The following is a 220929-nucleotide window of genomic DNA, read 5'->3' as shown; positions in this document are numbered from 1 at the left end:
CTTTAATATTTACAGTGTATACTTGAAACATATTTGGTAAATACTGATGAACCCTTTATGGTGCCATTTGACAAGACAACAATAGCACATCATGTGTCATTGTATTCACTATATACACTTGTATACAACCATTTGGGACACTCAGACAAAATTTACATTTTTTTTTCTCACATTTTTTTTCCTTAAGGAAAAGTTTGTTCTCTAATCTGTATACAAACAACTAAATAGAATGAATTAAATGTGATCAAATATTAACATACTGTAGCTAGATATTTAATGAAGACAATATGCAGCTATGATGATGACATTTTGTTCCTCGTAACTATGTTAATCTTTAGCTCTGTATTTTGGGAAATTGGAGTAAACACTGTCTACCTCTTCAGGAATGTAATATTTGTCACCAGACAGTAGTTTTTTTTATGTACAAGCTATTAAAATGGGTACATGTGCTTTTAAAACCTGAAAAGCTTTATGTTTATGTGACATTTCAGCATTTCAGTCATTTTCTGAAAGCTTGTCATGATTTGTAACATCTGTTATATTACACAGTTTTTTTTTCCATTCATCATATTTATTGTTATTAAGTTGTATTTTTGCCATGAATCACTGTACAAGCATTTGTTGATAGGGATGTTTTTACTCTTCTTGCTTTGCAAGATGCTGCAAAGACCAGCAACATGTCAGGTGAAGAGGAACCACCAGTCCTTGTCTTAAAGGCTCATCATTGTGAGCAGAATTCTTGCACATATCAGATACCAAATTATTCCACTGTCATGATATTACAGCTAAAAGTATTTTACATTAATTTATTTATTGGTATTCACTGTTTAAAAATAAACTAAATTGGCAGGGTCTCATTGCAGCCGAGCAGTTTACACGCTTGTTACATGGCTGCAACATTTAAGAAGTAGATGTGTTCGAAAATGCTCAGTGCATTGTGGATGGCAGATAGTGGTTACTGCTATGTGATGTCTGTGTCATTGTCGTTGCAGTGTTGTCAGAGGCGCAGTTGCTAATGAGAGAAATTGAGGAGATGCTCAACTGCTTTGCTACAACTGACCTCTCCAGGCTGAAATGGCATGGAATGGTATGTTTATTTGCAGGAAGGCCAATATTTAGACAAAACCCACATAACAACCTACTTATAATGAATATGATGATTAAATCATAACCCCAACCATGTATTTAAATTTGTTCAATCTCAGTAATGCAGCCTTTGGGAACTTAAGTCGCCTTGCAATGCATGTCGTTTTCCCTCCTTTTGTTTATCATTCTTTTATCGCGACTGAAAACTGTTGTTTTATGACTCATAATGGAGCAGATACAGTTACTGCATTTTCTCTATAGTGAGGTCAGAAGTCTTCAGGTTACACAAGTTCTCCACAGTTGCATAGCAACAAAGTTAATTTGCACTCTCAGCTGCAATACACAACATTATGTATCTGTAAACAAAACTGCCATTAACATAAATTACAGTTGACAGAATAGCTGCTTCATAGTGTTACAGTTTAAATGTCACTGCCCACGTGGCCAATTCTTTTCATGTCAAAGTGATTTTGAAACAATCAGTTTTAAGTCTTAAATCCGTTTGATTAATGTCCTCAAGAGTCACAGGGGGCAAAAAATTCTATACTAATATAACAATGTTTTTAAAAATAAAAAACAGAAAAGTCCTATTTGCTGTGAGGTTTATAATACATTTTAATGAGTCCTCTGCTGTTTTAGGAGGTTTGTTATGGCAGTTGGTAGCTATACAACATCTTTAGCAGCTGCATCAGTTTCATCTCTGCTTGTTACTGTATATCATTAGTGTCTGGCTGTGGCCCATGTAGATACTGTTTCCAGCCTCGCTTTCACCAACTTAGGTAACAATTTGCTTGGTTCTTTGTCCAACTAGAAAAGCAAGAATCTGTAGCAAGCCTTTTAATCTCGACTAACTTTGAGACCTGGGTGCTGCAGCATGGCCAGAAAGTGCCAAGCAATAAATTGTTTTTCACACTGACAGCATAAAGTAACACACATACACATTTGCACATGCACACTTGCACATGCTCTGCAGACACGCAGGCCAATATGAATATTGTTCTACACTGAGTATGCATCACAAGTCAGTTGTTAAAAACTACTGATAGAGAATCTATGTTGTTATCTTTTGATGCGCTAAGGCATAACGTGCATGTTGTAGGTGTTGCGACAGAGTCCGCAGGAGCATCCAGCCAGCATTGAAGAGGATGGAGGGACCTTGGTCATAGAGGGCTTTAGATTTGAGAGTGAAGCAAACAGGGATAACCTGAAGAAGCTGAGTTCGCATACTGCAGTGGGATGATGCCAGGGAGACACATGGCCAGTTACTGATGAAGTGGGTTGAATACACATGATCATTAGGATCAGACGGCTAGAAAGGCAACAATGGCATGCAAGCTGCCAACAACTGGCATGCAGATAGAAATAAGATTACAGATTTTATTTCTTCCTATAAAACATACAACAATACGTTAACATGCTTAATTATTTTTACCTTAATGTTCCAAATGTTTCTAAATGTGGCATCAGTTCTTAGTTCAACATGGGATCAGTTTTAAATGATCTCATTTAATATTTGTTAAAGCTGTATGTCAACACAGAAGCATAAGAATGACAGTGTGTGTTGTGTTTATGCCACTGCTTTATTTATGAGTGATGATTGTGATTTGTAATTACTATTTGTTTAGCAAATAAAGCACTGTTCATTTATTTTTTTCTCCTTGTCTTCCAACCATGAGGAGTCCATTATGCAGTGGTAGCAGTGTAAATGTAAGAGTGACTTCATAATGAATTATAGTGTTGAGTATTATTGTCTTTTTACATGACAACACACTATGCAGGCCAGTAAAAGAAATGGTATCATACTTAGTTTCATATTGCAGAGCAGTAGAGACCCTGTCATGGTGCCTGGTGTTTTCTCATAATGTTGACTTGACTTAAAATAGTAATAACAGTTATTACACTAAAGATTTTTTTCATTTGAGTTTCTGTTGGGATACTTACTGGATGACATAAGTATTTCACATAAAATTATCATTTATTTATAAACTTGTGGTGTTACTTTCATTATATGTATAATTATTGCAATTGTACCATCAAATATATGAAGTGAAAAGTGATTTGTAGGATATTTTTAAAATAGGAGATTTCCCATTTCCCAGTTAGTTTTCACTGTGGCTCAGTAAATCTTAAGGTTACATTAAGGTCTTTTCATGGATGTGTTTAGAAAATGAAAGCCGTTATTATTCACAATGTGATGCTTCAGCCAAAAACAACTGGTTGAGTCCCACTCCTATTCTGCCACTGAACTCACCCGTTGCAAAGGATTGAGGTATCATTGCAGTCCTCAGTTGGATACCTTCACGCAAAATCTGAAACAATAATTTCCTGACTAGAAATTAAACATAAAATCTGTCCTTCTGAAAATAAATAGTGACCTTTAGATCGCAGATAAACCAGGACAACAGTATGAATTGACTGTTATGTTCAAAAGTACTGTGGGCCATTTGGTTATTAATGAATGAATGAATGAATGAATGAAACCTGCATGTGTATTAACAAGTGTCAGAGCATTAGTGTAACCAATTAACCAACTCCCAATTAGAACATCAGAGGAACGATTAAAACCAGAACTTAGCACGCATTAACATACTAAACAGGCTGGCATAATATATGCAAATAAATCTATTATTATGCATGTGCTGGTTCAGTGCCCAAATTAAGTGCTTGTTTGGAGCACTTGGGATATGTTTGCAATCGTCAGCTCTATGACAACATATTACAGAAATAATGGTCACTTGAAAAATCTTATTAGTTTTACATTAAGCTGTAAGCCAGTAGTCACTGGAACGCAAAGACAGCTTGAATCAGAATTAGTAACCATTCAAAACCACAGAGATGAAGCCCCCCTAATATTTCGAGGAAGAGTGGAAAGGATTAAATGATAAATTATTTGGACACATCTTGAAGGCACACGTTCATAGACACACAAATGACAAGCAACATAATCAGTGTGAGTGGGAGAAAAAAAAATTGGTAGTAAAGCAATCAGATGGTGAATTAACAATGAAGCTGCAGACTGAAGCATGAATTATTTATATTTTAGCCCATACAATTAAATGTTAGTGGAAAAAGACCAGACCAGGAAAACTTGAGCTCTAATCAGTCACTTTGAAACATTTGGGCTACTGATATGAATGCAACATCAACCTATTTAACACACTAAGGGGTATCGTTTGCTTTTTGATTGCTATTTTGATTTCTTGATTATGTGATCATCCTGTTTGCTTTTTTCTTTTTTTTTAATATCAATATGAACTGCAAATGAATCTGCGATAAAGGAACAGCAGCTGCTTGTTATGACCATGTTCTTCCAGAAGAGGATGCTGTTTCTTATCATTTCATTCTGCCCTTTGTATTTCTGCATGAAATGTTTAAGTCACAGCTGACGACAATGACACATCTGGAGGCATATGAGACGATTCAGAGGTGAGGTGGGGGGCTGACTTGGTTGTTTTTAAATTTTAGTCATTGTAGAATTAACAGATAATAGAGAGATTCACAATATACTCACCTTTTTCTCTCTGCACAGTAAACCTTTTTCATTTCACCTGTTATTAATCATTAGTAAGACAGCATGAATGGTGAGGTCACAGAATCCCCTCCACGATCCCTTTCTCTGCAATATAACACCCCATCAAGTAGCACTGTACTACTGCAGTTAAAGTTAAGATCAATGATGCCAGTGGTACGGTCATACATCACACTGCTGTCTCTGGAGTTGTTTCACACTGCTGAACCAAACTGCACCAACACAAATTACACCTACAGTCGACATAACCCCAGTATTTCTCACTCTCACTTTGAAGGCACTGGGAAGTTTGACAGCTGCGAATCGCATGCGGTGCGGACTTATTGCTTGTCCGCTGTGTGTGAAGGCACACTGCGAAGAATAGTGTTATGAGAAGTTGTCAGAGGTGCGAGTAAGGCTGAATCTAAAATCATCTGATGAGAAAATAGCTTGATTTGTGCATCGTTATTCCCCGCGCGAAATGCTTAGCCTCAAAACATTATTTGCATTTGGAGTTCAGGGGAGCTTGACTCGTTGGATTGTGCTTGGCGACCCACAGGGTACTTTTTTTTAAACTTTTTTTTATATTGTGCTTTAAAACTGTGCAGAACTAAGGTTAACTTGCCGTGTACTGATTCATTACAGACCCTGAAACTGTGCCATGTAATCAAGATTTGGCCTCCTTTGTGCAGCGCAGAGGTCAGCTATATCCAAGGACCCTTTATGCATGTCGGTACAGCAGAAGGCATCCCTGTAGACTAAAAGAGCAGAGATGCAGCGGGGCATCCATGCCCTTCCTTTGTTTTTGCTGAGCCAATTAGAGAAAGATAGCATCTGCTGTGAAAGGAGAACAATGGCTTGTTTGCTGTGTGCTTTAGTCCACGACTTTATGTGTGTATATAGGCATAAAGTTTGTGTGGGTGTGTCTTTAGGCTAGTTAGGGATATTGAGTGTGTGTGTGTTTTGTAGCTACAGAATGTAAGCATGTGGAGTATGTCTGTTGAATAGTAATAAGAGATGGGGGGCATTGTCTACAGCAAGGAAATGAGACAAGAAAATGACAGCCAGCATATGGCTTCCTTTTGCTGTGCTTCACTTTCACACGTACACACACACAGATCACCACAGGAACCCATATGAATCTGTAAATCTGTCAGCACTTACGAGCAACACACATGCAACGCTTGGAATTAGAAACACTCTACCTATCAGTGTTCAGATTGACCAGAATGATTTGAAGTCCTTGTTTAAATTTCTATGAAACTTTCAGACAGGAAGTGGAGTTCTGACTTCAAAGTTGGCCATTTATACTTCATCTAAAGGACTTGGAGGTCCTTAACTCCTACCTGCTGCTGATTTGAGTTATGCAGAATTTGATGACTTGTCTTCTTATGCAGAGGAGTGAAATGAGAGAGAGGTATAGGGCTGTGTGTGTGTGTGTGGCTGTTTAACAGAGCTTGCTAGCACCCCTGTCTTGGCCAGCCGGCTCCACCATATGGACACATTTATCATGTATCTCGCTATTCATTAAGACTGCCCTTGCAGGTTGCAGAGGCTCTGCCGGAAGCCTTAACCTCACCTCTGAAATGCTGAGGACAACCGATTGCTGTCTGCTATAATTTTGGGTGAAAATGCTGCAAAATGATATGCAGTAGAACACCGTTTACTGAAGCTTAAGTTGTACATGATAGATCAGGGGAAAGGGTTTTGGATAGTTTAACTGATCCATTGCTTGTCTACTCTCATTAAATGCTTATTTAAAATGAAAGTTTTGCTTCTACGTTATGCTGTTTAACTGAGTTAGATTTACACGCAACACAACTACATGCATCAGCTTTTCTTTCTTCTTGCTGTGTCAGGTTTTATTTCGTAGAAGTGAGTGGATTTCCTACATTTGATACAAATACAGACATACATATAATATAAAAAATGATGTATCCATGGTCTTATTTTAATGAATAGATTTTGCATTTTTTTTGTGTGTACTATTAGGAAATAGTTTTTAAATATGCAGTCAAAACATTTTACACTGGAAAGGTGCTTGAGGTGTGTGAGTCAGGTTTATTCTTCCTTGTTTGATGTGCTTGAAGGAATTTTGGCACATAGCATTTAAATCAGTAGAGACTTTATATGATGTTTTGTGCACAAAATAGAGATGCACGTTTGCTACATGTTTCCTGATTTCACCATAAGCCAGGTTGAAATATATCTAATACCAATATATTGCAATTTTTACTTTTATTGGAAAGCTGTACAGAGGTGAGTTTCATATGATTTGCAGCACGGGATACCAGCTGGAATTCAATCTGGAATGTTGGGTTTTCCACCTTAACCATTGAACCCATACTAGGTTTGCCCGTGACATTATCATTTTTATTACAGTAGTCATGCCCTGAGCACTGCAACAGAATTTGCCCTGATGGAATCTAGATGCAGGCTTCTTGTTCAGAACTGAAAGGATATTGAGTCTTGCTAAAGATCAGAACCAGGAATCGTGATGAGTGCATTGGATGGACCCATTAAAAGGCTGACTTTAAGGAAAATCGTGGGGTGAAAGGGAAGGAGTAAAGATAATTCAGATTTTTAAAAAAATATACACCGAGAGTATTCGCTTAGAGACGCTGGAGGATAATCTGCTTGTGCTGCGGATGCATTATTTTTTGTTTATTTATTTTTATTCTTAGCCTTGGAGGTGATTTACATGCATAACATTTTGTTAACACTGATTTGCAGATACCAAGTAGAGGATTTGTCTGAAAGAGGTAGGACTGTTCTTCCTTCTCCATCTTTGATGACACCTTCTGTTATTTCAGAGCATGCAAAACATCAAACAGTAAACATAACTCAAATGCTCTCAGAAGATCACACACTGGTACATTTTGATCTCAGGAAGAGGTCATGGCTTTTCTCTCTTACTCTGTGAGCTCTCTTGATCTCTTTTCTTCTGCCTGTCCATCTTCCTCTGTCTCTTCCCGACAGTTTGACAGTGTGAAAGTGCCACAGAGGCATCCTTGGTTTTGTGTGGTTGTGTCAGCAGGAGTGACATATCTGTCTTGGCAACACAGACATATGTATGTGTATGTCTGTGTATGTATGTGTGTTCATGTACGTATATATATATATATATATATGTATATATATATATATATGTATATATATATATATATATATATATATATATATATATATATATATATATATATATATATATATATATATATATATATATATATATATATATATATATATATATATATATATATATATACATCCTGGAGATGCTTCATTAGATAGAAATTTGGGGAGTTAGTTTGCCAGGAATCAATGTTTCCTAACAGATTTTTGCATTGTTATGAGATTGCTTATGTTTCCATTATTACATATAACACTGTGCATTATCAAATTATTTTTATGAAACTTATGTTCTTTAAAGACATTTAAATGTCTAATACTTCTTCCTTTCAAAAGTCATGAATATTTTATTCAGCAGCACCAAAAACAGCAACCAATTTGAATACTGTGAACAGTGTTTTTGGTTCACACGTGCAGATTTGCCGTACCTCCTTTTCGCAAGGACAAGGTCAGTTTACATTTGAAGACTGCACTAAGCAGCAATGGTTTTAAATGAAGCAGGTGGTGATGGGAGAAAGTTTTGAGTGAAAGGAGGATGTAGAGTTATAAAGCGCAGGTGTTATAAATCTGCAAACGCTGCCAGACCACATTCTCTTTTTGGACTCGTTTTTTTATTAACTTTGTTGTTTTTATTAGTTGTCGTGCACCTTATTGCTCTGTGGTTTGTTTCTGCTCAGCTGTTTCCAACTCTGGCTTCAGAGGAGATGGATTTTAAAACTAGCTTGAGTTTCATTTGTATTTTTGATTTATGCCCTTCCTTCTACACCGAAGTGCAGAAAACACACAGCCAGTTGTCTTGGTTCAGATCAAACCGGCAGTGGTAAACTACACAGACACATTGCTGTCATGAAGAAAATAAAAATGTTCAGTTCGAGGCCAGAGTAACTGAAACGTGCGTTATCTGGGAAGGTATGGACTAACTCAAGTGATGTTTGTATAGTAAAGCAGCTGGCAGACAAATGAATCCAGTGGAATAAGAGGAAGTGGAAGACATAGATAATGATGTCAGTATACCATGACCTTGGCTTTGTGTAAATGACAGACTTGATTACATATAACTTTTGGTGACAAAAGAAACCCTTATTGGTGTGTAGAGGGAAAACCCAGGGAAGGGTCACATCAACACTCTGAAAAAATGACTAATCAGTTTTTCTGTGTGTGTTTCTGTGTTGTAAACGGCATATCAGTGGAATTTCCCTGGTCCTTGTATTTCTATTTGTGGAATTACCCTTTAGGACACCTGATTCTTCCACACACACTGAACACTGATAAGGACATTACAAAGCTCGTCAAACTGACACACAGTTATTTGTCTGCTGCTGCTCTTTGGTCAATGCTTTGCTGTTGGATGGCAGGCATGCACAAGCATTGTTCTTATATTACATATCCTTCAACAACAGAATAAAATTGTATAAAAGGGCAACCTGCTGTTAATCTACAGTTCTTGAAATCTGTAGAAATCTATCGTGTCTTTATGCTTTCAATCATTTCGGAACAGACACACCTGTATATTACAGTGATAGATGTGCTGTATTTAAAAAAAGAAAAGAAAAAAGTCTGATCCAGACACTCAGTGCTTATAGGCAAATTCTTGGGCTGATTTTCTGCCATCATACCGTCTGTGCCTCAGGCACTTCAGTGTTGGATGTTTGCCTGTAATCAAATCCAGCTTCTGCTGTCTTGCTTGTACCCACACATAAACGGGAGTATGATGTTATTTTCCAGGATGAGTTAATTGTCCCCGGGGTTTAGTTCTTCTCCTTCTTCTGATTGCAGTCAGACTTTGTATTGCTATACTGTCTCTGCATAGGTTTTAATGAAGAGTTATGAGACTCTGGATGCGTGCCACGGTGAGATTGAGGGAGGACACTGGAGGACTGATAAAATGTGTTGAAGAACAAGCAGGAGATTAGAAGCGGTAAAGGAGAAAGATGGGTGGATGGAAGGGGTGGGGGGGTGGGTTGGGTCGTCGTGCTGAATCATCTTATTAAAAGACAAAATTTTTATGTCTTCATCAGGAAGATATTTGGTCTTCTGTGACTGCACCATAATTATTTCTAGGCCAGCGTGCATGTATACAACATGCACATGTATACAACAATACAACATGTATTATTATCAGTTTGTGTGAGTTCATGGTCAGTTTGTGTGTGTTGGGTGTTCAAGGCATGCTTGCATCCATGAATCTGTTGCAAACCCCCCCCTCTCTATATCTGATATATATATATCTGCTTGTAGGTTGATATCATGTGAGAACGTTCACAGCTGCAAGCTTCCACGCCATGCGTCTTTTCCATCCATACTCTATCGGCCTGTGGGAGGTTGATATCTTGTTTTTCTCTGACCCATTGTGGGTTGTCTGATAAACAGCAGAATGATTTAAAAAGCAAATTTGAGGATTTATTCAGTGTTTTTCTTTGTTTTTATACCAGCCTTTCAGTGTATAATGTGTTCATACAAAGAGCTTCACTTATCAGACTTTTTTGACAAAAAAAAAGAAAAAAAGAATACATTTACCTGTTTTTAAGACATCTACTTTCCCAGGGGTTTAAAATGATGCAGTTCCTGTTGAAAATGTTGGTTTATTGTTTCAGAATTTGCATAAATCACTGCTTTCCAAAAAGCACTCCCATTGGCCGTTTATGCAGAACATACCTGCTCTATGTAACAAAGCGCTATGGCTTCTCCACTGGTTTAAAATGCTCCCCTCTGTGAGTGACTGAGCAGCTTGGACCATTTTGATTTCATATGCGGGTGGCCGGGTCAAGCCCTTGGAGGGTAGAGAAGGCTCATTCTGTCCCTTTCTGAGGGAGAATTCTTTCTGCAACTTCCTCTCTTCCATCTGCCTTCACTCCTTTCTAAATGTCAGCCAGCCTGAAAGCAAAAGAGGCAGAAAGAGAGGAGATCTGTGGTCTACTGGGAAAAAGCTGTTGAAAGCGTACATGATGACACTCTTCCTCCATTCACTCTGATGAGCTATTGAAAAGCAAGATGACATTTTGCAATAATACACCACATAGCTCCAGAGTTTAGAAAGATTAAATAATATTCATAAATGTGTGATGCTTGGCATTTATTGATGTTTGTGGCGAGGCTTGCCGTCACATCATCCTCGGTTTCAGTTATTTGTGAGGAAATTACTGCACCTTGACAAAGTGATGAACCATGACACTGAGCTGTTATAATGAGATATAAAGCCATATTGTTTAGGTCAAGGAAAGTAAAGAGCCACAGGGAATAATATAGCAAGATTTATATTGCACCTTCACCATAATTATGAAAAATGATCTGGTGCATAATCACACTCCTGTGATTGTCGGAGTTATAAAACACCAAGAATTGAGTTCAGGTTTCCGCTTTGTGTCCCACTTAGAGTTGAAATTTGCTACATCAGCTTACACATAAGCCTGCAAAATCAGTTTTAGATGATGAGAAAAATGATTTAGTTGACAGTCTTTCCCATGAGAGAGTGCTCGAAAACTCCAAAAAGTGCATCTTGGACTAAATGCTGAGAGGCGTGTTTGCACAGCTGCATTTTTTCCGCAAGTACAAGCACATGTCAGGTGGAACCCTAACAATGTAGTAATTTTTGGAAATCAGAATGCCTTTTAGGGAACAGCGTGAGAGATTATGCTATTATACTTGTTCCCATATACCTCCCTCAGTGTTCATACTTTCCATCCAAGAGGAGTACATGTTGTTTCCTTTTATGTCTCCAAATCGGTGTGAAGTCCCCATGAAGGGTAGCAGATTAGCGCCATTTTCATCCAGATAATTTTAACAGCTGCAGCGATGGGGGTAATGCCGTCATCTGAAGCCTCTTGTCTCCTGAGAGACACTCAGGCTGTTGGTTGAATTTCTGTCGCTTCAGATCAGCCCAGCTGGAAAGACACAAAACAGGCACATTTTCATTCTCCCCAGGCCTCCGTGGATGTTTTGGCTTCACAACACTGAAGCTGAAGTATTAATGAAGTATTGACTGTTAGATTCAGAGAGCGCAACAGTGAGTTTAGCGAGGAGGCTTGGGTGAATTTCTTCATAAAAAGGGAAATACGGGATGGTTTAAAGGAACCGAGCGGGAAGCCGGTGGGAAGGGAGACTCCAGTTGGGTGGGTGCAGATAATTTGGAGATTTGGCCTTCCAGTTAACCATAACAAATATAGTTTTTAAGCATCTGCATGCTATGATTTTCTGTGAAAGGGGCCATCTATCTGAAGATCAAGAAAAGAAGACTTTCTGGCCACTTTGGGATGTAGACATGGTCTTTTCCTTTGCAGAATTACTGACTTGGTTGTGGAAGTGTGTCCAACTTCCATGGATTTTTGTTGATTTGTTAAAGACTGTGAGCTTTTGGAAACTGGGTATTAAACTGAAAATACAACATGGTGGCTTCTGTAAGGCAGGGTTTTCCCTCGTTTGTGAACTTAATGAACAAAATCTTCATCAAAATTATTAAAGCCGTGAGTGCGCTGGGGACTGCGTTTCTTTGCAGTGGAATGCAAAATGATCTGAAATATAATCACTCCCTCCAAATCTGAATCAATAATTCTCTGCTGGGAAATGCTTCCTTTAGGTTAGCAGTGCCCCGAACAAAAGAGCAGAATGTGACCTTGATTTGGATCAAAGAGAAAACAGAAAGTGGAATAAACTGATGCAGTGCAGTATTATAAACAACATGCTGAAAAAAGAACTACCATCCTTAGTTTTTGGATTTAGTCCTATTAGGAAAGTTACTTTTGAAATTGCACCTTGCAGAAAATGAGAGAGAATAATGACAAAACAAGAGCTTCAGTTAGACTGCCCATATTTTTTAATGCATACTTATATATTGAGTTATTTTTTAGAGACTATATGATGGAAATGATGCAAAAGATGTTTTGCTTTGTATGTTGTTTTTGTGTGTATGCCTGTGAACCTCCTCCAACCCTCTTATCTAATTATATTATATATATTAATTATATATATATATATACAGTCCTAATATAATTTGCAGAGTGTGAGCCAGCTTCACATACGGACTGCCGAACTCTTTCATTATTTTCATTATTTATCTTGCATTGGAGGAGTAATGGTAAATAATATACTTTGGAGCCTCAGTGAAAATGGACCATAATAGTGGTCTAATAGACACAACAAAGTAACACACACTGGAAAGGGTGTAAATCTGTGGAGCAACAGCATTATAGCCAGTAAGACGAAATAGGAAAAAAATGATGATAAAAGGACATAACAGAATCTGAACGGGTAATAGAAAAGTGAAATGATAGAAGGTAAAACACAAGGATAAAATGAATAAGAAACATAGATTTGAAAAAAAAAAAATGAAGAGGAGGATTAAGAAGAATTGGAATGAGTAGTATTCAGACACACACTCCAGGTCACCTCAAGCAGCGCAGACAAGATTTGCAGCCAAATCATCTCCCACCCTCCTCTCCTCCCACTCCCTACGCTTGCTGCTCATGAACTTAATTACAGCAATAATTTGGCCTGGTTTGTTGTTGTCATTAGTACATTCTGTACGCAGCGGTCAGCTAATGAAAACACAGACACCATATCAGATACGTGATCAGCCTGTAGTAATATGATGGTGCAACATGGTGAATAGTCACTGAATATAAAATGTTCATTTTAGAGTGATTAAAACATTATTCACAATTGAAAACATACAAACTGTTGTGTTTCTGCCAATGGATTAGTTAAGTTTACCTTTTCCAGTCATCATCCAAAGTTTTTGTGAACTGGAACTTTAAATAAAAACAATGAAAATGAACTGGGATGTTACATTGATAGTCAAAGATAAAACGGTATGAGCAAAGTGATGTACTTTATTTTTCCTCTGATTCAAATGAAATCGAATTACAGTTTTACATTTAAAGATAGAGATAAGTTTAATTACAAAAGAGAAAAAGCATTTGCATGGATACACGGTTACTCTATACAAAAAAAAAAAAGCAAAGCTTTAGATGTGGCGTAGTTGCCCCTGGTTGCTTTCTTGCTTCTGGTTTTTACAGTAAAAAGATATTTAAGCCAAAACAAAGAATGATGGTGTTGAATCAAATCAAAATGTATTTATATAAAACTTTTCATAAAGAGCAGTGCAGGATGCCTTGCAACAATGAGTAAATTACATTAAAATAATTTAGACATCAAATTAAAAATAAGCCTTCACATACTCAAACATATAATCTAACCCAAACAAAAAAAGAAAAAAAAGCACCTAACTATTCCACCAGAAGAACAACCCCAAATGTCCAGCTGGGTCCAATTGCAACCATTAAGCTGCAGTGCAGTGACCAAACAACTGCCCAGACAAACAGTTGTAATGAAAACTGAAAGAATAAAATAATTAAATTAATCTAAAAATAAGGAATACACCTAAATAAATAATAATAAAAATAAAATAACAGATAAATAATAAGATAAAATAAACAAAAGCAACAACTATGAAAGTTATATGTAAAAAAGAAATGTAAAACAAAATAAGAAACCAGACTAGAGAGAACTTAATAAAATAAGCAGCAGGCATACAATTAAAAGGAGAAAAACAAATAAAATAAATAAAATAAAATAAAACAATTAGGGTAAATACTTTCATGAAGTGGATCTCAGCCAGAAACAAATTCAATACAAAGCAGGTAAAAAGACAGGTCTTGAACCTGACCTTAAAAACCTCAAAAGTGTCCGCTGCTGATTGATATTTATTAGCTTTTTTCTTTTCTTTTTTTTTCTTTTTTTAAAATTTTGATGCAATCTTAACACTGCTGATTTAGAGTAGTTTTTTTTTTTCTTTTCCAACATGTATTGATCTATATTTCAGTTTGTAACTGAAGCAATAAAACACACTAGAACTAATGGTAATCTGGTTACTAATCACTGGAGTCCAACCAGCATGGCAAATTTTGCACCATGGACTTAAGATTTTATCAGATAAAACAAAAATAACACAAATCAAGCATGTCCAATCTAAGTGCAATATTTCCTAACAGACCAGCACTGAAGTATAATTGCCATGTTTTTAGCTCAATAGATCCGACATTCATCATGTATCCTGGGTATAGAGTTTGAGATAATTAAAGCCCTGTGGCATCAACCTAATCCTAATTAATTAATAAATCTTTTAAAATGTTTTGTCGCTAGATGTTGAATTGAACTGACAAACTGGCTTATTGGACACCCCTTAGCTTTTTCAGCTGTTTTTGTTAGGGTTTTATTATGTGTCTCTTTCAGGTAGATTATATAGAATAAAATACTCCCAGGCGCATATTTTCAAAGCGCATCAATGTAAAGTGGTTAAGATAATAAGACTAAGAAATTGCTTTAACTTCCTGCACGCTAAATGCTTCCATATAAGCAGCAAACAAACAAGTAGAAAAGGCTATCAGAAGAGACTATGGTGCTTTAAAGAGACAAAAAAGGCTGCCACAGTTAGAGCTTGCATTAGTTGAAGTCTTTATGAGACAAATGGCAGACTGAGCTCATGCTGAAGCACCACTCAGTCTCCAGAACCCCGAGGAGGCATTTAAGTCTGCAGAAATGGCCCCCTTCATTTATTAAATGATTTTGCTGCTGTTACATAGCTGTATAAATGTCAGCTGACATGTGGATGAAAGTCCATTTGAAGCTTGTCAGAAGATTCCTCATAAAAACCTCATATCAAATCATAATAGTTTGTTTTTTTTATCCGCTGTGTACCGAAACAGAACAGTAGCAGCATATATATGACAATGCCAAAATTAGATGCTATCTTGGTATCAGTTGGGTTAAAACATTTCCTTTGTATTTTCCCATTAGGAATGCTGAATTAAGCGATATATTCTGCAGGAGAAAGCGGGTGTATGACTGACCCAATTATTGTGTGCATACTTAGCGAGCTTAAAGACACATTTGATGCATATCTGCTACATTTCCCTTTGACGACAAACACATGGCTGCATTTGAGTAAGCACAAATGAGCCAGAACGAGGCAAATGGTGACCCACACTTCCAGACATACCAAGCTCATTTCTGGTGCATAACACGAAATGATGACAGCAGCGTCATTTTTTTTTTTATAAGTCATCTTCTTGGATTGGAGCTGATGCAACTGATTCAGCTGGGATTTCAGTCATTGTGGCTGCCTTGAACATCACACACACATAAACACACACACAGTTTTTTCTCGTTTATGCACACAGTCACTAAGGACCAGTGGATTTATGGTGTGTGAAAAACATTTCTTTTTTTCTTATAAAAGAGAGGCTTAGGCAAACAGTATTTGGGGCCAACTCATCGTTATGCTGTACATTATCCTATTTGCTGGAACACATTTCTCTCTTTGCCAGTAATACTACCGAGAACTTGGCACAACTGGACAGTAGACCAGACACACCCACATCCTAATTAAAGGACTTCAAACAAAAGGATGTGCTTAAAAGGGACGTATAGCTGACAGACTTGCTGTCACTTTGAAGTGTTTTGGTTTTCATCTGGTATGGGTTTTTAATCGAGTGTCTTAAAAGCAGAAATGGGATATTCTATGGGGGAAAGAATAAGAATGATTATGCAGCCCAAACAGGATGGCTTAGCTGTTTATTGCAAGTTACAAACGGATATTACTAATAGTTGTTACAAATAACATTTACTTGTTCAACATTTGCACAAACACACCATGTTCTTCTCAGTTGCAGGTCCAGCCTATAATGCGCTGCTGGATCAGCCTGTGTTCTGTGTGGGTGTTAAGTGTTCCCAGGTCTGGATAAGGACAGTGTAAATTATTGTGAAAAGAAACTTCTTGAATTTTCAGACATATATATAAATATATATATATATATATATATATATATATATATATATATATATATATATATATATATATATATATATATATACATACAGAAATATATTATACACAATACGAATGATTGAAAGAATAATAAGATTATTTTCTTGAAAGATTCGAATTGCAGTTATTTCAGACTGATTGTCAGAAACAATACTATCTTTTACAGAGGACTGTTATGACCAGCTTGATTAGTTATTATCGTATTTAATTTCTCAAAGCTGTACCTTCAATATCTCACTAAATAGCATCTTACTACTGGTTCCTCTACTTTGTTTTAGTTTCTATCTCCCTTTCTGTATCTTTTATGTCACTTATAAGACCAATTTTCACATAAATGGGTCACTAAAGGAAAGCATAAATAACAATTCCTCAAGTGAGACAATTAGGTTCTGATAGAAACCATTTTTAAAATGATGAAATTTTATTTTTCATAGATGTTTCTTTGTACATTTCTGTATCTTTGAATAAAAGACAACATAGTAACTACTAAAGGACACTATTTTGTCTGAATATTTTCAGGTTATGGTAAGAAAAGAACAAATTTATGGTAGGAGTGGGCAGTGATGGTCTGAAATACAGTAAATTACTATGAAAAAGAAGATATAAGACAGGGCTATGAAGTATTTTATATTTACAGATATATTTTTTAACTTCTGTCCCATGATCAGTGCATTGTTTGTATGTTGAAACTCTCTAACACTTAGTCTGACAGTGGTTTTTTTTTTTTTTTTTGGCTTTATTTGCACCTTTTTTCAGTAAAATAGCAGTATTCTTTCCTTTCTCATTTTAGTGACATGAATCACTTCACCTCTGCAGAGGCTGGGAGTTGTTTTGCTGTAATTATTGTTCTTCATGGGTGGCATAACATGGGAAATTATATAAATCTTAATTGAAAATATCTGTAACAACAAACTACAGAGATTAAATGAGGCAAAGCTTTTACTAAAGATAAAATAAGCAGTGGAAATCATTCAGACATTTGCTTTGGATTGCTCCCTGTTTGCAATAATTGTGAGAGGAAAAATTAGGACACCAGCTTCCTTCCTAAAGACAACATTCAGATTCAATTGACACAGTTTTCCACACTCTAACACATGCCACTTGCAGATTCTCACAGTCAATAAAAAAAAGCCTCATAAACCTCCTGCTGTTTGTAGTGTTTTGAGTCAAATCAAGTGAATAATGTGCTGAAGAGACTTTTGGAGGAGGAGGAGACTTTTGGATCTTTGAGTGGTCAGCGTGTAGTTTTGTCATATACATTCCCAGTTATGCAAATTTCACCACATCTTCAAACTATCACACTCAAATAACTTAGAAAAATTTGACCAAATTAAAGTGAAACCCTAGAAGCCTAATAAAATACAAAGGAGAGGAAAAATGCAGTTGTATGTGTGTTTGCCAGCACATCTGCATGGATACATAGATGCATTTGGTGAATGCATACATATATATAGTATAATATGCATTCACCTTTTGATGACAAGTGAAGTTTTTCCACTGCTCTTCAAACAGCCAAGAACTGCATAAGTCCTTTCAGATTTCCTTGACACTGATTAAAAGGAAGCCAAATTCCCTTCTGTTCTTCTCTGATGTGCACAGAAATGACACCAAAGCAATGGTGGAGAGTCTGATTTGGTTTAGTCTATATGCATCTGCTGTTGTGACATACCTTTTTCGTGTTGATGTTTGCTAATATTCTTCTTTCCTATGAAAATGTTATTTGTTATTGCACTGTACAGCGAATTAGTTGTTTAAACTCTCTATTCACTCTGTTGCAGGGGTGGTCAGGGTTGTCTTGTGGACACAGAGGGAGGTAGTGGAGTTGCTCGCAGTTTTTGTTCTTCCCCCTCAATTGCTGGAGACAATTGGCTGAGATGTTGCTAAGAGTTAATGATTACCAACCGAAGGGGTCTGTGGATCGATGGCAGGGTTCGTCCAACTACATGCCTAAGTGAAAAATCAGGCTAACTAAAATAACAAAGCTTTGTTCAGATCTGAAAGAAAGCTGCTCTACTCTGCAACAGCAGCATAGAAATCCTTGAATTTACTCTGGAAGCGCACAGCAGATTTTTTTTTAATACTATTTTGCTAAGCAGGACATTTCCACCAACCTCTCATTTTCTCCACACTGAAGTGGATAACTTGGGAGGATTATCCCAAGACCGTGTTCAAAGTTCTTGAAGCATTGGCCAAGGTTTTTCGAACAAATGGATCCGCCTTGTGTCGCCAGAGAAGCATGGCTCATAGTGCCATTTTTTGGCTTTCTTGTGGCCTGAGGCAGCCAGTGTTAGATGTACTGCTGGTTTCATGGCACCTCCTGCAAGGATGCTGTCTTCTTGTTCCCTCTCTGTCACATATAGTGATTATAGCTCTGGATATCCAGGCTTTTTGTTTTTGTTTTGTGGGGAAAAGCTTGTGTTCAAGCTTTCAAAAAGCCTTTTTTTGGGGGGGGGGGGGGGGGGGGGGGGGACCCGTTTCTTCATCTCTATATCCTATTTGCGGTATAGTGTTGAAGAAGACTGGTATGTTCGTTTTTCCCATTAGCAGATGGACACCCATTACTCTGGAGGTGCACCTGGACATACTTAAAATTGGCTGCAAGCCTGCCAACTATTTCTGGTTCTGTGTCCTCTGTTAATGCTTCACTCTCATGCCATACCTGCAGTGGATTATCCTGATACTACAGCACTCTCTGTGCTTCAGTCAGAAGATGTGGTTTAGTTGACACCTGGAATTGTTGAAGGTAAAATTGTGCAACTGAGCAGTGACGTAACCACCACATGCCTGATCTAACATGATCTACCCCTCGTTAATGAGAATGCATTTCAATTTAACTGTGCTATCAATATCCTCCATTTCAACACATGGATTTCAATGGAAGTCCTATCAATAAGCTACGGTTTCCATTTAAAAATATACATATTTGTTATAGTTAAAATCTGCTATTTTGCTTTTGTTTTAAAAGTTATGATTAATTACAGTCTCAAAATGTTTGTATTTTCTGCCAATATATGATAAATAGAACTGTTTCCTAGGGTAGGGTAAAAAAGCATGCATGATTTTAAACTGTAATCATATTGTTTGGCAGTGCCCAGAGGTCAAAGGTTCTGTAAAAATGTCTGCTGAGTTATGTTTAATATAACTGAGCAAGTTCTGAAGAGGTCACAGTAGCTGACCTGCAAGCAGAGTAAAATATGATAAACATTTATTGCTTACTTGTCTCACAGCCGCTAAAAAAATTGGTAGCTTGTCCTTGGGGGAAAACAAAAACAAACAAACAAAAAAATTAACATTTGCTCAAACTTCCAAATCATCACATACTAATATTCTAAGATAGGTTTGGAATTCAAGTGTAATACCCCCCCAAGCATCAGTATTGTATGATGTAATGAGTTACCCTGAGGATCCTTAATACAGCCACACACAGGGAGTTCTGGACAAATGACCAGTTTATTGGTGAAGGAGTATGAACAGAAGATCAGTCCGGGGGAGTGGTCTGCAGAAGAAACCAGGCAACAGCTGGGAGGTAAACAGGATGGCAAAATACTCGTCCAGGCAACGACAAGGCTCAGAGATCCAAAGACAGGCAGGGTCGGTAACCAGAAGATCTGAAAAGTTGCGGTGTCCGTCGAGGGCAAGGCAAGGAGGGTAATCCAGGGGCATGAAGCAGAAGGCCGGCAACTGAGGATCAATCCGTAGAACGCTGGAACAAAACTAGACATAGGTCTGATTATTATCTGGCAGAGAAGGAGGGATTGGAGGGAGCTTAAGTAGGCAGTGAGAGAAGGAAACCAGGTGAACTGAATGAGAAAGCAGAGGCAATTAGGAAGCCAACAGGTGGATCGAGTAACCAATGATGAGCGCCAGGAAATCAGGGTGGCAAAAAACATGACAGTATGAACTGGTAACACACTTGTAGTTGGTCGCATTTCCACGTCAACTTGGGAAATGCTGGCAAATCTTTCCATACTAAATTGTGTGTCATTGTATAGTTTTAATCCCACAATGGCAATGAATTGGATCAGGCATGGATTAAAAAAAGGAAGGGATAAGTGCGGATTTTTAATAAACTATGGTGCAATCTTCACCCTAAGTACTCAAACGGAGTTGCAAAGAGCTACAAGAAGAATTCAAGATAAAGCTGAAATGAATGAGGATGGAAAAATCAATAGTGTCAAGGTTGGACTCGCACAAGTCATGCACAGGAGTTAGATGGTCGCCCCGTCTGGTTTCCTTTGCGAATTCAGATCATAGTTACAGATCATATAAGTTACACACATGGGAATGTGCACAACCAGCTGAAAGGAATCCAGGTATTGTAACAACAATCTTGCTCTGCCATTCTTGAGGTGAAGAGGAGCATTTGTAAACTGCTTTTTACATGGATGTATTACATATTTATAGGAAAGCAGTGCAGGATGCTGATTTCCTGTGGGTGTTTACATTTGGAGCAGCAAGCACATCAGTAACCACTGCAGGTTGAAAGCTGGGCGATACAGCTATCAGTTGCGTTAAAAACTGAAGGGATGGCCCAATAAAAACTGAAGCAAGAGGATATCTACCAAGTAAATTATATGATGAGCCGGGAAAAAGATTGTGCTGGAAATGTGACAAATTCTATCATATTTCAATGTTGTAATGAATCAGATGATGGAACCCACAAAAGATCAGTGACCAATTGGAAAAACAAGATTTTAATATTAAACTCAAGTTAGTATTTTTTCAATGGTTCAATTCATGCTAAAGCTCTTCTAATGAGGCAAGAAACCTGAGGAAAGAATCTTAAAATGATAAAGTTAAAATATAAAACAAACTTGATCCACAATCCAAATCCAACAAAACGATTTGGATCCAAGGTCCAAGAACAGATAAAGCTACAAAAAGGGAAGCAAAAAATGAGCAAGCTGGGACAGGTAAGTATAAAAATCCAGGGACATGGACAGGGACAAGCAATGGGACATTCACAAGAAACTACAAAAGTTTAAGAAGAACTGGAAACACACAGAATTCTTATGATCCTGCAAGAGAAGATAAAAATCTTTTGCTTAAATAAAGAGTGGCACTGATGAATCAGTAATCAGTGCCAAAACCATGATAAACATGTCAACATATTGTCAGCGATGTGCTGGTTTAGGTATTTATATGGCGCTTTAATAATTGCTGTTGTTGTAGCTGTTTGGCTTCACTTACAAAGCCGTCCTTAATTCAGATTTTCTGTTTCAAAGTGTTATAGATCTGTTGTACACAGCATGTAAAGTTCAGGGATGGCCAACTCCGGTACCAGAGAGCCACAGTCCTGTAAGTGTTGGGAGTTTTCCTGCTGCAACACACCAGACACACATCAGACTAAATTAGCGGACTTGGGCAGAGCTTGACGTTTAACCTCTGCCCAAGTCTGCTAATTACCCATTGATTTGAGTCACGTGTGTTGCAGCAGGGAAACTCCTAAAATTTACAGGACTGTGGCAGGACGCTGTGGCCACTGCGAGATCACCTGACAAGTGTCTGGGTGGAACGTTTAGAATCAATACAGAAAGGAAACCAAAGCAGTTTAAATCCACATGATGATGTGCATGCAGATATTTAAAATGCTAGATATGCAGGAGGATGTGCAGGAGGAACTTTTTTTTTACCTGCTTTATGATCAGAAACCAAATCTACCTCTACCACTGTTAAAAATATTCTGCAGAACATTCATATGATTGAAACTTCATTCACAAAGTCAAATGGCAAACAAGAATTTCCTTCAGGCAAAATGCTATGATCAACATCTTTATAACAAAGATAGTCACTGCAACATATTTCACCAGTGTTTGAAGTGCTTGTGTTGACCTCTGTTTCTATTCCAAATTCCTCAATGTTTTTTTTTTTTTTTTTTGTAGAAATCATTCATGGCCTCAAAATACATGAAAGATGCTTTTAATGACTTCTGCCTGGAGAAAGAGTCCACCATGTGACACGTAAGTCTCCTCCAACTTGTAGTGAGACGGTGCAAAAAAAATGAACTGATCAGTTCTGACTGAGTTGTTACAAAATCATCCAAGCTTGGCTGTTCCCGGTGTCAAACTCATTTCTTAGGAGGCCAGAGAGCAAAATCATGCCATCATATAGAAAGTTTCTCACAAACAGTGGCATGCACCCATTGCCCTATGCTTCACAGAGCAAGGTATTTAAAATGGTTATCTGCAGATTTATAGACTTGTGATTGGTCCAGAAGAATCTGTCAACAGCAGCCTCTCTTAGCAAGGCAAGTTACATCATAGTTTAAAAATAAAAGATGTTTTGACCAAACCCTCAAGACTACCCAAATGCACATCTAACCCCCTTGCAAGCCAGATTTATTAAGCCCTCAGCTTTTAATCCACATCGTCCAAAGTATACTAGCCGTCCACCATGCACCATGTCCATGTCCAAACAGGTCAGAGCTGCTTTTGTGACATACAATACAATACATACAATATCACACACTAGTTATTTGTTTGCCCAGACACAGAGACAGAACCAGCCTCGATGACTCATGAATAATAACTTGCTGCTTTTAAATATTAACCTCACTTTTTTTTTTTTCCCCCTTTTTTCTGGGAAACGATCCTTTAAATACTTAAAAATGTTCATCCTCCTTTAAATGCCATCAGGGAAGGGAATGTGCAAGGCATGTATGGCGTGACTTGTGTCATCTGAGACATGAAGTCGATGCTGCAAATGCCAGTTTAGCACTGCGTTACAGCTCTTAGAAAAGAATTCTTGGCTTGGCTTTTGCAGTAATGATGCTGGAAGTATGCAGGGTAGGCAGATTCTGTTGCTGCCTCTGCTTGAAGAAGCAGTTTGTTATCTCGTGTAACTAAGCAGAAGAGGAATGCCTCCGCTAGTGTCAAGGTTCAGACTTATACTCCCATTGGAGCCTTTCATTTTAAACACAAGAGCACAGTTTGGCTAAAGCAAACCACAATATAGTTTGCTGCATTTGCCTTGAGGTGTGCACGTCCTTTTTATTCCACACAGCCTTTAAATTTAGCTTAATCTTACCCTGTTATTGTTTTAGCTTGTTTGCATTACATTCCTATTGATAATGTAAATTGGTGCATGTATTGTCTAGTTATTTAATAATTGGTCATTGCCACTTTGCACATCTTGTGTTAGAAGAGCTTCTGCTACCCTCCACTGGACTTCTACCCTTCTCTCACCTCCTGTCCTCTCATCTCCTTTCCTCTCCTATGCGTCTAGGACTTTCTTCCCCTCCTCAGGTGACAGGGTGATGGATTAAGCCCAAATAAACTCATTCATCTTTCAATTAGAGCCAGTGTTGAGAAGTTGCCAGCCATTATGAAGCTGTCTGGAAGACTGGGAGCAAAGCAGCAATGGTGAGAACAAGGGAAGGAAAAAAAAAGATGAGAGTGAGTTATGGCATTAGTGGGAGAGGCGGCGATAGAAAGACGTTTATCAAAAGACAAAGAGGGAAAGTAGTGAAAAAGGAATATGTGGAGTTATATATGTGTGGGGATGAAACATTCTGGTTTGAAGGAGCAGATCCAACTATTAAAAAAATCAGTCCTGAGCATGCATCAGATCAAAACTCCCATCTGTAATGAGTTACCCTGAGGATCCTTAATACAGCCACACACAGGGAGTTCTGGACAAATGACCAGTTTATTGGTGGAGGAGTATGAACAGAAGATCAGTCCGGGGGAATGGTCTGCAGAAGAAACTAGGCAACAGCTGGGAGGTAAACAGGATGGCAAAATACTCGTCCAGGCAACGACAAGGCTCAGAGATCCAAAGACAGGCAGGGTCGGTAACCAGAAGATCCGAAAAGTTGCGGTGTCTGTCGAGGGCAAGGCAAGGAGGGTAATCCAGGGGCATAAAGCAGAAGGTCGGCAACTGAGGATCAATCCGTAGAACGCTGGAACAAAACTAGACATAGGTCTGATTATTATCTGGCAGAGAAGGAGGGATTGGAGGGAGCTTAAGTAGGCAGTGAGAGAAGGAAACCAGGTGAACTGAATGAGGTAGCAGAGGCAATTAGGAAGCCAGCAGGTGGATCGAGTAACCAATGATGAGCGCCAGGAAATCAGGGTGGCAAAAACATGACACCATCCCTGCGACCACCCACAGCACGGCTACCCTCACAATCCTGCTTGCTTTTTCATGCAACATTGATCTTTACTGATTTGATTTTTTTCCCTGTTTTGTTGGTGCTCAGTGTTATGATTCTGATTATAATTGTCTGAGTGCCTTAGTCATGTAATTGGATTGTTGCAGAGTGTGGGTTGAAAGGCTTTTGCTTCTGCAGAATTGTACAAAAATCTTACACACTTTGGATATGAGGCTGCAAAAAACTTTCAACGAGATACCTGATGGATCTCCGATTAATTAGGACAACATGCATAAACCCATATCAACCACTTCAAATATCTTTCTGATTTTTTAGCCCGGCAGCACTCTGACCGCTGTCTGCTGCACTTAAGACTTCTACACTCATAAGTATTTCATGCAGCACAACTAAAAAAGGAAAAAAAAAAAACATCTTTAAGAGACATTGGAGTTGACATTGAGGCAGGCTAAATCCAACAAACTCTGGCAAGTTTTCCAAAAAACTTATTCCAACCTACCTGCCAAGCTCTCTGCATGAGTTTCTTTTTGAAAGCATCTTCATTTAAACCATTGCTGAATATATACTCAAAAATGGAGCCATACGCATATTTTTTTATTTGCAAATGCGTGTATTAAATCTCAGTATTTGTAGACAATCTTCATTAAAAAGTGTAAAGAGTATACAGTATGCCTACTGATATAGAGTAATGCATGTGTGTGTGGGTAAGCAAGTAGTGTTTGAGGAGGCTGTTATGACTTGGTGCTCTCGTCTTCATTCTCTCCAAGAAACCAATACTGAGTTGTTGGCATATTTTTTATTTTTTTTCCCATTTTACTTCTACTTCTTCAAGGAATATTATGTACTGTAGGCACACTGGGACGAGTTCTAATGAATTTGAATGAGTGTCTCAATTTATTTTCCATGTTTTATTTATTTTTTCAGGGTTTGGGGAGTAAATTGAATCGACGGCGGTGATGCGTGTGCTAGTCAGGAGCAATATAGGGACCTGCTGTTCTGATTAAGTTCCTGTTATGGAGCCGTTCATTATTGATTTCATTTCTTCTCACTTCTCCTCCTTCTCACATTTGCATTTGCTCCATATCGCTTTCTTCTCAGCAGGTCTCGCTCTCTTTTTCTCTCCTCCTCTGTGCTCGTCATTCTTGCCCATTTCTTCGCTGTCAGCTTTCATTTAAGAGCAGTAAGTTATTTATAAAACAGAAAAAGTAATGGGAAATAAAACTCTTGAGTTGTATTTCAATTTTAATATGGAACATCATTTTTTCATTGAGTTCCACTCTAGTATTTCATCTTTTAAGGTTGCAATGCAATACAGCAGCCGGCATCATTACAGTGCTCTTAAAAGGAAAGTCAGAGTCCTGTTCAGCTGTTTTACTTGGTCTGATAAATGAACTCGACAGCATCCATGCTGGTGTAAAAAAAAAAAAAAAAAAAAAAGATATACCAGCGCAGAAGTGACAGAACTGGAGCTTTTACAGTAAAGTGCTAAAAAGGGAAGCAGATAGAGAATTTTATGTTTTTTTTTTAAACTTTTCTTTTGCTCTTGGTTAGTTATTTTTATTTTAATTTTAATTGTTTATTTTCTTTTTCACCTATTTTGTTTTTTATTTTACATTTAAAAGATCATACTACAGTAGGGATTTCACTATCAGTATGTGTGGGAGTTGTGTTTATAGATTCAAGACCACATGAACCCTTTCTAGACCCTGGTAGCAGCTAAAGGAGGGAGGCAGGATACACATTGGCCAGCTTGCTCGTGCATAAAAGTAAAATTTCCTTTTCTCCTTCTTTATTTTTTTATTTACATATTAATTATGAAAATGTGGTGTACCCGTGTAGATGATGTAAGTATTCTCTTTGCCTCAGAGGTGCCACATTCAGCAAAAATTGGCTCTTTTAGCAGTTCTCAAAAACTGATTCAGTTTTTGAACAGAATTTTTCTGTATTTTTTTTTTTTTTTTTTTTCAGTTTTTGATCCCTCAAGATGCAAGAAATAGAAAGGTTTTCTCACATTTCAAATCAGCCCTTTCAGTCGCATTCAAATCCAGTCCCTGGCTCACCTTTTCCATATCCTTGATTTACTTCCTTGAATGCTTTTGAATGTTATCCTGTTAAAGTCACCTTCCCGTTTAGCAGCAGCTTTTTGATAGATGGCCTCACATTGTTTTTAGACAGTCTTTGATATGATGTAGAATTCACCACTGAATTGATGACAGCAAGCTGCTCAGTCAGCCTGTTGCTTTCTGACGGCACATCACTCATACCGATTAAATATTTGTGCACTCTCTCTTTGATTATGGATGTATGAACTTTGGGACTAGCAGTCGCGACAGTAACCTGCAGATCTTTCTCACCATTTTTTTTTTCAACTTTTGCTCTGAGTTTTCACACGTTGTGGGACAGCTACCAGTTACAAATGAATATGCTCAATGTGAGATTTTTGACAAACAATTGGAATTTATTCAGATACCATTTCAGATTAATTAGTGCCCACAGCTGTTGTTCTGAAGGCACTGGAGAGCTCCTCAGATGTGGGCATGATGACACACCATTCTTCCCAAACATAACTTGAAAGTAAATGCCAGATCCTCAATGAGAAGTAGATGATATTTGAAGTTTACAGCCTCTATTTCCCTTTCACTTTTTACCATTTCATTCTTTTAAAGATCATTGCTTTTCTTAGATATGCTATGAAAGCCAAGAATTTATCTGCTGTGCTTAATTTCACAAACATTTCAGTCTATGTTCTGTCTGCCCAAAGTAGTACCCAACTTATGCACTGAAGTGAAAGATTTAGTGAAGGTTAGGTTTTCTATAGCATCTTGGCATAAATATCAACAATACAATTGGTGCAGCCGGGACCCAGACGGCATCAGGGACCCATGAAGGAGGGGTCAAAGTGACACCCCATCAACCAGTCTAGAATATTCTTTTTTTTAATCTCTAAAGCACAAAAAAAGAAAGAAAGAAAAAATTGGAAAACCTCTCAAATCAGGTGTTGTCTGATGTGTTTCAGTGAGCGCAGAGAATATCTGACAACATGGAGATGGCTGTACGCACTCTGACTGGCTCATCGCATATGAGGATGGAATTAAGAGTCAATTGACCCCTCACTAAGCCCTGTCCCCCATGGTTACTGTTGCTGCACTTGGCAAGCTTTGTAATCCGCCATTTTTTCCCCTGCAAAAAACAAGAGCTGTGTCTTAATTCAGGGTCTGCACACTTCAAAGTGTGCAAACTCTACATAGCCTGCATAGTATGTGTACTCCAAAAGTGTGCAGACCATTAGTGAAAGTAAAAGATTTTTTTGAAACTTCATTTACATAACATAAAAAAAAATTACTCTGGTGATAAAAATAATAAGATCTATGCTCCCCTTTTTCTCCGTTCCAGATGCTAAAAGAATTGAAATGAGCTAAAAATTTCTGTGTGTCAAAGTGAACTTTCAAATATATATGCGTGTATACACATTTACAAATGTACTACTTGGCACTATACTGCTGCTCATTTCCTGCCATTTTGTGCAAAATGAATTCTGGGAGAAAAAAGGTGAGAAATACTACAAGTACAGAAAAACAGGAAAAACAACGATGTAAAGATTAAAAAAAAAGGGCAGCAAATACAGACTTTATCTGCAAAAACAGAAATTTGATGCAAATACAGAAGAGTACTGCATACATGAAAACAAATGCAGGAAGCAAATACATATTCACTTACACATTTATAAAGTGTAAGATTTCTGTATAAGCAATGATCACATTTCAGATAAATGGATCGGAGGCTCCACTTGTGGACTTTAAATATCTCTGGGTCTTGTTCACGAGTGAGGGAAGGATGGACAGACGGATTTGTGCGGCGTCTGCAGTAATGCAAACTCTGCGCTGGTCTGTCGTGGTGAAGAAGGAGCTGAGCCAGAAGGCGAAGCTCTCGATTTACCAGTCGATCTATGTTCCTACCCTCACCTATGGTCATGAGCTGTGGGTCGTGACGGAAAGATGAGATCTCGATTACAGGCGGCTGAAATGAGTTTCCTCCGCAGGGTGGATCTTCCTTAGAGATAAGGTGAGGAGCTCGGTCATCCGGGAGGGGCTCAGAGTAGAGCTGCTGCTCCTCCACATCGAGAGGAACCAGTTGAAGTGGCTCGGGCATCTGGTCAGGATGCCTCCTGGACGCCTCCCTGGTGAGGTGTTCCAGGCACGTCCCTCTAGGAGGAGACTCCGGGGAAGACCCAGGACACGCTGGAGGGATTATATTTCTCGGCTGGCCTGGGAACGCCTTGGGATCCCCCCCGCAGAGTTGGCAAATGTGGCTGGGGAGAGGGAAGTCTGGGCTTCCCTGCTTAGGCTGCTGTACCCACGACCTGAGTCCGGATAAGTGGTAGAAGATGGATAGATGGATGGATGGATGGATGGATGGATGGATCAGAGGCTCAAAAAGTGGACTGATGTAACTCTAGCTATATTAAGCATTTGAAAATTATAATAATGACACAAAGAAAGCTCTTAGAATATAATAGAAAAGGGAAAAAATCTTTTAAAAACTTTTGTAAAGGAAAGTTTCATGTTGTTAAAATGTTTAGCAATGAATGCCTCTAAATCTGTAAACCTGTAAATGCTGCCAGTTTTTCTTTTCTGTTGCTGAAAATGATGCATTAATACTCTGAATACTGAATGTTCACCGGACGGAACCAACTGTTGTCTAATGAGATTTGTTTTCGGCACCAATTCTTGACAGATGAGGAGAAAAATAAAGCAACTCACCAAAAAAAAAACAAAAAAACTGTTTATTTCTCCATATTTGCCAGCTGAGACTTTTTTAACATTTTAACATTGTATGTGGTACATTAAGTTATAATTTCTTAATTACCAGTGTCACATGTTTAGAGATGTTGGTTTGGGCTGTTGTTGACATTTACTTTAACAGGACTAATCTCTGAAATTACAAACCAATAACAAATAGGTTGGGAAGTCAGGGAAGAAAGTGAGCTTTGCTTAAAGGCAGATTTGTCTTTGTGATTGCTGTGTCTTGATCTGGAAAGCCACATTAAAACCAAAACAAATAACATGAAACCATTAAGCCTGCTGATGCTTGTAGTAATGCCTCACATCTGAGGCTGATATTTCTCCCTGTAGCGCCTGGAAAACACATAGGATACAGGTTATGATGGAGCTTGGAAGAAATAACTTCTTGAATAAAATCAAATTCCCTTTAAGGATCCTGTGGTGGAATCTCTTTTGTGAAGGCTTTAGAAAGTGCACCTTGAGTACACTGAAAGGCCTGCAGCTGTGTTGAGACTGAGCTATGGTGAGTAGGCCAGCTGAAATCCTCTGTCTGCTGGTGTTATTATGACTAACTTCCTATAACCCGACCCTCTCCATGAGTCAAGAGCCACCTCACAGAAAGAGGAATGCAGTAACAGGTTCTATGGAAAAATAAAGAGGGGAACCTGTCTGTTTTTTTTTCTTTCACCAGGTGGCCATTTTGCTTATACTGGCAATGTGGGTGGCAGACGACCCAGCTTTCGCAAAGGTCAGTGTTTTCCTTTCTAATACTTTTCTCCTACTTGCTGATCTGTACAAGCTTTCTGCTTTACTCTCTTCTAAAGTCTAGTTGGGGAAGGTTTTCAGCAGTAAAGTGTTAATATTTCCTATAATAATTCACACAGGTTATGTGTTAGCTTTTTGCATTTAGTTGCTGACAGTTTCAGTCTGTCTTTTAAAGGAACCACCCTGTCAAAAGATTTGCCTTCTTGACCCAAACTGTGAGAGATTGAGAGCAGCCTGCTGAAACATCTGTGGTCTTGGCTGGAAGTGAATGACTACAGATAGACTGGGATTAAGGATTTAAGTTCTGGGGTGGGGTGGTGGAGAAATTGGCTGGGGGTTCTGAATGAGGAAAAAGAGGTGGGGTGAGGTAGGGGTAAGGGTGTGGGGCTGGGAAACAAGACAGACTGGAGTGGAGAGTTCAGGCTCGGGTGATTGAGGGTAGGAAGGGGTGGATGTCGGAAGGGCGCAGTACGCGTTGGGAAACTGGGGTTAAGTCTGGGACAGAAGTTGTTGCAACTGCGGCAAAAACAACTGCACTGCTTCAACAAAAGAATGTAGTTTTGTAGCTGCTTTGGGTATTTCTGACCCAAGCCATAACTGCAACGCCAAATGGACTTTCATACAATAAATCACTTTAATGTTAAGTCAATATTTTCATAGAGGGATTTGGTGTTAGGGAGACTAAGAATTAGGTGGATATGAAAGTTGAGAGAAGGGCTTGTATGTCTGTGATGTGGAGAATGTGGTGAGGCATAAATCTGGAGCTGGTTTAGGGTCCATGAACTGAGGTTTGTGGCCATAGAACTGTGTTTTTTTGTTTTTTTCCCCCCTCTTTCTTTTGGAGCTGCTGTGAGAGACTGTTGTCAAAAAATGCCTGGTATCACTGGAGCTGCACTGAATAGATAGATGGATTATAGATAAGCTGGAAAACATAAGAGGTTGGAGAGAGTTGGACCATGTGAAAGTGCAGTTGGCTGTCTTGCTGGGAAATTGGTCGGGTGGGTTACTGCAGGATTGGAATGAAGGTCATTTGATGCTTTTTTGGCCGTTTCCAGTGAGGCTTAAATGTAAAGAGGGCCTTTATCTTTCTCCCTGCTCTCTCTCTCTCACTTGCACAAATACACACAGAGCAACACGGACACGCACAATCGCCTTTCATGCTAAGCCAGTCACATCCGACTCCAGGGAAACTTTTGGGAAGACGATATTATGAATGATACAGTGTGGAGCACAAGATGATTCAGCTGCAGGAATTCAAGAAAAGCCAAAGTGGTTAGCTGGACAAAACACACATAGTGAGAGTGAGGGGAGCACAGGAAGCAAATGTGAGTAAAACATGTAGAAAAGTTAAGAAGAAAGGGACTACTGGGAATGTATCATCAGACTAGTATATTAAATCTTCTTTTTACAGACAATTATTTTGCTTGACCTTTTTTGGGGGTAGATTAAATAAATAATCGTTTTCCCTTCATTGTTCTTAATTCACACAAAAACAACCAATAAAAATTTTGTGCTTGATATCAGCTGAGATTCTTTCAGATGTTTATCAACTCCACTAATGTCTTTATTTAATTATGTGACTTAAAAACACACTATTTGGAAAAAAATAAAGCTTCCATAGTTGTGTTGTGAGTTGTGCTGAATGCTATGAGATAAATTCAGTCAATAATTTATGAACTTTCATGACCAACTGTGATAACCACAACCATAAAACAAAGACTCATCAGTACCAAATACTCATTTGTGATATGATTTATATCCTGGTGTTTCTAGTTTGAAATAGTAAAACATGACTTAAAAGCTTTATTCTACACCACCAACTGCTTTAATTCAGTGCCAAGTGTACACTGTCACAAGCATTACTCATTAAATTATTATATCAAAATATTTAAAGAATATAATTAAATGAAAACACTTTCAAGTTTTTCTCAGTGCCACAAACTTTTGGATAATACTTGAATTTTCATTCCTTTTGATATTAGAAGCAACATGATGTGTTAATAAGATCCTCTTTGTGACATTCACATTGGCTACATTCACACTGCTTGTTTTAACACTAAATTCAGATTGTATTTTTCATGTAGTTAATCACGTTATATTTTAATGTCAACTTTCAACAAACTCCAGTGTCTACGGTCTTGAAGTGAATGCATGAGCTGAAATTGTGATGTCACTGCAGTACACTGTTTACAGAGGTATATTAGATATTACACCTTTTAGTTAATGTGTCTTAATTTGAAGATTTGAAATCAGATCTGCCATCTTTTTAATATTTTATTGTCATTGTTTATATTTGATGACTGCCTCTTCTGGCACAGAATTGTGATGTCTGTGTGACTTCAGCAATATAAAAGTGTGATGAACTGTAACATGACAGTAGCCCCGGGTCAGATTGAAAAAACTCTGAGCTGTGGTGTTCAGATTGTCATCTGAATCAGGTAAGGCTCACATGTGGCCAAAAATGTCAGGTTTTGTCCACTTTTGCTTGAAATACAAACAAAGCTCTGGATTTCCATCTGCTCCTTATGAAGACCAGTGGATCAGAAGGATTGTTATTAAGGTTTGTTCAAAATGTTGCTTCAATTTTTAGGTGCTAAAAAAAAACAAAAGAAAAACTGTCCGAAAAGGTTTAAACGTTTACATTGGATGGAAACTGTGTTATCTGAATTTCCACAAAGTTTTACATTAAAAACAACAGAATTCATTTCTTCTGTCTTACACGCATGTATTGTTGAACCGTCTGATGATTTTGAACTTTAGTGAATTAAAAAGAGACTTTATTACTCAGAGAGGATTGTGATTAAGGCTGATTTAGTTAATTGTTTTATGAAGCTATTTTGTAACACACATGCTGTCTTTTTCTAAAGGGAGTCTTGTGTTCTAATGACAGGACTGGTGTGTGGTACAACATTGGAAAGAAGTGTGACTCTTCCAGTGCATTTACAGCTTTCAAGGTTTGTTATTATGCAAAATAACTTCTGTCTCGCTGTGTAAGATTTCTCCCTAATGGAAAAAAAGGGTTTTGGAACACGAGCAACACCAGTGTCATTACTCAGCCATTACTGTTCATCTCTAAGCAAACACTCAAGGTCACTGTGTAACAATACCACAACTAATTTAAGAAAATCTTACATCAAATATTAAATATCCAGCATGTTTGTCTTCTCTTTTTTCCCTCTTGGCGCTGTGCTGTAATTGGGGCTGACATTGCAGCTTTTTTTTGTCTGTTGTCCTGCCAAGCTGAAGACATCCAGAAACAGGCCTGGGATCAGATTGAGTCCAATATGATGCATCTCTTCTGTTACTGGGCAGACGCAGCTGGAAGGAAATAAAACATGCAACTGAAAAGCAGCATAACTCCAGTTTTGAAACATAGCCTCACTGGCTGAATGTCTACCCACAGATTTATCATTAATTTTAGAAATATCTCTGTTTATCCATTTAATCCATCTTACAACTTCATCAAAGTACAAAGCAAAGCATTTTTTTTTCTTTTTTATTTGTAAAGTCATTCGTTTCCGTTTTCCACTGCAACGTAAGACTGAATGGAAAGCTGAGACAGACTCAAATCATGAGTAAGCTCTTACTGTAACTGTGGCCATAGAACAGCTACTTTATGATTCGTAGAACAACATGGATTTAATTTTATCGAAACCAGAAATCCTTCTTGAGCTGGAAACAACTGGATACAATGAATACCATGGTTATGAGATAACTGAACAAGCAGAAACATCTGTACAGACACGATACACCGACACGTTCGACATTATATTAACAAAGAGCTGATTTATCCGGGAGTCCATGAACAGTGTTGTGCAATGGCAATGTATTAGACAGGTAACAGGAGATACACTTGTTCTCATGCCAGTCTGGCAGCTAAAGACAAGCAGAGGAGTGGAAAAATGCTGAATCACCCTTGAGCTTCTGGTGTCATGTACCTTCCAAACTTTCGCAGTGTTGCGGTGACCTTGAGCGGCGCAGGATGAAACGAGCCAGTAAGTGACTGAGGGAAAAATGAGAGCGAGCGAGAGAGAGAGAACCCTCCAGCCTGCTCCTCGACAGATAATCTGTCAACCCCCCACTGGTCCCCAGACTCAGGGAACATGCGGCAGACACACATATGCAGTGTAGAATTCATACACTCACCTCTCACCAGCCGCCTACTCCTGCAGCACAGCCGAGTACCTGACAGTGAGGAAACTGGTGGAGGGTGCATCTACCTCCCTTCTCTCCACCTTCCCCGTCAGCTCCATCTTTAACACTTTCTACATTGCTTCATTCCTGTATCTCTAACTTCCTGTTATCTCTTTCATTTTTTTTTCATACTCCTCTCATACTTTTTTGTGGGTCCGTCAGGTTGTCTTTGGCACCTCCTTCCTCAATTTTCGTCTCTTTGCATGGAACTTCTTTAGTTTCTGGGGAGGCGAAGCGGAGCAATCGGTGAAATTTTATCTGTGTGACATTGAACACAGTGAAAAACACAGTGGTCTACAATCCAAGCACACGCTAGCACACTCTTCATCACACTAGCCTTGCATAGGAAGTGGCGTGCTACACCTAAGACGAGAAACTAGACTTGCAGTGAATGGCTGTTAACAAACTCAAAACTGCAATCTATTGATTAACTCGCTGTTTTTGTCTCACACCATGTGCCTCTTTGTGCGAGGTGCACTTACACCCTAATGCTGCTTAAGCTAATGCATGTGAAGAAGTTGTGATGCCAAGATCTAGTCAGGGTCTTGCCAAGTGGTTCCCTCACCCCTGCAGACCCCGAAAACAAACCTTAGGTCAAAGCATTGATACAGTGAGTGTGATATGCACTTTGCACAAGCACACATATAAAAGGAACTCATGGGCCGGTGTGCTTCTTGTCCAATAGAATCCTTTTGCGTTGGTCATAGTTATGCACAAATTGTCCTGTGAGGGATTAGATTTTATGGGAGTAATGGATACAGCTGTTAACTTGTGGTGTGTTTATCTGGGTGGATAGAGTACAGAATGAGTTAGTGGGCTGACATTAACTGGAAACTGTGTAAAGTGCACAGATGCACCGTACAGACTCAAGATGAGTCACTCCTCCCGTCGGATCTGATAAGTGCACTTACTGACTTTCTCAGATTCGGATTTGCATTACTTCTGTGGCCGAACAGTGAAAAGTATAGGTGGAGTAGAAAGAAAATGCAAGTTTGTTATAAAAGAACTGAAAGATATTGTGTTTGCAGAGAGAGATTTTGTTTTTCAAGCGTACTTGGAGCGGTGATACATCCTCCACCATGTGTGATCACTCAGATCATTAGTGGCTGTATCGTTTGTTCTCAACATCTCTGCCCCTTTCTCGTCTATCTTTCTGCCAGCTTAATTTCCCCGCAATGTGACGGTTTGATTTATTGATGTGTCCCCCCCTCCCCCCCCCCCTCCCCTACCCCATTTGAGCTGCCACAGGAAGCTGAGCTGCACAGATGTGATGAAGCGCTGTCCAGAGTCCAAGAAACTATAGTCAAGATTCCAGTCTGTGCCAAGAGCCGCGTGAACGTGGCAGAAACTTTAAAAGAATACCGCAAAACAAATTCAGCTTAAATTCACCTTCTGAGATAGACGTCCACTTCTGTAATAGTACAGCAATGAGTTTGTTTTTCATGGGATTTTTCAAGTATTCAATTCTGTGAAAAGGTTTTATACACTTTAGATGTTTTAGCTTGTGTTTGTGATGTCGCACAACCAAGAAGGAAACTGTTTGATCAGTCCCAAATGTATAATGCAGCATAAAATGAGTCATAGCAAAGCAGTTTTATTGATAAGAAAAAACTGAGTTCTGTCTGGATAAACATGAGGAGACAGAGCACATTGAGACACACTGAACCTGCAGAGTGACAGAAAATATTCCAATTTAACTTTATATTAAGGCTGATATTAAATCACCACCATAGTCCACATATAATCACTGAAAAGTTATCCATTTGTTTTACCCTTGTCGTTTCATTACCATTCTAATGCTAATCATAAAATAAGAAATGTGGACCATTTTACGCAAATCATTTCTCACTGAGACAATGGAAGTCAAACAGAAGCTCCAAATTCATCAAGTTTGTAACTAAACAAAAGGCATAGCTAATGCTTGATGACACATTTCATTTCTTTCATTGTTTTACACTCCCACAGGATTTTTTTTTTCACTTGATGTATGTGAAGTGCAGCACTGTATCTGCATAATTTTAGATAGAGGGCTCTGAAGCAGCGCCTCAGTGTTCAGAATGGGCTGGTAATGAGAGTCACATTTCTCTTCTGCACAGAAAAACTGACGTGTGTGTGTGTGTGTGTGTGTGTGCATGTTTGAGAGGAACAAAGATAATTGAATGTAAGTGGTGCCCATCAACTGCAGTTGTATTTCTCTGTAATAGTGAAACCTACTGAGATTTAAAAACTCATTTAGCCATACCACTTCAAAGAAAGGAAAATATTATGTAAAAGCAAAGTGAAAGTAGTGGCATTCCTTCACCAGAAGAAGTGCACAAAAGACCTGGTGTGGTGAAAATGGCCTAGGTCTGCTGTTTCCCTCCAGTTCTACAGTTCTTTTGTTGCGTATGTGTGCACATTAATGTGTGTACGCGCGTGTTTGTGTGGATTTGTCCGCTAGCATGTATTTGTTCACATTTTGGTTTGGGCTCAATGCATGTTTGTCGCTGTGTAATTAGTGTGTCGATTGAAAAAACAGGAAGTTCTCAAAGTGGGAAGATGAAAGACATTGCAGCTGCGTCCACTGTTTCCTCCCTAGAGTGTTGCACTGTAGGTTTACAGGCTTCCACAACGAGATCTCTGTCAAAGACGGACAAAAAGAATCAGAGAAGTTTCAGAGGCTCCCTTAAACAAAAAACCTTTTTTTCCATGAGATAAAATCTATCTGCACAAACACACAGTGAATTCAGAATAATGGCCTCCCAGTCACTCCCCTCCAGATCTCGCTATCACTGCCCACTATTATGCACATTTTAGTCTAATTTATTTTAATATGCAAGTCCAGAAGGGCAAGAAATAATCAAGTATTTATCACAAACCCCTTCATTCTTTTTGTATTGATCCTCTCAGATCAGCCTCTGCTGGAAACAAGTGAACAGAGAAAGCTCTGCCCTATGTCCTGCCTGCGGGCTGCGTCTGATTGGTCAACTGCTAGAGTAGTTATACTGAGCAATGAAGGTGGGCGGGGTTTTTTTCTTGTGGGCATGAAAAACCAAGAGAAGAGGCCAATCACTGAGTTCCTCCACCGGGAAGTCACAAAAATTTCAAAGTAGAAAAAAACTTTCTAAAACCAACTATTTCCGTCTCCATGGAAACCGAATGTAGAGAGTGCTGGAAAACTCAAACATGCGTTTAGGTGATGAAAAAAAAATGACGCAGGTCGTATGTCTGACGAGTATTCAACACTAACACCGCAGAAAACTCAGAAACTAGAAATAGCATGATAGATCCCCTTTAAAGTGCCCCAGCAGAACAAGGGAGTCCCAAAAGGGGGCACCCTCCAACACTCCCTCCAAGTACTCCGAACTACTCTGTAGATTCAGAGGTTTGTTTAGATAAAGTGAGAAGATGAGAACATTTTCATGGGGTAAATTGTAGTTTTACATTTGTGGTGTTGCTACATGTAGCATTTCTTTTTTTATTTCATATACGTAAATCCAGGGCCGGATTAAAAAGTGCACAGGCCCTTGGGCCCAGAGTGTTCCAGGGGCCCCCTTCCCCACCGCAACATCGTAAAAATTTTGAATGATACACTGTGAAATGACATTTCTAACATCTGTTAGCCAGTGATACCAATAGCAACACAATGGAGACTGTGGTATAACTATCTGACTTTTACATACATTTTGATGTCCAGACTGCTGGTATTTTCCCTACCTGGGCCCCACATGGGCCCCAAGTGGACATGGGCCCCTGGGCATGTGCCCATAATGCCCTTTGGATAATCTGGCCTTGTGTAAATCTTATTCTAAAGTTTTTACATGGTCAATGTGTAGACTGCTTATCACTTAACATCAAACTGTGATATTTTATCAGACGGAAAGAAAAGATCAGCCAAATATTGATTGATTGATTTATTCTATATTTCAGCAGGTTAAAGAAAAGTAATAGTTATTATAGAGTCCGAAAAGGAGCAGGATGAAGCAGTGCTTATTTATGGCTCTTCCAGAACCCTAAATTCTTAAGATCAGCATTGACTTCACCCATTTACAAACTCACATTGGTTGGCATTCAGAATTAATTTGCTAAAATTCAAAGCAAAACCAGCCTGTTGAAAAGTAACAGTCACAGTAAAAGTGAAAGCCCATTGAATCCCCAATTGTCATCTTCACAGATAAAAGCAGCTGAAACAATCATGCCCTTTAACTGGCCAAAACACTTTTTTACTTGTGTCAAGGTCATTGTGAATGCAAAATGGTGTCATGCTGTCAGCATTTACCGTAGTGGTGCAGTTTCATTTTACTGTTTGTGAACTTTTCTAAACTCAGCCAGGAGCATTTAGATATGCCAGAATTAAATCACATTTCGTGCTCACAGTTCACAACCAACAGTGCCATTATTAGCTACAAAAAATGGCACGTTTTAACTTTAAAACATGGCATTGCTGGTTGATGCTGGGAGACTTACAGGTGTTATGCAACACCAGCAAGAAGAGATATGTGCAGAAGGATTATCAAGTCATGAAAAATTTGTAAAATGACGTTGTCTACATAACTGCAAAGCCCATTCTGAAAAGAAAAAATCTGAGTTGACTTGACATATCTACATTGTCCCCATGCAGCCTGAACTGAATGGTTCACTTTTCATAAGAACAAGGATCCTGAGGAAACAGACAAGGCAACACGAACTTAAAATAAGTTCTATAATTGTCTTTCAGTGACTGAGCCAGGGGTCTGACTTGAACCCAGTCAAGTAAGACCTAAAAATGGCTCTCCACTGATGGTTTCCAGCCAATGTGACAAAGCTGGAGAGGATCTGCAGAGAAGAATGGTTGAAAATCCTTTAATCCATGTGTGCAGTGTGTGATGCATTGAAGACAACTTGAGGCTGTGATTTCTGCAGAAGGTGCTTTAAGTGACCGAGTGATGGCATTTGAACACCGCCACTGTGATACTTCACAATCTATTATATAATAAATCCATAATTCATTTTAATGATTTTAGCCTGAAGCTAAAATGTAAAAAAAACAAAACAAAAACAAAACACAACAGAAAATGCCACGAACAGCACAAAGGAAAGATTGATTGTTAAAAAAAAAAAAAAAAAAAAAAAAAAAAAAAAGACATTTGGTATTTCACAACAAAAATATAGGCTCAAAAATATAAGATTTTCTTGAATGTGAAGTCTCCACCAAGTTACCACTGATTAGGACCCTCTTTTTTTTTTTTTTAATGACAAAATCATGTTTACTAGGCTATCTGGGAAATTAGGAGAACAGCTGCAAGACATTTGGGAGAGGAATATCAGCCAATTCTTGTCTGATACAGGATCCTAGCTGCTAAACACACCTGGCTTTTCTTTGCATTTCGTGATGAGATAAATGCTTTAGAATGGTGAAAGGTCTGGACTTCAGGCAGGCCAGTGCAACGCCTAATATCATTAATTAAAAAAACACTGTGCTGTTTGTGATGCAATATGCAACCATTGTCTTTCAGCTTTCCCTAAAAAATGTGCGGTTTGGGGGCACACACCACCAGTCAAAAAGTTGGACTTTCCCATTGGAACTAATGAGAAAGTGTGTCTATACCAGTGACTGAACCTGTACTACTTTTTAAATCCTGTAAACAATAAGCCTTTGAGCTTGTCCTCCCAGACATGCAGATTGCCTGTTCCATCGACACTAATGCACCCCCATGCTATCAGAGATGCATTGCTTTTGAACTTAACCCTGATAACAAACTCGGCCCTCATTATCAATGATTTCTTGAAAGAACTTTCTTTTATTTGTCTGACTACGAGCCATTATCCCCGTTGTCGTGCATTTAAAAGCCAAAGAAGAAAGACTGTTCCTAATCACGTGCTAAGATTGCTTTTTCTCTAGCTGATGGTGCTTTAATTGGGATTTATTGTATGTTTATTGAACAATTATATCTTCCAGTTTATTAAAACAAAATAACTATTAACTTTCATTCATTTTTTGGGAACAAGTCATAGTCAAGACTGGGAGTTAATTCTATTTCTGGTCTTCCTCACACCATCTTCCTCGCACCATCAGAGCAATAGACTGTGCATACTAAAGCACTCTCACCAAATCCATTCTCTCAATCAAAATGAAAATCGCTCCATAAATGTCCAAGTCACCTTTGACTCCCGGATCCACCTGCTGAATCTGGTCTTTGATAATTAAAATGATTTCATGAAACGCACCTATCGCTCCACTGGTGCCCTGCATCTTAAATGGATGTTGGATGTGTTTGGACGCAGCTGATCCAATTTACCACACAAGCTGTAGAAGGGACAGTATGTAAAGAGAGATGAAAATCCATTCTGCAGTGTACCACTTCCCCCTTAAGCCATTACACCACAAGGATGTGTGTCCTGACACTCGCCTGCAGTCTGGTCCCAAACTGCAGGCTCGCTTCCCAAGTTCTACAGTAATTACTTTGCCCATTTAGATATAAATCTGCTCTCACATTGTTATAATTTATAAACAAACATGTTGCTTTAAAAGCAAGGATGAGCAGGTTTCAGTGCACGTATTTACAATTATAACTTATTTTCATTAATTCTTTTGCAGTTATGTTTCCTTTTCCTTGCCTGTGTATTTGAACATGTCTCATTAAACCCCTGACTTTGTAGGCATTTTCAGATATTTACCTCGGTATTCGCCTATATTTGGAAAAGATACAAACAGCTTAGTGGTCTGCAAACATGTCTAATAATCTGACAGAAGGTTGTCTTAATAACTTCTCTAATACAATTTAAGAAGAAATTTTCATTTATTTTTTTACTTATCAAGGTTTTTGTAGAGATGAATGAGGCTCATTGTCCTGAAACATTGTCCTGAAAGTTTTTTTTGCAGATTACTGCCCTTCTAACAATCTTTACCTTTGAGGGAACCAGTAATCTTCCTGAAGTGTTTCCAGTAAATCTAATTAGTCAGGAATGTTCCTCCAACTGTATCATTTTATTACCACTTGTTTTTAAGAGTCTTTTTGTTGCCCCCATTCCAACTTTTGAGATGCATTGCTGCCATCAAATTTAAGATGATAGATTTGATAGCTTTCCAGTTGACAATTGAATTAAAATATATTAAAAAAAAAAAAAAAAAAAAAAGGGAAATCATTCTAATCTTGTTTTACCTAAAGTGTCCCAACTTTTTTGGAACATGGGTTTGTGCATGTGTTTTTCTGTTGTTTTAGGCCAGAAAATATAATGCATTTCTAGCCCCAACTCAGATGAAATTAACTTGAAATGAAAATGTAACTTTTAAATGGCATTGGATTGTGCTAAATATGATCCTAACATTGTTACAAAAACATACAAGCAGACAAATGTCAGTGTAAGTTTGTATAATCTTTCTAATATCATTTCAAAGAGGATTAATTATTATCTAGTTTCTTTCTCTTTTCCATGAGATGGCTTCATGTCAAATCCTTACAGACAGCTCATCATCTGAGATTCAAATGCTTCTTCTCTGAAAGATTATTTTTCTGTTTTTCATTATGTTCTTTTTTGTTGTAGTTTATTACTCACAGAGATGATAGGAGAAATATAACATAGCTTATTGTCCTGGAGAACTTTTATAATTACATGGGATAGAATAGTACTTAGTCATGCTTTTGTGACAGAAGTGGCTGTGGGGGACAGCTCTCCAAGTCTAATTAAAATAAAGAAGCCATTCATGATATACTATAAAATATTTATGATGGTCCATATATACATTCTCTACATTCACTTCACATTTGTACATGAGAGATTAAAAAAAAAAAAAAAGAGTTCCCTGTCTTCACCTGTCTGCCTTCACAACACACATCAGCTCAGATGTTGTTTTTATTTGTTGTTACTTTTGAAAAAATCTTTTGCATCTTTAGAAGCTGCTTGACGCCAAAAATTCTGCTTTAATTTTTCTCCAGTGTCAAAAATATCCCCCTTATGCTTCCTTTGATTAATAAAGATAGAAATAGCAAAAGGTAGATGAAATATACTTTTCTTTAACTTAAAACTACAGTATCACAAAGTGACACAGCTACTCTGATCAGTCATATAAAAGGAAACAATAACCACTGTGTGATCCAAGGGTGCTGTTGGCACATCCTCTTTGTCACATGGTTTTGCCTGCTGACATGGGGCAACTGAAATAAAGCAGATTACTTTTCAATTTCTCATATTCAATAACTGCTGACTCAGTGTGGAACCCTACATGACACCAGACTGTAAGTGGGATATGGTTTCCTTGTTGCATTTTAAAGCTGGGTGATGAAATACCCCTCCATGACAAGGATAGTATAACTTAATGGCCTTTTTTTTTTTACTGCAGATGTTAAATCCTTGCTATGGCCTCTGGTGAGCAATATCTTTACATTCAGCAACCAGGAAAGCAGCGAAGGTGAAGATGGTGTTTTCACTGATTTTTCTTTTAAAGTTAACAAGGGCAGTGCTTGACATATTTTGTGTTAACAAGGGAAGTGTCTTCCTCCTCTACAAGCAAATCGCCCCTCTCCTGTTAAAAGCCAAAAGGGTATGAAGCAGAAGCAATTGCTGTGAGGAATGGAAGCCATTGAGTTTAGCTTGTTGGGTTTAATGGAGCAGGGAGGCTACAGTAGAAGTAATGGCTGAGGTTGAGCTTAGCTACAGGCCTGTCAGGTACCACAGGGAGGAGGGAGGAAGGTTACATCCTGCAAGATCCGGCTATCATTTTACCACAGGCATCCGTTCATTTTTTATTTTACTTTAACTACGCCACTTAAATTGTTTTGGCTTTGACTCAGCTGAGTGTACTGTAGAATAGTCTGCTTTTGCTGCAAGGACAGAATACACTGCATTAGTTGAAGCACAGGTTTAACTGATTAATGCAAGGCATTGGCAAATAAACTAAACCGCTTTATATTAGGTAAATTAATTTCACCTGCTTATCATTCCAAGGGATTTGTTCTTTAAGTTCAATGGTCCTAATGAAGCCCAACTGTTCAAACTTGTTGATTTTAAAGCCTGAAGTGATTTATTGTTGGCAGATGTAAAAAAAACAAAAAACAAAAAAGATGTGCCAAATCTGACACTATTAGACATGTAGCTTATTTAGATCTGTAAAATAGTTGGATGGAGCAGGTGTTCTAGCTTTTAATAGTCAGATTTATGCCTGATATAGTTTGTTTTAGAGGCTGAGGTGCATTTTGTACGGACTTGTCAGCATTAGCCATGATGTCTACCGTGGCAGGATTTGTTGTGTATGAAAAAGAAGAGATTACACCTCTCCTCTCCGCTGCCAGATGGCTGCTTCTTAATCAAACTCTTGTACCTCAGAGAGGTAAACACATTATGCAGCCCTGATTGCACTGGCTTGGTGAAGTGCACCATATGAAGGTGTTTAAAGGTTTTGTTTTCCAGGGACAGAACGGCCATATGTGTTTGAATGTGTGAACAAAGTAAATGCAGGGAGATGGGTTGTTGTTAAAGTTGGAGCATTGGCGTTCGCACATGAGTATCAAAAAGAGTCTGCCCCTCCTACTAAAGGGGTAAATCCTAAACACATAAAATAGATGCGAAGATCATCAATGAGCATAGATGCAAGGAATTACTCGTTCTCATGTTCTCCATCTTGGACCGTAAACAATCCCTCATGCCCACTGTAGCTATGGAAACACTTGCTGCCCTGGGCCCCTCATATGGCTGCACTAGTCTGTTCTGCACTGTGGTATACTATAGTTATCCCTGCCAAGTACTGAGGCAGGCATACTGCTGTCATACATTCCTGCAAAACCCATAAAGGGCCCTGTCATATAATCCAACCGATCTATAAGCCCCCGGGCTTGATGTCACACAGTAATGTATGTCTAGCTGTGAAAACACTGACATCGAGGCAAGCCGTGTAACTTGCTTTGGCAGGGGGAACAAAGCAGAGTTGGGCTGCAGCTCTGCAAGTCTGGCAACCTGATAGTCGTAGAAACAAACAGAATGGTTTTCACAGGACTCGGCTTACACAGTGCCCGGTGACTGCGGTGTGGCGCTGCACTTCTTCAGCTCTGGAAATTCTGAGGGATGAGAGTCTCCATGTTACACGGTGTTGAGTTCTAATGACTCATTTACAGAGAAACTAACCTTTTCTTTTTCTCAGAAGTGATGAAGAGAGGTTGACTAGTAAATAGTGAGTGGGAAGTTTTAGAGTGGCAATGCATTATGTATGCCTTGAATGTTGCCTTGAAAACCTTTTTTTCTGGCAATGGTGCTCTCAAATGTATGCCATGGAGCAATTTCAAGGCATTACTGTACAAATGTTTTCTTTCCCACTATGGGAAGAAAGTATCTTCCTAAAACTGGAAGCAAGTTTGGGAGTTATTGAACCCTACGATATCAAACAATGATGGATACCCAAACCAGTACAATTTGTCCATCCTGTTGAATGCTTCATTTACTAATTCAAAAGTCACTTTGATTTCTTCATAAACCCTTTGAAAAAACATTTTCCAGAGTTCTCTCAAGATACTATCATTTGTTCATCTTATTGAAGGACATTTGTATCCTGGTCTATGAGGATGAGCTTTTACCTCTTCAAGCATTTTTTTCCCGACTTGCTATATCTTTATAGTGTTTATCTGTGGATCACACACTGATAGTTCATGTAAATTTATACTTCTGAATCCACCTGAAAAGAAAGATACTTTTTCTTTTCCCTTTGTAGTGTCACTTAAATCTATTTTTCAGTAAATTTCAGCTCAGGTAACGAGAAAATATATGTTCCTCAATATAAAGTATTAGAAAATCAAGGCCCCTCCTTCCTTTATTACAGAAAGACATATCATATGATGATGATCTCCCAAAGCATTCGAGTTTATAGAATAGAGATAAAAATTAGCATATTAATTCGCATAATGCGTGCGTGTCAGAATCAATCATTTATCTGGAAAACAATAACTTATTTTTAATTTATTCAAAGTTCAAAGGGCTCAAAGTCAGTCTTAATAAATTAAAGTCTTAACCAGTCCTGGGATATGTTCATTTTAACAGTTTTGTCATCTCAGTAGAAATGACATGCACTGAAGCACCTTAAGTTGGAAATATGAACAAAAATGATGTGGCACAGTTGTTGTGGCTCAGAACTAGACTGCCCTCTAATATACTTCTACCTCTAGTGTACCTGTAATATTTATCTTCTTAGGGCAACATTCTGCCACTTTGCAATATTTAGGAGGTTTGAAATCCTTTTCTGAGTCACTATTTAGTAGTTGTTTGGTTAAACTGAGCTTTCATCATTTATCCATTTATTATCCTAACCGCTTCGTCCGATGAAGGGAAGGGAAGGGAAGCTGGAGCCTTTCCCAGCAGTCTTTGGATGAAAGGCAGGGTACATCCTGGACCGGTCACCAATCCATCGCAGGGGAGTTTGCATCAAATAATAAGTAACTAAAATAAACCTTGCCCAGACATCAGACCGAATACTGTCATTGTCTAATTCAAACAGTTAAGGAAAGTTTGATACTGCCAATATTTTCCTGGATGTTGTTTATCTGATATAGCCAATGACCTTAGTGGGGCAAAGCCTGACTTGCTCGGGTTTTTGTGTCAAAATCTAGTGGAAATTATAATTTTTTTTTTTTTAATCAAATTAAGCTCAGAACTAGAGTCATGTCATTTGACACAAGTTCTGTGATGATGTTTAGTTCATGATGCCACACATAATTAGCAGCAATGATGCTAGCCTTTGATGAGGCCTGATGAGATGTAGTGAAATCCTTCATGCATTATAATTTTTGTGGTGAGCAACAGCGTAGGCGTTGAGAGAATTAATTCTATGAATATGAATGTTGAGTGGGCATCATGGGAGTAAATGTGCTTACTCTATTGATTAAATCTTCCATCAGTCACCAAGCAGCACGTCCCCATCCTTCCCCCAACCTCTGTCTAGCTCACACAGACACTCACACACCCACACACCCACACATCTTTACTCATCTCTGTCAAGGCGGGCTCAGTGGAGTGGTTAAATTGTCCATAACACGTAAATGCTCGTTTATAAAAACCGACAGACGTGGCGGTCGTTTGCTGAAATTAATTACCCCTCGGAGCTGCAGCAAGCATGGGCTCCAGTCAGTCAGTCACGGTCCAACACCTCCCAGGCCCTGTACCTGCAGAGAGACAGGGGCGAGGGGTGGGTGGAGGGTAGCAGTGGACGGACAAGGAGAATTACATGATTTTTCCAACACTGAATCTGATTTGCAAGACACTGATAGGTAAGAATTGACTGCAACCTCCCTTTAGGTGATGGCATATTTTCTATTACCATAAAAAAAAAGTAATGCCACCAACTGTCCTCCAAGATTCGAGAAAGCAATATAAGTCCAATACATGACAAATAGACTTGAGAAAAACAAAATAAATCAAACTTGCACATTTTAAGCTGTGAAACAGTCCTTCCCCGTATTTACGCTGGGCACGCGATCGACTGGGAGCTTTGCGCTGACACAGCCCCAAGAAAATAATGTGATACAGACCATGGTGACATCAAGTTAATCAGAATGTGTTCATCTTCAGCTAGAATAACTTAATGAACTTCAGCAGTATCTGACGCAACACTTTTCTAACGTTAATAAAAGCTTCATCTCCTGTCTGATTTGCATAATTGTTCAAATGAATCCACTGATGCGCTGTTCTTTTTTTTTCTGTTTTAATAAAGTGATGATTTGTGTTGAAGTGAGGCGCAGCTTGCTGCTGAGAGGAGGACGGCGGGAGGAGGAGGGTGGATGGGATGAGAGAATGGAAGGAGAGGGATTTGCAAAGGGCCTAAGGTGATTTGTCACCAGTTTGATTCAGTCATGTAATGAAGCACACACTGTTGTACAAGGGGTTATTGGCTTGAAGTGATATTTCATATGGCCTCATGACAGTGGAGATGGTTTCTAATGTGTTCCTCATTTTGTGTAACCTAATATCTCCCTTGTCTTGTCTGTCTGTCTCATTGACTGAGACATCAGCTTGTTCCCTCAGCCTTTAATCTACTCATTACAGTGTCCATTGCCAACTCTTTGCATCCTGTTTTAGTTTAGTTAAATATTTCCACTGACACCTGACATCCTCAGCCACACGTTGTGCAGTAAGTGGTTTATAAATGCCTGGTGATTATTGAGACATGGTATAACATTGTTGTTACACCATGTTTGTTGTTGTTGTAAACAAGTATACTTACCACTCCTAGCTTTCAACTTTGCTGTATTTTATCCATATTGTCCTTTCCAAAGACTAATACTGAGTTTATAGATCCTTTATCGACAGAGCTACTAGTTTTCCTGAACCAACTTCTCCCCTTGTGAAATTTTTATCAGAATACTTCTCTGTTGTATAGGAATTTTTGATAAACTAGTAACCTTTTATCCAAGAGATTCTCTTGCTTTTCACTCCCAATAATATCCACAGTGCTGTCTTGATAAAAGTTTAGGAAATAAAGTAGTTACAATCTACAAAATGTGGGCAGATTTTTAAATGAAAGACATCTTTATCTTTAACATTTTTTACTGGCTCACAAGCTACTATTCAGCTTTTTATAACTGATATCTGATCTTATTATGTTTCAAATATATCTTAGCATTTATCCAATTAACTTTCTTTCTTATTAATGCATACAAGATTCTTAACGTTGACAGATGTGCTTATAGATGATACAAGGAATTTATCAATAACACAAGACTGACTATTCAGTGTTCATTACATACATGACGAAGATCAGGTGCATCTTAATTCTGTCTATGCTACTTTTTCAACTTCTCTAATTTATTTAATATAACATAATCTACAATTCAGTTACTTATTTACATAAGATGCATGGCATTGGTAAGAGTGAAAACTAAGCAATGAAGCTCAGACCATCTACAGCAGGGCTACTCAGTTTGACCCTGTGAGGGATGCAGTCCTGCAGGTTTGCAGTGGGTCAAGTGGTCAATGGTGTCAATTTCGGCCCAATGACTCGATTTAATCAGCTGTTTTGGGCAGGGAAGCATACACACAGTGTATTGAGATATAAAACAAGTTTGCAGCATTTAATACCAAATGTCCAGATTTACTAAGTTTGCAATTTGGGAGTAGTTATTTCTGTGTGCAATCTATAATTCTGCACATGGGGCTGAACATCAGTTTCCAGGTGATTTACTAAGAGTGATGGTGTAAATGGGCAGCAAGTGCTAACACACTCCAGACTCCCTGTTTAAATGAGGGTTTTGTGCATTTTGTTGTTTGCAGCATGGCGAGTCTGGAGAGAAAGAACAAAAGGAAATTCAACACAATGAAGTTGGAGGTGTAAGATATTGTAGTGAACCAACATTTAAATGACCTACAGAAAAAAATCTGACTGGCACACAAAGAAATGCTTTGTCGACATAAAAACATTAGCAGGTGAATAAAAGAAATTCTGGGATATGACAAAATGCCTGCAAATAAAACGGGTGCTGGTGTAGGGTTTAGGGGGTTCACATTTTTAAAAGTAAAGAAAACATGAATAAATGTGACACTGTCTCTTGTTTCTAACACAGGCCTTATTTATTGATTCATTTATTTCTGAGTTTGTTTTTGTTTGTTTTTTTTTTTGGTTTTTTTTGTGTTCTATGTTGAGATTTTTGTATCTGTTTTATAATTTTTGTGACTTTGCTCTGCATCTCTCTCCTCTCTTCCAACTCAGGGGCCTCATTTGTAAAACTGTGTGTAGCAACGATGACTATAGAAGTACGTATGGAAAACAAGAAAAAATCTTCCCAATTTAGAAAACGTCCTAAGCCTGTTTTGCTTCATAAATCAGGATCAACACTGAATTTGGCGAACATGAGTGAACATCTTGTCACCCCACATTTTGGCTATAAGAGGTCATGTGAACACCCCTGATAAATGTTAATCGACCTCATTTCCATGGTGGATCAATGAGGAAAAAAAGCAAAAAAAGAGAGATCTTCTGAAATATGAGGTAAAGATTTGAATAGATAAGTTTGTAAAATGTAGAAATATTTTATTTGGTGGACACAGGATAGACAGGACCAACAAGCCCAGAGGAGTGTCAGCAGGCGACAGTGTCAACGTGTCTTGTCAGACAACCAGACTTATTCAGAAAGTAAAAATAAAGTGGTAAATTATTACATTTTGGGGGAAAGTGCATCACCGTTCACAGAAGTGGGTTTCCAGGGAGGAAGAGGAGGCTGCTGCTCACTCCCACAGATTAGAGGTGGGGAAAATGAAAAAGTCCACATTTGGTTCCAGATATGCTGGAACCAAGTGCACCAGAAGCCCCAGATGAGGTTGCAGGTGGTTTATTTCTTTTTCACATTATAAAATGAATGTACACATATGAGACGTCTCCGACCCCAGTTTAATTACTGTTAAAATACAGGTGTGAGGGCTGCACGGTGGTGTAGTGGTTGGCTCTGTGGCCTCACAGTAAGGAGGTCGCTGGTTCCCATTTAGTGCCATGTTATTTAGCATATGCCTCCTCTGTTTTGCACACCTTTGCTGGTGTGTAACAGGTTCCCTCGTATGCATCAGGGCACCTCCGCCTGCACTTCATCAGCCTGATGGCTGCTGCACCACGGCATGTCTGACTGTGGTGCACATAGCTCTCTTACTCAGTGCTCTGGGTTGCTATAAGGAGTGAGCAGTCCTGTAAGTCCCTTCTTTTTGGTATAGGTGCCGGGCTCATCATCTTTGAAAATTCTCTCACTCCAGAGTCTTCCATACATCATATCCACCACCAGGGACAGATAAGTCACTGTGCGTCTTTAAACATTGGATTGCATTTTATATCTATTACTTCATGATCTTTACACCTGCAGGTGGGGAGAAACACTCTGGTTATAGCCTAATGTTGGTCAATTTTGCATGGCAACCATGTCATTTTAATTGTGATTTAGAACTTTGTTAGTATGGCAGCTACTGTACAGCTTATTGTGTGAATTAGCTTTTTTAACATGTAGAACAAGTAGAACATATTTTAGTGGTTGACGTTTCTGTTGTGAAACCAACAATTTTTTCATAGTGGAGTGTCACTATGTTGAGCGTACTACATTTATTTGTAAAGAACTATCTTGTAGCCATTCTCAGTGTAACGTTCTCAGAGATCTGCGACAGCAGAATGATTTTGCACAGCAGCTGATTGATCAGAATGATCAGCTGAAATGACAGCATGGGTAGTGCAGTAAAGTGCGTAACTACAGTATAGTAAAGTAATTTTTTTTACTGCCTTTTTAAGTGTAGTGCAATACTACACTTGTAGTAAGCTACTTTACTTCGTTTTCCCAAAAAGTTATATTGTTACTGTTGAAGAACTATGGGCCTATAGTCTTCTGAAGAACAAATCCAAAGAAACACCATGTTTTTCTAGCTATGAATGGAGCCAAGAATAGTCAAAGTCCTCAGCTATAGAGATGAACAATGTCCAAAGCTCTCTAGACCTTATAGAGGTACATCTGGAGAACTTTAGCCATCGGGGGGGGCAATAAAAAGGCCATAAACATAAGCAGAGGTGGTCAAAATACAGTTCTGCCTCATCCAGCAGGCACATACATAATATGGAGTCATAAAGGGGACATATGGCTGCATATCATGCAAAGCAAGGTAAAGTGCCTCAAGGTTGTAAAAATATACCATGACAGCCTCTATAGTTCCCTTGCACTTCTGGATGAGATGACCAGGAAAGAACATGGAAGATGTGGAACACTGAAGGAAAACTGACTCTTTGATGTTTCCTTCAAACCAAAGAACGTCTTGATGAAGTTTTCCCGAGGATCCTCTACAGCACTAAAGCATGAAGAGAAGCTGCTTATCTGCTGGAAGGCCAACAGCATTGTCACTATGATCATATCAGTCCTTTGACTCAACAAGGACCTGGAACTGCCTTAGAAACAGCCATTACACACACAAAAAACCTTGCATTAATATGCACTAATATACGTTAATGTGCTTCAGGTGAATTAAATAAATGTGACAATATAGATTATATCAATGTTTTTTTACACTAAATAGGCAATGTACAAATGGGCCAATGACACTTTAAGGATTTGAAATGAGAAAAATGCTCTTTGCTTTTGGGCTTTCTTAGCAAAGTTGTGACTCAGTAGCTTCTCTGTAAAATTTACTGAAAAAACAACCATCGATCAATACCCATGAGTTTTCTAAATCACTTGATTATTCCGCTTCAGAAAACCGAACACTAGCTGCATTTACATGGAGCACTTTTAAAGGTTATTAAATGTCCAATAAGAATACAAAATTCTCTTGCAAATATGCAACTGATAGAACTTTCAATCCTTTCAATCATTTACCTCAATTTTCTCAAGTAAATCTAAATTATTCTTACTTGATTTTCTTAAACTGATGAAACCTTAACCTGTTTATTCTGCAGCCTCTGCTGCTACAGTCCCTGTAGTTGTATCTCACAAAGAGACAGATTTTGTCATGCTGTGTGTGGCACTTGGATGTAATAGTCTATTTACCAGTGTAAATCTGCTATGTGCAAATACCAGTGCATGTGTGTGTGTGTGTGTGTGTGTGTGTACAGTATCTATGATTATATCCTGGTGAGTGTTTTCCTTGAAAACCAACCAGAGCAGCTTCTGTAGGGGAGAACTATGGTCGCTATGACCTCTTCTGTTTTCCCAGCTGTATCTGAGCGAAGATGTGAGGCTTTTTTTTTTTTTTTACTTGTCTTTTTTTTTTTGTCTGGCCCCGTGTTTGTTGTACATCTGGCGGTCAGTGATGAGAAGAACACATCTCTGAGACACAGCATGGCCTTTCCTGCTCCATTTGAAAAGAGCTTTGATGACTGGGAGCTTTACAAACACACAGTGTCAATGGAAAGACTTTGATATTTTGCTCCAGCTGTCAGATTTTTGTCTGCTATTTGTCAAACACTGGACTTGAGAATCTGTCCCTCTTTAGAAGAGCGTCTTTCCTGTGAAGAAATTCAGCTGCAGCAGACACACATGGCCTCCTTAGAAACTAGCAGGCAATTAGCTTGTCCTTAAAACAAAATGATAATGCTTAAGATGTAATAAAAGTCTATTTGATATTGAAATGAAGGCAATTAACTGGTGTGTACTTACCAGTACAATTACAATTGTCCTGTCAGTAGATAAGGTAATTAGGGAGCTTTACTGTGGCAGTGTATGGAGACAAATGCAAGGATTGTGTCTTTCTCAAATGGACTGTACTGTGCAGCTGGAAGAATCAATTCTCTCTCTTTGTATATATCCAAACTGCTCTGTCAGCAGAATCTTAAAATTCCTATGAAAACTTTGGCTCATGCGTTACTCATATAAAATACACCCACATCCCTGGACTCCCTCGTTTGGTATTCCACACACGGAGCCGTTGTATGAAAGTGTAACCTTTCTTCATCAAAATGCTCAGCGTCATGTGCTTGGAATACCGCTCGAAAGATTCAGGAATGCAGACTCCTTAAACATAAAGGCAATAAAGTCTGCTTTGCTTGCAGAACTCCCGCCCCCCGATCCATCTTGCTTAAATGTTTCAGTTTAAAGTTAACACTCCAATAACTGCAAGATGAGCTCATATGGTAATTTTTCAGCCATCTACAGGAGTGTGAATAGAATAAACTGTACCTCATATGTGGCATATTGCGGTATAATAGATTGCTACACTGACTGTGTAAAAACACATTTCACAGAAAGCTTTAAAAACTCAGCTGAATTAAATATTTTTGTCATTATTGACATGATGTTAGGACATTTCTGATTGTTCTGCCAAACAGACTACAACCCTGACTTATAAAATACATGCAAATGTGCTTTTCTAGCTGAAATCCAAATCTGATGTCTCAAAGTTAGACTAAAGAAAACAGCTAGAAGTGAAACTACACATGAATGTGCACATATTTAGATTAAAATGGACCATGTATGCAGTGGGCTTCCTGCTCCAGGCTTTGACCTGGAAATAAAAGAAGAAGAAAAGTGAGTATCAAACAAAGTTTTTAGGCTTGAATAACACAGGGACTTTTGAGGGAGCATTGTTTTCCATGTATGGCCGTATGCCTTCCCAAGTCACTTGCATGGCAACACAATCAGAACACGGTTACAGCCAAAAACATTCTGCATCTACTGCAAAAGGATGATCCAACTAGAAACATATAGTGATGATAAAAACATTATTAAAATCTCCTGTCTTTAAATCATCACTGGTAAACTATTGAAAAGTTCCTTTGACAACCACAAAAAGAAAAACACAAGGTGAAACAACAGTGAGTCAGAGTCACTGAAACAAAATAGATAGTCAAAATCTTTGTTCAAAAACACACTAGCATCATCACCAAAATCATAAAATACACCAATGTTAAATAGTTGAGTTTCCTGAAAGGTATGAGTAGCATGTAAAAATAAAATAAAGTGCAGCCCACCGGGCATGGATGGCCACAGAAGCACCAAATGGATATATATATATATATATATATATATATATATATATATATATATATATAGTGCTGTACATGTTGGCCATGTACAGCACTCACAAGTTGTCTGACTTACAACAAGTTTGCTGGTACAGTAGACAGAAAATGTAAACTAAATCAATTTGCTCAAAAAGGGCCCAATATGACTTGGTGTAAAAGAGCCAGACATACTCCATTTAATAAATCAGTTCCCCTACCATTGTTATATACAAAGCAAAAAACAGGAGTAAAGTTAAATGTTTGAGGTTAGACATAAGTGAACCTGCACAACTTCACTGTATCTGTAAACGTACCATGTCATGATGGAAAGTAACAGGAACTGCTCCATTCCTTTGACTCAACATCAGCATCTGTTCTGTAAACACGTGTGTTTCTTAGACATTACCTTTGTTTAGTTGCTATATTATATTATCTGCCTGAGCCCACACTGTTTATACAGACACAAATATTATAAATAAATATTATAAGTGTTGTACAGGTCAGAGAAAAAACTTTGTGTTTTTTTGTGGAAAACATTGCTTTTCTTTTGTATTCTTTTTTTTACTTTTCCAGTGTGGACTGTAAAACCGTTTGAATTGTAAAAGAATCAGCAAGGTGTCAAACACTGCATACATGCACCAATAACTTTATATCAATACTGGAAAGCTTCTCTTTGTTGGAAAATGAATAATGTGTCTTTGCTCATTTGATGACTTTGCTGTATATTGTTGACATGAATGGTTGAAGCCTGCAATAGATCGGAATAAACAGAAGGTTCAGTCACTAACTTTCTTCCAAAAACAAGCCTTCCAACACCCCCCAGTCAACAAATCATCTGCTGAGTCAGTTTATTCCATCAGAGCAGGATCAAAATGGTCTCAGTGCATAATAAAAAGAGTGTTATCAGTGGGAGGTGCTTACAACATTTTTACATGTTTTTATGCTCTGTAGAGGAGTGTATCCGTGTAGCAGCTGATTGTCATTATCCATATAGTAACATGGTGTGTGTGTGCGTGTGTTTTCAGCTGGGTTGCTTCTCAAGCTAACTTTAGCTGAAACACATTTGAGCTAAAGTTAGTTTCACCACATTTCACATGGGAAAGTCCACCCACGTGCAGTCTGACATAGTCATGTTAATAAAACAAAGAAGGATCTGGTTTCCTCTCGATGATCTGTCTTATTATATATCATATCCAGCATATTTTAGTGATATAAACTATGTAAAATCAGCAAGCAAGAATCATTGGAGCAGTCTTACTTTCGCTCAGTCTTACTTTCACAGCCGGGATTGCTGATCAGTGGCAATGAGTAAATAGACGACAACAAATAAACTATGATGTTAACACAGTTACTTTTTATAAATGCTAAATGAATGCATGTTGATGTTGTCACTGTGGACATGATGGCATTTAAACTCCAAGCAGCACGGTATGTAATTACAGCCTCACAGAGCCACCAGCATGTGTCATATCAAAGAACAACCTCTCTTCTCTAGTTCTCATTCGTTCCAATGAATGCAGCTGATCTGTACTCATAAAACAGATTTAAATTTTATTTTATGTGTATGTGTGTTGCAACAACGCCAAAACCTGCATTGCTTAAGACATATTTATTGGGTTATCTTTACTTCCTGTCAGATGACAGCTTCAGTCTGATGCCGACTGTTCTTTATAGTCTTATGACCGTAAACTGAGCATCTATCTACTTGATGGCTTGCAGCCTTCCAGCAGAGAACTGTTCATGTTATTTAATGAGCTTTATATCATATTATTATTGATAGTTGTCACAAATGATGAATCTTTAGATTACATCCATAAACTCTGAAAAATGCATTTTGGCAAAATAATTTGGTTTCATAAACATTAGAGGCTTGAAAAAAGGAAAAATGCAACTTCATAAACCACATTTATTTACCTTACTAACATGCACACAAACCACTGTTTTAAAGCTTCAAAGCATAGACCCCCCTCCCCCAAATAAAAAAGAAATTAATAAATAAATAAAAAGATAAATAAATTTATTAATAAATAAATAAATAAACTGTGCACTAATTACAGCATGTAATTAAACGCATTATTTAGTGCTGGAGACACACTTGTTTCATGAAGTGGAAATAGACTTAATTTGTCACATGTTTAACAAGGCAATGCAGATGAAAATGAACGTATAAGTTATTCAACTCAGTCTAGACTCGCCTCCAGGCGTGTTGTTGCTGCTGTGCTGATCTACAGCTTGTGATTCAGAACTTCACACATCAGCACATAGAAAACATGAGAAAACATGAGAAAAAAATTATATCGATCCACCAACGTTTCAATTAAAACAGAGCACACAGCTGTTGTGAACGCTGTAGTCATCATGTTTACCCACCTGTCAAATTTGGAGTACAGTTCATGTTCATACCCTCAGGCCAATATACTGCAATGGTTGGTACAGTGTGAGAGGCCTGGTGTAGGTTTCATTACTCTCCTTTTTTTTTTTTTTTTTTTTTTTTAAAATCAAACACGTTTTATGTCATTTCAGGGAGTGTTAAACAAAAGTTAATAAGTTAATAAAAAGTTTTTGGAGGAAAATTGAGTTGTCCGATTCAGGTTCGTAATAATGATGTCACTCACTTATTGTACATTGTATTTCAAATTGTATTATCATTAACTAGTTCTGCACTGACTAACCCAGATATGTGACCAACACAATACCAGTATAAAAATAGCAGGGTTTTCATTTTCACCATCATGAGTTGGAAAAACAACATAAGCCAAATGAACGGGGGGGAAATGTGCTAGCCAGGCTTGGTCCAGTAGCACCAGACATACCAGCAAATCATTACATTTTTACCATGTTTCTTCCATTGTTTAAAGGCTTTCTGCCAGTCCCAACTTGTTTTATTTTTCCCAAACAACTGTTATTATAAGATTAAAAATGATGCCCCTTAAAGTTGTCAGATCATTAAAAACACAACTTGATTTAATAAAAATCACATAAGTTGTTGGAACGCAGGCTCTATATACTTACCATTGCTTTCAATGTTTTATTTTTAAATGCTGAGTGGACACAATTCATTTTGCACTTTTGAAATTCTGTTTGCACTCTGAAGTAAATGTGTGCCAGGAACGGATTTCAGCAAGAGCTGCTCTTCATTTTCATGACATAAATCTGCTGTCACTCAAAGGTTTTCATCTCAAAGCATGATTTTTTTATACTTAATACAGTTCAGATGGAACAGTTGGAAACTACCACCTGTGTATTTATCATGATGGGACAAACTGGTTACAGCTAAGCCCAACTGTTTTTTTCAGCATTGGCTTTATGTTTCAGGCTTACAGTCTGCAAAACAGTTCCATCCAAACAGCTACCATTACAGGTATGGTCTAAAATTAAACTGTAAGCTTTGCAGGATCTTGCTGTTGTGTCGCTGTTGATTTTAATTTTATCTACCATTCTACTGTTTATTTATGCTGCCTTTAAAGATGTTTTCAGTTTATGTCCGAGTCAAACCTATTATTGTGTCTTGCACAATATACAACAGAGGAACTTAATGATTAAAAAAAGCAGAAGACACACACTCCTCTGAGACATGCGTACAATGGCAGAAAGACATCGTGTGTTTGCATCACAGACTCTCGCCTAGTTTAATTACCCACATGACATGAAGTCCTTATCTTAGAGGTTTTGTGTTTGCATTCTGTTCTTGTGCCCCTTGTTTCCACTGCATTGAACTTTCATTGTCTGCTAACCTTCTCTCTCTCTCTCTCTCTCTCCCTCTCTCTCACACACACACACACACACACACACACACACACACAAACACACTCAGAGCTGTAGTGAGAGGGCAGTGCAGTCTTTCCATGCATGGCTCACTGTGCTTATGTAAGAGCACTGCTTAAACCGGGTTACATCATATAACAGGCAGCACTGTGTCAGTGGGTCACTGTGCCACACATCCACAGAGCTATGTATACACCCCACGTCGGCCCTTTTACTGATTCTATGTGAATGAAGTATCATCATAAGCATTTTGAAAGGTCAGTCAAACCTGTACGCCTGTATGTGTTCAGACACATGAACAGCTGTTATTCCAGATTATTCTAATATCGTATATTGGGATGAATATAAAATGGAAAATATGAGGTTTTTGCTCAAGAGTTAAAACACTGCTGCGCCTATAGAATACCAGTAGGGGGGTCTCTGTTTCTAAATTATGCCTCTTACTGTAAGTATCCTCTTCTCACCCTGTTGCCCTGCTCCTGCTCTCTCTCTTCTCCCTCCCACTTCTGCTTTACCAGCAGGACAGCCCATGTCTGTCTATCTCAGTTTCTTTTGAAAGCAAACACACACGGACTTGAAAGAGGGCAGGGCCAACCACTCCCACTGTCCTCTAGTACCACGATAAACACAGAGGGAGAGAGACAGAGACGAGCAGAGGAGGAGAGGGATTGAGGGAGGAGCGTAGCTGCGCTGAAGCCGAGCCCCTCCATCCCTCCGCACGCAGAGTGGAGCAGACGCCAACAACCACACAAACACACTCCCCCTCTCAGCTACATGCACGGTCACACACATACCGCACGCACACACCACCACCGCTGCTGCCACTGCCACCACTCACACACACTCTCACACACACACACTCACACACACACACACACACACTCAGACACAGTGACGGCTGCCAGGCTCAGTGGGAAGCAAGCCGTCAGCGAGAGAGCTTGAGAAGAAAGAGAGGGATCGCCGAGGGGAAGAGAAGAAAAGAGAAGAGAGTTGGAGGGGCACCTTGTGGATCTGAAGGGATTTTCCTCTGTGTGAGTGCACGTTTGGATAAGGCTGTCTGCTTCTTCCTCAGCGAGAAGAGTTTATCACGGCTTTTTCTTCTTGCTCATCTTCCACACCAGGCTCCAGCGATATCTACCTATCTATCCCCGGAGCTTAACAAAAGAGGGAGGGAGTGAGAAAAAAAAACAAAAAAAAAAAAACAGTCATAGCTTCAGCTCCAGACCACCCTCTTTCCTCCTCCTCCTCTTCCTCCTCCTCCTGTTCTCTCCCCAGCTCCACATCCATGTGTGAGTTCATCGCTGATTTCACTGTCTTTTGAGGATAGAGCAGAGGACAGCGTGTGTTTTCCAGGATACAGCTGGGCTCTCGTTGGGATCAGGGTCTCGTCTGGTGTAGGAGAGAGTGGAGAGAGGGAGACCGGGAAACGGATACTCAGGAAGAGAGAAAGGGCTATATAGAGAGAGAGAGACGCTGCAAAGCAAATTTAGGGGCATGTTCAGGGCAGCAGAGAAGAAGAGTGAGTCTAATTTCTAGAGCGGAGAGCGCAAAGAACCAGCAAGCGAAACCCAACCATTTACCCCTTGTCTACCTCCTACTCCTCCTCTTCCTCTTCTGTCTTCTTTTACCCTTTCACAGTCAATTCCCTCTATTGTTTCCTGTATTGCTACTATCCTTCCACATCTTCTCTTCCTCACCCCGCACCTCCATCTCCCCAACCCCTCTCGGCTGCCACTCCGGCATCTCTCCTTCCAGACCCAGGGGAAGGCAGGCTTTGTGACGACAAGTAGACAGACTGAAATCTCACGTAGTATCTGTCCTACTGTCCATCCCTTCTGTGCATCTGACACCTTCACCGGCAAGAGAAGAGCATTCTCTCTGCATCTTGGAAACAACCCCCCCACCCCCCACCCCCCACCCCCCTTCCCCTTGAAGGACCCAGGCCAGCAGCTGAAAGTGATTGCGCCCCACCTGTGAGCTTCTACCTCCAGCTTTCAGGACCTTCAGTTGGATTCCAGCTACATGGGAAAACGTTTGGAGCAGCAGCCAATGTACCCCCACTACACCTACTACTACCCCCACTATCTCCAGACGAAGGTAAGATGGTCCGAAAGATTGACCTATTTTACCCTTCTCCTTCAAAGGTGTTTGAGTCCTGCTGGTGAATATTCATGTTATATATCATTAATAGCTCAAACTCAAAATGCAAATAAATGAAATCTCTTGAAGTCTGAAACCCAATCAGGGGATTTCACCTCTGTGAGATTAAATAAAGTGAAATGAATTCAACATGAGGACAACATGCAGTTTTCTAGGGGTCTTTAGCATCAGTGTTTTCCTTGGTGAATGTCATATGAGTATGTTGTTACTTAAAATATAAAAGATGGCATCCAAAAGGGTCTGACTGAAGCTTTCTGAAGAGTCCTCCTGGTTCGAGTGTTGAAAGAAGCCAAAAATTCCCTGCTTGGCTCTGACTGTAAAGCAATTTGAAAAACGCAACAAGATAAATGCTGGAAGTGCTTCTGAAACAGAAAAAATGTTGCCCACCTGTCTTCTAGCTGAGGGATATTGATGTCACTCAGCTGGATTTTTTTTCTTTTCCATCTCCTCTTAGCGCTTGACCCTGCCCCCTTCTCCCCGACCGGACCAGCTCTAAGTTCAAGTTCAGGGCAGGGGGCCTATCCTTCCCGCAGCCCCTTGTTTTCTCCTCTACTCTGTCCCTCTCCTGTTCCATCACCCTCTCCCCCTGCACCCCTCCCTTCACTGGCCATCGTATGATGGCATGTTGTAGAAATGATTGATTGAACCTGATAAACCTCTCGGATTACTCGGTATGCGGAAAACTCTGCAGACTTTTTCCATTTTTCGTGCAGCCTTAAACAACTTTCTCTTTTCTCACATGTAGAATGCATAAACCGAACATCTTGATAAATTCATTTCACAAACGCATACGCTGACACACTCTGATTCTTCTACCACCAAGTGGTGAAAAATGGATTGCGAAGCCCTGATCGATCGCTCCTGCATCATATCAGCCGCCATTCCCTTTGTCTGCTGTGATTCATCTGTTTTTTTTCCTTTCTTTTCCTTTGGTTGTGTGATAGTAAATGTGAGGAGTTGGCAGGTTTACTGCAATATCTAGTAAGTGTGTATGTGTCAGTGGGCAAGAGAGATGGGGAGAGAATCACAGAAACAGTGTAGGAGTGGGATGCTATGAGAATAGAGAGATCATACTATTGAGTGGACACAGTGTGGGAAGAGCAGGTAAGAAAATTATTGCTTGACTGTTAAAAATATGTTGAACTGCGATCCAAACACATTTTAGATCTGCATGAGCACAGCTAAGTGGTGACCTGGATACTATTAGTTGCAGCAGCAACAAATAAGTCATTTAATTTTGGATAGCAAATTGAATTAGCACTCATTATTTCACAAGAACCATTCAATAATGTCTTGTTGCAATGCCCAAAAATCCTGCAGGTTTTGGTGAAATTTACACAAAAATGCAATTAAAATATGAACTGTTTTCATATCAGTATAAAGTGACAAAAATGTGGAATTCTGACACATGCATAAAACTGTAGGTTTAATGTGGATGATATGGAGTATTTTTGATGTTGTTAAAATTTTTGTCCTGCTTGCTAGTTTTTCCACTGAACATCACAGTTTCACTGCCGTGAGTTTCAGATAATGTTAATTTATGGCAGTTGCTACAAATATGAAGGCTGGTTAAGTCCGAATCAACAATTTATTGCTCGTTCATTCATTATCCGAACCGCTTAGTCCGATTAAGATTCATGGGGAAGCTGGAGCCTATCCCAGCATTCATTGGTTGCGAGGCATGGCACGCACTGGACAGGTCCATCACATGGCCAACACAGAGAGATTGCTCAGGATGAACAAACGGAAGCTGGCAAGAACTTTTTAATGACCATCTGTAGGTTGGTCGTAATGGACAGTATCCCTAACAATGAGCATGGTTTTTGTTTGCTAATACAAGAGAGTAAATATGCATTTAATACTGGAAAGTGCAGATTTTTCTCTCAAGTATTTTGATTTTGTTAATATAGATCTGTTAGCGAAGTTATTTTCTAAGCAGGATGACCTGTAACATTAATTAAAAAGAAAAATGTTAGCAAACTAAAGCTCAAAATGTTGGTCAGAGTTGTTTGTTTGCATCACTACTTTGTTTACACTTTCACTTCATGGGGATCATAATGAATGTAAAATTATATTTTAATAGCATTAAGAATGATGCAGTAATTCACTTTGCACATCAGATAACTTAACAATTCATTTAATGATTTGTAGGTTTATGGCACAAGATCTCGCCATGCAGGCTCATGTAGGTTAGATTAACTCAATGTTTGAGGCATGTCTGTCACCCAGTTTTATGTGTACAGATGTCTCAGTGTTTTACTGCTTTCCTCTTCCATGATTTATCTCCATCAGTTCAAGGTCATCTCATTTCTCTCAAGTATCTGCAACAGGCATCTGGCTCAGACCATCACTTCAATCCTCACACACTCCTTCCATCCCTCCATCCCCCTCTTCCCACCAGTCCCTCTCTCTGCTGTCAAGGTCAAATCAAATTGGATCCTACCTACACAGAGCATACACTCTCGGCTGCAGTTGCACTGTGAGGCCGCGCAAGTGTGTGTGTGTGTGTGTGTGTGTGTGTGTGTGTGTGTGTGTGTGTGTGTGTGTGTGTGTGTGCTCACAAATGCATTTGTGGACGAATAAAACATGCATCTGTGTGTCAGTTTTGTGGCCGTGACGGAATATCAATCTGCAACTTTGTCTGTCAAGTCATGTGTGAGACTGATTATATTTGCTCACTTTTGTGTGGAAAAAGTGCCGAAGTGTTTTATGTGGCATACTGAGAGGGTGTGTGTGTGAACACTGACTCCCCCCGCCTGACCCCTTTGCAATGCAGCTTGTTGTGACAAAAGCTTTCCAAGTCCCAAAAGAATAGTTTGTGTGTGTGTGTGTGTGTGTGTGTGTGTTTGTGTGTGGATCTAAGACCCCTTAGAATACCTGAGTTATCTGTATGGATGTAGACTATAGCCTATAGTTTGATCTGCCTGTTTCTCTGACTTCACATATGACAGCGTGCTTATATGTGCATGTGTGTGTGGGTGTGTTAGTGTGAGTCTAGCATGCAGGTGGTGCTCCGGCTCCTTTTTTCTTTTTGTACAAAAGACAAAAACCGACTAAAGGCGTGTTCACACTGTGGCTGTCTACTCCGCTTTAAAGGGAATATGTTTGGCGCAGTATGAACACCAACGGTTCTCTGATGCGGACCAGAGTTCGCTTCTATGCTTTGCTAGAAAGCAGGGCGACTCGGTTTGCTTGCAGACGGACTACCCTGCACTGCAACCCAAACATATTACGATAACCAAACCATCTGTTGATATCTCCTATTAAAATCTGGACCCGATCCGTAAACGTGGGCCTAGAACCCGCGACCCGAACCACAAATCAACACATTACATAACTCTAAATACTCCTCATCCCTCCTTTGTTACTTTTTTTTATCGTTCTTACAGCTAATATAATAAATGTGGTTTTGTCATTTTATATGCAGTAAAAGGAAAATTTAATTTAATTTGTATATTATCATACTGAACCACGAGTCCACCTCCCTGTAGTTTGTCATTGAGCTAGTTGGGGACTTTATTTATTTGGCTGGGATAATGCTGCAGAGATCAGATAAACCAGATATCGTCCACCATCCCTGGTTTTGGATGTGTTCTCTGTTTATAAATCACAGAACCAGCAGCAGAAAAACATCGCGCTGGCTTGGCTGGGTAGGGTGCAAGAATTTTCCAAGCAATAAGCGCAAGGTTTGGAAATACTCCAGCAGAGCTTCACATTAAAGGTGATCTAGGCGCCTGATCAACTAGGACAAAAAATAAATAAACAAAACTCATCTCCATAAAAATAGGAAGATATGAAGGAACCCATCTGCACTAAATAACTAACTGCCTGCATGATATTTAATCAGTCATTTTCACCTGCTAAACTGTGTTTTTGTGGGAGAACCATCCCATAGGCTAGTAGGCTAGTGAACAGTTGTTTAAATGTGAGTTATGTGCAGTTTGAACACAAACCAAACCAAAGGTGTGAAAGTGGAGGTGCAAAACTTTTTGTAAATCCCTGCCCAATCCCACCGAGGCCTCCTGTTTATCCTGGTGTGAATGCCCTTAAAGACGACAGCCATTGTACTTATTATGTGATTTGTCTTCAGCTTTTTCTGTTACCAAACACTTTTATGTCCCTTCTCTTGCTTACTGATCTGATTGACATCTTATTAAACTTTATCCCAATGCATGAAGGCTTTCTGTGAAAATCCAGGTATATAAAGTACCATGCAACTTGAAATTTTTTTTTCTTTTTAAGCTTTTTAACCCAAATTTTCTTGTCATATCTTAGAGTAGATTTGAAAAGTAGATGCTCAGGCTTAAGTTTTTCTTTGCGATTTGTTTTTATCCTCCAACATTAAGCTACTTTCCCAGGTTCGAACTAAGAATTTTTAAGAAAAAGTAGTGAAATTTGTGTTCTTTTTATCAAACCGTTTAATGTTTTACTTAAAGTCATACCAAACTAAAGGGATAAACCAGTACCATGTACATACAGGACCGACAACTAAGTACAAAAACAAACTGCAAGTTGCATATTTGTTATTGTATTTTATTTCCCATTTCTTTAGCATCACTGATTAATGCCAAGCTCAGTTTGACATACATAACAAACGTGCAATTCTGCAACAAGAAGGTGAGAACTTGGTATGCATTGTGCGAACTGTGTCCTGAAAAAAAAAGAATCTGAAGGAAATTGGACAAATGGAGTAGCAGAGAAGAAGTTGTAAGCCAAAATTGGACTGAAAATCAATGGCAACGAGTCTTATGGAATGGTGATTCCTCCCCAAAGATGCACATCAATATTAATGGGCCAGTGTGAGGCAATTTTAATGGAGAACAGATCAAAAGACATCCAATTGTTCCTGAAGACATCTTGAACTGGATGTGGTGGGATAAATTACAATAATTTCATTTTCAATCTTGGTTATTTTGAAATGAGTTTTGCACCTATCATAACTCCCAACAGTTTGTAATTATTTTATATGGAGTGAGAGCTTTTTCCTGTGGAGAAAGGATGGAAGGATTTGAGGAAAATCTTGTACGTTGTTGAATTCCTGTAGGCACCCTGAGGGACACGGCAAATAGTGGGATACCATGAGTCTTGTGTCATACAAGTGAACATGCACTGCTTCAGTCGCTGATCAGCTGAAACTTGTATAAAATACAAAAATTTGACAAACATGCTATTTCTTAGCATGATGACACCTAAAATCATGTGATACACGTTTAATTCTGAATCAGTTCCAGCATATAAAAGGGAGGAAGGAACACAACAAAGATTATTGGAGAACCTTTCTGGTAAATATTCTCATCAGATGTAGTTCTGCAAAACATATCATTCTTCATCTTTTCATTTCCAAAAGTGATAACTTTTGCTTAGATTCTCACCCCTACAACCATGATTACCCTATAAGTATTGTTTACAAGATAATCCTTTCAGTACATTGGAATTGGGATGCGGCAGGGAGGACTCTGCTTTTTTTCTTTTTTGCATGACAAGTGCTTTACTTTTCATAATCCCATTCTAATAGGTGCAGATGTGGGAAGTGTGATAAAATGCCACCTGAGGCGGCTGCTCCAGAAAGACTTATACACCCTTTCATTGTTACCCAATTGCTAAGTTGCTAATGGCCTTTCGTTGCACACAATCTGTGATGTACGTTAGGTTAGTAAATGCAAACTGCTTGTGTAAATAAACTAGTGTTTGTCAGTGGATGTAAAAGTAACAAAATGATTCTTTTGGTTGTTTAGTGAACAAATGTAGTTATAGAAAGTACTCTGGGATGGTGATAAGGTGTACTACTGCATTGCAGGCGACCTAGTGGTGATGAAGAGGTTAAAATAGTCACGACGTAGCATGCTGTAGCTGGATTACACTGCCTGGAGAATTTGTCCATGTATGGAAATCCAGGAAATGTGATGATGGATGATGTTTTACCCTTTGGTGGCCACACTCAGAACAAAGCTTGGGGATTTTTATCTTCAACAATCTTTTTCTTTTCCAAGTTCATGGGGTTGTCATAATAACATTTACATTCTCTTATTGCCACTCTTTCCACATTACATTGTCTGTCCATCTCACACACACATTTACCCAAGCAGGTTGAGGTCAGGATGGTAGAGATAGCAGATAACTCATTTCTACTGAGATACAGTGATTAAGATTTGTTGAAGCCAAAGGTTGAGCAGGATATCAAAGATGGTCATTGCATGTTTTCACACTGCAGATTAATAAGAAAACATCAGAGATAATGCCACCGAGCTTTTAAAGAAATGGTTTTGCAGTATATGAAATATTTCCATTTATGTTTGCACATTTCAGTAAATCAATCACCTATTTCCTGTTTTCATTGCACAATATAAAGAAAAGGATGGTTCGAGACCTTTGCACAGTACGCTATATGCAGACTGCATCACTGCTTAACAATGTCTTTAAACAGCAACAGACTTCCTCACACTCAGGCACACAAAGCACCACCTTCACATGAAGGCGGTTATGAAATGACTAGCTTAAACTAACAGTGATAAGCTAGCCAGATGACAGAGTGTGTGTAAATTTCTGTGTGTTAAACACAGATTTGCTCTTGCTCTCCTTCCATAATGAGCTATAGGTTCTGTTGGTCCATATTAGCAGGGAATGTGGAGGGCCAGCATGCCTTCTTATGTGAGCCTGGTGGTTCCTAATTAGGTTCATTAGAGGGTAGACGGAGATCATGAAAGGGTGGATACACAAGCTCCACTGTATTGTTTCTCAGCAAAATTTCAGGGAGCTTGTTTGGTAGGACAAGATGAATTCTAAAAGTGTTATTCTTCCAAACAAGCATCATTTAGTGACCTTATTTGTAACGATAAGGGCCCTTTTAAAAAGACAAACAAAAAAGGACAAAAATAATGTGTGAAAAAAGTTAATTCTATTATTTTTTTCATGTATTATTTATCCATTTATTTTTCTTTGTTTAGAGTGGCAACAGTATGTTGTAGCATTACGGTCAAGGAAAACAGTGTTGTGTCAGGCTGGAAAGCAAAGTTGGGAACTCCTGGACACTCCTCTGCAGTTTAAGGCTCAGGAATGTACATAACATAGGGTAACGTACTTCAAAACACAAACCTTTGTTCACCAACATCTCTCGCTTAGTTTTTGGGCTCAGAAACAACTTTAGTGTTGCACTGAAAACTATCATAGATTGTGTGACGTTCATGCCACGCCCTGACATGAGTTTGTGGCCCATTTTTACAGAGGTTACGTAATTATCCTGATTTAATGCATCTATATTTTTGTGCACATCCATTACTAATCTTACAAAACACTGTTAACTTTTTTATTCAGTATCAGCAAATATTAAACGTATATAAAAAAAAAATGTAAATGTGAAAAGAAAGTGTTTGCTCATTCTTTTAGGCAAAAAGGCTCCTTTTTGGAGATAAGATGGTAAATTTGATGAAAAGGTCAGTAAACTATGACAGTTTGTTCCTACTGTGATCACTTCATATGACAAATGTTCCTCAACTCTTCATCTATTTCTGATGAAGTGCATGTTCCAGGTGCTTCAATTCTGTGAGCACATTTTTTAAACCTTCCCGAAACCCGCGGTATACGCCCATCATCTTTGTCCTTCATAAGATCAAATCCGCCCCCCCCATCTCCTCCTTCTATCATCTCATTTGGAAAATCTCAGTTCGGAGCCATGGGTATTTTGCAGGATTTGGAATCCATGGAAGATGCAGGTGTATCCCGATGCAGTTCAATGCGTTATATTTCACATTTGACTCTATTTTTCTAATGAGAATAAAAAGAGCAGAAGCGGATATACGAGTTAACGTTACATGGTTTTTAAAATGTTAAGAATCTTTCCTGCAGTATTTATCACTTCTTCCTTCATGTCTGTACTTCTCTGATCTTCATCATGTTTTGCTCTACTTCAGATGAGGATTTTATGTCTGTTTGTGAGTATGTGTGTGCGTATGAGTGTGTGTGTGTGTAAACTTTCATCTTTAAAAGCATGCAAGGATCCCCCCCCTATTTAAGTTTCTAAATCTTTTAAACCTCTGATTGGTTAAAGATGCAAATCTTTGAAGATAATCACTGAGAGCTTGATAAGAGATGCTAACAGAGGGGAAAAAAGTTGCATTATCAACCAGCAGATCAATAGTTTGTTGCGGATCAGCCTGCTAATATGCTCAATGGCACACAAGGAGCTTTAATTAAGGTAATGAGAATCAGTGTTCAGCTGATATCAAAGTAATGACACATGTGGACAAGCCTGGACATCTAACCAGAATACTGCATCCGTTCAAAAATGAGCTTTTCACATTCAATTACTGTCATTTTGTGCTAAATAAATGTGGTCAGTGGTTGGCAAAGCTGTGATGAGCAAACATTAAAGCAGGAGAGAAAGAGGAACACAAGCAACATGGAAATGTAAATCTGTAAACACAAGGCCGGCGTCAAGAAACTGATTAGCTCATCATCTAATCGCCCATTTCATTCTTTGTCTCCTTGCTGGTCTTTGTTCCACCTTTTGTCAAACATGAAGTACTTTGCCTTAACAGAAACGGTGACCATAAATTATGCAGCATTCATCTTGCACGCATACAAACAGTGTGTGTGTTTAGTGTGTCAAGTAAACAGAGGATATAGGGTTTATGGCCCAGCGTGTATTCTGCTCATGCCCTGCTTCTCCTCATACATCTGCCTGCCTGCATCAGTTGTAGTTTTTATAGCCGACAACATTAGCATGTGCATGTTGTTTAAAGGCCCAACTACTCTGTTTGGATCTGAGCTCTGATCTTGATAGCGTTGTGTGCCAGTGCAGACAAGAGAGAATGTCCTTATGTTGCCTTCTTTTAATGCCCCCTCAACAGTCTCCCTGCTTCTTTTTTTTTCCCTCTGCCCCTTTCCTGCCTCTCTCCCACTGTGTTCTGGACTCTCTCTCCCTCTCTCTCACCATCTGTTCCCATTGCCCATAGTTTTTACTGCTTAAAAGGGACTCTCCTAACCACCCATATATGTCCATTTATTATTCTCTGCGGGCTGTTCTATTCTTGTCCCAGTACAGTAGCGGAGCTGACCATCGCCTCCCTATTCTGAATAGGAGTGAAAAAGCTTCAGCAGGTCAGCACATGGCACAGACGGTTGAATGGAGCTCACACCTGCCAGCTTGGTAATAGAAAAATATTTGGTAGGCGACAGAAAGGAAGGGAAAGAAGGCAAAGGGATGTGAAGGTAGAGTGAGAAATATAAGAAGATGAGAGCAGATGGCTAAAGCAAAGACAATCCAAAAGAAAAGAAAGAGGGATAATGTTCTAGAGGGACATGAAGTAACGCAGCGAGGAAGACTGAAGTTGGAGGCTGGGTCGGGAAATAATGGTGCTGCTGCATTTTTAATCGTTGGCCACTTTGTAGCGACCCTTGTCTAATGGATTCTCTGCCTCTTAAAAGCTCCTGTCAGAGCCCTCAACCTCAAACATTTATACCACGGAAATTACTGAGGGCTCCAGCAGTCACCAACACTTCCTCATTGAACGTCCGACTACATAACATTGTCTGGCAGCTGCCATAATTTCCTTCAATACAAAGATGTATCGGCCAATCCTTTTTAGAGCTAAATTAAAGATACTTGTATTTACAGGAAGCTGCAACAGAACTATTGAAACGGTAAATAATGTTTTAGAGCTGCAGCTATATTGCAATTGTTTGCGATGTAAAGTTCCAAACCAAGGTTTTATTTGTGGGATCAAAAATGGCACAAAAAAATCTCAAAAGAAAACCAAGACTATTTTCAGAAACATGCAACATAATTTCAAATTCTTTCTATTTGACTACATTGCTCTAAGTAAAATGTAAGAAATTTGCAGGGGATATCAGAATCTTGCAGTGTGTGTTTGTGTAAATGCCAGCTGGAGCTGACAAACTACACAAACATCACGCTTGGTACGATTGCATAGTCTGTGACGATTAAAAATGTGCATTGTTTGTCCTCCTGTTGAGAGGCTTTGATTTTTAATGAGACTGAGTGCTTTTCATTGTTCTAAATACATGTCAACGCTCAACCTCTTACCCATGAGAGCCGAATAACCTTTTAGAGATTGACCGAAAATTATATGTTAAATTAAGAGTTAATAAAATATGGTGCTCAGCAGTCAAATACCCGTTTCTTCACGCCACAGTTTGTCCAGGTATCAGTCAGGAGCTGCTTGCCATCAGGTCATTCATTTCCAGCTTTCAGCAGTTTATTTTCCATGACATCATTTTATCCAACATTACAGTCAAACGGCACATTTCCTCTGGTTATTTTCTTGTTAGACTCAAATTAAAGCGGAAGTTAGCAAAGTAAACAGTTTCTCATTCTGTGCTTTTATTGGATTTAACTACTGTAGCGATGCAGCTTTAATTACCATCTATCCCGTTGTTTGGTCTTTAGTCTGAATCACTCCATTATCTTTGTTTATTACTTTATAAAAGGACGTGGGGGTTCTATGATGTGATTCTTGTCATTTTCTGTAACTAACTTCATTAGTTGACATGTGTGAAAGCCTTTTTTTTTTTTTTTTACAAGATCTGCTGACCCATAATGTTCCTGCATGATTTGCTTTCATAAAATGTAAGCATGGAAATTGAGCTGTACTTTGACATTCAACACACCTACATGCTGTCAGTACACTTTAAATGACATTACTGACGTTCAGAATCTCCATTTGTCCCACTTTAAATTGATACACTGTGTATAATTATTATGTTTATTGTCTGGTTGGTTGGTATTGGTGTTTGAATATTTCAGTTTTAGTATTTAGATTTAAGTGCAATATCATTATAATATTTTCTTTACGCAGCCTTAATATATTTGTGTAATTTGAATCTATTACACACAAATACTGTGCACACATGCCGTATGTTAAATATGGAATGTCATTATTGCTATCCGCTTTGGGATTTCAATTGCCAGCGTGTTTCTTCTTCTCATTTTTCATTCATTGTGTGAACTCCCTGATGGGAGCATGACAGCGTTGGTTGGGAGGGTTTGTGCACCGGTGGGTGAGCGATCCCTACGCCTGGGACTACAGAGATAATTGAAAGAATGGCCTGAGGGATTTTTCCCCACATGTTGTTTCACATAGGTGTTGCTTCTGTATGCCACCCAGTCTGCTTTCTTCTTCTTTTTACTGGTCTCTTTATATCTTTTACTGTCTCAAGACAGCGCAGGTCGGACAGGTTAAAGGGAAATTTCACAGATAATTATCTAAGTGGCTGGTGCAAAATGATTTGTGTTGTTCTGTGTATTTCAGTAAATTAAAATTGTCTCCAACGCTACTATGTCCTTCTACTTTGCAGAATGCCTTGTCGTTTGCTGGGCAGAATGCATTAAATTAGGTGCTTCTATTGAGAAAAGAGTAATAATATTCTCGGCCGTGGTGATTTGTAAGCAGAGAAGTTGAAGACATTCAGATCTTAAAGACATTCAGTGACATGGAAGAATTTCTCAACCGGTTCGTAAGAGCTTCTCTCATCACCTGTGCACTTCATGTCATGTCCAGCATTTCAATCAGGTTGAGTTATGAACTCTGACTGGATCATTGCAACACTTTGATTCTTTTCCTTTTTAGACAATCTGTTATAGATTTGCTGCTGTGCTTGAGATGGTTAGATGCTGCCAGATGGGCAGCTTCAGCTGTGAGAGAGACTTGACATTTGACTTTAAAATTTTTTTGGTATGATTTCATGGTAATCACCCCAAATGTAAGCTGTGCTGCCATTCTCAATTTTAAAGATAAAAGACTTTCCCCTCATATTCCTTGCAAAGAAGACATACTTGTTAAGTCTTTTTGTAATTGTACTGGACCCAGCCCTGTAGAGTCCGAGATGTAGCTCTGACCTTGAGAAGAACTCGCAGAAGCAAGGCGCTACGAATAACCGTCAATCTTCCCACAAGTGGGGAGACTGACAGTGTTGTTGAATGTTTCCAGTTAGGAATACTTTTTTCATTGTTTAATGATGGACTTTGAATTGTTTGAAAATTGCCTTTCAAGATACGTGCATTGTGTTGACCTGAATGATTCAAACTGCTCAAATGGTTACATTCATATAGGTGCTCACACTTGTTGATGATGAAATGAATGAAATGAAAAATACTTTATTAATCCCCAAAAGGAAATTCAATATTGTAGTATAGGGCTGCACGGTGGCGCAGTGGTTAGCACTGTGGCCTCACAGCAAGAAGGTCACTGGTTCGATCCTTGGCTGGTTTGGTCAGTGGCCTTTCTGTGTGGAGTTTGCATGTTCTCCCCGTGTATGCGTGGGTTCTCTCTGGGTACTCCGGCTTCCTCCCACCATCCAAAGACATGCATGATAGGTTAATTGGTCACTCTAAATTGCCCCTAGGAGTGAGCGTGAGTGTGGTTGTTTGTCTCTCTGTGTGTGGCCCTGCGATGGACTGGCAAGCTGTCCAGGGTGTACCCTGCCTGTCACCCAAAGCCAGCTGGGATAGGCTCCAGCTTCCCCGCGACCCTGAATTGGAATAAGCGGTTCAGAAAATGAATGAATATTGTAGTATATTATAATAATTAATTTGAGGAGGTCTTTTTCCGGAGGCTGATGGCTGCTGGCAGGAATGATCTTCTGTATCTTTCAGTCTTGCATCGGACCTGAAGAAGCCTCTCACTGATCACACTTTGTTGTTTCATCACTGTGTTGTGGAGAGGGTGGGAAGAATCCTCCATCATCTTCATCAGCTTGTGCAGCATTCTTCTTTGGACAATCAGCTCCAGCGGTTTCAGAGTTACTCCAAGCACAGAACCAGCTTTCTTGATCAGTTTGTTGATTCTCTTCAAGTCTCTGGTTCTGATGCTACTACTCCAGCAGATGGCTGCAAAGCTGACTGCACTCTCCACAACAGACTTATAGAAGATATGCAACATCTTGTTGCAGACGTTAAACGATCTCAGCTTCCTTAAGAAGTACTGTCTGCTCTATGATCTATCTATCTAGGTTTTTAATGATCAATTAATCCAGTGTATTTTATTTAGAGGCACCTTTGCTGATAAAAAAGTGCAATATGTCATGCATTGCTGTCCAGCCTGTTAAGAAACAGATGCTTGTCCTCATAGGTAAAACCTAAAAATTAAACCGTTGTACTTTATTGTTTACATAACCTTTTGTGATAGTCAGGAGGATTTTCTAGTTGTAATGTTTGACACTCACATCTTTCAACAAATCATAGCAAACCTCTCTGGCACTGAACACATAAGATTGCTAATATAAAATGTGAATACATGTTGTATTGTGTGGGGGAAGTGATTAAATTGCAAGGTGGCACAGTCATGTTCAGCATCGCTTTCATCTCCAAAAGTCCAAATCTGTCCTTATGGGCACCAAAAATGAGATGGCTGCAAAACCCTTGCATCGACTACAAATCCAGCATAGGATGAGTTAGATTTAGACAGCGCAGTCTGAAGTAATATCTGACAGCTCATGGTTATACGTCAGTCATGTGTAGCGAGCATTAAAGTACAAATCAAGTCCACTAGCTAACATCTTGGAAGAGTCTGTTCTGGATCAAATAAACTTTCTAAGAGTGTGGATTTGTGGGTGCTGATGAGTGTGTGCTGAAAGAAGGCCACGCATTGATTATTTAATCTGAGCTCTCAGATATTCATCGTGTTATTGGTAGGACTTCTTGGCCATGAGCAAAGTGAGAAGATGATTTGCCAAAAAACAGATGATAAACAACCTGTGCGCTTGGCATTCAGTCTCTTCCATCTCTTCTTACATGAAAGTGCTCTTATATTAATATTTTATTTTTATATTTTCATTTCATGTTATAATCAAAATAAAGGCCTGCCAATGAAAATGAGAGAAAACTCCAAGTTTCTCCATGAAATAATAATTCATTTCTGATTATAAAAAGTACCGACTCCCTCCCGGTGTGTCCTCTTAAAGATGGTTATTCACTGAGTGTTAAAGTTTGTGTCACTTTGTGAGAGACCAGGAAACATTCTTTTCTGTAACCAGAGGCACAGTGGGACAAATCCCAGTGAGACCAAACTCTGGAGCTCGACCCCTGCAAACTGTCTTTCTCACTGTAAAAGAAAAATATATGAAGAAAAACAGTTATCTCCATCAAACTGCCACAGTGTTTGGCATTGCACACAGTTTAGCACAGTTACAGACACACTCTTGTCCTTGAGCCAGAGGTGGCTGGCCAGGCCAAACATCTCCTATTCCCTGCTAATGAAATCCTGAATAAAATCCTCCCTACTCAGCTTGATCCTCCACAAACACACACAGTCTGTCACACACAATTACAAAAGTACAAACAGACAAACACAGATACCTACTCTTTGGGACTCTGCTGCCTGTACACACACACACACACACACACACACACACACACACACACACACACACACACACACACACACACACACACACACGTACACACAGACAGAGAAACCCTGCAATCCCAGCCAGGGATTATCCTGTGAAAACACTTCTTTTGTTGGAACTCAGTCAAATGACTTTTTGGAGCGCTCTCGCTTTTATCAGAGCTGTCCCCACATACTGTGTATGCATACTGTATGATGTGTGTGTGTGTGTGTGTGTGTGGGATGGTGTGCAAGTTTTAGCAAGTCCAAACATAGGCAGTTGCTGACTGCAGGGAACTCGTCTACAGTGAACGGTCACTGATGACACTTGAAAGTAGCTGTTTGTATTTCTCATAATTTGTGTGTGCGTGTGTGTGTGTGTCTGTGTGTGTGTGTGTGTCTAATCAGATACTCAATTCTCTAAAGTTAGTATAACACAAAACCACCGTGGTTATTGTCTGCTGATAGGCTGGTTGTGTGTTTCGGACATATAAGCTTTACATTCATGAGTATTGAAAAGAGCACCGTGGGGAAAAGAATGGAGCTATATGCTTGTCTCTTGAGCTTTAGCCAATGTATAGTCTACTTTTGTTCAGTTGGTGATTATTTACAGTGGAACCAATTCTCAGCCTGGGCTGTGGCCAACTCAGCTGACCGGGTCCAGATTTTTAAGCTGCGTGCAGCTTTTATTCATTTACACTACTGCATCTCCTCAGAGACTTTCAGTCTTTTACAGAGCTCTGTTGGAGTGTGTTCAAAGTATGATTTGGTGTGTGAGCTTTTCCATGTATGAGGTGTAGGTTCCTGCTTATACAAAAACACGCAAGGCTCGTGAGAAAAAGTTAGAGATAAACAGATGTTAAAGATGAAAGATGGAGGAGAAAAATTCATGCATCAGTTTATGTGCACATGCACACAAGGTGCAAACTGCCTCTGCAGGTCCCAGTGTAGTCCTACTTTAAGTACAGGTAGAGGGAGATATATACATATACATATATATATATATATATATATATATATATATATATATATATATATATATATATATATATATATATATATATATATATATATATATATATATATATATATAGTGTAAATAGCATAGACTGTATATAAAGAGATGGACGGAGTCTCTGTGACGTCACCCGTAGGTTTCTGAAGAGCTGAATTGAAGCTCGGTGGGCGGTTTCTACCGTCGCCATGTTGGCAGCGTCATGCGCGTCGTCTCGCCTGGAAAATACAAATATGGGCAAAGAGGTGGAGCTGAAAGGGCAGCCGTGAGCGTCATGGCGGATGATTGACATTGAGCGAACTCTGAGCTGTCTGTAGCTAAAAGCTAACCGAGCTAACCCGGAGATAACGGTAGCTAACTACCTAACGGAGGTAAGCGGGCTAAAGCAAAGTCACGTTGTTAATCGGCTAAAAACCGCGGTTGTTCTACGTTCTTCTTACTTGAACCCAGAGATTGGCACCTGTCAATCAAAAAGGACACGTCCCTAAATTTGCCGAATTTCGAGATTAAATTACTCTAAAACGGGCGAGTTAGAAAAAAATTCACTCCCCCCACAGTTGTCATGAAGGTAAACCTGACCTATAAACTGAAAATGGATTTTTGAACCAGGCTGTAAACATGTTTATTTCTGCCGTGAAGTTGGTCTTTTTAGCATGGGAGTCTATGGGGATTCGCTCTGTTTTGCAGCCAGACCCTAGTGGATGAAGGGGGAACTGCAGTTTTATGCACTTCCGCATAGGCTTCACTTTTAACCACCGGAGGTTGCCGCTTGGTAAATAGTTTAGGTTGGAACACAGTACAGAAGTGTGTGTACTGCCTTTCAGGGTATGTGTGTGTGTGTGTGTGTGTCTGAGGATGAGCTTTGAGACAAAGTTCAAAATGGGTTTGTATGCAGCTGTTTGAGGCAGTTACTCTGCTGATCATCGTGCAGCCAAACAGTAAGGCAAGAGATTAGAGAAACACCACAGCTATTTTACTACAACATCACTGAGATGATCTTTCATTGCAATGAAGTTATAGCAGAATGCACATGGTGTAGTTACCACTGTCAAGAGCTTGTATAATGAGGAAATTTGGTTTTACAGCTTCATCAGCGACTTGTCCCAGATTCTGGATATCATTGAAGGACACAGGAAGTTGGCTCCAGCTGGTGCAGCTGTTTTCATCCATAACTTATCAGTTCCTGAAAGTAGGAGAGCAAATTACTGTAAATTCAATCACCCCTTGTGAAAAGCCCACCACTCAAAGTCAAAGCACTCTCAAACAATAACAGTTCATCGGCTAAGCCGCTTACTGAACTTTCTTTCCATATTAGCATCTCAGTGAGTAGGAAACTGGCAGTTTGAGTGTAAAAACAACATTGGAAATGGTTTAAATCCTTGAGGTCTGTTTGATTTAACTTGAACAGACTACATAACAACTTTAAAAGAGGTAACACTGCTTCTAAAGATGGCAAGTTGTTTCAAAAATTAAACATCTACTCCATTGTTCTGCAGGCAAGGTTTTAAGTGCTGCACAAGCCTTTTTTTTTTTAACATTGGCAGGACATGCAGTGAAAGATTTAACAATCAGTCTTTACTATTAACAAACTGCTGTTAAAAATACATTTGAACAAGTGCAGGCTCAGTGCTTGTTGCGAGATGTAGTTTATAACAATTCATTTATGACAGTTTAAACTAAATGCACAATAAACTCTGCAAGCATGTTGTCATTTGCAAAAAACCATTTGGGGGTGGGTAGGACTCATTTGTCTGCCACATGTGGTACAGCAACAATCTGCATTTTTCATTGATTTAGCTTCCTGTATGAATAATTAAGATCCTAAGAGGCAGCTTATATGTGCCTGTTTGCATCTTTGTATGCACACACTCAGTGGTCTTGTTCTGTATGCAGTGCATGGCCAATGTATGCATTTACAGGCTTAGTTAGTATGTATATGCATGTGTCCGTCCTTGTGGATGGTATCTCAAGATTCATTAACATGTATTTTGTACATTAAGTGGATGCTTTTAATGGAGAATACATTAACAGACTTTCAGATGTACTGCTGTGCATTAAAAATACTCTTTCAGATTGAGGCTTGACATTGTTTTAGACTAGATAGTCGTGTCTGTAGGTGTTTCTAAGGCTTCCTGTTGCCATTTGCACCACTTTGATTTTGACCTATGACTCCCAGAGACTGACTCATTCCAGCACTTTTAAACTTAGCTGCACTATATCACTTTGTTTCATCCATCTATTTTGCAGTGAAATCCAGACTTGTCAAGGCCCCACCCATCCTCTTCATTCAGCCTTTAGTCTGCTGTCATTAGGGCCCAGAGTGATGGCTCCACTGGCCGAGAAAAAAGGCTACAAAATATCCTTCATGGTGTCCAGTTTAAATGGACTTTTTTCTTTTTAGCTACATGGAATCTTTCCTAGTGCACAGACTTGTCTGCGACTATATATTTTTTAAAAACATGTTAAAATATTTTTGCTTCACTGCTTCACTTAAATCACTGGGATATGTTCCTTCACTGTTTTTGTTTTTTGTTTATTGGCATAGCCTGATTTTAATGATCTTTTCATCTTGTTTCTTGTTTTTTTTTTTTTTTTTTTTTTACAGCTGTGTGTTGTACAATTGTCCTTTCTCCAGAGCCAAAGACAAATTTCCATTTTGAGAGTAAAATGGACAAAAAGGAGCCTGACACCTAATGTATGAAGCTGTCTATATCTCCCTTTTCTTTTGGTTTTTTTTGTTTTTAGACCTTTAATCAAAGAGCATCTGTCTATATTTTTTAAGTCCCTTTTATCAGTTATTGCAAAAAGAAGCCATCTTTTTCTTTATGTTGTTTGAGCGACTATTCCAGGGAAACTTGATGTTGGAAATGTCTGAAATCATAGAAAAGAGCTGCCTTTATCACTGCATCAATACTTTTCTGGCGATGGATTATTAAGGGCTGCTTGGTGGTGTAATGGTTAGTGCAAATGCCTCACAGAACCTCTGGTGGGAATTTTTGTGTGGAGTTTGCATCTACTCCCCAGACACTCTGATTTCCTCTACAGTCCAAAACCATGCGTTCTAGGTTAATTGGTATCTGGGTATCTTTAAATGATCTCTTTCAGAGTGAGAGTTTGAGTATAAGTGGATGATTTGTCTCTTTGTGCTTTGTGTCGGTGCAGCAATGGACGTATCCAGGGTGTGCTCTTCTCCTGGCCTCACAGGAACTACAATATGCATCAATTTATTGCAACCTTGCAATGGAATAAACTGATGTAGAAAATAGAAGGATGGACATTGTACATTTTGCCCTATCAGTGCTTCACTAAACCTCTGCTCTGTCTGATTCTAACTGAATATAAAAATAAAAGTGTGTAAAAAGTCTTGAGCGGGAGGAGTGCCTTCAGTTTGAAGTTGTAATACCCTAACTGGTTTTTAGAAAGTCAGCAGTGCAAATACTCCCATTCACAAACTCACAGATCATCTGCCAGCTACTGTATCAAATGCATTGGAGGCACTGAGTACAACAGGGGGTGCGTCCAGTGCACCTCACTGACAGAAAGTACTAACCGTAGCGCTCTTACCAATATCTTCCCTAGAATTATCCTCTCAGTAGAGTCCTCCTGTGTCTCTCAAGAAGAAATCATAGAGGTGTGGGCCATTCAGCTAGAACTGCATACATGCCATGCGATGACTGCATATCATTTTTCTGCAAACCCGACGATGCTGTTTTCAATCTTTATGAAAATACCTTAATATTTTAGCCTTCTTCCATTCTCTGTAATAGTTTTGTGGGCTTCCTGTAAAAAAATGACCATGCTCATGAATGAATATTACACTTGCAGTTAAGCACTGCAATGCAATTCAATACAAAGCAGGCAGGACTAAACTACAACCCATCTTCTTGTTGGATTGTAGTAATTTGATCCAAAGGATTTTTCTTTAAAGTCAATGTATTCCAGTATTGGATATCTCCTCTTATGGGAGTAGCGTGTCTGTATATGCATGAAATGAATCTGCTCCTGCGGGTGTGAAAATTGCGTAGCAGAAGAAATTCAGGACAGCATAGATGAAAGTAACATACTGCGCTTCATTAACATACATGTGGCTGTACTGCTCTCACAGGTGCTGTGGGCTTTGGCTTTCAGGACATAATGGACATTACATAATGGTACTTTTGCTTTAGCCTAAAGCTAATCTTTTTTTTTTTTTAAGACTCCCATGTAAAGAAGGCCAGGGTGGTTTTACTGTATGAAGTTTCTTAGGTGGTTTATATGTGTAAAAAAAAATGTTGGCTGAAAAGACATAACAGAAGAGGGGAAGTGGGGCAAAACGAGGGAGGACAAAGGCAAAGATAAGGCAAAGAGGGGAAGAAAGGGGGGCAGGAGAAAATATGAGCAGCTTATAAAATAATCTTATAAGATGAAAGTTGTTTGGATCACAGGAATCCCTTCTTCATTCATGAGGGACCAGCAAAGTCAGTTCCTTTTGTGCACTGAAAAAGTTTTTCTTTCCCATCCCTGCAGTATTCAGTAGTACATAGTTTCCTGTCCTTAAAATATACATTGTCAGAGTTGTACGGCTGTGACACTGAGGGGGATTCTGCTTTTCCAAGTCAGCATGTCAGATAGAAAGTTGAATGGCAGTCCCAAAGAGTGCAAAGAAGAAAAAAAAAAAGAGAGAGAAAAACAACAGAATCTGGACTTTACAAGCATTGAGCTGAGGCATGAAGTCCAGATGAACTACAGATTGAGTGACAAACCCAGACAGAAGGGAAATGAGGCTGACAAAAGTGCGGAGTGGCGAAACAGAGACAAAGCAGTGGAGACAGACTTTTGTTTTCTTCCAAAGTACAGCCACAAGCTGTTGGTCACAATCTGCCAGCCTAGCTCAACTTTCCTGCCATAGATAAGCTTTGTGCATGTGTGTATGTGAGTGTGCATAATTCATAAGCATGGCCAAATCAAGATCTGGAGATTATCGCAGGCAGTGGTATTAAAAAAAACAAAACAAAAAAAAAACAACAAGTGGAGCAGAAAGAGAGGGAAAAGAGTCGAATGGGAAGCAAGGATTGAAGAGAAAGTAGAGTGTCTGTGTTAGGGAAAAATCGAAGGGAATAGTTCTGGTGGGGTGCAGACACAGTAACCGCACTATTTAGATATACCAACATGTGTTTGCTTATGGATTCCCATCTCAGTTGCATGAAACTCTTCCTTCTATTTCTTCCTTAAAACCCCCCTTCCTCCCTTTTTTTTTTTTTTTTTTACTTTCAAGGAAGAGTAATCCCTCTTGTAGCTAATATACTGTGACATTTCATGCTGCAATAGGATTTGGGAAACACTATGTATTCTTTTGGTGTCAGAGTCTGGATGATAACCTCACTGTCTGGGTGACTTTGGACTACTGCAAATCTTAGACTAGTTTTATCTGACTTTAGAAAACTAATTCTCAAGGTAGAAATACAATTCCAAGCAATACAGATTCTGTGGTGACAGACTGGGGAGGGGGGGGGGGTTTAGCACACAGGCTAAGATTAAGAAACACACTGTTAGTAACATCTAATTCACAGATTTAATGTGGCGTCAACTGCTGTGACAGATTAATGTTTTTCGGAGTGGCGGCGCAGGTGACAGGTATTGAAATCATTATCCTTACGGAGGGGTGCAGCTTCGACACACACTCCAGTAGCAAATCATCTTTTCTTGTTTCTTTCTGTTAGAGTGCTTTGAACAACATGTAATATCTGAAAGTGTAAAGTAAATTGTTGGTTCTTTCCTGCATGTGATTCAAGAGATGGAATGATAAGGTGACCCGAAAGGGGGGGCTGGTCTAGTCTTTCATGTTGTGCTGTAGATACAAATGGTGCAGAACACAATAGTTATATCAAAACAATGCAAACCTTTCGACCTAGTTCAGTGGCGACACTTACGCAATCTGTTCCTGAAGGTTTTGAACACATTTCAGTCTAGCTCAGAGAGGAATTTTGATCACAAGATTATATCTATCTGATGGAGAAGAAGGTGAGGAACAGTTCAACCTCAGGGGGAAAAAAATAGGACATTGAGCTGGTTGGGAAATGACTTAATGACAGGGCATTTCTACAGCTGAACGCATTTTCATCTTTACTTTGAGGAGACTCTGAGGAAATTTGACAGTCATAATTGGCTGATTATCTTTCTTATTCTTTTTCTTCTTTAGTTGTGAGTTTTTGAATGTAATTTTCTATCTGGTTATATGATCTGAATTTTACATAAAGGGACAATCTTGCTCCATAGCAGAGTTTCAGGTGTACTTATGGCTACAGTGCTTATCTCCCCTGCAGAGCTGGTTGGAAAGGTGGGTTTTAAATGCAGTTATCAAACTGTATTTACAGAAATAGCTTAACTCACCAGATGCCAGCTACTAGTGAGACTGTGCTTCTTACAAATACACCCTCATATGGCATTCAATCATAAAGCCAAAACACTATATTGAGGTTCAAAGAAAATGTGATCTAGTGTGGTTACGCAAGCACCAGTTAAAACCGGATCCAAGTAGGCAGTGGTTGCGGTGTAAATGGTGCTTATGAAGGCATGAACCATGACTGATTTTCCTAACAAAGTGGTTTTCTTTTCTTACACTTACCTAATGAGGTTTTTGGCTAGACGTAACCAGGATGTAAAAAGTTTCATTGACATGCTATATTTACACGTAACCAGGGTAACTGCCAATATTTTCCGTGGACATTATGGTTGTGGTGGAAGAATTATGTTTTTTTTTTTTTTTTTTTAGGTTTGGACATGGGCTGCATGGTGGCGTACTGGTTAGTACTGGGGCCTCATAGGAAAGGCTGGTTCAGGGAGGGTTCAGTTTCTGTGCAGAGTTTGCATGTTCTTTCCGTGTATGTGTGGCCACTTCAGCTTCTTCCTACAATCCAAACACACCAATGTTAGGTGCATTGACAACTTTAATGTGTTTTAATACCTGAACATTTAAAACTTCGGACTGAGGTTTGCTTTCAGTGGGAAGAGTCACAAGTTGTATTTACCTCCTGTAGGGGGCAGTAATTTGCAGGATGCTTAACGGGTAGTATCTCAGTATATTAAAGCAATACTGCATGAGTTTCTGACCTTAAATTCCATGCTGTGACTCATTGGACAGCACTTTGTCATGGGTATCAATGCACTGGCCATTTTGAATACACGTTATGGCTGATTCAGCTAAGAAAAACTAGGACATTATCAGAGGAAGCAAAGAACAGAAAGAAAGTCACAGAGCAAGTGAAAACACTTGAGTTGAATTTTACTGGCTAAAAAAAGAGACAAGATGCAAGATGGAGGCTGGTTTTGTTTTTAGGTGACATTAAAGTGTGAAGCTGAGGCAGTTCAGTAGTGTCGCTTCTGCAAATGACAAACATGACATTTTGAATTGTTGCTACTGTGACATGGTGTCTGATGCTCCTTTCATACTATTTTTAATTTGCAGATTCTTTGCAAGCAGTGAATGTTTAGAAAATTGTAGGCTTTGATGAAAATTTAGATCAATAAATAAGGAGAGGTCTGCTCAATTCTCCACCTGAATGACTGTAAAGCTCAACAGAGAACATGTGTACAATCTTTGCAAAGTTTTTCTTCTGATGAGCACCTTTATAAAAGGACATACCATGAGCTAGACTGTGTTTTCATTATCAACAACAATCATTGCAACTGGTAATAAAATAAAAAACAATGTAATGACGTATTGTACAAGTCTGGCACCAAATGCAACAAATAGAACAGAATGTGTGTGTGGAGTATGCAACACAGTGTTGTTTTGTTTTTGTTTTTTTTTATCAGTTTCCATTGATCAGCATATCACCATTGCAGATTATTAGGATGGTGCAGCTAACAGGGATGAACATAAAGTCCAATTATTTCAGTTGTGCTTTACATGCCAGGATGCAAAACACAACCTCAAAAATCTGTTACGTTGACCTAAACTGGATTTGGTGAAACATTTAAAAATGACAGTCAATACATCAGTTTGCACTTTTGTTTATTTTTTTAAATATGCTTTTTTTTTTTCTTTTTCACAAACAACTTTATGTATTAAAAAGTTTGGTAAGGTTGTATATATTATGTTATTGTTTTATGCAAAAGTCGACTTGGAAAAAAAAAGTTATTTTTAAGATATTTCTACTCCTGCCACAGTTTTGTTCAGATTATTATTTCACAAGTTAACCGTATCTCAGCTTTCCTGACACCTATTCTTCAGCCATCACACAACAATGTGGAAATTTGACAATATTATTTGAATTGTTAAATATATAAGTACTTTATGTGACATTGATTGTGGAGTATTTTGAGTTTGAAGGATGTTAAATATGACTGGAAACATTTTAACATGAATGATAGGAGGTTCTTGTCTTCTGCTTTCCTATGCCTTTTATTTGATGACTGAAGTCTCTCGATAATCTCTGTGCTGTACTTTGTGACGCGCCAGCTCCTTTCAGAGGGACACAGTTTACATGCAGCAGCTTTTTACATGCAGTCATTTAAACTCCTAATGGTATTTTCTTACTTGTAGCTGTTTCACAACACAAAGCTTATAAAACAACAACAACAAAAAAAACGATGGGCGTGAATGGAACCACTGCGATCTTGTTTGATGCACAACTTTTGTGAGCACAATGGAGGAAATTTAACTTTAATTAAAGAAATACATTTTAGAGAAGTACTATGTGGATTTTAAACTGCAATGTGCTTTTTGACAACTTCTTTTGGCTGAGTGGAGGCAGGCACTTTGATGCATAATAAGAACAAACTGTGATTCTGTGGTTATTACATGACAACAATGACTGACTCCTCAAATTGTTTTTATTTTCCAATTGAAACTGCATAAAGCTTAGGGTCTCGAAAAGGCTAATTTGATTCACAAGCTGCCATTTTTGGCAGCGCTAAGTCGAACCTTGAATCATCAAATAAATGACTTTAAAGCAGAAAGCCTCAATGCTAAGCAGAACATCCTCGGCATCGGCTAAATGCAGATTACAAGTGAAGTGAGCCAAGTGTTTATCTCACTAACAACCGTACCAGGGGACTAATGTCTTGTCGTTTTGATTTGCCGTAAGATTTCTTTTGAGAGCGTGACAGCAAGCGTGAGACAGTGAGAAGTGTCATGCCCAGATTCATGAGACGGGCTTGGCAGGCCTGATATTGCTGTTTTGGCTGACTGTGTTATACCTGGAGGGAGCTTACTGCTGTCGCTGCTACGCTGTAGCCAATTTAGCTGGAGCACAGCTGCTAAGAGGCTCCCCGAGGTGTGTGTATGTGTGCTTCAGGATTAGCCACAGCACCAATTAAAGCTTCACACTGGTTTTTAAAGGATAAATTATTAGCAGCAGAAGTGACCTCTCCAGTGGCCTTTCTCTCCTCCTTAGCTGTTCACCTGTCCTCTCTTCTTCTGTCCAACCTTCATCCACCTTAATCAAACTTATCTTCTGTTTTCAGCCGGACTTTTTATTCTTTCTCTAAAGCTCATTTTCTTTCACTGTTTACCACCACGGTGCATCGCTGTACAACTTAAAAAAGAAAAAGAATGTATTTGCTTTAACACAATAACAAGCCAACAACCCTTGTTGGGTGATTTGTATGTCCTCTAAGATCCAATTGAAAATGTTACCTTCCATCCTCTCATAATGTGGTGATAGAATAGGAAATGATTTATTTTTTGACTGGAAAAGTGTATTTGAGAAAGATCTCTTTCTTTTATTTTCCTTCATTGCCTCCTCCAACCTTATTTCTTTCTAAGACATACTTTTTCTCCTCCAATCGTTCAGTGTATTGATGCCTCCAGGATACAGTTGGGCTTGATTGTTGCTTCATGCAGCCCAGCTGCATTCTCCTTTTTCTCCCTCTGTTCAATAGCAAAAGCATGTTAGCCGGTAATGGATACTTTTAACCTTTTCCAGGTAATTTGATCAGGCTTTTAAATCAATCCAAGCACACAGTGTCTGGGTTATGATCAGTGAATACATTGACTGCTGCTCTCACTGTTCAGCTGTTGGGCAAAGCGTGCCTCTTTCTGATTTGATGAATGGTTTAGTTCTGCGGGGTTTCATCTCTGGGACAGACAAAGCAGCTGAGAGTTAAAGTGGTTTTGAAATATGAAATCTTTTTTTTTTTACCAGTTATTGTGTGTCCTGTGGAAAACAGTATGACACACAATCCAGATAGAATTTTGTTTTTGGCAGCTTATTCTGTTAGCATGTTTGGTTTGCAGAACACCAGCTTCATTTCAGCAAGAACAATGTATAAACCTGACTTACAATCCTGGATTAAAGTCCCACGTGTAAAATTATTTGACTTCAATCCGACCATGTGCATTGGATGCTCGCCTGGCCAGCCGAGTTATGGATTTCTCTTTGCTCCATTCTTTTTTACATGTTTCTGTCTAATCTCCCACCTGAGAAATAAAAAATATAACGATTCGACTAAGTTCTGCCTTTGTTCTGATACCCTTTTATGGATTTTCCCTCTAGATATCTTCAGGTCATCATCTGATCTCATTCAGCGGGCTTGGATTCCACTCAATATGTTCTTACACTCTGATCTCTTCCTCCCTTCTTCTATTCCTCCCTCCCCCTTACCCCCTCTCCTTCTAGCGCTCCCTGTTCTTTTCTCATTCCCTGAATATTTGCCCCTCTCAGATTTGATGAAGGAATTTAATTAGAGCGGAGAAGGAAGCAGGGAAAGCGAGGAACAGAGTTAAAGAAGGAGGCAGAGTAATAATGAATGGTCAGTGACTCTAAGAGCAGACAAGGTAAAGATAACTGTGTTTAAATCAGATCGGGTCAGTCTGAAGGAGGGAGGCGTATTGAACCCTGTAACTTTATTAGTAAAGGCTGTATAGATTTCGTGGTGCATTGATGCTGTAACACTGCTTCACTTACTTGGGAAATTACCATTAAATCTTGCAGCGCCCAAACAGAATCATATAAGAGGAGAGGTCCGTGCAAGAAATCATGTCTTTCAATTTCACATCTAGTTTGCTGTCCATGTAAGATGATCTCTTTCAAGAGCTCTTGAGTACAGCTTTTCATATGACTTCCATTAACAGCATTTGTGTGGTGAAGTACATAGACTGAGGGCTTGTTTACAGCATAGCTCTGTTACATACAATACATCCTTCTGTTTAAGAGAGATTGATAGGTTGGTGTATTTTTTAATGTCTATGAATTGCATAAAAATTAATGCTTTAATGAAAACACATTAACCAGAGGTATTTTAGTTTGGTCATACAAGGGCCATAATCCAGCAGGTTTTCCATGTATTCCTGCTTCAACGCATCCGAATCATGTTAAATGGAACCAACAGCCTATTAGGTTCTGCACAAAGATTCAATAATTCAAGTTAGCTGTGTTGGAGCAGGAATACATGGAAAACCTGCTGGATTGTGTCCCTCATAGGACCAAACTGAGTACCCCTGCTTAAGAATAACATAGGTTGTTATTCAGTTGCTGCATAACTGCATTTGTTTATTAGTTTTACATGAGTTTTCCAGACAATTTCAATCCAGTCGCTCTTCAAAACATGCAAAAACCGTGTTGATCCATGATGTAGAGTGTAGCAGTTTCATAAGAAAGACTCAACAATGCTCAAATTAGTACACTTCATGAGCTGCAGGATATTTGATTACATTTCTACAATTTCAAAAAAACATGCTGTTTAATGATAAATTTTTACACTTTGGACTATGTGATAAGTGTATTGTAACATCTTCAAAATCTTTAACACCAGTGTTATTGTCTTATCAGTGAAATTCAACCATAACAATTGCAGTTGATTCAGGGTAAGCAAAGAGGATAAATGATCAAAGTTGGAAGTTATTTTGTAAAGTCCCTCATAGATGTCATGTTTTTATCAGCACAGCTAACAACCAGCTGGGGCAGGATTGGATATTGTTCTTATAATAAGGCAATAAGAGAGTATATTTAGTTTAATTCTTCTTGTGATTGAAGACTAAATGAGGAGTCTCTTTATTATGTTCAGTGTTCTAGACCTTGACAGTGGTTTGCATTTTGATTGGAGACTGTCTCCGGGAAAAGTATTTTCTAGTTGTCTGTATGATGAACACAAAATCTAAATCAAACCTTATTTGGCACAAGCATTGACTTTGACTCAAGGATGAATTGATTAGAATTATTGACCGCAATGTGACCTCAAAATGGGTTTGGACATGACTCCAGAAATTGTAATTGATAAAATTATGACTCAGTGTTTCAAGGATAAAATGACAAGATGATGACTTTGAAATCTACATGGCCAAAGGTCAGCTTGACTGTGACCTCATCATATTCTGCAATGCCTATTTCTGATCTTATTTATCTGCATATTTCTGGCAGTGTGCACTAAAAGCCAAACCAAGCCAACTTTCTTTCTAAAAGCACTTCATGATGGCAATCACTGAACACAGTGCTAGACATAAAATAAAAAAAAAACAACATTCAACAACATAAAACAACACTCTTGCTCAGTAGTATCACATGCATAATTCTAGTAATTTGGATTATTTTGAGGGATTTCTCAAGATTTTAATAAATCCCCAAGTCTTTCATCAGTCATTTCAGCTTTTATATAGAGTCTCTGTCTGATTCTTAAAACATTTTCAGTGCTATTTTTTAGTTACTAACTGTGTCTACATTGCTGTTCTTTGTGCACAACCAGCTGCTGTGTGCAATTAAGCCACAATATCATCCATCACTTCCTTTAATATTTTTCTTGAATTATTATGCAGAACTATGTGAACACATTGCTTGTCTATTTCCTCTACCGTATCTTTATCATTGCTTTGATAGTCGGTTTAATGTGCTCTGCTGTTTGATAGTCAAAGAACTACCATGCAAGTAGTACTAGATCATTTAGATCAAACTATGAATCAGTTCAGTGTGCATTAAGTTATGACTTTAAATTCATTCTGAGTTGTCACAGTGGTGCCTCAGTCCATGTTAGATGAATAAACTCTTTGCATTGAGTAAAGTGTTTAAACTTTAGGTGTCAAATCCGTAAAATTAAATTAGGCTTGGACAGTATTGCCTCACAAAATGCCCAAATTGCAGAGAGTAGAAGTTTCTTTTGAACTGCAAATTTTCCACTTTAGAATTTTGTTGAAATACAGCTATCTTTGAAGTCTAACTAAAGAGATTAGAGTTGATATGTAGTTAGAGACCCTAAGATCTATCAAACTATCAAACTATCAAAGTCTTGACAGGAACATAATATTTATTTTGTTTGTTAGTGTGTGCATGTGTTGTGATGATGTCTTCAAAATGCAATGGTTTACTTTAGTTTCTACTGGTTTTTTTGGTTTTTTTTTTTTATCTGTTAATCAACACTGAACATATTGGCAAAGATAGTAACTTATTTCCTCATATTACATATTTATACACATATTTATACATTGATTTGTTATGCTGCTTAGCTTATTAGGAGAGTTATTTTAATTGATTCATACCAGTAGCCAATATGCAGTCACAAAGGTATACACACATGGCAATTGCTATTGTTCAGTTCCTTATTTTTGTAGGAAGGTGAACCCAACATACACAAGTCAGAGCAGCCACACACGACACACAAACCAAATCCTATTTTTCCAGCTTCTCATTGTTACTGTGGAAAAACATTATTCTGTCTGCACACTTATTCTGTAGTCTTCATTCTTTGACCTGATGCTATATAAGCATTCTGCCTTTCTCTTATGCCCCCTTTTCTGATGGTAATTCGACTGCCTGAAAGGACTGCTGAAGGATTGTTCTGCCTCATTCAACAAAATATGGTAAAAAGTCATTTCTGGGATTAAGGGGAGAAAAAAAAAAAAAAAAGGCTTGGCGGCAGAGTTCCAGGATTCTGTTGTCATGTCTGCAGTTGCCTGTCGCCTCCTGTTCATATGCTAATCAGCCAGAGCTTGATTGTTTCCTCATATTTTAATCTGTGGTATGGTGTTTGAGGGAAGAGAAAATACGAGGCGTGCGGGTATGAGGTGGAGATGAGATGAGAGGAAAGGACATGATGGACAAGGGAAATGGGAGAGGGGCCGACAGTGTCAGCAGTAGCGTTGGAAATAGTGTCGGCAGCTGAGGAATGGGGAGGAGGGGGAGAACGTTAAATACCAGAGATGAGGAAATTAAGTTATGTAGGAGGAGGAGAAAAGCCAAATGTCTAACAAGAACAGTGAATAGGTGAGGGACATGGAATAGAATGAAATTATTAATATGCAAGGAAGAAACGATAAGATAAAGGAAGATGGCGCGCTCCTGGATGATAAGCAGCAGATAGGGATTTACTGTACCCCTCATGAGGAGACCTCCAGAGTTCATTAACTGTGACAAAGAATATTTTATTAAGGCTGAATTCTGAATTTTTGACAGAGAGGTCACTGGAGAACAATGAAACCTCTGCACTTTTTCCCTCTTCTAAAGGTCTTTAGTACACCAATCATGATTCAGGTGCACCATTCAGCACTTAAGTTCATGCACATACATATGGGTTGAAACACTGACCAGGGGGCAATGAGAGGAGGAGCAAGAAAGGCTTCCCTGAATAAACTAATGTTGAATTTGCATAAATATGCATAATAAAAGAGCTTTGTGCAATGCTCCTGTTCAATATTCATGTGCCACCCCCCACCCTCAACTCTCCTTTTTTTTTTTTTTTTTATTTGTAGCATGCAAGCTAGAGGTCATGCAGTTTACAAGTAGGAATGTAGCATATGATTTTATTTTTTTAATTTTGGAACAGAAAAGTTAAAGTAAAATCACTTGTCTGTGTTTTTAAGTGTGAAATAATGGAATGTTTTTCTTGGACTTTAGAAACTTCCATAAAAACCATGCAAAGTCCGCCACTTGATTTTGATTTGTTAGTTTCTGTGATTGTTGCAGGTAAAAAATACACCACACATGCAAAGACATGACAGATCTCGAACTTGAGCTGTGTGAAATGTTTGCACATTTCCTGTTTCTACAATATTGTCTCATTGTCTCAATTTACTTGTTGTTTTTAAAGTGGCATAAAATCCTAAATCTGTTATTTTAGATCAGAAGCGCAAGGGGTTTATATCTCAACTGACAAATTAACATGGAATGTGATTCGATGCAAAATCTTTTTTCCACTTGAAAACAACGAGGAGTGATGCAGATAAAGACTATAAAGTTAATAATGTATCACACCATTTTGGTAGATTCTGTAAACCAGTAGATGAATAAATGACACATTAAGTATGCCAGAGTATAAAAGTACCAATAACCAAAATTTCAGCCTTTGTAAGTAAAGACACATGTAGCCACTTTGTGCCGAATGTGGTCAAAGGATCATTGATCAGTTCAAAATGATCATTGCTTTGAGTAAAACTGCCAAGATGTTTGGTTGTTTATATCTAAAGTGCATAATATGGTGAAATGATTCATTGGGGTTGAGTTGGTCTAAAGCTTCTAAAGACAGATGAACTTCTGTTTTGGTCTCCGGCTCCAGTTCTGGTTCTGCCTCTGGCTCTGTTCTGGAGTCTCAAAACTTGCTTTTTGGTAAACTAGCCCTTGTTCACACCAGTTTAACCAGCACTAATATGGGAAGACTTTACTCTGTGGAAAAAAAAAAAAGCTTGGAAATTTGGTCATGAAAGTTGATGGCGAAGTTATTGCTGATTCATACCAGCAGCCAATAAACAGTCACAATGATATACACACACATGGCAATTGCTATTGTTCATTTCCTTATAATTTGTAGGGAGGTGAACCCAACATACACAAGCCAGAGAAGCCAACACACATGACACACAAACCAAATCCTATTATTTCAGCTTCTCATTGTTATTGTGGAAAAACATTATTCTGTCAGCACACTTATTCTGTAGTCTTCATTTTGGTAAACTAGCCCCTGTTCACACTAGTTTAACCAGCACCAATATGGGAAAACCCCCAAAAAAGCTTGAAAATTTGTTCATGAAAGTTGATGGTTAAGTTGTTTAAGTTCGATTATAACCTGCGGTTTAAAAAAATAAAAATATTCACAATGCCGAGTGGCTTTTCTAAACATTAACTTAGAATGGCAACATAAAAAACCTAAGATTAACTGTTCCAGTTTTTGATTGACCCAATTAGGTAGACTTGGTCCACAAGGTCAGTTGGGACATATCTCACCTATCTGAACTTTGTTTCCACTGGTGTGTGTGTTTTCAACCTACCATCTTCATCTGCAGAAGAGCAGGGAGAATAAAGTGTGATACATTACTGCACACTGCTTGGTTGTGGCTGCACATTCGACCGCAGCCACAACCATAGAAGATTCTTCCATGGTCGTGGCTGCATCCTGAAGATCCATCACACTGTCTCAGCATGAAAGATGGACATGTGGCACCACCTGTGGGGCGCCTGTAGCTCAGGAGGAAGAGCAGTTGTCCTTCAACTGGTAAGTTGGGGGATCAATTCCAGGCTTCCCCTGAAATGCCAAAGTGTCCTAGGGCAAGACACTGAACCCCAAACTGCCCCCCGATGTGGTAAAAGTACAAGTCCATTTACCATTTACATCACCCCATCCATCTCCCCTTTTGCCTGATTTTTTTTTTTTTTTTTTGTATGTATCTTTTTCACTTTCTTCATTCTTAAACATATTCATTTTTGTATCTATCATTTCAGATCTTTTGTTTTAATAACTTAATTGAAACATAGTGTAACAAACAGTGTAAACATTCAAACAGCCTATATCCATGTGCCAATCAGGTGAATCCAGGTTTTGCCCACTGATAACATCACAGTTTGCCAAGAAGAACTACTCATCTTTAGGTTCCAGACTTCAACTTTGCAGGTTCCCAGTCAAAATGTCTTTGATCTCAACACACCAGCCAGTCCACAGTTGGTTTCAGGGCTCTGTTGATATGACAGGGCTACAAGTGTGTAAAGTGTAAAGCCAAACACCATTAAATTCAAGCCCTCAAATGGTTGATAAACCACCACAAATTCCCAATACAGCCACATGAGCTCAGGAGTTCTTTGGCTAGATGAATCCATGTTTCAGCTGCTTCTAGGGCAAAATTACACATTGGGTTGATGCAGATCTATCTATCTATCTATCTATCTATCTATCTATCTATCTATCTATCTATCTATCTATCTATCTATCTATCTATCACACACACACACACACACACACACACACACATATATATATATATATATATATATATATATATATATATATATATATATATATATATATATATATATATACTCCTACTTTACTTTTTTTTCTGTCTCTCTTTGGCATCACAGAAAACTTAGTGTGCATAAGCAGACGGTTGTTGACTGCTTTTGTAAATAAATGAGGATGAATTGTAAAAACATAATTTTTCAATTCAAGGTTTGCAGTTCCATTATGTATCCACATAAATACGCCCAGACTGTAACCAAATACTGAGTTGACTTTGGAGTAAGCTTAGCTTCAAAATACAAACGCTCATTTCATCCTCTATCCCAAATTCAGTAGGTGACCAGGCTAATTCACGTTTAAATCACTCAAGTAACACATCTTGCCCAACCTCAGATACAGACTACCCCTCACCCCTCCCTGACCTTCTTAAAAAATAAAAAGCCACAGGAATTCACAGAGTTCTGGAAACCTACCACAGCCACTCTCCATCACCTCCTTATCTCTCACCAGGTCACTGAGCACCAAGTCCAAACTGGATGTCCTCTGGGGATGTTTGTGCAACTTGTTTATGACAGCCCAAGTGTGTGTTGATGCTGTTGCAGCTGATGTTAACAAGAGTGATAGAGAGGTGGAAGACTGGAACATGCCGTTCCACTGGGAAGCAGTGCTGCTGACCTGATCCGCTGAAGGGAAATGGGGGAAGTAGTTGTATGGGAAGGAGGCAGGGACGTTGATGAAGCAGAAGAGGAAATCAGGGGGGAGGTGAGGGCTAAACAAGAGAGCAACAAGAGTAAAATGACTTGCAATGGTACAGCGATAAACAGAAACCATGAGAAAAACGGAGTGCAACATCAGCATTGCGGCTTGCAGTGTTCCAAAAATAGTTAAATGCACAAACAAAGGATTTATCTGAGGAACCACTCATAGTGACATAATGGGGCTTGTTTTGTTTAAAACAATAGGTCTTATTTTGGGTCAGAGGGGAGTTCTTTTTTTTTTTTTTTTTTTTAGATACGAGAGATTCTAGTTTACATTACACCTATGGTCTATGATTCTTACAAACACAAAATTAATAGGTTACCCAGGCAACATTCAAATAAGCCCACTTTCACAATTTTGATAAATAATCATAATAATTTCTTTGAATTTCATTGACCTTACAGCAGTCTTAAATCTATGCTGATGAAATTCTCAGGCATCCTGGAAAAACTTGATATCTGCCCTTTTCTGACTAAAAACACCACAGTATCTCTGCAGAAAAGAACACACTGAATTACAATAATTGTGCTACTTTTTGCTCAATGGTATAGTTAACTCTACTATTACACTTATGGAATTTAGTGGCATGCTTGGTTTGTGTCCTGAGACACAGAGTTGTAGTGCATTGGCAACACCGCTGCTCCAACAGGCTTCTCACAAAGCCTGTAACTTGTAAGTAACACAACAAGGAAACCGTTGGTATTGTTTCTTAACTAATGTTAGTTTCAAGGGTGCCCACTGTAGCTGACAGTAATGTTAGAAATGCCCACTCCTACAAGATTTGCTGTGGGGTCAGGCAGGACCCCTGGGGATCCCAGGCTCAATGTGGTCTTCTAGTCCATAATGCAAAATATTTTTGCACCATAAACCTAAATAATAGACATAATTTCTTGCTATATACCCAACACAGATGCAACTTAAGCTTTGATGTAATGCATTTCTCTATAGCAGGAAGTCCACTTTCTGTGTTCTGCTAGTATAGTTGGTTGCACATCTTTGCAGGAAAGACTGAGGAGATCATGGAAGGAGATGCTTTGTGACACTTGTAGTTAAAAGTCCATGGTTTAGCAGAGAATCAATGTACATGTATTTGTCCGAAATACATAAAAAACACGTGATTGAAGAGTTGCAAAAAATTACTCAGTTGCAATTTACACATTTTTGCAATCATTTCAGGACTCCCATCATATCATATGAATACTGGTGGACAGAGAATGACGGCTAATCAGTAAAATACAATTTACATCCATATATTCTGATTTCACTACATTTTGGACACTCATGTAAGACATGAACATCTGCTTAAAAACGCTTAAAAAAAAACTAATTGGTAAAGTTAATCTGGGTTCTTTTGGTAGAGTTCAGAGACAGGAGTGCAATGGCTCAAGGTATCATAATCCAATGCGAATTCATTCTCAGTGTGGTGAGGAGATCTTTACTGGATGATGTTAAGGGTCTCTCAGGCATGTATTCATTGAGCATTTCAATAATATAAGGGGATACCAGGCTTTATACACAAGTAGAATGTTAAAATCAGAGTAGAGGTTAATTTTGATTGGGATCCTCACACCTTTTTGTAAGTATAAATTTTGTCATCTTTTAGCTGTAGGAAATTTCTGTATGTGTGTGACACGGTGTTTTGAAGCAACATGGCCTTCAGCTTGATAAAAAGGATTTGAAACTGAATCAGCGGGATTTAATTTAAATTTTATAGTTAATACTCAGAGCTATCTTGACTGTCTGTCCTCATATTTTGTTGTTGCTGTGGATTTCTGAGGTTTAGTGTATCTTTTTGCAAAACAGAAGTGCTATCTGGAAGCTAAGTTCCAATAATCTAACAGAATTTAAAGGCTTATGAGCCAGAATGACATGGCTTTACTCTTGTATAAGCTCATAATACAAAGCCTCGCAAAATACATTCTGAAAATATACAGAACATATAGAAATATTCTTAAAGGTATGTGTGAGGACGGATTTTTGTGCTGAGCCGCTATTGACAGTTATTAGATGTATATTTGGCATTATTTAGGCCTCTATTTTCCAATAACATACAAAAAGGCTCTTCTTTGATGTTGTTCATGAAAGTGAACTTAAAAATGATCTCATTAAAAGACCCTGCAGGGAGATTTTCCCTGACATATCATTTTCTTTCCAGATTAATCTCAGGATAGCATGTGTAGCTAATGCATTTCTCAGTTTGACACTTGGGACTTGCAACCCGAACATTGATAATCTTCTTTTTTTTTTTTAATGTGCAACACCCCTAAAGTTCATCAATCAATTGAATTTGGCACAAACACAGTAGTTTGATAATCTATTTATTTATAAATTCCTTAAAAAATGATGTGTTGTCTCTATGCAATGGTCTCTGACATCGACAGTTGTGGCTTAATTTAACTGCTGGTGTAATCTCCAAACGGATGGAGTTGTGGGTGCCGCGTTTCCATTCTGATGTTTTTACAAGCTCTTCCTTAAACCCTTCCGCTGCTGTGTTTAGAAGCCCGGAGAGTAAGAGAGAATCTCAGTGCTGGACCCAAAAATAGCCTGCATTCCTTCCTCTGTGTTTCAGGAAGCATCGGAAGAGGCTGGAACAATCCTCTCTCTCTCTCTCCCATGTCCCCCTCCTTCCTTTCTCTCATCAACCCTCCTCTTTCCGTACCCTTTCTTACATAATTTTCTTCATTAGTCATTCATCTTTGCCCTTATGTTGAGGTTCTTCTCCCTTTTCTTCCAGCCTGTCATCCAAAGTTCATCGTGCCGTGTTACAGTGTAACACCTTCAGCCACATCTTTACTTCCATATTACCTTCATCGTATATCTCCTCCTCTCCCAATGAGCAATGAATAAAGTTTTGGTGTGGTAATATCAGTACAAGTACTTATTAGTTTGCACTTGTGTATTCATACATGTATTCATACATGTGTTTGTAGTTCCAGACATTTCCATCCAGTTTTTACTCGCTGTCTCTTCGTGAATCATTTGAGCAGGGAGAAAGATGGCTTGACGATAAAAATCATCAGAATTAATATTTTGTGTGTGTGTGTTTTAGATGTTTAACTCTTTGAACTTCCTGTCTTTTGCCATTAGTCATCTTCATTGTGCAGATGCCTGAAGGGAGTGACCATCAGCACAGTGCTGTCCAAAACTGAGGAATCTGTGATTGCTCTGCTGCACTATCTACTATTATCAGGCATATTTTTCTGTCAGCGACTGAGCGAACAAGTTTGTTAGTCAGCTCATTTATTCTAATACTTATTTTCTATTTTGCAACTCTTTACTGAAGCATAGGTCCTATTATGATGTTTGGGTTCTCACCAACTACAATAGTGCAGAAACGCAGTGACTGGAAAAGTCTATGAAACTGTATCTATTCAGATACATGGTGAAATTTTTCTATGGCTTTTTATGGTACAGACTGTGTGTCAGAAAAGAAATAGGAATGAGATAAGAGAAAAACTTAAAGTGCCCTTTCATTGTCCATAAGCTGTGTGTCTCATAGTTTATTTGCAACACTGGTCCCATGAATCTGTGCAGGGTCTCATGGTAGCTGGGATAAAGTGGATAAAGAAAACATCTAAATATTTAAACAGACAAATATATATATTTAAAAGAGAAAAGAAAAGTTAAAGTATACTTTCTTGTCCAGTTTTCTCCTTATGATTGCCGTTATTATTTCTACTATATCGCCTTCCATGTTTTTCTAGTTTGCTGTTGCAGGTCGGAAACTGTCTGAAACATTGATGTGCTTAAAAAATATCCCGAAAGTGCAACGTAGGATTTGTATTTTTCCAACTTATTTCAGCCAGTTGCAGATCTCCATAAATGAATTTATCTCCCTTACCTAACTGTAGACAACATCAAGTCTCACTCATAGTTATTATTATGTGGACTCTTATCGTGAGGCCATGTTGTAATATAACAATGCATTCAGCTGTATACATGTGCCAGGTAATTTAGGAAATCTGATGGAATTTACAAGTAAAAGAGTTGTACTTTATGTCACATTTTCCAATAGAAACCAGATAGTATGGTAATTTTGTCTGATATAGCGATACTACATTTTATATTTTATGAGCTGTTGCAGATGGTGTGATACCATAAAGTAAATACTGGCAAACACCAGAAGATGGGCTGTGGGAAACTGGCAAAAATGATAATCTTACACAAATATAAAAAAAAGTGAACAAGCAGCAAGCATATTATCAACATTTGTATATTTTTTTTCTTTTTTAGGTGATAGAAATGATGTTTTTGTATCATCTCAGTAGTTTATTGCAGTGTTGTTACAACAAATTCTTTGATAAGTCACTATAGTATTTCCCTCTGCTCATGACTAAAAAAAGACAAATCTGTGCTCACCGGGTTGTCAGCAGCATACACATACTTGACACAGTGATGTGATGCTGTTCCACGGCTCAGTCGTGCATAAAAATCCAGCATCCCAGTCGCTGTGTTTGTTTTGTGTGACAATTTGTGTCGCTGCCTCTGAGCCTTTTTCCCCACTGTGAAAGCTGCTCCACTGTTCTTAGTATGTCAACAACACCAGCTGAGAGGCAGCCTTCAGTCCACACACGCGAGCGCAGACTAATCCTGCAAGAGAGAAACTGGGAGAAAGAGCAGAGGGAGATGAAAGCAAAGATGTATAGAGAATATATTGGAAGTGGAGGGGCAGAGGTGAAGAAAGCACGATACTGAGTGATGATGGAGTCAAAACTGACAGTGACTGACAGAGGAAGAAGATGGGAGGCACTGAGGATGCTAGAGAGAGAGATATTAATGTTTCAAAGGATTTCCCATATCACAGCCTTTGACGCATTACACACACAGCTCACTATCAACCCGACCCTGACAGCTGCACAAATTGGCTGAAAGAGGTTCCCTGGGCAAGGCCTTTGATCGGGTGTGTGTGTCAAAGGCGTATGTGGGTTGTTTCAGCGAGATGGGAGAAAGGAGAAAGATTTTATACTTTTGTGCATACCTGGACATTTGCATTTGCAAGTGAGAAATGTGCTTTTTCTGCTCCAGATCCTGCTGGAATGAAATGAATGTACAAAGATAAGGCTAAGTGTTCATTTGTGTGTATGTGTGTGTGTGTGTGTGTGTGTGTGTGTGTGTGTGTGTGTGTGTGTGTGTGTGTATTGCACAAGCTGTCACTGTGCTTGTAAGCATGAAATGTGTGCAGCATATGTTTTATAGCTTCCATTCCAGTGATATCTTTCTTTCAGATTTCAGCCTAGGGTCTTTTATTTGGCGCTGACACTTTCCATCAGCCATGCATTCATGTTATCAGATCAAGCTTTGAAGCGGTGAGGTTTTCATTGTCACAATCACAAACGTCATTTGCAAAAAAAAATATATATATAAATGTACCTATCTGCAGAGACTTTTCAGTCCCTGGTATTATGTTGAGGAGTCGCTTGATACAGTCTTTCAGCAACTGTCCAGCAGATTTCAGCTGTTTTAACCTCATAAGACAAACTATGGATTGTAAATGAAAAAGAAAAGGCCCAATGTCTATACTAATTATTATTTAAATAGTATGTTAATGGTTGATCACACCAAATTGCTTTAAATAGTATTCAGGCCAATTTTTCTGTATCTTTCAAACCAAAATGCAAAAACGTCTTTGTGAGCTCTGAGGTAGTGCTATTTTGTAAAAAAAAAAAACAAAAAAAAAAACAAACAAATAAGAGACATTTGCAATATTAAAACAAATCATTACCAGTTTCTTTATTTATTTTATACAGTGCTTTTTGTTTTTCCTGCTTTGTATTTCAGCACAGTGTCAAACTAGAATCTGTAATAGATATGTGATATGTTAAACACTATAAAATTACTGCTGTTTCCAGGCTACAAAAGCATTATGTGTATATACATGGATACATGAACAAAAACAGTGAAATGCTGAAGACTTCCTTCCCAATACTAAAACCCCAATAGCAAAACAGTTTTATGAAATGCTAAATATTAACTATATGCTGTGTTTGTGGTTATCATAAATCATTTTATGCACAAAGCATGGAGAAAACCTTCCTTAAAAATAAACATTTTTAATGAATATTTGTCACAAATTTGATGGCCGTGACCCATCAAAATAAAGTTTGCTCAGGGTCGTATTTACCACTGTCTTGTAAACAGCCTGTAAATATCTGGAAACTTGTTTCTTAAACATTTCAAGGATGAATAATGTCCTATTTTTGTCTGAAATGGATTCTAGCAGTGCAGCAGTCCTTGGTTTTCTTAGCTGTATTTTGCATCTCATGATACTCCAAATAGTTGCAGTTGATGAAACATCTGTGCTGCTTGCAGATCAGTCTAGACGCCATGCTTTTTCCATGTATAAGCCATGCTGTCGTGCTGGATTCAGTGACTGGTTTAGCATTGTCATTCTGAAATATGCAAGGCCTACCCTGGAAAAAGACGTCAGGATGGAATTATATGTATGTTTAAAACCTTTTAGCATCTATGGTGCCATTTCAGATGTATGACTGTCATGGTGTGGTGGTTTTGTGGGTTGTCTTAGTTCTGGTTTCCCATCTTATTTTGTAGTTTTCCTTGTGTTTCCTGTTTAGCCTTGTTTTCTGTTTGCTAGTTCACCTGGGTGTAGTTAGCTCATCCATTACACTTGTGTCTTGTTATCTTTTCTGTGTATTTATGCCTCTCGCTTTCAGTTAGTACTTGTTGGCTCATTATGTTTGTTAGTTGCTCCTCCCCATGGTCTCTTCATTTAACAAAGTAGTATTCTCGGCACTTCCTTGGCCTTCCTGCCTCTCCATCTCTGCAACTGGGTCCACGTCTCCACGCCCTCATGACAATATCTGACCACATCATATCACTAGAGATGCAGCCTTTTTGCAGCACAAAAAGCAGATGGCCCTTCTCTTATTTAGTCAGAAGGACATGCTGTCTGTGATCTTTGAAAATATTTTTTCATGAATTGGATGACTTAAGCTTCCACTTAACCTTAAGCATTCAGGTGAAAGGTCACCTGAATCTTCCCTATACAAAATGAGAGGCAGTGGAAAACTGATCTTCTCACAGTTGTCAGCAGTTTATTGTAACATATTTACATTTTAAACAAACACAAAAATACCTGAGACTCTTTTTTTGGGCTGATTTGTGTGAACCACAGACACTTTGTGTCTTCTTATCCGGCTGCATATCTTGTACATTCGCTGAATCCTATAAACGCTGTTTTTTGAGCTTCTAGCCGGGTTGTGTGTGTGTGTGTGTGTCTGTGTGTGTAAGTGGTGAGTTGGCGTGCTAGTTGAGGGACATACAGGTAATGGATTAATATCAGATCTGGCTCAGGCTCCACATCGCTCTGCAATGACAGCCTGTTATTATCACAAACACCTACTCAAACACACAAGATCGCATTTGTCCGCTTACAACTGAGTATACTAATTCACACACACCTCCACGTCCAGCATTCAAGCCCTCTTTCTGTTTCGTCTGTTCCTCTACTTTTCATTCACCATCTCTCTCATTTGGAACTTTTGCCTTCTTCTCTCCCACTGAAGGACCACTGCTGAGACATGACCTCTTCATCGAGACAATGTGGTTGTTTTCTTCCAAATATTAAGTCGATGTTTTCAGCGCTGTTGTCCTAGCAGCCATCACGCTTGTTTACTTCCTGCGAACTTAACCTAATGGTTTGCCTTAGGCAAAATGAGGGTGGGTGTTCCATCAGTGCCAGACACTCATTAATTTTCACACTGCTCTTCCTCCCTGCCAGAAACGGTCATCTTATTAAGCCATTTAGGCAGTATTGAGCTGTGTAATTGGACAGTAGAGGCCAATATGAGATGTTTTAGTAAGTTAGAGAGTGATTTAGCACTCAGGCCAGGATTAAACTCCAGATAGCCTCTTTTCTCCAACCAGAGTTTAATCAATAATAGAAATTATTTCATTTTTTGTAAATATCTTAAAGTATTAAGACTTTTATTCAACAGCTTTTGGTTGTTTGAAGCTGTAAGATTATTATGGATAAGTAGCTCCTATTATTAAATGACAATTATTTAATAATAATATTAAACAAAACTCGTTCTCCCTGTATATGCATGGGTTCTCTCCGGGTACTCCGGCTTCCTCCCACCGACCAAAGACATGCATGTTAGGCTAATTAGTTGCTCTAAATTGTCCCTAGGAGTGAATGTGAGCATGAATCATTGTTTGTCTCTCTGTGGTGGCCCTGTAATTGACTGAAGACCTATCAAGGATGTACCCTGCCTCTTGCCCAATTATTGCTGGTGTAAGCTCCAGCTTGCCCGCGACCTTGAATTGGACTAAGCAGTTCAGAAAATGACTGACTGATTGAAAAAAAATAAATAAATAAAATGCATGTATTTCCATTTTCCAAGGAGACAGATATCAAATCCTTTTTTCATTGCAAACCACTGTACAAGTATCAAGGTATGACACCGGACTCTCACGTCATCTTACACACAATGTGAGCATGTGCAAAACCTCCCCTGAAAATTTAACAAAATATTATTTGTCTATAGTAAAATCAGATTACACATCTCTCCGCTAGTTTCTAATATATATATGCGAAAGTTCTCTTTACTGTGTCAAATTGTTTGTTTGGACACTCACAACCAATAAAACGTTGGAACCAGTGACAAGACTATTGTGAGATTCCCCACAGGTTCCTTGGCTGTACTCATCCCTGTTCTGCTCTCACGGCCAAATGCACTAACCTGTTAGAACTTTGTACTGAGTCATGGGACTAAATTGTGTTTTCCCCAACTGAATAGATGCCCATCTGCAGCTTTACCAGTGCAAAACCTAACTACAGATCTGACCGTGCAACCTGATCAGTAACAAATGGACTTCTGCCGCTACCACTTATTAGGATCTGTTGTAGACAAAGATCTTTCTTTTATGTGCTGACCAAAGCCTGGAACAACATTCCACTTCACATAAAGACTATAACATAACAAAGCTGTTTAGATTTACATCACAATCACCTTTTGGCAAACTGTTACTACTGTGAGCACTGAAGTGGCCCCCACAGCCTCCTCCTACCTCCACTTTCTCCCTCTATGAGATTGTGTGATAGTGCTGTCTTTGAAGATGTGTTGTGCAAATAGATAAATCAAACTAATGCAGAATCTGTTTCTTTTCATGCTTATTGACATGTTGGATCTACATTTGCTCAAATGAGAAACACAAGATACAACTTCAGATGATATATAACCATCAGTACACATATAATGTGCACTGATGATTGACTGACACACATAAGTCATCAGCAAGACTCACAATCACAAGCCTTACAAACTGCCTACCTATCAGAGATGACAAGGATTAACAACAATGTGTTATTCTAATCGGTAACTAACTTTTAGCAAGTGATTCCTGCTGTGACTCAACAGGAATGTGTACAACAATGCTTTCATGTTAACAAAGTATAGAAACTATTGCTTAGATCCTTCCTTAGAGCTTCTGAGGTGAAACTTGGTGCTGTAATTATAAAGCACTGGGATTTTTTTTTCATATCCTGTTTCCTTAATTTGATGTGCTTCCTGCTGAATCAAGAAATTGGTGTGGTACAGGAAAAGACAACTGAGCAGGATGGAAAGTTGGTAGATGAGAAGGCTTTGATAGGGTAGGATAAAAAAATTAAAAAAAAACCCAAAAACTAAAGGTTTTATTTTGTGTTAAGAAAAAAAATCCCATATATGCCTTACTGCAAAGAAATGTCATATTTACTGTACTTTTAGTGACTTCTAATATGATGTTGTCTCTGTTTTTGCAGCAGTCATATGCTCCTCCCCCTCCACCCATGGCTCCACCCAGCCCCGGCACAACAGGAGGAGGAGGTGGAGGTGGAGGTCAAGGAGGAGGGTTAGTGGAGCAACTTAGTAAGACCAACCTGTATATCAGAGGCCTGCCACCTGCTACCACTGACCAGGACCTCATCAAACTCTGCCAGCCGTGAGTTCTATTCTATTCTATTCTATTCTATTCTATTCTATTCTATTCTGACTGTTCATGCTCTGTAGATGCTTTGCACAGCGCCTGTCAGTGCAGCTGAGTTCCTTTCAGTTCAGCATGTGGTAATTAGTGTTATGTGAGTCTAGCAGCAGTTTCAGATGAGTATCAACAGTTTGCTCTTGACCTCTGTGTTCCTCCACCAGAGGAAAAAACATAACCCAGCTGGACCTAACCCATCCGCCCCCCCGCACTTCATCATCTACTCACAAAAGACAGGGAAATCCATCTCTCAGTAATCGACAAGGTTACAAAACGTTTTTTTTGGCGTTTTTGCTGTGTATAATGTCAGATAAGCATGTAACTTTACATTGTATGATAGGCGTAAACTGACAGCTAATTATTTTATTCAACTAAAAGATTAATAGTGTCATTAAAACTAAAAGTGAAGGATGAGTTTTTTTTTGTTTTGTTTTGTTTTCTTTTCAGCTTATTATTCTTTATATCAAATATTTGATATCCATGTAAAATCTTTGGTTGAATACACTTTTACAATCTAAACTTTACATGTAAAAGTTTTCTGGATATGAAAGGCGTTACTGGGGGGAAAAAAGCTACCATATAGGATACAATGTATAGAGCTGTTCACACTTAGGCTTGCTGGAGAGGAATTCAGTCTCTACAGGCTGCTGTTTTTCTGTATATATATTTTAATATTTATCTATTAAAATTCACAATGCCTGCCCTGTAGGTACATTGCCCTTTTAGATTAAACAAGTAACTTGAATTTAGGGCATCCTCATGATTGGGGGCCTTGCGATGGACTGGCGAGCAGTCCAGGGTGTACCCTGCCTTTCACCCAAAAGACTGCTGGGATAGGCTCCAGCTTCCCTAAGACCCTTCATTGGATCAAGCGGTTAGGGTAATGAATGAATGAATCATGATTGGGAAGCTCTTTACCCCTTTTATCACAACTCAAAATGACAGAGAGCAACAATGAGAAAATTATCCTGTATCAATGGAGTAAATTTTTCTATCTTAATGGGTATTTTGCATGTGATTCCATTGCAAAATTAGCTACTTGTGAAGAAAAATCAACCCATGAAGCTGTTCAATTGTTGATCATGATTAGGAGGATTGAACTTGCAGTATATTAACTTATGTAACTATCACTGAAACCCAAAGGTATTTATCAGAGTCCGACTAGAATTGTTGTGGCAAGTTGTACATGCAACAGTTACCAATGGCAACTGCTTTTCACTTATTGGTTCACTTTACTGTGCTTTGTTGCTATAATTAAATTAAATTTACTGAATGGGCGAATAATGCAGATTGAATCAACTGCTGAATATTTTGTCGAAGTCTCCCTCCAACCCATCAACATGGTTTCGAAATGATTTCGAAATGAAAATTTTTTCTTATTTAGAACAAAAATGATCATTTGGTGAAATTGTTATAGACTGCAAACTATTTAATTAGTGCTTCTCATTTATCCAGATGATTTTGGAAGAAAAAGAGATGTATACTCAGGCACATACAGAACTTGCCCTTCTGTTTGTCAGCTGTATTTCAAGCCGGCTGTATTTCAGCGTAACCCTGGAGGCATCCTGGAGAAGCAGAGTGAAAAATGGGGGCCAATAAAAGTTTCATTGGGGGCCCAGTCAACGTGCCAAGCGGCCAGTAACATTTAGGAAAGGTCACCGGGGGGTATGGGTGGTCTGTGGGTGCTCTCAGGCAGCTGTCACAGGATTGGGGTTCTTGGCCTGTTTGGCTTTCAGAAATAATCTCAGTGCTAACTTAATATATCGTTCACTAGCATCATTTGTGCGCATGTGCATGTCAAACCGTCCATACAGGCATTTTACTCATTCATACACACAGCTATGACAGCAAAAAGAACAGTCTATTATCACAGAGACAGATATACACTCTTTCAACTCAATGTCATCCTCATTCCTATTGTTACCAAGCATGGCTTGTTTGTGTTCTTATCCACCACTTCCATCCTTCTCTCCCAGTTCCCCTTCCTTCCCCCCTCTCTCTCTCTCACTCTCGCTCTGTCTCTGTGCCAGTTCTCAGAGTGTCAGTGAAAAGTGCTGTTGTCAGCTGACATTTCCAATCACTCCCCTGGTCGCCCAAACTATGGACACACTTTTAACGTCTGGGGACAGGGGGGAACGTGAGCAGAATCTAAAGCTGTGTACAAGGGCAATTTCTCTCACACACCCCAGCTGTAACTCACACTTGTTGTCCCTCTTAAACTCTATCTATCTATCTATCTATCTATCTATCTATCTATCTATCTATCTATCTATCTATCTATCTATCTATCTATCTATCTATCTATCTATCTATCTATCTATCTGTCTGTCTGTCTGTCTGTCTGTCTGTCTGTCTGTCTGTCTGTTTGTCTATTACTTAAAATAAGCAAAGCTAATCCATTGGTATTTCAATGAATGAATGAATGAATGAATGAATTTTTTTTTTATTTATCCCAGAGCAAAACTGGAAAGTTGCCATAATCAATAATAATTAGTCCAGTGATAATGTCTTGACTGCTGCAGGAATGATGTCTAGTACCTTTCAGTCTTGCATTGGACTTGTTGAAGCTTCACATGAACACACTCTATTTCATCTTTACTGTGTCGTGAGAGGATGCAAAAACTCTTCCATTATCTTCAGCGGGTTATGCAGCGTTTTTTCCTGGACAATCAGCTCCAGCGTTATTCTCAGCACAGAACCAACTTTCTTGATCAGTTTGTCCAGTCTCTTGCAGGTTGTGCTGCTGCTGCTGCAACAGAAAGCTGACAGCATTTTTCTACAATGGACTAATAACAGATATGCAGTGTTTTCATGACATAGAATGATCTCAGCTTCCGTAAAAAGTAGAGTCCACTCTGTCCATTCATGTAGTTGATCTCTGTGTTGCACTTCTGGTTTAGTTTATGTAGCTGAACTTCAAGCTACTTGTATTCCTCCACCATCTCCACCTCTTCTCCCAAAATGCAAACGCTGTTTCGTTTACTATTGTTCTCTCTGAATTTAAACAATTATATATTCTGTTTTGCTTTATTTCAAGATGAAGTCAATTTTTTCTGCACCCTCTTACAAACTGACTGACCAGGTTTTTCTCCTCATTTTGTTGTCCATCATTGAGACACTCCACAACTGCAGAGTCATCAGAGTATTTCTGTAGAAGACATGACTTGGAGTTTTATTGGAAGTCTGATACAGTATGATGAGAAATTATGAAAGTACAGTCCCGGGTGGGGCTCTGAAGTTGCTGACCACCATCTCAGACACACAACCATTCAGTCTCACGAACTGTGTTCTGTTTGTTATGTAGTCATAAATCCAGGTGGTTGTGAAGGTATCCAGCTGGAATTTATGGAGCTTCTCACATAACAGAGCAGCTGAAGTGACAAATCAAAGAATGTGATCCTCAAAATGCTGCCTGATTGGTCCAGATGAAAGTGGGCTCTCTGAAGCAGATAGATGATGGTGTGTTCAACTCTAAACCCATTGCGATATGCAAACTGTAAAAGGTACTGAAAGGTGTTCGCTTGCTTATTGAGGTGAGCCAGTCTCTCAAGGACTTTCATTATGTGAGATGTTACAGCCGGTTTTTAGCCATTTGGTTCAGATAGTTGTGATTTTTAGGGACTTGGACAAGGTAGGATGTTTTGCACAGCACACAAACTCTTTTCTGACTCAGAGTGGTGTTGAAAAGGTGCTGAAGAATCAACATAGTTAATACGAGCAGGTTCTTTTACAACCCTGGAGCTGACACCATCTGGACCTGCAGCCTTGTTCTGGTTTAGTCTCTCCAGTTGCTTTTTCACCTGACTGCTGGAGACAGACAGGCTGGAGTATGTTCAGCTTTGGAGGAAGATGAGGCTGTGTTAAGGTGCATGGCTGAGCTTCAGGATGTTGGAATGGAGGTGTGATGGAAAAGCTGTGGGCTGTGGAGGATGTGTGGTCTGTACAGCTGCTGTTTTTGTCTGTTGATAGAGTCCATACAAAATGCTATCCAAGATTTTTCTGCCACAAATGTTAGGTTTCTTAGATCTTTTAACTCCAAATTCATCTTGAACTCAGTGTTGCTCTTCGCCATGTAGCTTAACATATGCCATAACACTAAGGCTGCTATTTACTCATTTTCTTTATATCCCACTTTGTGGTGAGTTAAATCAGTGCTGATTCAAGGCCAACTGCATCTTTCATTTATGACACAATCCAAGCTCTTTACATGGTGCACCAGCTAATATTTACAGCTTCCCAAACCTGTTTTAGGCATGGCATGTCTAGATAGCTTCTACACTGTGGCTTTAAACTAGTCCTTTACAAACTAGTGTTTTTTGTTGTTGTTGTTTTGTATTGACACATATAATGTGTAATATTGATAATAATCAGTAGGCTTGGTGGTTGATCTTTATAGGTGCAGACTAAAGGATTGCATTGGTGGATCAGTAAAATAAAACATTAGCTTAGGGTACAGATTTGTATCATCAAGTTTCATTTCATTATCATGGAGAAAAACATCATTAATGCCGCATTCTCAAACAAACTAAGCAAACTTATACTGACCAGATTTGGGATGTGCCTATCTGATCCGTGTAATACATGTAATAATTGTGAATATCTGTGCATTCAAGTAGCTGCCTATTCTATCTCCGAGTGAGTTGACAGGTTTAAATTACCTATAAGTGTACATTAAGTGTAACTCTTGTGTGCAGCTGATTTACTCTTACTGTCACATCCAATGTAGATTTTGACCATTTGTTTTCATTTTCTGATTGCAGAAATTTTACATTGTCCCATTTTAGGAAGAAACTATGAATGTCTGTATTCTAATTAGATGAGTTAGAGTAAGCTATAGAGTCTATAGCTTTTCCATCTATGACAAGTACAACATTTCTGTTTGAGAAAAGGTCCACTCAGTGTCTTACTGCCTCGTGTGTATTTATATACATTATTTTGCTTGCCCAAACATAACATCCACAGTACATCCCTGTAAATGACTAATTTGTTTCATAGCTCTCTGAAAAGAACACGGCTTTCTCGCTTTTCTTTTTGTTTTCCTGTGGATGTTTACCTTGTAATGACCAAACAATATTCTCTTGCTTTAGCAAATGTGAAATGCACCACTAACCAGTGACCTTGAAGCTTATGATTAAGTTTTATGGAATCCCTTTTGGCAGCTAAACTTAATGTCCCAGTGACATTAAGCTATCTTTTAAATTCACAGTACAATGCCCTCTCATCCTGGAAAAAATCCAAGGTTTTATTTCTTTACAGCACATGAAGATGTTAAACGGCATAGGGGGAATTGATTCCAACACTTCTGAGGCACTGCACTCTCTACATCCTCCCTCTTTGTTTGCCTGCTTGAGTCTAACTGGCAAGGAGGTGGAAAAATGAGGGAAACGCAAGAGACAAGACAGCTGTATCGGATCCCCAATTAGGAGCTACCACACACAGAGACCAACCTACATGGATGCTGATGCACATAAGTAAACACAGAAGTCTGAGAAAGAACACTACATATATATATATATATATATATATATATATATATATATATATATATATATATATATATATATATATATATATATATATATATATATATATATATACACACACAGTATATGTATATATATATGTACAGTGTTTGTTTACAGTGACTATATACATCACTTACAGAGATATAGAAGTGTGTTGGGTACATAGTGTACGTCTATAGGATGGCATTGTGTTATAAGGGAATGAAAACATCTATCGGATGCTAGGAAGTCTCTCTAAGAGCGGTCATTAACACTTTACTCAAACACACATGCAAAACACTGGTGAACACAGATTCCATCCTGACAAAACTAAGCCCACTGAGGCTCATATTGACAGTCCTCCTTAAATCTCGGAAGTCTAGAAAATACTCAGTTTAGTGGTCTTGGTGTTTTCCTTGAAACATCTAAGAGGGAGTCAAATCAAAGCTTCAATTTTGGCACAGATTCTAAAGAGTTTTCATGACTTGAGGAGGATTCATACATCCTAAAGGATTTTCATGCGAAAAGTCAGTGTCAGCCGTGGCCCTCTCCAACTCAAAGCATTCTTCTCTGGCACAGTGCTGTTTAGTAGATCTTTGGAGCATCTCAGGGAAGCCAGAGAAAATACATAAATACATAAATTTAAGTTGGCCAGTAAATCCTTAATACTTCATAATACAAAGGCACCATGCTCTGCATATATATGTATATATATATGTATATATATATATATATATATATATATATATATATATATATATATATATACATATATCTCAACATTTTACTACAGTGTAACTTAAAATTGAATTGATGGTATATTGTTTGGTTTTAACTAGAAATAATAAGCGATAGAGAATCATTGAAAATATAAGTCAGCACCCTGTTTCAGTTATGTTTTTTCTTGTAACATATTTCTGAGTTTTTTGGGGTTGTTTTGGCTAGAACTCATGTCTTTTTTTCATGTTTATAAAATATTTCTTCATGCTTTACTCCCACTGTGGACTTGGGTTATTCAGTGTAAGAAAAATACACCAGTTTCACACCTCTTACATTTCCTAGCATTTGGTTCAAGGGAATAAGGTCACCCTGACCCCAACCATCTGGCCTCCTGTAATATTTCAGTGGTATTTTTTAAGTATTCCAGTAGTTTTTATGAGTGTCTCATATGTCATTGCCTTCAAGTGAACTGCAGGTTGTTATTTCAACTCACTCCAAGCATCTGCAGGAATCAAGGAAAGGGTTCCAGTTGGGTCTAGAACAGGACATTCTGCACTCTCCTCGCCTCTTATTCCATAATCTCTTCAGTCTACTTACTTCATCATCTGATCTATTATCAATACTTTATTCCAATTCTTTCCCACAATACCAGATCACTGCAGCTGTTGGGATCAAATGGAACATTACTGCTGAATCAAGCCCAGAATGAGACACCATATTGGATGGTGCAGTGTTGTTGTAATTTGACATTTCCCCAAGGCTGTGGCGTCATCCCCTTCTCCTCTTTTCTTCTGTCCTCTTCTCTCTCTCTCTCTCTCTCTCTCTCTCTCTCTCTCTCTCTCTCTCTCTCTCTCTCTCTCCATGGTTTTCAGTTTTGCTAAATTGTGTAACGAGAGAGGGAACACTTGGATTTGTTATTTGTCACACACATTGATCTCACCATAACAAAAAGACAACCATACATTATTTATTTTGTACTTTGCAAAAACAGACCGGTATAAACGACTTTTTTTTCCCCCCTGGATTCATATTGCAGGCAGCCACCTGCTTCTCTCTCTTTCTCTGATTTCTGTCTCACATGCAATCGTGACAACGAACAAACTGCGTCTCACTTTTCTGCCGGAATAAACAACCTGCCAAAACACTGAGGGGTGCATGGGATCTTTGTCATGCATTCAAACTACACGCAGACAGACACACGCAGACACACACACACACACACCCCTGTTACAAACAAGTGCCTACGCACAAGTAATTGTTGGCTGAAATGTGTTCAGGCACACGGACTCACACTTGTACTGTAGGTGTCTCCTCTCAGAACTGCGACAAACCCACCGAGATTGAATCACACTGAAGCTGGTCTTAGTTTTGCCACTTTGGGTGTGTGCTTAACATATGCGATGATGTCTAATGTGTGAGTATGTGCTTAAGTGTTTGTTATTGCAAATAGTTGTCTCCATTTGTTTTTGTTGTTGTTTGTAGGGAATTTTCTGCATCCAAATTCATTGAAGCAGTCTTCAAATCCCAAACATAACACCATGTTCAGCACTTATACTTGAGTTTGGAAAGTCTGGTGCTTTCAGTCTGCCACAGTGAGTCGGTCTGTAAATATCCGTAAATATGTGAAATTGCGGGAAACGAAAATGTGTGATAGCTGAACAGTGTTCTGATGTTTTGAATTTTGAATTGAGTGATTTTTCTATCTGCCAATTTCGAGATCATAAGCTGCTCATCTGTCATGTCATGCGTGATTCAGGCTCTTAGAGCCTTTTTTCTGCCTTTACTTCTTAAGCTTCTTGTCCCAATGGAGTTTGATGTGAGGCTGTCAGCCGAGCTTGTCTAAATTCTTCTTCTCACTGACAGAAGCAGTTGTCTGACAGAGAGTCTCTTGGTGGTGACAACTAAATGATCTCTTCTTTATTAAACACCTCTTACTATCTCTCCATCTCTGACTGACTACCGCACTTCCTCCTCGCCTTCAGTGTCTTTTGTCTTGTGACTGACTGCCCTCCCTCTTCATTTCTCATGCCTTCGTCTTTCCCTCCCTTCCCTTGCTTTCCTCACCCCCTCTGCTCAGAAATTCCTGCTTATTGAATTGTTTCTGTCTCTTGTCCTCTTTGTCTCCCTTTTTTTTTTTTTTATTCTCCTCTTAAAGAGAAGAGGGAATACACCTCATTCCCTACCTAGAGCTATCAGCCAGTGAGGCAACTTGTCAGTCTGTCAATCTGTTTGACAGTCGCTCAGACAGCCAGTCAATCATTGTGCAGCAGTGTGAACACATTAATACGGTCTCATCCAGAAATCCAGACAGTAATCCAGGCTGATCTCAGTGATCCTAACATTCTGCCTTTGTGTTTTGTTTTGTTTTTTTTCGTTATCCCCTCGGCTCGTACCTTTTCAGCCTTCCCCTGCATTTTTTTCTGTCTCCTCTCTTTCCAGGAATGCAGAAACAATTGTCTGATAAGAAACATTAACTTCTTTCTTAGAACCAGAGAATTTGAGAAAAGAAATAGGATGAAGGAGAAAACAAGGGAAAGAGACAAAGAGAGAGCCAGGGGTGTTAAACAAAGAGTGTAAGGTAGCGAATCAGACAGGCGACATTAAAAGTTGGCAGAGGGAGCAGACAAAAGAGGTAAAGAGGCTGTCTGTCTCTCTTGTTGGCCCCTCAAGCAGGCTTGGGTGCCATACAAATGCCTGGTTATCCTCGTCATTTATGAGGCAATACTGTCTATGTTCTCAGGCTCAGGTGGAGGGGTTTGTGCGTCCCGAAGATCCTAGCAGCTATGTTGTCGGGGGCTTTATGCCCCTGGTAGGGTCACCCATGGCAAACAGGTGTCTAGGGGAGGGACCAGACCAAGCACGGCTCATAGACCCCTATGATGACGACCAACCTGGGCATGAATGTTCCCTTGCCCGGACGCGGGTTACCAGGACCCCCCTCTGGAGCCAGGCCTGGAGGCGGGGTACGAGAGCGAGCGTCTGGTGGCCGGGCCATCGCCCATGGGGCCCGGTCAGGCTCAGCCCGAAAGGGTTACATGGGCCCCACCTCCCGTGGGCTCACCATCTGCGGGAGGAGCCCTAGGGGTCGGGTGCAATGTGAGCTGGGCGGCAGCAAGGGGCGGGGACCCTGGCGGTCCGATCCCCGGCTGCAGAAGCTGGCTCTAGGGACGTGGAACCCTCTCTGGTGGGGAAGGAGCCTGAGCGTGTGCGCGAGGTTGAGCGGTTCCGACTAGATATAGTTGGACTCACCTCGACGCATGGCTTGGGCTCTGGAACCAGTACCCTCGAGAGGGGCTGGACCTTCTTCCACTCTGGAGTTGCTCATGGTGAGAGGCGCCGAGCAGGTGTGGGCATTCTCATCAGCCCCCAGCTTGGTGCCTGCACGTTGGGGTTTACCCCGGTGGATGAAAGGGTAGTTTCCCTCTGCCTCCGGGTGGGGGGACGGGTCCTGACTGTTGTCTGTGCTTATGCACCGAACAGCAGTTCAGAGTACCCACCCTTTCTGGGGTCCTTGGAGGGAGTGCTGGAGGGTGCTCCTTCTGGGGACTCCATTGTTCTGCTGGGGGACTTCAATGCTCACGTGGGCAATGACAGTGAGACCTGGAGGGGAGTGATTGGGAGGCATGGTCCCCCCCGTCTGAACCCAAATGGTGTTTTGTTATTGGATTTCTGTGCTCGTCATGGATTGTCTATAACGAACACCATGTTCCAGCATAAGAGTGTCCATATGTACACCTGGCATCAGGATTCCCTGGGCCGCAGTTCAATGATCGACTTTGTAGTCGTATCGTCGGACCTGCGGCCACATGCCTTGGACACTCGGGTGAAGAGGGGGGCGGAGCTGTCAACTGATCACCACCTGGTGGTGAGTTGGCTCAGATGGTGGGGGAGGAAGCCGGTCAGAGCTGGCAGGCCCAAACGTGTTGTGAGGGTCTGCTGGGAACGTCTGGCTGAGTCCCCTGTCAGAGCGAGCTTCAACTCCCACCTTCAGCAGAGCTTCGAACATGTCCCGGGTGAGGCGGGGGACATTGAGTCCGAATGGGCTGTGTTCCGTGCCTCTATTGCTGAGGCGGCCAGCCGGAGCTGTGGCTGCAAGGTCGTTGGTGCCTGTCGTGGCGGTAATCCCAGGACTCGTTGGTGGACACCAGCAGTGAGGGATGCCGTCAAGCTGAAGAAGGAGTCCTATCGGGCCTTCTTGGCCTGTGGGACTCTGGAGGCAGCTGATGGGTACCGACGGGCTAAGCGGCATGCGGCTTCGGCCGTTGCCGAGGCAAAAACTCGGGCATGGGAGGAGTTCGGCGAGGCCATGGAGAAAGACTTCCGGACGGCTTCGAGGAGATTCTGGTCCACCATCCGGCGGCTCGGGGGGGGAAGCAGTGCTCCATCAATACTGTGTACAGTGGAGATGGGGAGCTGCTGACCTCAGCTCGGGACGTTGTGGGTCGGTGGAGGGAATACTTCGAAGACCTCCTCAATCCTACCAACACGTCTTCCCATGAGGGAGCAGAGCTGGTGGACTCAGGGGTGGACTCTCCTATCTCTGGGGCTGAAGTCGCTGAGGTGGTCAAAAAGCTCCTTGGCGGCAAGGCCCCGGGGGTGGATGAGATCCGCCCGGAGTTCCTTAAGGCTCTGGATGCTATGGGGCTGTCCTGGCTGACACGCCTCTGCAGCATCGCGTGGACATCGGGGGCAGTACCGCTGGATCGGCAGACTGGGGTGGTGGTCCCCCTTTTTAAGAAGGGGGACCGGAGGGTGTGTTCCAATTACAGGGGAATCACACTCCTCAGCCTCCCTGGTAAGGTCTATTCAGGGGTCCTGGAGAGGAGGGTCCGCCGGATAGTCAAATCCTGGATTGAGGAGGAGCAGTGTGGTTTTCGTCCTGGTCGCAGAACAGTGGACCAGCTCTATACCCTCTCTGGGGTCCTGGGGGGGGCATGGGAGTTTGCCCAACCAGTCTACATGTGCTTTGTGGACCTGGAGAAGGCATTCGACCGTGTCCCCCGGGGGCTCCTGTGGGGGGTACTCCGGGAGTATGGGGTACCGGACCCCCTTGTACGTGCTGTCCGGTCCCTGTACGACAGGTGTCAGAGCTTGGTCCGCATTGCCGGTAGTAAGTCGGATTCGTTTTCGGTGAGGGTTGGACTCCGCCAAGGCTGCCCTTTATCACCGATTCTGTTCATAACTTACATGGACAGAATTTCTAGGCGCAGCCGAGGGGTTGAGGGGATCCGACTTGGTGGCCTCAGGATTGTGGGGCTGATCTGAGACAGATAAGGACAGAATGGATAGATAGCAGCATCGACCAATAAAACTATGGTACCCTCGGTGCTGATGTGTTCATGCTAATCCGATATTACCTTTACCATATTCACAGTCTTAGTTTTGTATTTTACCATGCCAACATTCTTTCATTTGTTTTATATGAACGCTGGTTAGATTGTGACTCCCTTTACAAACATCAGCGTGCGGCATCAACTACAACTGTTGTGTCAAATGTGATTTGAATGAAAGTAGAAAATTACAGTTTATGCTGAAGTGAACATACATGTCTTCTCTATTATCATATATTATGCGGACTAAGAATTGTGTGTGGTGAAAGCATGTTACATGCTGGTTACCAAATGTTTACTATGATGTAAAGATGATGCACTAACACCATGCGTTTCCCTCTAAGCTCAGTTTTCTTGGTCGTGATGATTTGTTTATTCTTAGAGCTGGGATATACTTGCCCTTAGCAACATGTCAACATGCTCATATCATGGCTGCCGCACATTCCTAGCTTTGACTTAGCATATAGGCTGCTCACATTGGCTGGAGGTGACGTGACAGGTGCGCAAGTTGCAATATTGACTTGACCGCTAGAGGAACTCATACTAACAAGAGCATGAACACGAGATCAGAGGTAAACATGATGGTGGATAGTTTTGAAAAGCATGTCTCGGACCTCATTTGCAACTACCAGCATCTTTATGATCCCCCCCCCCCGAATAGTGACAGACACCTGTGCCTTAACAGTAGCAACAGATTAGTAAATGATTGTTTATGGAAATTTCCTGGAAATACAATGTGACCAGCAGTCGAAGTGATGTGTACTGCCCCCTAGCGGTGACACCCAGTATTGAAGATTTTGATCGCATTACGCTTCTGTTGTTTGCAGCAAGTTTGTACAAAGATGTAACAGCACATTTTAATGTATGCTTGCATACACAGCAAGTATATCCCGGTCCTTATGGGGTCAATAGTTGTTTTTTCTTTCCATTATACATTCCAGACTTCAGTGGCTTTGCTTCTTATTTACTATGAATTGAATAAATGGACTTATATGGTCTTGCTTGCTTTACTATAGTAAAAACAAGTTTTCATGAGGACCCAAAGAAAATCTTATTTTGTTCCATATCTTTAAAAAACAGACAGAAATGGCTGGAAGACTAATCTGAATGTGAACTTGTCTTTTACAGATATGGGAAGATTGTGTCAACAAAGGCCATCTTGGACAAAAACACCAATCAGTGCAAAGGTGAGTTTTCATCATTTGTCAGATCTTTGGTTATTTGCAGCCTTGTAAAAAATATCTCATAAACTCAGATGCTGATATTGGTTTTAAGTCTGGAAAACATCAATGACCAACTGATTTACTTTGGAAGCTTAAAAGCAGACCAATCAGTGTGTGCCGCTTGGGATGGTTTTGATATAATAAGTCCCTTCTTTCTATAATTTTTTTCTTTCACATTCCTTATTAATCAGTGGTCAAAAGATTTTTACTACAATGCCAATAAAGTGACATAAGAATCAAATCCATGTGTTTGCCTTTTAAATTTGTATGTTAATCAATAGGTTTTTTTTCTTTTCATCTGTGTACAAGATAACATTAATACCGTCTATAAAGTCAATGTGATCCTTTAATCCATCTGAAGACTGTCTTCATTTTGATCAATGTCTGTATGGTGGTAATTTTCGGACTACACCCTAATGATACTCAGAGTTAAGCTGCTTTTGACAACAAGATGTAGACATTGTTTTCACATGCTGATCAAAATGAAGAATGTACAATGGTCACAATATGTTTTGAATTCTTTTGATGGTGACTGAGGCTCACTCGAGTGTCTTTTCAAAAGGGCTTGCTTGATTGTTGGAGTGGTCTATACAAAACTAATCAGTGTGATTGTTGTCATCTGCTTCTGAAGCGAAACACGAGATCATGTGCTCAGCATGATTGCTGCTCATCTGCCAAGGCTCTACTCAAAGTTATACCAACAGGGTTCAGAATAACAGCACAAATGCCCTGTAATCAACATCTGACTTTTCGGTGAAGGAAATCCTAATCTGAATTGTCCTGATGGTGGTGATCCAAATGTAAATTCTTAGACTTTGTCTGCACTGATTACTTGAGATAAAACATTTTTGTGGAAATGATCACGCTCCTGATTGTCGTAACCTCATAATGAGAACACTGAATTTCATTGAAGCTCTCATTGAACTTTTTTTTTCTTACTTCAGTTATTATCTTGGATCTTTCTAATTGACTGGTTATGTAAATCTAACAAATCTCATCATCCCAGTACCTGCTTCACATCACATAATCAAGTGTGGCCTTGAGCTTTGAACGCATATTGAAATGCCTTTCCTGACATCGTTACAGCATACACAAAGGGAAAGCAGAAAATCCCATAAGCTCACTGATGTTTTTTTTTTTGTTCATCCCCATTTTATCAAATCATTATTATAATTTTTTCAGAGCTCTTTCAGTGTTCAGCTTCTTGGTTTTTATGTTTGCCAATTACTGCTTCATGCTTTCTTGTAGAACAGTTTACAGATGAAAGAAATATCTGTTTTTCATCACAATGCATCTGTTGCTCACAGATAAATACAAAACCAAACAATTTGTGTTGAAAGTCTTCAGTGACAAAGGGCCTGTGTCTCTCCATCACTAAATGGCTAACTGCTTTTAATAATTCTTTGCGCTGCCACACAGCTCGGCTGTGTAACAGTTTCATGCTCCTCATAGCATCCTTAATTTTTTTTTTTATGCTGAGAGTTGGTCAGAAAATGCCTTCAATCATCAGCAAAAACTGTTGGTTGTAAATGAGGGCAATTCTGTTGATGAAAGAATATAAATCCTGTCACACCCTGCCGTTCATTCAGCCAAATAAAGCAAATCTGAGTTCCCTGCAAACCCAAACTCCTCACTTGACTAGTTGCTACACAATCCAAATTTTCATTCTAATGATAGATGTTACAGTACAGCTTGGCACAGTATTTAAAAGATAAGGAAAATGTAGGCTTACTCATATTATACACCTGGGCAGAAAATTATCATTCCCAGTGAAGTGTAACATTTTTTGGAAAGATAATGGTAAATTAAACTTTGTATTTTAATGTATTGTAGGAACTGTTGTATTCCATTATTCAATTTGTTTTAATTTCATGTCTCAAAACGTGGGTGTGTTCACTATTGACATTCATGAAGAAATAAAAGTTTGTTCCCGCTCTGCAATATTTATATCTGACCTATAAATAAACAAATGTGTGCTAGCTGAAACTAACACACATTTTCAAGCATTGAAAAACAACCAACTCTTTGCAATAAAGTAGCATCTTCCCAGATATGATATAATATTCCACATATTCCCAGTGATCATATGAAGAGCTTTCTCTTATTTCCTTATGGATGTCCCCAGCAGTTCTGGATTTTTCCTAAAGCTTTCCAATTTGGACAAATACTTTTTCAACAGTGATGGTTGCCCAGTTTAACAGTCTCCCTCTCTGGTGACACTGCACTGTGTAGTTTATTGACTTCAAACCAGTTTATTGAAACATATGTTTAATGTCTTTTGTCTAAAGACCACTTCAGATTTGTTTCAGGCACCTTTGGACTTTTGTTATCAATAACGATGGATAATCTGGTTGTTGTCTAAAACCTACTATATTAGAGAGTTGGTCTTTGTTATGCTGTTCTCTTTATCATCAGGTGAAGAAAAAAAGCATAAAAGGGTACTTCCTGTGTGTTTCTCATAGCCTGGATACTGTATATTGAATCTTACACCAAAAGTGTTGCATGTTGGGGTCAAATCAAATTGATGTGTGTATGTAGCTGAAAAGTTGCCTTTGGTGTGAGCATGAAAGGTCCACTTGTGCACCGTTCAGATCTTAATCTTCACCATAAACTAATACTAATTCCTCCTTGTGTCCTTTGAAACTAAAGTAAATTGAACCCCCCCCACCCCCACTTAAAATCTCTTCATCATATAATTTAGCACAATCTCCTGGATATATTCCAAAAAAAAAGTTTTAATAAACATGAAAATCTTACCCTCATACAGCAGTCAATTTAAAGCTATTTTTTTTAAATGCACAGATTACCCAGAATGCAACAGCTGCAGCAGCACAGTTACATTTACATGCTAAGCAGTTTTGCTGCTCATGATGTAGTCGTCATACATCTTTCAGCTAGTTGTTAACTCACATCGAAGCAGTTTCATTATCAGTCGGCCATTAGAGTGCCGTACAACCGGATAAGTGTTGGTTTGATTGCAAAGGCGTTCAGCGGGAATAGATAAGTACTTAGCGTGACTAAGAGAGTGCAAATTGGCACAGAGAGTTCTCTTGGAAAGAGAAGGATGGATGGGTGGATGCACAGAGAGGTGGAGGCAGGGGGGTAAAAATAACCTGGGGCTGACAGAAAAGGAAGAGGACCCTTTAAAACTGATGATTTAGCAGACAGCCTCTTCTTTTCAGGAAGATTGGTCAGAGAGGAAAGAGAGAAAGGTGCAGAGCGAGAGCTGTAGGCACAGAGGTGTCGATAAATAAAGTTGTCTTTCTGAGCTGCTGATCTGTTAACATACTTCTGTTGTGATGATTTTATGTCTGTTCCTGAAAAATTCAAAAACCTGCTAGAACAATGAAAATAAATTAAGGCCGCTCGCAATGGAGTGAAAAGTATTCTATTCTATTCTGCAGTCATTTAGCAGATGCCTACATCCAAAGCGACTTACACAGGAAACAACACAAGCAGGAAATCAAACAGTAGAGGCCGTCATAGATAGGTGCTAGTTAGACCGCTGCAAGTCTGACTGCAGACTGCTGCAAGTGTTGCCAGATAGGGATACAAGCAAAAAAAATATTTTGTTGTTTTTTTCGCTGCAATTATCCCTTTGTTAAAATACAGAAACAATCGATCTCACAATGTTCGTTACAAAGAAACAGGCTAAGTTCTCCAACGCCTCTGATGAATTGTAGAGTTACACTAAGTGTGAAAGTGCTTCTTGAAGAGCCTAGTCTTTAGCTTGCTCTTAAAAGTGGATATGGACTCTGCAGATCGATCGGAAATTAAACATTTTCAACATCTGAAATATTAGTGAATGTTTTTTTTTCCCCTTTAAAATAATGTGAAACTTTTCTTGGTATGGTCTGTTTTGCTGCATACTGACAGTTTTGTTGTTTGCATTAGGGAGCTTTGAAGGAGGGAGAGTGCATAAATCACAGGGTTGAGGAAAGTAGAAGAAACCACTTTACACTGTAAAGGATTTCTATTTCCCAAAGACAAGCTCTCTTCCTCTCAATGTGTACTCTCTGGTATGCCCCTCCACCCCTCTCAATCCGACTGTTTCCCTCTTTCTGCACTCAGTTAGCCTATTGTAATGGCTCAAGGCCAGAAATTCTGGGAACTTAGAAGATTGGATTGGTTCTTGTGATGTGCGTGTGAATGCATGAATGTGCTTATCTTCAGTCTGTATGTGTTTAGACATCTGCTTCATCTATCTATCTATCTATCTATCTATCTATCTATCTATCTATCTATCTATCTATCTATCTATCTATCTATCTATCTATCTATCTATCTATCTATCTGTCTGTCTGTCTGTCTGTCTATCTATCTATGAACTTAAAATAACTGATAATCAGCAGCTGGTGGTTTTAATATTTAAATTATAATTTAGTTATATACGACACTGTTTTTTCATTTATTTTAGTTAAAGAAAAAACAAACAAACAAACAGGTCCTGGACAAATTAGAGCACTTTTCTGATGAACAGTGGGACAAAATACCTGTCAACAGGTGCAGAGGTCTGATTGAGAGGTACAGAAAACACAACAAGTATTGTGGAAACATTAGCTTATGAGTGATGTATATTATTCATCTATTCATTCATTTTCCTAACCGCTTAATCCAATTCAGGGTCGCGGGGAAGCTGGAGCCTATCCCAGCAGTCTTTGGGCAAAAGGCAGGGTACACCCTGGACAGCTCACCAGTCCATTGCAGGGCGTGATGTATATTATTTATCACATTTGTTCGCTTTCTAAAAAAATATTTATTGAACCAGAATTAGAAATATAATGTAATAATTTGAATAAAATTTTTGTTATTACTTTTGTCAATTTTTACCATTTTCACAGACAGTTTTTTTGTTTTTCCTTCTTTAATGGGAAGGTATGAATAAATTGAGGACAACAGTATATGTTTGTGTGTGCGGTGTAGGCCTGAGTGAACACAATGAGTTTTCTTTCCTGTACTGTCCTAAAGTCACAGATAGAAAGAACAGGGTCCAAATCAGAAAAATTATACAAATTTCAATTATCATTTGGATTCTTTTGTTCACTTTGGTTTTGCCCAGAAAAGCTGTCTTAAGATGGGAATTCTCACTGAGCTATAAAGGAGTTATCCTAACAAATACAAATTACTTGTTGAGCAGTGACTTGGGAAGCCAAGAAGGCATGTGCTCACCAAACCAACAAGTGTCCTTGAGCAAGACAAGATCTACCGGTACCTGGACTCTTTTCTGTAGGTTATGCAAGACGTGCATGAAGAGGCAACACATTGTTTTCCTTCCTACTTTCAAAATTACGTAATAGTTAGTGATAGTCAGCATCTTTTGGTAACCAGCACAAAACTCATAACTGCAAGAGGTGTAAAATACACAGCAAGTCTCAGATGTCTTTAGACTAACTTAAATGAGCTGGGCAAAGCTAGATTACACGCCAAATTCTTCAGTGACTCAATATTTTATTTAGAGAGCCTGTACAAGGCTCCCGAGACATGGATTCAATTTTCTGGTACTGTAATACAGCAGACACATTTGATCGGTATATCACTGTAAACACATCAGCTCCCAGAAGTGGCTCTTGGTGACACTGCACATTAAATCTCAATCCTCTAGTTTGATAGCAGTAAACCCATGTAATCAGAAGATTACACCTGGGCTGTGTTTTCACTGCAGAATCTCCAACAAGCACCGCAGCTTACTTGTATTGATAACAGATCACCCACTGCCTCTGGACGGCTTGTTCAGTTTATTAAATGTGTTCAGTTTTTGTTCGCTGTTGATGACAGAGACCCATTGAATAACAGGCATTCAAACCTTTAGTCTCTGAGGCTGGTTTGTTGCTTCTGAATGAAACGGTGATGTCAATATCAATGTATTCACTATTCCAGTTGTGTTTAAAGTATGCAGTTAAAATCATCCATTATTTGTAGTTTAATTCGACCAAATTCATGATTTACATTTAAAGATGCAGTTCTAATCACTGTATATCCAGCTAAATCAAAACGACTATCATCCATTAAAGTTGAATTTATAATTAGCATGTTCATATAAAGCCAACAAAAACTGCTTGGCTAAGGGAACCGGTGATCCCACTGAATCGTCTGACTCAGTCCATCACGCTGAAGATTTGTCGGCTGGTGGGTGACAGAGGTGAAAAAAACTTCCTCTAAAAATGCTGCCTCTCCTGCAGGCTAAAGTTACTGTAAGACCTTTCAATAAAACTGTATAGGTAAATACTTATCATGAATATAAGTCAGCCCTTAAACTCTTTTTAATAAAAATGTCCTAAGTGTTGGCTTGCAGTGCAGCATGCAGTGGTAATTCGACTGAAAACTAGATATTTACATGAGTTGGACAGAATCCTTTTTGATCACTTCTTGTTGTTTTTATCAACCACTTAAAACTTATAAGTAGCTGGCACAGATGTGTTTTATTTGCTCGGTTGTTGGGACAATTGATAGAACTTACTGTATGTTGAAGTGGAAATGCAAAGTGGAAATGTGTTGAACAGAGCACAAAAAGACTGCATGCGATCAACAAGCAGCTTTCAGGACAGTTTCATGTCATTGAAAGGCAACTGAAAAAAAACCTTTGCATTCTTTGTCTGAATCAACTATAAAAGAAAAACATCCACTGAAGGGCATTAGGTGGGTTTTCTTAAATGAAAAAAGCACAAGTTGCATCTTAATGACTTCATAAACTCTTCAGCATGAGGCTAAACTTACATTTGAAGGTGTGATCTGCACTCCCGACATTACTGAGTGTATTACATTGAGTGCCTGATAATTGTCCATTTTTTGTGTTTTTGTCTGGGTGTGTGTCTAATAAATTAATAAATAACATCAAGATGTTAAATATGATCAAATTTAATACATTTTAGTGTTAATGACCCTGTATTAGACTTATCCCACCTGTCTAGAGTCCCCTTTAGCAGCCTGGAAAGACTCTGGTCCTAACAAAGCCCTGCACATACATGGACATACAGAATGCGTGGAACATTATAACCAAGTAGCTGGCATAGAGTACAGAAACATTTGTGCAGAATATGGACTTTAGACCCCTAAGTCTTAATGGGAAATGCCTCCCAAGGTGGTGGAGAATAAAAGGGTTAAGATCCTGTGGGACATCCACATTCACACTAACAAAATGGTTGTGGCCAACGAACCAGACATTGTCATCATGGATAAGCAGCAGAGGAAGACTGTAGTGGTCGATATGTCCATACCTAATGATGGAAATATCAGCAAACAAGAACATGAGAAACCGGTGTAATACCAAGCCCTCAAAGAAGAACTGGAGTCGGCGTGGAAGGTGAAAACAACAGCAATACTAGTTCTAATCGGAGGACTGGGGGCTGTGTCCCCCACCCTGGAGAAGTGGGTCCAACAGATACCTGGAGAAACATCAGACATCTCCATCCAAGAGAGCGGAGTCCTAGAAACAGCTAAGAAACTGCGTAGCATTACAGGACTCTGGTAGAGGAACTGAGCTTAAGATTAACAGCCACCCGGCCTGCCCAGACGAGATGGGAGGGAGAGGGTGGGTGAGGAGGAAAAAAAGTATGTATATCTTTTGTGGATAATCAAAAAACTGTAACCCCATAGTTTCAATGTAAGATATGAGTTGTAGAGCTCTTTGAACTTTTCTGGAATAAAATAAAAGCATTTCAGCAGGCTGCAGATAAAAAGTGTGTGTACATTCTCAGTAAGTGGAACTGTTTTGGTGTGGCCCTGATTAGATGAATGTGGAGTACAAACAAATGCCAGTTCATGCTTTATGTTGTGTGCATGTGCGCATGCTTGCATACATTTAGGAGGCTTTTATCACTGTGTATCTGTTTATCAGTGTTTTTCTAGATCCGTGTTTGTGGCAGGGAATAATGTGTGTACATTATGTATGTACCACAGCAATAGTTTGCATGTGTGTTTGCGTAGCCCTATTTTGGCTAAATTAGGGGTTTCTCATTAGCAAGGGTATAAATATTTGTGAGTGCAGGGCAGATCTTGCTGTGCAAGCAGCTTGCTGCCTTTGAACAACTGAAAAAGGGGGGAAAAAAAATCTGCTTATTAGCAAAACAGGGCATTATTCCAATTTTCTGGAAAAAGACAGACAGGCAGACAACAACAAAAGTTAAGAGTGAAATGTGTCAGAGATAAACCTGTCCTTTCCTTCTGAGCAAGCTCATATAGGAGATTTCATCTGGTGTGACTTTTTAGTGCGAATCATTTTAATTGCATTTACACCCAGCCACTCAAAAACATTTAGTTAGTCAAAGCTGCTGCTCTCTGAATGCTACCTGGCCTCTTGAAAGGGCACCAGTGCCTCTTATATTTGTCTTTTACATATACACAGCCTCACACATTTCTCAGTTATGTTCACATCTGACCCACACAGTAGACAGGACTGAGAACAAACATTTCACCATCAGACATCTCTTTCCAACTCCACCCAACGTGACCCAGTAAATTTAGGACACACAGTATTTCTGAAGGTAGAGATTAATGTGTGTGTGCTCAGACCTTTTGTCCATTGCTTTTTCCTGTAGGGCCCAGCCCAGATCCCAAGAGCCTCAGCAGTCTAACAGATACATCGCCCCCAAATTTATTGCAATAAAAGCGAATGAAGCTTGTTTTATTTGTCCCTTCATTTTTTTTAAACAATATGTATTAAATGTAGAGATTTAAGTTATTTTGGGTTGAGTAATACCTCTTATGCGCTGAGACATTTAGAACAGTGCAAGGAAAGAATGACCTCACATGCAACACTGCAGAATATTAATGGGGGTTTGTTGGAAGGTTGTAGATCTCATGTTGTAAACCAGATTCTTCAGCACTGAGTCGCACATATAAAGAATGCATAGTGTGCATGCATTTGATCCTTGTAAGACCATAAAATATGCACAGAAGTTATCACAAAACATGAACACAGTTCTATAAAAAAAAAAAAACAACTTGCATCATAAACAAGATGGAAAAACTGTACTGTTATGACACCAGTTGTTTTAATGCTCAGTGCCAAAACACGTTTTTATCGAGGGAGCTTTCATGAAATACGTGACCTGCCTTGATTTTGACCCATTTATTAGGTTTATGCAGCACTGCAAACAAAACGCAGGCACAGAAATTACCATTGCACTTGCTAACAAATTTCAGAATATTGCCTTATTGTTCCTTTATTTTTCTTTTCTGCCATTTCAAAATAGACAAAAACAACAACAAAAAACTTTTTTCACCCTTCGCCTTTTCCTTCCATCATTATTTTTCCCTCCTGAGTTACCTCTGTTATGTGTTTTTGTGTGTACAGGCTACGGCTTTGTAGACTTTGACAGCCCTGCAGCAGCCCAGAAGGCTGTGGCCTCGCTGAAAGCCAGTGGAGTCCAGGCACAGATGGCGAAGGTAAGCATCATGTTGGTTAATATTGTGTTGTTTTGCAGTTTTTGGCTTCCTGCTAGTTTTATTCATACTGAGAAAAGCAGGCTGTCGATACTATGCATATATATCTTGTCATCACATTGATGGCAATGGGGTAATCATAATCATTATAATGGCTGCTGGATTGACTGTATCAGTGTTGATGCACAGAATTACAACTGCAATTTTGATTCAGTCAAGTATTAGTTTATAAACTAGTGTTTTCATAATTAAATGATAAGAGGTCTCATTTAGCATACATACATTCATGAACAAAAAGTCCAAAGTGCTTGGTAGGTGCTGGTTCCAAAACATCCCTTCAGTTGACTCCTGCTGTAAAACGGTCCACTTCTCATAAGACAGAGTGATACATATTCCCACAGGCCATTTAGGTGTCTTCAGCAAGATTCACTTCTTATGTTTAGCTGTTGGCCCTGTTAAAAAAAGATGCTGTTGTTAAATAGATGCCAGATAAGTCTCAGATTTTAAGGCCAATAGAATCTTGTTCAAGTAGGCCAAGATGACCTACAACTAAATGTGGATCTTGAGGCTGTAAAACTGCAGTTTACAATCCAATGTCTGATGCCTTGGTGGCTGTGTCCTTCTCTGATAAACATAAGATCTTAGTAGGTGTCCAGTTACTGAAGGCCTGAATGTTTTATGTCCAAAAACAAATAAATAGGAGATATCAAGAATTATAGCCTCATAGATAAATACGCCATCATCCCTTTCTAAAGCTTCATTTGTGATGTTTAAAAAAGCTTTCTGTTGTTTAATCTGATACATTGCTCTACTTTACTTCAGTTTGTTTTATTTTTTTTTAAAAGGACAGTGCTTATTGATAACATAAAATGTCAATATGCAAGATCATAGCAAAGGTAATTTCAGCATATGGTCTATTTTAGCAAAGGACTGTGTATAATAGGGATGAACTGTTTTTGAAACCAAAATCACGACTAATGTTTAATATAATAATATGGCTGATGCCAATAGTTTAAATTTCCCTTTACCACAGAAACAATTGGTAGTTTCTTAAAAGGAATTGTTTTAAAATACTGGAGTCCCTTATTACACCATCTTTGGATCAGTACAAACTTTTTTCACATTTGTGTAAAAATAAATAGGTTTTGAGAGGAACTAGTTGAGGTGGCTCGGGCATCTGGTCAGGATGCCTCCTGGACACCTCCCCGGTGAGGTGTTCCGGACACGTCCCTGCAGGAGACCCCGGGAAGGAGACCCAGGACACGCTGGAGTGATTATATCTCTCGGCTGGCCTGGGAACCCCTCGGGATCCCCCCCGCAGACTTGGCTAATGTGGCTGGGGAGAGGGAAGTCTGGGCTTCCCTGCTTAGGCTGCTGCCCCCGCGACCCCAGATAAGAGGCGGAAAATGGCTGGATGGATAAATAAGTATCCCAACAAATGTTTTTGCCTTTTTAAGCACCAATCCAGGATAACCTTTCAGAGCTTACAAGGCCCAAAATGTTTCTCTCCCCATACTGAGAGAAATGTAAGCAAATCTAGTCATTTTCAGGACAAAGTCAAAGTGAAACAATCAGGACACATCAGACACACAGCAGCCACTAACTCAGCTAGCTGAATATCTGCCAGTAATCAGTATTGCTGTGCATTCCTGATCAATAAACTCATCTTTCTTTTCCTTTTTTCACACATCCAGATGCTTGCTGAAAAAGTTCACTTCATTATTGTTGACTACAAACAAAGTTTGCCTGTGCAGTTTATCTTTCCCAGTATCTTTTGTTAAAATTTGAAACAGAATTATTTATTATTGGATTTTTTTTTTTTTTTTTTTTACATGTTTTGCTTCAGTCTCTTCAAACACTGACTGAATGATTTTGGGTGGCTTCTATGGCTGGGTCGGCAAAGGATGATATGAAGTGACAAGCTCTCGCCGCCTTTATGATAGTGAGTGTAGTTCGAAGCATCATGTTGGGAAATGGGACATGATTTGTACATCTAGCAATGATATGATGTTTCAACCACTTTTGACCAGAAGTGTTGGCAGGAAATAACTGACTTATGCCCATAAATGAATTTGATTGTACGCATATTAAAATACAGATGTTAGTGGGCGTTAGTGGTGTTGGCAAGTGTGCATGGGACTTAAGAGAAAGTATGTAGTTAACTCAGGAGTTTGTGTGTATTTGTGTTTGCATATGTGGGCAACATTTCTTTACCATATGACGTGGACCTAAGTAACACAATCACTTCTACAAGCCTGTGAGAGAAAGACAGAACGACACAAAATAACCTGCCTTGTTTTGTGATTCATTAAAGCCGAATCACTGCATACTTCCTTTCATAAATGAGAGAGGAGTGCAATTAAAATAGGCCAGTTTTCAGACAGCAGGAGCAGCCCGTTAAATTAAACAGAAGCAAGCCTCTGAGCAACCTTTGCCTTGCTCTTCTATTAAACCTCTCTTCATTAGGCCTCCATCTCTTATTTTGCTCCTATAACAGCTTGGCGGTGGAGAAATTAGTAGCTGGTATTATAGAGGGAAGAACCCTCGACTCCTAGGAGATTGAGTTTTCTAGAGATATGGAATAGAGGGCAAGGAGTCAATTCCAAATGAAATTACACATGCCCCTAACTGTGTCATGAACTAATTATGCAGAGAGCTGCTGATTTCTCACCTAACTCCACAGAATCACAGTTTTATGAGTGAGACATTTTCGAAAACCATTATGTGAATTTTTAATTAGATGTGCAGCTTATTTGGAGTTTGACTACATCTTGGTTTTTATTAGATTGAGAACATTTATTTCAGAGAACTGAAAACATTCATTTCTCTACACAACAACAACTACACAACCATCTTTTTATGTTCACTGGAACAAAAAGCTTGTATTTATTTACACAATCCAAATATGGAGTTTTTTTTGTTGTTGTTTTTTTTTTTTACTGCAGACAGCAGGGACAGAGGGAACTACGAGATTAGCCTTTGACATGGAAAGTTAAGATGTAAAATTAAAAAAAAAGACCAGTTTTGGTTATATTGGAAGGCATCAAAAGGGAAAGTACTCTATTTATCTGAGGTCAATCACCACCATTCTGTAGACAAGTGGTTGGTTTCTTTAAACATCATAAACATGAGAACAGATTCAGAATATCCTGCATACTATCATATAAAGCATTTGTACACTCTTTGGTTTAAACTCCCGCTGCAGATGGAGTGGTCTTACTCTGTTTGGCACAAATTTCCATCAGGAGTTTCTTGGCAGAATGACAATGAAAAAGAAACATCAATGCACAGTCACATTCAAGCTTGGCTGATGGGGTTACACCAAGATGTCCAGATTTTACTGAAGTTACTTTTTGGTTTTCTTTGTTGAAGTATAAATCTTGACTCCTACCTGACATTCTGAGCGCTTCGAAGAAAACGTTATATATATTTTTTCCAACAGTGTTCATCTAGGCATGGTATTAACCCTTTAGCACTCCTGCAATCTTGCAGGAACACCCAAAGCATCCTGCACACAACTTAATGAAAAGCCAAAGGATTTATGCATTCAGTGGTTGTTCATGTGCAATTCCTTTGCAAACTCATTCAGGCTGTGACTTTCTGGCTGGACAAAGAAAATGACTTATTTATGTACATAAGATTAAAAAAAACTCAAAAACTAGGTTTGCTTTAGACTTTTGGGGCTGTTGTATGTTACCTTGTGAGAGGAGAAAACAAAGTGAATTGCTGGGATTGACCCGGGCTTCCCACAATCCTTTACTGGACTAAGCAACATAGAAAATGAATTAATTAATGAATGAACAAATAAAAATGAAGTGAATCTTTCTCAATTAATCTAAAACATAAAACGGGAAAACCTTGAAACGATCCAGTCCTTGAAACTGTCATTTGCAAACATGAATTCCTCAAAATTTTTTAGCAGTGTTCTTAGTTTGTAATCTGTGACCGCAGTTTGTGATTTAGTTTGCTTAACAAACATTCTTCATGGTTAAGTGCATAAATATTTGATGAACAGGTGCTTAAGTCCTGGAATTTTATACAGTTTTATGCCAAAACTATGTAATATTGTTTTGCATTTAATTAGGCCCACAGAGATATGCTGATGTGAAACCACTTTCTTTAAGTTTCCTGTGGAGTTTGCTGACAAAAGATTTTTGGCTTAACAGCAACAGAGGCAATAAAATAGTGAATGGAAAACAGGGTGGGGAGGAAGGGGTGGGCTTGACAGACACAGCGGCCCTGGCAAACCTCCACATGAGTGGTGCACCCCGTAGCAGCTACAGAATAGAGGTGCACCTTAGGTTTTACAGACAGCGATAAATTATGTTTATCTAGAATGTGTTGTACTTCAAACACAGGAAATAGGGAAAAGAAAGTTCTCCAATTTAAACAGCTGTGTGAACACTACAGTATAAAGTAGATTTGTGAGTTTATGAGGTGCAACTGGAGGCAAAGACTGCTGATTTGTGAGCATAGGTTGCAAAAACAAGGGCACAAACCTTCCACAGTGCCGTTTATAAGAGGAAACAGTGAATTTTCTCTTGGCAGTCTCCTTTTCTTTCCCCTGGCTTGAGTGGTGCTTCTACATATCTAATCGTTTTTTGTTTTTTTTCTTATTTACACTTAAAAAAGTACTGTTCAAATCAGTCTGACAAAAAGAAAAAGTGAACAAATTTTATTTAAAAGACAAACGAGATAATGAATACATGAATACAAACTTATTTGAGCTTCTTTGTGAAGAGTGTAGGACTATGAAGATATCACATCTTGAAGTTCTGCCATACACTAATTGTTCAAAATCCAAAACAATAGTGGCTTTAGGCAAGACTGAAGGTGTTGAGTGGATGTCAGAAAATGTGTCAGAAAGGAGGAGCCGGCAGCTGTGCAAAGACAAATCACGAGATTTAAGATGAACAGAAATACAGGATTTTTGACATGCAAGGATTTCAGATGCAGTGGCAGAACCAGACACGATCATCATGGATCATATGAGGTATGTGGAGGATCAGCGTCGTCTGAGAGGCTAAATAAAGGGATGTTTAGTTCCCAGTCTAAGCAGGCTTAAAATTCATCTGTCAGCCTCAGAGTTAACCATGATTAGAGTAACTTCCTGACATCACCAATGAATTAATTAGAGCTGAGCTGAAGCAGGATTACACTGCTGGTATGTGTGTGTGTGTGTGTGTGTGTGTGTGTGTAACAGCGTTCAGGGTGAGAAAACATCATCCCTTAAATACAGCTTGTGCTAACAACTTATTTCTGGCAGATTCATGATTTTTGTTGTGAAGTAACCAGACAAGACAACAATATGGCAGGAGAAGATTAGGGAAGGAAAAAAGGTGGACTGTGTGAATCTGTGTCTTCACAAACTTGTTTCCTCAATCTCTTTGGTAATTACTGTTGACCTAAGAGATGATTACTGCTACAGCTGTAAGATATATATAAATATATATATATATATATATATATATATATATATATATATATATACATATATATATATATATATATATATATATATATAAAATCTCCCTGTCTGATTCTCATTTTCTGTCTTTTTAGGCATATGTGTGTCAAATCATCGTTTGTCATACCATAGGCTTAAACTCCTTCCACTCAGACAACGCAACAGCTTCATTCGATTCTCAGTTAATGCACGCCGTGAAACTAATTCTCTGTCTGTTCCCAATGCGTCTCCTGGCTTTAATGTTGCGTTTTGTCAAAGAACAAAACAGGGAATGTGTCTGAGTTTGGGTGAAACGAATGTGAAACCTTGTAAAACAAATATGGGTGAAACGCTCAGTAGTGTAAAAATATTGTGTGTTAAAATTCAAATCGCTGCATAATATCACTTGAAAACACAAAAGCATCAACTCTGCATGGTAGCATTGGTGTGTGTGGGTGTGTGCGTTATGTGCCTCTGTGTGTGAGAGAGGGAGTGTGTGCAATAACAGTGCCACAGGACCAAGGTCACTATGTTAATTAGAGAGATGGTAACACTGGCAGTGACACTTCACACCTCCCTCCCTGGTTGTCTTCCTGTCTTTTCCCCTCCACTTTGTCCTTGGCACCTCCTGTTTGTCTCCCCGCTTCTCTGCACCTCTTTTCTTGTAACTTCCTCTACTTCCTCTTTTTTTCTGGCCTAATTTGACTGACCCCCCACCCTGCAACCTCCCTTCTCTTCCCTGTTTTTTCCTTCACTTTCTCTTTATACCTGTGTGTGTGTGTGTGTGTGTGTGTGTGTGTGTGTGTGTGTGTGTGTGTGTGTGTGTGTGTGTGTGTGTGTGTGTGTTGTGTGTGTGTGTTGTGTTTTTTGCAGCAGGTGCTTTCAGAGTCATTAGTTACAGGCTTGAGTGAAGACACAAAGTGATGGGTAGAGGGAGGAAGGGGGGAGGGTGAGACACCGTGTGGGTTCATGGAGGAGAGTGTGATGAGAGCACATGCTTATAGAGCGAGGCAGTGTCGGGTGTTAATACCTTACAGTCATGACGACGCTGAGCCCAGCCTGTATTTATTACTTCTTATTTTCTTTCATTTCTTGTTTGCGGGGATTTCCCAGAGGATCAAGTTGAACTGTAGAAGCAACGGAGTCTGTTTCAAGTGATGTCAGGTGGGGAGCATAGAAATGAAGGTTGAGTTTATCATATTTAATATAATTGCCTCTTGTGCTTTGTTATTTACCAAAATGGAGAAACAGCATATTTAATGAATTTACAGTTCAGTGAAAGTGTGTTTTAATTTAGGCACAAACCTGAAAATTACTTTTAGATCCAGCTTATATCCATCCATCCATCTTCTGCCGCTTATCCGGAGTCGGGTCGCGGGGGCAGCAGCCTAAGCAGGGAAGCCCAGACTTCCCTCTCCCCAGCCACATTTGCCAACTCTGCGGGGGGGTCCCGAGGTGTTCCCAGGCCAGCCGAGAGATATAATCCCTCCAGCGTGTCCTGGGTCTTCCCCGGGGTCTCCTCCCAGAGGGACGTGCCTGGAACACCTCACCAGGGAGGCGTCCAGGAGGCATCCTGACCAGATGCCCGAGCCACCTCAACTGGTTCCTCTCGATGCGAAGGAGCAGCGGCTCTACTCTGAGCCCCTCCCGGATGACCGAGCTCCTCACCCTATCTCTAAGGGTGAGCCCGGCCACCCTGCGGAGGAAACCCATTTCAGCCACCTGTATACGAGATCTCGTTCTTTCGGTCACGACCCACAGCTCATGACCATAGGTGAGGGTAGGAACGTAGATCGACTGGTAAATCGAGAGCTCCAGCTTATAATGAACTGAAAATACAATTACACCATGACATCAAGTTCTTGAGATTTTTTTTTCTTCTTTTTTTTGTAGTGGTGGGGAGAGGGGGTGTTACTTCCAGCACTAATCAGTGTTTTCCATGTGTCACATCAACAATAACCACAACATATCCTTTTTTTTTCATTTTTTACATAATTTATTGTGTTAAACATAATTTATACTGGCAACTAAGTCACCGTAAAGCGGCTAGAAGAGCCACGTTTTCACTCTGTCATTGTTCACATTGTTGTGGGGGTCCTTTTAGCTGCCTCGCTGTGGAGAATTTCATCTCATGGACAGACTCCAATTCTTGTGTCTGATTGAGGCTGGTGACACCAATTCTTTTTGGCGCACTCTTGAAGCTTGAGGGTTATTCCAACCTCCAAAGAGGACCAGTTTTTGTGCTGCTATGTTAAAGCCAATGATCAACAGATAAGGACAATTCAGTAAAGGGAGATTAGTTAAAAGGATGGGACAGTTTTTACTGGCAATGAAACACAGATCACCAGTGCTGGAGTGGTGACATCAGGGGACTCATGTAGACTCCTGTTGAAGTCTATAACCTGGTGGTGGGTGAACAGTTTGCAGGGATCAAGAAGAAGATGTGAAGCAGGTTGTCTGTGTACTGTTCTCTGTTTTCTTAGTCTGACATCTTGCTTTGGATGAAGATGTTGTACTTTGTTTTGTTCAATCTCGTGTTTTGCAAAAATAAAGGAACTGTAAACATTTTGCATAAATATTACCCCTTTGGATAATTTTTGTGGGACTCTTACTTTATCAGAACAACTATTTTATTATGTTTTTTAGTTCAAGCGAAAACTCTGCGCCTTAGAGAAGCCATCATGTGAAGTGTTAAAGGAGCAAGAATGAAACCACCACATATACCTACCAATGTTGCCAGATCCATTACCGAAGAAAGCAGTTGCTCAGACAGAGCTACATTTTTGCTGTTTTGGTTTTTTACTAAGCATTTGAACATTAACATATTTGCAGTTCAGTCAAGTTCTTATAGAAGCAAACAGGCCAGGACTTGTAAGTTGGATTGGTGTCAGTGGTTTAACTAAACATATTTTCATCAGGGTAACACGGTTTCTCTGTGGGTCCCAATGAAGTTTTTTTCTCCTTTACTTGGTATTAGTAAAATATAAGCAAAAAATGACTTGGTTGTAGTTTAACTAATAGGTTTTGCATGAGGCATAGCCCTTAAAAACCTCCTGCACCCAAAGTTGAGAGGGGCTGAGCTCTTTTGGCTGAGAAAAGACATAAATAGCAGCGTTTCAGTCTGATGTCTCCCAAAGTAAAGTCTGTCTTTCGCCCTTGCTTCCTATATTTCTACCTTGTGATAAGTGACAGACTTTTTCCATCCCTGGATGTTGTTTATTCACATGAACAGTGTTTGTGACATTTCAACCTTGTGCGCATGTGTCTGTGCACTTTGGAGATGGAGACCAAAATCTGACTGCACACTGTCTCATGGGGACTTCCTGTAAACAAGGGGATGCCAGTGGCGTTCATGTCAGAGTTAGAAATGTTGTTTCTAAGCATTCTTTTAGCTATGATGGGTAAGATTAGCATTAGGAGGATGTGAGTGTGTGTGTGTGTGTGTGTGTGTGTGTGTGTGTGTGTGTGTGTGTGTGTGTGTGTGTGTGTGTGTGTGTGTGTGTGTGTGTGTGTGTGTGTGTGTGTGTGTGTGCATGTGTGTGTGTGTGTGAGAAAGCTGAGGTTAGGAAGGAGACAAAAGCATCAAATGAAATGTGAAATAAAAATGAGAGCAGATAAGAGACAGGAAGACATGAGTGTTTCTGTCTCTTGCATCCTCATGTTGATCATCCTCTCAACTGTTTGTTTTGTTTTTTCAGATTCTCTCATCTGTTTCTTTTGGTAAACTGTTGTGTCTGTTTACACCATACTTTGTTTTCTTCTTTCACCCAATGGTTTGAATGTGGCTTGAATTTTCTCTTGAACTTGTATTTTGTTTTTGTTTTTTTCTTTTATCTCTGTGTTTTTCAGCCACAAGCATTGCACATAAACTCTTCAGTCCTCACAAAAGCCTGCATTGATAAAACACTATTTTGAAATTACTCAGCTTCATAAGAAACTGACAGAAAACCTCTTTTTATAGCAGGAAGGACATGTAGAAATTTGGCAGTGGTCGTAATTTTAAATGGTCTGAACTCTACTGACAGATCATCTGAAACAGTTCACATGGGGGTGTTGTTACAGTCATCAAAACTGGATATATTTGGAAGCGCCACTTCTGTTATGCTGTTGACAAAGTTCATTCATTTATTATCCTAACCGTTTAGTCCAATTAAGGGTTGTGGAGAAGCTGGAGCCTATCCCAGCAGTTTTTGGGCGAAAGGCAGGGTACACCCTGGACAGCTTGCCAGTCCATCGCAGGGCCACAGAGAGACAAACAACCACTCACAATCCCTCCTATGGGCAATTTAAAGTAACCAATTAACCTAACATGCATGTCTTTGGATGGTGCGAGGAAGCCAGAGTACCCATGCATACATGGGGAGAACATGCAAACTCCACACAGAAAGGCCACTGTTCAAGCCCCGCCCCAGCCAGGGATTAAACCAGCAGCCTTCTTGCTGGGAGGCCACAGTTTTTACCACTATGCAACCGTGCAGTCCTGTTGACAAAGTTGTTTATTAAAAAATGTTAAATCATTAAGTTGATGATTTTTTTTTTTCCATATAAATTTCCAGAACAGGATACTGAGTAAATGCCATGAAGTCCCATAAGACTGTCTGCGAATGTTGCACTGCAAAAGCTACAAATGTTGATACAAGATGTTTTATTACCCTTAAACAAAACCACACAGGCCGGACTGAGAGTTGTTGCAGCTAAAGCTGTCAGCATTTTAGACTTGGGAAGAGCTCACTTTGTTTTTCAAAGCAAAAAGTGTAAGCTAACAACTGAGCTGATCAGTCAGTTAAGTATAATTACTCCTGCTCCTTTACATAACGCAGTGGCTCGCAGAAGATTTTATCTTTTGTTTTTGCTCTTTTCTTTGCTCCCATGTGAAGATATGAAGAAAGCAGTCCACAGCTTTGTGTGTGTCTTAGTTGCTATTGTAGACAGCAATTCATTGGATATCAATAGTTATAATGATATAACTATAGAAATACAATAGATATGGTTCTGTGATTGGAGTAACTCTGGAGCCGCTGGAGCTGATTGTCTAAAGAAGAATGCTGGACAAGCTGATGAAGACGATGGAGGATTCTTTACACCCTCTCCACAACACAGTGATGAAACAACAAAGTGTGTTCAGTGAGAGGCTTCTTCAGGTCCGATGCAAGACTGAAAGATACAGAAGATCATTCCTGCCAGCAGCCATCAGCCTCCGGAACAAGACCTCCTCAAATTAATTACCATATACTACAATATTGAATTTCCCTTTGGGGATTAATAAAGTATTTTTCATATTAAGTCATCAATATTATGCAGCTGTAAACGAGTCTTTACAAATAATTTCTATTTACAAATTAAGTTTTGTCATCCTGCAAAAAGAATCTGTCCAGAAAAATCATCGGGCAACCTGTGAAAAGTGCGATAAATGCACAATATTATTCATTTATGCATTAGATACACGCTGAAAAAACTTTTTTAAAGACCTTTTTTCCGTACATCATCCACTTTTAAACATAAGGTTGGGGATAACTATACTTATTCTAGCCAGTTTATCTAACTTGAAATCAAGAGAATAACTGAACGAACTTAACTGATTTACTTCCTAGGAACACTTGATTAAATTAAGTTTGTCAAAGTTTTTCCAAGTTAATTTAAATTCAAAACCAGTTCAAACCAGTGAGTTCAAACCATTTAAATATTCATGTTAGTAACAATTAGTAAACAAATAAAATGACAAAAGATGAAAAAAAAAATACTAAAAGACTACCTTTCCCTCTGAAATTGATTTAATTCAGTTCAGCTTTATTTCTATAGCACCACTTCACAACAATGTCATCAGGGAACTTTACAGACACAATAAAGTTTTGTCATTTTATTATTTTTATAAATTTATTTTTCATTACATTTTGTCACATGGATTACTGCCCAGTGATTGCTATTTAGGGACACAAATACATGGTGTTACATGTTCAACAATGTAAAATGGAAGAGGCCCACACAATAAATAATATAGAAGCTTTATGATGCAAAAATTGATGATTTCTTTACATTTATATTTAAAAAAAAAAAAAAAAAAAGTAAAAGGTACAAAATAAAAGTGAACATTTTGGTCACCAGACCATCATCAACATTTTTAATATGATAAAAATTACTGTCATAATTACCAATGTGTTTGTTGTAGAAAGAAATAATAATGATTTTACATTATGTACATCACATCGAAAAAGGATTTTTTTTTTTTTTTTTTAATTTTAGCCATGCTGCTTTCAGTATGAACACATCCCTGAAAATATAAAACCTTCACAATCTTTAAGACATTTAAAGAATTGTAGTATTCCTGTTTCCCCTCATATTCCATCCTTTTGTCTAAATCGGGATAGAGGTGACATTGTCCGACGCTGATAATGACTTGTGTTTTATTTAAAATTGAAGGACAACTGAGTAGCTTAGTCCTTCTGTGAACATGCATTCATTACAAATCTAAAAGAGCACGCATGTCTGCTCATCCTGTCCCCTCTGCACAAAGCTGCCTTTTTACGTGGCCTGACCACCTCTCGGCCAACAAAAGGATGAGGAGGACAATAAGGAGGAGGACAGGAATGGAGAGAGGAGTTCTAGAGGGATTTTAGTGAGTGGAACCCAAACGAATTAAATGTAATCTGGCCTGAATGTGCACAGCCATCAGCTGCTCTCCAATCGTATTAACCCTGCATTACCAGCCATGTACTGTGTATACGTGTGTGCATTTGTCTTTTTTTGTTAGTGTGTGGAGGATGATGGGAGGGAGAGAAATGGAGGGTTTAAGTGGATAAGTGAGAGAAGAAAAGAAAGCGACAGACAGGATGGGATCAAAAGAGTGTGTGTAAGACAAAGAAATGGAAATGAGGAGGAACTTTTAGTAGGTGCTTTTGTAATTGATGTGCATCTGTTGCATCTCTGATAGAAAAATATTTTCACTTATTCAAGCTTCAACTTAACATCAAGAAACTAAATTGCAGTATTTAAAAAAGTTTATTTTCCATTTTTGTCATCTCAGGAAAAGATACAAGCCGTTTCCCTGTCATTTTGTCACCAAATATGACTATATGGTAGCATTTCTGATCGCAAATGAACCAGCAAATCACTATGAAAAGTATAATTCACAAATGTATTTAAATCAAATAAAAAGTGCAATTTGTTTTGTAAACACAGTTAATCAGCTAGTGGTTTGTGTTTTATTTAAATGAAATAAATGATATGAAAAGTAGCCTACTGGCTGTCAAAAAAAAAAAAAAAAAAAGGTAAATTCTTTCTAAAAGCCTTTTTAATAATTTGAAACAAGTCTCATTCCTAGCATGTCACACTGCCCTGCTTTGCCAGGACCTCTTGGCATTGCATAGTAATGGGAATCAATATTACATTTGAAGCAACTTAAAGCGGCAGTGCAACACTTTGGCAGATTTTTGGAATTTGGGCTGATAATGAAGGCTTACACATCATGTGTATTACATCCAGTCTCTTCTCTGAGTTCTTCACAACGAGTAAAAGCCAGTCTGATCTTGACTCTTTTCATAACTCTTGCTCTGTCACTGTTTTTCTTTTCTTAGTTTCCTCTGATAATATTATCTCAGGTTCTTTTTTTAATCAGTCATGGTCTGTGCATTCAACACATCCATTTATTGAATGCAACCACTGGCTCGTGATGCCATGTTGTAAAGCAACATATATAGAGAGCAAGGCTCCCAGAAGCATGAAACAAGTTTCAGAACCACTGGAGCACTTGTAAAATAGCCAATGATACTGAGTCAATAGTCTCTCCATACATTTCAGTCACAGTTGAACATAGAAAACATATCACATGTTGAAAGCATGGCATTTTACTAATTTGTTCAAATATTAGCTCACCTAGAACATGCCAGCAACATGTCTTAAAAATTGAGTTGGGGCCATGTTTACCACTAGGTAGAGTGGTAAAGAAAGGACACCAGTCCAGAGAGAAATGAGGGAAGTATTACCATGAACAGAGGAGGAATGGAGTGTGCTGCAGGAGAGAGGGGGTGGTGTCTGGTTTGATTCAGAACAGCGCTATAAGGACGGAGATAACTGGAAAACACTATAAAATGCCTATCCCCACTTTCTCTCTCCCTCTGTGGAATAAGCCATGGAGTGGGCTGCTGGAGAAAAGGAGAGTGCACCGAGAGATTGATGGAGAGAGGGAGTGGGAAGCCCAAACTGTCGCATGAGAGGATGGAGAGAGATGGAGTGAACACGAAGTGGGCAACCCGATCTCTGAGAGGGAGAAATGCAGAGTGATCAAGGAGAAGGAGGAAATGCAGGAAGGAAATAAAAAGACAGTGTTTGAAAAAAAATGAATAGCGCTGCATTTAAAGCCTTTCCACAGACTAAGAGGCGTACATGCCGAACTAGTCGAGTGTAATAATGGTAGAGAAAGAGGCTGACTGAAATTTCCCTATTTTATGGGGACCCTATTACATCTATTTTCTGATTGGCTGTTCAGCGCTAACATCTCTCATTGTTATTGGTGGCTTGGCATGTTTGCTGTTTATCATTTGGCAGACAGCAGAGTCGGCTCGATTCACATTCGGATGGCATAATTCAAGCATCAATCAAACTTTGTGGACAGCAGTGGCCAAACTGCTCCTCCAGACAGAGAAAGAGCCTTTAGAGTCGAATATCACAAATCAAATGCTGTAACCTTTTAGTATGTCTGAGTCTGCACATGCCCACTGAAAACCAATGAGGCTTTTTGTATTGCTGTGCCTTTCAAGTTGACTGATCTACACCTTCACTTGCCATTCTTTTATTTTTCTCTTATTTTCAATCACACATCCATTTCTGCTGTTCCTCTTGACAGCTCTGTTTATGCAGATACTTTGGGTCGATTTTTGGACTTTGCTGATTTGTTGAGTAGATTGAAAAAAAACATGGATAGTTGTGATGCTGACAATGCCTCTGGTCCCTCTGCAGCATTTATGCAGATCAGAGTTGCTCCAGTAAATAGCACCATTGCGAATGAAATGCATTGAGTCCATTACGTGATCCGTCATCCTTTTAAATTGGTTTTACGAAGTTCTATAGCTTGTACTTTCACACACACAACCAGAATTAGGTGTTTAAATGTGCTTTTACTGATCAACTTAAGTTAATCTTTCTAAAAAAAAAAAATTTAAAAAAAAAAAAAAATTAAATAAAAGCTATTTTGTGCTGATTATGTATTTTTTGCTATTATTTGCTTTACACTATTCTGAGTCACAGGAGGCTGCAGGCTATTCTTGCTGTCATTAGGTGAGAGGCAGGGTACACCATGGATGGGCAAACACACAGACTAAAGACTCAATGACTCACACTCACACTAGAGTAACTTAATTTAGAATTACCAATTAATATAATAAACATGTTTTTGGACCTTGGGAAGAAGCTGGAACACCTGAAGACATCCCACTCATCCACTGGGAAAACACACAAACTCCCCCCAACAGTTTAAACTGGGAACCTTTTTCCCGCTGCACAGCTCCAGCAGGGTTCATATATGCAACAGATGGATTACCCATTACATCTCTTTAGTATCCTCATCTGTGTGTTGATGCAATAATTGAAAAACCCCTCTGACTCCTGAATCTTCAGGTTCCACGACCATCTGAGAGCCTTAAAACTGTTTTATCTCATTATATATCATCTGTATTTACTCATACTGTATCAAAGACTTTTGCAATTCCATCTTTACGTGTGTGACAAAGCAACTTTGTCACAGATGCCCACACCCACCTACCTGGCTGTGTCAAGGACTGTCTTATCCACAGCAATACACCCACAGTCCTACATAGCCACCATCCCAGACAGTACACCTGGCAGGGATAACTATTAGAGGTGCACACCGATTGGTGTTGCTGCTGATACTGGGAGCAGGTTATGGGAGGGGAACTTACCAGGGTATCTTCCATGTCCGCTGTGGGTTAATGAAAACCGAGTCAGTGGTTTTACAGGGCTGAAATGGCCGGAGCATGTTGCAGTGCGGCAGTGATGTCATCTCGTGACTCACTGATCGCCAGAGTATCACGTCTGTTTTCTTTATGTTTCAACTGTGGAAAATGTTTATTGGGTTTACGAATGTGTATTATTTGTGGATCTGTTGTACATGTATTACTGTGGGGACTGAAGAAACCAGTTATTTCTGGTAATTGGGGAGTTCCCATTGGGGGCGGCGCTTTAAGTTCTTGAGATGCTCATTCCAAGTGTGAGGAGTGAGGAGTACAGAGCGTAGCGAGAGTAGCGGAGTGTGTTTTGAGCTGGAAATATTGTGTATTAGAGATCGGTGTAAATATTGTACATATTTGTTCACTGTAAACATTGCTGCACATTGGTAGATTACCCAAGAGCACAATGAACCACCTCAAACGAAGTCCCGACTGCGCCATGTTATTAGGGAACAACATAAAACCCTGTCACAGCGTGTCTAAATAAGATTATTTTATATAGACTGCAGTGTGTACAAAACTACACTGTTAGACTTTTGACTAATCAGGTAAAATATCCCATATTCCCCCCATTTTATCTAGCCTTCATTGGCTACTAGTCAAACTTTTGTATTGACTTCACAATACAAATACAACAAAGGACCCCAGGAAGAGTAGATGCAGCTAGCTGCTGTAAAGCAAAAAAAAGGTTTTAAAAATGAAAAATTGTAGTTTTTTTCATGCACTTCATCATCAGGCTCCACAGTATATTGCTGACCTACTACATCCCTATTCCTCATTCTGCTGGGCAGTGCATCCCCAAGTCCCAAAGACCTATTTCAAAACCTGTGTGGATTTAGCATTTATGGTGGAAGCCCCCAGACTCTGGAAGGACTTGTCTCTGTCCCTGTGTGTTTTACCCTGTGGACTCTTCAGAGGCAGACGAAGTTCATATTATTCAAGAAAGCTTTGGGTTGATGGCTAGTGTCTATTCTTTTTCATGATGTTATATGTTTCATTTGATTTATTTTCTGTCCAGTGTTTTGTGGTTTTTATCTGTTCTATCAATAAATCTTTACTAAAGAGAGAAGGTCAGTTTTTTGTTTTTTTTTCTGCAATGAAAGTTTTTACCTTGTAATTTTTTTTTCCCTCCATGTAACTGCAGACATATTTGGTGTGACCTTTAATTAAATAAAAAAGGGTGCACAGGATTCTCTGGACACATTTATTTTTAGATTAATTCTACATTATAGGATACATATGGAAAGGTTGCGAAACAAATTATTCAGTGTTACTGAATTTGATTTCCAGATGTTTAACTCTTTCATGCATAGTGATCACTACACTGGACACTTATTTACAAGCTATTTTACATTTACATGAATGAAGATGGATATTGGACAGTAAATATTATTGATCATAAAATTCACCACCACACACTGAAATATATATAAATACAGTACCATTCAAAGGTGTGGGCACACTTTCCATTAAATTTTGGGGGAAAGTGTTTCCAAACTTTTGGCTGGTAATTTACATTATAATTAAATGCAAATGCATACATTGCAATTTCACAAGTTTGTCTTTGTGATCAATATGAACAGATAATGATACACATAACATATTTATATAATATGTGATTTCCATATATGATAATATATGATTTGATAAATATTTTCATAGAATTCATTAAATGAATACAAAGTAAAATATTTATTAATGCAGTATTAATTCACGAATAAAAGAGTTCATTTAAGTGTTTTAATTACATTCATTCATTTTGATTTCATATTATCTATAAGTCAAACTGGGTCAAATGCTCATATCAACAGTCACTTTAAAAATCAAAGCCAAAATATTTTTGATAACTGTGAAGTAAAAGTGAAAACAATTATATACAACATACATTTTTGAAGATTTACCTTTAAATTCCAGCTAAATGAAAGAAAAAAAAAGTGTTTGAAGATCATAGAAAGTCCAGTTGTTTGCCACTAGTGGTGACTTTCTAGAAACAATCACATTCTGGGAAGATGACAGACTCTCTGTTCATCCAGTGGGTAAAACTTACTGGCTGCTCCATTTTATGTAAAATGTTTTAAAAAGGTCTTTGATTTATGCTTCTATATAAACCAATGAAATAAGTTGTTTACTGGTGTGTTTTGCTCATGTTAGAGATGAGGGCGAAATTAAAATTGGTGACGACAAGTTTGGTCTCATTTCATTGCTGAGAGCCAAAATGGAAAATGGCCAGTTTGTGGCAGTTGTTTCTTTGTTGTTACTTTAACAAAGCTCTGTCTCAGGAGGGCAATGAACTTAATCAATTTGAACTGGTTGGGCAGTAAAACAAATGTGTGAGTGTGTTGTCATGAGCCATCTTTGGCAGAAGATATAATGGCCATTAGGATGCTGTTTTGGTAGTGCCGCTCTAATGATGAGAGCATTAAAACTCTTGTTGGTTGATGTATGTGTGTTGTTGGGTGGGGAAGGGGTGTAGGACTGTGTATACCATTGCAGATATAACATGTTCGCTGCTATGCATGTGTCTCTTTGTGTCAGTGCATGTGTTCAAGACTCTTTTAGTAGCTACTGACTAAGATGGTTTTCTTTTTTAAAAGTAAATAACCATGGCCCAACAAGCTGTGAGCTGGCCAGTGTTTGTGCTCACCCTGACATCTAAAGACAGGTGAAAAATCTCTTCTCTCTCATCTGTAAACCACAGCAGCCAAAACCATAAGCACATACTACACACAGAAAATGCCTTTCTAATGGATATCCAGTGCAGTAGTCTACTATACATGAAATGGTTAATTTTGTTTAAAACTAAGATCAATTTCACACTTTTACTGGTTTATGTACAAGCAAACCAAGCTGTAAAAAGCATGAAATCAAGGAAAAAATAAAGTTGGCAACATTGCAGAAGGACATTAAATCAGTCTTGGAGCTGGTTCTGAGTTTTGCAATTGTTTTGCTGTATTGAGATCATATTTCATGGTCTAAACATGAGCTAGAAAACTGTTTTTCACTTTTACTTTTTTTTACTATCACGTTGAATGTGTTGAGATTCACAATTATTTTTTTACCCTCTCCATTGTTCCTTTTGAATCTCCCCATCTCTGATTTTATAACAGTTGTGCAGCAAAATGAATAAATAAATACCAGATCATTTAACAGTCTTATTTGACCTTTTGTTCAGTGTGTAATATAACCAGATAACAAAAGCCAAGGCCCACTCCACAGATACCAGAGAGAGTCAAGGGAATTTACCAAAGACAATTGAGACAGGAAAGTGTCATGATATAGATCAAGAAGCAAATTTGTTGAGTATTTCATGTCACAGCAATCCATCACCTCTGTAGAATGGAAGAAAATTAGAAATGCCGTATAAAGTTGTGAGATCTGGCTGAGTAGTCGTTGACAAAAGATCTCGGTCATGCATGTTGTTGCTATGTCTCTTCAGCAATGCAATGACTTGCAGGGAACCAAGACTTTATAGGAATTTACCATCCAAATATATATATATATATATATATATATATATATATATATATATATATATATATATATATATATATATATATATATATATATATATATATATATATATATATATAATATGTAGGAAGCAACCCTGTTTGACAATCAATTTCACATGCTGTTGTGCAAATGGCATAGTAAACACATGGAAATTATAGGCAATTGGCAAGACACACCTAATAAAGGAGTGGTTCTTGTAGCGGAATAGCCTCTACAAATTATGAATTTATTAATTACCTCGGAGCACCACTCATCACCTTTAATTAACTTAAAATTCAGGCGGATGAGACACCTGAAATAAACTCAATTCAATAAACAGTCTCACTTCAAAGGAGTAAATCCTAAGAACGAATGAACCAGAAATCGGGCATTCAGAAATTATGACAATAACGGATGAATTGATTATACATATTTATTTACAATGATGGTAAACATACAGCAGTGAAAATGAGCAATGATGGAGAGATGTTATTGGTGAGATGGTATGATGAATTTGTCAATATGGAATTTCATTTATAACATTAATAAAGAACGCTGAGATTAATTAAATGAGATGGAGCAGGAAGAAACTGGTTGGAATTAAGCAAATAAATCGGGATGATTATCTTACTTAAATCTTTGACAAGAACGTGTTCAATAATTCTAAATTTGGATAAGAATTCGAATTTAATTATTTAATTAGAATTGGATGTACTGGTTTGGGACATCACAAATGTCAGAGCGCTATCAGATCCTACTTTGAACGCTGAATCCGGAGTGTGGGTCGAAGCGGGTGGTTGGTCCCCTATTCGGCGCGTTTCCGGGGGAATTGGATCCCTGGAGCGTCAGAAGATGTAGGTCTACGCAGCTACTCTGGCCTTCTGGATCCGTTCAGCGGAGTTCCAGAGCGGTGTGATGATGATCCAGATTGTCCCAAAAATAGATAGTTCCAGATTTTACGTGTAAAGACGTAATGGAAAAAGTTGGAGCTACGGTTCTAGTTAATTACTGATCTCGGGAAAAATACTGGTTACAAATAAACACTTGTTGTACTTTCTCCCGTTCGGAAGAACGGAGAGGTAAAAACTTATAATGAAATAACAAAAAGAAAAAGAAGACGAAAGGGCTAAAGAACTAAACAGAGGACAAAAGAAAAGCAGAAACTTTAAGAGGAGACGAAAAAGTAAAAAAAAACTCTGGAGGAGAAAAAGCTAGGAAGTTGGTCTGCCAGTCTAATTTAAACAGACCCGCCTCTCGAACTTCCAGCCAATCATGAGTTGCTTCTGTCAGAGGCTGACCAACCTTATCCAATCCGGTCAGCTCTAGTTCCTTCCCTCTGCATCTCATTAATGTGAACAGGATACTTTCAATTCCTTGCTTTGTCTGCCGCAATACACATCAAATCACATTCTTTCAGAGTTATGCAGATTCCTCGTTTGCTGGGGAAGGAAAGCATTTTATAGTATTACTTTCACACATGAAAAGATTGGCTACATGTAATTTTTATTAAAGGTGGATTAATTAATTGTCATGACTCGTCCTCATTGGGTGATCCTAAAAAGAAAACTCACATTTTATTCATTCACATTAGTAGCTTAAGAGAAGTCTGAAGCTTAGAAAACATAATCAACAATTATTTAATGCAGTGTTTATGATTAATATGTGTGTGTGATCAGTTCAAAGAATTAAATCACATATCAAGATAAAATAATGGAAAAGAAGAAATTCAATCAAAACAATTAACCACAGTCATTTAGACTAAGTTAAATCAGTTCGACCCTTGAATAAGATCAGGAGGTTAAGCATCTAAAGTTTCCTTTAATTGGGGAAAGAAGTTTGGATTCCTTCTGTCTCCTTCTCCGTCAGGGGAGGGGTTGTTCTGGCGCCATGGAGTCTCGTCTTTTGGCTTAGAAGTGTCATTTCTGACCAGAACCAGGGTTTGGTCAGATGCGACTCTCGGCATTTCCCCCGACCTGCGACCATAAATTGTTAGATGTGCTTTAATCCTTCGTGTTGACACAGCTGCATTCTGTAGGGAGTAAAGGTGTAAATCTCTGAGTGTCACCACGCCTCTTGGGTCAAATGGTCACTCTGTCTTCGTCCTGTGTGGACCAATCTTACTGCAGAGAAAGAAGTACAACTATTGTTTAATCCAGTCGAATGTTTTTAATCCTGGGAGGCCACATTCTGCAGGTGGTGACAGCAGACCACTTCTCAGTTCCGATGCTTTCTGGATGATGTTTTGGTCACTTTTAAATGCTGGTGTGCTTTCACTCTAGTGGTAGCATGAGACGGACACTACAACCCACACAAGTGGCTCAGGTAGTGCAGCTCATCCAGGATGGCACATCTATGCGAGCTGTGGCAAGAAGGTTTGCTGTGTCTGTCAGGGTAGTGTCCAGAGCATGGAGGTGCAACCAGGAGACAGGCCAGTACATCAGGAGGTTTGGAGGAAGCTGTGGAAGGGCAACAACCCAGCAGCAGCACCGCTACCTCCTTTGTGCAAGGAGGAACAGGAGGAGCACTGCCAGAGTCCTGCAAAATTAGCTCCAGCAGGCCACAAATGTGCATGTGACTCCATGAGGGTGGTATGAGGGCTTGATGTCCACAGGTGGGAGTTGTGCTCACAGCCCAACACTGTGCTGAATCCAATTGAGCACATCTGGGACATAATTTCTCGCTCTACACACCAACGCCAAGCTGCACCACAGACTGTCCAGGAGTTGGTGGATGCTTTAGTCCAGGTCTGGGAGATTCCTCAGGAGAACATCCGCTACCTCATCAGGAGCATGCCCAGGCATTGTGGGGAGGTCATACAGACACGCAAAGGCCACACACACTACTGAGCCTCATTTTGACTTGTTTAAAGGACATTACATCAAAGTTGGATCAGCTTGTAGTGTGTTTTTCCTCTTTAATTTTGAGTATAACTCCAAAACCAGACCTCCATGGGTTGATACATTTAATATATTTTTTTTTTGTGTATATGATATTTTTTGTGTGATTTTGTTGTCAGCACATTCAACTACATTTAATTTGGATGTTAACCCACCAGAATATCTCAGATGGAACATGAAAATGTCTGTGCACAGATGTTCCTTTTCTAACCAAGATTAAGTCATCAGTTTGGCCAAATAAAGATGGACATTTGTTGAAGAGAAATATTTGAAGCTGGTAGGACCATTCAACAACTCTTTTTATTGTTACTAAATGTGTGTTGAAAAATCAGTAAATAAGCAAAGAAAATTGTCTGAGCACTCATGTTAAATGAATGTTTTAATTACATTTTTTTCTGTGTAGATATGAAAAAAACAGACTATATACTATACTATACTATCACTATATATTTTTTTTTTGCTGAAGAAACAAAAAGGAGAATGGCAGTTTGAATATTGATATTTCCTGGGGGCACAAAATGAGATTTCTTTTTGTACTTTTATAATTTTTTTCACCCAAACGTTTTTTTCCACTTTTCTGTGCTGTTTTGCTCCCCTCTCTCATACTTTATCTATCTCTGTGTGTCTCACTATCCCAAGCTATCCCCCTGAGGTTAATCCCTCTGGTTTCAAATAGAGATAACCATGGCAACAGGCCACAGCTTCCAAGCTTTGGCTGTGTTGGACAAAGGCATTGATCAGAATGAAATAGTGTCAGGTGAAAGCACAAACCACACAACAGGCATTTGTGTTTACACATTTGTGTGTGTTTGTGTTGGAGGCAGAGAATCTAGCAACGCTGGCTTGGCTGCTCAGCCATTCATATTACACTTTGTGAAAATCAACTAAGTATACATGTAGGTGCTGTTATGAAATCAATGTGTTGCTAAATATGACAAATCTTGGTAGAAAAAAAAAGGATCTTTTAAAAAAATGAAAGCCAGCCAGAAGAAACATAAACATGTTACTAATAAAGAAACTTTTACAGTCATTTTTTATGGCTAAGTATGAGACCGATTTTGGCTTTGCATCTCCCTGCTTTGCCATTACTGTATGTTACATATAACTTCAACTGAGCCCAGTACCTTTGGGTAATTTATCCCACAGCTCATCACTCATTTTTGCCCAATCATTTCACACACTGATTAAATTTCTCCAAAGTTATGGTGGTAATTTAAGCAGTGTTTTATATTACTTTCTTCTGAATGCATTTGGGGTCAGTTGTACAGTCACTCTTAACCTTGATGGTTGGTAGCTGAGATCTTGAGAGTTGATGAAAAGGGTCTTTCATAGAAGTGTAAACTCGTATTCCATTCTAGACCTTTATGGGTAAGTTCAGCAGTGGGGTGCATGTGAACACTCTCACACAGCAGTGTGTCTACCAGCTTGCAATTTTGTATCACTTTTACAAGCGCTGCAAATTTTAGAAACCCTTGGATGATATGACAGCTTCAACATTCACTGCAGCAAAGTTTATATGAAAATACCCATAAGCATAAAAAACCCCTCATTTACTCATTTACACTGCCTTTTATTTGCCTAAATGTTCTCAAGGGAATTTTTTTTCCCCTCCAAGCATTAATATTCAGTATGATGTGACTTTGGGAATCATCACCAAGAACTGTGCAGCTTCTTAAAAATGTTTGCATGCTTGTTTGGACTTTGACATGTCACAGTGCAAATCTTTGCTCAGAATCCAATACTTTTTCTTTCCTTACGACTTTATCTGAGCCTTGAGTCTAAACCAGTGCTTCATGTGCCAGGAGCATATAATTTCTCTTTTTTTTTTTTTGCAGTTAGAACTTTTTTTTTTTTACTTTGCAGATCTCTTTCACTCTTTCTCAACTTAAATCCCTAAAGATTTGACAAGACTCATACAGGAAAAAAGCATTAAATGTGTTAATCTAAAAACTATTAATTTAATTTCTTCCTTTTTCCAAGCAAGAATTTCCTTACTGATATGGTAATCTGGCCCTCTGGTTTTTTGCTTTTGTCTCATGAAATCCTTTGATACAGACAATCAGTGAGCCCTTCAGTTAAGGAGGGAGGAGGGCAGAGAGTGTGAGTTAATACAGAAATTGTACTATATATTTTGGTTCTCCAATGGTAGGAAATGTCAAAAAATGTCAAAAAGATCAGAGAAACGTGTTTCAGTTTATATAGTTGTGATAATAAAACCCTACGGTACCCATGCACTCTTAAAATCAAATGAAGAAAGAAAAGTTGACATTTTGATTCCTCTAAAAAGGCTGGCAGATTGCTCCCCTTTCTTTTCAGTTTCACATGATTCTTGGCCAAACAGGGATGATTCTCTGTCAAGAAAAGCCCAGCTTGTTCCCATCAAAGTTAATACTTCAGCCCTGCTTCATTTATTGCAGGCTCTCACCATCTTTTTATTTCCAGGTGGAGTGTAAAGTGGTTATACTGTTTATTTATTGACATTTTTACCTTTGAGTTTAATATTTTGACTGTTAACATCTTTTTTTGTTTGTTTTTTAATGAACAGTGCATGTGAGTAATTGAATTGTCAGAGAATCATAAAAAGTACTCAGTTCCTTTAGGTAGCCAGCTTGTCTATTATAAAATAGCCCTTATAATCCCAAATTTTACCCTCACTTCTCATTCATTATACATTCAGCAGAATAACTATTTTACTAAACAGACACTACACTTTACTAATGAAATACTTAAAATGAATGATTGTGATCAAATTTGGTAGTTGGGTAGACCAGTGTTTTTGAGCCAAGGCACACTTTTTTTCACTGAAAAATCACAAGGCACCCCACAAACCAAAATGTTTTCTTTTTTCTTTTTTTTCTTTTTTTTTTTAAAAAGTCCATTTTATTATATAAAGCCCATCTTGTCAAAGCCTCTTGAAAAGAAATCAGATAAACACAAGAAGAAGGAACTTTATTATCTGTTACTGGGGCCTGTTTGGATGAACACAGAGCTGCTTTTTAGACCAATTAGGTGAAATTGGGTCATTTCTTAGGGCACACCTGATAATCTCTCACACAGTGGTTGAAAAACACTGGGGTAGACGATGAAAGTGTTTGTGCTACCTCACCTATAGTAACTGGCCTTCCAAGTGAAAGAGATATATGCTCAGTTTTTTTGTTTTTTTTGTTTTTTTTTTATGCTTGAGATGTGCTTCATATTGTACTAAAATCTGGCCAGCCGTATGAGTATTCTTTATCCCACATGAAAACAGCGCATTTAACATTAACTTTTTTGTAATCTTCTTTTTAAGCTTCACATTATCACAAGGAACAATATCTTAATATTCTTCATATTAAGGTTATCCTATGTCTTTAGATCATATCAGTATTTTATATAAAGACATGAAAATGTGTGAAATCTATAACTTGCTATAAACTGTACAAAGTGTGAATCCCCTCTGAGCAACTCAAGTTAGCCAAGTCAGCACCAGTTTTTAATAATTCATTAAACTCAAACTCCCATGAGAGGATTATCTTGCTTTTCTCTGGTTTCCCCTGAATGGCCTAAAATGTAGCTCTTTCTTCCCCCTTTTTTAATATCTCCCCCAATTATTACACGTTGTCAGGTTTAACCTACATAACAGTACATGTTTGCTGCTGTTATATCTGACAAATCAAATGTTCTTTTTTTTTTATTTTTTTATTATTCTATTCATGATTTTCTTTTCATCTTCACACTAATTTCCATTTATCTCATACTCCTCCATAACTCCAGTAGCGATCATCATCAGACAGTGTGACACCTCTGATTAAGAGCACATTTTTTTTAATGTGTATTTTTATTTTTTAAAGTTTTTTTAATGTACATTTTTTAAATGCGTTTTGGCATTGCTGCTATCATTAATGGGTCTCTCTGTACCAGCATTAACCACTCTTCACAGCCTCTATGTGATGACGCAGCTTCAAATGCTGACTGACATACAAAGGCCTGTACACTCACACTCACACACACAGCTCTCCTTCAAAGGTGATAACAGGATGTGTACCTGCAGTGTCACAGACAACTCCCCTCTTTGGTTCCTAAACACATAAATCATTTAGAACCAGGCTTCCCCTGAAGCTGTCTGTCTCCCCGGGCAGACTCTGTGACATCAGACTGATGTGGCCTTAAATGACACGGAGACACACTTACAATAGATTTGCTTCAAAAACTCTTTTACACGAACCTTCAAGTCTGAACATATTCCTGTTTTTCTTTAACATCTACAAATCAGATCTGTGAACGGTTCGTTCTGTTATTATCTTGTAAAACCAGCAGACTGTGTTGTTATTGAATGTTTCATTCTGGGCAACACTTCAGCGCTGTCCCATCTGTACTCTAAAAACAGTACAAGTTGTTGATCCTCTTACTGTCTTTTGCATTGCGCTAGAATCTTTAGGAACTGTAAGAGCTTCAGGAGGTCTATTTTCATATTCCCTGGCTAACTATCTATCACCTGAAATTATTATTTTTTCATTTAAATGCAAAGTTTTCACTTTGTTTTGAAGTTTTCACTTAGTTGAAATGAATCTTTGTCAGATTTGGTTAAAATCGTATAAAAAGCAAACAAGGTGACAAAGTGATGGGAAAATATGAGTAAATGTAAAATAAGAATAATGCAGATTAAAAATAAATTGAGATGACGACTGGTGAATATTATTTATTTTTAAGCATCCTGCTCAGCTGTTCACTGTGACTTTTTGGCCTTGAGAAGAAACAAAAACTGTATCTAAAAATCTCTTTAGCATTTACAAACGTATGCACACATGGCCTGTTATCATAACCCATGGACTCTTCTTCCATGTACTTATTAAACTGCAGGCGCATAAACAAAATGCTGTGATATGCGTGTTTGTACTTACACTTGTCTTAGTCATTATGGGGAGCCAGTCTCATATTTGTGGATTAAAAGTAAGGCCATTAAGCAGTTTTGTTTTTGGTTTTTTTTTAGATTATGTACTAACTTGGTTTAAGGCTGGGTTCAGTGCAGATATGCAGTGGTTACAATCTCCTTTAATAAGTCTAGAGAAAACATATCCAGGTTAGTGTAATGCTCCCCAAGGTGATGAAAACACAACTGTGTGTGTGCTTTTGTATGGAGGCCTGTCTTTAAAGATCATCTGTCTGTATTCCTGGTAATTAGACTGGCCAACAGCTGAGTCCCATTAGCTTTGATTACAGCATTCAGGACTTACAGAGCAGAGAAAGAAACTAAATAAAAAATGAGTAAGGATTGCAGTGCTGGATAAAATAATGTTTCATAACATTACATCTTTTCTGAAGGGGGTGTTTATGATTGGCTTGTTTATGCATGACTGTGTCTTATAACATCGTTTTGGCTTGTTTTGGTTTTCTAAGTTGGGTTTTAACAGTTTAATCCACATGTTTTCATGATGAGAGGTGATTCTCCTTAAACTGCATCCAAGCTGATTCAACACAGGCTTGCCGAATGGAAGTAAAAATGATATTAGGGATAACATTGGTTATGAAAAGCAGATCATGCAGAGACGGCTGCGTGTTTGTGATGTTTTCTTAAACAGATAGTTCAGAGATGTTCAGAGCCTTAGGGATTTTTCTGTCTTCCCACCCTCTCAGAGTTGGAGTCTAATAGATATCTTGGGACAGACCATTTTTAACTATTTGTTTTGTTTAGTTTTATGCAACAGAAACATTTTGGCTATTTTGGCTTCTTAATTCTGCATGTCTGTGTAATCAAGTTACATAATCAAGATCCAACAAGCTTTCAGAAATTGAGCAAAACTTAAGATTGCCCGTTGATGACATCTTTTTATTTAGCCTTTGTGTGAAAGGAGACTTCCAGCCTCAGACAAAACTCCCATCTAACAAAGTCTTGTGTTTCATATTTGTAATCCTATATTTTCCAAACTGTACTTTTGCTGGCCTCTCACAGAGGGAGATCAGACTTCTTTGGCCAATAATGAAATCTATGACCATCTTGTGGATCGCTGCAAAATAGACTCGTCACAGTGTTTCAGTCAGGCCGGATTCCATAGCATGTTTTATGGTTGAAAGAGATTCATTATGGAGCAATAAAGATGGAATGGCAACCGCATAGCCACGGGAAATGACACCACTTCTGCTCAGCTGCTTACATTTGTGTGGCCTCTTTGAAGAATAAACAACTACATCAACAGCATGACATGTAACATTAGAGTCACGCCAGGGTGTGTTTGGTCTGTGCATCTATCCGCACTAACACTAAACAACATTACACAACGCTTTTTTTTCAGTGCAAATTACACTCAAGGGAGACTGAATTGCTCAACTTTTGAGGCCCTTTTTGATCTGTATTCTGTAAAGGAAATGTTTTCTTAATTTACCCAGGGCCTCTCTGTTTATCTGCAAGTCCTCCTCCACCCTTTCTTCCTTTATCTCCGTGTGCATGTCTTTCTTTCTCTCCTCTCTATCTACGTCTGACCCTTTTGGATGGTTTTGGCATCTAAGGATTGGGTGATTGATTCCAGTTCTGGACAGCCAGAAGACAAGCAGCCTGCAGACTGATGTGCAGCAAGCTCTGCTCTCTGTTCAGACTCTGTGATGAATCACCGGCCTTTTAATGTGCAGTAGAGAAGGTGTGTGTGAAAATGAGGAAGGTGGGAGGAGAAAGAAGACATGCTGAAAATGCAACTACATGAGCAAAAGAACACTGCGGGAAAAAAAGCAATGTAGAAGTTAAATGAACATATCTCATGATTTTTGTTTTATCTCTAACAACAGCGAATGTGACTGTTCAGTCCACATTATGTAGAATTGACTCTCTTATTGTTTTAAATCAGCCTTGTAATGTGTGAAGTTGCTGTGTTTGAATGCTGGAGTTGAAACAAATCAATTACACGTCTTAAAATCAAATTAGCAACGAAAACATTGTTTCTCACATAATGAGATGACATTTCTTTGAAGGATCTTTTCTGTCACTTCACAGCAACTGAAGAGTTACAATCCTGTTTGAGAGTGGATTATGAAACAAAATCAGTGACTAAATTAAACTGATTCTACTGGTACTGCATCTCATCACTTTTCTAAGATAACTGGGACATTGTTAATCGCTTAGGAGCCATTTATGTCTTCTTGTTGCGGGTCCACATACATGACAGCTGCCATTTGTAAGGGCAAAAAAACTATGTGATGTGAGAACCGTCTGAGCTTCAAAACTGCAGTCCTGGCTTTGTTTCATAGGAGCTAGAGCACTGCTTAAGATAAGTGACACCTTGAAAGGCACATGGAAGCCATGTTTAAACAGTTTTGAAGTTGTTACCTGTAGAGCAGTCATTTCTGAACCTGAGACCACTTCATCTACCCCAGATCGAAACATGTTTATGTCTGGGGGAATGTTGGCCCATGAAGGACACCATCAATTCACAGCTGTGCTTGACATTTCAAGCCATTTCAATTCTTTACCTCTAGGTGTCAGCAGTTCTTACATACTCTACCTTTAACTAATTACAGACAGGAAATTATACACAAAAAAAAACCTGGCGGCAAATGAACAAAGATCAGCTGGAATATTTATTTAATTATTTATTTGTTTATTTTTAAAGTTTGTTCTGACTGAAGATGAAGATGGTTATTTTCTCATTGAAAATTTTTGTTTCATTGGTAGTAATGAACCCCAAGCTCCTGTTGCATCTTAAATATCAAATTCTGGAGATAAAAAACACAAAAACATACAGAGAAAATGACAGTGCAACAATATATTGATTAAGATAATACAGATTAGTACAATGCTGAGTGATGGCAGGTTTTGCGAGGAGATGTTTACAACTGGGAGAATGTCCCGTACAGCTGACCTAAAAAGCATATCTAGTTCATGTTCTGTCCAAACTAAAAACAGTCTTTCAGCAGCTTCATGTGACTGTCACAAATTTCATATCCTTGGAGACTTAGTTAATATTTTATTCATGTAAATGGATGCAAAAAGAATCACCTCCTGGAGCGCAGTCTTACAACTCACTCAAAAAGACTGTTTACTGCTTTAAAAAAAAAAAAAAAGTTTACAATACTGAAGGGTGTGGCAGTGAAATTAGGCACAACTGTTATCTAAAAATTTGTCAGCTGTTCAGTCCAGCACTTTACAAAAATGTGTTTAGATTATTAGTCATGTTCCTACAAGCTATTTTATTTGCACTTTCCCATTGTGTTAGTTTTAGACGCTGGAGCCACCTGTTAAAGTTGAAGCATCTTGTTTAGAGTATTATATGTCATGACACCGGTTGCTGGGCTCCAACATAAAACTGATGCTGAAAAATGGTTTTCATTACAAAAATAACAAATGGTGAAATATAAACACGAGACTACAGACTGAGCATGCTTTATATTCTCATCTTCACTGCAGCCAATAAAGCAAGTTTAAACAATAATATCGAAGCACCAAGTGAATACCTTTCAGACCAGGTGAGGATTCAGGCAGGCTTCGTGTTTAGCTTTTATCTGACCGTCTAGTACAGTAATCTGTTGGTAATAATAAGATATATTCATTGTCATAAGTGCTGAATCACAAGAAAGTATAAATATTTTTATTTTAATTTCTTTAGAATCTGCTGGGTTTCATTCAAAGATGTTGCAAATGTCCTTCCTAATAATTTCACTATGTTGATTTGCCGTGATCGTACTGCAGTACTGAAAAGAAAACCCAAACACTGATTCCTGGGCATATTATATAAATGTTCCATGACAACTGCACGTTTTCCTGCACACTTACAAGAGAAGCATGAGGTGATAGGTCTTCTGTTAGTCACAGTTTGCCATTAATACCAATAGATTTTGTTACATTCCACATATTGTCCTTTAAAATGGATTTCTTTTTAAGGCTGCTAAAAAGAAAGTGTATTTTTCTGGTTGTATGTCATGAGTCAGCGGTCTCTTACCGACACGAACATGATGCAGGTACTAAGGTTTGGGGTTGTGGCTTTCAAAGCCTTTTTCAGTGTCACAAAAAGATTGACCTAACATCCATAAAGTCATAGGAAGTGAAGGAATTTCCTTTAGTGCTTGTTTTACAGTTTATCATGACAGGATTGGACACAAACACATTAACAATATGAACCAGTCGCGGCATCTTAACACCACCTTCTTGATTATATGAACTGACCAAAGACTGAATGATAAGGTAATCAGTATCTAGTGTTGATTTCCCCAGCCCTCCAGTCATCATGGAGATGGGGATAAAGCATATATCTCCATGGTTAATGAAACCCTGGGGATTTCAAGGTTTAGGGTTCATAAAGTATTTATGATATGTTCATTAAGTATTGATTAAGCCGTTAGAGAGCGTTTAGACACCCAGACAATCATTATGAAAGATTAGATCTTAGCTTGAGGAGGAAGAAAAAAGATACAGGAAGGGTGAAATGCAGAGAGAGAAAGAGGTTGCTCAGAGTGATGAATGGAAATGAAGGAAAAATAAAAGATGAGGATAGTATAAAGATGTGCAGGAGGAAGAGGAGGAAGGAGACGTGAAGGTTAGGGAGAAAATGAAAAGGTAGAAAAGGAAAAGTTCCACTCTTTAAATATTAACTAAGCATTCAGGAAGTGTTTTAGACAGCAATCCTGCCATTAAAGGAGATTAGGTTTTAATCTTAGAGAGACAAGGAGTGAATGACAAGTAGGGAAAGGAGGAAAAGATGGGTTGTGAATATAAGATTGGGGAAGGAGAAAGTATAAAAGAGAGGTGGGCCAATGGAGGCCAAAGGATGGGTAAGTGGAGATGTGTTAGCAATAAAAATAAGCAGGCTTTTATTAAGTTGGAAATATAAAAGGAGTGCCTTCCTTAATCACATCTTGCATCTTTGTTAAAGTGCTCTGCCATTGTTTTCAAAGTATTTCGCATTGCTTTTGTACACCTTTCCATCCATCCATTTCATATATCTGCTCATTCCTATCAGAGCTGTAAGAAGCTGTGATGGACCATTTCAGATGTGAAGGGTTTCAATTTGAGATGTGAACCGAATGCAAAGAACTGTGACATTCAAGTACCGTCTCATATCCATGCATGCTAGAATACAGACGGAGCTGGCATTTTCCACTGGTATTTAACCGCTGATTTGGCCTCGCTTTACCCTCTGTATCTTCAGCAGGTGTTGTTGCATTGCAGGGTAACCAGGAAGTATACAGGATAAGAGGCACAGACCTGCTGTAATGATGCAGCAATGAGGTTTAATGGGGCTGAAAACACAAGCTGACTGGCTGGCAGGCGGGCACAGTTGGTGTGAAGCTGTTTCCACCTCATGACAGATGTTGGGGAGAGAGGCACAGAGTGACAAAGAGGCAGAGCGAGAGAGGCGGCTGAGTCATTTGCAACATGCAGAGTGAGATATCACAGAGGTAACTTCGAGAAAACAGTAACTTTAAGCAAAGTCAAGCAGAGTTCATTCACATCTGGATGCTCTAAAGCACTTAGGTTCACATTCCAGGTGTACAGCACATAAATTAGTTTTACACTGAGCTCTGTCCAAAGCTTGTGGCGTAAAATGGGAAGTGATTTAAATAACTTTACTATGCCTCTGGTGATTTTCTGCTCACGTCCTTGAATGATTGTAAAAACTAAGGATATTCAGACAGCAACATAAACAACATTGCATCCATTACTAGTGGCATCTGGACGGCAATTAAAAAAGCTTTGGGATTCCTCGTGTTCGTGCAAATCTGCATCCATTCCCCCTTGTTACACTCTGCAAGTGGAGCAAACATGCACAAAATATTGCATGTGTGGAAATGGAATTTGCTGAAATGGGACAAACCACTGTGAGATTTTGTTTAAAGTACATTGTTTTTGGATGAAATTAGCTTTTAACCAAATAGACCGCTGGGATGGGAAATCTCCTGTTTCACCATTTTATTATTTTGTATGGCTCATAAACAGAGGGATCAGGATTCTATCACTCTTGCCACAGCGAGGGCGTAATGCACGGCAGTGAGTCTGGAGCTAATTTGCAGCTAAAACACTTTCAGCAGTTGGGACAAGGCAACTTGATGTGTTTGAGCTACTCCAGGGATTTCCAGTGAATTCCTTTAAATTAGGTGTTCAGCGGTACCAGTTTTTACTTCAGCCAATTTCACTACTGAATCTTATTTGTATTTAGATCCTTTTTCTGCTGAAATAACTTTGTCACTGTTGTATATAAATTCACTGTGTGTCAGCGAAGGATTTAAATGCCATGTTGTTGCCCATTATTTCTGATACTCTGCGGTGCTGCTTGTCACCAGGCATAAACACGAGCTTCATGGAACAATTGTTTGAGCAAAGTGTAATATAGTTTATAATCAGGAAACTGACTGTTGTGTCAGACACGTCTGAAGGCTCTGATAATAAGAGAAATGTTGACAAGGAAGAAGCGTGTTGACAAAATATCACAGCTCAGTCATTTAGGGATGGGTTCAGATTTTCATATCTATTTATCGTGCACCTAAACGAAAACGGAAACAGGTTTTTACTTCTATTGCAGTTCTTCTTTCTGTTCATGCTTGACTTTGTTCTTTCTTAATGTGCTCCTTTTACAGCTAATGAGGGGCCAGAATGCACAGACGTGGGGATTTTTGACAATTTGTTAAAAATGTTAGGAGAAGTTTGTATGTGTGATTTTGACTGTTTGCAATTTTAGCCTGTCAAAACAAGTCAGCCACTGTCGTTTTTACTTCAATACTTTTTTTTTGCTTGTTGACAGTTTCTCCAGACTGAGCTGCAAGAAAGAGGCAGTGGCACATTGAGATATTTTGTTTTTCATGGTAATCATTGAGCAGATACTTAGATCTGTTCTGGCCTGCAGAAAATACAGTCAGCAAAAGCACTTTTGCAGTCTATCTGACACTTTACTTTGATTCCAATTCCTCCAAAACATTGAAATAAGTGTCTCTCCCTGACAAGTGGTGAAGTTTACTTTACCCAGGTATGAAGCAAGCGCAAGGCTTCCAGTGACATTGCTCTTTCATGGAGATAAATCTAAGACCGATGACAGATTCCACAGCTGTTACATTCTTAGGCTTTGATGTTTCCGCTTTCATCTGTTACTGCCTTCATGAATGTGAACACACTCAAGCGCGCACACAAGTGTTAAAGATCATATCCAAGGCCCAGTTGCCTCATGTGGAAAGACAACTATGCTGTCCTAGCTGTCTGGACATTGCCAAAGAAAAAAAAAATCCCTACCAGTGCAGGGAGATATTCAGAATTTATTTGGAAAGATAAAATATGTTAATATTCTTCAGCTGAGCTGAGCTCTTCTTTCTGAGTCGCAAGTTGGCTTTGGAAATTGTGATCAAGGTTTCCTCTCTTTAAACAGCTCTGGTAGAAGGAAAAGAAAATCAACTGTGGGTAAATAAAGTATTTAGGTTAAAAATGAGCTCCACAGGGCAGCTTTATGTTGCAGACAGACAAGTACTCATCTGGAAAGAGATCGACAAACATATATACATGCACACACACATAGCGCACTTGTAGTTTGCTTCACCATTATAATCAAATTTAGTATATCCGCTCTGCAGCTTATGACAGGATGGATACATTTGATCTTTTGTTATGTATTCAGGACTAAATGTATTACTATTAAAGAGGCGCTGCTAGTTTCCAGACACTTCCAGGCACTGGTGATGATAGTGTGTATTGTCATTTACAAATTCATTTTCAAAAAGTCTCATTCAAGCCGCAGTCATGCATTCACATTGTCACCAAGATTTACAAAGTTATTAAATGTCAAGCTTTTCCTCAGTATCTAGGCATCATTAGTATGCGGGTGGGAAAAAACACAGTCAACACTGCCATAAACTATTATGAAACATTATGGAACCATTTACAACAATGAAAGCCCTCTGGGAAGTTGTGTATCTGTATGGCTTTTGCAAAATTATGAAGTAATGGCTTGAATTGGTGTCATTAAGATTCATAAAACATACAGGTATTGTACGTCGTTCTCTGTCGCAGGTCCTGTAAAACAGATTACTCTCCTGCATCCAGTTTGAAAGCACTACAAGCACGCTTTGATCTCCTGCAGAGGATCATTTCAGGGGACTTGCACTTTTCTTGAAACATTGAAAGGAGATTCCCTCAGTCCTGTGGAAATGTTCAAAGTCTCCTTTTTTTTAACTATGGGTCCAGGAAGGGGTTTTCCTTATTGCTTCAGGGAGGTTTGGAACATGTAGCAAGTGTAATGCTTTTTCAAAGAAATACTGAAGTGTTTGCCTCTCGAGTTCAATTCAGACAGTTTACTGTGAAATATTGGAAAGAAATAGCACAGCCTTCAAAGCATTTACAGCTGCCAAGCTAACTTTAAGCTTGGAAATAAAAGAGATCAGTTTTATATAGAGCAAGGACAGTGTAAATTCGAGATCCTTCCTACATTATCGATTTATTTTACACAAGATATTAATGTTTTTAAGAATAGTTTTTTTTAATTTAATCATTAAATGTAATTATCTTTAGTTAATAGGTAACATTAATTGTTTCTACACATGTTTTATTTATTTTTATTTTTATTAATTAATTATCTTTAGTTAATAGGTAACATTAATTGTTTCTACACATGTTTTTTTTTTTTATTATTAATTAATTATCTTTAATTAATAGGTAACATTAATTGTTTCTACACATGTTTTATTTTATTTATTTTATTTTTTTTTAGGAATACCAGCATTAATCAAAACCCTCTTGCAGTCTTTGTTTTCCATTCCAGTTCAACTCCTGCTGAAAAGATCAAATTTTCAGCTTCTGCTTTACAGCTACTATTAAAGCTGACAATAATCAATCCCTCATTTTCTTCTTCCCACAGCAACAAGAGCAGGACCCCACAAATCTTTACATATCCAACCTGCCAGTGTCAATGGATGAGCAGGAGCTGGAGAACATGCTGAAGCCCTTTGGTCATGTCATTTCCACACGGATCCTGAGGGACGCCAATGGCCTAAGTAGAGGAGTCGGCTTTGCCAGGTACTCACATAACTTCACCCAGAGAGCCCCACAATTATCTCCATTCAGCCTCACACTTCTCTTTGGGAACTGAATCCTTCAAGTTCTCGTTTCGTATTTGTCTGAGATAAGTGCATTTGTTGCAGATAAATGCTAAAAGCAATATCAAACTGAAATTTCTCACTGCCATTTACAACCCAAGGACTTTAAGCACCAATGATACACCTCCACATCACTGCACCCTTGGCTCCTTACCCTCAGTGCGAGTGTGTGTGGTCTTCTCAGTTACATTGTAGAGTGTGCCAGTCATTAGAAAGCAGTCAGTGAAGCATCCTGGGTCACTGGCTTTATAAGAAAAAATTTGAGACCCATTCAGAGACATGCTCACATTCCAAACACACACGCATACACAGTCACTCCTGTCACTAACTGTTTTTCTCTGCACACATACATGCACACACACTCACACAGTGACACGCCGGCTTTTGCTTGCCAAGCAGGCAATTAGTCATTGAGCTGTGATTGGGTGAGCAGAGCTGAATAGGGGCAGACAAAGAGGACTTGACACGCAACAGATCAGGCTGAATGGAGCTTTTAAACTGGGACAAAGGAAAGGAAACCCCATAGAAAACACAGACACACAAACACAAAGACACGCACAAGCCCACCTGAGGCATTTTTTCACAGGCATACATTGGGACTAATGCTTTCATATGGAGACATTTTCACTCACTGAAATATAGGACACTTCGGTCCGAGCCCACATCCGCAGAAAATACACAGATTTTTGCACACAAATAAAAAGCCACAGAACCTTTTGTGCTTATTATTTTGTCATGAATAGATCATAATCCTAAAGTCCAGCTTTTCTTTTTCTTTGTCACAGGATGGAGTCAACAGAGAAGTGTGACATAGTGATTCAAAATTTCAATGGGAAATTTCTGAAGACCCCTCCAGGCATGACAGGTAGGTGTCAAGAGATGTTTGTAAGGATCTGCTCATTAATGAGTGTTGTTGTAAAATCAGTCTGAAATGAAAGACTGTGCAACTGTGCAAATCATTAAAGTTGTGTGTTTTTATTTGTTTTTTTTATGTGTTTTTATTTTCTTTTTTTTTTAATCATCTTTTTTTTTAAAATACCTTTGTATGAATATTTACTTTCTCAGCAGTCTCAGTTCTTTTTGTGTTTATGTGTTTGTGTGTCCTCATCTACTGTTATTACATCTGTCTGAGGACAAAGCAGCACAAGTGCCATTGATAATACCTCATCATCTCTGCTCTTCTCTTTCTCTATTTCCCTCCCACTCTTTAGAGCTCCTTAAGATGATTTAGTAGAAGTTGTTCTCTGCACAAGAAACAGATTGAGGCAGACTTACGCACGAGGCGCATGCACATACACAGACAGACGTCCCCTAAAGCAAACAATCTGTCTCTGATTGTCCTGCAAGTAAACAACAAAAACTTGTTGCTTCTCTAACACACTGGCTCAAAGAGAGAAGAGAAGGGTTTGGTGAATGGACAGCGATAGAATAGAAGGAGGAACAGATGTGCGACACCATAATACAGATGTGCGATGTTTACATATCATCATGACCTTTTAAAATTGTCTAACATATACACACGATACACAGTTTTGTTTAGTGGATAAAAACTCTTCAGTGGGAGACATGAGATCACTGCAGCTAACAGCCTCACCCAGGGACTGGCCAAAGCTCAAACCAAGTCAGATTAAAACTTTAATTCTTAAAGACAATTCTTGGTTACTGCCTCTGTTACGGGAATTTTGTCATTCATTTAGTCCATTTGCAAATGACCACATGCAGCCTGAAAATACGTGACTGTAAAGAGAGGACTAAGTGTGCATCAGGGATGTAGGAAGTCATTTAGAGCTAGCAGAAAGGAAAAGAAAATCTATGTCATCTGCTTCTTCTTTGCTTTTCTGGAAGATTATATTCTATAACATCAAGCTTCCAACATGGAATGTCACAACTTAATGGATATAGCACAATATTACACTCAGGTAGGGATGCTTCATGCAGAAAACTGAATAAAAGACAATCAGGGAAGCAGAGGAGCAGAACGACATGGACATGTTTTATCCAAGTGTTATTCAGTGAGCCATTCCGTGCGAGTGAAGTATATTGTGTTAAAAGAGGAATGAAGCATGCATGAGAGCGAAAGAGAAAGAGACAGAGAAAGAGAGATGAACAGTGTATTGCATACAATTTTATAGTAAAATACAATTTACCTTTTAAATACTAACAACATCATAAAATAAACACGAGTTTGATATCTTTTTTAACCTTCTTTTAACAAGAGTCTTTTAACGAGAGGAAAACTGTAACTGCAGTTTGCAGTTTTACTGATTTGGCTTCAAAATTCTTCACATTTTCTTGTTGTAAAAGTAAATATTTCCAGCAGGGTACAAACCCCAAATTACGCAGATCGGACAGTGGTTTATTATTTATCTTTGAAACTTTTTTTTTATCCATTCAGCCTTTGTGTTGTCTGCTGAGGTTTATTGCCTCTCTGGAAAGCAACAGCAAGTGTCTGATGTGTGAAGTCTTCGTCTCTGTTGTGAAGTGCATGCTGAGTTTGTTGGGTTTGCTGGCTGCTCTCTCTGTAGCAGGCTGTCAGTTCTGGCAACATGTTCACAGTGGCAAGCTCTGCTTGTACAGTGTCTCTAAACTCTAAGAAATCAAAGTATGTCCTCAGACAAATACAAACATATAAATGGAACTACTGTGTAACTAGCTGATGTTGATAGATAACTAATGATGAACTTACTTTACAGCTACATTTTGACTGTAAGCTTTCACTTCCATAATGATATGGGTCTTTTATGATTTGTTAAAAAATCCAAATGCGTGGTCTGACTATTCATAGATCAGAACACTTCTTCCCCTTGAAGTGGCTGACATTCACATTAAAAGAAGTGACAACTAGAGGAGGATTTGACAACAAATGAGGTTATTGACAACAGCCCGGTGACATAATTCCATCTCAAAACTCTTATGAAACTGGTGTTTAATACATTGTGTCTACAGGTCCAGGTTCTGTTCATTGTCCTAATATATCTATGTACTGTCAGTGGCACTTCCAATGGCGTTGTGATAATACGAAAGACTTTTTGTTAATGTTGTTTTTAATTATGTCTTCTCAGCTGAAAGATCTCAAGAGAAATCAACACCATTTGTTCTCAGAATCACATCTTCCTTCTTATTATAACCAATCCAATGTCCTTGTAACTTGAAGGCACAATGTCCCTATTAACCAGTACTCATGAAAGGATGTGAAATGGTATAAGTCCCATTCACCTATTCACACACAGACACTAGTTCAGTATTTCTCTTGTTAAACTTAAGTGCTTTCACCTATCACTCACATTCATACCCCATCACAACAAGAGGCAACGTGGGTTCAGTGGTGTGCCCGAGAAAACTACGGCATGTAGTCAGGAAAGCCTGACTACCAGTTGGCAGACAATAAAGTGAAAGATTATTGTGTACATCATGAAAACAGAACATTTATAAGTTATCTCTGGGCATTGCAGGATTAATGGATACTTTTCTTTTAGCCTACTGTGGTAAAGTAGCAGTAAATACATCCTTATTTGATGTGGTCAGGTATTGATTAATAAATGTAATTTTTCTCACCATGTTTACTTTCATAGACTGCAATGATTTGTGCTTTTATGAGAGCTCATTCCAGAATATAAAATGTACAAATGTTATTACAATCATGTAAATGAAGAAAATGTTGAATAGATGTGTTCTTTCAAAAGTGCGTGCAGTAAGCGCCGTTTTGTGTGAACATTTTGTTCTGACTTAAGAACAACTCGAAGATAATAAAACAATGTTAAATTTAGAACCCTCACAAATATAATATCAGTGGACTCAAATTGTACAAACCAATACATAAAGAATTTGACCCAGGGACTTAGATCTTGTGGTTCGGGGCTACATCATACACCAAAGCCAAGTGTGTGATCCTCTGAATATTACTACAATCTGCCTAACTACATTCATGTGTCGACAGGTAGCAGTAATACATGAATAGGTAGGCGTGGGTCAAATGTCAGCATTGATTATAGGGCCACAGCTGCCGTTAATAGGAAGTCTATTGATCTGAAGCACTGTGACTCTTCCGAGTGGTTTTGCTAATAAGGATAGAGTGTGTAGTTCTGACTCCAAATTCAGACAGAAATGTAATTGATTAGCTTTAGGACATCCAAATTATTTTAATTTTCCATTTAACATATCAGGGACAAGCAGAGACAAGACATTTGTAGTTCTGAAAGGATTTGCTGTTTATAATAATATGTGTTGGAAACATTTCTATAGCTACAAATGTCTCAGTGGTTTTAGTGAGCTGTGCTGATCCGCAAATTTGACATTTCAGTTTTCAATAGAAATCAAGAAGTCAAGGGTTACGTATTTAGTCTGTGTTGTAGAACTTTACTCAGTATTTGCCATTCTGCCTCCACACTGTGAGCATAAAAGTCAGTGCCAGTGGGAAACCGTTTCTATACAAACATAAAGAGCAGATATGCTGCAGGATTTCTCCATGAAGTCAATGTCACAACGTTGTAAAATAAATCTGTTAATCTTGTTGTCATTATTTCACAATGACTCTTCATTTCCTTTCATTGTATAAACTAGCATGAGAGACTGTTCCTAATTAATTTTTTGTGAGAAGGGAAATCTTGATTTGTCTCCCAGGCAGGAGTTATTGAAGTTTTTGTTGTTACTCTGAACGTTAGCATTTCTCTTTTCAGTGTTTCCCCTCATTCTCTGTTTTATTGTTTTTTTCTGATTTCCTCCTGTCTGTCTCCCCACATGTCTCACATTTCACCTTCCCTCCCTTTTTCTCTTCTTATCCCATGACAGTTGTTATTCCCTAAACACCACTCTCTTTCTTTTTCCGTTCTCCTTTTTGTATCTTTTATCTTATTCCCTCCTTTTTCTCTCCAGGCATGTCCTGACGGGAAAAAAAACATAGTTCAAGTGTAAAGACGGTTCAGAAGTCCTAAATGAGCCATTATTCTTCTTACTTTTAGTCCAAATTAAAAGTTTCTTTTAAAAAATCTACAGAACCTTACAGCAGGTATGAAAGTTACACATCATATCCTTCTTCACATCAGCAGTGCTTCAATACTTCCTTCATTTTGGCATTTTAATTTTAATTTTCTAATAATGGGAGAAAAGAATTTAACAATGCTGCACTAAGAGGCTTTAATTACATTTCAACTCTATCCTGTTAAGTTTGATAGATGAAATTTGAAGGCACCAACAAAACTGAATTCACATGAGGTCTTGAAAGATTTTAAAATTAAATGCTTGAATTGACAAAATTAGCAAAGTAAAGCAATAATATTTCTGTAATGTGGTCTATTATGAGAAAATGTGGTTCAGTAAGCATCCTGACCCTGCAGCTGGACTCCGAGGACACTTTGGAGAGTCTCAACCTCAACCTCAAGTCTCTTCTGTTGCTGAAGTAAATATATTTATCACATCTATTTCACACTGGGGTCATCCTCTTAATGCTATCAAGGAGCTTCCCAGCTGTGTGTGTCCAGTAATATAGGAGCATACATTTTTAAAAATTAAGTTTTGTTTTAATTGTGGGAACAAATAGTTGGCGACTCTCCCATGGCTCGGGGCCCTTTGATGCTTGATGTCTAAAACAGGAAAATGGATTGCATTTCATTCAGCCCAGATCCGTGATTCCCCATTTAGTCACTTTTGGATCCCATTTTTTAGCTGAATGATTTCCCATGTTGCTCGCTAATGGATTGGATTTTATCTTAAACGAGAAAATTTCCCCAATTTAGGAATTGGTGGCCACAAACTGTATATTGTGTGGCAGTCCTGTCATTGTGTCTTTAATAACCGCAGATTGGTGATTTGCTTTGAAGCACCAAAGCCAATATCTACTGTATACATTATAGTGTAAACTGTATTGACTCTGAGTAACAAATCTTTTACTGTTAATTTACATTGCATCTACTGAATAATTTGACAGTATATTATGTTTAGCTGCTTATTTAAAAAGGGTATTAATTGTTTTGTTTGTTTGTGTTTTTACTTCCCTTATAAAAAAAGTATGAAATCACATGTTAAATATAACAATCCACTATCATCGTTCTGTTGTTTAGTAATAGGCATACATTTCCATTCCTTATCATCAAAAAATTACTATTGAGCTCCATACAATAGAATAATGGTCCATACTCCATACAATATTGAATTTTCAGTTTGAAGTTAGATTGGTAGTCTTTTTTTTTTCCAAAGAATGATGTTTGCACAACAGATAAATGTTGGTTTTAATCCCAACTTACCTTAAAGGTAAACTATTGATTTTAATACAGTAATTCCTGTTTTCATAATCAGTTCTGATTCACTTGTCACTTGCTTCACCAGTTTAATAGGAACAACACCAATCAGCAATCACAGTCATACCAGGCTTGCTAATGATCATGTAAATTACCAACACTTGCTGTTTTGGTTATACCTTAGGCCATAAAAGCAGGAAGCTTATTATTTGTGCAGTTAAATTATTTAAAATCCACTTCTTAACTCAAATCCTTTTGATTTTTACTTTCATAAATAAACTCCTCCTTGAGTCTCAAAAGACATCACTGTCAACAGCATGTCTGTCAAAACTGACAGACATGCTGTTGATTTAAGTCTTTGAGCTTTCTGTGATAAACTAGGTTTCCGGCAAGTGCAGACCATCCATAAACGTGGTCTGTGGTGTCAGGAAAGAGGTTTAGGTCGTTGTGCTGATAAATTAGAATTATATACTGTTATTTGAAAACAGAATTAATTGATTACTAATTTGCCCGCAATGATGTTCATATTTACTGAAAAGTTCTTACTGTTAGGGCAAAAACACACAGCAGCAAATCCATCCTGAACTCCTGCAGTTTTTTTTTTTTTTACAGTACAGCTTTCTTCCTCCTCTATATTTCTTTCCCTTTTTTTCCTCATGTGTCCCTTTCATCAGACCCAAAATAAAAATCTTTGTTTGCTCTGCTGGAGTTTCTTTAGTGCCCTCTTGCTATTTGCAATATCCCACTGCTCCAGTAACCGGTAACAGTATGTGATCTTCTCCTCACAGTAGCAGCCGCCCACCCTGCCACCAATAAACATGTCCTGTCATTTGAACATAAAATCACACACTGACCAACTCCACTTCACTCGGTAAAGCAACCAATGCATTTATCTATAACCATTAAGGCATGTAATGCTCAATCTCATATGACACATTGGGAATGAAAAACTAAAACACTGTGTTTTGTCATCATGTTTAGACTGTTTATTGGTGTAGTAAAAAGAGTTCAGAATATGTTCTTTTGACCCAGATAATGAAAAGAAAGCACAAAAAAAATCCTTTGCAGTGGGTGTAAGCAAATGCATTTATCTAATACAGCACTTTTTTCTTTTTATTTCATTTTTCAATGTAGGTCTTGGCAAACGTGTACTCTGTTTAATAACACTTAGACCGTGAAGTAGCAGTATTACACATGTCACATATTGTTCATTATTGTGTAGGTTGGTCATTTTACTTTTAGCTACACAGCGATTAAGCTGCTTCTGAATGAAGTACAAATAAACGTTCTTAGTTTGTCATATTTGAGACAAATTTGTTGTTAGCTTCTTACATTCATGGATAATTAAAACCATAATGAAATGAGTAAAATGATGTCTTATTGCTGCTATTAGACACTGGGGGTGTATCAATACAAAGCCTGTCTGAGATCTCGTCAGTTCAAACAAAACACACAGTACAGATCAAATTTATTTGAACCAATTCATTCATTCATTCATTTTCCAAACCGCTCAATCCAATGAAGGGTCGCAGGGAAGCTGGAGCCTATCCCAGTTGTCTTTTGGGCAAAGGCAGGGTACACCCTGGACAGCTCGCCAGTCCATCGCAGATATTTGAACCAAAATTAAATCAAAACCCTCACTGCAGATATTAACAACTTTGTTACCTTCCAGGTATTGAAAAGTACCCAACATTGTTAAAGCGTTAAAACCTACAATATCCTGACAGGTAGGTACTGCAAGGATTTGGTTGGCTTACATTGGTGGAAAGAAAGCATGCCATTTGGGGCACCAAGTAACTCAGTCTTTGTATCAGTCCATCAGCACATGTTGGTTTATGTTTTGAGCTGTATCACTGCAGCTTTACACAAGATTAATCACCTGAGTGGAGAAACTCCTCCAACCTACTCTCAGAAGATGTACTTCCTGAGGACTTTGCTTGTGTGTTGCTGTGGTGGTGCTGCATTTCAGCTGCTATCCTTCACACAAATAATTAAATTAATCTTTTTGTCGTTACTGCTCTGCAATTTAAGTAAAGAGCCCAAATTCTGTTAGTTGTGGTATCCAATGAAGAGGTGTATCTGTGATAAAGGCGAAGCAGGTAGCTGGCTTGAGAGGTGCAATATAACGTTCATGTAAAACAGATGAGGTTGTTGGTGTTTGATCATATATACTGTCCCATTGGGGATCATGACTGGAGACCAGCACTGAAAATCTTGAATAGGAAGCCACTCAAAAAATGTCAACAATTAAGCAAGACGATGAAAATGAATACATTCTAAAATAGTTGGATATACACAAAAGATAGAAATTATCTAAGGTTTTTCAGTTTTACTAACTTAAAAAATGTCATGATATATAAATGCATAAATTACTGAGTAGATCCTTTTTGTCATGACACTGTGTCTACAGTGTACTCGCTGCTGCATTCGTCTGATTAGCACTCGTGTTTTCAAATGTTCCTATTTGTAAAGGATTGTAAACCTTCTGCTTATGCAATAATATTTGTTCAGAACTATTTTAATTAACTTGACATGGATATAAATGGTGATAAGTTTAATTGAGCAAACACAGCTGCACCCAAATTAATCACAAATGCTTTGCTTTGTGTGACACAGCCTCAAGAGAGACAATTGCAGAGATCAAAGTGAACATTGAAAACACCCTTATACATAAAATGCAATAGCTGTGAAGCTGTGTCGCTATGAAAGCGGGCTGAAAAATGTTTGACACACAAATTTAAGCATCTTTTACCAGCTGATCTTTATTATCACATTCTCTTATTATTGACCTGCCAGTGCTTAACACCAAGGGTCCTTTTTATGACTTTTGAGGTAGTTTTAATTAAAATAGACTGAATTAAATGGCATGTTTTATCCATTTTTTACCTCTTTTTTTCTTTTTTGAAACAGTTGTGATGTGAAAACAATTCCCTGAAATGCCCATTTTATTGAACTGGTGATGTAACAACACACTGGAGTGCTGGTACTGTGTGGGTTCTTTTGCACAGTTTTTGGTGAACTACCCTTAGAAAAATGAAAGAAAAACTAAGTTAAGCATATAAATAAAAACAACCATAAAAACAACTATTGAAATTGTAAGGTTTTGGTAACATTGAAGATTTTTAGCAATAAACCAATACAGGTTTATTCATATCAAGTTGTAGGTCTTGTAGACTTTCAATTAGTTATGAATTAGTTATGATCTATTTTAATCTATTTAATGTTGGCACATAAGCAGACTTTAGCTTTTGTTGTTTGTTTTTTTAAACAGTACCCGTAAATAAGACAAAAAATTTTCAACTGCACGTTATAAAACATTTGATTTGTTTGTTCAGGTTGTTCTAAAAAGGTTTGGAACATTAGACTGGTGAAACTTGTGATCCATTTTTTTTTTTTAAAGTTTCAAGATATTTTGTTAAATGTGCTGCCCACAAAACTAAATTTTTATTTTATTTATTTTTTTTTTTTTTTAGGTTTGATGTAATTTCATTATATTTTTTTTTGCTGTCCAAGAGCCTTTGTATTTCTTTATTTCTTTTTTTTTTATTTTTATTTTATTTTTATAATGTTATTTTCGATTCTATTCTAGTCATTTAGCAGAAGCTTTTATCCAAAGTGACTTACATATGAGTGAGAACAACACAAGCACGACATCAAACAGTAGAGGACATCGTAGGAAGGTGCTGGTGGACTGTCCAGTTGGACGCAGGTCCTACCATGAAGTACTACAGCCTTTTTTTTTTTTTTTTTGTTTACTCCCTTCCCACCATATAATATCACCTATGTTAAAAAACAAATAATTAATACTATAATGTTTGTTGCAAAGAACTTGGCTAAGTTCTCCAACTTTCCAACAAATATAGCTTTACTAAGTGTTGAAGTGCTCCTTGAAGAGCTGAGTCTTCAGCTTGCTCTTAAAAGTAGACAAGCAGCTAATCTTTTTCCTGCTACACTTGCGGGTCAAATTCATGCAGTGTTTTTCTGGTTGTTGATGCTTCATATGGCACCAACATCTGCAAATGATTCTAGCATATTTTTTGATAAATGTTTTTTTTTTTTTTTGTTTGTTTTTGGACACTTCTATTAGCTGGCACAGACAGTGCTAGAGACTGACCGTCTGCTTCATCCCTCTTCTGTAGAACAGAAATTCACAAACAGCTATGAAACTCTAGATGAGCACAAGTCACATGCTCACTAGCTTATTAAATTGTAGAAGTGTTTTCATTTAAAATATTTGATTTCATAACTTAGATATTTTGGCTGTTCAGGCAACAGGTCAGGCAATAATGTGGCAAATGTTACACAAAGAATCAATTTCAAATAAATAATTTAATCTGTTCAAATGTCCTTCTTGGCGGAAAAGTATAAACTCCCGCATCTTTCTGAATTCAAGCTGGAAATGGACCAACTCATCCAACATATTTCAGCTCTGTTGATATATGTGTCTGTGTGGGCGAGTTTGTGTATGTAAACTCTGGCCTGTAGCACTTGGGCAGCAGTTAATGTCTGAGACTATAAAAACAGCTAACAATGAGAATGTATAATAGGACTGTCTGGCTCCTCGGATATATATATACATATATATATATATATATATATATATATATATATATATATATATATATATATATATATACATATATATATATATATATATATATATATATATATATATATATATATATATATAAATATACTGTCAGATGTAGCAGTTTCATGTGAACAAAAATAATTCGTATAGATTAGCAAGAGTTTTATTTTGTCTGTAACATTGGCATGCGAGAAAGTGTGTTGTAGGTAAATTTGGGAAGCTTTCAGCCATCATTTTTGTGGCTTTTTCTGTCTTTTACACTAATACAATAAGACAGTTGCAGAAAACAGATGCAGATTTTTTTTGTCGTATTCTGATAGTAGCAATTGTTTGTCTACAAACATTCATGCTCCAGTGAACTTTCTACATGATAAATATAAATAATAAAATAACAAAATAAAATGGGAAAGATCAGATCACAGGCTGACCCAGCTTCTGTGGAAATTCCTACAAATCAGTTCAAAATGAGGCTCAATGTGTGTGGCCTCTACCTGTATGCATTCCTTACAACTTCTGTGCATGCTCCTACTGAGATAATGGATGTTCACATGGGGGCTCTCCTCCCAGACCTCGATCATCAGTCATCAGACATCAGTCAACCCTTGGACAGGTTTTGGTGCAACATGACGGCAGTGGATCGGTCGGGACATGTGGCCCCACAAGCAAGTGTCATGGCACTGTTGCCATCTTCATGCAGGAATAACTCACACCCTTCAGCCACATGAGACGAAGCATTTCCATGCATCAGAAGGAACCCATGTCCCTCTGCAGCAGCATGTGGTCCGGCAGTGGTTCTGAAGATTTCATCACAATACTAATGGTAGTCAGGCTACATTAGGCTAGCACGTCGAGGTTTTTTGTGGCCTTCTAGGGATATACCTCTCCAGACTATCACTAAGCCAAACAGTCACGATGGAGGATGCTGCAAGCAGCAGAACATTCTCCACTGCATCCGCAGACTTCATAATCTGTGTCACTTGTGCTCAATGTGGTCTCATCTGTGAAGAGCAAATGGTGCCAACTGGTGAATCTGCCAATCCTGGTGTTTTCCGAAGAATGCCAATCGGGCTTCACGATGCAGAGCCCCATTTGTGGACGCTGGGCCCTCATGACCTCCCCCCCCCCCCGACTGGTACAGAATTTCTTCCCATTATGTGCCACGATATATTGTAAAAGACCATCTTGGCCTTTATCTACCACTGGAACATCTTAAAGCGTTTCACAAACTCACAAATGATTGAAATAAGAAACCAAGTTTCTTTAATGTTTTATAAACTTATATTATGGATCAGATCCTCATCTTGTAACTTTTGACCGACTGATGTTAAACAATAAGGACTGGTCAAAAACAAGCTATGCCGCTGTACAATGTGTCCACACTAATAAAAAAAAATTAAATGTGACCCTTTGAATGTTGTTTTTGTTTCATTGTCTCTGCAAGTCAGTGAGACGTGTGGGCATACTCTTTAGTATGTCAACAGGGAGGTGAAAAGAAAGATTTTGACTTCTACTAAAAACATGGCACAGTATTTCATGATTTTTCAGGCCCCTCTTGCAACTCTATTTCAAGAAAAAACAAGTATCGTTGAGTCTAGTGACTTTTTCTGGTGTTATTGAAAACTTTTGGCGAGTAACGTGAAACCACGTATGGTTGCATAAGCTGTTGCGTAAGCCCCTCCCCTGTCCAAAAGAACACTAGAGTTTGGTCCCCAGCATCCAGTCTCAAGCTGGAGTCAGAGGTGATTACCTCTGCTACAGGACCAGACTGAAGCCTCAACTCATTCTGATTTACAGTCAGATATTAATGTCTCCTAATGAAGAGTGTGGGCAAAAACATTTAAAAAGTTAAAAGTACTGTAACATATTGTATACTGGAGCTGTTTGTTAAATTCCTTAAAATAACCTTTTCATTTTGAGTCTGTTCAGTTTTGATCTTTTCAGTTTTTTGTCCTGCTGTTTTGAATAGAAATAAAAATAAATGTGTTTTTATGGACATCATTGTGCCTGAGTTTACAATATTTGCACAATACTCACTTCTAAACATCATTGAATTAAATTACTACATGCATACACTTGGAAGTCTAATGTGAATGCACAGAGCATTACTAAAGACACATGGCAGGAAGGGGGGTGATTGAGAAAGATAAACAGCAAAAAACGACAGAGGCTAACAGTGTGGCCTGCTTTTCAGATAAAAAAAAAAAAAAAAAAAAATCTCATTACCACACCTTAATGACAAAGTGCAGTGGTCTTAAATGCAATGTGATCGCACCACACTGTGTCTCTATTTTTGCTTACCCCTGGAGTACTCCTGTGAGCCCCGGGCAGCTGAGAAAATGTATTCTTATACTGTAGTTTACAGCTATGGAGGAACACCTATGGAGTCTACTTCTTATGTCATTTAGCATAGCTGTTTTCTCTGTTATTCTTCAAATAACTTCCTTGCAGACATCCATACAGACTATTTCTTGTGTCAATCCATGGAAACCTTATCAGGGTTGAATGCATCTTTAAGGTCCCTTGCAGATACCATATACCTGCTGTAGATATTTTTTCAGACTCTCACTTTTTATTTTTAAGTTTCCTTGATTTAAAAAAAAAAAAAAAAATTATTTAATGAATTTTTGAAAAACATTGTTTGTGCAGGAAGGCTATTTTGTGTTTGTCATACTGTGTTGTCTTTGGCATTTTTTTGTAGGTGCAACTAAATAAATGGAAACAGATGTGTGTCTTTGCAACAAGCTGCTTGAATCAAAGTGACTAAAGATACTATTTAAAATTGTTTCTGGGCAAAGTTTTCATTCACCGCTTTACTACGGGGCTTTGTTATGTTTAAATGATTGAATACACTGCCGGCTTAACAAAAGCATACTCCCTCTAAATAGGTAGGCACAAAAAACAGGTTTAGAAAAATGGGGGGAAAGTGAGAAAAAGGGAAAAACTTTGCATGTCCTGATAACTATTGCTTGAAACTATTTGAACCATAATAAGACAGTCTGGCTCCTTGGATAGGAAAAGAAATGGTGATGGTTCAACACACAGAGTACTGCACAAGTAATTGGAGAATGTTGCATTGTGAAAATACTGATTGGACCCATGTAACAACTCTCAGTTAAACATGCAACTTCATTTACTGTTTTCTTGATAAAAGTCTAAATTATTTAATGAAATGTTTGCACATTTAGTGGCAGGATGTTATAACTTGATCCCACTGAATTAGCTGTAGTCTTCAGACCATGACACTCTCTTCAGTGTCATGTTTCATGTTGGGAACATTACTTTTGTAGTATTTTTTTTAGTCATTCTCTCACTGAAGTGCTTTTCAACACGGAAGCCATTATTTACACTGACTATTATTCTAACAGTTTCCAAAAATATGTACTTAATTTGCATGAAATTAATATCGAATTTAGTCTCTTCTCCTCCCAATAATAATGCCCATGTACATGTTGGGCTACTTCCCTCTTTTACTTGAAGTTAGAGTTTGACAAACTTATTTTTATGTGAGGTCACACTCAGTTAATCCTAATTGTGCCTTTCTGCTTTCATGGTCCAGAAAAGGGCTTTATTTTCTTTGGAGCGATTACAATCGCCATCTATCGCCCTGGGGTCAAACTGTATGAAGTTTTTTAGCGTTGTAAGTGTGCCTCTTTTCTTTGTTATTTGAACCATGCTCACATCGCTTTGATGATTAGCCTGTGGCTTTGTTTCTACGCCAAAGCTGCTTCTGAGAAAGCATGGTTGTAGGAGTTGTAGAGATGGCGTGATAATGCTGTTGTTTAGATGTTTTGATAAAGCTGGGGGCGATAAATCTGAGAACTAAATGTAGTTTGAAGGTCCAGCCTATTTGTGTCATATTTTTCTCCCCTCAATCTAATCTTGATAGCATGCATTCTTTTTTTTTTTGTTGCTTGCTATTAAGATGATTAATCCATCTATTTGCTTGTCCTTGCCTCCGTCCCTTTCTGTATGACTCACTTTGTAGCTCCTGCAGAGCCTTTGCTGTGCAAGTTTGCTGATGGAGGCCAGAAGAAGAGGCAGACCCAGGTCAAATATCCCCAGAACGGCCGACCGTGGACACGAGATGGAGAGGTGAGGTTTACGAGTTTATCAAATCATCAAATAGAGCTTGCCAAAAAAGATGACCTTCATTGGTCACAGCTTATTCCCATTGTTATCCAAGATTCTTTTTAAGTTCAATTTAATTTAAAAAACTTTATTTACCCCAAAGGGACGTTTTATTCCATTTTCTCTTACTGAATGAGCAAATCACTTTTACTGGGGAGAAAATTGCAGAATTAACAAAAATGCTGTTATTTTAAATGAGCAGCCACAAGTACAACATTACAACCATAAACCATTTTGTACCATATTGTGATTAGCTTTGGGGCCTAAATATATCACTAATATTAACAAATCAGTAAAGTGTCTTTCATAAACTGCTCTAATTTAAAACAAAAGCATTTATAATCAGAAAAATAGAAAAGACAAAGCCTCCTCCCAGGGATTTTATCACCATTCATTTCCAGTACAATATTACAAGTTCAGTTTTAGATGCTGCCGACATATATACAACTGGAATTTAGGGTTTCAAAAGTGCCAAGTTGTTTTTTGTCTTTTTTCAAGCTTCCACCTCCAGGCTGTCATCTCCTGAAGAAATGAAACCTTGCAAAGCGAATTGAAAGCAGGCCGACTGTTGCACAATGACTGAGTTCAGATTTTTAGTGTCAATACCAAAGCTTCAGTTTGCAGAACAAGGGAGAAAGAATAATAATGTCACCACCCACACATGGAGAGCAGTTTTCCTAATGCTCATATAGCATGGAGGTTGGGAAAGAGCAGGGTGGTGAGGCCAAATGAAATGGCACCAGACTGTGACTGTGCTGTAACAAGACCCACCACCACCACCACCACCACCACAACAACAGGACGTGCTGTGTTTGTGTTTGACCTTGGTGGGTGTCTGCGTGAAGCAGGCACAGATTGCAGCTTTAGTTTTTATTTATGAGAGAAAAGAGTAATGCTTCATTTCAGGGCTTCCTTTACTTTACAGCTGATGTCCTGGTGTTGGGAATTCTTAATCGATCTCCTGTTGTCGACAATCGCTTCGGTTTTTAATGTGAAATAAATTATCAGTGATTTCAGCGAGATTCCCTACACATTTTGTCAGTGATCCAAGTCCTGATGAGCCTCACTTGGCCCTGAAACATCTTGTCAGGGGTTTACGCATTTGTCCGAGCCAGGTCTCAGAGTCCAGGCTGACTAATAGAGACATCTGGCCGTGGAGATGGTTTGTGGTGCTTCACTGCCCCCGTACACTCAGTCGACCGATCCTAATCTCCCAGAGTCCCTCACTTCTAAATGAGTCTGGCCTTGGGAAATTGACATGAGCACATATCACACACACACAATCCCTCACACACACACTTGTTCAGAGAGCCACAAATAGGATACGCTTGCAGCTGGACAGCAGCCGAGGAATGTTTTCTAATTTCTGTTGTTATTGTGGAAGAAGAGACGTTACAGAAGCTGATTTCCAGCTTTGTCATATTTCTTAAAAAAACACTTCATAAATGGACACAAAACATTACTAAATGTAAATATTTACAAAGTTAAAATATAGAAATTCTTGAGCAATGTTTTTCCTCTTTTTGCTTTGCTCATGTTTGCTTAAGAGCTGACATGAAAGTGATTTCACAAGGTTAACGTTCACTCTTACCACTTAATGTTGTTGATGTGATGAAATTTTTATTGCTTCTTCAGTCAGTCACCCCCTTTTCTAGGAAAGTTGAGGAAAAGCCCAACTATGCAGTAGAGTTTAGCATCGGGGCATCCTGTCAAACCATACACCAGTTTGGAGAGGAATGCCCTGTATGGAGGACAGAACAAGTACAAATTGACTTGTGGAAGACTGTAGTGAGAAGAAGAGGAAAAGACAGAAAGGAAGAGAGAGATGTGGGGAAAAATCAAGATTAAAGTACTGAAATACTTGGTTTTTTTTTTGCAAAATTGCCAAGAGGTGGCCAAATGTTTAAAGATCTTAATCAAACTTGGAAAAAGATGCACAGTCTCACATTGAAACAGCAGAGATGAGATGGACTGAGAGTGTACAACGTGACTACTGTTGGAGATTCTTGTGATAACAATATAAGGGAGTTGTGTTGTTAAACACTTTCCTTCTGATTTACATTGACTGGAGTAGTTATAACTGAACTCTGTGGATACTCAAGAGTGACACTGAGCAACTTCAGTGTTGTGTTCACTGCAGCGCTGTTGAGCAAGACATCTCGCATTACAGATGTAATAATAATTAATCACAAAACAGAAAATATTATACTGTATATATTAAATAGATTAATAATAATCAGTATTTTCCACTTATTTTTGTGAGAAAGTTAAATTCTCTTAAATTAAGTTTGAGCTCAGTTTACTCTCATTGGATTTAGTATTTTTTGGGCACTTCATCACTGCCAATTTCTGAACTAAATGCATGATTGACTGCTTTATGGAAACTCAAAAATCATTTCTCATTTCTCTCCTAGTCGTCTCATTTCTACTCTTTCATGTATTCACCAGCTGTATAATTGTAAATAACTGAGAACTTTAACTCAATTTTAAGTGTGGGTCTATCTTCCCCTTCAAGTGCTTCTTTCACTTTTTTTGTACAGGAAGAAGTTTCTTAGATCGATTCTCCGTGTGGATTTGGTATATTCTCCATCTGCCTGGGTGGATTTTTCAGAGTATTTCAGCTCCCCCTACAGTTCAGAGCAAACATGTTAGGTTTATTGCTGATTCTGAACTAATCAAAGGCCTGCAAGGTTGATTTTTACCTGTTCAGAGTGTTCCTCACCCACCCTACACTCCTCACCACCCCTGCTAAAGCAGGTATTAGCTTGGCAAATGCATTCATCTTTTTTCTTTTTTTTCTTTCTTCCTTTCTTGCTTTCTTTCTTTCTTTCTGATGAAATTTCTGCTGAAGTCCCTTAGTATTTGTTAACTCATTATATTAACATATGGGTGAGGTTTTTTAAGACATAAATGGTTTTATAATTCTGGAGCATTTAATGAGCTTGGTTTTTGTGCATTATATGTTGTTCAATCTTACAAGGTATATATATATATATATATATATATATATATATATATATATATATATATATATATATATATATATATATATATATATATATATATATATATATAGCTATTTTATCAGCTTTTTCTCTTTACTGAACATAAAATATTTTGAACAGTGTGGCATGAAAAGAAAGGTAGATGAACCAAGGTGAAGAGACGGTATGTAAATCACAACAAAATCTCAGAGAGTACAATGAAAGAAATCACCACTGTTACAGAAACAAATGGTCACAAACTGTATCTCAATTATACGTGGATGATTTGGGTCATTGGCCATATTTGTTGCCATTCATCCATTCATGAGTAATTTATAATTTATCAATCAACATGTGAAAACAAAATAACCACAAATAATTCAAATATTTTTTCAGATATTAACATTGTTTTTTTCTCTTTCTTTCTTCTCAACAGAGTGGTATGGCGTTAACATATGATCCCACAGCGATGCAAAATGGGTAGGTGGAATTTTTTTTCCTTAAACATAAAAACTGTGTTTATATCTTTTAATTTGACTCTTTAACTTTCACACTAACAAAAAGACCAGAAAAATAATGTTCATCTGTTTTTTTCTGTTTGTTTTGGACAAGAATAAACAGAATACAGTTTTTTAGTAAGTGGATGAGATGTTAAAAAGAAGAAATTAATAATATTGTAACAATAGTGAAATGGTTGAAATTTGAACAGCAGTGTCATAACAAACACTTAGTTTGGATTTTACATGCCCAAACCAATTGGGAGAGATGCTCAGGCAGGTTTATTTCCACCATTTTTTTCAAGAAATTTATTAAAGTCACTGCAAATTTACCTCTACTAAATTGTAAACCAGGACCTTAAAGGGATAAAATAAGCACATTTTCAGAAATGTCAGAAAGACTTTATTTTTTGTTTGTTTTGTACATTTGTTTAAATTAGCTATTGATTAACCAAATTTACAGTATTTAGAAAATATTAACAAATCTAGAATTTGAACTGATAATTCCATTTTGTCCAATTGATTAAAGAACATTTAATGACTTGGTGATTAAATATATTTGTTTCAGAATGTGCATCCACTCTTGAACAGACTGCTAAGCAGTTCATTTTTGTCACCATATAATTTTGCACGTCATTATCCATTATGCATTTTTTGCATTAAAAAAACTGACACTCACCAAATGAATCCATGAATCAGTTTGACACAGTCCAGTCAAAGGATAAACTATAGAGTTGCAATCTCCATGGTGACACTAGACAATCATTTTTATGTCATTAGGTCAAATTAATAGTGAGTTCGTTATCATTAAAGAACAATTACCATTTCATTCCATGTGCCTTTGTCTTTTTTTTTTTTTTTTTTGAGAGTTTGGATTTGTTTTTGCCAGACTACTTGTGATTATTCTAACTGATGCTTCCCAGTCTGGTGATTTGGGACTCTTTGATTCTACAACAACTAAATAAAAATAAAATGGAACAAATGGCTAGCTTATTGGGGAATGCTTTCATTTAATTACCTTGGTGTAATTTGATGTCAGTTCTGACATTTTTTTATGTTTTTATGTTTTTATGCAACTTTTGTCCTGAATTTTATTCAGAAAAATTGGATTTATTTTATCGCACATGAAGAAGAGATATTTTTAAGCTCCAAGATTGTCAGAACAGAACATAACAGGCTGCTGTATGTTAGACTGATACGATTCATATATATGTCCTTTTAATAAGTAGCAGCTGTCAAATTATGGTCATGTCAGCCCTCAATACTTATCGCAGAATGTTATTAGAAATACTATGAAATACCATTATAAATACTATGCTTGTTGAAATACAGAGTGAAAAGTTATATGATAGCACATTGGTTTGTCTTATGTCTGAAGTCCAGTTCCTCCATGACAACAACCTATTCAATCCATATCAGTATGGCTTTTGGCAGGGCCACTCTACTGAACTGCTTTCCCGTTACTGATTCACCATGGCTGGTCTGATATTCAGGAAAATCCTCAGTCTTTATGCAGCTGGACCTGTATGCTGCATGGCTGAAGGATCACAATTTTCAGTTAAATCTGGCCAAGACCAAGCTAATTGTCCGTCCAGTCAACCCTTCCTTACCTACGCAAATAAGTGTGTAGTTAATTTCTATCACACTTGTGCTTACGTCTTCTATCAGGAATCGTGGTGTCATGGTAGACAACCAGCTGACCTTTAAGGTTCATGTTGCCTCAGTTATCCATGCATAGTAATTTGTTCTCCACAATATCAGGAAAACCAGACCGTACCTGACAGAACACACTGCAGGACTCTTGGTTCAGGCTCTAGTCATTTCATGCATTGACTACTGCAACTCCTTACAGGCAAACCTGCCTGCATGCTCAGTTAAACCTCTGCAGATGATTCAGAATGTAGCAGCAAGTCTAGCTTTCAACCAGCACAAAAGATCGTATGTCACTCCGCTGCTAATTGCGCTTCTAGTTCCAGTGTGCATTAAATTCAAAGCTCTGCTTTAGGTTTACAAAACAGTGCCCTGAACAGCTCCTGTCTACCTTCACCCCTTAATCCAGAGCTACACTCCTTCTCAACAATTACACTCTACCAGAAAAAGACGCCTCGTGCTCCCACTACAGCGGGGCCCAAAAGTCAGTCGCAAGACTCTTTCCTTTGTTGCTCCCCGGTGGTGGAAGAATCTTCCGAACTCTGTCTGATCCGCAAAATCCTTTTCAACTTTTAAGATTAAACCAAAGACTCAGCTGTTCAAGTAGCACTTAGCTTAACTCTTAAAAAAAAAATTTGTCCAGCTAAGTGTTGAATAAGCTGCATGCATTTACAAGCATGACGATATTGTGTGATAAAACTGTTTTTGTAATTAAACAAAGAGACTATTGTAGGAAGGAGAAGGGAACAAAAAAAAGGACTACATCTAACCTCTAGCACAACACATCAGTGCCTGTGTCTAACTGGACTCACAGCAGTCTGACTACCACTTAGTTATGATGCCTCGTCCTGTTTGATTTCTTGGTTGTGGTGTTCTCACTCTCATAGGTAAGTCACTTTAGAGAAAAGCGTCTACTAAATGGCTTTAGAATACAACACAATGGTAGACGTGCTATATGTACAGATATGCTTTGACTAATAACTCAAACACACCATGTTATCAGTATTGGCCAATCCTCCCTCAATTCATGATTAATGGTCTTAATTTCTGATTGGGCACCCTCGATATTAGTCATGTTGGTTTGCAGTTTTCATGCCTTGGGGGATTGAAGGTCACACGTACAATGGTTACCCTATTAGGGCTTTACATATCTTTTTACAATGTATTGGACCTTAGATGTTCATTGACTTTATGTCTTTGCAGTTTTTCATTGAGAAATTTGATTTGAACTGACTGACCGAAAATTCTCCAGTTCCATTTGACGCAAAAAGTTCTCAACCATAATACATTCAGTGGTTGTTCTTTTTATACCCAACCATGACACCTTCACATGTCACTAAATAGTGTCCATTGTAAAATCCATCACAGCAGTGTGTTTTGAATTGTCAGTTAAAAAGTTTTCTTTCTTTGCCAGGCTCATTACTTTTTATGTTCATAGCTTTAATTTCTGGATCTGATGTTATAAATGGAAAGAAAGATCAGAGGTTGAAAAATTTCCACCTCTTTTCGTTGGACTTTTGTCTGCTAAAGTTCAAATCAATGAGCAAATGACCAGTTTTTGATTTATTGCATTTAAAACAAATCCAAAACTTTTCTGAGTTTGCACCTAAGTGTCTTCTGTATGACGGAGTATTAGGGCCACAATGAGAAAAAAAACCCAATAGTGTCGGATTATTATTTTTGACTCTGCTTTACTAGAGAATAAAGTCGAAATAACAAGAATAAAGTCGAAATGACAAGAATAAAGTAGAAATACAGTTTCGAGATTTAAGTCAAACTGTCGAGAATAAAGTCGAAATGAGAATAAAGTAAAAAAATAAAATTAAAAAAAAGACAGAGTGACCGCATGCCGTGTAGGCTACAACGTGTGTGCATGCAACTTCTTGATGTTAAAGTGAGTAGGTTACACACAAGGCATTGTGTTTTAAAGCTGTTCAAATTCATATTGAAAACTCGACTTTAATATTAGTATTTCGGCTTTGTTCTCGTCATTTCGACTTTATTCTTGAAACCGTATTCCGACTTTATTCTCGTCATTTCGACTTCATTCTCGTAATTTCAACTTTACTCTTGAAACTGTTTCACCTTTATTCTGGTCATTTCGACTTTATTCTCTAGTGAAGCAGAGGAAAAAATAATAATCCGACACTATTTTTTTTTCATTGTGGCCCTAATACTCCGTCGTACTTTTGGTGTCAATCTTTGGATCTTATTTTGGAGGGGTACCAGTGATATTGGATTGTATTCAAAGCTTTCATTGAAAACACCTACTATACAACAGCCAACCATCACTGACATAGTATGCACATACTCAAACTGACAAAGAACACAATCGTTATTAACACACATACACATTTACTTTGTCTTTCTCTAACTGATGCGGATGGATCATTTATTTATGCATCTATGCATACAAACTGTCAGACATGTTGGTTTTAATTACATAGAGGGAAGTTAGGTGATGTTGCAGTGCCACTGTAAGACTTTCATCAGCCACGGCTCTCTGCGGCGTTCCCTGGCTTAATGCAGAAAGCAGTGTGACTGCCTAGTTTCAGGAGGAAATTGGAGATTGGTCCTGTCTGTTAGGAATGCTTCTGGTGATGCGTTCCCAGGAGATGATTCCCTCCAGCACTGTTTTCCTCCTCAAATCAGCTCAGGCCTCCAGCCCTTTTTCATCCTTACTTTCCCCAATTATCACAGCTGGATATCTGTTTTGCTTTCCTTCACCTTCTTCATCTCAAATTAAAAAATCTGGTTTGTTTTCTTTCTTGGGACCATGTTAAGCCATCTTTTATCTACTTATGACTTTTTGTTTTTACAGCTGTTGAAATTTATCCTGCTTTCACTCACTCCTACTTTCTGTTTCCAAGCAGCATTACTTTTAGTCATCTCTGGTGTTTTTTTGTGTGTGTGTATGTTTGCATATGCATAAATGCATGCTTGCACACTAGCATCTGTGCGCTTGTGGTGTTTAAGCCCTTTCTGACCTCTCTTCCGAGGTCATCCAAGCTCCTTCGGCAAAGAGCTAAATGACTGTGAAATGCTAATGCAGCTAATTAAAGAGGCAAAAAGCAAGGAGGGAGGGGATTTGAATAAAAATGGAGGGCTGAACGGGGTCAAAAGGAGTGCAAAGGCAAAACTGAAGTCAGCCCAAGGAGAGAAGAAGGGTACGAATCAATTACAAAGCTGCTAGTCTCTCAACTTTAGTACAGCTGGTTTTTAGGGTCTAAAGCCAGTCTAATATTATTGTAAACATATGTTCTACAGACCAAGCTGCTGTGGCTTGAATCTTGTTGTCTATTTTATTAAGATAAAACAGTCACTATGTCATTTTTTTTCTCATTTTTCTAAGACACCTCTTCTCTTCTTTGCACACTGGCTATTTTCTCTGCTAAAGTCGCAAAGGTCAGCACTAAATCATTCTCTAATTTTTCATGGCAAACTCCTGACAGAGTGCCCAAATCACAGCAGAGGTTAAATTCAATCCTGTAGTAATGTTCTCTTTGCAATTACATGTTTAGTGCGTTGTTTAAACGGCTGTGCTGGAGTCCCCATTGACAGTTTGCTGCTCAGGGCTAATAGCCTCCATCAATAACCTTGGATCTGTCCTCTGCCTACTACTTCTCTCTCTCAATACGCATCAGTCTAATGAAAAATACAATAAACACAATCAGAGAACCGTATTGAATAACCCTGCTGCTTTTCCTCATTTGTATTCATCAGTGACAGTAATACAGTATCTCTAATGTAAGTCATATATTAACTTCATTGCCAAAAAGATGGATCTATAGCTCTATATTATCAGTAAAGGTATTTTTTTTCTATTGTCAATACATTTACAAGCACGTTTAGGTTTTACTCTGGTTCATGTGTGTTTTACCCTACCTTTATCTTTCACTGTGTCTGTAGCTTTTCTTTTGCTGTTAATAAATTGTAGTTCTGTGGTACTATTGAAGGACTGTAATACTTTACAGTAGTACTGTAAATCTTCCTGTTGGTCCAAATGAAGTAGTGCACATTCATGAGTCACCATGATCCTTCTGTCTGCCTCCTGCAGTTATTCAACCAAGTGTTTCAACCATGTGAAATTAAAGATACTGAATGTCTGAATGCATGATTTAAAAAATTAATTAAATTTAATGCTTTAACAAACCTCAAGCCATCTTCAGTTTTTATTATTTAAAGTATTCCATGTAGAAATTAGATGGATATCAGGTGACTTTGCCATCCACTGCAGAATATTTACTTTTTAAGCCTTTGAAACACATTTATTCACTTCATCAACATATCACAGTTCTCCACCTCTCTTGTTAAGTGCAATCAGTGTTGCTTGGCTGTGTGAGCAGACAGTAGGATGATTACCTCTGTGTTTGGTCACATAATCAATGACTCATTGACAGCTCTCCATGTCAATTCCATCATACTGCCTCCATGTGTTTTACTTATGATTTTTATTGCTTTGGATCAAAAGTTGTTCCGAGTTTCTGCATACATTTCTGTCATACTGGTTCAGTTTGGTTTTCAAGAATCCTGTTTAATAACTGGTCTTGCTTTTTATATGTATATTTTTATTCTTTATCTAACTTAAAAACATTATCCACATTATTTATTTAATTTAATTTTATCATAAATGTTCATATGAGATAATTCATGGGAATAATTCTTAAGAAGTGCAGGTTGATGGTTTAGAACAGCGATTCCCAATCTGGGGTCTGGGAACCGACAAAGGGGTCCCCCAGAAAGTAGAGAGGGTCCTGAGGGCTTTGAGTATTCACTATGAGGGCACTATGAGGGCTTTGAGTATTCATTGTGGACACAGAAATTTTTAAAAGCATTCTTCATATTATGCATTGAAATGATCCATTTGTCAGAGTTTTTCTTCACTCTACGATTGCTTTTCCAGTGTCGAGATGGAATGTTGTGGGTTTTAACAGAGAAGTTTATTTTTATGTAAGGACTTTTTTCAAGTCTTTGACATTGAATCTTTCATTTAAAAAAAATTTGTATTTTTGCAGCTTTTCTGTAAGAGTGAAATGAATGGAAAAAAAAAAGTTTAAAGTCATTTTAAAACCATGGTTGTGATTTTATTGTTGTATTTTATTGAATTGAACAGCATAAGACTTTTTTCAACTCTGACTCTTAACACTTGGCAAAAGTGAAATGTTCTTTGGAGGGTTGGGAAGAAGGGTCGCAGAGGTATGATGAAGAACATCCTCTATTCCTTTTTTTTTTTCCTGCAAAAATCTTCTGTCTTCCAGCTGTAGATGTTCCTTTTCACTTTTGAAGCAGTATGATTCCTTCTCTCATGGTCTGTTGTTCATACTTCTACTTTGATCATTTGTTTTTCCATTTTAGTTCTTTGAGACATTTTTAGCCACACCTTTTTTTGTCCCTTGTCTTCTTCTGTTTTTTTTCTTTTCATCCTCATTTACCTTCTTTCCTTCTGTCAAGTTATTTTCCATGTTCCCAGTTTTTGTCTTTCATTTTCAAGTTCTTCAACCATTCCTTCTCGTGAAGCATTTGCTTTCACTGAGTCGACTTTCATTTTACCTTCTGCAGCCTTCTTTCTCCTCACCCAAAGCTTTTTTCTTAAGCTTTCTATGAATCTCTTTTCTGCCTCCATTTTTTTTTTATCTGCCCTTAGAACTCACTGAAGTCTGATGTATGTACTTTTTCTGAACAAGTGTCTTCTTAAGTCTTCTTAAGACTTGCTTCTATCAGCAGCTCAGCATGCTGGTCTCATGTTTGTAGACTTTTTCTTATATGAATGCTTTATAGGAGTGAAAAGAAGTCAAAACAGATTAAATTATAAAAAAGACAAAGAGTGACAGCAAACCCCCCAGAATTATTTCAGATACATGGCAATAATAAGTCACCATCTGAGATTAGAATCAAAAGGAAATGCAGCTTGGCCTTGGGAGACACAAAATATAAATATAAATTGAGTAAGGGATCTGAAAAAGGAATGTGGGACTGCCTAAGCTGATAAACCTATCTTTTCTCCATTTATATGGCTATGGCACATATTTGATACTACAACTGTCATGTTTCTTTGTTCAGAGTAATCTATCATTTTCTCTTAGTCATACAGATAATGTATTAGTCTTTTCTTAACAAAATCTGACATTCAATGGTCATCCAGATTTCTATCAGCAAGCTGTGGATGCCCATGAGTTCAGCTGTTTAAATTCCTTTTCTTACTGTCAGGCTAATCCTGACATCAAGAAATGGTCAAATAATGCCCTGGACCGGTGGGCATGTCATCAGACATTATGGTTTTCCAACAGTCACGTTGTTTGTTCGGTCCTTTTCAGTATAACATTACCATGAGGTCTTCTGTGCTAAAGTCATAAAGGTGTGGTTAATGTCCAAATATTTCTTGATTTATCAATAGATGCATGGTAAAGTCAGCCATACTTGGCAATACCTTAAACACATATTGCTAAACTATTGGTATGGTTTTCTATTAATGAGGTGCATAAATGGAAACATTAAAATCATCTGTTATTGAAAGGTTCAAGTGAAATGGAAGTCACGATTAAGTAAGCTGAGCTACTTGGATCAATGCACCTGAAAGTGCAGTCATGAACGACAGCTTAACCTGCTTCTGGTTAGTAAAACTCATCTTTCTCGCTGCATAGTGATTATCCAAGTTTTATTTTGAAGAGTTGAAAGAAATGATTGTAGCTCTGTTCTTTCAGCACATACTTACTATTCAGAACACCCATTAGAGCAAAAAGCCGAAACACAATCCAACAGGAAACTGGACTGTCTGAGTGAGACAGTCCAGGCATCTTTCAGGCAGCTGGAAATCAGACTGGTCTGTCATGCGCTGACTAAATCTAGGGGTTTGCAGTTTAGGTCCAAAGCTGGTTCTGACTGGACAAATATGTGAAACAGTGAAATAACACAACACTGACATCTCAGAGAGCCATTTCACCCTTGAACTGAGATGTGTTCTTTTGTTACAGGAGATTTCTGAGCCCAGCTATCATCTCAGTATACTGCATTTTGTATTGCATCTCAATTATATCGTAAAGAGTAAAATCAAGAAATAAATTATGTAACATTCTGTCAGTATTATTTTGATGTACCTTTTTTTTTTTTTTTTTTTTTTTAAGTAAAAAGTAAATAAATATCTCCACTAATTAAGAAAACAATATGTAGCACGTAGCTTTACATACTCATGTATGTGTTAGAGATAGACTGAGAGGGGCTTGTCTTTCTCTCTGCCCCTCTTTTTCCTCTCTTTGCCTCCCCTCCCTTGCTCCATTATTCAGTAAACAGACACTTTGGGATCGATCGGGCACAGCAACACGGCCTGGCGGATGAAACATGTCCTCTCTAGGTACACAATGATAAATAAAGCTCTGCGAGCCACAGCATTCTACCGCTGCAGGGTTGAGGGGGTGAAATGAAAAAAGAAAAAGAGAGCTGGAGCAAAATCACAAGGGCAAACAGAGGTTTAGGCAGAGAAGTAAACATAGTATAAAATGCAGATGTCACAAATGTAGCCTTCTTTATATGTGTAGGTGGGAATGTTAAGGGTGATATTGAAACATTTCATCCACTCACACATTAAGGTGATAAATCATTATCATGCATGGCAGCGGAGCAGACTTCTTTATAAAATGATGCATACTTGAATGCAGTGTCAAGTTTCATTTGAAGACATCTTAGATGGTTTAGCACAGAGTCAAGCTGCAATATTCATTGTTTCCATGACAGCTTTGATAATGTCTGATCCGTTTTGTCCACGATGGCATGAAGTGCACAGCTAAAAACGAAAACAAGCCTAATTTCACCTCTGCTTGTGGCAACATGTGGAGTCACCTCTTCACCAACAATACAGCTTTTCAATGCAAAGTCCTCTTTTAGCACACTCTTAGTTCAGTTTTGCTTCACTTATCCAAAACTTGTTTCATAGATGATAAAAATCGTTTTATGTTTGCCTTTTCAGGTTCTACTCTTCGCCGTACAGCATCTCCACCAATCGGATGATTGCTCAGACATCAATCACACCCTTCATTGCTGCCTCTCCGGTCTCCACATATCAGGTGGGTGGATTCTCTCAAGAGCATGATGGATTTGACTAAGCCTTAAGGACATGTCAAGGAAAACAGTAATCAATTACTTGTTATACTGTTACTCAGCCCAGTTGTGTCAGCTGAGGGTTAAACGACTGCAAATAAGACATTTTTGTTTCATGAGTTTAGAAATTAACTTAGCCATGGTGTCTGCACAGAGATCCCAATTCCCTCTGCTAGTAGCTTTGTGATTCTACACTATTTGATAGTCCAAACCATCCATCCATCCATTCATCCATCCATTCATCCATCCATCCATCCATCCATCCATCCATCCATCTGGTTTCTTAACCGCCAAGTCAAATTCAGAGTTGCAGGAAGCTGGAGCCTATCCTAGCAATCATTGGGCGAGAGGCAGGGTACACGCTGGACAGGTTTCCGGTCCATCATAAAAAACCCACACATCTTTGTTGTTGAAGTACTGACCCATACAGAATCATACAAGTCCAGAACTGTTTGGGTTACCAAAGTTTTATCTAAATTGAATGGCACAGTCAGTCCAATAGAGTTGAAACACTTATTTTAAACATTTTTGGAAAGTTAAGGAATTGTATTTGTTTGTAAACATTGCAGATGCCAACATTCAGAAATCAATATACTAGAATTTCTCATATATACATAATGACTAGAATGACCAGATTTCTCTGTTTCACCCAAATTCCAACTAAGCTTTAAAACCGGGACTACTTTAATCCAGACATTTACAGTTAGTACAGGCTTACATTTAATGCTGTCAAAAAGAAACCCAAAGAAGTGAGAGCTAATTAAGATTGGAGGAATGAACCAACAGTAATCTTACATGGGATGGGGACATGTAAAATATTGTTTGATATTTTGAAATTGATCCTATCCACGTCTGCTCTGGGTTTGAAGTTTTTAATGGCTATGAAATGACTTCAATCAAATTATTTTTGGCTGTTTCCTTAAAGTATTCCCAGGATATATAGAACAAACCCCAAGATAGGCCTAAATGCAGAAATTTGGTTGTAGGCTCCATTTATTCATTATAATTCAGGTTTTTGTTGAGCACTGATAAGACAGGCTTATGTTGCCACAGTCCTTCCATTGATCTTTCTTCATTTAGGCACAAATGCTCCTTTAATCACTTTCTTCCCATGTGTCTCTTTTCTCCGTACACAGAAACCATACTCAGTCATGTTAACTCTAGCTGGATGTGAAGGTGTGCTTCTTTGAAAGCTTGACTCAATTCTTGATCCTCAGTTTGAGAAACACAGATTTTACACGGACCCCAGCTTTTCCCTCACAGACTTTGAATAACATGAGAGTGTAAATGAGAGAGACTAATGCAAAGACACACCTTCAGCAGTGCAAAATTCACAGTCATATCCTGCTTTCTGAAGAAAACACAAGCAGCAGTCTCCTTATCTTGCATCAGTTTAAACTCTCCATAGATACAAATACTGCAAATACACACATATACACCAGAATACGGTATACCTATACACAGTGTACGTTATCCTACATGTGGCAAAGTGGCCTTCAGGGACTTATTTCTTATGTTGGGGTTGGGTATTAGGAAGTGGGACAAGATGAAAGTAGCGATATGTGGCCAAGACATGCTTTGATGATGTAACCCTCAGTGTGATGCAGTAACTGTTCCACTGTCTGGCTCTTTGTAACCTCTCATAATTACAACATAACATGTTGTATAGTGGACCCTCCATTGCTGCTGCGATATTCCTCAAGACACACTGCCGCAGGGACTGAGGCTCTGAAAAGACCCAGTAAAGACTTGAACTAATGATTAATTTACTTTCTTCCCTTCTTTGGTTTTCTCATTTTCACTCCCTTCCTGTCATTCTGTATTCCAATTGTTCCTCTTTGTGTTTTCTCTTCCTCAATTTTGTACCCGCTTATAACAATCTTCTTTTGATCTTCCCTGTCATCTCATCTCTTCCTGACCTCCCTCCTGCATCTTCCTACTCATGCCCATCCCCTCCTTTATTAATTACTTTTTTTTGTGTGTGTCCTTCATTTTGTCCTACTCTTCATCCTTCCTCTTTCTATTTCCTTCATAATTTCTGATCTACTTGTCGTCATCACCTCCGGCCTTCTCTTCTCTTTTCTTCTCTTCTCTTCTCTTCTCTTCTCTTCTCTTCTCTTCTCTTCTCTTCTCTTCTCTTCTCTTCATCATTTCTGCATAGGTCCAGAGTACCTCTTGGATGCCTCATCAACAGTATGTTATGCAACCTACAGTAAGTCTTTGAAGATGCCTTTCTTTCGTCTTTTGCGTCATGTGTTAGCATGTCCCAGTGGAGTCGTTTTCTGCATTCTTCGGTCCCTTCACTGATGCTTTTTTAATATCTCATCTTTACTGAGCATGATTATGAACCCATCTTGGTCTCATATACTCGATAGCCTATAATGATCTTAAAACTTATTTTAAAAAAATTGTTTTTCTATTTTTTTTTCCAGCTTAATCACTGATTTTAATCTCAGAAATAGAACTTATCTCAAAAAGAATAAAATACACACTAATGTTTCATTTTGAATGGGATAAATTGGTCTTTAAATTTTCCTCTTTTTCAAATCATTCTTCAATGATTCAAGAATGAAATTATTATTAATGACGATAAACTATCACAATGAATTGCGAAATCTTTATCTCATTCTCAGCAGAATCAGAGTCTAAATCACCTCCTTAAAGCAGCTGAAATGGCTCGAATGATGGAATCTATTAGAAAAGATTGCTCTCTGCTGGATTGAAATGAAACTGCAAAATAATTGGACATAATACCCATTATACTTAGCATGTGTACAAGCTTTGCAGTTTTAAATCAAGCTCTGATATTTAATTAAATTCATATTTGAAATTATTAATAAGATTGATAAAGATGTACTGAAAATCTCAGTGCTATAATATATGTAGCTACAATAAAATCTAATGTAGTGCTTGAAGCGTCTATGCTTGGATGGAGATCTCCATTTGTGTTAGATTAAAGGGGATGAACTTTCTTAGCTCTAACTGTTCAAGCAAAATTACATAATCTCATATGCTCCTCTTACACAAACACTTGCATATTACTATGAAACAGAAATATGTATCAAAACACACACACACATGCTGTATATTCACATGTAAACTAACATATTAACTTTTAAGAGTAGGTTTACAGTCATTAAGTGCTGTAAAGCTACACTAACCTGCCTGTTCGCTCTTCTGTTTTCATTGTGTTAAACAACATAACTGTTGTTATAAGCACTGACTGAGCCCACACAGGCTCTGCATTGAGCATAATCCAAAACCTGGCATTATGTTACTACCTCAAGCACCCCTTATAAAATGTCTGTGCTTTCAGCCAATCACAGGCCAGAGTCCAGCAATAAATTAGAAAAAAGGAGCGTGTCACAGAACTGTCTTAGTTGAATAGGTGAGCAGACTATCAATCCATTGCCTGAACCTACTGATTTTAATGCTGAATTGTGCAGGACTGAGGTCTATCCTAGCTGCTATCAGGTGAGACAGAGGGTCCACCCTGGATAGGTCATCAGTCCATCACAGGGCAACACAAAGAGACAACCTCTCACCCTAACATTCAGAAACACTAATGAGACTAACAAGCATAATTTTTGACTGGTAGAACATGAAAGTTATGACAGAATTTGTTCGGGAAAAAAAAAAAAAAAAAAAGCATCCAAACCCAGAGAGAACAGACATGAGGGCAATTATTACCAGGTTCAGAGAGAGACTCTGTTTGGTGGAGGAAGTGAACAAGGGAACTAACTAGGTTGAAAGACGCCCCAAGCGATGACATAATCACCACTAGTTCACACTTCCATCGCCTCTCCTTGAGTTTAACACCTAAAGACTTGAAGTGCACATCTGCTTTGAAAGAGTCCCAATATTGTCAGTAAGTAAATAAGTTGAGGATAAGTGCAGAACACAGTAAGAATTAAAGTGATCATGAACTAAGTCAGTCTAAGAATACATCTGCCATGACATCTCAACATGACACGGTCCTCCCACAGGGTTTTTGCATAAAAAAGAAATGTACACTTTAAAATGCTTGCCATGTGGTCAGGGAGAATTTTATTATTATTATGATCATTTTAATTGTTTATTGCTATTGACAGTTTTTACCAGAGAACTTAAAATGACACTTTACTTAAACTATCATCTGTAGCTGTTACTGATGAGAGAGGCAGCACAGATGTGGCCTAGCAGTTTCTATACAGAGGAAGTCTGACAAACACTGTTTTACACAGTAATAAAACATGTTCGATGCTGTCCTCTCTTCTGATCTGTCTTCCTCTGTGTGTCTATCTGGCAAATCCTAAACACATTCACTTGTCATGTCTGATTAAAATTAAGTCCATGAGAAAGGATAATGCCCATCTGTAAATGTGTTTTCAAACAAATGTCCCATCTAATTATTTGGCAAGCAGCTTGATATGACAGGCTAAGACTCGAGAGAAGACATGGAAAGATAGAAAGAGAAAACAAACAAATGGGGGGGAAGAAATTCTGCGGGTATGACAGAGGGAGGACAGAGGAGAGAATCAGGCACAGGGACAGCATTGGAAAGAAGGGATTACAAAGAATAAATCAAGAACAAAGAGAAGGAAGCAACTGCTGCAAAAGTATGTCTGGGATGTGCGGTTTGCTCCCCAGCCTTGTCTATGCATAGTCAAAATCCCTGTTAGACAACAAAGGCGAAGGCTAGTCATTGTATTTCCTGGATACAGAGGAGCTTGGCAAATTAAAGCTGCATCAGGGAGGGAGACTGAGAAAAACACAGCAGCTTAATTCTGTTCCTATGGCAGCTGAGGCTTCCTCACGGCTGCGCTGCAGTTAATAATTGCTAACTTTGATTGATGATGTGTGCTTCTTGACACATTTAGGTTGACACATTTGTGAACATCTTTGACACTTGATAAACAGTCCCTCATACAGTTTTCATAAGACTTTCACGCACTTGTGGGCCCAAAGCTGGAAGCTTATTGACTGCATCCCTTACAAATGAGCATAAATGCATCACTACATAATAAATTCATTACTCTAATCAAAGGTTAGAACTAGAAAAATTAAAAGAAAATGAGTATTGTTCCTTTTTAATGGCTTAGGCATAAGCTTCAAGTACACACTCTGAGATTAAGTTAGAGGTACAAGCATTAAACACACCTACATACACTTAAAGAGCGCCTAAAGGAGGACCTGTTTCTGAGCCTTGATTCAATGCCCAGATTACTTGAACTGCCTGTCTTTACATCTTAATTAGTAAGAGGATGTCTTTGTGCATAATTACTCACAAATCCCCTTACAGGAAATGAATGCATTACCCTACCCGTGCATGGCAAAACAGCAAGAAAGGAGGCTTATTGAAGCTGTAATAAAACATCCAAAGAATTAGGATTTCAGCTCTTCCTGAGTTGAATTGTTACGTTAAACCTTTTAAGGGGACAAAGGGTTGGGGATGATGAATATGTCAGAGAAAGTACAGTTTTCTTTGTACCTAAGCCTTCAAATGATGCTCAATAATGTCTTTCTTTCTCTGTTGTGCTGAGATCATGTGTGGACACAGCCACTAGTCATGTATGCCTCCAGGTGCATGTGCACACTGAAACCAGACAATGTTTTTTTGCTATATGTAGGTCTGTAAAAAGCCAAAAACACGCAGGCAGAGAGGGTGTGTTTTCAGCATAGAAAATGCCATTTTAAAGGAATAATGCAAACATCTGCACTTCAAAGAAAACCACTTGAGAGAGTACACATAATGCAGGTCTTCCGCATGTTCGTATGCAGGGAAATCTGCAGAAAAGCTGTAGTTAGTGGTTTTCTTGATACATTATTATCCGTAATACTGCTTATTTGATGCTGCACAGTGCCTGCAGCATTAAGCTGATAACATTTGAATAGTCTGAGCCACTCTGCTTTAGTTCTTTAAAAGAAAAAACATATTAAGAAAGACTGGATGTGGTGAAAGAGAGACAAATGTGTGACCCAGATCAAAGTTGAAGCAGATTTTTTAAATATATTTAATCTTACCTCAGGAACAACATCTGATGCAAGTGAAACATTAAGAAATGCACATGTCTTGCAATGCATAATTGCAATCATCGAGCTCAAACTAATGCATAACGTCCACATACGGACACCTGCAGAGATAGCCCGTTTAACGCATGTACCGGCTACAAATCATAGCAAGTGGTTAGTCATTATAGGGTTCCTTTTTCTTTCTCCTTGCATGGATACCTGCTGTGAGACTGAATGAAGAAGGAGAGGATGAGAAGTCATTAAAAGAGAAAATGCATTAAAGAGATGGATGAAAAGCTCAGATTTCAGTTTTGGGGGGTTTTTTTTCACCCAGCTGGTAGATTTACCTGACTGGGCCAAAGCTTTGAAGGGCTGCGTGGCTACATCTGTTGATGGATCTGTTATTTTCTTTTTGTGTATTTTTCTGCATGTGTCATTCATTTGAGAAGCTGAGGACAGGGTCTGCAAAGCATTTTCAGTTACCATGTTGCTCTTCAACAGATTTCCCAACAAGGACAGCAATCAATGGGAAGAGCATTGCAGCAATTTGCAGCTCCAACAGTCTTTGCCTGTGTCTGCCTGTGAAGCTGACAGTCATAAGGTTCTTTACTAAAAGATCCTCATACTTGGGTTCTTCTAAAAAAAAATTTAAAAAAAAAAAAAAAAACTGTAAATGCTTTTGAAAAGAAACTCCTCAAATAGCCAAAACTGTCAGAGGTGTGTATTGTGTGTGTTAGAGCAGTTGTCAATGCTAAACTTTAATAACCTGTATTTTTAAACCAAGCCTCAACTTGCATCAGTAGAGGTGTTGACTGCTCCTTGGAGCAGCTTTGGCACATATCCACTGATGCTGTCTGTGCTCACGGAAAGTGTGGTTAAACAACTATCACAAATGAACAGCGTTTTTCCTCTGCAGGGATGTTGTCAGGCATGTCAACACACACTGTAAGGAATCTCCTATTAAATCTTTACAGAGCTGTTGGTGTTGTAGCAGAGCCGTACTGGAAAAGTACAGCTCAAAGCATCAAGGTGTTAGAGAGCATCAAAGCCCTTTACACAGGTTTACAGGAAAAGCATCGCTGCTCCGTTCACAAGCGTGTTGTCTCAACCCTGCCTGGCGAGCCAGCTTGCTTTTCCAAGCACGAAAGTTGAAACGTTTGTAGTCACATCTAGTGTCTTTCTGTCCACAAGTCGGCAAAAAAAAAAAAAAAGAAAAAAAATGTTACAAAAAAATGCCATGGTGTACACTAATGAGATATGACTTGGCCTGTGCTGTCAGGGAGGGATTGTTACCTCTGAAAACCAAAGCTAGTTGTTGATTTTTTTTGTCTGTTTTCTGTCTTACTGTTGAAATTAGTTAATCTTTTCTTCACTACGGCTTGTAATATTTGAGATATGCAACGGATGCCAGTTTTACACATTTCAAATCTCAGCAACAAAAGATAAATTATTTCTCTAAATGTCATCCACAACCCTGATTGGCTTTCCAATCTTGTTCCATTCAACTCAACATTTACATGCAAAATTATTTCCACTTCAGTCTTCCTTCCTATGTTCATGTCATATCTCCCATCATAGTTAGCATTCTCTGCAATATTTTGATATTTTTAGCCATTTTTTCCCTTTGTTTTTGGTGTTTGTCGCTGTTCACATGCAAGAATATGACTGGTTATGCTTCCTCGCTCCTGTTTTAGGGTGCTGTGATCACCCCAGCCGCGGCCATTGAGCCCAGTTTGTCTCTTCATCCCTCCAGTGTAATGGCTCCTCTCACCCAGCAGATGAACCACCTCTCTCTGGGCCCCACGGGCGCCGTACGTCTCTCCTTTAGAACGTTTCCAGATGCCCAAATGCATGTTTATCTTTTTTCTTGTACTGTTTATGATTAAGTGACCCATAATACATGTTTATGATGTTTCCAAAATATGTGTCCACATAGTAGAGTGAGGGAACAGCCTTCAGTTTTGCCAAAAAAAAAAGATATTTACTCTGAAGTGTCAAGTAATGTTAAGTTATATTTTTCACATTTGCTTTTTAATATTTAAGAACTGGGGTGGCCGATGAAGTGGTGACATCACACTTCTAGTAGGAAGTATTTTTAATTGAAAGACTTTTAAGGACATATTGCTTGTGGCAGTGTTTCATCTCAGTCTTTGCTCCTCCTAATGTCTCTGCAGTACATGTCTGCTGCAGCGGCTGCTCCTATGCAAGGAACCTACATTCCCCAGTACACTGCAGTGCCTGCATCTGCCATCACAGTGGATGTAAGGATGAAATTTGTTTAATGGCTAAAATTAATACCCTGAATTAAACAGGGTATTAATTCACTCTAAGCAGTTAACATTGTAATGTCAATTTTTGTCTTTCGTAAATTGTATTTTAGCTTTATGTGGAGTAAAATGTTTATGCTTCTCTCTTATAAAATTTGCAAAGTTACATTTAGTCCCTCTACACCTTTTATTATAAAATTTAATGTCAATTTTTCTCTCTTTGACTGTGTTCACGGTCAGGGTGTGGTGACTGATCCATCTCCACAGACCACTGCCCCCTCCTCACAAGATGCCAGTGGGCAGCAGCCTTTATCAGTGGAGAGTACAGGAGATCATGCCACAGCCTACTCCTACCAGCAGACTAAGTGAGTGTCATAAGAACATTAACTTTATGTCATTTATTTATTTATTTACTTACTTATTTATTTATTTATTTATTTATTTATTTATTTATTTACTTATTTGTTTATTTATGTGTTTTTGTTTAATTATTTAGTGGAGATTTGCATGTATTTAAAACAGATTTTTTTTTTTGTTTATATTTTGTAGTTTAAGCTATTTCTGTTAAATACAGACTTGTAGCTTTAATTTGAGAGTAGCAACATCTAAACAGTAAAAGTTTACACCCTTTTTTTTATTTCAATGTTCGAAAAATCATGCTGAAGTAATAAAAAAAATTACCTGTTCCTTAGTGTGTCTTAGAATGACATAAATACCTACCTTGGGATGAAAAGAACATGACAAATTATACTTTAATGTTATTTATTTAACAAAAGTTAAGGTTGAATGAATATGCAGACAGGGGATAAAAAAAATCTTATAGAAGCCCAAGAATCTTGAAACTGTCATTTATGCTATGGCTTTATCTACATGTCATATTATTAGCAAGGAATTTTGGAGGCAAATTGAGTTGTTCCACAATTTAGGAGCAGTCATTGATAAAGCTCTGTCAGCCCTGGAATTAAGCCTGGAATCTGAAACCTCCAGTGAGATCTGGGAAGAAGACCTCAGAGCTCTAATTGCAGCATGTTGATGCAGCGGCTCTTACAGTAAGATTCCATTTCCAGCTTTAAAAACAATAAATATAATCTGAAAATAGCTCCTAAAACGAAGGAGAAGCCAGTGAAGAGTTGCAAGCATGGGGTGATGTGATCATGTCGTCTCCTCCCAAGCCAAACATATGTGCAGTTGTGTTCTGAGCAAACTGCAGGCAATGAAGAGATGATTGATCCAAGCCATGATGAAGGAAGTTAAGTCCAGCCAGGACATAATGAGTAGATGGATAACTTTCTCCAAATCTTTTTTGGTGAAGTAAGACTTGTGTGTGCGTGTTTTTTTTGTTTTTTTTAGTAGCTAATCTGCAGATCTAATTTAAAAGAATTATAAATAAGTGATATGTGTTCAAGTACACTACTAAGTCAGCTTAAGCTTCACCACAAAAAAAGAGGAAAAAAATGCACTGAAAGACTTGTATTGAACAGATGAGAATCAGGTCGACCTGCACAAGTTACAGGGAAAAAAACCATCTCATGACCTGAAAGTAACACGTTAAGTTAGTTAGAATGACTTTCATGAGCAAAACAGATGTGTTTGTGATAAATCTCCTGATCTGAAATATATCAGCTACATTTCTCCTATGAAAGATAAAAATGCAGGCACACAGACTGAAGCAGTAAAGCAAACTATGTCAAGGAGGAGGAAATCCATTCCAGTTAAAAGTTAAAAGTGTTTTCTTTTGTTTTCAGGATGTTGTGGTGATGCAACAAAACTAAAATAATAAAAACAGCACAAGTTTTAAATATTTTTGGTACTAATTGTATATTTTGTAATACAGCAAATATTAATGCCTTTATGTCTACTGGTTTATGTATTCACTAGATGCGAGGCATCACTCTTATGTTTATGTGTCTTATTCCTCTCTTGCTTTCTCTCATTTTTCTCAGTTTTTATCTTGTTTCTCTGCTTGCAAGCTGTCCTTCTGGTGGTTTCCTTTCCACATAGCAGTTGCACAGTGAATATATTTTACTTGCTTTGGAAACAAACATGCAGCAAGGTTTCCATGGTCACTCCTCTTTGCTTTCACTGACTTTTCTGTCTCCTTCAGATAACGAGATTTGCAGGAATCATTGCTGCATTGCCTTTAGAAGGACTGCACGATGGAGCGCTGGGGACACAGTGAGAATCGAAATTAGAGGACAAAATAAATAAAGAAATAAATAAAAAAAACAGATGTGATATGGACAACACTGAGGGGAGAAGGCCTCCACTGTGCACAGGCACCAAATAAAAGACAAAATGAAGAAAAAAATCAATTATCCTTCATACCTGGTTGAACCAAGAAAAAGACAAATGAGAAAAACAAATGATTGTTTGGTGAACTAGAGGATGATGAAATCAATTGCAGTCTTCAACCATGATTTGATCATTTTTCACCTTGAGACTGGACTTTGCCTCCAAAGGAAATAGAGAAGACAAAGACTGAGGTCAAAACTCAACCAACTGTACAGAAAAAAAAGGACATTTGAATGTGCAGGTAGATTTTCTGACTTTTTTATTAAAAGAAAAAAAAGAAAAGAAAAGAACAGAAGAAGGAAGAAAAGTCTAGGAGAACATGTGCTGTCTTCCTTTGATATTAAGCTACATTATTTTCATTCTTTTTATTATTTGAGTAGTTTTCTAGAATATCAGTGTTTTCGTAAATCTTTATTGCCTTAATTTTCTCAAACTTTGGGGAAAAAAAGTTCCAAAGTTTTGAATTCTCTAGACAAAAAAAAGACTATATGGTTGAATGATTTGAGATGTTCTTGGGTTTTCTGAGGGCCTCAGCGATGAAATCTACAAAGCTATCTGTACAGGATTTTACACACAGTTATTGTATGAAGATGATTTTGAATTATGTGGTGCAGTGCAGGTGATGTTGGTTGATTAAAAATCTTTAATGTGACTTGTGGGAAAGGATCAAGCCACTGCTTCCTGGAAAATGCAGTTTGACTTAATTGAGGGTTTAAAGATGTTTGTCTCTGCCACGTGTGATGTATTTTTTGTTTGTTTGTTTTTTTTTATTTTTGATTGCAGTTTTTCCTAAAGATTTTTTTCTTATTTGCGTGCTTTGCTTGTCTCACTGCATAAGGAACAAAGAAAAGGGAGAATTTCTGATTTTGTGAAGAAGAAAATTTAAAAAAAAAAATTAGGATTTTTTTTTTCAAATGTGCAAAAAGCAATAGTTTTAGTAAAACTGTTGACAGTTTCTTGACTCTTTCTTAACTGTTGGACAAACGCAGCCTGCAGGTGGCATATTTTATACCAAAGATGAAGAAACAATGACGTGAAGAGATCTTCCTTGTGTTTTTGCTTTTTGCTTGTATTTTCTTTACTTTTTTTCTTATTTTTTCCACCTTTGAAACTAAAATGTTTTCCTGCTCGTCATGCTATTGAGAGGTGAGATAAATCTATTGATGAATGAAAACATGCAGTAGGTCTTTAACACAACTGCCTCACTCGGACAGGATGATTTGTTTTTTATACAGTCAAATGTTAAGATTCATGTGTAACATCTAAGAAGAGATCCACTCACCTGTGGAGTGTTGGTAAGTGCTTCTTAAACTTGTGTCCATCTAGATTCTCCTCAGCATTACATCTCAAATGTCAACACTGAGATGCACCGACTCATGACAACTGCCTCTTGAAAATACCACTCATTAAATCGCTAAAATTGGAAGTTTATACTCTAAGTCAACGGAAACCGCTTCATGTCACTGACTTGTCAAATATGAGGTTCTGAAAATACTGAGCATAAATGATCTCTGGAAGAGCAAAGAATGTTTCTGTTTAACAAAATCATTTTTGCTTATTTATACTCCCAAAAGACAAGAAAAAAAAAAATGCGCTGCTTTTTTTTTCTTGAGATTTATTAATGTTTGAGCTGCTAAATAGTTTTCAGTATTGGGGACTGAGGCTGTCTTGCATTGGGTCTCTATGAATGAGTTGCACCTCTAGAATGAAAGGATACTAAACTATTTCAATATAGAGTAAAGACTTAGGTTCCAACTTCAGATAGAAAAAAAAGAAAAGAAAAATGTGGGCACTATGTGGACTTTGGCTCACACTGGATCTAAAGCCACAACCCATGAATGAAAGGAAACTGATGGAAATGCAAGAACAGATGGATGAAGGAAAAATGGTTCAACCAAAAGCAAGCAGAGTCAAACCTCTCGTTGAAAATAAATTATCAAAAGAAGAGAAAAAGACAGAGAGCGAGAGAAGAATGCAGGAACAAAAGTAATATTTATGAGATCTTGTTTTGTACAGGTGTGTAAAAGAAGATGCAACAGAAATCACTTTGATGATGCTATTTTTTTATTTGCTCGATCACACGCCTCCTATGTCTTTCAAGTTGTGATTTTGAGAGTGTCTGTAGAACCAGTGGGTATTGATGTAGTTTCAAATGTGTCTTTCTGTTTGTTTTTATTTGTTTTCTTTTTAAACAAACTTTCAATAAAAAAGAAAAAATATCAAACTGTCAATACTTGGCTTACATCCTACAGTTGCCATTTATTACCACTAGAGAGCTCTGTTGTCTTCTGTGTAAATGCAAGTTTGAAAGGCTGTATACTGTATGTGGAAGGATGCAGTTAGTGAATTGACCTGCTGACAAAGACACAACACACAAGCATATACAAGGATACTTGCACCTTGATGCTGCTTCTTTTGCACGATAAGAGTACCTCAGGGAAATCTATCAGAAAGCCAGGATGCAGAGAGGCACCAGAAAACAATGCAGTTAGTAGATATGTTTATTATGCACTGAGTAAACACATAATCCTCATTAAAGCATAACCGACACAATCATGGCAGTGCATTGAATAAAATCATGCACTCCAGTGTTGTGACAACATTTCCTAAATATCAGCAAGTGGAACAAGACATTTATTAAATGTCAAAAAGATTTTTTTTTTTTAAATGAGGTTGATAGCTCCATGTCCTTTAATAAAGAAATTTTATTTTAAAACCATCAACGAAAAAAAAATAATAAAATAAAATAAAAAAGAGAGAGAGATAAACCAAACAGTTCAGTATACCACAAGAAAACTACACTTGATACTATTACAGGTATTTTAAGCCTATCCGTGTTGGTACTACTTTCTTTTCCAGTTCATGGAAATAATATGGTTGAAATGGTTTTGGCTACTGTATCAATAAGGCTCAGCTTTAAAAGTAATAAAATTGAATCAGTTTGTTTGTGTGTGTGTGTGTGTGTGTGTGTGTGTGTGTCTGTGTGTGTAAATTTAAATGGCATAGAGTGGTTAAAATAACTCTCTCATCTAAAGCGTCATGTTGAAACAATGCATCTTCATATCACCACTAAAATACTGTTTATGCTGGAGACTTCCCTTAAAAACTATCTGGATAATGTGTCAGTTATACAGGAATAATCCATCAAACATAAGACATCCAAAAATATAGAAATATACCTGTACTTGAAACAAACTAACTATAACATTCTACATACATTATTTATATATATATATATATATATATATATATGTATACATATATATATATACACACACACATATATATGTATATATATATATACACACATATATATATATATATATATATATATATATATATATATATATATATATATATATATATATACACACATATATATATATATATATGTATATATATATATACACATATATATATATATATATATATATATATATATATATATGTGTATATATATATACATATATATGTATATACACACACACATATATATGTATATATATATACACATATATATATATATATATATATATATATATATATATATATATACATATATATGTATATAATATATACATTTATATATATATATATATATATATATATATATATACATATATATGTATATAATATATACATTTATATATATATATATATATATATATATATATATATATATATATATATATATATATATATATATATATATATATATATATATATATATATATATATATATATGTAAATATATACATATATGTATATAATATATACATATATGTATATAATATATACATTTATATATATGTGCCATGTAAGACTACGGTTTCAATTTTAGACTAAAAGTGGTCAAATCTCATGAAAAAACCAAGATGGAGAGAATGAAAAAAGAAGATTTACCTTGAAAAACTAATAAACATTTGGACTTTAGCATTACAGATGAACTGAAATTGTATTTTAGAGCCCGATCGTACATTTTAAGCATAGAGCTTTAACTCAAATCTGGGTTGAGCAGACTATATGGAACTTAAAAATCTAGCCATTTGTTAAGCATTTGTTAAGTCAGTTTTCAGTGAATGCATCCACATTTTAACACACAACAGAAATCTGTGGCAAAATTTGGCTGTTCTGTTTTACATAAAGTAGATGCATTCAATGCACTTACACACCTTAACAACCAACAGGAGAGTAAATAGTTCATGCTCTGGCTTTAAGTTTCATATGAACACCATACTTTAAATATGTAGAATCTCATTTTGAGATTAAGATGATTTTGAGATTATACAGTGTGCAGCAAGAAAAAGCCCATGGGACACCTCTGGGTGCTCATTCATTCATTATCTAGATGCCCAGAAGGTCACTTCTGCATGGGTTTGCTGAGTCCACAAATGCAATTATATAGTTACTTAAATCTTTGCAAGATTCCCTGAGGTACAATCTGAACTGTCTTTTCTATACTTTTTAAAGCTTTTAACAACCCAGTCTAACAACAAGTTTAAATAGACATGGAAATCATTGTCTATTGATGCAAGTTCACAAATTCAACTTTTTTTTTTCTCTCTTTTTTTCCACACTGTGCTACACAAAAACATTCACACAGAGGAACACATAAAGATTGGAAGGATAGACGCTTGAACACTTTTGATCCAAACCCCTGATGTTTTAAAGTAAGTTCACTTTGAAATATCATTTCAAGTTTCGCTTCTTGTTTACGTTTGCTCTGATTAACTTTACGTAAAACATCATGGCTTTCATTAAAACACGTGGCTTTTGAGTCCTGCTCTTATCAGCTTTGCAAACGAATTCTGCTGCACACGCATGAACAAGGTACTCTGTTTCATTACATATCTTTGAGATTTGGGTTAAATGATTTGAAAGATTTGAAGAAATCGTGTTATTCAGCACCAAAATAATTTTGTGTTTTGTGCCTATCTCACTTTTTGCGATGAGGCTGGGCTGCTTTTCACCAGCTTACGTCTGAATAAATGATATAACTTTTGAAATGGAAGGCAAGTAAGCAGGATTCACACTTCACTTCCCATAAACTTGACACAGTGACATTGCATGCTACTGAAGTGTGCTGTGGTTCAATTACTTCCCTTTGGACTGCTGAAAGCTCAACTTTCATCTGATGTGTCTGAATTCTGATTCAATTACTCAAACTGAAAAATAAGACTTTTTGATTGATAACTTTCACTACACACACCTCAGCACATGCAGCTGTAGTCAATCAGATCCTTTCAGCTGTCTCACAAGGCTTACACTGATCCTCTTTGTAACTTGCATTCTCAGTAGCAGGTACGAACCAGGAATATAAAAATTATGACAACAGTTACAATGACTAATGCTGAAAATAGAAAGATGAGGCCAGCAAAGACAGGGTTTGTCATCGGAAGGACTTCTTTCACTTCAGACGGGATCATATTGGACTTGCTGAGCATGTAGCCCAAACTCCAGCCAATGCTTGTTGTCTCCACCTGAGTAGGATGGAAGAGAATATGTGTACATCAGTAATTTGCTTAGCATGTCCATGAAAGTTTCACAAATCAGACAGCTCTCTCATGAAGTTGCACAATGACAGTTTGAGGTTAAAGTATGAGTCATAGCAGTAAAAGAAGATCCTTGTAAAGACATCCAAGAGCGTCTGTTTTGGGGCTTTCTCCATGAGGACCGACCAACTGAAACACTCCCTCTTACCCTGAAGGCTTTCAGCAGCACAGAAAGTTTCTTGTTCAAAACGAAACGCACAGGAGATGTTGAGAACCAGCCTTGTTGTGCGCCTGAAGGCCAACGTTTACGTAATTTGGAAACTGCAGCTAAAAGATCCGACTTTTCAAGAGTTACTATCCTTCATTATGACTCATGACTATTAACTGGGAGTCGCAGACCAGGAAAACCCCCTCTGCTGAGAGAGTTTCCTTGTGGGAATGTACATTGCGGGCCTTTATGACAGATGATGATTTGTGTCTGTAAGCTATCTTTAGCCTCAGTGGGTGGCTTATGTATCCAAAAAGCTGGTAAATGTCTGTCTGTCTCTGCAAGGAGTAGCTACAGTCATGACAGCTCAATCAAAAAAGTCATAGTAGTTTCTTTTCCAGAGACATTTTGCAGCAGCTTTGACCTAAACGTTATCTATCTGCTCTCCAGCAACTTTGTGGTCACCAGCAGAGAAACTGATCTTCATGACGGATCTAACGTTCCTCTTCCACTAACCTCTTTTTGAAAGTGAATGCCTTTCCAGGTGTCTTCATCAAACTTGTATCCATCCGCCAAAAGGGTGAGGACATAGTGAGCTGCGTAACAGTAAGTCTTGAGGTATTTGTCAGAGATCCAATTCTTTTGTTCTTTCAGCTTAAAATTAAACGGAACAAAGTTCAGCATAACACTTTGATACAGACCAATAATTATGTAAAATTATACATAAAAAGCTCAAAAGGACCAAAAAGACATAATTTATCAAAACACAGATGATCTCTTCAGTGTATAAGTAACTGTTTTTAGGCACAAAGTGCAAAGAAATTCAACAGTCTTTAAAAGAATTTGACACAATAACGTGTGTCCAAAGCTCGAATATCCTTTAAATTGTTGGGGTTTTTTTTTTCTTTTTTAATAAACTGCACTCATTGAAATAATTGCACATTAAAATTTTAAACCATACAAAAGGTTGTTTTTATTATACTGGAGCATATCACAAGACCTTAAAATTGGATTTTGTTCTAAAAGAACAGGTTTTACAGTAGTTAGTGGTCAGAAGTTTTGTCTAATTTTATGCTGAACTGATCTCATTGAAGGAGCTGGATGTAGGCTCATGTTTGATGCTTGGTGAGCAGAAGTCATGCAGAGGTATTTTCCATGTCCAATGAAGTGATTACATTTGGTCAACTGCCCATTAAAAGGTTAATATATGCATGTTTAATGCATGCAGAGGCTTCAGTTTAAATCTGAAATCCCAAATTAGTAATGGTATTCATTTGGAATTATTTGTATGTAAGAAAGCCACAGGTTTTGTTTTGTTTTTTTGTTTCATTTTGTTTTGGGGTCAGGGAAAATATGTCTAATAGCTGATGTCAGCAAGATATTTTATTATATTTTGGTCCTTCCCTAAACTTATTTACATGACAGTAAAGTCGTTTACACATCGAAACATTCATAAAACACGTTGAGATTTTCCAAAAAAATGTGCTTTCCAGGGATGTGAATACTGTCCCGACTTTTTTCTTAATTTCTTTTTAAATGAGTTGTGTAAAACCTCATTCTGCACACGTTATAATTCTACATCTGCAGAGTGGGCATGACGGCCCACCTGCACTTATGACCTACCTAAAGGTGCATATGGGCAGCAAAACAAATAAATACATTTCATATCATCCCTTTTTTAAAAGCATTTGATGTTCTACATTACTAAGTGGTATAATCATGTAGGCCAGGGGTGGGGAACCTTGGCTCTTGTCCTGATAGTTTTCCATGTCTCACTGTTCCAACACATCACATTCAAATTAATGAATCACAGTGCAGATCTTAATAAACTGTTGGATCCATTTGATTTGAATCAGGTGAGCTGGACCAGGGATACATGGAAAACCTGCAGGATACTGACCCTCGATGACCTCGGTTCCCAACTCCTGATGTTAGAGGTACAAACAGTAACATAAAAGCACTGTAGCATCCTGACTTTATCTGTTCCTGTAAAGCAGATGTTGTCACATTGCTCAGCAATGTCACTCCATGACAGATTAGATTACATTAACGTTGTCTTAGTGATGTGTTTTACTTAATAACATTAGTTTTATTTCAATCCAGATGATTTATTTGTTATTATTGTAGCTTTGTATTAGTTTTGAGGACTTACCAACGTCCAATGTGTGTGGCAGAAGTTCCCTACTGAGGCATTGAACTGATCAAGATCTGATGTGCTGTCGAGCAGCAGAGCTCTTGCAGTGTAGAAGAACCCAGCATATGCCTGATGAGAACATCAGAAACACACGTTTAGTTTATTTTTCATCTTCACCTGGCTGAACTGGCCTGACATGTATGCTTTGTGTGTTACCATAAATTCTCCAGTAACTGGCGGCTGCTCAACCCCGTCAAAGGAGCACTGTGACGAGGAGCAGGTTTCAAAATCAAATATGGACTTCACTAATCTCCCACAGTGTTCTGAGTTTGCACCTCCGACCATGAAGAACGTTTGATCTGGTTTGTAGTTTTTTGGTTTCTTTGTGCATTCTGTGTCATAAACGGTCGACGCAATCACAGAAGTATTAAAACCCTCCGGAAAGCAGGGGTTTATTATGTAGGGTGTGTTGGGTGATTCCTGGAACATTTAAGAAGAAACATGTCATGAGGAAAATAGTTGACTGCATCACATGATAGTTATCACTAATAACTAATTAGTAATCATATGTACTGTCTAGTAAACAATCATACAAATGTTAAAGTTAACATTTCAAACCAGGAACCTGCAGAAACATTACACACACTGCTTATTCTGACAGCAAAGCTTGTTTCTTCCTCTGGTATTACCATTAGTCTCAAGACTGGAGCTGTGAGTTACCAGAAATAATGCTTTTCATGCAGGCTAGTGTGATGACATTCATGGTTCAATCAATATTCTTAATGACATAATGCATTCTTGACTGGTCTCTCTTTGCCTGTTAAGGACAGCAGCATTCACTAATCAATTCTTAACAGGCATTAATGGATTTTGCTTTTGAATGCATCATGATTCTTTTCTTGAGGACGTCAAGGAAGCTCTTTGGTTATAAACTTAGTTCAATTTAGATTTGGTCATTTCTTCTTTTTTTTAGTATTTTTCCATTATCCAAGAGTCAGTTTGGCTTGTTCCCAGCTTGCCAGTCATCCCATCTGCTCTAGTCCCAGTCATAGTCTATTTTCTTAATGTGATTTTTGCATTTATAAACACTTATCTCTGTTTACAGATGGTAACTACAAAGAATGTTGTTTACCTGGATCACTTTGTCCAGAACCCTCTTCTCAGCCTCGTTCTTGCCATAGCAGAGGAAACTGTGTGTGTAGACATTGTAAGGATAACCATATAATTTGACATGCATGTAGTCAGACCCGTTTCCCTGCTCCTGGGTAGCAAAAGCAATCTGCGTTGAGGCGCCGCCGAGATCCATGGAACCAACTGTTTTTGCCCCGTTTGGGCGCACATATGCATTCCAAAGGTTTTTCTGCAAATATGACAGAGAAAAGTCTTTTACAATAAACTATTTCTAGCTCTTTTAGTTCTATTTATGAGCCTTGACAGTTTCAAAAATCAAGTCTCGTACTTCCAGGAAATTTCCCATTAAGTAGTTGACTGTGATCCACCCATACAGTCCTTCTTCCTGGCCAGTGATGATGGAAGCATTCTGGAAGTTGAAGGGCAGCAAACTCAAGTAATTTCTCAGACTTTCCATTACTTCATTGGACTTCTTTTCATCTTTTTCACTTAACAAAGCAGAGAAAATTAGTAAAGTTAGACAGAGTACTGACAAAAGTAGAAAGATTCAAACAGAAACAACGCACTCCATTTACGGCTGTATGCAGAGTATGAGGCTAACACAACAGATAGCTGATGCTCTAACACTCACTAATACTTTTGTTGCTTTTTTTACGACCCATATTCAATCCAAGGTGGCCTAAAATAGCAATCTTCCAGGTTTATATTCATAAGAGATTTGACATTTGTTTTTGTTCAAATTTATTCTATTCTATTCTACTATTCTACAGTCATTTAGCAGACGCTTTTATCCAAAGCGACTTACATATGAGTGAGAACAAGTCAAACAGTAGAGGACATCGTAGGAAGATGCTAGTGGATTGTCCACTTGGATGCAGATCCTTGCATGAAGTGCTACAGGCTTTTTTTTTCTTTGTTTTGTTTTGGGTTTTTTTTGTTTTGTTTACTCCTTTCCCACCCCATAATACCATCTATGTTATAACACAAAGAATTAATACCATAGTGTTTGTTGCAAAGAACTGGGCTAAGTTCTCCAACTTTCCAATAAATATAGCTGTACTCAGTGTTAAAATGCATAAGTACATAAGTATTATAACTAAAGTCAAACTAGGAATTACTGCATTCCCCTGAATTAACACAAATTGCTCTTGCGAGAAAAATTGCTTGAAAGATTAATTTTACAACCCTTAAAGTTCAAGAGTCCAACTACTACTACAACTACTACTACAACTACTACCTGCAACTACTACTACTACTACTACTACTACTACAACTACTACTACTACTACTACTACTACTACTACTACTACTACTACTACTACTACAAAGTTCTAACCACTACTGTAAAAACACTTCACTTTTGGACTTTTCAGCCTCGCTGTTTCATCATATGAGGTCATGATTTCTGTCCCAGTCAGCAGTCTAAACTTGTTTTCATAACTTGGACATCCTGGTGACTCAGTGGGATTTTGGAAAAATCCAAGGCTGGATTACCAACCAGGAAAAGCGCACAATCAATCATGTCCCCTGACCTGACCCTCAGAGGCCTCCCAAAAGTCTTTTTCACTATTTTTGTTTGCTTCAGTTAAATAATTGATCTAGTAGAAGCAGGATATCCACTGTCACTTCATGCATCTTAATACAGCTAAGATTTTGATTGCACTTAAAAAAATCAATTTACAATGGCTGCCTTCAACATTTAAGATGAAATCCTTAATTATGTATAAGATGATTTAATTTCTATTGTTTGTAGGACTGAAATATCAAGTGCTGAAAAGGTTTTATTCTTACTGAAGCAGTCGCATTCCAGCCGTCGCTCCCAGAAAAAGAGTTGTGGAGTTTAGTTTTCGAACAGGAATGGCCTTGGTTATGTTTTCCATGCATTTTTTGAATCCTTCCCATGCCTCTTTATCTTTCTGTTTGTCAACTTTCATCTCTGAGATTGGAATACCTGTGGAGGCAAAACTTAGCTAAAATGGCCTTCTTAACTTAAGATGTGCTTTTAACATTCTCATCTTCATCAGCTGAATACAGGTTTACAGAGAAAAGAACTGGTCAACTTTGTGGCTTATATTTCTATTGTTCAATTGCTTTCCAGTAGTTTTATTGGTTTGTTATAAATTAATTGGTTTTTTTTTTGTTGTTGTTATTTTTTATGAAGAACATGACTCACCTTTAACTTTACAGTTCATTTTTTCAGTCACCACTCCTGTTTCGTTCTCCTTCTCCCCAGGCCATTCATACAGGTACACGTTGGAGCGAGATGAACCTGAATCTATCACTATGCCATACTGCAACAGAAAAGACAGGAAATTCTCGTCACAAAACCCACTTTTCTTATATTTATCTGGTTGTGTATCTGACTAGAGCTGAGGTTACAAACTAAAAACTTTGTTCTTCTTCTCATGTCTGCAAGAAGATAAAAATAACTTTTGTTTTTGTATTTTTGTCCAGTTGAACTTCATTTGTGGTGGGGCGGGGTTTTGCACTCAGTGGCCTTTAAATGCTACATGTGTGTTGCATATATTTTTGTATTTTCTAACCAGTTAGATCAGCCGCTCATTAAAACTGTCTACATCAGGTGAGGTGTAGAAATGACAACTTCCTTCACACTTTTTGTCTACATTAACCAAGCACATCTCAAATGAGTGGATATGTTAATATCAAGGTGTAGAACTCACAAACTACAATACCAGTCAAAAGTTTGGACACACTTTCCCGTTGGATTTAATGAAAAAGCATGTCCAAACTTTTGACTGGTACTGTAGGTCCGTAAGAACAAAATTATGTTGGTTTGTTCTTGCAGTCTTGAGAACAAGAAGAAAGTTCTCATGTCTCCTGGAACATGGCTGAACAGAGTTTAAGAATACTTGAACTATGCCGAATATGAAACATCTATAAACAAACTGCATGTGCAATGACTGGATTTATGTACATGCATGTACATTTGTTCACCTCCATGTTGTACTCGTTGTACTTCCATGTATCCTGGATGACTGCGACAGCAACAAGGGCAGCAATACTGGCTAACAGGACAAGCAGCACTCCTGCTATACGGCATTTGTAGCCCACTCTCTTTTTGGAAGACATTTCCTGTTGGCAAGACATAAAGAAAAAGATCGAAGCTTATCTCTCAAGGCCCCTTAGCTCATAAAGTGATGACATGTGAGAAGGTCTGAAAAGTGATTATAAACAATGATGACAACCTCTTATATGATTTAACCCTATTTTTTTTATGTTTTTCTATTATCCCAGATAGTGAAAAATGTTTTGCCCAAATATGGTCTTAACTTACGGCATTGACTAGATGTGAGTGAAGCTGCCAAAACTCAGTCACATGACCCCCACATGTGGCCCACAAGGACATTGCCATGAGGGAGGAAGGCCTCCTGTGTTTAGACCACTTTTGGCCAACAACACACTTGCCATATTTCACAATCAGGCCACCAACTGACATCTGGAGCGTATGCAGCCCAAGTGACACTACCCATGCCAGGCTGGAAACCAACATCTGCTCCTCTTCTGCCCATACAACACTTGCCAGTGCTGCAACTGAGCAATGAGTGCCAAAAGTAGCCCGTATTCAGCCCAAACATGTCTTATCTGGGATATTTGATACATTCATTTCTGAGACTTTTTGCATAACTTGATATTCCATACCTCGAGCCAGAAGACTGTATCACAATATTTTGACGTATCATACTATAATAAATGGAAAATATACTATAATATACTGTTTATTACTTTTAAGATGTTTTTTAGATTTTGTGAAAGATTTCACGAACAAAAGAGTTTTTTCTAAGTTTTTCAATGGCTCAGACTTAAAAGCATGAATCCAAAAAGATGCTAAAAGTGTAATTATTTCTGAGCGACTGAAAAATATCACATTCACTCACTTGATGACTCAATTTAACAGATCATCATACACAATCATTATTGCATTGATTTTATTTCTAATTGAATCAAATGTAGAAATGAAACAAAACTGTTGTAATCTGTAGAAGAAAACATGTTTTCTTTTTAGCAGCACTACGTGTCTCTGAGCATGAATGCAACATTGGATAAATAAGGAAAAAACTGAAAACTGTTTTTTGTCAGTCTTGATTTGTTTTCAAAAGTAACGATTTTTGATCCATCAAATGTTTGGAAAAATTATATGATGTTTTGTTTTTTGTTGTTAATGTCTGTGAAATGTTTATTTTTACTGAAATGTTGCATTTTATAATTTGTGCTGCTTTCTGTTTTTATTTGGATGTTGTTGAGTTTGCTTCAGGTTAATGTTATGCATCTCACTGTAGGTAAACTTCTGTTTAAAAAGTGGGTGGAAGAGTTCTGATGTCTTTTACGACTGTTGGACTGTTTTTGTTGTTTCCATAATAAACCCTCAGTGATCTCTTGGCTGAATTACAACATAAACTTGAAGCACAATTGCACAAGTGAACATCATCATAACCTCAGTGAAGAGTGGATTGTAAGCTCAACACAACACTGAATGGCTGAACCAGTTTGAATCTTGTAGACGATTGGAGTCTGAGTAAGATTACAACATTCAAAATATGTCAGTATAGCGCAAACCCTTGTTAGCAGGACAACCATATGTTCAACATATGTTCTGTTTCTCTCTGCTTCTTAAAGCCAAAATGGTGACAGCAGAAGACAATCAACTTCTGATGAGTATGACATGGTTGAAACTCTTCTGAATGAAGCTGTTTGGACTCTTTATTCCACATCCATCAAGAAGGCTTTATTGTAAAAATGGTTCACATATGGAGAGTACAAATGTGTAATTCTCATGTACACTGCAGAAAAAATACACACCTAACTATAATTTTTTTAATTGATAGAAATGTAAGTTTGTCAGATTTTCTCTGTGTCTTGCTTAATTTAAGTTTAAAGACCAGAAAGATCTATTATATAATGTCTTTTTTATCCTTATTGGCTTTAAAAAGCTCTTTAAAGTGATTCCTAAAAGACAACTTGCACAGTTACAACCATAGTGTGAAACCAAATGTGTCACATAAACATGCTCAGTCAGAACGCTTTACATTTAAATGCATAAATGGCCATACATAATTTATGAAAAATAATAGAGCTTGTCAAAAAAAAGTAGTCAAAGTTGAAAAATGTTCTAAACAGCAGGTTTTTTTTTTTTGTTTGTTTATTTTCAGAGGTCTATGGGGTGAAATTGTTATGGAATCACACAGGAGCGAAGGAGCAAATAATAGTGAAATTACTTGTGTTAAGAGTCCATTGGGGGGATGCCTTTCCATGGTCAGTAGTGATGACATATCTGTACTCTTTCCTTGAATATGTATATTGTGTTCTTTTTCTTTTCGTTTCCACTTTTTATTCATGTATTTGTTTTTATCTATTTTTTGCACGGTCACCCAAGCATATAATGCCATTGTGGAAGATATAATTCCTTTTTCAGAGATGCTCGCACATTCTGTGCTTCAAACTGGGTCAAATGACGTGATTCTCCTTATCCATGCACATAAATGATGTTTTGTGCAGCAATACAGGGGCTTTCTCTTGTGCAGACAACTTGGCCCTTTGGATGACAGATTGACCTCCAGTCCAGACATAAATTAGGACATGCATCTATCATTTGATGCCAGATCTATTTATCTTTGTAGAAAACTTACAAGTGCATAATGTGAAAACGTACGTGGTATCACAGTACCACATTTTACATCCATCTGTTCATAAAAACAAAAACATCTTGTTGAAAAGAAATAAGTTTTGGAAATGTCAGCAACCACAGATTTTGGGAAAATGTTGCAAAAACAAGTGTTTTCTTCAGTTTAAAGTACAAGAGGGATGCATATCTGATAAGAATTCATGTAAAAGAAAGTTATGTTTGGAGATATTAGCAGTCAACCGATTATTACATTGGGTTACATGTGTTTTAGTTAGAACATCTTTCAACATCTAAATTGTTTTAGCTCTAAAATTATGTAATCTTGCCCAGATAAAGCTGCCAGATGCTGAAAGCCTGAGTGGTAATACAGCATATTGTTCTCATCATATTGTTCTCTTAGCTTAAACAAAAAAAAAACACATGTAGATGTGGTCAAGATATGACTTGCTGAAGGTCAAACTGAGGATTAGAATGGGGGAAAAAGGGGATTTAAGTTAGTCATGGTTGTTGGTGCCAGACATTCTGGTCTAAGTGTGTCAAAATGCTGCTCTATTGGGATTTTCACGCACAACCATTTGTAGAATTTACAGACAAAGGTGCAAAGATATCCAATGACCCATCGTCATTACAACCCAATAAACAGAGGAAAAACTTGCTTGATGAGATGAGGCTCAATTTTAGCTTTAACATTCAGATGGTTCAGAATTTGGGATTAAAAACATGAAAGCATGGATCTTCCATGTCTTTTATCAACAGTTCAGGCTGTTGCAGGAGGTGTAATGGTGTGAGGGATATTTTCTTGTCCCCCTTTAGGCCCACCAGAGCATTGTTGCTGCTGATCATGTCATTCTCCTCATACCTTTTTGAAGAAATGCAATTATGAAATATCGGTTTTCTTTACAGGCAAATAGTAAGACAAGCTGAGGTGTACAAGCCAGAACATGTTTTAAGAGATGACTATTTGTACACTCTGGAGTGTGAAAGCACTGCTGTTCTGCTACCATCTTACATAACATTAACATAGCATATACAGCCGAGTCATTAGAAGAAAACCTTTCTTAAGCCATCATCGCAAAACTGAGCCAATCTAACATTGACGGACAGGAATATCTGGATAATGCTTTGGGTTCATGCCGCAGCCAGTGGCATGGGAGTGTTAAAATAAATTAACATTTAAAATCAACCAGTTTTCTTAGTTTTCCTAAACACACTTTAAACTCAAAAGTGGAGTTAAATCAAAACAAGCAAAGGTCAAAGGTTTTGCCCTACCCTTCACACCCCCATAACCTGCAGGTCGTCAGTAATGTGAGGATTGACTTCAAAAGAGCAGCACATGCAGGACACTTCATAAGAAGAGAAGGAATGGGGTAGGATTATATAGCATACAAATTGTACGCAATTTGTCTGTTGAAGCATAAAATTATTACTTTGACATTCCCAAGAACAGTATTTTTGGTAATTAAGTCATGAAACAGATATAACATATTGATTTCATGTTATTTCCTCTGTTTCAACTCGCTATAACCACAACAACACAATTCTTGATTGTACTGATACAGTACATGGTTGTATCACTGTAATTGACTATGCACGCAAAGCTACTGTCTTTGGCTTGTCAAAATAATCAAATCAGACAGTCAAACACACTCAGTATCTTGTTCTTCTTTTGTTCTTTTAACATAAAATAGTTTTGCTTGGTCACACTGTTATCAGCATACACATAACCACTGCTATGACAATGTTTGTTATGCTTTTAAAAGGCTATTTAAAGTTACCACAGCAGTCTGTAAATACACAAGTCAGGACTGTTATTAAAGATGTCATACAAAGTTGGGACATAGAAAAACAGATATACTTCAAATGTGCTGACTTTGATATGTGTCAAAATGTTGAAAATGACTAAGCAAATTGGTAGACACCTCCCACTGGATAAATACTAAATGGGGAGTTTCAGCTGGCAACAAGTAATTTAACTCCAACTGATGCAATGGGTTGCATCTTATTTCTTATACAACCATGTGGAAGGACACATCCCACATCCCTCATAAAAAAGATGTTATTCTGTTTAAGAAGGGTGAAATCACTGGCATGCATCAAGCAGAGAAAACATCGAAGGAGAAAGGATAAACTATTAAAACTAGGTTAATGACCATTGATGCATTATTAAAAAATGGAAGGATAGTTGGGAACCATCGTTTTGTTGGAAGAAATGTAGTTGGACATAAATCCTGAAGATCATCTGTAATCATTTCAATTTTTGGTAAAAATCAAACTGAAGAAAAATAGTAGAAGTCAGTGAAAGTCAGAGCATTTCCACATGCACAATCATGAAAGGAACTCAAGGGGACTGACCAGCTGTGTGTAGCCATAAGATAACCACTAATCGATGAGGCAAACCTGAGAAAAAGGCTTCAATTTGCTATGCGGAACAAAGATTGAACTCTGGAGCAATGGAACATCATGTGGTCTGAGTCCAGTCCACGTTCCAGAGTGATGGGAGCATCAAGGTAAGAAGAGAAGCAGATGAGTGATGCAGTCATCATGACTAATATCTACTGTGCATGCCTGTGGGGGGCAGTGTGTGACCTGGGGTTGCTGCAGTTGGTCAGGTCTAGGTTTAGCAAAGGTCTAGGTTCAGTCAGTTCACCAAAGAAAGAGGTCAAGTGACGATCTGAATATCACAAAGCAGGTCATTCCATCAATAATTTTTTCTCCCCTGGTGCTAAATGATGACAAAGAAAATGCCAGGATTCGTATGAGTCAGTTTGTGAAGGGGTAGTTCCAGGAGCATGAGACATCATTCTCACACATGGTTTGGACCTAGACCTGAGCCCAATTGAGAATCTTTAGAAAGTGCTGAGAAGACTTTGCACAATGGCTGGACTCTACCATTGTCAATACACTCTCCAGGTGAAATGTTAATGCAACACCAGATGCAAATCTTGTGTGACTTAACAGGACAATCCCACCACAAAAGGTAAATGCAATACTTCAAAATAGAGTCCGAGCCTGTTTTTCTGTTTTGTTTTGTTATTTAGGTGGAGATTTATTTTTTGGCTAGTCAGTGTTTTGTGTCTTAGACTACACTGAAAAGAACTAATTCAGTAAATATAGAATAATGCAAGAACCTTTAACATGGCCTAAGATTCCTCGCCCTGTTCCTTCAGCACCCCCAACGAAACTAAAAGAACATTCAGCAGTATGATGATACTGACTCACATAATCTCTGATTCAGAAGATGAAATGGTTAGATTTACTGGCCTCACATATGTATAATATATATATATATATATATATATATATATATATATATATATATATATATATATATATATATATATATATATATATATATTGTATATATATATGTGTGTGTATATGTATAATATATATATATATATATACATATGTACATATATATATATATATACATACATATATATATATATATATATATATATATATATATATATATATATATATATATATATATATATATATATATATATATATATATATATATATATATATATATATAATACATATGTGAGGCCAGTAAATCTAACCATTTCATCTTCTGAATCAGAGATTATGTGAGTCAGTATCATCATACTGCTGAATGTTCTTTTAGTTTCCTTGGGGGTGCTGAAGGAACAGGGCGAGGAATCTTAGGCCATGTTAAAGGTTCTTGCATTATTCTATATTTACTGAATTAGTTCTTTTCAGTGTAGTCTAAGACACAAAACACTGACTAGCCAAAAAATAAATCTCCACCTAAATAACAAAACAAAACAGAAAAACAGGCTCGGACTCTATTTTGAAGTATTGTGTATATGTGTGTATATGTATAATATATATATATACATATGTACATATATATATATATATACATATATATATATATACATATATATATATATATATATATATATATATATATATATATATATATATATATATATATATATATATATATATTTTACTTTTAATTCATATTTTCCATGTATTGTTTATTTTTTGTTTTTAGCATTGTAAATACTGATTTGATTTGTTCTCATTTCCATAAACTTTCATTGCATTGTTGACAAATATTTTATGAAATTTGACAAACCATTTATGAATCTAAATGTTAGTATTTTGCTAACTTGAAAAGGCCCAACAGTTAAATAAAACCACCAAACAGCAATACTTCTCATCCACCTTACAACCACCTTTCCTAAAACAGCAACATCCTCCATCACTGCCAAAATAACTCATCAAAAATGCTTACATGCAATGCAGATTCAAGTTAAAAGTATTTAAAGTCAGAAAATGCATAGATACAACAACAATAAAACACAAAACTTACAAGGTCTGCAAGTTTCTGCTATTTCATAATAATATTCAGTTATTGTTGGGTTTACTAACTGCTTGAAATTATGATGAGGTTCATTTGCAAAGAGAGGACTGGAATGGGATCCTATCATACATTAATGATTCACTGGATAATTGGGCAGAATATTTGAAGACATAAATGTTTTAGTAATAACACCATATGAATCACAAAATAAAAACTATTATGAAAAGACTCTCTGATCGTGCATCCACTCCATCACCACCCTACTTTCTCTTCACAAGATAAACAACATACATGGTCCAACAAAATCTGAGCTGTTATGGATCAGACAGAAGAGGTTGTAGAATAAAGTTTGCATGTAAGCGCTCAAATGATAACACTCATTGTACTTCTACAAAGAAAGAAATCTCACGTAGGGAGTCAAATAATTCATAACTATCTGCACATGTTGTCCCTTTTGCTTGTAGGGACTGGTTCTTGTCAAGGTAATGAATGCAGTCTAACAGACTTTGGAGTTTGGTAAATCAGTAAGAAGATCAGTAAACAGAGAAATGCAATGCAAGAAAAGAAAAAACTTCCCTGTGTTTATTAAACTCTTTGATCCTCTTTCACTTTTCAGGTTGGTAAAAAGCTGATGTGCTAACCTGTAAAGAAATGCATTTGGTGAAGTTTATTTGTACCTTACCTGGATGAGCTGGTGTGCAGATCAGAGTTGGGACAGCTCTGAAGGAAGGATGAAGAAAACAGACCTGGAAACAAGGGAGCAGCAGAGAAAGAGTGCCAAAGGGTGAGGGAGGATGTTGATCGAATGAGTGACTGTCCCACAGCAACACCAACAGTGTGTGCAAAGTGGGAAAGAGGGTGAGAGGAAGCATGGGAGGAGCAGTGTGTACACACTCTAGTTTTAACCACTCCCCATAAACCAATGTAACAGCACAGCCAAAGAATAATGCAATCTGTCTCTCATGCACTGTCTGTGTCTGCTGATTAAGTACAGTGTAAGTATTTGTGAGGATGAATTAAACAGTGAGAGGAAGCTTGAAGTGGAGCAGTGAGGGAGTTAATTGATGCAATCAATAAGATAAAGTGCAGTTTGTGCTTGAGTATCTCCTGCATGGCTTATGACAAAGTCAGCTCTAGACCTGACTTAAATTACCAATGAAGGAAAGAAAAGCCGCACCAGTAACGAAGGACACGTTTGTACTTGCAATATTCCATTCTCATGTTTGATTCAAGTTTGTACAGTTTGTATGAGTCATATATGTACATACACTGTGAAACGACCTGAGATTATTATAACAAACAAAAGGCTGGTGTGCGAGGAACACATTTTACTGTTCTTCTCTCTTGTACGTTTATTAAGCTTTCAGGGCTGATAGACAAGCGCTGAAAGCATGTTTTCACTGCATGTGCTGTGAACTTTCTCAAAACATGAGAAGAGCTTGCATTGATGTCTGTCTGCGTGCAATATCACTTAATGAATGGAGAGTCACCAGAATGCATCAGCTTCGAAAGCAAAGATCAATTACCAAGACGAAATTTGAGGCAACATACAGGGTTTAAAAACAAAGCTTACTCACATTAGTTCCTTTCTTCTGTTGTGGTAGACACTTTGCACATCAGACAGCTTTGTATTACCCCATTTAATGTTATGCTTTTTGTTGTTGACAAGCAGCAATTATTTTCTTATTGAGCTTAAATAATATGTGAAAATACTGTAAAGGACCAACGCTTATGGTAAAAAACCATTTAGTTGACACAGACAGAAGACTTCAGAACATCAAAATTTGCTGCAAAGGCCAAAGTATTTCTTCTGGGTGTGGAGGTCTTGGACTGGTATCTCAGCTTGTTAAGCTTCACATACAGAGGCAGAGTCCTCATAGCAGCGGCCGTGTTTGCGTCATAACCATGATTAGTGCATTCTGTTACCTTCACTCCCCTGCATTTCCTGCCTCTCTCATTGTTTAAAAATGTCCACTGCAAAAGAAAAAGAGATCATATTTATCGTTTTACAAACAGGAGTTGAAAAGATAACAGGATTTTTAATTCAGGAAGTGTCCAAAGTAACATCATTAAAATAATCCTCTTGTTAGTTGATAACCTTAAACATTATCATGGCTTTTAGCAGCCTTAGCAACTTATTTATCTCCAAACAAGGCAACACTGTTGATCATGATTATCAGTGATGTTGTCATGGCTGGTGCCATAACACTGGTTTACACACTTTATTCAGAAACATTTCTGTAGACATTTTACCTAAGCATTAATTGGCATTTATTTACCTATAAATTAGAAATGTTTACCTAGCAGGGGTATTGCATGTCCAAATCTATTT

General features: G+C 38.2%; 2 protein-coding genes across 3 annotated transcripts; one reads left to right on the top strand and one right to left on the bottom strand.

Annotated features, from left to right (window-relative positions):
* The first annotated feature begins 58277 nt into the window (after nt 1-58277).
* LOC306756526 (RNA-binding motif, single-stranded-interacting protein 3-like) lies at nt 58278-201857 on the top strand. 2 transcript variants are annotated; one of them, XM_079241282.1, is made up of 14 exons: nt 58278-59649; nt 102725-102903; nt 115625-115683; nt 125012-125103; nt 160691-160848; nt 161714-161793; nt 175738-175844; nt 179301-179344; nt 188972-189068; nt 191264-191314; nt 196788-196904; nt 197268-197354; nt 197601-197725; nt 199465-201857. In XM_079241282.1, exons 1-14 carry the CDS (start codon nt 59575-59577, stop codon nt 199466-199468), a joined length of 1275 nt encoding a protein of 424 aa, XP_079097408.1. In that variant the 5' UTR covers nt 58278-59574; the 3' UTR covers nt 199469-201857. The 2 variants fall into 2 exon arrangements, with proteins under 2 accessions (XP_079097408.1, XP_079097407.1); XM_079241281.1 differs by lacking the exon at nt 199465-201857 and having other exon boundaries at nt 58278-58583; nt 58674-59649; nt 197601-197955.
* Nucleotides 201858-203470: 1613 nt separating this feature from the next.
* Nucleotides 203471-219404, bottom strand: entpd3 (ectonucleoside triphosphate diphosphohydrolase 3). Its single transcript, XM_079240800.1, has 10 exons — nt 219280-219404; nt 211573-211710; nt 210791-210908; nt 210409-210568; nt 208946-209105; nt 208619-208846; nt 207703-207966; nt 207505-207615; nt 205869-206006; nt 203471-205132 (listed from the first exon to the last, which is right to left on the bottom strand). Exons 2-10 carry the CDS (start codon nt 211705-211707, stop codon nt 204944-204946), a joined length of 1503 nt encoding a protein of 500 aa, XP_079096926.1. The 5' UTR covers nt 211708-211710; nt 219280-219404; the 3' UTR covers nt 203471-204943.
* Nucleotides 219405-220929: the final 1525 nt, after the last annotated feature.

This window comes from Telmatherina bonti, assembly GCF_933228915.1.
Source record: "Telmatherina bonti genome assembly, chromosome: 5".
In the NCBI taxonomy this organism is placed as follows: domain Eukaryota; kingdom Metazoa; phylum Chordata; class Actinopteri; order Atheriniformes; family Telmatherinidae; genus Telmatherina; species Telmatherina bonti.
Note: the sequence above shows the minus strand (reverse complement) of the source record. Positions and strands in the feature narration are given on the sequence as shown.

Excerpts from the sequence above, each read along its gene's own strand:
- LOC306756526 (XM_079241282.1), top strand. The coding sequence starts at position 59,575 with ATGGGAAAACGTTTGGAGCAGCAGCCAATGTACCCCCACTACACCTAC. Across the intron at positions 125,104-160,690 it reads TCCAGGCACAGATGGCGAAG|CAACAAGAGCAGGACCCCAC; the intron begins GTAAGCATCATG and ends TTCTTCCCACAG. Across the intron at positions 175,845-179,300 it reads CGTGGACACGAGATGGAGAG|AGTGGTATGGCGTTAACATA; the intron begins GTGAGGTTTACG and ends TCTTCTCAACAG.
- entpd3 (XM_079240800.1), bottom strand. The coding sequence starts at position 211,707 with ATGTCTTCCAAAAAGAGAGTGGGCTACAAATGCCGTATAGCAGGAGTG. Across the intron at positions 210,909-211,572 it reads ACAACGAGTACAACATGGAG|TATGGCATAGTGATAGATTC; the intron begins GTGAACAAATGT and ends TTTCTGTTGCAG. Across the intron at positions 206,007-207,504 it reads GCCACACACATTGGACGTTG|CTGAAAGAACAAAAGAATTG; the intron begins GTAAGTCCTCAA and ends TTTAATTTTAAG.